This window comes from Anabrus simplex, chromosome 1, assembly GCF_040414725.1.
Source record: "Anabrus simplex isolate iqAnaSimp1 chromosome 1, ASM4041472v1, whole genome shotgun sequence".
Taxonomy (NCBI): domain Eukaryota; kingdom Metazoa; phylum Arthropoda; class Insecta; order Orthoptera; family Tettigoniidae; genus Anabrus; species Anabrus simplex.
The window spans coordinates 93,898,982-94,142,774 of record NC_090265.1 but is presented as its reverse complement, the minus strand read 5'-3'; the positions used below and the strand labels follow the sequence as shown (position 1 = coordinate 94,142,774).

Genomic DNA, 243,793 nt, shown 5'->3' with positions numbered 1-243,793 from the left:
TTGTCGCAATAAGTTGTTTTTTGCTCTGCATATTGATGTAAATATTGTATATTTGTGCTATTTTGTTTCTGTCTAGGCTCTCTTTTGTTTGTTTTTTCATTTGCGCTTTCATTATGTTTTTTAGCATTTTTTCAACTCATATTATGTAAATTATTCCAACCCCCCTAATTTTTTCACTGAAGATGGCTCAAACAAGCCGAAACATGTCTGAACTTGTTTACTCCGTCTAATGACGGAATATATGATGTATTGAATAGGAGGATACTTTCATTTTTCGCCATTGTAAACATAAATCTGCTGAAAGTACTGCAAGTTCAAGCAAAGCATTGACAAGTTTTTTCAAGGGTGCAACACCTACATCCAAGGACTTGGAAATCGCAGCTGCTGAAGGAGTCTGGGCTTACCATGCAGCTAAAGAAAATTAAGCTTTCATTCATGTGTCTGCTCTTCAAACCTTCTCCAAACATGTTTCAGGTCCAAATTCAGATGCACACGGACAAAATGTGAATGTGTAATTACTAAAGTGTTTGCCCCCTTATCTGAACAACAAGTCAAACAACAACTCAGACAGGCACATTGGTTTACAATGTGTCCAGTTTCCTTGAGACGTTTCTTTGAAGATCCTATTTCAGAGGTGTGGTTAAATTTTGTATTCACACAAGCCAGTTCTTTTCACAAAGTAGTATTGAAAATTGAAGGTGAGCTAATTTCTGCGACAGAGGTTATGGAAACCATCAGTGAGGTAAAAGACAATCTTTCAGATAAGTTGTCTCATAAGTTTTTACCACATAAGGTAAAAGTTCTTGTTGGTGTGCGTGAAGATGAAGGATTAGCAAGTAGGAAGAATGTTGCAGAAGTGGCAGGAACTTTTTATGAGACCTGTATGGAGTATGTAGACCAATGGTCTGGTCATTTTAAAGACATGAACAATTTCCAATGGGCATCACTATAAACTATTCCTGAAAGGTCTGATGTGGAAAAATGTTGTGATTTTGTGGCAAGTAAAGGATTTTTTTGACAGTGGGAATGACTCAGAACTATTTGATTAATTTTCCTGCTTAACCAAATATGCCACTGCAGAGAAAATATCCAACTGGAATGATGCAGAAGTTTTAGTAGACAAAAGGTGGACAGAGGTTTTTTTTTCACTTCAAGGAAAACAATACAAGACACAGTCAACTCTCAATAGTGGCACAGTATATATTTTCTCTTCCCAGAACTAATGCTTCAGTTGAAAGAGTTTTCTTTCAAATGAACAAACTGTGGACATCTGAAAAATCTCACCTGAAACTTTCTACTCTTAAGGCTTTGTTAATGATCAAGTTTAACTTTTTGCAGAATTGTTTAGAGTTTCATAAGTTTTTAAAATCATCACCACAGTTGTTACAGCTAATTATAACCTCTGAGAAGTATGAGTAACACTGGAATGTATTACAAGGGAAGGTATTGTATTATTATAACTTTTATCTTAAAATGTGTAGTGGAGAAATATTGCAATACCAACTTTAACATGTAAAAAATAGCTGTATCAAAATTTGACCTCTCGTTTATGTGTAGGCTGTCAGAATCAGTGTGTCCCGCTTTGAGCCATGGAAAAAATGGTCAGTTTAGCTTTACAAGAGAAACAATCTAATAATAGGAAACACGTGGTTCAGGAATAAAAATAGCCAGAATATTACTAGGTATGGATTTGACAGAACAAAAAAAAAGATTGTTTACATTTTAGTGGAAAAAACACATCAGAAAAATCTTATGTATGTTACAGCTATTCCTGAGAAGCCTTTGGGGAGTGACAATAGAGCAGTGATAGTAAAGTTGAAAGTAGGCAAATTCACAAAACTGTAAGGAGAGAAAGAAAGATTAGAGTCCGGAGATTGAAGGGAAAGGTGATTCAGGAAGCATTCAGGAAAGAATTTCAAAAACTGATACCAAGGCCAGATATTAGTCATACTGAACAGAAATAGAATAATTTTTAGAGTGCATTTGTAAGGTGTGCAGAGAAAGCATGTGGCAGAACATCAGAAAAAGTAAGAGAGAAAGAGACAACATGGTGGAATGATAGAGTGAAAGATAAAGTAAAGGGAAAGAAAACTTGGCAGGAATGGAAAACTCAAAAGACTGAAAAGAGTAGAGTGAGATACATGGAAGCAAAACAAGTTTGAAAAAAGAAGGAGCCAAAGAAAATTTGGAAAACATTCACCCAGTAAGTAAAGGAGGATTTGAACTGTGGAAAAAAAATTATTATTTGGAATTATAATAAACTATAGGCATGAAGTGGTGAACACAAGATTTGTGAAGAATAGAGAAGGGGAAATACTGATAAAACCATAAAACTTACAAGAGATAATGAACAAATGGAAAGAATATTTCAGTGAACTGCTGAACATGAGAAACCAGACATGTAAAGAAGGTATCCAGGAAGCAGGAATAAAAAACAGAGAAGGAATCAGATATTACAATGACAGAGACGGAATGGGCAGTTAACCCTTAATTAGTCGCTCAGAGAGATTTCCTCTGGGCCGATTACTTTTTTCACGGGGACTGAACTTCCCAGTTGAACATCTGGTCTCCCCATCCCTATACCTTTATCCTCGTTCATTTGGACTCGTCCTGTCAGCATTTCGGCGTGATTGTACATCCTGTGTGCGAGTGTGGGATCATTGTTTCGATGAGTGACATCACCTGGACGTTTCCTCCGTGTGTGATTAAATTACCTTATATTTTAGTGCATAATTTTTTATTTTGGAGGTCGATTACCTTGTTGTTTTGTTCTAAGCTTATTTTAGAAAAATATTATTTCATATTTCATATGATGTGATCGTCGTAGGTAATGGCGAGTCTCACAAATTTAATATCATAAGATCATTCCACGTAGTTAAGGTCTGCAGTATTCTGCTTTTAGATCAAACGAACTATGTAAAAATAACCGACAAGTACTTAGAAGGGTTTCTTTTAATTATACCGAAGAATACTGCAAACGAACATGCCATAACAACATCTCAAAGGACTAAAATGACACGCATTTTTATCCTCGGAGGTTACCTCCGTGTGTGACTAGTAACGTAATAATTTTCACGCGACTAGACAAGGGTTAAAAAAAAGATGAAGATGGGAAAAGCTCTGGGAACAAATGAAGTAGTCATAGAAAAGATCAAGGCTGCAGGACCAGAGGGATTCCAGTGGACTTTAGAATAGTGTATGGAGAGAGAGAAAAGAAGCGCTCCAAGGATTGAAGAAAGGGGTTCATAATATCAGGGAAAATTCGTCGCCATAAGACCTATCTGTGTCGGTGTGACGTAAAGCCCCTAGCAAAAAAAAAAAAAAAAATACCAGGGAAGCGCTCCAAGGATTGGAGAAAGGGGTTCATAATACCAATATCCAAGAAAGGAGATAAGAAGATATGTGGCAACTACATTCCGAGGAATCACCATCTTCTCCCATGTTGCCAAGATAATGGAAAGGATATTGGAAAGAAGAATTAGGAAAAAAGTGGAAAGTCAGTTACAAGAGGAACAATTTGGATTCAGAAGTGGAAGGTCAACAGTAGAACCCATTTTTATTCTGAGATAGATCATGGAAAAGAGCTGCGAAATTGGGAAGGATATTGTAATGACTTTTACAGACTTAGGAAAGACATACCACAGCATTCCTAGAACAAGAGTTTGAGAAAGCCTGACACATGAGGGATATTGGAAAGGAACTAACAACAAGGACAAAAGCAATATATAATAACTGTTACAGCTATGTGAAGACAACAATGGGTCAAAACAAGGGAGTGTGTTGTCGTCTTTACTGTTCATAATGGTGATGGATGAATTCACAAAGGCAACAAGGGTAGATTATAGAGGGGAAAGAATTATTATATAAAAATGTTTGTGGATGATGTTGTGATCTGGGGAGAAGATAAGGAGGAGGTACAACAGCAGCTGAATGTAATGAATAGAAGGATTGAACAATAGGGATAGAGGATCAACATGTAGAAGAACAAAATGGTGATGAGTAGAGGAAGTAAAAAAGGAAAAGTAGCTATCAACATTGGAGATAAGGAACTGGAGATAATACAACACGACTAAAGAAGTAATGTTCAGAAACTTGGACGGTGACTCAGAGAGATAAGAGTAGAGTACAGGCAGCTGAAATTAAATTCCTGAGGAATGTGGTATAGAAGACAAGAAGGGATAGAGTGAGAAATAAAGACATAAAAAAAAGAGCTAACTCTGTAAAAACTAAATGACAAACTCGAACAGAACAGATTGAGGTGGTTTGGACAGGTCAAGTGGATGAAAGAAGAAAGACTGCCAAGACATCCACTGGAAAGATGGATGACAGGGAAGAGAGTACAAGGGAGACCAAGATCACAATGGATGAACTCTGTGAAGAACAGCATAGGACCATGGAACCTGGACTGGAACAAAGGAATGGTGGTGAGACAGGACAAAGTGGAGAGAAACCATATTTACCCCCAGCTATTATCAGTTGGAAAAAGGGGAAATGATGATGAGGAGAAGGAGGAGGATAACAATGATGATGACAGACTGCTATCTGACCTGTAGTGAACTAAGTATCACTAAATCTAGGATAGAGAAAATGAAATCTGTTTGCAGACGAATAAGAGTAGAGAATCTCTAGGATGTAGAAAGTAGATGGAAGTACATTGATATGATTAGTGAAAAGTTCCAAACAATAGACAGTAAGTAGGTTCAGAATATAGAAAAAAGGATGGGTGGCATACAGTGATAGTGTAGTAGAAACCAAATGGAAATGTGTAAAGATGTGTAAAGATGGGGGAAGAAAGCAAATATTTTGATGGAATGATGAAGTAAACGTTCAAAGAGTGAGAATCAGAAATGGCTCCAAACAAGGACTGACCCAGACAGGGAATTGTACATAGGTGAAAGAAATAGAACAACATAAATAATTGTTAAAGCCAAGCAGAAGTCATCGGAAGATTTTGATCATAACCTGGATAGAGAAGGAAGGGAGGGAGAAAGGAAATGAATAAATTTTTGGGTAAATCATGTGAGCTCAATCCTAGAGAATCACAGAATGGGTGGGAGGAATATTGTAAAAATCTTCCTCAGAATAAAAAGAAGTATTTCTGATGATGTCTTGAAATCAAGCTCATGGGGAGGAGGACAATAATGCTAGTGAAATTACACTTCAAGTAGTGGAAGGGATGACAAATAAATTCCACTGTTATAAAGCAGCAGGAATAGATGAAATTAGACCTGAAATTGAATGACCTGCATAAGCAGAAACATATCAAGAAGATGAAGAAGATACCTGAAATGGTGAAATATAGTGGGAAGGCAGGAACAAAATGGCATGGCATGTTAGTAAGATACCTTCTGATTTAATGAAAGTTGTAACTGCACCTATCTATAAACAAGGGAACAGGAAGGATTGCAACTACTATTGAGTTATTTTCTTGATCAGTCTACCGGAAAGGTGTTAATTGACTTTTTGAAAGAGAGTGTATGATCAGTGGTTGAGGGTAAGTTAGTTGAAATCCAGTGAGGTTTCACACCACAGAGGGGCAGTCAGGATCAGATTTTTCAGTATGTGCCAGGTAACTGAAAAATGCTATGATAGGAATAAACAGTTGTGTTTATATTTCACAGAACTCGAGAAGGTATATGACAGAGTAACAGGGAAAAGATGTTACCAATACTGGGGGAGTTAGATTATTGAAAGCAATCAAAGGCATTTATGTTGACAATTAGGATGCAGTGAGAATTGATGGTAGAATGAGTTCTGGATTTAAGGTACATACAGGAGTTAGATTAGGCTGTAATCTTTCACCTTCATGGTTCATAGTTTACATGGATCATTTACTGAAAAGTATAAAGTGGCAGGGAGGGATTCAGTTAGGTGGAACTATAGTAAGCAGTTTGCTTGGAATTGAATGAAAGATATGAACACTCAGTTCACAGGTATGCCCCACATATCCCTCTTTGCACTTAGTTATTAATAATTATGGGCCACATGCACAAAAAGCTCAATAATGTATACTCTGCCATCTTACGAGTCAAAGCTCCATGTATTATGCTGCCAACGACTTGGTCCTAATGGCAGACTGTACTGAAAGTCTGCAATCTAATATCTTGGAATTTCAGAATAGGTGCAATGAATATGATATGAAAATTAGCCTTTCTGTGACTAAAAGAGACTACTTGGTTTATGCTCTGTTCAATATTTCACTAGAGGAAGCTTTAACAATGCTGGCACTAATACAAAAGGAACTACATTTTATAAGTCCATTCAGATTTATGTCTTAATTAAGAATTTTCAGAGCTACCAATGATGGAGTTTAAACTTGTCACCCCTCTGAAGAATGTAAGCTTTCAGCTACATAACCTGCAATGCATAGCCAACTTGTCATCCCTCATACTCTGTTCTTGTCCACGATTTTTTCGGCTGGGTGGCGCTCATCTCGCATTCTTAGTCGGCCCAAGAAGAATCAAACGGGCAGACGCCTCGTTGGCTGTCGCCTCCCCTCACCATGGCAGATTGCTCCTTACTCATCAAGAACGTGGACACTGTTCATACTCCCGCTGAAATTCGCCAGGATCTTTTCAACCTTGGTGCTGGGATTAACGTCGTCTTCCGCCTACAAGATGCCTCGTCTGAGACTCTTCGCACCTCTGGCCACATCTATATCTTCAATAAACTGCATAAAACACTTACTCTCCCTGACCATCTTTTGCACCAATTGGCCTCCGACCCTCACTTTCCCATCAAAATCGTGTCCCCTTACGCTACTTCCCTCCCTGTCCCTCAATTCCCCGTTACTACTCTTACTACTACTCTTCCTACTATTACCCCTGCCACAAGCACCTCTGTAGTCCATCCTACCCGGACATCTGTTTCCTCCTCGGTCACGTATAGCCATCCATCTCCTATCATGTCCACCGCCACCACTACCCTCTCTACACCCCTCTCATCTTCCTAGCTGCCCCCTCTCCTGGATGCCATCGACACTGCACATCCCTCTACACCACCACGTCAACAGTTTTCATCACCGAGCTGCGTCATCCGAGGGATAGATCCTGTTGTCACCGACCACGATATTCTCCAAGAACTGCAAATGGAGGGCGTTCCCGTCAGCAAGGTTTTCCAAATCGTCAACACCGATGGTCCGACCTTCATGGTCCGCCTCCGACTCTCTTTCTTCGCCGACGTAGATCATCTCATTACCTCCGGAGTCCACTTTCGTGGCCGAATCCATCGAGTGGAGCCCTCTCGCTCCCCACCGCGGCACGCCCGACCCCCCACTTCTTCGCAACCCTCTCCTGTCTGTTCTCCTCCTACCACCGCTTCTTCTCGCTCTCCACTCGCTCCGCCAAGCACCCCGCCCCTGCAACGACCTCAGGTCCCTACTTCCTACACAACTGTTCCCCTACCGCCTCTTCCGATACTGGACCTTCTCCGTCTACTGGCCACATCTGTTACTAACCTGTCTACTACTCTATACTACTTCCTCTTACAATACTACCCTGTCCCTCCCTCTCCCTTTCCACAGTACTCATTACCTCCTGCCGCTCAATATTTGTAAAATCTCTTGTACGCTTCTGTAATCTTTTCCTCTACATACGCGCCCGGGATACATTGTAACTTCCTTGTCTCACTTTCTCTGGTGTTCGCGGGGGCCTTGCTCCATGCGGGGTGCTTTGCGGTTTTCCCCTGGGTCCCGCCTTGTCGTCCCGATGTCCCTGCGCCTACTCTTGTATCTTTTCCTTAACGGTATGTACGATACATACCTTCTTTAATAATCTCTATTTCTATTATCTTTTCTTTTCGAACGGCCAAAGAGCTCCTTTGTTGAGCTGGTGGCCCGCCCCCTCCTCTCTTGAGGAGTGGGAATGAACCAACCTTGTGATGATGTGATGATGATGCCAACTTGTTCAATATCCAAGTCTTGTTATGTGTTTAAAAGGGTGCATTCATCTATAAATACACTGACTGACAGAGCAAATGCAACACCAAGAAGGAGTGGTCAGAACTTTATGCCAATTGCAGGGTAGACTGACGTCACTGAGGTATGCTCATGATGTGAAATGCGCCACTGTGCTGCGCACGTAGCGAACGATAAATGGGACACGGCGTTGGCGAATGGCCCACTTCGTACCGTGATTTCTCAGCCGACAGTCATTGTAGAACGTGTTGTCGTGTGCCACAGGACACGTGTATAGCTAAGAATGCCAGGCCGCCGTCAACGGAGGCAGTTCCAGCAGACAGACGACTTTACGAGGGGTATGGTTATCGGGCTGAGAAGGGCAGGTTGGTCGCTTCGTCAAATCGCAGCCGATACCCATAGGGATGTGTCCACGGTGCAGCGCCTGTGGCGAAGATGGGTGGCGCAGGGACATGTGGCACGTGCGAGGGGTCCAGGCGCAGCCCGAGTGAAGTCAGCACGCGAGGATCGGCGCATCTGCCTCCAAGCGGTGGCAGCCCCGCACGCCACGTCAACTGCCATTCTTCAGCATGTGCAAGACACCCTGGCTGTTCCAATATCGACCAGAACAATTTCCCGTCGATTGGTTGAAGGAGGCCTGCACTCGCGGCGTCTGCTCAGAAGACTACCATTGACTCCACAGCATAGACGTGCACGCCTGGCATGGTGCCGGGCTAGAGCGACTTGGATGAGGGAATGGCGGAACGTCGTGTTCTCCGATGAGTCATGCTTCTGTTCTGTCAGTGATAGTCACCGCAGACGAGTGTGGCGTCGGCGTGGAGAAAGGTCAAATCCGGCAGTAACTGTGGAGCGCCCTACCGCTAGACAACGCGGCTTCATGGTTTGGGGCGCTATTGCGTATGATTCCACGTCACCTCTAGTGCGTATTCAAGGCACGTTAAATGCCCACCGCTACGTGCAGCATGTGCTGCGGCCGGTGGCACTCCCGTACCTTCAGGGGCTGCCCAATGCTCTGTTTCAGCAGGATAATGCCCGCCCACACACTGCTCGCATCTCCCAACAGGCTCTACGAGGTGTACAGATGCTTCCGTGGCCAGCGTACTCTCCGGATCTCTCACCAATCGAACACGTGTGGGATCTCATTGGACGCCGTTTGCAAACTCTGCCCCAGCCTCGTACGGACGACCAACTGTGGCAAATGGTTGACAGAGAATGGAGAACCATCCCTCAGGACACCATCCGCACTCTTATTGACTCTGTACCTCGACGTGTTTCTGCGTGCATCGCCGCTCGTGGTGGTCCTACATCCTACTGAGTCGATGCCGTGCGCATTGTGTAACCTGCATATCGGTTTGAAATAAAAATCAATTATTCGTCCGTGCCGTCTCTGTTTTTTCCCCAACTTTCATCCCTTTCGAACCACTCCTTCTTGGTGTTGCATTTGCTCTGTCAGTCAGTGTACTAGCTTGGTGGAATTATTCTGGTTTCAGTAGAGCATCATTATCACAGTTCATGGTTCCTTTAGAACTTTGCAGCTGTCACAGCTGTCCTGGAGAATACTTTACCACTACCACTATCAGAATTTCCTTACTTCACATCATTTCATCTCTCATGATGTGGACTAATGAACTTGTTAAGGGTCTACATGTTTCCATAGTTTATATAACTCTTTTCTCAGTTAGTTTCCTTGTCTGAACATGTAAGCACTACAGTAATGTCTGTAGCATTACTAATATTATTTTTACCATGGTTTAAGACCCTATTTCCAAACAATTACACTAATAATGACTATGATTTTATTTCAGCTATAGTCATCAATCAGAAGTTTGTGTCAGGACTTCATAGAAACATTGGTTATATAATTCGTTCTCACCTCAGATTGGTACAGAGGAAGTACATGAAGTATGGAAGCTTTGCTGTAGAATACTACAACTCTATCAATATTCATGGACTTAGAGGTAAGGTAACAGACTGATTCATTCATATTTTTCAAATATTGAATTAAAGCTTTCTGTGCCATTCTCTTAATGTCATTTCTGAGAGCAGTATATATTTTAAGAAGTTTGAGACATTCTGAAAACATCTGTTTGAGGTGCTAACATTGTAGCTATCAATTAAGGAATGCTAACCAGTGATGTAGTTATACATGAGGAGAATTTATTATTTAGAGGATATCATCTATGAATTGTCTATGTTTCTATTGCATATTTATAGAGTAGCCTACATGAGATATATTTAAATGAAAAGTTGGTAAGCATAGGCATAGTTGCAGAGTGTGTGTGGTGGAGCACACTTTAATATTTTTGACTTAAAGCTTTAAACTCAGGGATTGTGCACAATTTAGTTTGCAATGCATAGGAAATCAAGGTCCCTGATAGTAAGGGATGCAAAGTAACAAGGAAAATGAATGACTGTTTCGGTGCACAATTCTGGTCTGAAACTAGAAAAGAAGAGATGCAAAGAAATTGTTTCTATTTCCTGTTATTCTCTAATTAGTGGAACTGATACAAGATATGAACACTGCTAAAGAAGTGACCTCAGTGGGCCATTTTTAGGAGTTAATGACAAGTGAAGATTTGCCTGTTTTTCCTTAGTTTTGACAGTGCAATTTGATGATCTATCAACAGATATAAGACTTCTAAAAGATGACCCACTTGTCACTGAGGTGAAGAATATTTATCCCAGTCACCAGATGTTACTGCAAAGTAGTGTTCTCAAAACTGAATATTGTGAAGAACAAGCTGTGAGTTACCCTAACCCCGGAGAGATTGGAGTCATTTACTTTACTGAGTGTAGAGAGGGACATTCCAAGTTCAGTTGATTTCAACAATGTAACTGCTGAATTAAAGACCACGGTTTATTTTGAGCAAAGCCTACCATTATAACTGAAGTGGCACAATATAATATGTACACTTAAAAAAATCTTGTTTGATTGAGCTTGAACACTCCCTGGTTATGTTTATGGTGATAAGGACATATCCTCTCCTCCTTGATAACCACTGTAATAGCCATCCCCAAAAATGGCATAACTAACTAAAAGGTGGCTAGATCGGCAAATGACCAAGGACCTACTCAGTACCATGAGTACTTCTCTTTTGTTAAAAGCTGTTGTTAAGATAGAATAACTATGTTATTGTATTAATTTCTAAGAAACATGTGTCAGTGTGATGTTAAAACTGGATCATATTTCTGATTTCTGAAAAAAATTAATAATAATAATAATAATAATAATAATAATAATAATAATAATAATAATAATAATAATAATAATAATAATAATAATAATAATAATAATAATAATAATGTACCCATATTTTCAGGTAGCACAATGCAGTGAAATTCTCATTTAGTATTTTCTACAATTAGTGTACAATTATCATGGCTTCACTGCATAAATAAATTCAGTCTTTATAAAGGTTTTACTGAACTGCTATTTACTGTTATTTCTTTTTAGTTGCTCTAAGGTAAAACTAAATGAGAGTCTCTGCATTGTCAATGTGAAATTATTAAGACCATAAGTACATTATTATGAACATTTTATGTGCAGATTTAACAGCTGTTTTGAGCATTACAACTTGTCAAGACACCTGGCAACTTCATAAGGTTATAAAGAAGGAACATATTGTGCACTTAGCTATTACAGGTAAGTTGATCATCCTCAGATGTTAACTGAACCCATTCATAATGGCTATCTTCTGTATGTATCGTAATTCTTTTTCTCTTTCTGTATGAGATAAAGGTAAATTGAAATAAGCGGCCCTCTTATGACTCCCAGGTTGTAAAGAAAAATTTTTAATGATCACCGGAGTAAACATATCCTTTCTGCATACTTTATAAGGGTACTTACTGGGTTCCCTCTTAATGGTCACATCCAAGACATTCAAAGCATTGTCCTTTTTTTTTTCAAGTGTAAATTTAATTCTTTCATCTAATGAATTTAAAAACTGTAAGATATTGTTACTATTCTTATAACGCTTATCTATTATTACAAAGGTAGCATTTACGAATCGTGTCCAAAAATCCAAACCTTGAATATGTCCAATTATTTTGTGGTGTTCTAGATGGTCTAGATCAGGGGTTTCCAATTTGTAAGGGCTCGAGGGCCATTTGGGAAACCTCAGTCATGTTCGTGGGCCGCACTTCAATTTTTGTAAAATTATGCAAATAGTACAAAAACACCATTATGAAATAATATGCATAGTTCAATTGAAATGAGGGTTTGATCATTTTAATCGCTTAACACATTATTTTAAAATTGCATAAAAGAGTGAAATTTGGAGCCGGGCTGAGTGGCTGAGATGGTTGAGGCGCTGGCCTTCTGACCTCAGCTTGGCAGGTTCAATTTTGGCTCAGTCCGGTGGTATTTGAAGGTGCTCAAATACGTCAAGCTCATGTCGGTAGATTTACTGGCACGTAAAAGAACTCCTGTGGGTCAAAATTTTGACACCTCGGCATCTCCGAAAACCATCAAAAGTAGTCAATGGAATGAAAAAATAATAACAATACTACTTGAAATTTGGATTTTAAATGTTTTAAAATCAAAAATAATCTGTTGGTAACAAGTGAATACTTGGAAAGAGGAACTAATATTAAAGAATAATTAGTTCTGACTTGGGTCTATAAGGTGTATAAAAATTAAAATGTTTTTGAACAAGCTAATAAATATTTTTGTGACTTTACTTCACATTATTTCTTACAGTGCTCTCACGGGCCGCATAAATGGCTTCGCGGGCCACATGCTGCCCGCGGGCTGCCATTTGGAAATCCCTGGTCTAGATAAATATTGGCTAAGATACTTGAGACTGGAGCTCCCATTGGTAATCCCTCTTGACTATATATGGTGTTGTTGAATGCAAAATAGTTGTTTTTTGTGACAAACTCTAGAATTTTCATGAATTGTTTGATCTCTAACTTCTCTACATGATCTTGACTAGTTTTTGTTCTAATAATATCTATTGCTTTAATGACCGGGATATTTGCATACATGTTAGTTACCAGTATGTCATATGAACATAAGTAATGATGTGGCAGAAGATTTAAACCTAAACTTTTACAAAAATCCACTGAATTTCTTATTATTGACTTATTGTGAAACCTAGAGTTGTTAGAAAGAAATCTGTGTATAAATTTGGAGATTTTATGTATAGGACTGTCCTTACAGTTAATAATAGGTCTAACAGGTACTCTCACTTTATGGATTTCTGGCAATGCTCTAGCCGTAAGTAACATGGGGTTCATATTTATCATCTTTTGAATTTCGTCTTCACTGAGGATGAACATAGAATTTTTCAATAAAGATTTTAAATGTTTTTCTATCCTAGCTGTGGGGTCTTTATTGACTCTGGAAAATGACTCGCCAGAGGAAAAGTTTTCTGTTTTGCCAATGTAATCTTTTGTATCCAATATGACCGTAGAATTACCTTCATCTCCCTTAGTCACGATAACTTCATTGTCTCTTATTTTATTCCGAAGATCCTTGTTATATTTTACCTTGTCTAATGGAATATTGGTTTTAAGCTGACTAAGGGAGTCTTTTCTTTATTTCACACCTAAGATCGTCTTGAGAATCCACAGGGAGTTTTTGGATATTAGATTCTGCTTCGGTGATAGTTGTAATGATATCATCATCTCTGTTAAAACTTGGCCAATTAAATTTAGGTCCTCTATTAAGAGTGTCTAATTCTTGGTCTGTGAAATGGATTCCTGAGAGGTTCTTCACCAAATTGACTGAACTTGTCTTGAACTGTTAACTGATTTATTCTGGATTTTCTAATATTAATATTATTAAGAACCTCCGTATCATAATTTTCCCTTCTTAGATTATCTAATTTCTTGTCCAATGTGGCTTGTTTCTTACTTAAGATGCATTCCATTTTATTTATGATATGACATTGGAATGAATTCCATTCTAGAGGGACCAGCCATAGGGAGGCCTCAGGATGAGCTAAATATAACTTTTCATTTAAAAAGGATTTCTTTCTGTAAAGAAACTTAATCTCTTTCCTTAACCACAAGTGGTTGACCTTGTTTTGAATTGAAAGGTGAAACTGAGTTGATACATTTTTTTCTTCAGAAAGATTTTAAGAATTTGGGAATTACTTTGTTTACTAGACATTCTTTTAGAAAGGCTATACCTTTTAAAATTTTTGCTACTCTAATTTTGAGAGTCATAAACTTATTTAAAACTTTCCTAGTCTGGTTGGCTTCATTAGTACAATTTATGAACTTCATCGTATTGATACAGTTAAAATGAAGAAACAATGTTAGGTTTATGGTCCACCCAATCAATACACATCACTTTACAAGTGAAAACTGTTTAATATAAAACATATTAAACATATTTTGAGACATGTTTCATCTCTATTCGAGACTCCTTCAGCCATAAAATTATGTGGTAGAATACAAGCTCATTGTTCAGATATTAAAAAAAAGGAAGAACCCAATGCCTTTTTTACAACTATTTGAGATACACTAAAGATATAATATACACATTGTTTACACAAAATTGTCCGTATTTCATGCAAAAGCTTTTGTTATCTTTAATGTTAAAATTTGAAATATAACTTGAAATATGACATGCCAGCCATAACGTCTTGTGATGCAATACAATGTTTATTGTTGCTGTCTAGTAATTTAAAACAGAAGTTCCTTTATGAACTGTTGAGAAAACACTGAAGACAAAATATACACATTATTTAATAAAGTAGTTTAACACTTCTTGTACACAGTCTTTCTTCAATGTTAAAGAAAAGGCTAGGAAAACAACGTATAGGGAATCTGCCACCTCGGCGACTGCCCTAAACGCAGATCAGTAGTGAGTGTGTGTGTGATGTTATGGCTGGCATGTCATATTTCAAGTTATATTTCAAATTTTAACATCGAAGATAACAAAAGGTTTTGCATGAAATGAGGAAAATGTTGTGTAAATAATGTGTATATTATATCTTTAGCAGATCTCAAATAGTTCTTAAAAGGCAGTGGGTTTTTCCATTTTTTAAAATTTCTGAACAATGAGTTTTGTAATCTACCACGTGATTTTATGGCTGAAGAATTTCGAAATAGAGATAAAACATGTCCCAAAATATGTTTAACGTTATATGAAAACAGTTAATGTAAAAATAGTTTTCACTTGTAAAGTGATGTGTATTGATTGTTGGACCCTAAACCTAACATTGTTTCTTAATTTTAACTGTATCAATACAGATCCATATGATGAAGTTCGTAAATTTTAGACTACTGTAGTATGGATTTATGAATTAATGATTAAATAAGTAATTTTCAATTATAATAAAGTGTATTGACAAATACATCAGGCTTCCTCTGACCGCTGTACAGAGGAAACAATATGTTATAACGGATGCGGAGAGAGCAGCCAGGTCAACCAGACTCAAGACTTTTTGGGAGAAGAAAAGGAAGACAAATTTGTTGTAGTCTGATTTAAGTGCTCCAATGTGGGCGTAAACTCTGTAAATAAATAAATAAATCAATAAATAAATAAAGTGTATTGACAAGGTGGATCCAACACAATCTATTTTAAATATTATTTTAATAGATTTAGACAAGTAAATACAGGATCAAATCAAATACCAGTTCTTATTATGATTAAGTTTTTAATAATAATAATAATAATAATAATAATAATAATAATAATAATAATAGCTTTACATTCCACTAACTACTCTTTTATGGTTTTCGGAGATGCCGAGGTGTTGGAATTTTGTCCTGCAGGAGTTCTTATATGTGCCAGTAAATCTACCGACACGAGGCTGATGTATTTGAGCACCTTCAAATACCATCGGACTGAGCCAGGATCATACCTTCCAAGTTGGGTTCAGAAGGCCAGCGCCTCAACCGTCTGAACCACTCAGCCCGGTGTTATGTTTATCAACTAGTATGGATTGCCTATCTATTTGTCTCAAGATCAACTCTGCTTGGATGGCTGTTTGCACATTAGCTGTGGTTAACAGGCATTGTACGTCCAGTAGAAATTGTTTCCCTATGGTTCAGACTAATTTGAACTCAGTTGGGGGTGAATCCAGTTCTTTCAATTGATGGAATTGAAAAATAAAATAAACAATGTACCTTGTTGGTTCATTAGATTAATATCGCTTGAAGTACAGTTCCAACCTCAAACTTTGGTGAATTTCTAGGCACCAGAATTTTTTAAAGTAAACTCTCTTTAAACTCACAAAAGTCTTCAAAAATGTGCTGCAATGCCTTAAACCATATCAACAGACTTCCTTCTAGGTGCTGTTCCACTGCCCTTAGTTGACAGTCTTCCAACAGTTTAGCTTCCTGAAAGCATTCTTCAATTTCTCGAATGAATTCCTTCGGTGCCTTTTGGATCCTCCATTGTATCTTTTTGACCTACCTACCTTGATCGTCCGGCTCCATCTGTGTAACAAACACCTTCAACATGCTGTTCAAGGCTTAAATTGTAGTGGGAATTCATCTCTATTTATATCACGATCTTACAAGATCAAATTAAACTTCCCTGTAACCACCGAATATCAAGTGAATAAGTGTCACACATATAGACAGCATAAAACAGCACAAATTCACTTACACTGGATGTACACAGACTGGACTGTATAACGAATTGCCGGAATTTTAAGAATTTTACATTACAGCAGCCAGCCCCGTGGTGTAGGGGTAGCCTGCCTGCCTCTCACCCGGAGGCCTCGTGTTCGATTCCCGGCCAGGTCAGGGATTTTTACCTGGACCTGAGGGCTGGTTCAAGGTTCACTTAGAACATCTTTCTGTTTTGGAGAATAAACTGCAAGAATATTTTCCTTCCCTCAATGTGAACGAATGCGACAGGGTTTGCAATCCCTTTGCCATTACAGCTGAGGACACAAAACATTAGAAGGGGCAGTAGAATTTGCTGAACTTCAAGGCGATCGAACATTGAAGTTGAAATTTAAGGAAGAAACATTATTTCAGTGAAAAGAAGAGTTCTCAGTGTTATCAGAGCATGCCATATCTTTATTAATACAGTTTTTAACAACATATATGTTCGAACAGGGATTTTTGCCACTGACCTGCATTGAAAATAAGAAACGTGGGCGACTTCTTTCTGTAGACCAAGAATTACAGGTGTGTGTGTCTGCGGTTCCTCCTTGCATTGAACAGATGTTCAAACGTAAACAAGCCCACATTTCCCACTAAATTGCAATACAAACCAAACCCCATGGCTCTACAGCCCTTGAAGGGCCTTGGCCTACCAAGCGACCGCTGCTCAGCCCGAAGGCCTGCAGATTACGAGGTGTCGTGTGGTCAGCACGACGGATCCTCTCGGCCGTTATTCTTGGCTTTCTAGACCGGGGCCGCTATCTCACCGTCAGACAGCTCCTCAATTCTAATCACGTAGGCTGAGTGGACCTCGAACCAGCCCTCAGGTCCAGGTAAAAATCCCTGACCTGGCCGGGAATCGAACCTGGGGCCTCCGAGTAAGAGGCAGTCATGCTACCCCTACACCACGGGGCCGGCTTAAATTGCAATAACAGTGTAATATTATTAGCAGAGCATCTTAATTTTTGAGATCTTACTGCATGTAGGCTTGCGCCGTTTTGTAATTTTAATAAATGGTATTACTCAAATATTGAATACACAAGCAATTTTTTCGTGGCACAGACCAACGATTTCACCGCACACTAGTGTGCCGTGGCACACCCTTTGAGAACCCCTGCTCTACAGAGTACTTTGATTTGTCATGCAGTAGCCATTATTTAACTCGTGCAAATTCAACAGTTTTAGTCTACAAACAACAACTTACTGTGTTCAATTTGGGTGAGTAACAACAAATATATCAAGTATAATTCAAAGTTAGCATTCAGGAGTTCCAAATTGTGATCACTATCCTGAGGATGACATGAATCACAAGTAAATGTATTATCTGTATTATAAATAATCATTCAATCTCACTAATGGAAATCCAACAGTCGTATCTGTTGTTCGTTTTTCTCAATGTCTTTGACACTGGTAGTTAATGATGACATCTCCTTTGTGTAGAGTGTTTCTGTAAGAATGACTTTGTGGTAGTGACGAAGTTTGGCATTGGTGAAAAGCAATTAGTTGTTGTACATATTCCAGGTGATTAAGTAGGCTTTGCACAATTTTTCTGCACTTGTTTTATTAGTTATTCTTTTATTACCAATGTTTTCAATAATTTCACCTAGGTACTTGAAATGTTTAACTTGTGTGATGTTGCCATACTTGGTTGCAATTGATGCCAAGTTTGGGCTCTTGGAGTCCATGTACTTTGTTTTCTTTCATAACAGATTGGGGAGTCTGATCTTGATGGCAGTCTCATGAAGCTTCTCGATGGCATGACTGGCTTCTTCAGGAGTCCAGATTATTATTATTATTATTATTATTATTATTATTATTATTATTATTATTATTATTATTATTATTATTATTATTATTATTCGCTGGGGCCATCAAGGATTACGTTAAGTTTCGTTGCATTTGACACTGAACTTGGCATTCTTTAGAGTCCAAATTCCCTCATTCTTTGTGAGTGGGACTGCTTACATTTCTCTGTCCAAGGGGCACTGTGTCTTTTCTTCGGTTGCTCGTCTCGGTTTAGCCCATTCATCAATATTTTCTTTTGGAAGCGATCTCTGTTAAGGTCGTCATCAGCTGAGATATTTAGCATTTGCAGTTCTTCTTTGGTATTTCTAAACCAGGGAATTGTGGTTTTGTGGTTTGAATAAAAAAAGTGAAAGATCTCTTTAGTTAACTTTCTTCTGTCCATTCTTTTCAGATGACCGTAAAATCGTGCCCATCTTTTTTGGATTGTGTCGGTAATTTTCTCTTTTTTCCTGTAGATTTCCTTGTTGGATCTCTTCTGATGGATTCCATTTCTGTACTTTGATCCCAAGATTATTATTATTATTATTATTATTATTATTATTATTATTATTATTATTATTATTATTATTTACAATAGGCTATCAACAGTCACGTGAAAATAGCTTACTTTAATAAAACTAGAGATCCTGTACTATATTCACGATATCTACTGTCACGTGAAAGTACAAGCTTACTTTAATAAAAGTAGAAGTCCTGTGCTATATTCACGTTAAGCTATCAACAGAGCTTCTTCTTCTTCTTCTATTTATTATTATTATTATTATTATTATTATTATTATTATTATTATTATTATTATTATCAGATTCGTATTAGAGTTACCGGTACCTTTAAGTTACTTGCCAGTTCTTCAAATTATTTCCTAGTTACTTTAATTGTATCAGTTTCATGTAGCTGTTAACCTTGGCTTAGTATAAGAGAAAGCTTTGTAACTTTAACTACACCAAACAAAACAGGACAAATAAGTAAATAAAAATAAATTCCAAAGATTACATCAAATTCATGCCAAGTTTCCTAGTTACTTTAATTGTATCAGTTTCATGTAGCTGTTAACCTTGGCTTAGTATAAGAGAAAGCTTTGTAACTTTAACTACACCAAATAAAACAGGACAAATAAGTAAATAAAAATAAATTCCAAAGATTACATCAAATTCCCATTTCCATTGCACTCATTTTCTACAAGATTCATTTTAATACAGTTTCCTCATCTCAAGAAATGTTAAAATATGTACTGGTATGCCAGGTCTTAAAATGTACTTCCTCATACACATAACAAGTGGTTAATTTATCCTCTTCTTACAATAAATATTTTCAAAAAGTTTCATAAAATTAAGCTGGCAGTTGACTGAATTGCGTCGTGATATGTGAGCTATAGAGTAACATAATTATTCCATTCATGTGCTTGTTTCACAAGTCTGTGTTTTTACTTCAGAAGGACACTTAATATTCAGTCATCTTAATTCATATATTAAAAAGGTCACAATACATACAAACATACACACACACACACGTATAAAATCAAATGTACATTATTCCATATCTGTGGAAAATAAAAAATATTTCTGTCAACTTTTTCTTGAAATATTAAACAAAAAAATTACAAATTAAAATTTTATCTATGCTTCTTTCAAAAGGAATAGTATCTGCCATAAGTACTAAGTGAGTGGCTTTGTGGTTTGGGAAATGTAGCTGTCAGCTTGCAATTCAGGAGACAGTCAGCAGTCCTGAAGATGTTTTTCTATGGTTTCCTATTTTCACACCAGGAAATGCTGGGGCTGTGCCTCCTAGCCCTTTCCTATCCCATCGTCACCATAAGATCTATCTGTGCTGGTGCAATTTAAAGCAACTTGTAAAAATAAAAAATAAAAATAAAAAAAAGAAGAAACTACCATAAGTGACTTACAGGAATTTATTCAACAAAACTATAAAATCCTTTTGGAATATTGCTGTTCTAACTTTGACTCTCATAGCATGTTCATTAATAAATAAATAAATTAATTAATTAATAATACACAGGGAAGGATTGTCCTCGCCTGCCTGGTGAGCTCAGTGTGACTATACCATTGCTGACTTTGGGCCAAGAATTATCCCAGCTTATACTAGACGTTAGAATGGCAGGCATGTTACCCTGGAAATCTGTTGCTGTCCTTTGTGATACATCAATAGGTAAGAATTAAGTTACTTATTACTGAGATTAATCATTGAAATATACCAACTAGATAACCTGTTCATTCTCATCCCTGCCAAAGCAATGAAGTGTCTGGAAAAGTGTTTCTTCTTTGGCCATGGACTGCTTTGTCATGTATACATTATAAGTAAAGCTAAGATATTTAGAACTTTGCTTGCATTGTGTGAACGCTGCAGTAGTTCACGCATTGTGGAAATGTAAACAGTGATCACAGGGTTGGGTGCATAGATAACTACAGTATGCCACCGACAGTGATTTGAAACAACTAAGATGTACATTTAAAATTTTAACCATCAGTGGCTCTGTAGTCCAGCTCCATGGCTAGATGGTTAGCATGCTGGCCTTTAGTCACAGGGGTCCCGGGTTCGATTCCCGGCAGGGTCGGGAATTTTAACCATCATTGGTTAATTTCCCTGGCTTGGGGACTGGGTGTATGTGTTGTCTTCATCATCATTTCATCCTCATCACGACACGCAGGTCGCCTACGATGGACGTCAAATCAAAAGACCTGCACCTGGTGAGCCAAACCTGTCCTGGGATCTCCCGGCTCTAAAAGCCATATGCCATTTCATTTCAGTGGCTCTGTACATCTAGAGATAAAATGCAAATCTCATTTTTTTAAATCCTGTCTGTAGATGAAAAATAATATAATGCTTTTACATTAAATTTAGTTTATCATCATCATCATCATCATCATCATCATCATCATCATCATCATCATCATCATCATCATCATCATCATCATCATCATCATCATCATCATCAATTCTCCCCCTCTTCTTGGGAATGAACATGGATGTTTGTTCTATTGTTATTGAAAGCAATACCTCTTTTCCATCTTCTGCTGACTTCTAAGCCTAAAACATCTGAGGAATTTTCTGTCAGGATGAACACTTTTTAGTAGTCCCCTACTTCATTTACAAGGCAGCAGATTGAGTACCAGAATGACTGTGGCATTCTGAAGGTCTCTTTCTCTGTCAAAGCCACTGTTAAGTAATTTACCTGCTGATATTCACATAATTTTAGTATAATGTTCAGCATGATAAATAGTTACAGTTAGCCAACTGCCCCATCAAGTTATGGTGGGCTGTGAAGTTAAAGGAATATAAACTTTAGTTTCCTGCATGGAGCCTTCAAGAATATCTTTTTTTTTTTTTTCATGTTTGCTATAAATCTATCTACTGTACAATACTGTAACAGTTGCAAAGTGTCTCTGCTAAGCAATGGAGCCCATGAACTAGACAGGTCAAATTGAGCATGTTAGTATAGGCCATCTGAAGTTCCTTCCTTGCTTTCAGCATGTCATTTAGAGCAATAGCAATGTAAAAAAGTAACACTGACAAGCTGCTCTGAAACATTTCACTTTTGAAAGAAATTTGAAATTTAACAAAAATCTTTCACTATGATTATTTGGTGAAGGTATTCTTGCAATAACATATACAACATGTCTGCTAACAGCATCTTGAGTTTTGAGTGTGGAAATTCAAATATTAGTTTCACCTACACTTTGTCTTTGTTTAGGTACAACATTTTGATAGTATTTTGGTAGATGTTATTTTCTTAATGTTGTTTGGCAAGTAACATCCCATTTCATGTAAGTTATTGTGGTATAAATTGCCTGAAATGTGGATCATCTACCTTAGGGTGACCAGACATCCTGTTTTTAATGGGATTGTCCCTTCTTTCAGTAGTTGGTCCCATTGTCCCAACAAATCTTTGACTGGACGCAAAAAGTCCAGTTTTTTTCACATTCGCCCCATTATATTCCATTTTCTTAAGATATTTTCATGCGTGTACAATACATGCTTATACTCATTTGTTTTTCTGTAGTTTAAAATTCAAAGGTTACCTGAGAGATGGTGTCAGGGAAGTGACACTTCATAGGAAGTATCGAAAGTAGTTTTGAACTGGAAGCTTAATGTTCGCGAACCAATGCTATAATTATTTTTTCTAGGGTAATATTGGAAATAATTCTCTTTTCTAGGGTTCATTTCATGGGCAGTGGTTGGCATTACAGATGCAGAAGCATGCAGAAATTTGTAACATAACACTATAACATCGCTGAGTGCAAGAGAAACTTGGTTGTATGGCAAGTAATAGTGCTTGGAACACAAAAACATGTTGAGATTCCTTCATGTTTAAAATCATATAATGTTTACAAGCACATGTCTTTCAGCTCTCTTCTGTTCTTAATTGTGATGAGTTGTTTCGTAATTTTTATCAGTAGTTGAGAATGCAGAAACAAAAGTGTAATTTCATGGATGCATTAAAGGAAGAATTTCCTTTTCTCAAGGAAGATCAGGACAGAGTATTGTGTACTTTATGCAGAGGAGTGTTTTGTATCGAGTAAGATGGTCGATCAGACATATCCCAACATGTGCAAAAAAAGAAACATAAAGTGGCAGAGGCTGCTAGGAGTTCAAGCTACACATTAATTACCCTTGTGACAATGCAAAGGAAAGAGGATGAAGAAGTGAAACGTCTTGTTACAGAAGAAGGTTTGTTTACGTTTCATTCAGTTAAACATAACCACACCTTCCTATCGATGGATTTCACATCAACTTCTTTGCATAGTGATGTATCTCACAGAAGTTTCTATAGCTTTTTGTTAGAACACCTAAACCTTTTGAAAGAAATTCATAACTCTTTACAGTATCAAAGAAAGATTGACTCAAATACTGAATTTAAATAGTTTTTCTTAGGCAAGGATTCAATGTAGAAGTGATATTTTAAAAAAAATATTAAATTTTATAATTTTTAGAATATATTTGAGAGTGTAAGTTTGAAATGCATTTATTTCTGCTTTCCCCATTTGGAGACTGCCAAAAAGACAAAGCTTACATGAAACTGGATGTGATGTGATTTAAGAATTGCAATATACCAAATCATGTTTTAGTGAATAAAATATTTGTTTTGAAATTAAATATCATCAATATTGCATGATTGTCCAATTATAGGATCTGCTTTCCCAGTAAACAATCAATGCGGCTTGCCTGAGTGTCTCTTTCTTTTTATTTTTCAAAATCTGGTCACCCTAATCCACCATCATTTTACACATACCAAACTTGAGCTTGCCTTTAATTCTGATTATTTACTTGCTGACACAAACACTTCCTTTATGCTTTTTAGTACTGTGATGTTGTCATAACCATTTATGCTTAGCACCCTTAACTACTGTTGATACAACTTACGTGAGTGCTTCCAGCATTCACAACTCATCTTCTAATGTGTTTGAAGAGAATGCTTTCTATCTTTTTACATTTTCTCTTGTTATGGAACACTCTACCCTGAGTACCGTCTGCCTGCACTGCTGTCGTGTCACCAGAGGATTGTGCAGCCCTAAGTCACGTATCAATATATGATGTATAACTCAATTTGTCATGCTGCAGGTAATATTTTGATGGTGTCCACCATTTTATCGTAAGACCTTGAGAGGAACAAGTTAGTCTGCCTCTGGTCTTGAGTGACGTCACCAAGTTAGGACCCTGCCCACTTGCCATGCAGCAACCACTCAGGAATGGGTCAGGACAAGGCCAACTCCTTCTTTGCCGTCACTCTGTCCTCTCACCGGAGGCCTCGCAGTAGTGTGAGAAAAATTTATAAAGCGAACCCATATAATTCTGTAACAAGAGGACTCTTAGAGACTTCTTCGTTTGGGAAGGATCTTGAGTTGCTGGTTTACCTATTTAAAGAGGACCAGATGAACTCAAGGGTCAGAGGTTCATTGGTGGTGCGCAAGGTGGGGTACTGTGAGTGAGTGTACTGCCATGGAGTCAGTCAGTCAGTCAGTCAGTCAGTCAGTCAGTCAGTCAGTCAGTCAGTCAGTCAGTCAGTCAGTCAGTCAGTCAGTCAGTCAGTCAGTCAGTCAGTCAGTCAGTTCAGTGCAGCTGAGCAGTGCAGAGGAGTGAGAGTTCTGTCTGTGGAACTGGGGTCATTATTCTATTCTATCTGTCATTGAAGAGTTGAGACTCTCATGTCCAGCTGCTGTGAAGTGAACATTTGTTTCTCTAGTGTAGTGAGAGAGTTTAGTACGGGACAGTGAACGAAGAATGTTGTGAGTGTATGGACAGTGTACAATGTAGAGAAATGTGAGACTGTGTTATATGCAAGCTGTGAACTAAGTGGTTGTGATAGTGTATGGTGAGTATAATTGAGGAACTGCCTTAGATCATGAATGACAGTAGTAGAATTGTACTGTGTAGCTAATGTGATTGTGTTAGTTTTTAAGTGACAAAGTAAACAACTGGTGTGACTGAATTAGCGAAAGTAGAGAGAGCATTAACTAGTGTACTTGTGTGTCTGTATAGTGTACAAGAGTTAGTTTATGAGTCCTAGTTTTAGAATTTAAATGCTACCAGTTCTGTCTTTATTTACCACACCCACCACATTACAACAGGTGTCAGAAGTGAGATAAACTGGCAGTATGCTTTGTAGTCTGTAGAAATTTCTAGTGAGTAGTAAAATGAATGCAGATCAGTTCTAAATAAGCTATGAATACTTTAAAGTAAGGTCACAAGTGAAATTAAGAGCAAAATTAGATCTAGCTATGGCCAACTCATTAGTAAACTTAAATCTAACCAAGACCAACTCATTAGTGAGTTAAAATTGAGTCGGGAAGAACTTAGTGTGAACTGAACTCGAAATTAAGTGAACTAAAAGAAGGACATTCGGAGTTAAAACAGGAAGTGCATTCTGTCATAACTGAGTTGAAGATTGGTGTTGCACAGGATGATAACAAACTGGATGAGAAGCAATCTGACACAATACTCCAGGTTGTGAAGTCTTAGAGTTTGAGACCTAAGGGAAGACATGATTGACCTGTGGGAAAGGACAACAGTCATGGAGACCCAATTAGAGCCCACCAACAGTGATGCAGGCTCCAGCATTGTGAAGGTGTAACCCCTACGTTGCGATGGGACCACTTCCTTGAGAACTTTCCAGACCCAGTTCAGGACTGACTGCATGCACAACGAATGGGCGTCAGAGGAGAGAGCTGGACACCTCATTGCACGACTAAGTCGACAGGCAGTGTAGGTACCACAGAGCCCACAGATTATGGGATTGCTTGATGGATGTTACAGTTACCACCAGCTGACAGCTGACAGCTGCCTACGGCGTCCACTTATGGGGGAAGACCCAGCGTGCCAATGAAACACCGTGGGAATTTGCCATTGAGGTCAAGTAACCACCCCATGTGGCTCGGCTGACACCTTCATCAATGATTCCTATGATGCGAAGATCTGTCAAGGGATGATGTTTTGCAGGGAGTAAAACCTCAAGGATGCTCTGATGATGGCCTTGAGGATGAAAGGAGGGATGGTGACGGCATGGCTGGAAGGGCCCCCACTTAGAGACAACATGCTAATGGAGCCTGAATTGATGACCATTGAATTATAATTCTACCTGTCTTGGACGCTTGTTCCGGCATGAAGTTGCATGCCAATACAAACACCAAATTTGACACCATGGGATCAGAGGATATTTAGCAGGGCCAAGTTTGGGACATTTGAGCCAGTCACACATATTGTGCCAATGGAACACAAAGATACATAGGCCCTAGAAGCAGACAGATGTGCCAATGAGGAGAAGTGATTGGAGCTTTGGTTGCCATGAGAGGGCCTAAGAATAGTCATCATTGGCACCAGGGATATTATCCACCAGCCACAGAAAACCCATGGGAGAACAATAATTGTCCATCTTGATTGTCTGATGCTGTGATGTGCAGCAACTTGGGGCGAGTTGCCTAAGGAGTTGACACTATGATGGTGTCAGCCATTTTATTGTAAGATCTTGGGAGGAGCAAGTTAGCCTGGCCCTGGCCAAGAATATTGTCACCTAATCAGGGCCCATCTGTTCACTGCACAACAACCAGTCAGAAACAAATCAGGAGCACAAAGCCAGCTCTTCCCTATATTGCTCCAACCTCTCACTGGAGGCCTCCTGGCGGTGTGAGAAAGACCTAAAAGTGAACCCAGATAATTCTGTATATAGAGAACTCTCGAGACTTCTTCTTTAGGCAAGGATTTTGAAGGACCAGTCTCCCTATTTAAGGTGGGTCAGACAAGCTCAAGTATCAGAGGTTCAGTGCTGTTGACTGAATGGAGCACTTGGTGGGGTACTGTGAGGGGGAATACTGCTGTGCCCGTGCAGCTGAGCAGTGCAGTGCAGTGGGTGTTCTATGTATGGAACCAAGGCTATTGTTCTATTCTCTGTGTCATCGAGGGGTTGAGTCTCTCCTGTCCAGCTGTTATGAAGGGAACATTTGTGTCTCTAGTGCAGTGAGAGAGTTTAACAAGGGACAGTGAACGAATACTGTCACGAGTGTATGGACAGTGTATGATGTACAGAACTCTGAGACTGTGATGTGCGCAAGTGGCTGTAATAGTGTACACCGAGTATAATTATGGAACTGCAGTACAAGAATAGTGTGATTGTGTACTGTGTAACTAGCATGATTGTGTTAGTTTTTAAGTGATATAGTGAACAACTGGTGTGACTGAGTTAGCAAGAGTAGAGGGAGTGTTAATTAGTGTACTTGTATATCTGTGTAATGTGTAAGAATTAGTTGGTTAATAAATTGTACTCTTAAAATGCTACCAGCTGTATTTATAAGGTAGAGAGAAATTTCATAGGTAATATGCATGGACTTAACATAGAACAGTAATTTTCAACACATGATCCATATGGAAATCTGGTGAGAATTATTGTTGGCCTCAAAAGTGGCTCCATCACTGGCAATAAAGAGAGGAGGGAATAACTGGGAGACTGCAAGGAAGCACCTACAGGAAACTGCCATAACAAATAATAATAATAATAATAATAATAATAATAATAATAATAATAATAATAATAATAATAATAATAATAATAATAATAATAATAATAATAATAATAATAATAAAGAATGAAATTTAAAGCTTAGTAATAATAAAAACTTAGATCCAACACAAACATTGCAGCACAAAATGTAAACAAACAGGTTAGGAAACATGACAACTATAGAATAGATGTGGAAAGTGGCACGGAACACTGAGAGGTAATGGAACGTAGCCTTTTGTTATGAAAGAAAACAGAGAGGGTAATTGCCCTATAAAAGGAAACAAAATCAAAAAATCAAAACTGAAGGACCTTTACGAAGGGAAATTAAAGAGTTATTAAGCATGCCTGCAGACATGCACATTTTGTTAAAAGAAATTTAATCATTGAATTTGAATCTATAGAAATACTAATCCGATGATACATGTCAACTAAAATGAGTGCTAGTCCCAATCTACACAAATATAGAAATAAAACCAAACACATAGGTACAGTAAACTTGCATCACTATCTAAAACTCTTCAGGTAATGTGCATAGATTTCCCGTGACACAGAAATACCGAGAGGCAAACCCAAAGGATACAACATTATACAAAGTTAAGAAAAAGGGTATTGCTTCCAAACAAGTATCATATGATCTTAGCTGAAAAGCTATGTCATTTCGACAAATTTAGCAGTGAATGTGAAATTTGAGAGTAAACTCCTGTACAAGAAAAGGATAAATTGTCATATTTGAATGAAGTTAAGAACCAAAATAAACGTAGAAACAGTGCTTACCCTGTGACTGGGATTCCCCACAAGAGGACTGAAGAATGAACATGTCCACTCGCTAAGATGGTCAGATGATCAAAGACACAGATTCTACCTCGTTCCCACCAAAGAAGTGGGATAAGACTAAGAAACAGGAAATAGTGCAACCACCAAAGAGAACCAATCAGAATGCAGAATTTACCTTTTAATTTCACATTCACCAATTGCATTTACTTTTATTTTCTCCAATCAAAAGTCTCTTCTTTCTTGCTGACACAGCGATAACAGATATTCAAGAAAAGTCTTTGTTTACACAACAGGAAATGCACTTCCAGAACTGCGCGTGTAGTATAGTACAGGGTAACACAGAACAATTTGATCAAAAACAAAAATATTAAAATATTAAAATTCACAGATAAAATGATACGACCCATAAATAAGAGTTTCTAAAACAGAGTTTAAAATGACCTGGATAGATCCAGGTTTATGAGATAAAAACAATTCTTTCAAGTCCAAAAGTCCAAACAGTATAAAATCTTATATAACAAAAAATAATTTTTAATACAATAAAATAAGAAATTTCAACCCATTCCCACTGCTATCTTGATACTGCCACACCAACAAATTCAATCACAAGGAAAAAAGGGCTTCACTTAACCAGTCTGAATCTCACTGCACAGAAACAGGCAGCAGTTTGGTTCCAGTATTATTTTCCCAGACTTCCAGACTTTGCAGTAAATTCATGCCATGAGGTAGAAAGTCATTTCAATGTTATCATCAGATGGTCTTGACAAGGCCTAGTGTAGAATAGATGAAACGTGATTTTCATCAAAATATAACCACTGCCTAAGAGCCCAGAAGACTACATCTGCCTGGCAGATGCTGGCTACGGAAGCCTACATCAGTGGTCCCAAAGTGTGTGTCGTGACTCCAGGAATGCCACTAAACTTTGGCAAAGGTGCCATTCTGAAGATCTTGTTGTGTGTGTACTCATTATTTAGAAATGATAAAATAATAAAATCTGCATAAGCAGTATTTTTCAGTAATATGGGATAGTATTCATTCTGTTGTCATTTCTCATCTTATATGTCCACCTCATAGTATAATTAACCACCATCCTTGGAGGCCTAGGTTCAGTTCCTGGTACTGCCACAAATTTAAGAGCTGGGCTGAGTGGCTCAGATGGTTCAGGTGCTGGCCTTCCAACCCCAGCTTGACAGGTTCGATCCTGGCTCACTCTGGTGGTATTTAAAGGTGGCACCTCGGCATCTCCAAAAACTCTAAAAGTAATTAGTGAGAAGTAAAGCCAATAACATTATAACATTATTGTTATTACAAATTTAAGATTGGCAGTTGGGTTTGCATGCAGTATCACTATCCCCTGGTCTGCCTCCATAACTGTAATGGTTAACGCTATTAGCTGCTGGGTTCGATTCCCAGTACTGCCAGAAATTTTAAAAAATGGCAGGAGTACTTGTATGTGGTTAAAGTAGTGCTCACCTCCATTGGTGGTATGCCTCCAAAGAGCTGCACCACATGAGGACGAGGACATGAACATTTGTCCACTTCCATAGCATAACAGTTAGCACTATTAACTGTCACTCTCCAAGGCCCAGGTTTGATTTCCAGTGCTGAAAGAGATTTAAGAATGTCAGGAGGGCTGGTATGTAATTAAAATGGTACATGCAGTTCACCTCCATTCAAGGTGTGATTGAAAAGAGCTGAACCTCCTCAGGACAAGGACACAGGTCTTTAAAAATCTTATATGTCCTATTTAGTAACCCAGTAAATTAATACTGAGTGAGCAGAATATGAGTTACCCGTATTCATGGTGCTGGAACTGTACATGTTCAGTAGTCAGATGAGAAAGCAATGGTTAATAATAAGCCTAAGTATTTTCTTCCATAATGAGTGTTTGTTTACAATTTGTATGTGCATGCAGAATATAAAGTGAATCTGTGCACAAGCTTTCCTGCTATTTGCTTTACGTCGCACCGACACAAATAGGTCATATGGTGATGATGGGACAGGAAAGGCCTAGGAGTGGGAAGGAAGCTGCCGTGGCCTTAATTAAGGTATAGACCCAGCATTTTTCTGGTGTGAAAATGGGAAACCACGGAAAACCATTTTCAGGGCTGCCGACAGTGGGGTTCAAACCCACTATCTCCCAGATGCAAGCTTACAACTGCGCGCCCCTAACCGCACGGCCAACTCGCCTGGTCACAAGATTTCCCCATGCTCTGTAGAGTGCTTTCTGTTCATTTTATTCTGTGTGACAAAACAGTCTCCTTAACTTTGGTGGAACATCCACAAAGTGACAACTCTTCATTTCTCAGCCTAAAGTAGTAACATACCAAGAACCAGAGTATACCCAACTTAGGCGATTGTAACTGTCATGACGGCACCACCAGTATATGATCTGTGGGAAAATGGAACCACAGATATCAGAAGTTAGAGAACTAGAGGTCTGCAACCTTACAAAGTGAGTGAGTTTTTTAACATGTTTAAGATGACATTCAGGAACATGTTCTTCTATTTAATATGATTAAAAAATAAATACATATTTTTTACTGATTTATATTTGTAGGTGTAACTGATTATATCAAAACATATAGTAAGCTTTTAGGTACAGTATACTTTGATTAGTTTTCTGAGATGAGCTCTTGAATGAATACTGTTGAGGTCAACTGTATATATTTTTGTTCTTGAACTTTCTTATATTTTCTATCTACTTCCATACTGGAAAGGCTAAGAAGCATCTGATAGAAAATAATGTGTAGATCAAAATAACAATTGATTGCCAAATCATTGGTGAAATTTAATCAAGTAAATAGAATATTAATTCTGAAATAATACAAAAAGATTTGCTCACTTATAGTATGGTATTTGCAAGAAATTGCCTGGCTGCCATTTCTTGATGGATACAGTACTTTTGTATCCATCTCTTGGTACAGGCCAGAGTAAAGTGTAGCTTTCACCGAAGTCCCAGTCTCATCCATGGCTGTGACAATATGGAAGCTGCTAGGGTATGGGTGGTACTGAGTAATGGCATTCAGAGCATGACTAGTGCATCTGAGTGTTATGAAAGGTGTTGCTCATAGGGTTAGTCGCGCTGCAATAGCACTTTCTGACCCAGTGAGGAAAGCAATGGCAAACTGCCTCACTCCTCGTCTTGCCTAGTACGCCTTATTTTGGTGCTGCCATTGGTTTTTGCGGTTTCCTTATAACCGCATAACCTTTGGTGGTGCTATTTGAGGATCCAACCAGCCTCTGGGCTGATGACCTAACAGACAGACATTTGCAAGAATGAAACAATTAACACCTGTTAGAACAATTGTTTAATTATTGAGGAATTAAAATGAGTTAATTTTGTTTGTTATGTATATGTTCTTTTAATTATCCATATTATCATTAATTTGTCTGGCTCCTTGGCTGAATGGTCAGTGCAGTGGCCTTTGGTTCAGAGGGACCTGGGTTCTATTCCCAGCCAGATTGGGGGTTTTATTCTTAAATGGTTACAGTAATTCCCTTGGATCAGGGAATGGGTGTATGTGCTCTTACCAACATCTCTGCATCTCATACACAAGTTGCACCAGGATAGCAATAGCCACACACAATTTTTATATTATTATCATTAATGTAACTGACAACCCACCTATAGTAATTAGCTATCATATTGACTAACTGGAGAGATCAAATTATGTTCTACACACTAAACATGAATACTCTTAATCCTGTGACTAAATTAGTGGCAGTTGTGATGTACTGTCTAGCAAAAAAAGGGTATTGAAATAATACTCCCATTCTGTATATCAAATTTGGTCAACTGAAAATATATGGCCCCACAGAGGAAATAAGCAATAATTATGTTATATAAATCTTTTACTTATTAAGATGGTAGGCTACAAATTTCATTTATTGATCTTCCCCTCAGGAATATCCGTTTGCATGCTAAATACCCTTCTATGGCCTTCAGAAATATAGAGTAATCCAGATGAGTTTGAGAAAGAAACCTGCTTTATCACATTTTATTTGTATTCCAGTCTTGAAGTGTAAAATAAGTGAACAATAATCTGAAACATACTTCCATTCTGTGAACAGATATGGACATCGTACATCAACTGCTCTACACACTAACCATGGATACTCTTAATCCTCTGACTAAATCAGTGGCAGTTGTGATGTACCGTCTTGACACAAACAGCACCGACTGGGGCAGGTGAGTCAACTGGCTACATGTATTACAATCCAGCACTCCTAAGTTTCTTTTAAGTATACACTTTCAAAGCTTTTTAATTGGCAAAAGAATTTTCACCTGTGATCATGGAGCTATCAATGGATTTTTTTTTTGGTAATTTCTAATTTGTAAGAAATGTCAAATAGGAAAGGATCTGTAGTTTTCCAGAAAATTAAAAAGATGTTTGAATAAGAGCTCATTGGTGGTGTTGAAGAATTCAGCTTATTTTTAACCCAGATATTCTTGACTTATGTTTTGCAATAAAAATTTCCAACATCACAGGCTGACAACTGTTCCACTGTTGAAACAAACTGACTTTTTACATTTAAACATTAAATTCTGCCAACAATTAGAAAATAGGTCCTGAGAATATTAATGAATTTTTCTTTTAATGTCACTCATCTTATTTGCAGACCAAGTTAATTTTTCCACATAAAACAAACAACCCACCTCATGCTCGCTTTAAGTTGCACACTCGTTATGGCATGTTCAGAAACAGCATCAATGCATAATCCTCTTGTAACACGATACAGTACAATATTACCTCATCTAATACCTGACCAGAGAAATAGAGGCAATTTTAAAACTCATCAATTAGCTTTCATACATTGATATTCGCTTCCAGTTTTCAAATGTGATATGAAGACTATTTTCTCTGTCTTCACATGAGCAGCTCCAGTTTCAAAATGATAGATTTTAAAAACTATAGGTATCCAATGTGCCATTTTTTTCCATGCCTATACTCCAATTTTAACAGCTTCAGAGTATTACTTCAAAAGTGGACTTACAGAAAAGCATTACAGAAAAAACTGTTGTCACTTACCTTCATCCAATAAGTTCACTGCAAGAAATGTTTGCATAATAACCACTCTTCATTTCTACTGCACATGAACTACAATTAGTGAGATATATTATTGCATCATTCTGTAAACATTAATGAGACCATCTGCATCACTATATACAGCATTCAGCCATTAGCCTGTGATATACATACAGTTTATATTTTGAGGCTGAATGTAGCAGCCGAGTTGGCGTGGGGGTTAGGGGCACACAGCTATGAACTGGCATCCGGGAAATAGTGAGTTCAAACCCCACTGACAGCAGTCCTGAAGATGGTTTTCTGTGGTTTCCTATTTTCAGACCAGGCAAATGCTGGGGCTGCACCTTAATTAAGGCCACAGCTGCTTCCTTCCCACTCCTAGGCCTTTTGTATCCCATCATTGCCGTAAGACCTAGCTGTGTCGATGTGTCGTAAGGCAAATTGTAAAAAAAAGAAAAAAAAAAAAAAAAAAGGGATGAATGATATCAACAGGGTGTAACCGTGATGTTGTTACAAACTTTCAGGGATGATAGAGGAGGGCAAATGGATCAATTTCAGATAAAGAAGTGTAGTTCAGAAACGTTCAAGTCAAAAGTTATTAATAATCCAAATTGTGATTATGCGTACATACAATTTCAAAGGTCGACATTGCATGTTGTTGCACTATACTGCTTAGAACACACTTCTAATGCTTCCACGCTAGTGCTACAACTTAATTTCTTTTTGTGGGGCAATGTAAAAAGCCTTGTGATCGATACACTTGTCGAGACTGAAGAGGATCTCTTGGAAAGAATTCTCATTGCCTGCAATGCTGTTCGAATAACACTGGGGATATTCAAACAGATATGACAGAATGTTGTATGACGCTGCCATGCCTGCATTGATGCATGGGTACACCATTCGGAACATTTGTTGAAAATGGAGCAGCTTGTGAAACTTGTGCAGGTAAACAACTTAAATGAGTAGAACTTTGCTTAACTTTTTACTCAATCATTTCCGGAATATGGTTCCTTATCTCAAATTGATCCATTTTCCCTCCCCCATCATCCCCAAAAGTTTGTAATATCATCACGGATACACCCTGTATATGTCTATTAAACAACAATAAAAAATAAGAATTATAAGACCAACAGTGGTTCTGCTTCTTTGTTGACTGTCTGACATATTTACAATGAATAATTCTCTTAGAAATAACATTAGAGGATAGACATTCTTAAAGTGGTCCTTATGCCAGGCTGAGTGGCTCAGACAGTTGAGGTGCTGGCCATCTGACCCCAATGTGGCAGGTTCGATCCTGGCTCAGTCCGGTAGTATTTGAAGGTGCTCAGATATGTCAGCCTCGTGTTGGTAGATTTACTGGCACGTAAAAGAACTCCTGTGAGACTAAATTCCAGCACCTCGGCATCTCCAAAAACCATAAAAGTAGATAGTGGGATGTAAAGCAAATAACATTATTATTATTAAAGTGGTCCTTATATAAAACTTCTATCTGGAGAATGAAGAATTCAAGTTCAAAGAGCTGTCACATTTTCAACTCTTTAGAAATTCTGTTTCATTTTGACATCCTGAAATTGTAGCTTCTATATTTTTCTGTAGAATTCACCTGATGTCATAACCTTGATATGGGAAGCAAATAATAGGAAAATTACTACATGATGGTCATCAGCTTTCTGTAAGGAAGACAGCATCAAACAGAAGAACAAAGATAATAATAATAATAATAATAATAATAATAATAATAATAATAATAATAATAATAATAATAATAATAATAATAATAATAATAATAATAATAATAATAATAATTATAATAATAATACCTGTGTGGGGATTTACCGGTTACCTCCATCGGGCGCGTCCCATTGGAATTGGGGAAGCTCGCTGGCTCTGCCGCCAGCAGGGTCAGAGGGTAGTAGGGAAATAAAATACCACCGTGAAAAAAAAAACTGGTCCCTTGCCAGGGTTACGGCGAAGTCTGGTAAATGACCAGAAGCCAGAAAACATCTTGAGGCAACCTCTAGGGCTAACAACCCTAGTTGTAAAAGGATGGGTACCCGTCCAAAGCAAAGTCAAGTCAAAAAGCATGATGGCACAACATTTCAAGAAACATACCCTAGGGGGTAAATCTTCGGATAAATCCCTCGTCGTGAACATCACGGTGCACGAGTCTCGTTCATATTCTGGGGGAGACTCGACATCATGCAAGAGACAAGTCAGAGCGTCTCGGTGTACACCGAAGAGTCAAAAACTCAGGCCAAAATCTAAAACCTTTCTAGCAACTTTCAACATAAATTCACTTACACAAACTAGCAAGCTGAAAACCCTTACCAAAGCTCTTCACGAAAATCAGATATCCATAATGGCCCTACAGGAAACAAGGTACCCAGATGAAGAGATTTTTGAATCCGAAGGCTACAGATTTTTCAAGAGCAAAGCGCAGAGAGGAATCCTCAATGGAGCTGTGATGCTTCGAACCGCGTTTGCTGTTAGAACCAAGATCCTTAAATCGGTTGTAAATTTCGAACCTGTGAATGACAGATTGTCTATACTCACAATTAAATGCGCAAACAAAACCTACACCCTAGTTAACACACATGCTCCTACAAACGATAAGAACAAGTCTGATCCAGACGAAGTTGATAATTTCTGGGATCTACTGGATGAAAAATTAAACAAAATCCCCAAACACCATGTCAAGCTTCTTTTGGGTGACTTCAATGCCCAACTAGGTCGTGAACAGAAGTACAAGAAAGTTATAGGAAATTACCCTGCTCACAAAAGAACCAATCCCAACAGCAAAAGACTGGTGTCCATTTGCGAAAATCACAACCTGCAGGTCATGTCGACCCACTTTCGCCATCTACCCAGAAAGCAAATGACTTGGCGTTCTCCCATCCAAGCTCTCGGAGAGTTCCAAATTGATCATGTTGCAATCTCCAGGAGAAACAGCCCTGAGATTATGAATGTTAAGGTAAAGAAAGGCATCAATATGGCCTCAGATCATTATATGTCTCTTATCAAATTCAAACCAATTCCCGCAAACACAAGGAAGACAACCAAACAGATCACACGCTTCGACAATGATAAAATTCGGCAAAGAGTCGAGGAGTTCCAGGAGAAGGCTAGACCAAATGACTGTGACTTTAACAACGCCAAAAGTCTAATGGTTGAGGCCGCCAAAGACATTGCAGAAATCAAGAGAAGCAAAAAGCATGCCAGGTGGAATAGTACATGCGAATCAGTCCTCCAAGAAAGACTCAATGCGTGGAAACAGTACTACTCTACGAAATCAGAAAATGATTGGGAAACCTACAAAACCCAACGTGCCCAAGCAGCTAGGGTGTTCAGAACTGAGAAATGTAAATACGAAAAATCTCTCATTGAAAAGATAGAACAAAACTTTAGGAAGAATGAAAGCAGAGAGTACTACAGAGCCTTCAAACGCAAACTCACTGGTTATAAACCACCATCTGTATGCTTTGAGCGAAAGGACGGCACACTGGCGACGTCAAATGAAGAAAATTGCAGCATTCTGGCAGATTACTTCAAGAATTTACTTAATTGCTCTAAACCGCAAAGCGCCATTGAGACCAAGGAACCCTTACTCAGGTACCCAGATTCCAGACCATCCGACAGAGATGAGATCAAGCGCCATATTGCCCGTCTCAAAAATAACAAAGCGCCGGGGGAAGACTCAGTAGTAGCAGAACTATGGAAATATGCCCCAGAGGAATCACTTGATATCTTGCAAAAGCAAATAGAAGAAATTTGGAACAAGGAGACCCTACCCGAAGATTGGAAAATAGCCTTGATCTGTCCATTACACAAAAAATGCAGCATGAAGAACAGCAACAACTACAGAGGAATATCTTTGCTACCCGTGACTTACAAAATTCTATCACTTGCCATCCTGGAGCGTTTGGAAGCACAAGTCGAACATCAAATAGGTGAATACCAAGGAGGTTTCAGAAAAGGTCGCTCAACAGCTGAACAGATCCAAAATCTCAAAACGATCATCAGATATTGTACACTAAGGTCCAAGCAGTATGTGTCTGTCTTTGTGGACTTCAAGAAAGTGTACGACTCCATTGACCGGGAAGTCCTGCTAAACATCTTAAATGAATTTGGAGTTGATTTGAAACTGCTGGCATTAATTAGAGCCACACTGACCGATACAAAATCCAAGGTGAAGTTCCACGGATGTCTCTCCCATTCCTTTGACATCAAAACAGGAGTCCGACAAGGTGATGGGGTATCCCCGATATTCTTCAACTGTGTTCTTGAAAAGATCATCAGAACCTGGCGGGTGAGATTATAGGAAACTAACTATAGTCCATTGAGAATAGGAACCAAATCCGAGGGGATTGCAACAGACCGCTCAGCATTTGCCGATGATATTGCTGTTCTCTCAACCAACATAGAAACCGCTAGAGCTCAAGTTTAAATTTTAAAGGAAATTGCCGAACAAACTGGTTTGCAGATATCGTTTGAGAAAACAGAAGTAATGACTAACATCAAAGAGGCTCCACCAAAACTCCATACAAAATACGGGGACATCACCCGAGTAGACAAATTCAAATACCTGGGTGAGATCATCATGAAAAATGGACTGGACAAAGAAGCACTTCAGGAGCGAGAACGCAAACTGGAAATAGCCTACCAAACATCCCGCACAATCTACAACAAAAAAACCTTTCCCAAAACACCAAGATACGTCACTATGAAACAGTTCTGAAGCCAGTAGTTCTATATGCAGCCGAAACCCTGTCTCTAAATGCCAACAAAGGACTCCTTGAAGAACTGGAGAAAAGAGAACGCAAAATTGTGAGAGGAATCTTGGGATCAAAGTACAGAAATGGAATCCATCAAAAGAGATCCAACAAGGAAGTCTAGAGCAAAATAGAGAAAATTACCGACACAATCAGAAAAAGACGGGCATGATTTTATGATCTTCTGAAAAAAATGGACGGAAGAAAGTTAACTAAAGAAATCTTTCACTTTTTTGATTTAAAACCCAAAACCACAATTCCCTGGTTTAGAAATACCAAAGAAGACCTGCAAATGCTACATATCTCAGCTGAAGACGCCCTTAACAGAGATCTCTTCCGCAAGAAAATATTGACGAACGGGCTAAACCGAGACGTGCAACCGAAGAGAAGACACGGTGCCCCTTGGACAGAGGAGCGTAAGCAGGCCCACTCACAAAGAATGAGGGAAATTTGGGCTCTAAAGAAGGCCAAGTTCAGTGTCAAATGCAACAAGACTTAACGTGGTCCTTGATGGCCCCAGCGAATTTTATATAATAATAATAATAATAATAATAATAATAATAATAATAATAATAATAATAATAATAATAATAATAATAATAATAATAATAATAATAATAATAATAATAATAATATTTACATATTTTACGCTCACATTGGAGCACTTAAATCAATACATTTGAGTCAATTTCTTCTTTTTCTTCTCCCAGAACTTTCTCATCCTCTCCGACCTGGAAGCCCTTTGTGTGTCCGATATAGTATATTGTTTCCGTTCAACTGTTTTTAGTTTGAGACTTATGCTTTTGTTCTTCAAAATCCTCTTCTCTTTTCTGTCTTTGATTTGTTGCCGAGTTATACCCTATTCTTCCAAATCATCCTGAAATTCTTTGAACCAATTATTATTGATTTTATTTTTCAAAAAATAATCAAATAGTTGTTTCAATATCCTGGTGTCTGGTAATCTTGATATGTGACAGAAAAAGGAAATAATAATAATAATAATAATAATAATAATAATAATAATAATAATAATAATAATAATAATAATAATAATAATAATAATAATAATAATAATAATAATAATAATAATAATAACAATAATAATAATAATAATAATAATAATAATAATAATAATAATAATAAATCCTGGTTGTCTGAATATTTAATTACTCGATATAAACCTTAACATTTTGCATTGGATGTTTCTACCCATTGAAATATGGTGGCACAGATTATCATTGTTGTGTTGGAAAGCATTTAAGCTAAGGTCTGGCGTTTCTGCCATCACAACTGCAGAGTGTGCTCAAGTTGCCCATTGTGGATCAGTTCTATGAATATTTAATTTTCACGACTGCACTGTGTATATTTTTTAACCAGCAGACTGACTGGATTATTTTATGTCTACATCAGAGAGGGAGACATTTATGTTTTCTTTTCTTCATATTGATCTCTTACAATTAAATTTATTCTTTGCACTCTTCATAGTGAACTGCATTATATTCTCATGATAAAGTAATTTTTAAACATTTATATAACAATATTTTTTTCACCCAAAAGGAGCTTAATTATCTTCTTCAAATATTTTTGATGATTCATAATATGACTTCATTTGCAGGCGGGATCATATAATGCAACAATTGAAGACTATTCCAAATGATCGAACTGGCTCAAAGTACATAGCCATCTTGAGTCAAGACCTAGTTGGAGCTGTCATGGAGGCAGTGAGTTGAAAGCATTTTATTCATTTCACTTATTATTCATTAAGATTAGTAGTGTGTAGTTTATGAATAACTGTGAGTATACTATCAAAAATAATTATTTTCCTGTTCTTCCATACAATGGAAGGGTATATTTAATAACTTTCATATCATTGTACAGTATCGTCTAAATTAATCTAAACAATTCTGCTATCATATGTTTTCTTTTTCAGGTAGTTTATAAATTTATTTATTCAAAGTTCCAGCAGACTGAAGAACCTAACAGTTATACATTTCTTCCAATCTTCCACAGTCCAGTCTTTATGTAGTTGAGCCCATATTAATTGCTTTTTGCACATAGGATCTGTCAGAAGCTTCTTCTTTGCTGGTCTGTGCAATCTTTTTCCTGCCTCCAGCAGTCTGCGGTGAACTGTTATAATGTGAATATTTCTCCCACTCCAACTCAAATCTTGGTTTAGATCAAAAACTGAGAGGATGTTTATTTTACTTTTCCTAATAACTAAACAGTCTTCTTTTGGTGTAGTCTGATATTTTTTACCTCAGTTTCCTTCCTTCAATGATAAAAATAACCTGATTAGATTAGATAATTATACTCTGCTCTTCTGGTGTATATCCTTTAATAATATACTTGTAGACATCTTTCTCTTTCAAATGTGTATTTTGTTGTTGTTGTTTGAGTCATCAGTCCATAGACTGGCTTGATGCAGCTTCCATGTCACCCTATCCTGTGCTAACCTTTTCATTTCTACAAAACTATTGCATCCTACATCTGCTCTAATCTGCTTGTCATATTCATATCTTGGTGTACCCCTACCATTCTTACCACCTACACTTCCTTCAAAAACCAACTGAACAAGTCCTGGGTGTCTTAAGATGTGTCCTATCATTCTACCTCTTCTTCCAGTCAAATTTAGCCAAATCGATCTCCTCTCACCAATTCGATTCAGTATATCTTCATTCGTGATTCGATCTATCCATCTCACATTCAGCATTCTTGTGTAACACCACATTTCAAAAGCTTCTATTCTCTTTCTTTCTGACCTAGTTATTGTCCATGTTTAACATCCATACAATGCCACGTTCCACACAAAAGTCTTCAAAAACATCTTTGTAATTCCGATATCAATGTTTGAAGTGAGCAAATTTCTTTTCTTAAGAAAGCTCTTCCTTGCTTTTGCTAGTCTGCATTTTATGTCCCCCTTAATTTTGCCATCATTAGTTATTTTACTCCCCAGGTAACAATATTCATCTACTTCCTTTAAGACTTCATTTCCTAATCTAATATTTCCTGCATCACCTGCTTTCGTTCGACTGCACTCCATTACTTTTGCTTTCGACTTATTTATTTTCATCTTGTAATCCTTACCCAAGATTTCGTCCATACCATTCAGCAGCTTCTTGAGATCTTCTGCAGTCTCAGATAAAATAACAATATCATTGGCAAATCTCAATGTTTTGATTTCCTCTCCTTGGATTGTGATTCCCTTTCCAAATTCGTCTTTGATTTCCTTTACTGCCTGTTCTATGTAAATATTGAAAAGGAGGGGGGACAAACTGCAGCCTTACCTCACTCCTATCTGGATTGCTGCTTCTTTTTCTAAGCCCTCAATTCTTATCACTGCAGACTGATTTTTATACAGATTGTAGGTAATTCTTCGTTCTCGGTAACTGATCCCAATCACCTTCAGAATCTTAAATAGCTTGGTCCAATCAACATTATCAAATGCCATTTCTAGATCTTCGAATGCCATGTACGTGGGCTTTTCCTTCTTGATTCGATCTTCTAAGATCAGACATAAAGTCAAGATTGCTTCACGTGTTCCCACATTTCTTCTGAAGCCAAATGGATCTTCTCCCAACTCAGATTCAACTTGTTTTTCCATTCTTCTGTAAATAATACTTGTTAAAATTTTGCAGGCATGAGATACTAAACTAATGGTGCAGTAGTTTTCACACCTTCAGCACCGGCTTTCTTGGAGATAGGTATAACATCATTCTGCCGAAAATCTGATGGGATTTCTCCTGTCTCGTACATCTTACACACTAAATGGAATAACCTTGACATGCTGGTTTCTCCTAAGGCAGTCAGTAATTCAGAGGGAATGTCATCAATTCCAGGTGCCTTGTTCCTATTTAGGTCACTCACAGCTCCGCCAAACTCTGACCTCAAAATTGGGTCTCTCATTTCATCAGCATCAACAGCCTCTTCTTTTTCCAGAACCAAATTATCTACATCTTTACCTCGATACAACTGTTGGATATGTTCCTGCCATCTTTTTGCTTTGTCTTCTTTCCCTAGAAGTGGCTTTCCATCTGGGCTTTTAATATTCATACACCTAGATTTCCTTTCTCCAAAGGTTTCCTTGATTTTCCTGCATGCAGCATCTACCTTTCCCAGGACCATACAACCTTCAACATCCTTGCACTTCTCCTTCAGCCATTCTTCCTTAGCTACCTTGCACTTTCTATCCACTTCATTCTTTAATCACCTGTATTCTTTTCTGCCCTCTTCATCTCTTGCATTCTTGTATTTTCGTCGTTCATCAATCAGGTCTAGTATCTCCTGAGTTATCCACTGATTTTTAGTTGATCTTTTCTTCCTTTCTAACATTTCTTCAGCAGCCCTACTGACTTCATTTTTCATAACTATCCACTCTTCCTCTATTGTGTTTCTTCAGCCTTTTCATTTAGTCCTTGAGCAACATGTTCCTTGAAACAATCCCTCAAACTCTTTTCTTTCAACTTGTCTAGATCCCACCTTTTTGCATTCTTTCCTTTCTTCAATTTCTTCAGCTTCAGATGGCATTTCATGACCAACAAGTTGTGGCCCTGGGAAAGTTTTGCAATCCAACACCTGGTTTCTGAATCTCTACCTAATCATAATGAAGTCTATTTGATACCTTCCCGTGTCTCCAGGTCTCATCCACATATACAGCCGTTGTTTGTGGTGTTTGAACCAAGTATTGGCAAGAACTAAATTATGATCGGTGCAGAATTCAACCAGCCGACTTCCTCTTTCGTTCCTTTGTCCCAATCCAAATTCTCCTACTGTATTACCATCTCTTCCTTGGCCTACCACTGCATTCCAGTCTCCCATTACAATTAGATTCTCATCACCTTTTACATGTTGTATTAAATCTTCTATCTCTTCATATGTTCTTTTGATTTCCTCATCATCCGCTGAACTATTAGGCATATAGACCTGCACTATTGTGGTGGGCATTGGCTTGATGTCTATCTTGACAACAATAATTCTTTCACTATGCTGGTCATAGCAGCTTACCTGTTGCCCTATTTTCTTATTCATTATTAAACCAACTCCTGCATTACCCCTGTTTGATTTTGTGTTGATAATTTGGTAGCCGCCTGACCAAAAATCCTGTTCTTCCTGCCAACGTATTTTTCTTGTACCAACTACATCTAACTTTAGTCTATCCATCTCTCTTTTCATATTCTCTAACCTACCACAATGATTCAAACTTCTAACATTCCACGCTCCAACTCGCAGAATGTCAGTATCCATCTTCCTGATGATCTCCCCCTCTCATGTAGTCCTCACCCAGAGATCCAAATGAGGCACTAGTTTACCTCCGGAATTTTTTACCCGGGAGGAAGCCATCATCAGTACATCATTCATACAGAGAGAGCTGCATGTCCTTGGGAGTTAGTTATGGCTGTAGTTTCCCGTTGCTTTCAGCCGTGTAGCAGTATCAACACAGCAAAGCCATGTTGAGTATTATTACAAGGCCATATCAGTCAATCATCTAGACTGCTGCCCTTGCAACTTCCGAAAGACTGCTACCCCACTTTCGATGAACCATTCGTTAGTCTGGTCTCTCAACAAATACCCATCCGATATGGTTGCACCTGCGGCTTGGCTATCTGCTTCATTGGGACACGCAAGCCTTCCTACCATGGCAAGGTCACATGGCTCGCAGGGGAGGAATGTGTATTTATATTATACTAATTATATTATCTTTCACACACACTTTTGAATTTTCATATTTTCTTGTTAGTTACAGATGTAAAACCATAATTGTTTGTTTTCTTTCTCTCTAATAAGCAATTTTTTGTATTTGTTTATTATATCATTCGACAAACTAGCTTGGAATTATATTGGTATTGATGAATTCAAAAGTCTACTTTAACAACATGTTGTATTAAGAATATGTTTCCTCAGTTCTGTAACATGTTTCTTCTGTGTGCAGGCTATATCCTTATCACTGGTACAGCCATTAGATGAATGGCTTTATTTATTGCCATACACTAACAACTCATACAACAACACAGAACTTCTTGGTTTATTGGGAGAAGGTCACAATCTAGCATATGCTTTCAATGGATCAGCATATCATGAAAGGTGTAAGGTACGTAAAATTAATGAAAATCAGTCTTATATTCCTATTGCACCTATTCTACTAAATAAGAATCAGGGGAATTAATGATTACCGCACAAACTTTGTTGTTTGGGTAAAGAACAAAATAAAGGGTTAAAAAAAAAAAATCAAAATTCTCCTGTAAAAAAACTAACCTCACGCCACTACAGCCCTGAAGGGCCTTGGCCTACCATGCGACTACTGCTTAGCCCACCTGCAGGTCACGAGGTGTCATGTGGTCAGCACAACAAACCCTCTTGGCTGTTATTCTTGGCTTTCTAGATGGGGGAATTCTCCTGTACTAAAGAAAATATCATCCATTAATAAAAATTTCTAGAAAATACTGTGTATCTAGTAAAAAACAGAGGGCTGGGCTGAATGGCTCAGATGGTCAAGGCGCTGGCCTTCTAACCCCAACTTGGCAGGTTCGATCCTGGCTCAGTCCGGTGGTATTTGAAGGTGCTCAAATACGACAGCCTCGTGTTGGAAGATTTACTGGCACGTAAAAGAACTCCTGCGGGACTAAATTCCGTCACCTCGACGTCTCCGAAGACCATAAAAGTAGTCGGTGGGACGTAAAGCAAATAACATTATTATTATTATTAAAAACAGAGGCTAAATATGGCAGTGTACCTTCTAGTTCCTCTCCTTGGCTGAAAGAAATATCTTTCCCTCATCAATGTAATCATCACTCCATGATAAATAGCTGTGGATGATGTTACAGCCAATGTGTAACCTGAGTTACACCCTCTTCCCATGATGGGTACCAAATATACATTATTTGCAATGAAGAGAGCAGAATATAATTAATATCTAATCTTCCTTCATTTGTAGGCTTTTATGGCCATAGCTCAAATCACCATGGATGGCAACATCTAAACCCGCTGACAAATTATATCTTGAAGTGGGAAGAAAAACCACTCTGTTACTTAGCCAGTAAAGAGAACTTCGTAATTCTGCCCCAGTTGAAATCCAAAATGAACCAGAGGGACTCCAGCAATCCCAGAAATAGCTATGTTGTGCTGTAGAAAGCTTCTGGGTGGACTTACATCAGCTGTATATAATAGACATTAAACAAATAATCTACTGGCAATACATTTAAGGAGTTTCTTGCTCTCATTCGCAGAATTGCAGGTATTTCAGATTACCGATTTATATATTTTTTTATTATATAAATTTGAAATGATGTGGTTTTTTGTGTGGTTTACTGTTGTCACATCCTAGTTTGTGAACCATGGGTAACAGCTGAATGAGTTTTGGCCCTCCTTGTGCTCAGGCAGCTAGGACTATACAATCCTCCAGCAGTCCCTAAACTGTTGGGAGAGAAATTCTTGCTAGGACTATGCCTAAGTAGGCTAGCACCCAACTTCACATAAATTTAGTAAGCCACACCTATGGGCGTGACAGAATTCCACTTCCATTTTGACAGACCAGGTACTCTTGGAAACAACTCGGTGAACAAAATGGAATTTAATGAGGTACTGTCAATATTACTGGGGCAAATGGATGAAAGACAGTAGAACCAGTTGTGTCAGTGAAGGGGATACATCTGAATGTGTTAGGAGTTAATGATGTTTGGGTAAAGGGAGATTACAAGGCGTTCTTAACAGGTGTTAAATGGGGAAGGGTAGAGTGTGGGATGAGATTGCTCATTTGAAAAATAATAACAAGCAACATAGTTTCTGTTAGGCTTGTAAATAAACTAACAATGTAGATAGATTTGGTGGTTGCAGGAATAAGACTTAAAATCATCTTAGTGCATTTACCACGTGAGAGAGCAGATGAGAACGAAGTGAACAAGTTTTATCATAGTCAAGGTCAACAGAAAGGACAGGGTAATATTAAAGGGCAATTTCAATGCAAGAATTGGAAGTAGAACAGCAGGATATGAAAAAGTAATTGGTAAATGTGGGGAAGATATGGAAGCTAATAAAAATAGGAAATGTTTACTGGATTTCTGTGCTAGTATAGGATTAGCAGTTGTATTATTCATTTTCAGGTGTATGGCTGTTCACTGCTCCACCTGGGAGTTTAACAGCACTAGAACCATGTCATAACTGACTTTGAGTGTAAGAAATCTGTTAAGAATGAATGGTTAGGTATTTTGGGATTTATCTTTCGTACAGACTACTATCTGATCTGAAACTAAGTATTACTATTCCTTGGTCTGCCTCCATAACTGTAATGGTTAGCACTATTAGGTGGTGTCCTCAGATGGCTAGGTTCGATTCCCAGTACTGCCAGAAATTTAAAAAAAAATGGCAGGAGTACTTGTATGTGGTTAAAATGGCACATGCAGCTCACCTCCATTGGGGGTGTGCCTGTAAAGAGCTTCACCACCTTGTTATGAGGACATAAGTATACTTTACTATCCATTGGATAGAGAAAGTGAAGTCTGTCTGCAGATAGATAAGGGTAGAAGGTCTCCAATGTGTTGGTGCAACATAAATCAGATAGGACAAGAAACAAAAAAGATCTCTAGGAAAATGAAATTATACAGAAGTACATGGATATGATTAGTGAAAAGTTCCAAGGAATCAACAGTCAGCAGGTCACGATGTAGAAAGAGAATGGATGGCATTACAGGGATACTGTTGCACAAACGGTATGGAAATGCATGGGTACAACTGCATGTAAAGATGGGAGAAAGCAAATATCTTGGTGGAATAATGAAGTCAGGGTGGCTTGTAAACAAGAACCATTGTAGATAAGGAATACTATGTAGACAAAAAAAATAGAGAAAAATAAATTATTTTAGAGTCCAAGAGGAAATGACCTAGGACCTAGGAAATGTTTTCAGTCCCTTCGGGGAGGGGCGGGCCAACTGGAAGGTGACGCCTTCTCTCTGGCCAGGAGGAAATGATGGGAAAATTTGGGTAATAACCTGGAGAGGCTTGGCCAAACAGCAGGGAATCCTTTCTAGACAGTAACAAAGGGAAGTCCTAAACAATGGAGTTCATTGAGAGGAAAATAACAATGGCAGTAAAATTTGAGGAGTACCGTAATTGGTTTAACATGAAATGAGAGTAAGGTACGTTCTGATTATCAAGGTATTCCCTAGATCAGCATATCAGGAAAGGTGTTCATAGGCATTTGCAAAGGAGGATGCCACACAGACTACATTGTCATGAAGCAGCAGGAATAAAAGAAAATAGACCTACAATGATGAAATACAGAGAGAAGGCAGAGGTGAAATGGCTTCATAGAGTAATAGGTTTAACACAGAATGTGAGTAAGGTACCTCCTGATTGGTTGAAAGCAGTGCTTTTCCCTGTCTATAAGCAAAGGAACCTCTAAAGGTGGTAAGGAATTGTAAAGATCCACTATATTATAACAGAGAAGTAAAGAGACTAAGAAGGAGGTGCAGGTTGGAAAGAAATAGAGTTAGAAATGGCTGTGGAAGTAAGGAGAAATTGAAGGAACTTACTAGGAAATTGAATCTAGTAAAGAAGGCAGCTAAGGATAACATGATGGCAAGCATAATTGGCAGTCATACAAATTTTAGTGATTAATGGAAGGGTATGTATATGTATTTTAAGGCAGAATCAGGTTCCAAGAAGGACATTCCAGGAATAATTAATGAACAAGGAGAGTGTCTACGTGAGGATCTTCGAAAGGCAGAAGTATTCAGTCAGCAGTATGTAAAGATTGTTGGTTACAAGGATAATGTCCAGATAGAGGAGGAGACTAATGCTAAAGAAGTATTAAAATTTACATATGATAACAATGATATTTACAATAAGATACAAAAGTTGAAAACTAGAAAAGCGGTTGGAATTGATAAGATTACTGGGGATATACTAAAGAAAATGGGTTGGGATATAGTACCATATCTGAAGTACTTATTTGATTATTGTTTGCTTGAAGTAGCTATACGAAATGAATGGCGAGTAGCTATAGTAGCCCCTGTGTATAAAGGAAAGGGTGATACCATAAAGCTGAAAATTATAGGCCAGTAAGTTTGACATGCGTTGCATGTAAGCTTTGGGTAGGCATTCATTCTGATTATATTAGACATGTTTGCAAAATTATTAACTGGTTTGATAAAAGGCAGTTTGATTTTAGGAAAGGTAATTCCACTGAAGCTCAACTTGTAGGATTCCAGCAAGATATAGCAGATATCTTGGATTCAGGAGGTCAAATGGACTGTATCGCGATTGACCTGTCTAAAGCATTAAATAGGGTAGATCATGGGAGACTACTGGCAAAAATGAGTGTAATTGGACTAGACAAAAGAGTGAATGAATGGGTTGCTATATTTCTAGAAAATAGATCTCAGAGAATTAGAGTAGGCGAAGCTTTATCTGACCCTGTAATAATTAAGGGGAATTCCTCAGGGCAGTATTATTGGACCTTTATGTTTTCTTATATACATTGAAATGATATGAGTAAAGAAGTGGAATCAGAGGTAAAGCTTTTTGCAGATGATGTTATTCTGTATAAAGTAATAAATAAGTTACAAGATTGTGAGCAACTGCAATGTGACCTTGATAATGTTGTGAGATGGACAGTAGGCAATGGTATGTTGATAAACTTGGTTAAAAGTCAGGTTGTGAGTTTCACAAATAGGAAAAGTCCTCTGAGTTTTAATTACTGCATTGATGGGGTGAAAGTTCCTTTTGGGGATCATTGTAAGTATCTATGTGTTAATATAAGAAAAGATCTTCATTGGGGTAATCACATACATGGGATTGTAACTAAAGGGTACAGATCTCTGCATGTGGTTATGAGGGTGTTTAGGATTTGTAGTAAGGATGTAAAGGAGAGGGCATAAGTCTCTGGTAAGACCCCTACTAGAGTATGGTTCCAGTGTATTGGACCCTCACCAGGATTACCTGATTCAAGAACCGGAAAAAATCCAAAGAAAAGCAGCTCGATTTGTTCTGGGTGATTTCCGACAAAAGAGTAGCGTTACAAAATAGTTGCAAAATTTGGGCTGGGAAGATTTGGGAGAAAGGAGACAAGCTGCTTGACTAAGTGGTATGTTCTAAGCTGTCAGTGGACAGATGGCGTGGAATGACATGAGTAGACAAGTAGACTTTATAAGTAGGTTTTTTTCCCTTGCTATTTGCTTTACGTCGCACTAACACAGATAAGTCTTATGGCGACGATGGGACAGGAAAGGCCTAGGTGATTGATTGATTTGTAACAACTATCAAGGTATTTCATAAATCAGTATACTAGGCAATGTGTTCACAGGCATTTGGAAAGGAGAACGTGATCAGTCGTAGCGAGTATGAAATAATCAGTGTGGTTTCAGATTACAGAGTGGCTATCAAGGCCAGGTTTTCAGTAGGTGTCAAGTAATTGAACAATATTACATTAGGATTAGACAGTTACGTTTAAGTTTCTAGATCTAAAGAAGGCATACGACACAGTACAGTACTGTGTGAAAGGATGGCACCTGTACTAAGAGATTAGGATTAAGTTATTACAGGCAATGAAATGCATTTATGTTGACAATCAGGCTGCAGTAAGAATTGATGATTTTGTTACGAATAAAACTCCATCTGTTTTATTACTCCAATTTATTTCAGGATGACCCAATAAATGCACACATACATATATACACACACAATAATTCTATTCAGCCATGAATGACCACACTTACTAATTGCTGTCTATTTACATGTCTCCATTCTTTATACACACAGCAGGAAGTCCAGGTCAGTCATATTACCTGGGAATGGTAATCCTGATTGACAGGTTTGCCTTACTTTCACTTCTCCAAGTCCAGTCACCCCATACAGCAGCTGTGTGCAGACAGTTAGACTTGAACACAGGGGTACTTGCCATACAAAGCATGATGACTGTTCCTTGGTTCAATTCCAGGGACAGTCCACTTAATTCACATAGTCAAACACAGTGAACAGAACAGTGTTAATCAGCAGGGCAATACTACACCGTTCCAATTACACTCACAATAGCTGTTCCAGGCGCTGACTCTGTGACGGTCCTCTCTTTCTCTCGCTCTCTCTTTCTCTCTCTCTCTCACATACACACACACACAGAGATAGAGAGAAAGAGTACTCTAAGGCAGTACACATCCTTCTGATCTGTACGCCTTCTTCAGTCCAGGTACTCACTCGACACTCCAACACAACAACAACCACTCCTCGTTCAGATTCAGATGGGACAATCAATCAATCAGTCAATCAATCAATCAATCAATCAATCAATCAATCAATCAATCAATCAATCAATCAATCAATCAATCAATCAATCAATCAATCAATCAATCCTGATCTGCAGGTGACAGATTACCTATCTACTGTTTTCCTAACCTTTTCTTAAATGGAAATATGGAATCTGGAAATTTATTGAACACCTTCCTTGGTAAGTTATTCCAATCCCTTACTCCCCTTCTTATAAATGAATATTTACCCCAATTTGTCCTCTTGAATTCCAACTTTATTTCATATTGTGATCTTTCCTGCTTTTAAAGACACCACTCAAATATATTTGGCCCTAAACAACCTCATAACCATATGCAGAGATCTGTACCCTTTATTTACTATCTCATTTATGTGATTACCCCAATGGAGATCTTCCCTTATATTAACACCTAGGTACTTAGAATCATTCCCATAAGGAACTCTCATGCCATCAACACAGTAATTAAAACTGAGAGGACTTTTCCTATTTGTGAAACTCACAACCTGATTTTTAACCCCGTTTATCATCATACCATTGCCTGCTGTCCATCTCACAACATTATTGAGGTCATTTTGCAGTTGCTCACAATCTTGTAACTTATTTATTACTCTATAGAGGATAACATCATCTGCAAAAATTCTTATCCCTGATCCCACTTCTTTACTCATATCATTTAGATGTATAAGAAAACATAAAGGTCCAATAATACTCCCTTGAGGGATTCCCCTCTTAATTACTTTAGGGTCAGATAAAGCTTCATCTACTCTAATTCTCTGAGTTCTATTTTCTAGAAATATAGCAACCCATTCAGTCACTCTATTGTCAAGTTGTATTGCACTCATTTATTGCCAGTAGTCTCCCATGATCCACCCTATCAAATTCCCTAGACAGGTCAATCACGATACAATTAATTTGACCTCCTGAATCCAGGATATCCGCTATATCTTGCTGGAATCCTACAAGCTGAGCTTCAGTGGAATAATGTTTCCTAAACCTGAACTGCCTTCTATCAAACCAGTTATTAATTTTGCAAACACGTCTAATATAATTAGAAAGAACGCTTTCCCAAAGCTTACATGCAATGTATGTCAAACTAACTGGCCTATAATTTTCAGCTTTATATCTATCACCCTTTCCTTTATACAAAGGGGCTACTATAGCAACTCTCCATTCATTTGGTATGGCTTCTTCATGCAAACAATAATCAAATAAGTACTTCAGATATGGTACCATATCCCAACCCATTGTCTTTAGTAGATCCCCCGAAATCTTGTCACTTCCAGCTGCTTTTCTAGTTTTCAACTTTTGTATCTTATTTTAAATGTTGTTGTTATTATAGGTAAATTTTAACACTTCCTTAATATTAGCCAACATAGCTGCCACCCTCAGCCCAGCCACTAAACCCTAACACATCAACTCCAACTCCAACACCATGTTGAACACTGTCCAACACTGACTCCTGCACTGAGTCCAACATAGACTCCACCATGGGGTCACACATTGACTCTAACACTGACTGACTGACCGACTATCCACAGCTGGCCTCCTTTTCATAGCTCAGGTGATGTTTACCAGAACATTCGTGATGTGGCTAGAGACGGAACATTCTTGTTGCATCTTCCAGAAACCCACGGGAAAACCAGCCGAAGAGATCAATACACAGAAAAGCCATCTCTGCCCTCCAGGCTGGCTGGGAGCTCCCTGGTCATGTGACTCACTAGCCCTTTCCAGGAAGTACTGAAAGGGGTTACCACTGGGCTGGCATGTAACAATATAATGCATTCTTGATTAACAGTAGTTACAGAGACAAGGTGGTAATCTTTCATCTTTGTTGTTTTTTATATACATGGATCATTTACTGAAAAGTGTAAAATGACTGGGAGAAATTAAGCTGGGTGGAATGTATTAAGCAGTTTTGCCTATGCTGCTGACCTAGGCTAAATGGCAGACTGTGCTGAAAGCCTACAATCTGATATCTTGGAGCTTACAGAGAGGTACAGAGTATTTCAAAGAAGAAAAAAAGAAAGAAAAAAAAAAAAAAAGAAGAAAATTATGAGGATTAAATACAGGTAGGAAGTACGAAACTGGAATAGGTGGATCGTTTCAAGCATAATATCAATATAGTTGGTCCGTTATTTGACATTATAAATTTTCCAGCTAACTCATTCCTGGTTGCCGGCGTTTCACCCCAGTGTGCTAAGTATTTATTTGGTAAATAGCACACCTACCAAGACGCATGGCTAGTGTATACCATGGGGGCAACTACTACTAAAATGTTTTCATTCCTCCCCTGGGGAACACGGAAGGAGCCTCCCTAAAGAGTGCTAGATAAGGCATTCGGGCATTCCCTGGGAAACGGAGGTACACCGGCTGATTCTTCCACGAAGGTGCTGTTACACAGCAACAAGCAGATGATTGCAAGTACTATGTCCACTAACAGTCCTTTTCAGTACCAACCAGAACACTTGTCAACCAGACTTGGTAACAATCTCTGCATTTGTCACTTAAATATCGAATCCATATCACCACCAAAGAGTCAGTATCTGTCTCACCTTATGCTGGAGAACAACGTGGATTTGATAGCACTACAGGAAACACATACCAGTGACAGTGAAGATCTCTACAGAAGAGGAAAAATAGGCGGTTACAATCTCGCAGGGGCAATCAATGATGAGCGTTATGGGATCGCAACTTATATCAGATCCCAGTTAACTGATTTTAAAGTTGTTTATGAAGACAACTCAACAGATATCTCTGTCCTGGCAGTGGAAATCTCAGGCATTACTGTTGTGAATATCTATAAACCACCAGCAGTCATTTGGTCCAGTCATTCATTAAAAGTTTTTGATCACCCTGTTTTGTACGTCGGAGATTTCAATAGTCACAGCCCAGCATGGGATACGAATTTGAAGATGACAATGGGTCCAACCTAAATAACTGGATTGAAGCAAACTCCCTACATCTCGTCCACAATGCTAAACATCCTGGCACATTTCATTCTGGCAGATGGCTAAAGGATTATTCTCCTGACCTGTGCATAGTGTCACAGTCAACTCCTGAGAATCAACACATGGTACAACGAAAGGTCATCAGTTCCTTTCCTCACAGTCAACACAGACCAGTTATTATTTACTATGGCACTGAAATCCCTCTTGTGTCTTCAGTACCACAACCTCATTGGAATTTTCGACTAGCAAAGTGGGATAAATTTGCAGAAGGACTTGATAACACTGTACAGTGGATACGACCAGTTCCTGAAAATTACAATAGATTTGTCAATGCCATAAAAGCTAATGCTGGAAGTTCATTCCTCGGGGATATCGTAAGACGTATATATCAGGATGGTCAGAAGAATGTAATCAGCTCTACACTGAATATCAGAACTCTCCTAATAAAACAACAGCTGATGAGTTGCTAAGGGCTCTAAATAAATCTAGGAGAGAGAAGTGGCACAGAACTACAGCAGAGATGGACTTCACACACTCTAGTCGTAAAGCCTGGAACCTCATAAGAAAACTTGGTAGTGACCCTACAATGAAACGCAGAAGTTTGCCAATGAACGCAAACACCATTGCCTCCAGACTGACACAAATCTCTAGAGTGAAGTTGGACAAGGTACACGCAAGGAGTGTTAAGAAGCAACTAAGAACGAGAAGATCACAGTTGACATCCCATCCGGAGTATTCCTGGGACTTCAGTACTGAAGAAATGGAAAAGGCTCTATCCAAGATAAAGATAAATAAAGCTGCTGGTCTGGATGAAATCTATCCTGAGTTTCTGAAGGCCATAGGCCCTGGTACAAAACAATGGCTAGTCAACTTCTTCAATGAAATTCTATGAACTGGTAAATTACCTAAGTTGTTAAAACAAGCCAAAGTAATTGCAGTCTTGAAACCAGGAAAGGAAGGAACTGATGCTTCACATTATCGACCAATTTCACTCCTTAGCGTAATCTACAAGATGCTTGAAAGAATTATACTTAACCGTATCCAGGAAGCAATAGAAAGAGTCATCCCAGTTGAGCAAGGGGGTTTCAGAAAGAATCGTAGTTGTTGTGATCAGGTGTTAACACTGACAACAGAGATTGAAGCAGGATTCCAGAAAAGACTGAACACTGCTGCAGCTTTTGTTGACCTTACATCAGCCTATGACACGGTCTGGAGAGAGGGACTGTTGCTCAAGTTTGTTCAAGTCATCCCTTGTCAGAAGTTAGCATGCTTACTAAACAACATGTTATCCAACCCTTCGACTTGCTGTATTTCTGAATGGTGAAAGAAGCAGGTGGAGATCTCTAAATAATGGTTTACCCCAAGGGTCAGTTTTATCTCCCATTCTATTCAATCTTTACATCCATGACCTGCCAAGAACAACTTCAAAGAAGATACAGTTTGCAGATGATCTAGCTTTAATTACTCAGAGTACGGATTTGGCACACTGCGAGGATGTACTTACAGAGGACCTAGCTACCATGTGTAACTATTTTCACAAATGGAGACTCCAACCAAATCCTAGTAAAGCGGAAGTAACAGCATTCCACTTGCATAACATGGAAGCTAATCGGAAGCTACATGTGCTTTTTAACGGAACAGAAGTCTCCCACAACTTCTTCCCAAAATATCTGGGTGTCACACTGGATCGGTCCTTGTCGTTCAACAGCATTGCTCGAATCTGTCAAAGAAGCTGAGTACAAGAGGAAATCTACTGCATAAACTAGCGGGCAGCAACTGGGGTGCAGATGCAAACACTCTTCGCACTGCTTCACTTTCTCTAGTATACTCGGTTGGTGAGTACTGCGCTCCTGTGTGGGAAAACAGCGTACATTCGAGCAAGATTGACATACAGCTCAATGAAACCATGAGAGTTGTTACTGGTACAGTGAGGTCCACTCCAACTCAGTGGCTGCCTGTTTTAGCAAACATTACTCCTCCAGATCTGAGGAGAAAAGCAGCGAAAGTACAGTTGCTCAAGAAGACCTTTGCACACAGGAACTCACTTTTGTTCAATGCCTTACGAGATCCACCTGTGATGAGGTTAAAATCCATGAATCCACTCTGGACCGATCTACACTCCTATGAAAAATTCAGTGTAACAGCAGAATGGAGACAGTGATGGGAACAATGTCCACCCACCAACACCTTTCTGATTAAAGAACCAACGAAGAAAGTGCCAGGTTTCGATCTTCCTCGACATGAGTGGTCAAAACTCAACCGTTTCAGAACAGGCCACAGCAGGTGCTGATATATGATGTAAAAGTGGGGATATTGTGAAAGTGCTGCGTGTGAGTGTGGTGCTGAGAAGCAGACATTGCTTCATGTTGTTGAGAGCTGTCCACTGTCAGCATTTAAGGATGGTTTACGGACTCTGCATGAATTGACACCAAGTGCAGTGGACTGGTTGTCGAAGCTGGACATTCTAGTTTAATTACCTCTATATTTTAATTTGTATATTTTTACAGATTATGCTTGTAAATGCCATACGATAATAATAATAATAATAATAATAATAATAATAATAATAATAATAATAATAATAATAATAATAATAATAATAATAATAATAATAATACCTCCCCTGAAGGAGGAGACAGGCTTCTTAGATGGTAACACCATCTTTCAGATCGGGAGATTTGTTACGGTGAAGGAGAAGGTGAGGGGTTGGTGGCCGTGGCCTATACTAGGAACTGTATTGACATTCGCCTTAGTGCAGGAGAATAAAAAAGCCATGGAAAACCATTCTCAGGACAGTCGACGGATGGAGCCAGCCATGAGGTCCAGCACTGTCCCATCTTCCGAATGCAGAGGCGTAGAGCCATGGGAGAGCCGTGGCCACCCCTCCTCTGCTCAGTTGGCCAGTCACAGTGCAGAGCTGTTGGACCACGGACCAGCCGTGACCACTTACGGGCCGAGACCCACTCTGCATCTACCAATGGCATGGAGGCCACTGTGTAGGCTACTTGGAGACATCGGCAGTGCCAATGCACTCATGTTCAAAAATTGATCCCTGCTTGTCCATCAGATGATACAGATGTTGGTTCCCATAGGGAACCTGAAATATTTGCCCAACTTGGCTCACTGGGGCTTTACCTTGAAAATGTATAATGTCCAATAATGGACGAAGTATATTGATATTATAAATTTACTCATTTAGGACAAATATTTCAGGTTCCCTCTGGGAATCAACATCTGTATCATCATTTCAAGCAATTAGGATATTTATTCTCCCAGGATGGTCATATACTAAGTGAAACTGAATCAAAGTGCAATGTAGTAAATGCTGTGAACTCATAGTTCCAATCAACAGTAACTGTCTTCACATTGGTTTGTTCTTTGCTGTACAAGAGTCAAAACCGGGTGAACTCAAGATATCTTATTTGTAAGCTGGAGTTAACAGATATGAAAGTAGTGAGAATAATTGCTCATACAAGCAGGTGAGAACAATGGCAATAAGGTATTTGGAATGAGGTATAAAGGCTAAATTACGAATAAACTTGTTGGATGAAGGATGGTGTGCATAAACAGGTTTTGGTGGTGCGGTAGTGTAAGGCGAATGAAGGGAGTTAGATTACCTGGGAGAAAAATGAACTCGGCCGTGGGGGGTAAGAAAAGTAAAGGGAGGCCAAAGCAACAATGTTTAGACTCAGTTTCTAACAAAGCCACAGATCTTGTTGCAAGTGGAAGATTGTGGATGGGAGGTGCTCACCTAATTCACAGAGGCTTGCAGACAATGCTGAAAGTCATAACAGTCTAATGGAGAGAGAGAGAGAGAGAGATATTAGGAAGTTACATAAAGTAATGTTTACTGTTACTACTCTGGACCAGTCAGAGTAGTGAGTAACCATCTAAATATATTTTATTATTTAATAGTGGTAACTCTTGTATTTCTCACTTTAATTCTGTCTGGTCTGGACTTAAATTGATATACAAATGTTTTTCTCAGCATTGACATCCATTACATAGTGATGATAACAATTAAAAGGAATTAGACCACCACTGTCTTAAAGCATAAATGAATTACCTCACTTGAGATATATTAACCAGTTTTGAGTGGCTACCCTCAGTAACAGACACTTGTGTCAGTTTCCAGCATTATTATTTGAAAGACAGTTTTGTATAATATGGTTGTCTACTGCATGTGATGTGAATTGTGTCTGATCATAGAGAGACATTTTATGTCATATGAAATATCCTTTCTATTTTGTGCATTATGGTTTCTACGGCTGTCTTTTCTTTTTTTTTACTTCGTTATCCGTTCTCCTAGGTATTTAAAGCAATGTATTTATTTACTTATTTAGTCAGCAATTCATTCATCAACAATGTAATCAGAGTGATGATCAAAGATGCCTCAACCTGTAAAATACAGTATGTCTATAACTTAAAATAATGACTTAAATACACTTTTATATGTCCTTATTTATTTATCAAATTCAGTAAAATCTTCTTTCTTTTTTTCATATAGAGTGGAATAGAGTGCCATGTAAAAGAGCTACTGTACTGTCTGTCACAGGCTGTAGACAGCAGAGTAGCTGAAGAAAAAGAACTATCAAGCCAAGTGTCCGAAGATGAATGGGAGACAATTCAACCTACAAAACAGGAACGTAGCTCTGCTTTAATGGAGAACCTCACTGTAAGTACTTTCTTTATTAGCTGCTTCAGAGAAAGAGTGGATTTAAAAGCCATACTTCATTAGATGCAGAAAAAAATTTAATAGAGTATTATAAATAGTGATGGTTCATGGTGTGGGTTACTACAGTCATGTCCTAGTTCATGAACCATGGGCAACGGCTGAGTGGCCTAGTAAGTGGTCCTGAGCGTCGGAATACCAGTTGCTATGGAATGGGAGTGGGCATCTCGGACATATACTCTTTGTCCTCAGACAGCTAGGACTATACAACCCACCGGTGGTCTCTAACCTGTTAGAGGAGAGATCCTCACTTGGACTATGTGCAAGTAGAGTAGCACCCTGCTTCATGGATTTACCGAGCTCAGAACATTTTAAGCAAGCCTTGGACCTATGGGAGTAATGGAGTCCCACTCCCATGTGACAGGTGAGGGACATCTTAGAAACAACTTGGTGAATGAAATGGAATTCAATGCGGAGCTATAAATATTAATGGGGCTTATGGAGGAAAGAAAGTGTAAATGGCTGAGTCAACAAAGAGAATGCATCTGGATGTGCTAGGAGTAAGTGATGTATGGGTAAGGGGAGATAACGAGGAAGAGATAGGAGATTATAAAGTGTACTTGACGGGTGTTAGAAAGGGAAGGGCAGAGTATGGGGTAGTGCTGTTTATTAGGAATACCATTGCACGCAACATAGTTTCTGTTAGGCACGTAAATGAGCGAATAATGTGGGTAGATTTGGCAGTTGGAGGAATTAGGACGAGAATTGTCTCAGTGTATTCACCATGTGAGGGTGCAGATGAGGATGAAGTTGACAAGTTTTATGAAGCATTGAGTGATGTCGTCGTCAGGGTCATGATTTCAATGTGAGAGTTGGAAATAGAACTGAAGGATACGAAAGGATGATTGGTAAAAGTGGGGAAGATATGGAAGCTAATGGGAATGGAAAGCATTTGCTGGACTTCTGTGCCAAATCTACCCACATCATTCACTCATTTACTATGAATACATTCTTGAAGCATCAGGCTATTCACCGCTACACATGGGAGGCTAGGGGTACCAGATCGATAATAGACTAAATCTTAACCAACTTCGAAGTCAGGAAGTCTGTTAGGAATCTTCGAGTTTTCTGGGGATTTTTCGATGACCACTATCTGATCTGTAGTGAACTAAGTATCTCTAGGCCTAGGATTGAGAAAATAAAATCTGTCTGCAAACAAATAAGGGTAGAAAATCTCCAGGATGAGGAAATTAGACAGAAGTACATGGATATGATTAGTGAGAAGTTTTGAACAGTAGACAGTAAGCAGGTTCAAGATGTAGAAAGAGAATGGGTGGCAAAAAGGGATGCTGTGTTAGAAACAGCAAGGAAATACCTAGGAACAACTGTGTACAAAGATGGGAGAAAGCAAACATCTTGGTGGAATGATGAAGTGAGAGCAGCTTGTATGCGTAAAAAGAAGGCTTATCAGAAATGGCTTCAAACAAGGGCCGATGCAGACAGGGAATTGTACGTTGATGAAAGAAACAAAGCAAAGCAAAATAGTTGTTGAATCCAAAAAGAAGTCATGGGAAGATTTTGGTAATAACCTGGAAAGGCTAGGTCAAGCAGCAGGGAAACCTTTCTGGACAGTAATAAAGAATCTTAGGAAGGGAGGGAAAAAGAAAATGAACAGTGTTTTGGGTAATTCAGGTGAACTCATAATAGATCCCAGAGAATCACTGGAGAGGTAGAGGGAATATTTTGAACACCTTCTCAACATACAAGGAAATCTTCCTGGTGTTGTTGCGAACAGCCAAGCTCATGGGGAGCAGAAAAATGATGTTGGTGAAATTATGCTTGAGGAAGTGGAAAGGATGGTAAATAAACTCCATTGTCATAAAGTTCATTCGTTCGAGCATGTTTTGATTCCCCACCTTGAAGGGGTGGGGTAGGCCACCTGAAGGGTCATGCCCACCCTCTGGCCATGAGATTGGAAAGGGAAAGGAGATGCGTTAGATGAAGGGGATGGGTGAAAGGTGATATATTAGAAAAGGAGATGCGGAGAGGCTGCCTCTTGGCTAGGGGGGATGGGGGGGTAGATGTGTTATGAGCTTTATTTAAGTAATGAGCTTTATTGAATTAACAGAGAATACAGAGATGTAATACTTAGTAAATACAAGCAGTGAGAGGAAAGGTAGGATTCAACGCTATACAGTTCAGATAGGACGAAGGAATGATTTATACGAGGGTGCTAGGGGTAAGGGAAAGGGTGAGGATGTGAAATAAGGTAGAGAAGCTAACAAGAGAGGTGAGTAATTGATGGAGGAGATGAGATGTAGACAGTGTAGGGGGAATGAAATGGGGTGGGGGAGGGGAAGAACTGAGGTATGGACTTGGTGGACGGAAAGGAGGAGCTGGTCGTGGACGGCGAGTTTGAGAATAGTTTACAGGTTGGGGAGGAGAATGAGATGGTTCGATGTGATAGTAGCTGCCATAGAGATGCGTGCCAGTGTGGATGAGATGTTGAGCATCTGCTGGAGTTGGAAGATGGAGGTGAACTAAATATGTCAGGCCAGTTTCGTTGTAGATCCTAGAAGCTCTACGAATGGGCGATTCTGCCAGGTGGAGTGCGGTGACGATGTCTGCTGGTGAGAGTAGCGGGTCCACACTGCGGACGATGCAGGTGCAGTCAGTCGATATTGGTGGTTATGGTAGACGTGCTGGTGCTGCAGACGATGAGGTGGCAGTTGCATCGGCAGGAAACTGTTGACTATGTTAGACAGGAGTGGGAGGGTTGGAAATAGTAGACGTCATGATAGGATAAAGATGTGCTGTAACCATCATGGTGTAGGAAGTAGGGGGAAGGTGTGAATAGTAGAGATAGTGGAGGTAAGAGTGGTAGTAATGGGCATGATGGAAAAAGAGGACGTTGTCTGATGTTGAGATATCCGATGAGGCTGCGTGGTTCCTGCAGGCATCTCAGAGGCATAAGTCGTCACTTGGTGGAGGTGTCCAGAGAGGTATATACCATGTTGAAGAAATCGTAGGACAGCGTTCTCTGTAGGAAGTTGAAGAAGGACCCATCATGTGGGAACAAAGTTGGTCTCTATTCAAGTCACACGTGCGGCAGGAACACCCTGGCTGTGGAGTTGCTTGAAGATGTCATGGTTTCTGAGGGTGAGATCACCGCCATGAATAAGACAATGAGGCATGACAGGAAGGCTGACTTCCTACGTGGAGTCAACCGATAAGCAATTTAGCTCGGCTGGATGCAAAGGTAAAGGTGAAGCGTCACCCGGCCGATCAAAAGATGTGGCGTCTGTCATAAAGCAACAGGAACAGATGAAATTAGACCTGAAATGGTGAAGTATGGTGGGAAGGTAGGGATGAAATGGCTTCATAAAGTAGTAAGATTAGCATGGAGTGTCGGTAAGATTGGACAAAAGCAGTAATTGCACCTATCTATAATAAGCAAGGGAACAGGAAGGATTGCAACAATTATCAAGGTATCTCATTGATTAGTATACCAGATAAAGTATTCACTGGCATCTGGGCAGGGAGGGTGCAATCAATGGTTGAGAAGGAGTTGGATGAAAACCAGTGTGGTTTCAGACCACAGGGGGCTGTCAGGATCAGATTTTCAGTATGCGCCAGGTAATTGAAAAATGCTACAAAAGGAATAGACAGCGGTGTTTATATTTTGTAGATGTAGAGAAAGCATATGACAGGGTACTGAGGGAAAAGATGTTTGCCATACTGGGGGACTATGGAATTAAAGGTAGATTATTAAAATCAATCAAAGGCATTTATGTTGACAATTGGGCTTCAGTGAGAATCGATGGTAGAATGAGTTCTTGGTTCAGGGTACTTACAGGGGTTAGACAAGGCTGTAATCTTTCACGTTTGCTGTTCGTAGTTTACATGGATCATCTGCTGAAAGGTATAAAGTGGCAGGGAGGGATTCAGTAGGAGTAAGCAGTCTGGCCTAAGCTGATGACTTGGTCTTAATTACAGATTGTGCCGAAAGCCTGCAGTCTAATATCTTGGAATTTGAAAATAGGTGCAATCAGTATGGTATGAAAATTAGCCTTTCGAAGACTAAATTGATATTGGTAGGTAAGAAATTCAACAGAATTGAATGTCAGATTGGTGATACAAGCTGCAAGCTTGGTAATAACCTGTTGTAATTAGAATACATCTGAACGTAGTTTAAAATTATTGTAGTGTATTGTAGTATCTGTACTTAGTCTGAACGTAGTTTAAAATTATTGTAGTGTATTATAGCATCTTATTAGAAAGTAGTGTGTTTATTCTATTACTGTGAAATATTTGTATAGTATAGTACCGTTTCTGTGGTATCTGTAGTAACTCTCTTACTAAAATTCTGTTGTTGTAATTAGGGTAGACTTAACTGCAGTTAAGAATTGTGTAATTCTTGTGTATTATTCTCTGCTTCCAGTAATTAATAGCAATTTTCATCATGTTAGCATGTTGTAGGGATAAAAATAGTACAATTAAGTAGTATTGTAGTGTAGTAGTAGCCTGTATTAAATAACTTACTGTCGTGTGTTCTTTGTGAACTAAACTAGACAATATTTCTTTCCTTTCATTTTTATTTTGCACAGAATAAGTTATCTTATTTTTCCTTTCCTTTTCATTATTTAGTAAAAAATGCCTATGCAGTGCGAGTGTAGGAACTGTGGGTGTGGCCAGGCATTAAGTAGTATGAGGGAGTAGTTGGAGAGCCTGAGGGTGATAATTAGGATACTCTCAGAGGACAGGAAAGAAAGTAGGCCTCCAAACAATGTACAGGATACAGTAGGTGAAATAGAGGGATTGGAAGGAAATGGGAGAATTGTGGAAGACAGGTGGTCTAATGTTTTAAGGGGAAGGAGATTGCAGGCTAAGGGCTCCATTCAGAATCAAAATTCAGGACAGGTGTCGGTGAGAAATCGGTACGAGTCACTACAGGTAGAACAACCGAGGGAAGATGAGGAACAGGGAACTGTTGCCGAGAAGTTTGGAAGTAGGTGAAAAGGAAGATGTAGGAAAGGGAAATGTGGAGTAGTGGATAGGAAAAGACAGGTGGAACAGGGTCATGGGATGGAGAAAAGGGAGGAGGAAGTAGCTTCTGCAGCTGTCAGGAAAGATAGGACTGACCACGTGGGGAGGGAATCAAATGAGGTGCGTAGGGTTGAGGCTCTGGTCATGGGGGATTCTATCATTAGACATGTCGGGAAAGTGTGTGGAGGAAAGGGTACCAGGGTAGAGTGTTATCCAGGAATTAGGTTAAGGCAGATGTTGAAGAAAGTAGAAGAGAAGGAGGAGGGAAAGGAGAAGGTGGTAGTGTTTCACGTTGGTACTAACAACGTAAGACAAGCAGGTATAAGTACCAACATAGTTCGAGATGTGTGGGATCTGGTAAATGCAGCATGGATGAAGTTGAAGGAAGCGGAGATTGTCATCAGTGGGATACTGTGTAGGAGGGATACTGCCTGGAGGGTGATTGGGGATTTAAATGAGACTATGGAGTGGGTATGTGGGAAACTGGGAGTGAAATTTCTAGATCCTAATGGGTGGATAGGAGATAGGGATCTGCGATCAGATGGCCTTCACTTAAACCGCAGTGGTACATATAAGTTAGGAAATTTATTTAGAAGCGTTATAGGGAGGTACATTCAGGAAACAGGGTGCGCTAGGCAGCGGTGTTAAGCGAACAGGGAACTGGAAATCAAGTAGGGATGACATAAAACTGTTAATGCTCAACTGTAGAAGTATTGTAAAGAAAGGAATAGAATTAAGTAATTTAATAGATATATACTTACCAGATATTGTAATAGGGGTTGAACCATGGCTGAGAAATGATATAATGGACGCAGAAATTTTCTCACGGAACTGGAGGGTGTATCGTAGAGATAGGGTAGGAAAGGTAGGAGGGGGAGTATTCATTCTCGTGAAAGAAGAATTTGTAAGCTACGAAAAAGTTAAGGATGAAAAACATGAAATTATGGGTGTAAGGCTCATTTCTAAAGATAATAGGCAACTAGATGTCTTTGGAGTGTACAGACCAGGAAAGGGTAGCGCAGATGCTGATTCAGAATTATTTGATAAGATAATCAGCTATGTGGGAAACGATAAGGAAAGGAACGTGATCGTAGCGGGTGATCTCAATTTACCAAATATCACTTGGGAAGGTAATGCAAATGACAGGAAGCATGACCAACAAATGGCAAATAAGTTAATATGGGAAGGGCATCTGATTCAGAAAGTGATGGAACCAACTAGAGGGAAGAATATTCTGGATGTGGTGCTGGTAAAACCAGATGAGCTCTATAGAGAAACCTAAGTAATAGATGGTATAAGTGATTACGAAGCTGTTTTTGTGGTAATTAAAAGTAAAAGTGAAAGAAAGGAAGAGATTAAAATTAGGACTGTTAGGCAGTACAATATGGCTGATAAAACAGGCATGAGGGAGTTTTTAATAAGCAACTATGATCGGAATGTGAAAATGTGAGGAATGTGAAAATAGGTTTGTACCTTTAAAGGTGGTAAGGAATGGTAAAGATCCACTATATTATAACAGGGAAGTAAAGAGACTAAGAAGGAGGTGTAGGTTGGAAAGAAATAGAGTTAGGAATGGCTGTGGAAGTAAGGAGAAATTGAAGGAACTTACTAGGAAATTGAATCTAGCAAAGAAGTCAGCTAAAGATAACATGATGGCAAGCATAATTGGTGGCTACACTAATTTTAGTGAAAAATGGAAGAGTATGTATAGGTAATTTAAGGCAGAAACAGGTTCCAAGAAGGACATTCCAGGAATAATTAGTGAACAAGGGGAGTGTGTATGCGAGGATCTTCAAAAGGCAGAAGTATTCAGTCAGCAGTATGTAAAGGCTGTTGGTTACAAGGATAATGTCCAGATAGAGGAGGTGACTAATACTAAAGAAGTATTAAAATTTACCTATGACAGCAATGCCATTTACAGTAAGATACAAAAGTTGAAAACTAGAAAAGCAGCTGGAATTGATAAGGTTTTTGGAGATATACTAAAGACAATGGGTTGGGATATAGTACCATATCTGAAGTACTTGTTTGATTTTTGTTTGCATGAAGGAACTTTACCAAATGAATGGAGAGTTTCTATAGTAGCCCCTGTATATAAAGGGAAGGATGATAGGCATAAAGCTGAAAATTACAGGCCAGTCAGTTTGACATGCATTGTATGTAAGCTTTGGGAAAGCATTCTTTCTGATTATATAAGACATGTTTGCAAAATTAATAAATGGTTTGACAGAAGGCCGTTTGGATTTAGGAAAGGTTATTCCACTGAAGCCCAACTTGTAGGATTCCAGCAAGATATAGCAGATATCCTGGATTCAGGAGGTCAATTGGACTGTATTGCGATTGACTTATCTAATGCATTTGATAGGGTAGATCATGGGAGACTACTGGAAAAAATGAGTGCAATTGGACTTGACAAAAGAGTGACTGATTGGGTGGCTCTGTTTCTAGAAAATAGAACTCAGAGAATTAGAGTAGATGAAGCTTTATCTGTCCCTGTAAAAATTAAGAGGTGAATTCCTCAAGGCAGTATTATTGGACCTTTATGTTTTCTTATATATATCAATGATATGTGTAAAGAAGTGGAATCAGAGATAAGGCTTTTCGCAGGTGATGTTATTCTGTACAGAGTAATAAATAAGGTACAAGATTATGATTGACTGCAGGGTGACCTCGATAATGTTGTGAGATGGACGGTGGACAATGGTATGATGATAAACGGGGTTAAAAGTCAGGTTGTGAGTTTCACAAATAGGAAAAGTCCTCTCAGTTTTAATTCGGTGTTGATGGGGTGAAAGTTCCCTTTGGGGATCATTGTAAATACCTAGGTATAAATATAAGGAAAGATCTTCATTGGGGTAATCACATAAATATGATTGTAAATAAAGGGTACAGATCTCTGCACATGGTTATGAGAGTATTTAGGAGTTGTAGTAAGGATGTAAAGGAGAGAGCATATTTGTCTCTGGTGAGACCTCAACTTGAGTATGGTTCCAGTGTATGGGACCCTTACCATTATTACTTGATTCAGGAACTGGAAAAAATCCAAAGAAAAGCAGCTCGATTTGTTCTGGGCAATTTCCAACAAAAGAGTAGCATTACAAAAATGTTGCAAAGTTTGGGCTGGGAAGACTTGGGAGAAAGGAGACGAGCTGCTTGACTAAGTGGTATGTTCTGAGCTGTCAGTGGAGAGATGGCGTGGGAGGACATCAGTAGATGAATAAGTTTGGATGGTGTCTTTAAAAGTAGGAAAGATCACAATATGAAGATAAAGTTGGAATTCAAGAGGACAAATTGGGGCAAATATTCGTTTATGGGAAGGGGAATTAGGGATTGGAATAACTTACCAAGGGAGATGTTCAATAAATTTCCAATTTCTTTGCAATCATTTAAGAAAAGGCTAGGAAAACAACAGATAGAGAATCTGCCACCTGGGCGACTGCCCTAAATGCAGATTAGTAGTGATTGATTGATTGAACAGGTAGAAATTTCAAGTATTTAGGTTGTGTGTTCTCCCAGGATGGTAATATAGTTAATGAGATTGAATAAAGGTGTAGTAAAGTTAATGCAGTGAACTCACAGTTGCAATTAACAGTATTCTGTAAGAAGGAAGTTAGCTCCCAGACGAAACTATCTTTACTTTGGTCTGTTTTTAGACCAACTTTGCTTTATGGGAGCGAAAGCAGGGTTGACTCAGGATATCTTATTCATAAGTTAGAAGTAACAGACATGAAAGTAGCGAGAATGATTGCTGGTATAATGGTCCGCCATTGGACATTACAAATTTTCCAGCTAACTCATTCTTGGTTGCCTGTGTTTCGCCCTCGTGTGCTAAGTTGGGCTCGTCAGACGCAAGGCTAGTGCATACCGTGTAGGCCACTGCATAGGCTACTTGAAGGAACCAGCAGTGCCAATGCACCATGAGAGCCATATCTCACTTCCAAAAATTGACGCCTGCCCAGCCATCAGATGATATAGAATGAGTTAGCTGGAAAATTTGTAATGTCCAATGGCGGACCATTATAATGGTATTATAAATTTACTCATTCAGGACAGATGTTTTGGGTTCCCTTTGGAAGTCAACATCTATATCAATGATTGCTGGTAAAAATAGGTGGGAACAATGGCAGGAGGGTACTTGAAATGATGAGATAAAAGGCTAAGTCAGGAATGAACTCGATAGATGAAACTGTACGCATAAACAGGCTTTGGTGGTGGAGTTATGTGAGGCGAATGGAGGAGGATAGGTTACCTAAGAGAATAACGGACTCTGTTACGGAAGGTAAGAAAAGTAGAGGGAGACCAAGATGACAATGGTTAGACTCAGCTTTTAACGATTTAAAGATAACAGATATAGAACTAAATGAGACCACAGCACTAGTTGCAAATAGAGGATTGTGGTCAATGTTTAGTAAATTCACAGAGGCTTGCAGACTGAACGCTGAAAGGCATAACGGTCTATAATAATAATAATTTATGTATGTATGTATGTATGTATGTATGTATGTATGTATGTATGTATGTTATAAATATTGAGTATCCTAATGTAAACTGCACATTAAACCATTGTAACTCTAGCAATTTTGAATAAATTTGTATTATGTTTATTTCTTTGGCAACTCACAGCCACTTAATGCTGATTACATAGTTAATGTCCGACTCGTTGGCTGAACGGTCAGCGTACTGGCCTTCGGTTCATAGGGTCCCGGGTTTGATTCCCGGCTGGGTCGGGGACTTTAACCTTAACTGGTTAATTCCAATGGCACGGGGGTTGGGTGTATGTGTTGTCTTCATCATCATTTCATCCTCATCATGACGCACAGGTCACCTACGGGTGTCAAATAGAAAGACCTGCACCTGGCGAGCCGAACCCATCCTGGGATATCCCGGCACCAAAAGCCATACGACATTTCACATAGTCTGGATAGTCTTGCCGGTCTTAGTGACTCAAACAGTAGAATCAATCAATCACTACTGATCTGCATTTAGGGCAGTTGCCCAGGTGGCAGATTAATTGTTCTTAATATGCTACAATAGGAAGAAATAAATATAAATATTCTAGAATATATTGGAACAGGGAGAGCATACAAATGTGCAAAGTATATTTAAGATGATTAGTCCTTACTTTGGTCTTTTTACACACTGCGTGACATGATATCTATCACATTGTTTTCATATAACATGCACATACACTGAGAGTCCTGTTGATGAAAACTCTTGTGGTGAAACCATGCTCTGAGAATTGTGTTACCACATGTCACAAGTCAAACAATCCTTGCATCCATTCCCAGGAAATCGTATCCTTTCTGAAGATGTCACTCCATCTTACTTTCTGGTTAGCATCCATAGTGGTCATTTGTTCCTCATTTCATCGTGTATATGGCAGGAGCTGCTCGAGTTTAAATTCCTCCATGGAAGGGAGCTGTCTCGTTAAGGCATAGGCTAGTCATGAAGACCAACAAGGAACTCTTTTTAGGAACGTCGACTTAACCTTCTCTAGCTCTGAACAATGTCCGCATATCAGATACAGCCCTATGTTCTCTAGCCTGTATGAGGTCTTTGGAGCAATTTTCAAGTGAAAGAGTCTGGTTGCTCTTTCCAGTGATGGAGTTCGAACATGCCTTACGAGGGGCGTTTGAAAAGTCCATGAAAAAATAAAAACTACTCACGTGTTTGTGGTAAACATTTTTCATTTTTTGACATAGTCTCCTTTTAGGCTGATACACTTCGTACAACAATGTTCTAGTTTGTTGATCCCTTCCGAATAATAGGATTTTTCCAAGTCTGCAAAATATTCATTAGTGTTTGCAATCACCTCCTCGTTTGAATAAAATCTTTGTCCCGTCAGCCATTTCTTCAAATTGGGAAACAAATAGTAGTCCAAGGGAGCCAAGTCTGGAGAATAGGGGGGATGTGAAACGAGTTGGAATCCTATTTCCACAATTTTGTGACCACAACTGCTGAGGTGTGTTCTGGTACGTTGTCGTGATGGAAAAGGACTTTCTTGTGGGCCGATCACGTGTGTTTTTCTTGCAGCTCGATTTTCAAACGGTCCAATAATGATGAATAATATGCACCTGTAATAGTTTTACCCTTTTCCGGATAGTCGATGAGGATTATCCCTTGCGAATCTCAAAAGACAGTCGCCATAAACTTTCCAGCCGAAGGAATGGTCTTCGCCTTTTTTGGTGTAGATTCCCTCTTGGTAACCCATTGTTTAGATTGTTGTTTGGTCTCAGGAGTATAGTAATGTATCCATGTTTCATCCACAGTGACAAAACGATGCTTAAAGTCCTCCGGATTCTTCTGGAACAGCTGCAAACCATCCTTGCAACACTTCACACGATTCCGTTTTTGGTTTATGCAAAATATTATGTACCCATTTAGTCGAGATGCGCACAGTACTATCAATCTCACGCACCTTAACTCTTCTGTTATCCATCATCATATCATGGATTTGTTCAATGATTTCTGGATTCGTAACTTCCACAGGCCATCCAGAAGTTTCAGCGTCACTTGTGCCCATATGGCCAGTCCGAAAATTTTGAAACCACTTATAAACTGTTCTAATCGAAGGTGCAGAGTCACCATAATGTTTATCAAGCTTCTCTTTAGTCTCCTGAGGCGTTTTACCTTTCATAAAGTAATGCTTAATCACCACACGAAATTCTTTTTCGTCCATTTCTTGAAAATCACTTGACTTCCTTGATTCACACGAATGCCAAACACAAAGAAATAGGCCAATATGGCTGAAACTTGGTGTGCGTTCATTCAAGAGATGCTACTAACTAAATATGACCTCGATATGCGCCGGTGGTGCCATCTCTCAGACTTTGCACGGACTTTTTAAACCACCTTCGTATGTCATTCGTCAATCTTTCAGCAGTGTTCACTCTCCAATGGACATAAATTGTAAAGATGCTCCCCGGTGTTTGTAACATGACCCTTAGATACATGAAAAGTCAGACAAGAGGGGTCTGTCTTTAATGTGAACAACTCCAAGTTTGTCTCCTTTTTGAAAAGTCACCATCACTGCCTTAGCCTCGTTGAGATGCAGTTCATTTACATCTCCTCAATCATTCATTCTGTTGAAGACTTACAGAAGATCTTCTTGACTGCTTAAGGACAGCACCATGTCATCTGCATATATATACAGCTTTACATTCGCCAATAGTGATCTGACAATATTTGTTGCGGCCATTGTGAAATGTATGGGGCTTAATGGGTCCTTTTGAAGGATTCTTATTGTCTGTTGTATGGAAATGATCTTGTTACATTGTTACAGGTTTTCACACATTTCCTCCTAAGTACACTCCTTATTAGCCTAACTAGACATTCGTCTTCTCCTATTAGATGTTCCAACTTACCAGTTAGAATTTCTCTGTTAATAGGATCAGAAGCCTTTTATTGTCTTGGAGACTATATGTAGTTTTCCACCTGGTGGAACAACTCTGACTGTAGACAATTGATGGCCTGTGTTGTGGATCTGCTTCTTCTGAACCTGAATTATTCTCCTGAAATGTGCACACCAATCAATCAATCAATCAATCAATCAATCAATCAATCAATCAATCAATCAATCAATCAATCAATCAATCAATCAATCAATCAATCAATCAATCAATCAATCAATCAATCAATCAATCAATCAATCAATCAATCAATCAATCAATCAATCAATCATTGATCTGCATTTAGGACAGTTGCCCAGGTGGCAGATTTTCTATCTTTTTACTTAGTATTTTCTTAAATAATTGCAAAGAATTTGGAAATTTATTGAACATCTCCTTTGGTAAATTATTCTAATCCCTAACTCCTTTTCCTATAAAAGATTATTTGTCCCAATTTGTCCTCTTGATTTCCAACTTTGTCTTCATTTTGTGATCTTTCCAAGTTTCAAAAACACTGCTCAAACTTATTCGTCTACTAATGTCATTCCACACCACCTCTCCACTGACAGCTCAGAACATGCCACTTACACGTTACAACTTTAACAACTTCAACATTCTAACAGCTTTACATTCTAACTTTACCTCCACTAGGAGTGATCTAAAACACATTTCTACATCATTATCTAAAGTTTAAGCTTTTCATGTTCTTTAACAATATGATATCCTGTATGATTTTATTTACTTCACTATCAGCTCTTTGTTGTGTTTTATATTTTAACCTCCGTCAATACGATTGTAGTGTTTTTACCCTTAGCCATATCGAACATTGTTAGAAGTTTTCACACTATTTTAAGGCTATTTTTAGTCTCTAATGTATATGTCGGATCTTAGGGAACCATATACTTTAAGGTCACTAGGTTCGGGGCCCTGACCAAACTTTAGGCTAAGGTTTATTTTGGCTGAGGATGCTTATGACAGTTAAGCGAGACATGTCCCAACTTATAACACCAGTTGTAATGTTTGTATCCTAAATATAAGGACTGATAAGTATTGGAAAAGTGCTGTATATTATTGTTCTCATTTTAGTGTTTATAATGCCTAATATAATCATAAATAATGCTTGCCCAAAGCTTACCTGTAACAAAAGTCAAACCAACTGGCCTGTAATTTTGAGCTTTCTGTTTATCACCCTTTCCTTTACACACAGGAGCTACTATAGCAACTCTCCATTTTTTTTGGTATAGTTCCTTTATTCATACAGTAATCAAATAAGTATTTCAGATATGGTATTACCTATCCCAATCTATTGTCTTAGTATATCCCCAGAAATCTTATCAATTCCAGCTGCTTTTCTAGTTTTCAACTTTTGTATTTTTTTGTAAATCTCTTTGTTCATCATCATCATCATCATCCTTTTCCTTTATCCAGCTGTAGCTGGGTAGGGGCAAATATGGTTCCTTTCCACTTTCTTCGGTCTTTCCACCACTCCTCCTCCAACACTGTGTCCCAGTCCAAATTCCTTTCTATAATGCTGCATTGGATGGTATCCTTCCATCTCAATTGTGGTCGTCCATGGCCTCTCCTTCCTTGGATTTGCATTTCCATCACATTTTTGGCATTCTTTTGTCGCTCATTCGCTTTATGTGCCCAAACCATTTTAGTTGGCTCTTCTCTATTCTATCATTCATTTTTTTCACTCCAATTTCTTCCCGGATTTTCTCATTCCTTATTTTGTCTCTTCTACTCTTCTGTATCATACTCCTCAAGAATTTCATTTCGGCTGCCTGTATTCGACTCTCATCCTTCTTTGTCACTGTCCAAGTTTCTGCTCCGTAAGTTGTTATGGGCACGTAATACATCTTGTACATAGTATCCTTTGCTTCCATTGGCACATCTTTGTCCCGTAACATATTTCTTACACTATGATAGAAACAACTTCCAGCTTGAATCCTTTTACTAATCTCAGCATCCAGTCGAGCATTCTCCATTAATTCACTCCCCAGGTATTTAAACGTTTCCACTACTTCCAGGGACTTGTCTGCAAGTCTAATCTGACCTTTCCCTTCTTTCTCCCCTCTAGTCATAACAAGAGTTTTACTCTTTTCTACACTTATTTTCAATCCACATTCTTCGATCTTCCCATTCACCACATTCAACTGTTCTTGAACCTTCCTGTCGTCTTCTCCCCAAATCACAATATCATCTGCAAATAACATCATGTTCATTTCTCATCCTCCATATGCTGCTTTTGCTGTTCTCATGATGTCATCCATTACTATTGTAAACAGGATTGGTGATAGAACACTTCCCTGTCTCAGCCCACTAGTTATTTTGAACCAACTTGTCCTGCCAACTTGTGTTTGCACGCAACTACAACATTCCTTATACAATGCCATGATCATTTTTATTAATCCCTGTCCAATTCCTTTTTGCACCAGACTGTCCCAAACTTTCATCCTGGGGACACTGCCAAATGCCTTTTCAATGTCAACTAATGTCATCACCATATAATTCCCGTACTCCCAATGCTTTTCCATTAGTTGTCTCATAATGAAAATGGGCTCTATTGTTGACCTTCCACTTCTGAAACCAAACGGATTTTCCTGTATCTGATGCTCAACCCTCAACCTTATTCTACTTTCCAGTATCCTTTCTATTATCTTAGCAACATGGGATATTAGAGTAATTCCCCTGTAGTTCTTCAAAACTTTCTTATCACCTTTCTTGAAAATGTCTTTGTTATCATAGGTAAATTTCAATACTTTATTAGTACTAGTCGCCTCTTCTATCTGGAGATTTTCCTTCTAACCAACAATCTTTACATACTGCTGGCTGAATAATTCTGGCTTCTGTAGATCCTTGCATACGCACTCCCTTTGTTCATTAGTGATTACTGCAATGTCCTTCTTGGAATCTGTTTCTGCCTTAAAGTACCTATACATACCCTTCTATTATTTACTAAAATTTGTATGACTGCTAATTATGCTTGCCATCATATTATCCTTAGCTGCCTTCTTTGCTAGATTCAATTTCCCAATATTTTCCTTCTATTTCTCCTTATTTCAACAACTATTTCTTTCCAGTCTGCACCACCTTCTTAGTCCCTTTACCTCTCTGTTGTAATATAGTGGGTACCGTTCCTTACCACCTTCAAAGGTACATAGGCCTACCTGTTTTCACATTCCTCAATATTTGCTTTAAACCCACCCCACAGTCTGTTTACATTTTTATTTACTATTTTCCACTGATCATAATTACTTTCTAATCATTGAGATACTGGCCTTGGTAAAAAATTTGAACGATGTATACAGTATAGTAGGTGGGTTGTTTGTGTCTCGTTTCCTTTTATTAATCATTTTCACCATTGATTTCCTCCCCTGTTGCGAACATTCAATGAGGAGATTAACTGTGCCAAATCTCAATGTGAGTGTGACTGTCTTTAATTGTTTGTTGTAGATTTGATTCGACTTGATTTTATTGCAGTCATCACTTCCCTGTCCATAAACAGTTCTGGAAGCCCTGTCTTGTCATGATTACAGCTGGTCACATGGCTGGGTGAATTTCTCATACTTGTAACACTGAGGACAGATGTTCTATGCATGTTTCCATCAGTATTTTGTGTGGGAACATGGGCTGTCTGGAGTTCAATACTTTGTACAGATTCTGTTCTGCCTCTTTTTTAATTCCTCTCTCCCCCTTCTTTTATTCATCTTCCTGGAAAAATTTCCTTGCTTCTTTTGTTATATCCCTATATTATCTTCTCTTGTTTTTATAGTCAATTCTGTAAATTGGCCTTACAAAGATTCCATCAAACATGACATAGAGCATCTAGTGCTAATTTTCGAGCCAAACAGTACTCCTTACTAAACAGTGGTTTCGCTTTCTGTGTTGATATGTAGATAGGTGCTCTCGCCTCATTGATGATTACCTCCAGTTTCTCAGTTGCCCCATCAAGGTCTCCTGTACTTTTTAACTCCTTGAAAGATGTGATGTTTGTTTCTTCGATTAGAACTGGATTGATTTTTTTGTATGTTTTCATAAATGTGCAGTCTGTCTGTCTTTGCCAATTTAAAGACAGGCCTTGCCAGCAGTTGTTTCTGTACCAAATCCTGTATAATATTCTGTCTCACCACTTAAATACCTTACCTACTTGTGAAGACAATATCTTTAGCACTTGCTCCATAATGACAAATGTATGTCATCTCTTCTATGTTATTTACAATAGTTACCCCTTCCTCTTCTAGAAACTCCAATACGGCATTTGATTTGTAGCATGGTCTATTGATGTGGCAGTTCATTTCCCTGGCTATGGTTGGGTTTGAGATCGACAGTATAGACAGAATCATTAGCGCCAATGGTAATTCAATGATAGAAACTGTAATGAATGCATGAAACTACCACAGCTGTAAATGTCACACTTAGATTATAACAGAAAGCATACATTAAGCCTTTGAACAGATATCATATAGACTGTAAACTTCTTACTGGTGACTTGGCCTCACCCTAACTAAAGTGCCAAGCAGGATCAAGACCCAGACAGCACATTTGTTTTCACTATGTATTACTGTGCATATGGTATGGGTACACACCTACTTCATTTTGAAGAATGAATTATTTGGAACTGAAAATGTCAATTTGTGTCAGATTATATATAGCATCATTGTTACTGATGAAAATGATGGATATTTGTCTAGACAAACAAATGGTTGAATGAGTGGCTAAATTTCTAGACAATGAAAATAGAGAATTAGAGTAGGTAAAGTATTATCTGATACTTTTATGAAAAAGAGTGGGGGGCACTTCCCAACAGGGGAGTATTATTGGACCTTTATGTTTTCTTATATATATATATATATATATAAAAAAGATATGAGCAAAGAACTGGAATCAAAGATAAGGCTATTTGCAAATTATATTACACTGTAACTCACTCATACTGAACCCATGACTGTAGCACTCATTGCTCTCCTTCACTCATTGGCTGAACTCACACTGAACTGAACCCAGCTCATCCACTACCTTTATATAAGTGGACCGGCCTTTTGAAATACGATAGATAGGCTAGTCAAACTCCATGGAAAGCTCCAGATATGGAAGGTTCTTGGTCAGCGGACCTCGTTTCTGTACCCCTCAAGGACTCTAGCAATGTAGCAGCCAATGACAGTCACTATAGCAGGGTTTGACCAATGTGTGCTAGCCCTCCTCCATGTCAGGTTGATTATACAGTGGGTAGCGAGGCTCCTGCGCATTGACGTCACAGGCGCAGGGCCATAATGGACCACTCCCCCTTTAGCCCTGCTCCACAAAACAGCAAACATACCTCAAAATGTCAGCTGTATGGACAGTATTTTACCAACAGTAGCCCACATTGGGCAATTCTAGAATAAAAATGGATAATACTCACAAAAAATGACTTATTCTCTTTTCTCAAAATTTTCCTGGCTGATGATTTAAGTGAATTTAATCATGATAGAAACAAATCGCCATCCATATCAGTTTCGAGTACACACGGGTTGCCTCCTCACTCACAAAGTTGCAACTGCTGGAATGTTACATGTTACACTAGTTGAAATGTGACATACAAGGGAATTGTATTTATGACAAGAGTGGACAAATGCTCGATAATGAAAAATATTGGTCCACTAGTGCCTTCTTTAAAATGCCATGTTATGGACAAAAATGTCTTTACGGCATTTCTGAAAGATACCAAAATTCTTTCATTTTGAGGACAATCAAGCATGACCAGCTGAAAACCTACTAATCAGGTTTGAAAATATATATATTTCCTAATACTTTGAAATTTTGTTTTAAAAAGACTGGGGTTATTTGAACTATGGTGTTTGTATGCAGATTGAAGATTTATGTTTCAAAAGATATGCCAGGATTCAGAAACCATTTAAATACCACTGGCCTTCATGCCCAGCACAGGGTTAAGGACTAACCGCATTAGGTGTTTTGCATATCTTCATGGGTTTGCAGTGCTTGTGGACTACACTATATATGAAGTGCTGTACTGGATACCAGTAATTATCTAATAGGCTCACATTCCTTTGGGGACCAAGTGACAGTAGCCTACCATCGACATTTTCTCCACAACCATCCACCACTGTTGTCAGAGGATGTGCTCTAGTTTTAATATGATGGAGTTCCACCATACAAGTCAACAATCATCTTCAACTGTCTGAAGAATGCTACATATCCCCCAAAGACTACAGATAAAAAGATATGTATTTACTGTACATTTTCCTGTGGAGCCATGAAAGATCATCAGTGGGGCCCGATATAAAGTTTTTGATCATGAATATGGGATTGAGACAGGCATTTTTGAAACATGGGCTTCTATACTGTACTGCACTATACTACACTATACTGTACCCTGGTGGGGCGTCATTCAATTATAATTATTTATTAAGGAATATATTTGATATTCGCTAAACCAGAATATCTTATATATTGTAGGCCTACTGGCCAGTTTGGAAGGTATTGTGAAACCTACACTGACTTCTGTCTCCACTAGAGGTTATGAAACACAATGGCCAGCAAAATTAGTATTCCCAGAATTAATTGCCAAGTTGGAATGAGAAGGGGATGGTTATTTCCGAGTCAATGGAAAATCCCGAGCCTGAGGACCAAGTGATATTTAGAAGGAAATTACGGCGAGCAAAATTCTTGGAAATGACATCAGGGAAAGTCCAGGGCTGGAAACGGGTGTGAAAGTGGCAGTTGGTATTTTAAGGAAAAACGTAAGATTTCAAACTCCCGCTTAGCTATGGACCAATAGTAAATATGGTGAACAGAATAATAAAAGAAAAAAGTAATACACTTTAGATGTATGTTTATTTGAAAAAATCTGAAATCACGGAGGCTGAACTTCGCAAAGGAAATAGTTAACTCGAAATAAGAAAGAAAGTTTCTCATGGAAGAAATGTACCAAAAATACATATTCGTTAACTATTGAATTTTAAATGACAATTCATATATCTTAACAATCAACAACAGAGTTCTTAAATGTCCTGTCCTTTAAAAAGCGGTGAGGGGGTGTTTTGTCTTTCACTCAGGAGCGCACACTTCACAGTACATGATTCTGTGCTCCATGCAGAAAAGCTTGTTGCAACTGCAGCATGATGTTCGAGCTTTCCTATCCTTTTCTGAGGGCAAACTTCACAGTGATTGGAAGTTCTCAGTTGTTTCTTGGGGAGGGTTCAAATTCAGTAGCACTGATGCTCTTCACCGCTGCCTTCAGATGAACAGGTAGGATCTGTATAGTAGCCTGAGATGCTATATGTGCTTTCGTGAGCTGCACACTTAATTCTTTGAGAAACAATCTTCTCCAGTCCAGGATTGTTCCTGTAAATAATAAAAGCATTTCTGGCTGCAACATTCAGCATTCCAAAAAAATCTGTAAGTGGCCAACATTTACGCTTTCTAGATACAGTATATGTTCCACTGAGCTTGTCAATGACATCAGTACTGCCCTTATTTAAATTTTAATCAGTGATCATGAAAGGTTTCTGTTGAACACAGTTTCAAGATCGATTTTGTCATCGTGATGTATTGTCGAGACAACCACAACTACTTTTCCTGGCTTTGGAACATAAGAAGGAATGGACATGTCCTTAGAAAACACAAAGCGGCTTGAATATTTTTCCTTGTGCTTTTTCTCTGTTAGTTCCCTTGGAAGTTCCCACTTATTGAGGCGTATAGTTCCAGTGCAAGAGAGACTGTGTTCCTTCAGCAAGTCCTTAGCAAGAGGAACACTCATAAACCAGTTGTCTAAAAATATGCTCTGTCCACTGCCATTGATTGGGGAAATTAACCATTTCACTACATCAGCTGCAGAATTTGATACACGATATGGTCCTTCTGGCTGTATGCCAATATACACTTCTATATTACAAGTGTAGAACCACCAGTCCAAAAATCTTGATACCATATCTTGCAGGCTTACTCTTTATGTACTGCCAGAATCAAAATTTTCCTTGAAAGGTTTCTAACTTTTTATCACACGTTACATATTCTGAAGGGGAGAATCCATTCTGAAAATTCTTGACGATCATTTCAAAATCATCTCTTATGGGAGCTAGTTCATCCACCTTTCTTTGCTCTTCATGAGTGTTGATATTGTGGAGTGACTGCTACTTTCACGAACACAAACACACGCGTGGGGTGGAATCCATCCTAGTCAATCATTTACGATGTGCACTGTTCGACTGTCTCACAGGAACTGGTTGATATTGAATGAAAACATGGTAGAGAACCACCTGGGGAGGTAAAAGGACGAAGAGAGCGCAGAAAAATTCTTTGTACATTTCACAAGGAAATAAAATGGCCTGGGGTTGATTCCACCCCATACATGTGTGTTTGAGGGTTAATGCAATTTTATTTGTTTTATGATGAGCCTTAAAGTTAATAATTTGAATGCCCCGTTCAACCATGTAGTACTGATTAGTCTGGGCAAGTTGGCTATGCGGTTAGGAGCGCGCGGCTGTGAGCTTGCATCCGGGAGATAGTGGGTTCGTATCCCACTGTCGGCAGCCCTGAAGATGCTTTTCCGTGGTTTCCCATTTTCACACCTGGCAAATTCTGGGGCTGTATCTTAATTAAGGCCAAGGCCACTTCCTTCCAACTCCTAGGCCTTTCCTATCCCATCATCGCCATAAGACCTATCTGTGTCGGTGCGGCGTAAAGCAACAAGCATAAAAAAATGTACCAATTAGACAGTGCCCATATATTTAATTGGAGATTCCCTATCTTCATATTTTTTTTTGCTGTTGTTTATTATTTGTGTTAGATTCGAACTGTAACACCCCTGAGATAAATGCTGGTTGGGACTCAGGCTTTGAGTGGGTGCAATACTGTACCACAAAAGCTCCCAAAGGCAGTACATGTAGCAAAATATATCGGCCTACATTAAATACATACACTAGATAATTATTAATAAAGAAATAGAATTGAACTCGCCAAATGGCATATTACTTATACAGCAATTGAGCATGCCTATTCTTCTAACTGGCAAACATTTCAATGACTCTGTTGTTGAAATTGGGAATTTCACCAATTTCCTTCTTATGAACTGAACAAACAGTGAGTGAATTCAGTCAGTTTTGAACCATGCTATTCCTAAGGTAATTCGTGACTCTTTTTCATGTGCTAAAACTTTCTCTGCTTCCGCTGTTAAAACTGAAGTAGTAAGTGCAATTTGTAGAGTTTTGTGAACCTCAGAGAATGATTCTCTTTAAAGAATGTTTCATGAAGAATGTGAACAAATCACAGACTGAAGGAATATCTTTAAATGTATCATTGTGATAAATTACTGAAAGTTCATTTCTCAATTTCTCTTGGGAAATAAATGGACTGTAACTCAATGAAAAAGCATTGACTAAATTCATTTGGAAAATTTCTCTGAATGTAGCAAACTTTTTTGATCAATAATTTCAAAACTACTAAATATGTGAAACTCTTGGAATTGGTCTTTCAGTTGGTTGATCACACACTTCTTTGGCATCTACATTCAGATTTACACCAGAGCTCTATTTAGATCTTTATGTTGTTGGTGTAGCACATTCAGCTTCATATACCTGATACTTTTCAGTATTCTCTCTTGTTTCAGAAACAGCTGATTCAAAACGTAATGCATGGGATATGGTAACTGAATTGGCACTCTGCATCTGATTCATGCTATATCAACAAATTTCATCAACTCAAAGAAGAATTTCAGGAAAAAAGTCTGAATTAATAAGAATTTTTCAAACCAAAAACCCCCTTATTGTTACATCATCCCAACCATTTTTGTTCTCAATCTTCTCAAAACATTCCAATAAATGTGATTTATTTTCATGAACACTACTCAGAAACTGAGACTGAAAGTTCCATCTTGTTGAAGAAACTGTTGGAATCTGCTTATTGCAAACTGATCTCAATACATCATCACCTTCTCTTAGGCAATGAGGAGAAAAACGTCGTGAATCCTGTAATGTTTGCGAAGAGCAACCTAACGGATTTTTTCCGTTCTTGCTACAAGCATTTCATATTACCAAATTTAGTTGATGAGGGTAACAGTGAACTTGGCTGGTATAGAGAAAAGAATTCTGCATCAGAGTCTGAACACATCCCTTACTCCTTTGCATCACCGTGGATCCATCAAAGGCCTCAGTTATGAGCTTTTCCTCAACATTGAAAGGTCCAAGCCATTTTTTTCCGAACCTCGCTGAGACCATAGGCTGTCCTATCAGTAACATTTTCAAAGGAAAGATATCTTTCAACAGATTTATTGACCTTAATGCACTGCAATATGATAACAAATTGACTTTGGGAAGTAATGTCTGTTGCTTCATCTGCCTGCACAGAAACAAAAGTTGCAACGTTGATATCTTTGACCAAGTCTTCAATGTACACTTGATACATCCAATCTAGTAGTTTATTTTGTATGATGTGTGGTGTATATTTAGAATCTGATGTAGGAGTGCTGTTCAGATGGTCATCTAACACACTATCGAGATTACCAAGAAGATATAACAAATCTAAGAAATGACCACAGTTTGCTGAGTCCTGTATTTCATTTCAGTGCTAACTCATGAGTTCCACAAATTTTAAGTGCTCTACTACTCTGTTTAGTATGTGTCTATTTTTTGTGACTACTTCGTTATGTTTCTGGATTGAAATTTTATATGCAGAGTCAATTTGTGCACCAATGTTAACAGTACTAAATATTTTGTATTTACAGGCATTTTCTAAGTGCAGTACACTTTCCTCATGTGTTTTAATTCGTTCACTTAAATGTTTCAGATCCTTACACCCAGTTGTTGACCACAATCCTTCACCACAAAATAACATACAGTTTAAACAAAACAGATTTTGTTTTGTATTTTGTTTTTAAGGTATTATCTAAATTTGTGTTATACTCAATTAGTTTTGACAGCCTGAAGAACCTCACAGTTAGAAACAGTCTATATTATCACATATACACCAACAGGGCCTGATATTTGTATTTGTCTATAAAATACATGAGGCCTAAAATACCAAATAAGAAGCAGGAGACTCAAATTGTATTGCAGAATAGTAATGATAATATAATATACAGTATTTAATGTTCCTTCAGTTACTACCAATTTTAGGAGGTGCTGGAATGCTATAATTTTTCCTTTGAAAAGAGGTTCTTTAACATAGTTGTGAACCTACTGACATGGGTCTGTCACATTTGAGTAGCCTTAAATACCAACTGACTGTGCCAGGATTTCATTCTGCTGCTTAAAGTACAGGAGACAAGCCCCTAACAACATTAAATCAAAGATATTCTTATGTAGGAACAGCTGGGCTGAGTGGCTCAGACAGTTGAGGCACTGGCTTTTTGACCCCGACTTGGCAAGTTCGATCCTGGCTCAGTCTGGTGGTATTTGAAGGTACTCAAATACATCAAGCCTCATGTTGGTAGATTTACTGGCACGTAAAGGAACTCCTACATGACTTAATTCTAGCACCTCAGCATCTCCAAAAACCGTAAAAGTAGTTAGTGGGACGTAAAGCCAATAACATTATTAATGTGTGGGAATATTAAATAGTAATCATACCGGTACAACATGATTATAAATGAAAAGATACTAATATTTGCTGAATGTCTTCTTGATGTCTCTCAAATTATAGTATTTTGAAACCAAATGTTTCTGTATTACCCAACTTCTTTTTAATCAATATAGTTACCGGTAATACAAAATTCCTAAGTAACCTGGAATCATTTGACTGTTTTATCTGTCACCTTCTTTAAAGAAGTTTTCCCTTACTTTTCAGCAATGGCTTGACATCAGAGTTAATGCCTCTTAAACCAAATCAAGAATAAAAAGTTTCTTTTTCAAGTATAGGTACAGTACATTTTGGACTCTGCTTTTCTTCATGACTATGTAGACCCATGCTGAAATGCTGTAGTGTTCTGATCCTTGTGTTACTTGTTTTAGACTGAATAGGTTGGAAGGACAATAGTATAATCACAAATATTAAAGGACATACAACATAGGTATTATGTATGATTCAAATTGAGCTGCCCTCTAGTGCTGCCTTCTGGTGTTATTCAGTGTTTTGTCCTTGACTATGTGCAGCCATATTTGTACAGTTCAATTTGCGCTGCTCACTTGACCTGTTGAAATGTATTCTCTGTGTTAATCTTATTCTACTCTTGTGTACAATAAACCCGCACTTTAGATTAACGGGCATCGTGTTTCACCTCACAACCCGCAACATTATTAACAATGGGATATCAGCCAAAATGTTGCACTGAAAATAAAAGCTTTAAATACTTTTTAGAGGTAATGAGAATGTAAACTTACTGATTGGGAATTTGAAAACCTATAAAAACACTTAGACGATGTATTTTTGCATAAACATAGAAATTTTACAGGTTTAAGGAGGAAAATTAATATATGATATCCGATATAGTATTTGTCATAATGATAAAAGTCAAGATATGAAATGGTTTCAAGTTAAATTTATTATTGAAGCAACACTTAAGATGTTTCTTAAAATTTTACACCAGTTTCAAAGTTATTTTACTAAACAATACCTATCAAATGCATTGCAGAAGTACCTGAAGAAGTTTGGTCGCTGTGACAATTGTATACACTGGCAACTGCAAGCAGCAGAGACCTGGGGTTTACAAGACCATGCTGTCCTGCAAAGAGTGGCAACTTGGACTCCATCTACAGGTCCAGACTTCAATGACACATTATTTCCACATGTTAGACATGCTTTCCGAGGACGGACCTTGCCCATTGCTTCCTTTCATGTAATGTATACTATACTGTTACTGAACTTTAAAATAAATATATGAACAAGATTTCCCACACACAAATTTTCCAAGAAAAATGCTCAAAAAATAGGTATTTTAAAATAATCTTACAATGAAATAAATATGAAACAAATTTGAAGATATATTACATTCTAGCATAACTTAAATACAAAGTATTTGTTGAGGTAAGAAAGCTAGCAGGACCATGTAAGACCATGTGGATAGAGTACACATGAAAGAAAACATCGGTCCAAAATTTTTGGCTCCAGCCTTTGTTAGTGGAGGATAGAATGATAACGGCCATTGTTGGCATTGTTTCCTAGACATATTTAAATAATTGTAGAGTTAATAAAAATAAATAAATAAAATACATAATATAAATAAATAAAATACATAAATAGTACTGTACAGGAAGACAGCACTAATTAAAATGTTACACTTGACTGGAATAGCAGAACTTCAATTACTTACAGTTCGTAATGATGGTCTTCTGGTTTTCTTTAAGTTTTTCTTCTCTAGATTTTACTATATTCTCCAGCACCATTGATTACCTGATTAATTTCTTTATATAATGACTCTGGAGAGGTACAAGCAAGTACCATGGTTGTGGAAGGGTGGGGACAATTAGGGGACTCAATTATTCTGCAACAGAATTTAAAGGAATTTTAATTTCAGATTTCATTTTCATGTGGATCTCTGTCTTACTTGGGGCTGTGTGTTTGTCCTACATTTCTAACCTTTTACCAACTGCACTTATCTTTTCCCTTTTCTTGCATTCATCTTACTTTCTCTTCAGTCGCACATCCGTTGTATGGCCACTTAATAAGTGTATTAGACCACCCTCCAGATAAAGCTGAGAAGCAGGAACGAGCTTGTTAGGGGTGAAAAGAAATGGATGTGGAAGAACTGGGACTGATGATGAGTGAGCCCATCTATGTGTAGATACAGTAGTGAGTCGAGACCCAGTGATATTGCTCTTGTCTGGGTGTGTTTTCATATTTGTCCTTGTAGCCTCTTCTGTTGTTCTCTCTTTCAATCAATCAATCAATCAATCAATCAATCAATCAATCAATCAATCAATCAATCAATCAATCAATCAATCAATCAATCAATCAATCAATCAATCAATCAATCAATCAATCAATCAATCAATCAATCAATCAATCAATCAATCAATCAATCAATCAATCAATCAATCCTGATCTGCATTTAGGGCAGTCGGCCAGGTGGCAGATTCCCTATCTGTTGTTTTCATAGCCTTTTCCTAAATGATTTCAAAGAAATTGGAAATTTATTGAACATCTCCCTTGGTAAGTTATTCCAATCCCTAACTCCCCTTCCTATAAATGAATATTTGCCCCAATTTGTCCTCTTGAATTACAACTTTATCTTCATATTGTGATCTTTCCTACTTTTATAAACGCCACTCAAAATTATTCATCTACTAATGTCACTCCACGCCATCTCTCCGCTGACAGCTCGGAACATACCTTTTATGTCAAAAACATATCAGATGTAAGGCTTATCAGGCATTTGCTCTATTAACCAGCGTTTTGTCTTAGGTCTGACACTAGACTCATCAGAGTGGGATGTGTTAGACCCTACCCACTGATGCTGGGGTGTTTTTGATGTTTGACATTTTTGACATGCTCTATTGGTGAAAAATATCTAATTCCCTCTATGGGAATTTTGAACATACCACTTAGTTGAGCAGCTCTCCTTCTTTCTCTCAGTTCTTCCCAACCCAAACTTTGCAACATTTGTGTAACGCTACTCTTTTGTCGGAAATCACCCAGAACAAATTGAGCAGCTTTTCTTTGGATTTTTCCAGTTCTTGAATCAGGTAATCCTGATGAGGGTCCCATACACTGGAACCATACTCTAGTTAGGGTCCTGGCCTGATTTTGTGTTCATCATATTATGTGCTCTTATCCATATTCTTATCTTTCTGTGATTTGAGCTGTCACTTGTTTGCTCCTCTTCATTATGTTAAGACTGATGCAAGTCAGATATTTTTTCTGTGTGTGTAACTGAAACAATTTTTTCATGTGGTGTAGGCAAGGTAATGTATTTTAATCATGTTGTATATAGCTCATGTATTATAGGTTAGGGTATATTTTTACACTTGTAATATTAAAAAAAAAAATTGTTACACATAGCAATATTTACTTCATTATCCGACTCGTTGGCTGAATGATCAGTGTACTGGCCTTCGGTTCAGAGGGTACCGGGTTCGATTCCTGGCCCAGTCGGGGATTTTAATCACTTCTGATTAATTCTTCTAGCTCAGGGACTGGGTGTATGTGTCTGTCCCAACACTCTCTTCACCATATTCAGACAACACATTACACTACCAACCACCACAGAAACACGTAATAGTGATTACATCCCTCCATATAGGGTTGGCGTCAGGAAGGGTATCTGGCCGTAAAATAGGGGCAAATCCACATGTGCGACGTAGTTAGCACTCGTGACCCCACAGGTGTAGGAAAAGCTATAGCAAAAGAAGAAGAGAGATGTTTACTTCAGTCTGCTTTCTTGAACGTTGACCAGGGGCTCCCAAATTTTGAGCGTGAATTGGTGATCACAGTTCCCCTAGCTGAGTCTCGAATTGCTTTCACTTAGCTGTGTCAGACTTCTCACTTTCATCTTTCCTAATAACTCATTCAACTCTTGTTCTTTTCCGATGGTTTTAGGTGTCAAGGCCTAGGGAGTCTGGCATTTTCATGCCCTTCATGGCCCTTGCCTTCCTTAGGTTGATACCTTCATTTTTTGAAGTTTTAGACCTCTTCCACATTTGCCTTCTGATTCGTGTTAATGAAGGTTGGTTGCCCAGTTGTACTTCTTATTAAAACAGTAATCACCACCACCAACACTCTTGAAAGTTATAATAATGCTCCCAGCTAAAGATATTCTCTCAGCATTTCATGTGTGAGATCAGCAAAGTCTTAAAAAAAATATGTTGTTTAATTTTGTAATATAGGTAATTAAGTCTGTATATATGTTATATTACACCGGTAATCATATTTTATGTTTTATTTGATAAGTGCATCCTCTAAAGGCAAGTGGGCATTATAATTGATGTGAATTCAGTTATCTTTAGTGCAGACCAGTTTTTTCATGTGGAAGTTGGCTGTGGCTTAGTTAGAGACCATTCGCTAATGATCTTGGTTTCTTTATTTGTTTACCTATTTCTAGAATCCACCATGGCAGATAATCAAATACAATGCATCAGAAGATCTTCTAGAATTCAAAGGACTAGTCTTTGAAATCATGAACATTCTGGCACACAATCTTAATTTTAGGTATGTATTAAATGGAATTTTAAATAATTGTCCTATCTGAGTAATGCAGGAAGATTATTTAGGCACATAATGCAAGAAAAGTAAAGCTTTGTGCTGTTTAGTGGTTAGTACAAGGAGGGGCAGCAAAAAGTTTCCATGCTATGCAGGGAATATCAGGGGAACAGATCACCTACAGTCCATTGCCAGACTCACCAGTAAGCTGTAGCAATGTGGACAGGCATTCAGTGTCATTGATATTGAAAATATGACATTTTTCTCCTGTTAAAATTTGAATCACAATTTTGAACTACATATAGGTAATGATCATATCATGTGTTTCTGCATAATTGAGAATTCAGAGACCACATCATTCTTCATATATATTTACATTTAATGTATGTGAATTGATATGTGATGGTGTTATTGTTACATGTTAAGCTAATAGTGTCATTATACCCCTCAAATCGTAAGTGCTGAGGCATTGTAAATATTTCAGTTGTGTGTGAATTTATATGTTATTGTATTGTAACTTATTGTTATGGGCCACTATTCATAATGAAATATCTTGTACATGTTGGGTGAATTTTGAAGTGTCTACATTGTAATGATGTTACGCTATATGTAAGGGTGTATTTAAAGTTATTCTCTGCAGATTTCATATTCATTTCTTTGTGATTGCTTTTACTTATTTTTACACTACTCATTTGTCATTCAGATTGTAATTTTTTACCTTATTTTAATGTACTTTCTTTATATTCTTAAAGAGCTGCCTGGCCGAGGCGGTAAAGGCGTGCTCAGTTCGCCTGGAAGGACATGGGTTTGAATCCCCGTCAGGAAGTCGTAAAATTTAAGAAAAGAGATTTCCAGAGGTGCACATGGTCCTGAGGTTCACTCACCCTACACCAAAAATGAGTACCAGGTTAATTCCTGGGGGCAAAGGCGGCCATCAAGTGCCGAGGTTAAGGATAGTGGAAGCCTTTACCTTCCACCCCTCCAAGGGCCTTCATGGCCTGTATGGAGATGACTTTGCTTTGCTTTGCTTTATATTCTTACTTTGTTATCATGAAATTTCTTGTTTTGGTATAATTTCTTGTAATACTGTGCTTGTTTTACATGGAATTGTTTGTAATACTTTGTTGTTGTTGTTGTCATCTAATTTACGTTTTAATTGTACTTCATTGTCATACTACCATAAGTAAGCATTTCCACTGGAATATCTCCCAATTGCAATGTATTTAATAATAATAATAATAATAATGATGATGTAGCAGGAAGGGACCCTCTTCGGAGGCAGTCCTACTCAGCGCATGGCACCTCTGCCTATGTGAGTACTAGAGCACACTGACCCGGTGTGTAACATCTCGTATGGGTCCCAGCTCAGGGTTACGAGTGAAAAGCTCAATGGCATCTACGGCAGAGAAGGTGGACTTCGGTACGGTGGAGATGGCAGAAGGGCCAAACCTGTAGCATCTGTACTCCAGAGGAGCGGCTACACAAGGCGCCTGACTCCATGTTAGGGGCGGCCTAATTTTGAACCTGGCAGTAGGTATAAAATGCCTTTGGGTGTGGCGAGGTCATCGTAACAATAGCCTATATAGATAAAGCAGATATGGTGCCTTGGAAAATGTTAGGGCGTCCCCTACCGAAGAAAGTGTAGAGGAACCATATTTGCCCCTATCTGGCTACAGCTGGATAAAGGGAAATGATGATGATGAATAACAATAATAGTAATAATACACCATAGACTGCATGATTTTTCTTAATTTCTACTGAGGTCACCAGTGATGGTGAGGTAGAAGGCTGAAGGCAATTTGGCTGTTTTCTCATTGAGCCTAACCAAGTAGAATTTTTCCATCTGTAATGTAGATAATCTTTATCAGACAGTCATCACACTACTAGACTTTGAAAATAGAAGATACTTCACTGATATAACTATTTTAGTGGCGTTTATCATTCCACAAGTACCACTGAACATCATTTTTTAAGACCGAGTGGAGTGGCTTTGTCTCTATAGCTCTGCGCTCAGGATGTGCTGGGCATATCCCACCGTCAACTGTTGTGTGAATAGTTTTCTGCAGTTTTCCATTCCCCCTCACTGTCCTTTGCATCTCAAATCTCTGCAACACATAATTGTCCTAGCCTGAGAGATGACATCACCCTCTAGAAGGCCTGCTGTACCTGATCAGGATACAGAATTAAAGTTAAAAAACAAAATATTAACCACATCCAATGTGTAAAATTTCTCAGAATAAACCTCCAGTCCAAGCACCTTAATAGACTGATCAATCTGCCCAACCAAGGAAAAGTTATTGATTGTGTAGCCGCTGATTCTTCAAGCTCACACTTCTTGAGAACCGGTCTGTATACCAGATTTGCAGATTGGAGATTCATTCATCAAGCCAGGCTAAATCTATTACCGCTCAATGGGAGTTGCCATACAACACCTAATGGCAACAAGAGGTGTAGGAGATGCGGCTACGAGAATGAGACCCTCCCTCATGTAGCCAACCATTGCTGCATATGTATTGATCCATCCCAAGTGGCTTTTCAGGTTTGTTGGAATGTCCAGACATGGTGCTGATGTTGAATGATACAAAACGAGTTGCAGGGGGAAAGCTTGTTTAACTGTTGATACCCCTGTGGATCAGATGCCCATTATTGCTATTGCACCTTTCCCCTGTCCCAGATGGCCTAGTTCAGCGGAGATGCTGTGTGCTGCACCCGAAAAACACATATGTCTAACATAATTATAATACAAGATTGAGACAGGATCTAGAATACATATTCAGCAAGATAAAGGAGGAAAAAGCATAATTTATTCTGCGTAAAACATAAAGTTCAAATTCAAACAAAAACTAAACCCCAATGAAAATTCCAAATTATATACAACAAAGAAAATTTACAATGTAAAATTCAACACCAAAGGTCATTCAAAGTATGCGTATCAAAAACCTGGGCATATAGAGTTCAATAACTTCAGAAACGTGAAATCTACCTATTTATAATGGAGATCGAGGTAAGTTGACTGTAGTTAGCCCAGAGGTTGCGATTAAGAACTGTCTTTTCCATGAATACATAATGATCGATTCAAATGTTGGCTTAACTACACTAAATCTGAATTTGTCAGATATAAACATCATAAAAAAGAGACCACTTTATTTGGAACTGGCCCTAAATTCAAACCACCAAGAGAACACTGATTCTAATACATGATATCTGGATTGTGGGCATAAGACAGAGGTTTGGAAACCTCGCAATCCAACTACAGCCAACGAACTGTGGAACACTAATCAACACAGGTAATTGGCAGCACTATCAGACACATAAGACACATATAAGCAATGAATACAAATAAAGTACATCTGAAAAAAGATCAAAGATCGTTCAACATCAGATCGAGCGGGAATTGCTCTGAGGTTCTGTGGAATTTTCGTTACAATCAGAGTCATATTACACAGGCTATTCTTCGCTACATGTTCTTAAACACATGGTCAGCTGGTTGGCAAGGGAATAAACAATCACAACCTTGGTCTGCGTGTCTAAAACAATCTCCAAATATGACCTCTTTCAAGTTAATGGGACAATGCATGAACTTTCACTCAAAGCCTCTGGCGGGATTTACACATTCTTCACTCTTTACCTGGGAAAAAAAACTTGCCCAGTGGAAAGACCATCTCAGCTTACAGGCCCTTAAATATATCATTCATTATAACTTCTGGTCTGGGGTATACACTCTCACAAACCAGGTACAACTCATTATGTCAGCCACACTTCTATTTCCAGTTCTAGGCCTCACCACAATAATCAATGCTCATCACGGCCTCATATTCAATAGTCCCTGGTTCGATTCTGGAGCACAGATAGTGTTTGCCTACCACTTTTTATAAATGACCCTCACTAAATTCAATGAATATAGAACAGAAGAAGTTCATGTCCAATGGCTGTATGAGACCTGTGCACTTTCCAAGGTCTGTTCCATTTATAAATGCACATCGGCAGAGTACACTATTGGATTAGTTGCTTCCTTTAGGAAGTCCTTCAAACAGTCTTTGTTCATATTTGCACTTGTAGATAATTCTTTTCGTACAATGTAAACACTTGAAATAGACACACCGGCAAAATTTGATGTTAGTTTTGCGATACAGTAAAACCTCGTTAATTCGAAGTCTTTGTAATACAGAAATCGGACTTCCAATTATGTGATTTTGAATTAACAGCCATCTTGTTATTCAGAAATGCCAACCCTCGCCAGTTTTTGTGGATTCTGTTTTTCCACGCACTGCCTGGTACGTGATATTGTGGCATTTAAATCTAAGAACATTTTTTGTCCGTATTGAACTGAGAACGTAAGATAGGAAACTTAAAAGGGTCCACCTTTTCAATACAAATAAATGTTATAAGTATTTGAACTACAGTCGCACCAGTGACATTCAATGAATGAGTGAACACAGACCTTTATGTGCCAAATTCATCACGAACCTACAGTTTTGAGTGTGTTACATGTGTTTTCAGGTTTTGCATTTATCGAGTCCAAACTCACGCTTGTGCAATTTTGCCTTACCCTTCACAGCTGGTTTTGAATTGACGCTTAGTGAATAAGTGATTTCAATCCCTAACTGCCAAATTTCATCTCAACCCATAAATATTTTTGAAATGTTATGTGCATTTTTGAGACGATTCTGTTTGTTAAAATCTAACCTATGTTTTGTACTACACTCGCGGCAGGCAACATTCAATGGAAGAGTGTCTGAAATAATTTGAATCTCCAATGCCAATATCATCTCGAACTTCCGTGTGGTTTTGTTGCAGTTTATATGTTTTTTTAAGTGATTATGTTTTTCGAGCCCTAACTCATGTTTATACAATTTTGACTCACCCTTCATGACCATTTTGTAAACTGACATTGTAATTCACTATTTCATGTCTCTTATTTAATCACACTGATTTAACATCTTGTATAATGTAAATGTCTGCATGCTTACGCCTATGCCTTTTTCCCACATTTTGGCTGAAGATGATGCCAAACAGTGTTGAAACTAGTTCCAAGTGTAAATATATATTGTAAATAAACTTATAACATTTATTTGTATTGAAATGGTGGACCCTTTTAAGTTTCCTATCTTATATATTGTGGCATTCCTTAAAACACTGAATACAAAAGAATTACGATTTCACTCTATTTTCAACTATGAAACACACTATAGAAACACCGAAGTGAATGAAAGTGCGGAAAGCTACCCCTGCACGTTCCGGAAGACACATTCTATCGTGACGTGGAGAAATTTTGAATTCAAATTACTCTGTAAAATACGGTACTATTTAAAAAAAAAGTAAACTCAGTTTAGAATTAAAAGTCTGAATTGTTTTCCGTTTAAATATGACATATGGAGACAGTTTTCTTCCATCTACGGTTGCACAAAGCATAACTGTACACTCAGTATTGAAAACTAGATGAGCCAAGAGCGTGTTGGCAACCTTGATGCAAATAAAACCCGCACCCCAATTTTGTGCCTCAATTTTTTTTTTTAAATATGCGGGGATTACTCGCGTAAATACGGTATATTGGTATTATAAATTTACTCATTCGGGACAAATATTTCAGGTTCCTATGGGAATCAACATCTGTATCATCTCTTTTCTCCTCATGTACCCAAACCATCGACAGAGTTTATAACAGTAAACTTACGGCACCTTGCCTTGGTCCATTTCTGGGAACAGAGCTGCACCCTAACACTAGTTCTTAATTTAGGACTCTGAAATCGGAAAGTTTCCTAAATTGGTTTTTGTGGTTTTCCATTACTGTAGTTTCCCTGAGTATGAGCCTGGCCAATACTCATGTGCTCTCTGAAGATATCTCTCATAATAACTCTGTTTTGATTTCTTCTGTGGTGATGGCACGTATTCTGATTCCAAGCTTGTTCATTCACCATGACTACTCTTCGACAGGTGTATCTTCAACCGTCCTGCGCTCGTCCTCTTCATGAATGTAACAATTGTCAATGTTCAATGCCTTCTCATCATCCACTACAGTGTCTGCAATCTACGTATATATAAAATAACATGTCCTGATTGACTGACTGATTCATCATCGCCAAGCCAAAACTACTGAGCATAAAGAAATGAAATTTTGGGGATACATTTATATTACAGTGAAGGTGCTCACTAAAGAAGAATTTTTGTATATTTCATTGCTAAGGGGGTGAATTTTAAAATTGAATGTATCTATATTGAAAAAAATTAATGACATGAAAACTGATATTTGGAATCTCCTTTAAAAATAAAGGAACATGTCAATGCAAAAAAGAAGAGTTGCTTTATTCTGTCATATATCATGACTACCAGAGACTAGATGCCTTAGCTGGCGAGATGTAGTGTTTACAGTGCACTATGTCTTCTGGTATGGGCTATATCAAATTTGTTACTTTCATTGACCTGTCTCAGTCTCATCCTTGGCTTTGACAATATGAAAGTGACTGAGGTAGGAGTGATGCTAGTAATACCATTCCTTATGCAGCCAGTCCCTGTTATGAATGGTGTGAAAATATTGCTCATAGGGTCGGTTGGTGCATGCATTTCAGTGGGCTTGGCAGACTGATATGTAATAGCAACGGGAAACTACCTCACTCCTCATTTCCCTAGTACGTCTCTTCAGTGACGCCTAGGCTATTTATGACAGCTGTTGGTGGAGCTGCAGAGGATCAAACCAGCCTTTGGGCTGAATACCCAACATACATACATACAGAGACTAGGATACTCAAACATTTATTCAACTACTTTTGGAAAAGCAAAACTAAAAATCACTGGTTCAAAGAAGTCCAAAAAGATTTAAATGAATTAGGCTTGACAATTCAACAAATTAAAAACAGAGAAGAGAATCGTGAGAAATAACGCCGTGAGACTTAAACTGAAGACCTATACACGCAAAGAGTACAACATAACTGACGAACAATGGGCAGCCAGGTCAGAGAGAATGAAACATTTCTGGGAACAAAAGAAGAAACATCAACCAAATTTGTAACCAATATTCATAAGACTTGACTGTATATAGATTGATTTCAGTGCTCCAGTGTGGGCGTAAAATAAAATTTAAAAAAAGGAACATGTACTTTTGCTTTTGGAAAAGCCACTTAATGGGGTTGAAAAAGAAGTTGAATTCTTTTTATGAGTATACTTACATCTCAAAAACTGAAGATGTTACAGACGTGAAAATTGGTATTTGGAATCTCCTTTAAAAATAAAGAGTCACAATTTTTTGTTTTGTTTTCAGAAAATCTGCTTAGGTGAAGGTGGGGGAGTTGAATTCTTTTTATGGGGATACTTATATCTCAAAAACTGAAGATGATACAGATGTGGAAATAGGCTTTTGAAATCTCCTTTAAAAATAAAGAAAATTTATTTTTTTATTTTTTTATTTTTTACATGAGAGAGAACTATTTCTTACATGTAGAGTTTTATGTTGCATGTTCCAGAGTTTGCTCTGCCAGTAGCCTGGTCACCTTAGTCCAAAAAGGCAATACTACAAATGTGGTTTACAAAGAGGTTCTGTGGTAAATGAAACTCAATTTTTGGTGAGTTTTTACATTTTTAGGATTTTCAGATATCTTAGTGGAACACCGAGGAATGATTACTTTTGTCAAATTGCAAAATCCATGCTACGAAGCTGTGGGTAACAGCTAGTTAGCCCTCTGGGCCATCTTGCATTCCTCCCTGTTCGGGTCTCCATTGTACTCTCCATGAAAGTCCTTTGCCAGGAAAAAGAGAACTGCTTTTGGTTCAATTTTTGGCATTTGCAAATAAGAAAGAAGAAATGTACTCATGTGCTGCTTCCCTCACATCTATCACCTAGTCCTCTTCAAGTCTGACAGAAAGACTGCACCAGTGTTTTCTTTACCCCTCCTTGGCTCTACCTGCCAAAATTCATCATCAGCTCTGACAAAGTCATTCATGTCCCTTGTGAGACTTTGGTGGAAGCTATATTTTGCTTTAGTCTGTGCCAAAAGACAGATGCAGGGATACTGCACTCATCAAGAAATAGCAAGAGGTGGAGGAAGTTGGACAGGAAAGATGAAAGTGAAAACAATGCCAGACCCTATGTTCAACTGAGGTTAGGTTGAAGGGAGAAGCCCACCTTCCAACACTTATTTGGTTTTTATTGCTAGTCTATGTACTTATAACACATATTCCAGCTTAAAATCTAGTTAAATTATTTAAAAATGTACGTTTCGTTCCTAATGTGAACCATCTTGAGCTAAACAAAAATGATACAAAAATTGGTGTAAATGAAATAAAAACGCTTATGATGATGACAAGGATGATGATAATAATGAGATAAAATGTTCCTTCATTGGTTTTCTGTGGTTTTCCATTCTCCTGCACTAAAGCAAATGTTGGGACAGTACCTAGTATAGGCCATGGCCGCCAACCCCCTCACTTTCTCAGAGCATCTCCTTCACCGTAACAAATCTCCCAGCCTGAGAGACGGCATCACGGTGTAAGAGATCTGCCTCCCCCTTCAGGCGAGGAATGAAAACATTTTAGCAGTAGTATGTTCCTTCATGTTGAGCTAAAACATTCAACAAGTCAATGTTCAAATTTGTGATAAAATCTGTGCGTAAGGAATCTTCTTTCTTCAAAATGCTGGAGAAGTATGTACTTTAAATATTTTAAGGATAGACTTTAAATGTAAAATTTAAAACACGATGACTGGGGGAAACTCCTTGCGAATAACTGAAGTTGAGGTTCAGTTTTTGTTATCAAGTTTTAAGATATTGAAGGGAGTCTGTAACAAAGGAAAATAAAAATTGTTTTAGAAAAAAGAAATAGAGGAAAAAGAACTTGTAAATATATGGTGGTGAAGTTTCCAAGGAAGAATCAAAATGCTTACCTCCCAGCCGGTCCTGGGCAACAGAGGAGAAAGTAGGGCAAATGTCGTGGGGAGTGAGATTTATAATTTGAGACCCCATGGTTGTGCTCCCAAGTAGAGAATCATTGGGGTGACACCCCTTTTCATAACAGGCAGGGTATCACTTGCAGCTGACAGCCTAGCCTTTGACCAAAATTGTTTAAACAGCACTCTATAGAGATGTGACAAGTTGGTTTTATAACTAGCTTACCACACAGGCTATTGCCAAGTATTTTATAACTACTGTCGGTAGGGATTCGCATCTCTTCATGGAGTACAGGTGCCTTTTGTAGCCACTCCACTCTCACTGTCCCCCCACTCTCTCTCTCCAGGGAATATAACTATTTATGGCTCAAGCTCATGGTTATGAGTGAGGGCCTCATTAGTTATCAGGGAAGAAGGACTTTGGTATGGCGAGTGAAAGAGAAATATAAGATTGAAGTATTATAAAGCCCTGAAGAGTTAGGCTGCTTCACAACACTACTGCACTAGTGTTTAAATGTGAACAACACACTCCTCATAGTAGCACAATCCAGTCTATCAGTTACACTATGCATGTAAATAATAACGATAGTAATAGCACTACACATGACAAAATTCTGTTCATTCAGTAATGGAAATTATATGAAAATTATCCTTTCAGTTACTCTGTGTTCCTGCCAGTTAATAATGGTGAGAGCTTCAGTAATGAAAGTTACGTTTCAGCTACAACAAAGGTAAGTTAAAATTGAATTACTATTTCAAGGTGTGTTCGTAAGTGGTTATTCATCAGTGTGAAGAGTAATCAGGAAGTGAGTGTAACAATAACGTTCTGCCAAACTTTCAGGACACATTTCACATTCAGAGTAAAAGAAAATACGTTATATGGACATGGATCCAGAAATTTTTTATTTCCATGTTAGAACTCATTTTCTACATCTTTACACAGTACAGTAATCGTGGGAAACACACAGGAACAGAACATACCATGTGAAACTCTCTCTTACAAGAAATGTTCAAAATGCCTGCTATTGCATTGAATTACTATGTTGAAAGTATCCTCCCACCTGTGAGCACGTCTCCTGTTCCCCCTTCCCGTCTTGGTTCTCCTTCTCTGCCACAGCTGGCTTATTATTAATGTCATGCATTTATTTACTGCTGCGGAAGCCTCTTCCCTGAGCAGAAGTCTGGCTAACATCAAAGAGACCACTTAGGTCTTGAGTTGACTCTCAGTATAGTGATGAATGTCATCTTCATCCGTGGTGGAATTATTATATATAACAAATTCCAACTTGTAAGTTTGAGAAGTTCCACCTTTCCACCACTTTAAAATCTTAAAATTTTCCTTAGATTAAAATAACTTTAATTTATTTTGAAATTAGATGTGTTATGCTAAAATATAATTTGAAAAAATTATCCCAAGGCAAGGCAAGGTCACCACATCAAGGTCTTATTAAACACGACAGTCAGATCACTTTCATTATTGAGCTTCAAAATTTTGTTCTCCTTTCCAGAATTAGATTGAACAACATCAGAGGGAGTTGCTTTCTATCTCAAGCACAATCAGTCTGTTCCATATGACAAGAAAATTCCCCCTTTCCATTCATATCAGGTGTTGAATGTCACAAAAATTTGCATAGTTGTACACTATTGTTTCATTTATTTAGTGTACCGGTATCAAGAAACTTTAAGATCCCTTCGCATTGAATCACGGATCAGCTGATGTATCTCTGCGATGGTGGGTTAATCCATGTATCAGTGCTGATGGAGAGTGGTTATTCATTATGGAGAGTTGTAGAGTTCTAACATGGAAATAAAGCATTTCCAGACCCATGTCCATATAAAATATTTTCTTCTTCTACATGTGGGAAATGTGTCCTGAAAGTTTAGTAGTACTTTATTATTACACACTGTATACAGTAGTCAAGTAAGATTGATAGCGAATACCAAAACTGTCCAATTATAAAATATCTCAGTGTAGTAAATACATTATATTTTTCTGCATTTATCAAAATAATACATATTATTTATAAAAACACACAGTTCCAACTAGATAAGGAAAATATAGAGAGGTAAAGGAAAGTTTCCCTGCCAAGATGAAATATATATATGATTTTGAATATACAATTGAATATGATTGAATATATGACCAACAAGTCCAAGAACATTCTTAAAGCACTATGTGTTTCATATCATTATATGTGCTTCATGTCAAGTGTATATTTTCAACCAGTGCATATGTTTCCAGTTTTCTGTGCTCCAAGAACACACGATAGTTTAAACCAGAACTAAAAACTTTTTTAAGTTCCAAGTATTACGAATCATGTGTACATTACAATAATTATTGAATTATTCAAGGTGTATGTTTTACAACCCATTGATGTGTTTTCAGGCAACCGCTATTATGTGTATAATTTTATTATGATGTCTTATGTCAACCAATCGAGATGATGATTGTTATCAGATTTCCCTTGATTTGATATTCAACAAGAACTGATGATGACTCCAAGGGATTATAAAATCCTTTTATTAACAACCACCTACTCAATACAAGTAGGTGGTTGTTAATAAAAGGATTTTATAATTTTAATATATTGTCCTCAATATGGTTCAATTATGAGATTAATTACATGTGACTCCAAGGGAGTCAAAACCGGTCTTCGTTTAATAAATTTAAAATATTTTACAATGTGTTGAATGGTGGAACATCCCTCAAACTCTATTATATTAGTTACCGGTATGCATCAACACGGAAATGAATATCATAATCTGTGACATATTTTGTCGGAGGAACAGAAATTACAACAATTGATGAAAATATAATTTTTAAAAAATGCAATTTTCAGTGATGTTTGCAAAATAAAATCATGGAACATTCAGTCAAATGGATTTATATGTAATGCAATGTAATACCTAAATGAAGTCAAATGAGGGGTTTCATGATGATTTTAAAGGAAAATGACTGATGGTGCACTAGACAGTAAAAGTAAGTTAATAAACAAGACCTTAACTGCCACGCTAGCCAGTAAAGTTTTGCCATCCCTGATCTAAGGAGTTCTCTCGTGTCCATCAATGTTATAGATGATGACTGATTTAATACAGAATAAGGTTTCGATGGATTTATAGTAAAGATAGTGTTTAATGTTCATAATGGTGAGTTACGAACTGAAGATGTGTAGCATGAGATTTATAAGGGAAAGCATGAAACATACTGAGATGTTCAAGGATGGAGTAAAACCTTGCCAGAATATGAAAGACTATAAGGAAGACCCTCCACCAGAACTGTGACTGATTGTCTATATTTATGGAATGAAATTTAAGCTAGAATAGTTCTAACAATGACACTGGTGATTTCTTGGACATGACTGACTGATCAGCTATGAATAATGTGTATTTGATATCACTAGTTTAATGGGCCTCAAAACACATTGTGTAATTTCAGTCTCCTGCAGCTGTAGAGGATTTGTCAGCAGTTACCATCCCATGGGATCACTTGGTCAATGTTGTAAGGCAAAGGAAGGTAAGGTGATGAACTTACCTTTAAGAATATGAAAATACAGTATATATATATATTTTTAGGTATAAGTTTATGTAACCAGTAGGAAAGGAAAAGGCCCCTGTGGTACTCTTATTATTGATTTGGGTCTCTGGAAATGAGAGGAATTTTGAGTTTAATTAGTCAATTTTGGCCTTCAAATGACTGTTTGCTATGTAATAGGTACCACAGACTGAAACAAAATTTATTTAGGCCTACTTAATAAATTAATAATTACACTTCAGAGAACAAAGTATAGAAATGCATTTAATGTTATGTCAATACAGGGCTTCACATTTCTTTATTTATCTTGAAGATAATTATGATGCCAGTATAAATGAATGTTCTATGAAGGTCACTCAGAGTACATCTCTGTGCTTCATTTTTAAATTTCTATGAAAAACATATGGCAACAAATCAGGCTACCAGTCTCACAAGCAATACTCTGAGCAATACCCCTATCTAGCCACAAGAATATCACCTAGCTGGCTATCTGTTGGTTTATAGCTATTGTTGGCATAGATAGCCTACAAATACATTTGCAGCTCAAGATGTATCTGTTTCATTCCAGGAACAAAATAAAAAATAAATGTTTAAACATGAAATGAAGAAATGTTTCAGGTCAAATTGCAACATTTTTGAACTAAGATAATCAGCAAATGTCAGCCCTTCAAGAAGCTAATTTTTTCAAACTGTAATGTTTGTAGAGATTGAAGAGATTGTGATGTGTAATATGATCACTCTGCCTGCTGTAATTCTTGATGGCTGCAGTATTTTTGCACCTGTCTCTTGGTACAGGCCAGTCCCAGTCTTATTTATGGCTGTGCCAGTATTGGAGCTGCTATGGTACTTGTGTATCTGAGTGTTATGATGGGTATTACTCATAGGGTCTCAGTCTTCTTCTTCTTTTCTTCATGGGGCCTCTAAATATTAGTTCCTAATTAACGTTGACCTCTAAGATCTTTTGCTACCATGTTTTTCCTTCATTCCCACCTAGATATACATGCTCCTTTCACAAAGCTGCAGGTTGTTCTCATTGGGTCTTCTCAGAATTTTTCTCCCTCTTCACCTGGTAGTCCTAGAGTGGAGAGTCTGATTCTACCCAGTGCCTCACATTTGAACAGTATGTGTTCAGCTGATTCCCCTGCTTCATTGCTTTTCCTACATATATTGTTTCTTATTACTCCAATTCTATGTAAGTGTTTTTCAGATGGCAGTGTCCTGTGAACATATTATATTTTCTCTGCTGAGTTTCAACAGTTCTTTAGTATGCTTCTTGTTTGTCTTTTTATCAGTTCCTTTGCAAGCTTGTATCATGAAGTATTTTCTCAGTTCTTCATTTGTTTCTTTTGTACCCATTCCTATGTAGTGTTGGGCTTGTCCATAGGAAATCCCGCATACAGGCTCTGAGCCTACAAAATATGTTTCTGCCCCTTTCCTGGGTAGTTTATCTGCCTTTTCATTTTCTTCTATACCTGCATGCCCTGATACCCATATTACTTTTACAATGTTGTACTTTGAGAGCTTCAGGAGAAGTCAGTGGTTGACTGATAGTTTGTTCTTCCCGACACCAGTTCTCCACAAGGTTAAGTGATCTTTGAATAAGGTTCTGGATAACACTCATCACCTTACCTCATACCAAAATCACTAGATCATCTGCATATCCTTGTGTATAAAAACCCTGTTCTGGATGTTATCCAAACTGCTTGCCGCTTGGCTGTCCGTAAAAATGAAAATGTTCTTATTCCTATAGTTCATTTTCAGATTTTCTTCAAGATATGTTATGATAGCTATCACTTCAGCTTGAAAGACCGTAGTGTGTTTGCCCAGGTTCATCTGGACTGATCACTCAGGTCTTCCCCATTGATCCCTCCTCCTGTGCCATCCACAGTCTTCGAGCCATCAGTCCACTGCACTATATCTTCTTTTTCAGTATTCCATTTGTTGATTTTCCAGTCTTCTCTTTTTGTTATCTGGGTCTCAAATGGTTTTTCAAAGTTTTATTTTGGTATTATATGATCAGAGGGCATGTGTAGAACTTCCTCTATTATTACTCTGTTAATTTTACAATGTCCTAGATTGGGTCTTTGTGCATTCCAGCACTCTGATTGTGCCAATCTATATGAACTCATTCTAGCCTGTCCTTTTATGAAATTGCATAGTGATGGGAGGTCTAGTAGAGTATTCAAAGCTTCTGTCAGCATAGTTCTCATAGCCCCAGTTATGGCTATGCATGTCATTCTCTGTATGCTATCCAATCTACTGCTGACTTTCCCTTGACTTACTTTCTGGCACCAGATGATTGCAGCATAGGCCATCAACAGTCTAATGATCATTGTGTAAATCCGCATTACCACTGATGGTCTTAGGCCCCATTTCTTCCCAATGGCTCTTTTACATGTATACAGCAAGTTTTTGACCCGGGTTTTGTTCTTTCTGTATGTGGATTCCAGGTTAGATTTTTATCTAACACTACACCTAGGTGCAGTGCCTTTTCTTCCATAGATACCTCTTATCCAAATAGCTTCAGTGATATCTTCCCCTCTAATTTTCTCCTTCTTGTAAAAGGGACCAAGTTATCTTGTTCGGGTTGACTGATAGTTGTCCTTCCCGACACCAGTTCTCCACAAGGTTAAGTGATTTTTGCATGAGGTCCTGGATAACACTCATCACCTTACATTGTACCACAATCAATAGATCATCTGCATATCCTCGTGTATAAAAACCCTGTTCATTGAGCATAGCTATGATATTGTTCACCATGAGGTTCCACAGCAGAGGCAAAAGAACTTCTCCCTGAGCACAGCCTCGGGTGGCCCTAACTATCAGCATTTCTTCAAACAGGGTTGCTTTTATCTTCCTTCCATCTAACATGGATTTTATCCATTTGATGACAGTTTTACTCACCTTGCTCCTTTCCAATGCTTTGATCATAGAGTCATAGGTTGTATTGCTGAAGGCTCCTTCTATATCTAGATATGTCACCAGTGCAATTTCTTTATATTCTAGGCTTTCCTCTAGTTTACAAACCAACTGGTGGAGTGCCACTTCAGTGGATCTGCCAGATCTATATGCAAACTGATCTTCATGTAACATTCAATCAATCAATCAATCAATCAATCAATCAATCAATCAATCAATCAATCAATCAATCAATCAATCAATCAATCAATCAATCAATCAATCAATCAATCATGATCTGCATTTAGGGCAGTCGCCCAGGTGGCAGATTCCCTATCTGTTGTTTTCCTAGCCTTTTCTTAAATGATTGTTGCACCGTTTTTCTGTTATATTTATCTAGAATTTTCTCCATTGCTTTCAGCATGAAGGAGGTTAAACATAATGGTCTGTATGCTTTGGCATGGGCATAATTTGCCCTTCCAGGCTTAGGTATGAATACCACTTTAGCTCCAGACCATGATTTTGACACTACTCTAAAGTTAGACTAGCTCTGAAAAGGTCTGTCAGGGCATTGACGAGTATCTCCCATCCTTCCTGTAGGACTATCAGAACTATCTCATCTGGCCCCATAGCCTTTATAGGATGAAACGTTTCGATTGCCCATTTTACAAGGTTATGTCTTATTATTCTGTTGGCACAGTTCCAGTCTGCTCTTCGAGCCCCAGTCTCTGTTCCAACCGTTTCTTCTTCTGTCATCTCCTCAGTCTCAGGAAAGTGACACGCCATTAGTATCTCCAATGTGTCCCTCCCCGCCTGAGTAAATGACCCATCTGGTTTTTCCAGTGTTCTCACTTGATTTATGTGGGTTGATTTCAGAACGTTCTGGAGTCTTGCTGTTTCAGTGTGTGATTCCGCTTTTTCACAGAACAGTCTCCAAGATTTTATTTTTGCTTTCCATATCTCTTAGGTTATACTCAGTGAGTTTCCTGTGATATATGTCCCACATACTATTTCTAGCTGATATTCTATACAACATCCTAACATCTTTTATCATTTTGGCTAGTTTGTTGTTCCACCACCTTACTTTTTTGGTGCTTTTCTTTTCTTTGAGAGAACAGTTGTCATGGAATGAGTCTATAATGGCCTCTTATAATAGTTCCACTGCCTCACCCAATTCTTTCTGTTCTATCACGTTAGTTGGAATTTTTTGTACAGCCTTCCCTAGAACTTCTCAGTATCTATCCCATTTAGTTCTTTTTGGATCTCTGTACATCTCAATCCCACATACTCTCACATCTATTGCAAATTGGATGTGCTGGTGGTCTGCCTTCCAGTCTTTGATGATGATGATGATGATGCTTGTTGTTTAAAGGGGCCTAACATCGAGGTCATCGGCCCCTACCTTCCAGTCTTTAATAAGTTTGAAATATGCGTAGTGCTTAGTGTAATGTCTATTACCTCCCTACAATTTTTATTTATAAATGTAGGCTTGTTTCCTAGGTTTAGTATTGTCAACTCAGTTCCAATAATAAACTCTAGTAAAGTCTCACCTCTTGCATTGCAGTTCATGCTGACCCATGCTATGTGGTGTGAATTTGCATCTGCTCCAAGGACTAGGAGTTCGCCTTTCTTCTTTGCATTGCAAATTATGTTCTCAACTTCATCTGATGGGGGCAGATTAGTTGAATCATATGGGAGGTATGCAGAGCCTATGGTTATTTCTCTGGGTCCCTCCCAATTTCCAAGTTTAATCTTGGCCATGGTTAAGTCCCGTGAGCAGTGTTCCTGCAACATAAGACATTTTAGTTTCCTGTTCACAAGAAGACATGTTCTGGGTATTTCCAATGTTGTATCATATATCAGCCTACATCCAGATTCTGCCAGTCCTGCTACTCTGCCTTTGACTACCCAAGGCTCTTGAATAAGGTCCACGTCCCTTGGGCTTGAACTTCCTGGTGAAATTAGCCACAGCTGCTTTTATATGCTGAAGATTGTCCTGAAGGACCTTCAGTACCATCTTTATCAACATTGTGTTTTGTTTTTCCCCTGATGACCTGAAACTTGATCTGCCCAAGTCTGAGCTTAGACTTAAGGCTTCTCTTTTTGAGATCTTGAAAGTCTCTTTCACCAAGGGCTAAAACGACAGTCCTTCCTGTCTTGTCGATTGAAGTGGCATTCAGCACTCTCCACTCTTGTGTTAGAAGTTTGGTATCATGATGATTGATTGATTCTGACAAAAACATCCTCCACTTTCATCTTGTCAAAAGGAGGTGGGAACTTGGTGATGACCTTGGTCATGTTCAGCACCTTTTTTGCATCTGCCACCTCTAGGGTCTCCCCTTTCCATGGGTTACAATTTGATACTGTCTGTTCCAGCCAACTTTTCGTTTTTGGATTTGCACAGATCAGTACCAAAGTTCCACTTTCCAGCTGTGGTGACTCAAGGAAACCTGGCAGACATCCATCTGACAGTGGCTTCATTTGTGCTATCAGAGCAGATGACTATTCAGTTACGTCTTACTCCCCGAGTTTTCCATCTGGAAAGATCTTAAGTATTATTGCGACCTTAACTGAGAATAGTCTTTCCGAAAATGACATGACTTTTTCTTCCTTCTGTTTCTTGAAGGGTAGTTTTGTAGCTGAACTTGATGACGTGCTGGCACTTGTGCGAGGTGGTCTATGTATATGCATCCTATTTAGTTTGATGCTGATATCTTCAGGTCTTTCTCAGTGAAATCTCCTCTTTCCTTTTGTCCAGAAGTCTGTTTTCCTGTTGCTTCTTCTGCTTGTTTTTTAGATTTGGATTCAGCCTACCCTCCTGGGACTGTTGTCTCCATATTCTCCTCTTGGGCCTGCCACTGGACCTCCTCTTCTAGAGCTTCCATAGCTTCCCTTGGTATTTGTTTAAGTGGCTCATTTGGAATGTCCATGGTTCCATATGATGTAGGGTTTTCACCACTTCTATGGTCCTGAGCGGTGTTCTCACCATCTGTGATGAGACATTCTGCCAGACATTGTCCTCCCGCAACTCAGTCTCTCCATAACAAGCACCACGCCCCTCAACCATCCATCCATCCAGCAGTCTGCCTCTGGCCTGAACCCGACCAGGTTTGTTCCACCTTGAGTAGACCTACTCCCATGGTTCCCACTTGGCATTACAATCAATCAATCAATCAATCAATCAATCAATCAATCAATCAATCAATCAATCAATCAATCAATCAATCAATCAATCAATCAATCAATCAATCAATCAATCAATCAATCAATCAATCAATCAATCAATCAATCAATCAATCAATCAATCAATCAATCAATCAATCAATCAATCAATCAATCAATCAATCAATCAATCAATCAATCAATCAATCAATCAATCAATCAATCAATCAATCAATCAATCAATCAACCAACCAACCAGCCAGCCAGCCAGCCAGCTAGCCAGCCAGCCAACCAACCAACCAACCAATCAATCAATCAATCAATCAATCAATCAATCAATCAATCAATCAATCAATCAATCAATCAATCAATCAATCAATCAATCAATCCTGATCTGCATTTAGGGCAGTCGCCCAGGTGGCAGATTCCCTATCTGTTGTTTTCCTATCCTTTTCTTAAATGATCGCAAAGAAATTGGAAAATTATTGAACATTTCCCTTGGTAAGTTATTCCAATCCCTAACTCCCCTTCCTATAAACGAATATTTGCCCCAATTTGTCTTCTTGAATTCCAACTTTATTTTCATATTGTGATCTTTCCTACTTTTAAAGACACCACTCAAACTTCATCTACTGATGTCCTCCCACGCCATCTCTCCTCTGACAGCTCGGAACATACCATTTAATCAAGCAGCTTGTCTCCTTTCTCCCAAATCTTCCCAACCCAAACTTTGCAACATTTTTGTAACGCTACTCTTTTGTCGGAAATCACCCAGAACAAATCGAGCTGCTTTTCTTCGGATTTTTTCCAGTTCTTGAATCAAGTAATCCTAGTGAGGGTCCCATACACTGGAACCATACTCTAGTTGGGGTCTTACCAGAGACTTATATGCACTCCCCTTTACATCCTTACTACAACCCCTAAATCCCCTCATAACCATGTGCAGAGATCTGTACCCTTTATTAACAATCATATTTATATGATTACCCCAATGAAGGTCTTTTCTTATATTAACACCTAGGTACTTACAATGACCCCCAAAAGGAACTTTCAACCTATCAACGCAGTAATTAAAACTGAGAGGACTTCTCCTATTTGTGAAACTCACAACCTGACTTTTAACCCCGTTTATCATCATACCATTGTCCACCGTCCATCTCACAACACTATCGAGGTCACCCTGCAGCCGCTCACAATCTTGTAACTTATTTATTACTCTGTATAGAATAACATCATCTGCAAACAGCCTTATCTCTGATTCCACTTCTTTACACATATCATTGATATACATAAGAAAACATAAAGGTCCAATAATACTGCCTTGAGGAATTCCCCTCTTAATTATTACAGGGTCAGATAAAGCTTTGCCTACTCTAATTCTCTGAGTTCTATTTTCTAGAAATATAGCCACCCATTCAGTCACTCTTTCTTTCTAGTCCAATTGCACTATTTTTTCCAGTAGTCTCCCATGATCTACCCTATCAAATGCCTTAGACAGGTCTATCGCAATACAGTCCATTTGGCCTCCTGAATCCAGGATATCTGCTATATCTTACTGAAATCCTACAAGCTGAGCTTCAGACAAATAACCTTTTCTAAACCCAAAATGCCTTCTGTCAAACCAGTTATTAATTTTGCAAACATGGCTAATATAATCTGAAAGAATGTTTTCCCAAAGCTTACATACAATGCATGTCAAACTGACTGGCCTGTAATTTTCAGCTTTATGTCTATCACCATTTCCTTTATACACAGGGGCTACTATAGCAACTCTCCATTCATTTGTTGTTCATGCTTCCTGTCGTTCGCATTACCTTCCCAGTTGACATTTGGTAAATTGAGATCACCTGCTACTATCACATTCCTTTCCATATCATTTCCAACATAGCTGATTATCTTATCAAATAGTTCTGAATCAGTGTCAGCGCTACCCTTTCCTGGTCTGTACACTCCAAAGACATCAAGTTACCTATTATCTTTAGAGAAGAGCCTTACACCCAGAATTTCATGTTTTTCATCCTTAACTTTTTCGTGGCTTACAAATTCTTCTTTCACCAGAATGAATACTCCCCCTCTTACCATTCCTATCCTATCTCTACGATACACACTCCAGTTCCGTGAGAATATCTCTGCATCCATTATATCATTTCTCAGCCATGATTCAACTCCTATTACAATATCTGGTAAGTATATATCTATTAAATTACTTAATTCGATTCCTTTGTTTACAATGCTTCTACAGTTGGGCACTAATATTTTTATGTCATCCCTACTTGATTTCCAGTTCCCTGTTCGCTTAACACCGCTCCCTAGGCCACCCTGTTTCCCTGAATGTACCTGCCTATAACCCTTCTAAACAAGTTTCCTAACTTATATGTACCACTGCGGTTTAAGTGAATGCCATCTGGGCGCAGATCCCTGTCTCCTACCCACCCATTCAGATCTAGAAATCTCACTCCCAGTTTCCCACATACCCACTCCGTAGTCTCATTTAAATCCCCAATCACCTTCCAATCAGTATCCCTCCTACAGAGTATTCCACTGATAACAATCTCGCGCTTCCTTAAACTTCATCCGTGCTGCATTTACCAGATCCCACACATCCCCAACTATGTTGGTACTTATACCTGCTTGTCTTACGTTGTTAGTACCAATGTGAAACACTACCACCTTCTCCTTTCCCTCTTCCTTCTCTTCTACTTTCCTCAACATCTGCCTCAACCTAATTCCTGGATAACACTCTACCCTGGTTCCCTTTCCTCCACACACTTTCCCCACATGTCTAACGATGGAATCCCCGATGACCAGAGCCTCAACCCTACCCACCTCATTTGATCCCCTCCCCTCCTTGTCAGCCCTATCTTCTCTCACTGCTGCAGAAGCTACTTCCTCCTCCCTTTTCTCCCTCCCATGACCCTCTTCCACCTGTCTTTTCCTTACCATGACTGAGTTCACAGCCGTGGTTTTCCCCTAGGTGGGGTTCACCCTGTTCCCAACCCACGGTTCCTTCAGGCTACGTAGGGCAAAGTGATGTGTTGGTTCCTGCACACTGGAGTGAGCTTTCACCTCAATCACCAGCACGCACTTCACCTGAACCACCGTATCACCCATGCAGAGGTAATATGCATGCCTCTCTAGCATGTGTGGGCAAGGTTTTCACTTCCAAGCCTTGGCTTGGGCTAGTAACAATCACACTGCCTCAAGATGTTTTTTGGCAATACCTGTTTTTGGTCCGCGAAAGGGTATTTTATTTCCCTCAGACCCTCCAGACAAGTCCGGAGGTCCTCCCTATCTGTCACCTGGGATGCGCCTGATAGGGAAACAGGCAAGAAAATCCCCATGGGAGGGTCAGTCATACTGACCCACAGAGGAAAGCAATGGCAAACTACCTCACTCCTTATCTTACCTAGTGCGCCTCATTTCAGTACCATCATCAGTATTTATGATTTCCCACCTCTGGTGGTGCTATTTGAGAATCCATCCAACATCTGGGCTGAATACCTGAATGATCTATCTTGAAATTAAAGTATGATTGTTCTGAGTTGTAATCTTTTAATTCTCATCCATAACAATGTTCATTAACAATCATTAATCTCTCTTTAAAATGTTACAATAAAAATGCTATACTGTGACTATTTTAGACAATGTTTTATATCTGTCCTGCTATTTTCATGCCTGCTACCAATACTGTAGCAAGTAAATATGTTATCCTGAATCCAATTAGTTTTTGCTCCTATGAACAAACATTACAGCTTGATAAAAGAAGCTTCTTGAAAGGTTGGACATTTGTTGATTTTCTTAGTTCAAAATTGTTGCTATTTGGGCTAATATGTTTAACAAACTAACATTTTTCATACAAACTACTCATTGTCTTAACTTTTATTTTGCTTGATTTCTTTTTACTCTAATATTGTTGTCCAGTTACTTCTGGTTGCCTCTAAATCACCCCTAACTTCTATTTGTAACACTGCCAGCATTTGGAAGCAAATTTTCAGTCATGGTTTACAGCATTCATTTAACTTTCTACCATTACAGATCATGTGGCATAATCTGTTAATTCGATTGTGTTACTGGCACATGTCATCGACTTAGAAGAAGACCGTTACAAGTCCAGCATATTTTTATGAGGAAAGTATCACGAGCTGAATTTGCATAATATCTATTTACTAGCATTTGGAAGCAATGTAACAAACAGAAATTAGGGGTGAATTAGAGGCAACACATGAACATGTTCACAAAACTATCACACCTAAATATTGAGGATTATAGCTAAGTTACACCTCTTAAATTCCTTGACTCTTGAACATTACAACTTTGAGATAATGCATCTAGATTTTAATATGTACTGGTATTTATTTAAAATGCTTCTCTTGAAAATTAATGTTTTTGGAGTTGTGACAGTCTTCTTACAAGATAATGGTTTTTATTTATTTCAGGGAGCAATAAATCACACGTTTGTACTATGGTCCATAAGAATGGGTGGGAAAATTGTGCATAGTTATATTTTATTTCCTAATTCCAAGGCTCATTTACATTGCTGACACACAGGCAAGATGCATAGCAATATCAATTGACTTTAACGAGAAATGTAATGTTGTTAGGTTTCATAAAGGAGCAGGTCAGATAACTTCACTTTCAGCATTTTAACATGCCACAACACCAAACCAGCTAACATCCAATTGTACCTAAGATCCCATATGGAACAAATTTGTTGGGGTGAGGTTATAATTGGCATTCTCTAATAAACAGATGTAAGAGAGAATTTATATTTTAGGTCTGAAATCTGTATCGACCACTGTAATGTATTTACTTTAAACTAGGGGTATAAGTATTTCTAGGTATGGTAACCTGAAAGATAGGCAAAACTTGCTACTTTAAAATAAATAGGCCTAGTTTGTTTTCTCACATTCCTTTCCTGTTGTTGTAGGAAAGAGGTCACTTAGGATCATGGCTCTAGATAATACCAATAAAATAAAAAAGTAACTTTGGCAGGATTCACTTTGGTATGTAGGTAACTTCTCTGCCATACATGCCTATGGTTATAGGTATTAGGGAAATGTTATGCTTGAAGTGTTCTTTATATCCATTGACTGATATATTTCAAATTAGTTCTACAAGGTCAGACTTAAGGAGATGCATGTTGCCATTCTTTGGTATCTTTGTGATACGTGCAATGAAAAACACAGTGTGGAGTTCTCCATCACAATAATCTCCCAGTACACCAGTCACTCTAGGTGAGCAAATTCCTTGTAGAGCACAACATACCTGTCCTTTCTCAGCCTCCATAATTTCTAGTGGATTTCTATCTGTTTTTGAAAATCAAAATCCTGTTTTAAGGGGTGAAGGTTCTTGTTGGCTGAAAACGTGAAGACAAATGTGAGCTGTGTTCTGTGGAAAGAGACCAAAGATGGACTGCAGGACAGTTTTTAAAAGTGGTTCAGAGGTGTCATTGCCCAAGATGCTTAGGTGCTGTGTATAAGGTTCCATGTCATATAAGTACAATAAAAGTTTCTACACATGTTCAGGCTTTTTCATCCTACTAGCATGTTCTTAATGGAAGGACTTAATATTCTTACATGAACATCAATGAATCAGAATAAAACACACACTGAAATTATTATGAATATAAACTATATTAAGGGAAAACTAGGAGTTCCTGAATTTTGAAGGAAATTAGTTCTCGCTATAGTTATTTAAAAACCCAAGATGGGTCTTCTTGCTCTTGCTCTCTCAAGTGGCAGTTGTAATAAAAACTATGCTTCCTCATCCACAGGTATTTTTAGGAGCTGGAGCATTCACTATGATAGCAGGAAGAGAAACTCAGGTGAATTTCACCTTACCATTTGGCAGCAAACATTACACTCTCATGACATCAAGACCCAGGGAACTGAGTCGAGCCTCTCTCTTCATGTATCCTTTTACTTCAGATGTAAGTATTAATAATACAATATATATATTACATACTAGCTGACTCGACAGACGTCGTTCTGTCAAAAGTAAGTGACAATGGAATGAACTCAAACTCAGTCTGTACTGCACGCAAAAATCAGAGTTGGCAATGTAAAACAATATCACGGGTTTACGAATTTTCTCCAACTATAACAATGGCAACTTCATCAATTGTTGGCGCATTGAAATGTCATGCATGTTGGCCCACAGAAGTTTTATCAGCTCTGATTACAATGTTGTGATTATCAGATGGCATGAGATCCCGTGCAGTTTTGAACAATGTAATCAACTGATTGTGTTGATGAAAGTAAGTTTGTAATTGTTCTACCATAGACCTCTTCACTGAACTGTTATGTGCACAACACAGATCAATTTCTTGCAGTGAATTGTCCAGGAAATAAATTTGCAGGAATTTGTAGTCGCCATCTAACACCAGCAACAGTGAACCTGTTCTGTGATATACTTGGCCTTGTATCTGTAAATTAAGGAGGACAGGTTTATTATTTTTGTCACAAAAACTATAAAATAAAATAAACAAAGCATTATGGGAATAAGTCTGTTTGTTATATGTTAAACGAAAGCAATATGAGGGATAAGCCTGTTTGTTATATGTTACCTTGAAAGTTGGCATGAAATTGTCCCGAAGTACATTTGTTGCCCCAAATGAAGTCATTTGAAAGCAGTTATATTTTTGGATATTTGTAAGGAAATGTATGGAATCTGTTCCTATTCCTGAAACCAATGAGTACAATTCATCTGGTGGTGGAATCAATGGCACTAATTTCACTTTTCCATTTGCGCAACACATTCCAGCGGCTTCATTTTTGTATTTCAATGCCTTACAATTTTGGCAAACTGAGTTCATAGATCCATTGGTAGGCACTGTAGTCAATTGAAACATCGTAACTGAAAGCAGCTCAATTCAAACTTGGAAGATTATTATCTGAATGACGCGCTGCACGTGTTTGTGATATCCGAATCTTTTCAGTTTCATTTTGCTCTTCACGTTGTTGTGCAGTCTGATTAGACTGAAAATTAGCTTGGCTTGTAGCATTTCGAGTTCTTCCACCGAAGTTGCTCCACCCGTGTCTTATAGGCGGCATGAGCCTTGAAATGAGTATCCTGTATATGGAAGCACACACAAAATAAACCAATCAACCAAAGAAATCAATGAACTTGTTTGTTGAGAAGCGAAGATTTAAAAACAATCAGGGTAGACAAAGGTCTCCAACTATAACAAAACACGACACTGCATGCGACTGTTTGGAGAGAGTACGCGCAAAACCAATACCCAAGGATATATTCTTCCTGTCACAAACTGAGAACTAAGTGAGATAAGAACTTGGGGTTTGTTTTAAAAACAACTTCCATATCTGAAGACCATTTGCCTCGCTTTGATCCCCATGCAAATTCAATAGCAAAGAAGTTGGCCAGCGACTGACTATTTCGTGCCTGCACCTAAAAATCTCTTAACAACAAACTTATCTACGTCAAGCTGAAATGTTCCTTTATCATCAGTGAAAAATTTACAAATATAGCGAATATAAAATAGGAGCTATGCAATGAAGATTTTGCATTTGAGGTAATATTCCATTATATTAGCATTTTCAGACTCAATTATTTTGTAAACCTTCTTTTTGTTAATGACATCAAATGCGGCTTGAAATTTTGTACATAATCCGATATTCACCCATTTTAACTGATAACATTGAGATTTACGGACATTTGGCAAACGCGCTGGATTAGAGGACAGCGCTAAGCGCAAACGTGGGAGAAGGAAAGAGAGACGAACAGTTTGAACAGTAAAAAAGAAATGGGGCTTTTACGTTTTTCCTGGCATTTTTCCTATTTTTCTCTTCGTAAAAACCTTACTTGGACTTCGACGAATATTTGAAAAAAAGAATTAGCTGAATTGGTCCAGCCGTTCCCGAGTTTTGCGCTTAGCAACACATTTAGCGATTCATTTTTATTTATATAGATTATGTATATTATTCATAGTAGATCATTAGATTTAAATATTGCAGTGTGCAAAAATGTTTTGTATATTCCGGTTTAGTACACTTATTACTTTACTATGTGTATGTACGTATATTATGAAGGGTATCTATCTGTCTATTAACATTTTCATTCCCCTCTCTGCAGAAGCTCTGGCCAGAAGAGATGGTGGATTAAGGGAGTTGCACAGGAGGAAGAAGGTGGGTGAAATGGGATTGAGAAATTTGAGGTGGATATGGGAGGGGAATGACATCTTGGCTAAGGTTGCTTTATTAGGGGATTTATTTATTTTGTTTATTATATTGTATTTCATCATTATATATTTTTTGGTTGGTCTGGAGGGTGAGCACTTCTGCATAAAGTATGCTTATATTCTGATGTGAAAAAAATAAAATAATAACATGATTTAAAGAAGTGAGTAATACAGAGTAGTTAGAAGATGATGGATGATCCTTCTGGAAAGCGAAGTGTGATTGCAGATTGCCGATAGTGTGATGTGGCTTTCTTCCTCATTGAAGTGCCGTTTGTTGACTGGATGCTTCAATGTACACTGAAGAGGAAAATCAGTGGTAGGGGCAAGGGATGAGCGACAGGGTTCAGACAAGAGTTTCTAAGGGAACGAAATGGAAGTGAGTATTTAGGCCAGAATGTGAAACCTGAAAGTGGACATTGAGAGCTTGGTTTGCAGCAGCTTGTAGATGCGTTAGAACGAGAGGACAGTGGTAGGGGTGAATACTGTATAGGGCTATAGTGATGAAACGGATTAAATTCTCGACGGTAGGAGGAGGGAAAAGAGAGCGACTAGGACTGGTAGGTGAATCAACTGTGCGGAGAGGTGCAACGAGTTCAGGATTATCAGGAGGAGCTTTACATCTGCGGGCGTAGGTTGGGTGTGTGAAGGGTATATACAAAGATTAACAACATCAAATCAGCTCTGCAAAAGCAACAGATATGCAACACAAAGTTGGTACTGTGGGATTTTGAACACAAAATTATACTTCATTATGTGGCAGATCAAGCCCTTTATTTATTTGGCGTATGATGGATAATGACAACCTATAAACTATTTACACAACCAGTGAAAGATGAGTACAAAGCAAATACAAATTATCATATCTATACAGTATCAAGCCCTGAAGCATGCTTGAACTCGACAAGGCATCTCAGCACCAAAGCATCCAACTTTATTTGGGGCAGATTATCCCCCTCTCAGACAACAGCTTTAGTCAGTTACTGAAGTTTAGGATGGTGCGTAATTGCTCTCTTCAGTTCACACCTTGTATGTCTAACGTAGTTCATGTCTGCAGAATATGCTGGTACACATTTTTGCTGTATGCTGTGCATTTCAAGGAATTGATTGACCACTCTGGGTGGGTGGGTCCGAGCATTATAATCTACTAGTGTAAAGCCCTTGCCCACAGTGGCCAAAAAAACCTATAACTACAGGTTGGAGGACATTTTCTCTGTGTACCAGACCACTCATGTTACCCTAGATAGGAAATGGAGGTTTATCAAACATGAAACCATCCCAAAACATAATGGAACCACCTTGCTGCTGATGGCATTCCAGGATGAAGGGCTCATACCATTTCTTATCAGACTGTCTCCATACTAATATTCCTGTTGTATGGGTGCAAGCTTATGGCGACCTCATCAGAAAGGAACATACACTTCCAGTGTTCCTTGTTCATCATCTATATGTTGTTGCCCTCCTCACATGAACTGCCCTATAGTATGGTTTAAGTGTGATCCAATTTTCTGCAGAATATTATTATACATATTCAAAAGAAAGCCGGTGCTGTCAAATGTGAAAACTACCACACCATTAGTTTAATATCTGAAGCCTGCAAAATTTTAACATGTATTATTTGTAAGAGAATGGAAAGACAAGTTGAAACTGAGTTGGGAGAAGATAATTTGGCTTCAGAAGAAATGTATGAATATGTGAAGCAATCCCAACCTTACTTACATCTGATATTAGAGAACTGAATTAAGAAAGACAAGCCCATGTACATGACATTCATAGATCTAGAAAGGCATTCGATAATGTTGATTGGACCAAGTTATTTGAGATTCTGAAGGTGATTGGGATCAGATACCGAGAAAGTAGGATTATCTGTAATTTGTGCAAGATTTAGTCTGCAGTGATAAGAATCAAGGGCTTTGAAAAAGAAGCAGCAATCCAGAAAGGAATGAGGCAAGGCTGTAGTTTGACCCACCCTCTCCCTCTTTTCAATGTTTGTATAGAAGAGATGATAAAGAAAATTAAAGAGGAATTTGGAAAAGGAATCATAAACCAAGGAGAGGAAATCAAAATGCCGAGATCTGCCGATTATTTTATTATTTTATCTAAGACTGCAGAAGATCTGGAGAAATTGCTGAATGAATGTACAGATGAAAATAAATAAGTCCAAAACAAAAGTAATAGAGTGCAGTCGAACAAAGTCAGGAGATACAGGAAATGTTAAATTAGGAAATGAAGTTTTAAAGGAAGTATATGAATATTGTTACTTGGGTAGTAAAGTAACTAATGATGGTAGAAGTAGGGAGGGTGTAAAATGCAGACTAGCACAAGCAAGGAAGGCCTTACTTTATAAAAGAAATTTGCTCACTTCGAACATTGATATAGGAATTAGAAAGATGTTTTTGAAGACTTTCGTGTGGAGCGTGGCATTGTATGGAAGTGAAACATGGATGATAACTAGCTCAGAAAGAAAAAGAATAGAAGCTTTTGAAATGTGGTGTTACAGATGAATGCTGAAGGTGAGATGGGTAGATCGAATCACGAATGAAGAGATAATGAAATTGGCAAGAGGAGGGTGGTTTGGCTAAATTTGATGAGAAGAAGAGATAGAATGATAGGATACATTTCAAGATACCCAGGATTTGTTCAGTTGATTTTTTTTTTGCTAGTTGCTTTACGTCGCACCGACACAGATAGGTCTTATGGCGGTGATGGGACAAGGAAGGGCTAGGAGTGGGAAAGAGGCGGCCGTGGCCTTAATTAAGGTACAGCCCCAGCATTTGCCTGGTGTGAAAATGGGAAACCACGGAAAACCATTTTCAGGGCTGCCGACAGTGGGCAGTTGATTTTTGAGAGAAGTGTAGGGGATAAGAATGTTAGGGGTAGACCAAGGTATGAATATGACAAGCAAATTAGAGTAGATATAGGATGTAGAATGTATTAGTTACGTAGGAATGGAAAGGTTAACACAGGATAGGGTGGCATGGAGTGCTGTATTCAACTGATCTAAGGATTGGTGACTCAAACAACATATCACATTATCCTCAAACATGTTTACAGTATGTATTGCAGGTTAATCAATATCTGAGACACACAGTGACATTAAACCCAGATCAAGTTTGATATTTGTCCAATGGGAGGCATATGTCATGTCATTCATTTTAAAAACATCCCTTGTAAGGTCAGTGGTGTATGGAGAGCACATGTAAGACTGAGATAAACATGACAAGAAGGCCAATTTCTGCTGATGACTGCATTTGAACTGTGACATTGCTGTAAGAAGGATGGTGACAAGTGGATGTCACCACTCATGTTGAAGTGAGTTAGCCTCACGTGATGTCTACAGAGTTTGAAAAAATTCAGGGAAACATAAACAGTTGCTGACTGACAATGGACAGGATGCCCAAGCAAAACAACTAAAACAAATTGCAGGGAGGATTGGTATTTGTTGCTTTCAGCACATCGTACGTCCAATGTTTCCGCCATCTGGTTCTGATATTATCTTTGAGGACCATTGTAGTGAATGTGTCAGATAAGACAGGACAAAATCAGCTGCACAACAGTGGACTAATTTTTAGGAGCCTCATTCCTGTCTGGATTGCTGCTTCTTTTTTAAAGCCCTCGATTCTTATTACTGCAAGCATTGCGTAGCAACTGTTGCAGAGTAGACATCCCAGATTTGCTCACACAGAAGTGTTAGTGACCGTTATAGAAAAGTCCTTTTATGGAAAATTGGTTGTCTGTGCAGACTATATTTTAACAAATCATGTCATTTTCATATCAACACTGAAACAATATTTTAAAGGAGATTGTTTCTAATTTACACTGACTGACAGAGCAAATGCAACACCAAGAAGGAGTGGTCAGAACTTTATGCCAATTGCAGGGTAGACTGACGTCACTGAGGTATGCTCATGATGTGAAATGCGCCGCTGTGCTGCGCACGTAGCGAACGATAAATGGGACACGGCGTTGGTGAATGGCCCACTTCGTACCGTGATTTCTCAGCCGACAGTCATTGTAGAACGTGTTGTCGTGTGCCACAGGACACATGTATAGCTAAAAATGCCAGGCCGCCGTCAACGGAGGCATTTCCAGCAGACAGACGACTTTACGAGGGGTATGGTGATCGGGCTGAGAAGGGCAGGTTGGTCACTTCGTCAAATCGCAGCCGATACCCATAGGGATGTGTCCACGGTGCAGCGCCTGTGGCGAAGATGGTTGGCGCAGGGACATGTGGCACGTGCGAGGGGTCCAGGCGCAGCCCGAGTGACGTCAGCACGCGAGGATCGGCGCATCCGCCGCCAAGCGGTGGCAGCCCCGCACGCCACGTCAACCGCCATTCTTCAGCATGTGCAAGACACCCTGGCTGTTCCAATATCGACCAGAACAATTTCCCGTTGATTGGTTGAAGGAGGCCTGCACTCGCGGCGTCCGCTCAGAAGACTACCATTGACTCCACAGCATAGACGTGCACGCCTGGCATGGTGCCGGGATAGAGCGACTTGGATGAGGGAATGGCGGAACGTCGTGTTCTCCGATGAGTCACGCTTCTGTTCTGTCAGTGATAGTCACCGCAGACGAGTGTGGCGTCGGCGTGGATTCCACGTCACCTCTAGTGCGTATTCAAGGCACGTTAAATGCCCACCGCTACGTGCAGCATGTGCTGCGGCCGGTGGCACTCCCGTACCTTCAGGGGCTGCCCAATGCTCTGTTTCAGCAGGATAATGCCCGCCCACACACTGCTCGCATCTCCCAACAGGCTCTACGAGGTGTACAGATGCTTCCGTGGCCAGCGTACTCTCCGGATCTCTCACCAATCGAACACGTGTGGGATCTCATTGGACGCCGTTTGCAAACTCTGCCCCAGCCTCGTACGGACGACCAACTGTGGCAAATGGTTGACAGAGAATGGAGAACCATCCCTCAGGACACCATCCGCACTCTTATTGACTCTGTACCTCGACGTGTTTCTGCATGCATCGCCGCTCGCGGTGGTCCTACATCCTACTGAGTCGATGCCGTGCGCATTGTGTAACCTGCATATCGGTTTGAAATAAACATCAATTATTCTTCCGTGCTGACTCTGTTTTTTCCCCAACTTTCATCCCTTTCGAACCACTCCTCCTTGGTGTTGCATTTGCTCTGTCAGTCAGTGTATTATGTTGCTAATCATTCAGTGTTTTAATGTCTCAATATAGACACTTTAATTCTCCAAAAGAGATTTTTTAGCTTAGTCAAATTGAGGACCATTGTAGTGAATGTGTCAGATAAGACAGGACAAAATCAGCTTGTGACAAAGATTACATTTTGGTCAAGAAAGGTAACAGGAAAATGTTGGTAGATGTAATAGCCCTCCCAAGTGAACCTTTCGAAGGAGATCACAGAGTTGTGGTAGCTGAGTTAAAGATGGGAAAGATACAAACAATGACTGAGATTAGGCAGAGAAAGCTAAGGCTGTGGAAATTGCAGGAGAAGGAAATAAATGAAGAGTTCCAGACACACATTAAAACAAGTATACTGTACCAGGAAGGCCTAGGTCCTGGCACATATAAATTAAAAACTTTATTTCCAGCATACATTTCCATTCTGATATGTGAACAGCTGAGTGAAAGAACATTCTAGTACCTACCAGACTTCACGAGCAAGCCAGGCAAGGTCAGGTGACGTCACTGCCGCTTGTAACTTACCTCCCCTATAGACGTTTCTCGAAGTTTATTTTTTTCTCATGAACTTTTTAACGCCTGGACCAATTAAAACAGGACCAATGCTAAATTGTAGCTGACATTATAAAAGTAAAACCCTGCAAATTTCAAGTCAATCTGTCCAGTAGTTTTTGAAATATAACAATTTAAAATTTGGAAAGAATTAGCACTCTTCGTCACATGATTCATAGCGCCGGGATATATAGGCCACTATATCAAGGCCAGCAAGCAGAGAGAGGCAGAGGGAGAGAGAGAAGTCTGACCCTCATGGCGAGTACAGTTTGTCAGTGCAGTCTCGTCGCGTTTCGCGAGTACGTAGTTATGGCCATAATCGAATGCCGTTGAACTTGTAAAGAACGCCGCACTGTACTTATTCTAACATGCTGCGATGATGATAAAATACTAGACATTTCCGGAATATAACACTTGTGAAATTATTGGAGTGAGAATTGAAGTATTTGATATTTACAGACTAGTACATGGCATTGTGGACTTTGTTAATTTTGCGTAATAGTGAACTACGACTATACCTCAAATTATTGTGTGTGATAAACAGAAACCATCATTTATGACAACTTTGATTATTCTAGGACTCATTTCTTTTAAGACAGTACATCCTTGAACTGTGTGTAACTTCATTTTCTCAGTGTTCGTGCCATATTAGGACAAGATTTTACTGTTTTTTCCAGTAATAAACTTGGTGAACATTAAGAACTTTTTATTAGATAATACATGCTAGTATAATATAATCATGACCAGAAAATCATCTCAATCTGGTTATGATAGTGGTTCAGAGACTGTGATAAAAATTATTACACATTGCATTTTCAAGTGTTTGAACTGTGCTTACTACTTCACAACCGTATTTACAGACGTTATCAGTGACGATTTTAAACCGTGTCTCATACAGCAAGGACTGTAATTATTCATTTAACGTCATAAAATTAGAATATGAACTGAACTGTGTTTTACGACAGTGAGTGATAATAACACCCATGATTACTAAAATTAATCGTGCCAATTGAACTTTCCGGGTGCTAATATCACTTCCAAGAGCAGCGGAAATCTTGGTGAAATACTACAAGATCCAGTTACATCAAACAGCATTTCATCTATGGTACCCATCGAGGGACGTCAACGTGGTCTCTTCATGGAACATCGCCGAGTTTGAATCTCCGTCCGCACTCCGCAGAATGTTCCAGACTCCCATTCTCCACTTCAACATTCATAAGCTGATTTTTCTTTTCTGAGTGAGTAGTCACAAACTGACTGACCTTTTGCAAAACTATTAATCCAGAACAGTGATATTCCAGTGCTACGTGTGAATAATATTTCATAATTGTCATCATTTCTAAGAAGTTCACATTTGGTGATAAATTTATTTTTCCAATTTAATAACTAATTCATATTCACATTACGTAGAAGAACTTTAGGGTTTTCAAGTGTTTTATGATCCTTAATTTCGGTTCTAACAAACTGAGAGACATTCAACAAGAATTTAAATCTTTATTTCAACTTTCCAATAATAATTGTGTGAGTTCATTTTATAATTTAAGACTTAGAAAGACTCTAAGTGCAAAATTGATACTTAGTGTTTTCATAAAAGTTAAAAGGACTATAGGATATCAATGTCCCATGGAGGAGTGATATTTATTTATTTTTTTCAAACTGATTTCAAGAAGATCTCTATTTTACCTTTTGATTTTGACAGATTTTGATGAAAGATTTGAGTCCTATATTAAGATTGCAGGGTGATGAATCTTTGAATATTATTAATAAATTGTTTGGAAGAAGTATAACCATCTATTATTCACCCTGCGATTCTATCCTTCTCTGTATCAGCTCCAAAATCACCGTACACTACCTGAGGTCCTTCTCATGCCCAAAACCCACGAACATTTCCTGGTACAATACCTAAGGAAGACATCGGAAGGGTCAAAGGAGAATGGGCATATAAAACAGTCATGATGGAGTCTGCAGGAAAGACCTGTGGAAGAGTATCAGGAAGGAAGAATGATCAAGAAATGTCCTTGTGGAATGACAGAGTAAAAGATATAGTTAAAAGGAAGAAACAAGCTTGGAAAAGATGACTGAGAAACAGAACAACAGAATGCAAAACAGAATACAGGCACTGCAAGAAGGAGTGCTCCAAGGTGGTTCAAGAAGAGAAAAAGAAATGCTGAAAAAAATTCACTGAATCTCTGCAAGAAGATACAACCGAAAGCAAAAAGATCTTATTCCAGTGGGTTAAAAAGAAGAAAAACCCAGGTGAAGATGCTAACTTCATTAAAAATAAACAGGAGGAAGTGATGACACAGAAGCAGGATATATTGCAGAGGTGGGGAAAATACTTTGAACAGCTTTACAATGTGCAAAATACCTCAGTACAAGGAGAAATTGAAGAAGCAGATTTAGTCCAGATGGAAAATTAGGAAAATGAGGTGTCCATGGCAGAGATTGAAAGGGCCACTAAAAAAATGAAATAAGGCAAGGCAGCTGAAATTGACGAGGTCACCATAGAAATGATAATAGCAGCAGGAGCAGTTGGTCGACAGTGGTTGTATATACTCTTCAGAGTGATATGATAATGTTCCAAAAGAGAAGACAAAAGGGGTCATTATACTATTTTCAAGAAAGGAGATAGGAAGCAATGTGAAAATTACAGAGAAGTGACACTGATACCTCATACAACTAAGATCCTTGAAAGAATCTTGGAGAAATGAATAAGAGACAGAGTAGAGGGAAAATTGGCAGAATACCAGCATGGATTCAGAAGAGGCAGGTCCACCTTTGACCCAATATTTACATTGTGTCAAATGATGGAAAGGTATTGGGAATACGGAAAGGACATGGTAGTAATGTTGATAGATATTGAAAAGGCATATGACAGTGTCTCAAGGAATTTGGTATGGAAAACATTGACAGAGATACAGATTGGGAATGAAACAATGCAGATGGTAATAGCATTGTATCAAAATTTCAAAAGCTGTCTTAGAACCAAAGTGGGTCAAACTGAATGGTTCAGAGTTGAGACAGATTTAAGACAGGGAAATCTATTGTCTCCCTTACTCTTTATTATCATCAAGGATAGAATTCTACATAATATCAAAGAGAAGATGATGGGTGAGCAAGTAAAATCTATGCTCTTTGCTGATGACATTATAGTTTTAGGAGATAATGAAGAGGAAGTACATACACAAGTTGATTTATGGAATGAGGAGATAAGAAATTTTGGAATGTAGATTAGTACTACAAAAAGTAAGGCTTTGATAATGGCAAGAGGTAACAAAAAATCCAGGGGAGTGATAAAAATAGGAAATGAACCTCTTGAAGTAGTGAAAAATTTTAAATATTTGGGCAGCATGATATCACAAGATGAAAATTTGGATGGAGAAATTGATATAAGAATACAGCAATCTGCAAGTTTCTACCAGTGTGTGAGAGTCATTGTATGGAACAAAGATGTGCCAATGAAGTGCGAGAAGGTTTTATACTCGTCCTATTATAAACCTGTACTGACCTATACTTCAGCAGCCTGGATGTTAACTAAGCGGAACCAAAGAAAGATACAAGCAGCTGAAATGAGGTTCTTGAGGAGCATACAGGGAAGACAAGATGAGATAGAATACGAAATGAGGAAATAAGGACAAGCGTGGGAGTGTGTAAACTTCAAGAAGGGACTGATATAGCAAAGCTAAAATGGTTTGGACACATGATGAGAATTCCAGGAGAGAGAATACCAAAGAGAACATTCATGGATACAGAGACTGGAAAGAGGCCTAGGGGATGTCCTAGAATGAGATGGAGGAGCTCTGTTGTGGACTGTATTGCAAATAGAGGAGTCGATAGCAATAAAGTACTAGAAGAGGAATGGTGGAAAGATTGAGTAAGGTGGAGGGCTTTGGCGCACTAACTTACCCAGACAGAATCTGGAAAAGGGAATGGAAGAAGGAGGAGAAGTAAAAAAATATGCGATATATGTCTTCAATAACATATTATCTCTGACTGTATGTAAACTGTGAAACCAGTCCATTCAGGGATTTTGAAGTCGTATGAACCCTAAAACTTCTTTGTCATGAACACTTTTTCAGTAGGAGGACTATTAAGGGGGATATTATTAATGGAATGTTTTACAGTCTTAAGTCCTAGCAAGCACTGTCCAGCTGTTGGTATACGTAATTATGGTTTCTTATAACTGGAAAACTACTGGACATTCATATTTCAACCAAACATCATATTTATAATCCACTTATGCAGAGGTAGTTTTTAGGTTTCATACTATTTCAGAATCCCTGAATGGACTGGAGGTTTATAGGAAGACCGAAACAATGGATTTACTCTCCCTCAAAATATCCAGGATCAACTTAAGTGGAAATTTACTAACCTTTGTGGAAACCTATTTCTAAAACTTTTTTCTCATGTACATAGGAGGACTAAGCTGTGGGTGTGCACAGTGGAGATTTCTTACAACCAGAAAGCTACTGAGCATTTTTCCTTGTTTCTTTGGGTAAGGCCTTTATTCACAGTACTGTTCAGAGGCCTAGAGTTTGAATCTGGATACCTACCATGGCTGTTATCAGTGTGGTAAGTCCATTTGGTTCTCCCCATATTCCAGGGAAATGTTTAGATAGTACCTCATTTCAAGTACCAAAGTACCTATCCTAGCCCTACCCTAAGTAATAATAGCAGCACACACTTCCATACATACAACAACATAGGTTGCCTACCATTTTCCATTTGCAGTTCCCCATCATTCCGTGCCTCACGATGACTACCAACAAGTCACAGGATCCGAGTCTGAAAGTTACAGGACTTGACCTCAGAGTGAGCTGCTTCTCATATGGCCAACTGTATGTCCCATACTCCTGTATTACTAGCAATAAATCACTCTTCTTTTGTGCTTATGGTGACTGAACGAGTAATGTGGTCTACAAAGGAGCATTAGATTGAAAGACTGGCTCCATAAATCTCAAATATAGAATTGGCCTATATATCAGCAATGAAGAAGGCCTTCTTTTTTGTGTATTAACCCTTTGCAGTTCAATATTCTGTCATATGTTCCAACAGTCTGGTCCAAATTAATTTTGCACATTTTTACCCAGTCAGATTATTATGATTATTACCGTATATTCTATTGCATAGGAATTAGTTTCCAGAATGATTTTCGTCATCAGTGCAGAAGTGAAAAATAACATAAAAACTAAACTGGAGTGATGCAGCTAGGAGGAAATTGCTGTCTTCTAGTTCTCCAACCTGATAAATAACTTAGTCTAGGAGGCTATCATGAAATGTTACATTCCGGTAAACACTATTGGCATTTTCATTCCCATTTGTATATTTGTATATTTTTGGACATTGAGAAAGCATACGATAGTGTACCAAGGGAAAGAATTTAGCAATGCATGAAAGAACTTCAAGTGCGAGGCAGCCTCATAGACAAAGTGAAAATGTTGTATAGTGGGAACAGAAGCTGTATTCAAGTAGGATGTGGTTTGTCAGACTGGTTTGAAACAAAGTGAGCAGTGCAGCAGGGCAGCTCATTGTCACTACTTCTATTTATTATTGTAATGGATGTAGTAATGAAATCTATTAAAAGGAAAGAACATGGAGATATCAAAGCCTTCACATTTGCAGATGATGTTGCGATCTAGAGTGACTCAGAAGAGGAATTGGGAGAGAGAATACAAAGCTGGAATGAGGAGTTTAAGAAATATGGTTTAAACATTAGCAAGACCAAGACGGTGGTGATGAAAGTGTATGGGGAAGGAGCAGAACCAATAGTCATGTTAAATGAAGTTCAACTGGACAGCGTTCCAGTTTTCAAATACTTGGGTAGCGTTATATCAAATGACAACCTAGCAAAACATGAGGTGAACAATCGAATCAATAAGGCAACACAATTTTACCACCAGGTAAGACACCTGCTGTGGGATGAGCAAATATCCATGAAAACAAAAATGACATTGTACAAGTCCTATTATACACCATTTCTTACATACAGTCTCGAAACCACAACACTGACCAATAGAGATAATTCCAAACTTCAGGCAGCTGAAATGAAATTCCTACACACTATGATCCAGAAAACCAGGAAAGACAAGATTAGGAATGAGAAAATTAGAGAATAAGTAGGAATAGATGATTCTCTCCTCAATAAGATTCAGATATCAAGACTGAAGTGGTTTGGTCACATGAAGAGGATGCCAGAACTGCAAGGAAGGAATTTGACAGAAAGGTAGAAGGAAGACGACCCATGGGAAGGCCACGAAGGAAATGGATAGATTTAGTTAAGAACGATGTCCTGCTGAGAGGTCATGATTGGGACAAGTTGGTGGAGGAAGAATAGTACAAGGACAGGATGAGATGGAGGAGGCTCATATACCACACCCGGGAAACTGCAGATGGTTTAGGACGATGATGATGATTATATGTGCGTAAGCATTTTCAAGCTCCACTGTTTACTCAAATTATCAACACTGACGTGAGAAGTGTCGTCATTGCCATGTGCCGTATCCCCTCCTTCCACCCCGGCCCATTACCTTTGCGCGTCTTCTTGCTTTTGTAGCAGTCACTGGAAATTCCTCTTCTGAATTTTCAGAAACTGCATATGATGGTCCGGGATCATTCTGTTCTTTTTTTTACACTCGCTGAAGTTTCACTTGCAATACTGGAGTTCACTACACCTTCATCTTCACTTGACAGTTCTCTAAACTCTTCGTCTAATTCAAATAAATAATCATCGTCACTGCTATCTAAATAAATGTGCATGTGTATTTCTTCTTCATTCATATTTGCCACTTTTATATCGTAATTTCAACTGAGACAATGCACATTCACAGATAAACATGCCTAGTACAACACGTGTGCAGCACTACTCAATGTAAACACAGCTGACAGGCCACAGGTAACCACATGACGATACACGGCTACATATATCTCGTATTATTTCCACGGAGATAACAGAACGGCTCCCTTTGTGCACAAAAATTTGCTCAGGAAACTCCAGGGATATCGATCGACCACACTCAGGTAAAGGAATTTCAATAAATAACCTCTCAAGTAGAACAAAACATAATGTCGAGGTGATCTCGATGTTGGACCAGTTACAATAAACCATGATGTCGAGGTCACTTCGACATTGGACCGGAAAAGGTTAATTGTTTTGTTGCCATACATTGTTTCAGGCAGTAAAATTCAAAGAATAATGGGTGATAACCATGTTGCCTTTAGTCTCTACAGTAGGCAACACAAAATTAGCATTCATTTTTAGAATATTCCACTTAGTGTAACTGTGCCTTCATTCTGATGAACCCATCAAGACAGCTGGGGTACAGCTAGTATTCATAACACTGTTTTTGTCTTTCATTGGTTTGGTATGAAATCTGAACTTGTACAAGTTTTTGGTAAAATCTTTACACCCACGAACAGAGTTTTGAATATTGGCTGCATTGGTGAGAGGTAAGATTTATTATTAATCCTAATCTATTAAAATATCAATACTAGCCATGGCAATAATTTTGTTACAATGAATCCTTCTCATCATGCTTCTCAATGATTTGTCTTATGGAGTAAGATGTTTCTACCAAATTTATCATACCATTATCTTAATTTTGATGGTTTTTGTTACAGACATGGGTGTGTATTGCAATGAGTGTTCTTCTCATGGGACCCTTACTGAATTTAGTTCACATCAAAAGTCCATTTTATGAATACCATGGCAGCGGTGCAAGTGGACTCCACAAATTACATAATTGCGTGTGGTACATGTATGGAGCACTCCTGCAGCAAGGTACAGTCCTTCTTAAGACTGGGCTTAGTATGAAGTGTTTCTGAAGAATAATGCATAATATTTAAAAAATAATTTATTGGACTTTGTATTCATGAGATGTTGATATTCATTGCATTTAATATATCTCAGAAACAATGACAAACTACAACTTAGAAACTGTAAACACAAGAATTATCATGCTCATTATACCATTAGAAATTTGTTGCTCTTTTATATACCTCAGACATATCCCTTGTGCATTGGTGCCATCTGCGCATCAGTTGTTAATGACAGTGTGTGTTTGTATATTCCATGGGGAGAAAACTGTTAGCAATAAACTTCATTATTTATATATCCATTACTTGTCACAACACTACACTTTCAGTACGATCCATCAAAATTGGTTTAAAACTATTGACAGAAAATATTAGTTGTTTTACATTACAAGCAATGGGTACCTGATCATAGACAGAACAAATTTAACATTTTGTCTGCAAATGAGGCATTGCTCAATAACTTTTTAATTAAGTTAGAGGCTCTCAAGCATTTATTGCTTGAAAGTAAGCCGTTTTTATGACTGAGAAGAAAAACAGCTTTACAGATGTGTAAATACATTTTTTTTAAATTATGCCTTCATGGTTGAAGGAACATTTCAGGGTGTACATTGGAATGGAAATCAAGCTAAACTCCATCCATTTTTTGTTTAATGGAAATTATATTGAAAAAAAAAGTAATCTATTTAATGAGACTGAAAAAAATTGGGTCATGTCAGGTGAAATGTGAAATTATTATTCACATTAGCAATGCTGTGCATCATAAATTCTTATGTGAAGGACAAATGCTGTATTTCTAGTACTATCTTGCAGCCCAGGTCATTTCTTTTTTGCTGATTTCTAAATATTTTTCAAAATGAAGGACCTCTTTAGAGTGTCAACCACCTTATTTGTCTGTCCTCTTCTTCTTCTTCCTGGTATGTTTCTGCTTATGCAGGTCATTTGGCTAGACAAATTTCTATTCTCTGAATTGAAATTCTCCCTGAATGTACAAACATTTCAGTCAATTGGAGATGATAAAATGCAGGCAATGTGTGATCCCTAAAATGTCTACCAGGACTACCGGTACTTTTACAAGTGGAAATAGTACTGAGTGCAATGTACTTACTCATAGTCTACTTTGAAGACTACCATACAAAACTAAGTTGCACATTAAGCAAAAATAAATTTTAAAAATAAGTCATTTTTTTGGGCAAATCTGTTAACATATTCACCTCTGCCCTATTTTCTGCCCTGAATAATTCTGAGATTAGACACTAGTCCATCCTTAAAACAAGGGCAGAACCAAACTTTAACCCGGCACTGGGTGCATGTTGAGGGAATCCCTCATTCCTTGATTTTTTCATGTTCCACTGCGCAATGGTTTTGTGAACATGTTTCTCCTTCTAAGTAATCCAAGTTCATTATTTTCGACACCAGTCTGCAACTGTTGCCTGTTGGTGAAGGTTTATTGTTTTTGTTTGCATCGCATTGTTGTAATCCTTGCAGTTCAGTGAGATTTTTCATCACCTTGCACCTTGTTATGCTAGTATTTCTAGTATTGTTGAATACTGTAACTTTATTGACTGTATGTAAATATATTGAACTATGGGTGATGAGACTGCACAGAAAGTTTTGCAATGTATAGATGAAGTGAATTGTGTAGTTTCAAAACCCTTTATCTCCAATTTTCAGAAAAATGGAGATAAAGATTGATTTGATTTTGTAGTGAGCATGTCCACTGCTGTATACTATTAGTACGCATCAAAACCCGCTCTAACCGTTTGAAATCCAATGTCAAAGTACGGGGTTATTTTCATATTCCGCCATCTCCAACGCCTAGCGCTCGGGGATAGATAACATAACCCGCCATCTCCGCCGGCCAATAGGAAAGAAGGCAATACGTGGCCATGTGTCAGGCGCGTGAGGAGCTCTTGGCGCGACTGTGAGAGGAAGCATTTGTGTTGGCACAGTGTCGTGTATTGTCTATTACTAATGGATTCACCTGATAAATGTATTGAGAAGTGTAGCCCTGGCAAGGGTAGGAAGAAATTATGTCACGAACAGCAGTGGAAATGCAAGGAAGCAAAAATATCAAGGTATGTATTCTTATAGTAACATTATGTTATTACGTTCCTCTCTTGTGAACATGATTGTAGTACTGTATCAGAAACTGCACTTTTAGAATAAGCTTTAGAAAACATGCACTGCTGCATTAAGTCGGTGCGAGGTGTTGTGCCAGATAGGTCGTTCTCCTCTCACAAAAATGGCCGCAGTTCAAATCTCGGCTAGTGCATGTTCGATTCCCGAAAGCCCGTACCATTGTGGCTTTGTGCAGCTTCTGATATTACCTTCTATGGTCACGTTGAGAAGCGAACTTCCCTTTCTTTTTCGATGCAGGTCATTCATAAATACTTATGATATTTTAGTAAACATACACATTCTCGTAAGTGAAAAGGGTGTTTATTACACAAGTACTCGTCGACTGGACCTCCCGTCACACCAATGTGTGGCCATAAATCCAAGGCCTACCAGTGCGGAGATATTTCTTTGTTGGATATGAAGAAGTTTCACTCGGTATTCTACTCTACAGCATCAAAATTGCAGCAGGATAGTTTCATTATCAAGCATGTTTCTTGTATACCAGTGGCGAGACGCAGACCAGGTAACAGTATCAGATCCGTAAAAGCTCACACATTCAAGTACACTATTCGGAAATGGGATGGAACGATCGTACCAGTTTGCCGAGAAGCATTTATGGAAGCTCTCCTATTGAAGAAGGACAGAATTCAAGGGGGTACTAAAGCGTCATTTTGAATCTGGGGGAATGCCTGTGGAGAGAAAAGGGGGAGACAGAAGAAGCTATGCCAATAAGCCAAAACGTGAGGCCATCTGTAAATTTATTGAATTGTTTCGTGCCAAAGAGCTGCACTACTGCCGTACCAAGTCAGCAGCACGTATGTACCTGCCATGTGAACTAAATATCAGAGAAATGTGGAAAAAATACAACACTACTGTTGAACCTGAACTGCAGAATGATCTTGAATGGTAAATATAATATTGGTTTCAGAAGTCCGAAGACTGATGTTTGCTCAACTTGCTCACAACTAGACAAGGAACTAAAAAATTTTACATCAGAATATGCAAAAGTTGCCCTGCAGACCAAGAAACAAGTCCACAAGTTAAAATGCAGTGCATTCTATGAATATTTAAGAGAAGAAGATGAGTCTATTCAGTCTGTTTCGTTTTATTGTCAGAAGAACATGCTATTGCCCAAGCTAAATGACCAAAGCGCTTATTTCAGCAGGCAAATAAATGTGTACAACTTCACTGTAATATTTGGAAGCTCTAAGACATCTCTGATGTACGAAAATGTGATGATCTATTCATGGAATGAAGCTGACTTTCTTAGAGGTGCAAATGAAATTGCAAGTTGTTTGTTTCATGCTCTTAACAGCACCGATCTGTCACAAAAGAAAACCATACACCTATTTGCAGATGGATGCGGTGGACAAAATAAAAACAGAATTCTTGTGAGTATGGTTAGTAAGTGGCTTCTATATGCACTAGTGAATGAGAAGGAAGTTGAAATTTACTTTTCTGTAGTTGGTCATTCATTTTTACCACCCGACAGGGTGTTTGCACATATAGAGAAAGTTGTTCGAAAAAGAGAAGTTATCCTTAAGCCGGAGGTATACAACAATATTTTCAGTGGATATGGGAAGCTTCTCCAGCCTGGTTTTGAAGTACCAATATTTGACTGGAAGACTGCTGTTAGAGATGTTGTAAAACCTGTTAGCTTGTGGCATTTTCAGTTCAGTACAAGGGGAAGTTGCTTACCGTTGCACATTTGGCCAACCAAAGAGTGTGTTAAGGAGAGGCAAGACCTTTTCTGGACTGGTTCGACAGTTAATCGAAAAAGGCAATGTTCCATTAAACAATGCAAAAGTGAAGGATGTGTGCAGATTGGTTGAGAAACATTATGGGGCTAGATGGAGGGAGCTTGCAGATCTCCAGTTTTATGTTTCGCTGGAAACACGACAGGCTGAACATCGTTGCAGTACAACAGAAGTGCAAGAGGAAGAAGAATACTGTGAACCAAGAGATGATTCTGTATCCTTGTTGTATTAGATTGGAATCATATGATTATGTTGTTATTCTTCAGAGACAAATGCATTGCATATTCTCAATGAACATTAAACATTTTATAGTGTATTTCATGTTTGCAATTTGTTTTCATCTCAGTGTGTTGCATAGTTGCTAGTAAGTGAAGTAAAAATAATTTCTTTGAGCATTAGATAGTAAGAGTATGTTTGCGATATCCATGTTTACTTTCAAATCCCGCCATGTCCACCGATGACTTTCAAAACCCCCTATGTTCAAGATAAATATTGCCCTAATACAAAAATGTAGAGATGAAACTGCATACATTTTGCATATATTGTTCAATATGAGCTAATTAAAATAAAAGTAAAGAAAATGTTAAAAAGGAGTGTAAAATGCAGTCATGGCAGTTTTTTGCCCTTCCTGAAAAACTGATTTTCTTGGAGATAGGGTTTTTTGAAACTACACAATTCAAGTGGAGAAGGAGATGAGCAGAAAGGAAGAGGCAGGTGAAGATTCAGATGATATAATTAACAGTTGCAGTGATAATGTTGAATAAATTGAAACAATTGTGAAAGTGAGTTTTGGAGAATTGTAACGGAACCTGTTGTTGTGGATTCTGAACAAGTGGTATGAAATAGACCCATACACACAGGGAAAGATGATGTTATGATGTGGGATGTACACTGCAGAAACACAACACACAAAACTAGGCATAGGAATCTTGTCAAATATCTACCAGGTTTCAGAGGGCAAGCACGAAATGTAAATTCAGCAAAGGAAGCATGGCATTTATTTTTCCCTGAAGACACTATAAAATAAATAGTGCAGTATACCAACCTCATATTGGCAGAGATGAATAAAAGTGCCTTATGTGAAAGAGATGTTCATGATACTGACAAGGTAGAATACTCTACATTTATAACTAAAATATTGTAAAGCCACAATAATTATTATGAAAATAAATACAGAAAGCTTTAATCAACCAATTAAATCTAAAACTGTATTATAAAGATGATTTTCATTTATTTCATGGGTGATGAAAAATTTCACCATGCACACACTTCCATTCCTAGTAACCTCACGCCCTGTGCCAGGTTAATAATACTGTGTAAATTTTACCTCCTTGGCTACTTTTTTTTTTTTTTACAAGTTGCTTTACATTGCACCAACACAGATAGGTCTTATGGTGATGATTGTATAGGAAAGGGTTTGGAGTGGGAAGGAAGAGGCTGTGGCCTTAATTAACGAACAACCACAGCATTTGCCTGGTGTGAAAATGGGAAATCACAGAACACCATCTAATTTTTGCCACCTTTTATTCCATTACTCCATTTCATCACCCAACCCCTGGAAGTGTTTGCCAGTAAACTGTACTGTGTTACTTCTCAGGCAGGATTCTGTGACTGATGAATGTCAAAATCTATGCATTTGTCTTTCATAAAATTACCTAAATCATTAGTTCTCTCTTATTTCCTTTTTTCAGTTTGACGTTGTCTGAATTCTGTCATTATTTGATGATCATCTCAATACTATACATGATCCTTTCTTCTTTAAACAGGGGGGATGTTTGTTCCTCAGGCTGACAGTGGTCGTATCGTTGTGGGTACCTGGTGGCTGGTGGTTATTGTTATTGTCAGCACATACAGTGGGAATCTTGTAGCTTTCCTGACATTTCCAAAGTTGGAATCACCTATTACCAACATACAAGAACTTCTCAGTTCTACGCTCTCATGGGGAATGCTGAGTAGTGGAACTCTTGTTACTCTTCTCAAGGTACTTTCCATCACTTTCTTCAAATTAAGATTCTTAAGATCCATATACATAATCATGACCGTCTATTTGCCTTCATAAATGTTAAAAGTAATATTAAACTCTATTTATAGGTAATTTTTACTTCATAGTTCTTTTAATTTGTTGCTTAATCTTGGAATACTGTACATTGTTCTTAACTATCTTTTACTAAAAACTTGTGATTTTCAAATATGAAAATTAATTCATGGCTATAGTAGAAGCTTGTAATTCTGTGGAAATGAATATAAAAGTTCACAAGTACTAAAGGTACTATCATGTTAACTATATTGCTTATTCCTTGAACTTTAATGGTGGATGAGATTTAAGGCTCCTGAATTGAATAAACTTTATGTGATGTTTTAGTTAACATGTTAGCATACTTTATTCACCTCTGTCATATTTTCTGCACTGAACGACTCTGAGATTAGACACTAGTTCATCCTTAAAACCAGGGCAGAACCAAGCTTTAATAATACTGTAAACCGTAACTCCTTGGCTAATTTTTTTTTTACAAGTTGCTTTATGTCACACCAACACAGATAGGTTTTATGGCGACGATGGAATAGGAAAGGGCTAGCAGTGGGAAGGAAGTGACCGTGGCCTTAATTAAGGAACAGACCCAGCATTTGCCTGGTGTGAAAATGGGAAACCACAGAAAACCATCTACTGTCTGCCACCTTTTATTCCATTACTCCATTTCATTACCCAATTTTGAAGTCTGGCCAGGATTACCAGTTACACGATGGAGTAGACTGTGGACTGTACAGCCAGTAACTCAACACCGTGTGTTGGAGGCATTAAATAACTTGACTCCCTAAGGGGGCCAATAGCTTCGGGCTCAGGAGCCCCTTTAGGTGGGTGCAGGTCCTCCACTGCAGGAAATACCACTGAAATCCAACATGCAGCATCTTGATGTAGCTGCAGTGATATAGTTAAATATAACAACATCACTATCACTGACTACACTTATATATACCTACTAGCAATTACCCCCGGCTTCGCTCGCGTGGATTTCATAATTTGATCAAAGTAATCGTTCCTCGGCATGATACTAAGACGTTATCTGAAAATTCCTGATGTGTAAAACTCACCCAAAAATTTAGTTTCATTTACACCAGAAATTCTTTGTAAACCATGTTTGTGGTATTACCTTTTGGGGCTAAGACGACCACGTGACATAGAAGTGTACGTGTGAGAAACAGTCTTCTCTCAAGTCGAAAAATTAAATACATTATTCTTTATTTTTAAAGGAGATTCCAAATACCTATTCCCACATCTATAACATCATCAGTTTTTGAGATGTAGATAAGTATCCCCATAAAAAGAATTCAACCCGTTGATCAGGCCTTCCCCCACCCCCACCCCCATTTAAGTGTATTTTCCGAAAACAAAACTACATGTTTCTTTATCTTTTAAAGGAGATTCCAACTACCAATTTTCACGTCTATAACATCTTCAGTTTTTAAGATATAAGTGTCCTCATAAAAATAATTCAACTATATTTCACTTGTTTTCATTCCCCCCCTGTTAAGTACCTTCTCTGAAAACAAAAAACTACATGTTCCTGTAATTTTAAAGGACTTTCCAAATACCAAGTTCCTTATCTATGACATGTTAAGTTTTTACATATAATGTAGATATACTGGTAACTGATTTTAAGGGTTCAAATCCCACTGTCGGCAGCCCTGAAGATGGTTTTCCATGGTTTCCCATTTTCACACCAGGCAAATGCTGGGACTGTATCTTAATTAAGGCCACGGCCGCTTCCTTCCAACTCCTAGGCCTTTCCTATCCCATCGTCGCCATAAGACCCATCTGTGTCGGAGCGACGTAAAGCTCCTAGCAAAAACTCATTTTAAAAATTCACCCGCTTTTCCAATTCCTTTCAACCCCTTAACGGATTTTCCGAAAACAAAAACAAAAACAAAAATTGTTTCATTATTTTTATTACTTTTTTTACAATTATGTGTTTCTTTACTTTGAAGGAAAATTCCAAATACGAATTTTCATGCCTATAACATCTTCAGTTTTTGAGAAATAAGTATCCTCATGAAAAGAATTCAACTCCTTTTTCACTCCACTCCCGCCCGTTAAGTTGGTTTCCCCCCGCCCAAAAAATGCGTGTTTATTAATTTTTAAAGGAGATTCCAAATACCAATTTCCATGTCTGTAACCTGTAGTTTAGAGATATATGTTCTCCAGGAAAAAGAATTCAATTTTTTACTTCCTTTGACACTCCCCACTCAAGTGAATTTTCAAGAAACAAACACTGCCCTTTTCCTTAAAAGAGCTTCCAAATGCCAATTATCACAACTGTAACATCTTCAGTTTTTGAGATATATGTATACTCGCAAAAGGGATTAATCTCCGTTTTCACATCCCCCCACCGCACCAAGTTGATTCCCCCAGAAAAAGTGCCTTTCTTTAGTTGTAAAGGAGATTCCAAATACCAGTTTTCACATTTCTAATACCTTGGAATTTTTTGGTATATATATTCGCATACAAATAATTCCAATAATTTTTCAATTCTTTCAGACCCCCCCCCCTCTCACTAAGGGTTTTTCCCGAAAACCAAGGAATGCGTGTTTCCTTATTTTTAAAGGAGATTCCAAATACCAATTTTCACGTCTGCAACATATTAAGGTTTTGAGATATACTGTAGATACATTAATTTTAAAAATTCACCCCCTTTTTCAGTTCTCCTTAAGTGGATTTTCTGAAGAAAATACTTATGGTTTCTTTACTTTTACAGGAAATTCCAAATACCAATTTTCAAATCTGTAATATGTTACATGTCTGAGATAATTTGCAGAAATAGTCCTTTTAAAAATTCACCCTGTTTGTCACTCTTGTTCTTCCCCTATTCATCAGATTATCCCAAAACGCAAAAATATGTGTCTCTTTATTTTCAAAGGAGATTCCAAATTTCAATTTTCATGTCTGTAACATCTTCAGTTTCTGAGATATAAGTCTCCTCATAAAATTTGTTCAACCTCTTTTTCCCCTTTCTTCTCTCTCCCCCCCCCCCCACCCTTTAATGAGATTTTCCTAAAACAAAAATATACATGTTCCTTTATTTTTAACGGAAATTCCAAATACTAATTTTTACATCTGTAAACCTTAAACGTTTGGTGATTTAGATACAATCCTTTTAAAAATTCACCCCTTTTTCACGCCCATTACTTGGATTTTCCAAAAACAAAAAATATGTTTCTTTATTTTAAAGGGGATTCTAAATACCAATTTCACATCTGTAAACTTTAAAAGTTTTGGGATATAGATATGCTGATTTTAAAAATTCACACCCCTTTTCATCGCCCCATTAATTGGATTTTCCAAAAACAAAAGTACATGTTTCTTTATTTTTAAAAGAAATAAAGAAAGAAATTATACCAATTTTCAGGTCTGTAATATCTTCAGTTTCTGAGATATAAGTATCCTCATTAAAGGCATTCAACCACTTTTTCACCTCATTTCACCCTTCCTATTGGGATTTTCCATAAACAAACAAATACGTGTTTCTTTATTTTTAAAGGAGATTCTAAATACCAATTATTACATCTGTAAACTTAAAAAATTTTGAGATATAGATACACTTATTTTAAGAATTCAGACCCCTTTTCACCCTCCCATTAATTGGATTTTCCAAAAACAAAAAAATATGTGTTTCTTTGTTTTTAAAGGACTTCACATATACCAATTTTCAGGTCTGTAGTATCTTCAGTTTCTGAGATATGTGTCCTCATTAAAGGCATTCAACCCGTTTTTCACCCTTTTTCACCCCTCCTATTGGGATTTTCCAAAAACAAAAAAATATGTGTTTGCTTATTTTTAATGGAGATTCTAAATACCAATTTTTACATCTGTAAACTTTTAAAGTTTTGAGATATGGATACCCTCATTTTAAAATTTCACCCCCCTTTTCACCCCCCTTAGCGACAGAATATCCAAAAATCCCACCTTAGCGAGCACCTACATTGTACTATACATGTATCCTCAAAATTTCATTTCATTATGTCCAGTAGTTTTGGCTCGGCAATGATGTATTAGTCAGTCAGTCAGTCAGTCAGGACAAGTTATTTTATATATATAGATTTACACTCAACACAAATACAATAACAAATCAGCAGCTCTAAATCTGTAAAAAATTATAGTCCATATTACTGCATTGATAATATTTTTGGAATGTCAGTCCAATAGTGAGTATTTCATCTCTGACATCTGATCTTGATTAAGCAATATATATTTAAGAAACACACTCAGTGGCTGCAATTATGTCTGACAACTGACTACTTCAGCAAGAAATAAGCACTGATTTCTTCATCACACAGATGCTGGATAATTAAAATATTCTCATCTGTGTTAGAAGTGCATAAAGAGAAATAATGATAATAGATAGGAGATTATAAAGTGTTTTTGATGGGTGTTAAAAAAGGGAAGGGCAGAGCATTGTGTAGGACTATTCATCAGGAATACTATGCAACGCAACATAGTTTCTGTCAGCAAATGATGTGGGTAGACTTAGCAGTTCGAGGAATTAGGACGAGAACTGTCTCAGTCTATTCACCATGTGAGGGTGCACCGAGCTCGATAGCTGCAGTCGCTTAAGTGAGGCCAGTATCCAGTATTCGGGAGATAGTAGGTTCGAACCCCACTATCGGCAGCCCTGAAGATGGTTTTCCATGGTTTCCCATTTTCACACCAGGCGAATCCTGGGGCTGTACCTTAATTAAGGCCATGGACGTTTCCTTCCCACTCCTAGCCCTTTCCTGTCCCATCATCGCCATAAGACCTATCTGTGTCGGTGCGACGTAAAGCAACTAGCAAAAAAAAAATAATAATAATAATAATAATAATGTGAGGGTGCAGATGAGGAGGAATTTGATTCTGGAAAGAGTTTCATTTGCCTGTCAAGAGAGTCAGTAAAATTGTCATTGCTGCAATTCAAGGATCTGTGAACATACCATGCTTGATTTCTTGATATAAACATACCATTTTTTCCCTGAAAATACATATCTATATATGTGATGTATTACTTTGTCAGTTTGGAAACCAATTCATACGGAAGTTGTTGACATCGTTGAGGATTCAACCAGTCTTTGGGCTGAAGGTTTAACAGTATATATATCATAAAATCACAAATAATACATCCAACTGCATTAACCTTAATTCTTCTTTTGTTGCTTTTTCTACACCATAGTGGGGTCATGGGTGCAAACTGTGTTCCCCTGTTTTACAAGCAGATGCCCTACATGGTGGGAAGTATTCACTGCTGTGTGTTTCTGTGGTGGTTTATATTGTGGGGTGTTGTGTGAATTTGAAAAGAAATATACTGACAAGGAACCCTAACAAGTGTGAAGTCGCAGGTGCAATTTCTAGTAAGGGGCATTTGAAAGTGCTGTAATAACAATTGAGACAGGAAACAATATTGGCTGCTACTGACACACCATGTGCATAAGAGGGTGACAGAAAATGAGTGTCTGGGCAGTACAGAGATCAAACTTCTATGGAGTGTATGTGTTACACTTCACAAAATAGATTTAATCGACGTTCACAAAGTATTCAAAATAAACCTTTGACTTGCCCCATGAGCACTGAATGAAAAATGATGCACCACAGTAATCACAAAAGTTAGCACCAGGCAAATCAAAGGCGAATGCCTTGGGAGTTATGAATCATTCAGGAGGATCATCTTACAGGATGAACAGATATAACATGGTGACGAGAACTCAGGGAAGTAGATGGCATGCAACCGAATGTGAACCAGTCTATCGTGCAGTTTATTGTGAAATTGCCTATCCTTTTATGGCATAGCTACAGATGGTGTGTTAGTATGTTTTGTAGATATGAAGAAAACATACATCCAGAGGTTGAATTTGTCCCATGGTTCCAGGTGGTACGAATAGCAATGTCACACATGTTCCAGGAGGGATGGGTTTTTTTTTCTGGACAGACCAGGAGTCAGGCAACAACAAGTTCAGCTATGGGCCAGAAGCAGTGTTTATAGCATAGTTGTAGTTCTGGTAAGCCCATTTTCCCACTCTTGCTTGCTATGACATAAACATTCCCTAACACCCTTGCTAGGTCCCTGATACATGACAGACCGAGCTCGATAGCTGCAGTCGCTTAAGTGTGGCTATTATCCAGTATTCGGGAGATAGTAGGTTCGAACCCCACTGTCGGCAGCCCTGAAGATGGTTTTCCGTGGTCTCCCATTTTCACACCAGGCAAATGCTGGGGCTGTACCTTAATTAAGGCCACGGCCGCTTCATTCCCAGTCCTAGCTTTTTCCTGTACCATCGTCGCCATGAGACATATCTGTGTCGGTGCGACGTAAAGCAAATGAAAAAAAAAAAAAAAAGACACATGACAGAATCATTGGAGGCAGACAACCTCCAACTACTTGCAGCACAGTAAATAACTTCCCAGCCAATTTGTCTTCCAGACTAACAGTAGGTATAATCGTGAAAAAAAATTTTTTAAATTAAAAAATACTGTGACGGCTGAGATACTCATAGCACCTTTCTGGGTGGGGATGGAAAGAGGGTGAGGTGTAAAAAAAATAGAAAACGAACAAATATAGTTGAAGTTCACAAGCAGGTCAAGTATGCACTTATGTAGAGTCGTTGCTAGGCATACTTGACCTGCTTGTGAACTTCAACTATATTTGTTTTCGGCGCAAGACAATGATGTTCTGTTTACTCTCTTGACTGCGATTATTGTGTTTTGGACATTAACTGAATTGCTACGATATGAATCACTGTTAATTTTTTGCCTGTGTTCAATGTATTAGTTGTTTTAAGATCTTTATATCTTGCCCTATTTTACTATTTGACTGATGATGACACTTGTAATGTGTCGAAACCGGTCCCAATAAACAAGTTGTGACTTCTTTTTAGTTCAACTTACAACGGAGTATTGAAAGGTGGATCCTTCTAATATTGTACATACCGGGCGAGTTGGCCGTGCGCGTAGAGGCGCGCGGCTGTGAGCTTGCATCCGGGAGATAGTAGGTTCGAATCCCACTATCGGCAGCCCTGAAGATGGTTTTCCGTGGTTTCCCATTTTCACACCAGGCAAATGCTGGGGCTGTACCTTAATTAAGGCCACGGCCGCTTCCTTCCAACTCCTAGCCCTTTCCTATCCCATCGTCGCCATAAGACCTATCTGTGTCGGTGCGACGTAAAGCCCCTAGCAAAAAAAAAAAAAAAAAAAAAAAAATATTGTACATCTTCTTATTTCTCTATTCAATACGGAATGATCATGAAGTTTTTAACTTTAAATATATATCATATATTTAACAAAGCTGAGCTTTCCACCAAATTACATTGGTCTTCATCAGGGCATGTGAAGGTCTGCTTTCGACAGTGAACAAAGAAATTCTTTGAAGGAACATGAAAGTCACAACCATACTATCCACGGTCCCACTAACTGGACTCGAGGATCATCGCGCTGTGCTATGGTGGTTGGGAGGGAAGTTATCGAATCACCACCCTCTGTCGACAGTTTTTTGAGTGCGTCATGCTGTGCCATGGTGTGTGATGTATGTATTTCTGGAGTACAGGTCTCCATGTATTTGATTACTTGAATCCGTCTTCCCTGATTTCATGAAATCCTCTTTGACCAGGTGAAGGTCATCATTCCTGTAAACGATTTCTATGCTCGACTTGTAAAGGAAGCCATAGAGATACAGCTGCATCCAAATAACATCAGCAAGACATAATTTATAAATTAAGTGGCTCAACTGTACAGAAGGGGAATGCCAAATCCCAGATCAACTCAGGAATGTTTGGTTGCTGTTAGAGCGATGACATAGTTCGGCACTAGCCGCGGCAGTTGTGATGTGTCATTTTGTGTGTTTTTTGGATGTGTTGTCGGACTTCATCAATGTTTTAGACTTAGATTTTAAATTGAGACATACCACATTGTTTTGTTTTTTATTGTTGCTTGTATGTAAGTACTGTATATGTTTTCCAGTTGGATTGTGGCTGAAGATGACCCAATGTATGTGAGATCAAAACTAGTACCAATTATATAGGACATTATATTAAGCTAATGGTATTGAATAGGTTGACCCTTCTCTACCCTTTGATAGTAATAGAAAGGTCTGACAACAAAATTAAAATAGTTCTGCAGAAAATTCAGGAGAAGAGTATGTAGGTTTAAACTATATGTTTTCCACTTGTTATATCCTGCTTGAATTTAAATGTATTTGTGTATGATAAAAATCAGAAAGGGAATTGCAAATATTGCCCTTTATGCAAGCATATTCAGTATTAATATATAGAATAAATTTGAGTCTTTTACTGATGGTTTTCTATTGTTATAGAGCTCAGATGATCCCAAATTTCAAAAACTATATGAAGGAGCAATCCTTCATGAAAAGCAAGACTCTGAACTTGCAGATCAAATCAGAACAGGACACCATGCCTTTCTGGAGTGGAGAGTAAATCTGATGCACTTTATGAGGAAAGAATATATGGTGACCAACCACTGTGATTTCTCTTTGGGTAAGTGTAGCTTTAAATGAAAAAAAGAAAAAAAAATCTAAATCCCAAATGAATTTATTTATGGAACACAAAATTCAATACATTTCTGGTAATGGAGCTTTATGCAATACTGAAACCTCAAGCTATTGTTTAGAATTATATTAATTTATACTCCTTGATCTATTATTTTGTATACAATGTAATTATTGTTTTGAATTTTCTGTCAAAAGTTTTAACTTCCAATTATGGCATGTTGGACGTGGCACCAAAAAATTTTTTTAAAAAAATATTTATGTTTCCTTTTTTTCCTTTTTCTATATTTTTAACTACTCGTAATAAAGTACTATATGAGCACTTTTTAGTGATAGATTTACACCCTAGTGCTGAAGCGGTCGACCTCGGCAATCTTCGAGATTCGTACTGGCAATCTTTGAAACACGAACTATGAATCGCTTATGCATCGCTGTGCGATGTCTGGCGTACACTTTACGTACTAGTACTGTTGTTATTTACACAGCAAAGCCAAACTATAGAATTCACTCTAGGAATAAGATTTGCATCAAAAATGTTATATAATGTTATATAATGTGTGTGTGACACAGTTGTTGGCTTAAAATAACGAAGATTTAGAAAATTCTTATCGATCGATCATATTATCGATTCATTCCAGATTTCATTTCCATTCAGTTGGCAGTACTAACGGAACCGGAAATGCTCCCTCCTTACTCCTCAAACTGGTACACAAATCTATTGCTAAAAAGTGCGCAGATAGTACATCAACTTACTTAGTTAAAAAACAAAGACTTACCTAAAAGGCTCAAGATTCTTCTGCACTTTGAAGAGTATACATGTTTTAAAACATGGATACACTAATGAATTTTGACAATGTATCTTTGTTCAAAGAATATCCATTACCAAAAATAATTCCACTACTTGGCACAAAACTAATAGGAAACTTACATCATGCAAATGAGTGTATTAGAAGCACATGTTTATATCTCAACAGCAACTTCTAGAACAAATAGAAGAGGCCACAATACTCTTTTCAGTTCAGCCAATATGCACACGGAGCATATTGGTCAGAAAGTCCTTCCATATCGGCTGATATGTGTTTTTTTAATGCTATGTAGATGACACATAATTTGACCACACAGAACTCACTATCTTGGCACATACTTCAACTGTATTAACTCCAGTCATAAAAACATAAAATTTACCATGGAAATCAAGGTAGATGGGAAACTGTTACTCCTAGGCATCCTGGACAGATAGAACCATAGTCATTTTGAGCCATCAATTTTTCAGTGTTTAGAAAACCAACTCATACAAATAGGTAACTGGACATCATCTCACACTACCATTCACCACAGAAACAAAATAAGTACACTCTGTTTACAGCATTCAATGTACTATCAAGAAACATATACAACTTGTACTGGTTTAGGCTTTTGTGGTCAATGTCAACTGACAAGTCTTAATTTTCTTCAGTGATATTAGGCCACAATGATGTTATAAATATGTTGATGTCTCAACTACTATTCAATAGTCCTTGTCAAGACAAAATGAAATAGGCTAGGTGGGTGTCTGGACTTTTATAGCAGTGAGAATGCTAGGTGGTGGTGCAAGTATTGGCTGGTCTCTCTCTCTCTCTCTCTCTCTCATATTGGTGTTTCCAGGACTTGCATGGTAAGATTCAGCTCAATCATTCTTCTGTCACGTAGCGGCAAGTAACAGTTGCCAAACTCTGCAAATCTGCAACCCCATCTTCTTTCCTGTTGAAACAGTTGTTATATTTCATTGTATAAATATCTACCTTTTATCACTAATAGCTGCTATCCTTGGCAGCCTGGGTTTGATTCCTGGTAGTGTCAGAAACATAAAAATGGCAAGAGGGCTGGTACATAGTTATAAAGGTAAAAGCAGCTAACTTCCATTAGGGATGTACCTAAAAGGAGCTGCTCCACTTTGGGACAAGGACAAAATACATAAATTTTAAATATTTTCCAATAATACAGCTATTATCTGACGTGCAGTGAGCTAAATATCACTAGGCCCAGGATAGAGAATTAAAAGTCCACCATAGTCAATACCGTACACAAATGTTAATTAGAAACACAGTTAGTGATACATATTTTGGCCCTTTTGGGTCTTTATCAGTCTTGAAAAGAATATATTGTAGAAAAGAATCAAGAGAAAACACTGTATTAAAAGTCTATAAAAAATAATTGATCTTGAAGGGTCACACTGTATCTGATACAATTGATATTTCTACAAGACTTCAAGAACAAGTATTTTATATATTCTTATTTATGTTTATGGTTTCTTGTTTATTGTTTCTTACAATATGACACAGTGCTGAACCTCAGCAGCTTGATCTCGCAGGCTTGCACAAACGATGATGTCAATAATGTTCCTGTTAGATGTGCCATGGTAGATTAGTTTGAAGTGATTTCCGATGTTACAAGATTTCATGCTTTATTTTTTTTATATTTCAATGAAGTTAAGACCTACTAGTAGGTACCTAAGATATAATACCTATTTATTGATAATGAACTTGTATTGAATAGATGGACTCTACTACAAAGAAAGGATGAAAGGATGCAGTGTCAATTATACTTGACAAAAGACAATCTGAATAGAGCTGAAAAAAAATCCAACCAACTGACCGACTGACCGACTGACCGACTGACCGACGGCAGCCCTGAAGATGGTTTTCCTTGGTTTAACATTTTCACACCAGGCAAATTCTGGGGCTGTACCTTAATTAAGGCCATGGCCGCTTCCTTCCCAATCCTAGGCCTTTCCTGCCCCATTGTCACCATGTTGATGCGACGTAAAGCAAATAGCAAAAATCAATCAATCACTACTGATCTGCATTTAGGGCAGTCACCCAGGTGGCAGATTCCTCAGCAACTTCATTGAAATATCATAAATTTTGTCAATACGGATCAACTATGAGGTTTAAATATAATTTCTGGCCTTTCCAATGTGTTCTGTGCAATATCCAATTTCTGTTCTTTCAGCATCACTGCAAGTTCATGGCTGTGGCCTGTAAGAGTCTCAGTGTTGAGCGTGGTGATGCGTAAATGTCCTCTGTATTGGGCTATCTTCTTTAACTGATTCCTCCCTTGAACCAGTGGCCCTTGTTCATTTGTCGTGGCAGTCAGGCAAGGCCAACACACTTCATTTCTGGGGGATGCTCTAGCATTATTAAACAAAACTATTGTAGACATGATGCATGGGTTGTGACAGAGTTACCAACCAGCTTGTTGCCACAGCCTGGTGTTAAGCATTTTGGAGTTATTGTCAGCAGAAATTTAGGCTGATCCTAACATGGAAAACAGACACCTTTTGTAGACCTAACATGGAGAACAGATGCTAAATCTGATATGACATATGGATCTTTTACTCTTAATAATCCTGTGTACTAGAATGCCACCTCTGCCAACCGCATTACTCCAAATTCCAGCTTCTCCACTGTAGCTACCATTGTGAACTTTACTATAACCCTGAGCTGGGACCCTCCATATTTATGACCCCTGGAGAGTGGGTGTCCTGGTATTGTAAAGCCCTCAGGAGTAGGGCTGCCTGTTGATCCAAGGGTTTATTTCAAAGGCGTCTTTACCAGCCCTCATTTCTGCTGGCCCCCTTTTCACCCTCTAGGAGTTGACAGGCTCCCTTAAGGGTCTTATCAAAGAGAATATCTGGGATAAATCCGTAATAGCAGAAGAAGGGTCTCCAGAAAATACTGTATTTACTCGTGTATTAGACCCCCTCACATATTAGACCCCCCTTGCTTTTCGGGATGAAGAAAATGAAAAAATAAATTTTGCCTATAAGACCCCCAACATAATTCATCAGAGAACGATGATGATTCCGCTTCGAAGGAAGTACAAGTCTTATTGCAGCTCTGATGACATCACACAAATTTGTGAATAGTTTCATCCATATGACCTACGCAATGAAAAACACGTCGAATCCATGCGGTACATCTGTGTTTTGTAGTTAAGAAATGTCCGCCTCTGTAGTGTAGGTCTACTGCATATTTTCCTTTTTATTTCTATTTTAAATTTTTCTGTCGAACTTTTGGCACTATCAGGGCGATAATATACCTAACCTAAACAATGTGGTCTGTCTTATCTCATGGACAGCTGTTTATGCAAATCCTGATGTGATAAATGTAGAGAACAAGCCTGAAATATACATTTGCTACAAAAAGTATTCGCACAACCTATGTTTCCCCAAAATATGTGTATACAGGAAGCATGAAAGAAAATAACGTGTGTAGCCCTTAATACAATGTATAACCAAGCTACAGTGCACTGCCATCACAACAATAACACAAAGGATGTATGTAGTTACACAAGGACATCCACTTTAATACTGCAAAACAAGTATTGGCACAGTATACTACTAAACACTGTAGGTGTTCATGAGTACGTTTCAGTATCGTGTATGCAAGCCATTAGCATGAATGACAGCCTTCAGATGTTTCGTCATTGAATGCACCAACTTCCTCATCGTTTCAGGTGCAATTGCCGACCATCCATCTTGTAGAACCCTCTTCACTTCTTCTTTACCAGACGGGCGGGGCTTGGCCTTTTCTCTTCCAAGATTATCCCACAAATGCTTGATGGGATTGAAATCGGGGCTCTATGGTGGAGTAAGAAGTCTTCTAGGGGCATTATACAGTAACCACCCTCGAGTTTTTAAAGCAGTGTGTTTGGGGTCGTTATCCTTCTGGAAATGGAAGACCCCATTCAACATACCAATGTATTTGTACAGATCCATATGTCCTTTTTAAAAGTCCAGCTTTCCAACTCCCGAGGATGCAATGCACCCCCAAACCATAACATGTCCACCACCATGATTTACTGTTGGCACTGTGTTTTGTTGGTGTAATTCGATGTTAAGTTTTTGCCACACTTTCTTTCCTCCATCAGAACCAAACAGGTTGAACTTCGACTCATCTGAGAATATGACAGTGTCCCAGAATTCTAGCGTTTTCCACAATATTCTTGGCAAACGCAAGGCATTTCTTCCTATTTACCTCGGAGATATATGGTTTCTTTCGTGGGGATCTACCATGTATATCGGCGCTATGCAAAACATTCTGTACTGTCTGTGCACTTACTGTCTTGTCAGATGTTGTGGCAACATTCGCAGCTAATGAGGCAGCACTTCTTGCCGAATCTTTTGGACTCAACGTACGATGCGCTGTCTCTCTCGTTGTGAGAGTATTTGTGGGCGACCTGTTCTGACTTTGTTTTCTGTAGATACATGCCCCTTATAGTTGTGTATAATAGACTGCACAGTGGAGAAGCTGATAGTAAGCATTCTACTGATCTCTCTGTAACTTTGGCCTTGTGAGTGCAGTAACACAATGTTCTCTCGAACGGCGAATGAGTGTTCTCCTTTCTTTGGTCCCATGTTGACAGTTCTGAGCACTGCCACATCTACCGTCAGACAAGTCTTAGTGACGATACAGACACATGACCTTGTGTTCCATGCTGGTTTACACCATGGAGGCGTACGAGGGCTTCACTGTGCCAATAATTATTTGGCAGTTCTAATACTGTATTTTCCTTTTGAAATCGCTCGTTGCTCATGTCCCTGCATATTATCGTACATAATATTGTGTATCTACCGTGTCTCTGTCTACGTGTATGTCTTGCATGTTACATTGTCATTCATTGCTCCCAATAGTACAACAACATGGGGTGTGCCAATACTTTTTGTAGCAAGTGTACTTAAAAATAAGGGTCTATGTTTCAATAGCCGCAGTTATCAAAGTAATGTTTCCAGTTACTATGTATTACATTCGGAAGTGCAACTCGTAACATACGCTAGTTATCAGCTGATGGTTTGGCATGCCTTCTCAAATACAGTAGAGAATGAAGCATGGCTGACACAACTGACGAGAGATAGCAGTGAAGATGACGTCACTTAGAATGCCAACACGCCGGTAGCAAGGCAGGGAAGTTGGCAGTGCAAGGCGATAATTCAAATGAAAGCAGTGATCAGGTTTACTGTGTGGTAGGCCTACTGCTGAATTGACAGAGACAAATGACTGGTCAATAGGTTCTTTGGTATCAATATTTAGTTATACGATAACACGATACCCTTATCCCTTTTTTCTACGGGATCGAGTATGAAGTGAGACGAATCTTCATAGAGAGTTTTTATGGCTGTATGCCCTTCCTGACATCAACCTCACCAGAGGATTAATGAGATGTAACGAATGACGTGATATAAGTAACTAAAATGGACTTTTATATGTACCATAGGCCTAAAAGTCGTGTTCACCATTTTTTGTCCTTTTACATTTAGAAATACTGCCTTCCAATGAAAATAGCCAGTATAACTTAAATACATTCTAAGTTTGTTAAATAATAGTATACAATGTTTACATGTACAATTTATAGCTCTTTATAACCTAGAAGTCATGTGTTTTCTGCACAAAATTTTGAGGTTATCGCATATTGGACTCCCCTTTATTATTTCTGGCTGTAAAAGTGGGAAGAAAAGGGGTCTAATATGCGAGTAAATACGGTAATCATCCCAGTTATTTCAAATCACAAAACAGGGTTATAATTTGATACACATGGCCATTGATCCTGTTTCATCTGGTTTTGTGCAGGTATCAATGTTCTTAAATTTACATTCTCATATAATTTTTTATTGTTTCAGGTGCTGAAGATTTCTTCGAAGAAAAAGTTGGTATGATAATTCCAAAAGACAGCCCATACTTGGATATCATAAATGAACAGTAGGTGTCTTTTTATTTTGGCTCCAGTAGTACAATATATCTTATGGGATAACTTCTGGGCAAGCAAAATCTAAGACAAAGTTAATGCTAATTCTTTGCTATTTGTCAAATGTTCCTTAATTTTTCTCTAAACAAAATGAGTAGGGTTGGTATCTACCTGCAGAATAATATCTAAATATTCCTACAAAAAACATAGCATCTCTTCTTCTGTACAGGAAAAGAAGTAGATGTAATAATATTACAGTAACTACTTAGTAGCTGAAATGATTTTTCCTAAAAATGAGGAGGTTATTTTCAAAATGACTCTTGTCCACCTTCTGAATTCTGTGGTAAATAATGAAAAACATTTTCAGACCCAAAATCTCTACCAGACTCCTTGGAAATAATTTCTTGACATTCGTTGTATCTTCAATTATATATTTTCTCTGTATTGTCTCTACAGAGTCAGTTTTGCTATAATGTGAGAAAGTAATTTGGACATAGGTTGTTTTGAAACTAAATGATGGACAATAAACAATTTGATAACAAATACATTGGACAAGAGCCTCTCTGATTCTCAAATGAGGATTGAAACTTAATTGCACATATTCAGCGTGGTTACTAAGTAATATGACAGCAATAAAAATAAAAATTGAGTAGGAATAAGTGATGCATTTTCAGTTACGCTTAAATTGAAGGATGTAATACTGACATAACAGCTTTCATTAATGAATATGCATACAAGTCCAATATATTTGTTTGGTACTCTCAGAATAGAGTTCAAGCTAAATTGAGTAATATTTGCTTAACACTTAGAAAGTGAGTTCCCAATCCTTACAACTCATCAGCATCCTCCATCATACGCCGATCCAACTCATCCTCTGACACTTCACCAGTTGTATCTCAATTAATTATAAAACTGCATATCAGGATTTTCCTCCCATTGATTACCAGAATGAAGTTCTAACAGCCTTTTAACATCAGCAGTTTTTAATCCCTTTAATGGGACACCAACTGGAATCAATGGCAAAGGTAAACATGAAATATTCACACTTGGTTTGAGAACCTTTTTTTGACATTCCTATGTCAATTTGATACCAGGGCTCATCTCTAAGTAGAATGAGAGCCGATGGAGTCACCCCTCGAGTACTGATGAATCTCTTTGCTGTTGCAAATTTGAAATGCCATTGCCCAGGTTTCTTCATACTTTGTTGTGACAAAAGCTTCCAGCCACACACAGGCCAATCATCTCCCATTCTGATAACTGTTCCATGGTTCGAAGACCTCCCAGTATCATTCAGGCTTGACAATTGCATCAATATCACGGAGTTCAAGTTCTATCTGGCTGAAAAACCTATTTGGCGGTATATAGGTGTGTCCTGGCACAGGAAAAATTACATCCACTTCCTTCACATGGCACGGAGCATGGTTTGGAAGCCAATACATGATCAATCATTGAGAAATTTTTATTCTGCACCCCCACATGCCTGCAAACATCCAAAGTATAGAGGAGCCTTCAAAATTCATCTTATTTAATCTGTGATACACAGCAGATGAAATCTGTGCTGATCCCTTGGCTCCATCCGCCTCAGTCCATGTGTAAATATAGATCTTGTCTTTGGGCTGCTTATCAATGGATGTACTGTACTTCCACATATTGTAAAATTATAGATATATACCTGCTTACTGTAGTAAGCAGCCTGAGCAGATACCCTGGGGAGAACTTGAATTTTTATGACAGTCAAACAAAGTTGTTATCTCTTCATAGTTCTTCGCTTGTAGTTTTGAAAAAATGCATCATTTCTCTTCTTGTATACTTCAAACTCTGCAATGCAAGATTTATCTCTAGCTTGTATTTTAGACTCATACTGAATACATTTTGAGCATTTATCAAAAACTGGTGAGCCAAAACTTAAGTTGTATTCACTTAGTAAACATTGACAATTGTGTCAATATCATACAGTTCAAGTTCTATCTGGCTGAAAATGCTATTTGACGGTATATAGGAATATATCATAGAAATAAAAATATGGGACTTTTAGTTATACAGTAGCATTATCATTGTAAACCATACAGAGTTTCTGAATTGAAAGATAACTGAGCACGGCAATAGTGTTTCTCTTATGGAACAAGTCTTTCGATGAAAGACTTCACTGCAGTCCTTTTGTTGACAAAGGTAGAGATTTGTGGTCCCCTCTCCTCACTAGGCAATTTTTAAAACGTCGACTGCAGACTCACTGGGCTCACTTCTCACTAATATCAAGAATAGAATAGGAGCTTTTCTTGCATAACTGAACAAGCTCTTTTTTTCTGCTTGTAGTCTTAGGGATCAGGAAACGATTAACTACTTCACAAACTTGCTTTCGTTCCTCTCAAGGTCTTGCACATTTGGGGGATTTGCTTTGTGTGTACTTGAGGACAAAGCTGTCTTGCAATTGTTTGTCTCTTTTTGAGTAGAAGGATTGGTGAAATTCATGAATGTCTTGCATTGAGAGTTTACAACTCTTTAGTGATTCTCCAACATGTTTACAGTGGGGAAATCATGGTAAACATTTGGGGAATAATATATTGTTGATTTTCTCCACAGTTCCAAGTACTCTGCTTTCTGTGCCTTTTTTGACCTTCATCCTTAGAACAAGATATAATCTTGGAATTTCTAACACTGTCTTCATTAGATTGTTCATTCTCCATTCTTGATCACTAACCTGGTAGATAAAACAAATAAACACAAACTGACTTATGTTCACACTACAATCATATCTACTGAGTAGGTACCGTAAAACGGGGTAACTTCGGCCACTTTTTCGTATATTTTTTAAATTAAAATGTGAAATATTTCCTCTAATTTTCTGAAAAATTTAATATAAGTTCTGCCATGTTTGTTCTTCATTTCTAAATATGAACATAATTATAATTGTTATTCAGTAATGAATTATGATTATCAAAATAACTCAGGAAACGAAGTTTTCTTCGATATAGTGTTACTTCAGCCTCTGTGAATGTTTTTTAAAACCTGCAGAACGCCCAGTATCAACAATCACAAACAAATTAAAACGATTTGCAGTGAAACAGAAGTATAGTGATCAAATTCCCATTTTTCACAAAGAATGGACTATTTTATTTAGCCTAAGCGTACAAGCATTTTATGATATTACAAATTACGTGTTGCATTGCGTAGTTATTTGTAATGGTAAAAAAGATAATAAATAAAAAGTACGAAAATCATAAAGCCCAATAGTATGGAGAGAAAAGGAGATCGGAAAAGAAGCAATCTTGTAGACTGTTCTCATAATACACCGTCTTCTAAATTAGAAAATATCTGGGCCGTCAATCAAGTTCTTAATTGCGCATCGTCTGTGTCATCTGATATCCGTCTATTTATTATTGAAAATAGGAACAGTCTTTCCTCTCCCTGTCGGGATAAACTTCCCCGTTTAATGTTATTGTAGCTTTATTAATCTCTTCTAAAGCATTCTTGAAGTAAACAGGATTGTAATTACAATACCCGCGGCCGCGTAATGTTTTCCCATACGTTCTGGGCTTGGCCAAAGTTACCCCGGAAGAGGACAACTTTTATCACAAAACTATTTCCCTGAAAAACCTATTTGAATAAAATGCATCAAATTAGGTTGATCAGTTACCAGACGTACTTACATTTTGACCCCATAAACCTTTGAAATGGAGAACAGAATGCTGGGGCTGGAGAACAGTTCGTTTTCTGCTGTTACCAAACAAGACAATAGTCGGGGCTGCGAAAAAAATTGATTGACTCAAAAATGAGCCTGCCAATGTTCTTTGGACTACCGAGTGTTGATAGAGCATTCTATTGTACATGCATTTTAGTTGTTGCAAGTGGTTCATCTTTTTCCGTATAGGAGGCGGGAGAAAATAAGTGTTGCTATTCGTCAGTGGCCGAAGTTACCCTGTATGGCCGAAGTTACCCCGTTTGACGGTACTGCCTTATATCATACCTTCTCAAAATTAAGATCTTAAAAAGAAGTCTTTTATATCCAATAACTGCTAAAATCTTAAATATTATTCACTTACTTTCCTAGACAAGTGCTACTGTTGGTCACCAACTTTCAGAGAAGTGTACAAATATAACCTATCATTAGAAAGTAAGATAATGCCATTCCTGATGATCATCAGTCTTGCCACTTTTAAAATTTTTTACTAAACAAGGAGAAATCAATGAAATTTATATCAATATGCACTCTTTCTCCTTGGTTTCTAGGCTACTCACTATTAAGATTAAAGTGGAAATGAACCGCATGTAATTCTGTAAAAGACATCTTGTTTCACACATTAATACAGATACAAATACAAACTGATTACGTTATTCTTCAAAGAAGCATCATTATTGTAAAAATAAAAAAAGTAAAGTAGCAGAGAATATTGGAATAATAGTATTCTTAGACTACGGTTTGATAATTGATACTATAAATGAAACTTGATGAAATCAAAGAATAATTAAGTGAATGACTCAAATCTCTTAACACTCTCCCTCATTGAGGAAGTCACTTAACGCACTTTGCTGAATGTTCACTTTCACTTATAAAATGTCATAATTTTGGTTTTTGAAGAGGTTTGGTTAGCATATATCATTTAATTGACTGTCCGTTTTGGTTCAATATTTATTATCCCTTCCAGTACAACTTCCCTTGCGTAGAAATGGCAAAGCCCAATGTGTTTCGTCCATCGATGCATTTATGGGTTCTTAGCTAGTTTGATAGCTGCTTCAATATCGACGTATAATTTTGGAGTCTCATAAACACTGCCAAGCTCTTCTAAAAGCCATGTTAGCCAAACCATTTCACATGCAGCCCCACTTGCAGCTACAAGTTCGTTCTCTGTAGTAGAAATAGCAATGCTCTCCTGCCTCTGACTAGACCATGAGATTGCTCCTCCTGCGTACAGGGATATGATTCCTGATGTAGAGTGTCTGGTATTAATGTCTCCTACAAGATCTGTGTCGCTGTAAGTTTCAATAACACTTACTTCAGGCCTATATACAATTCCAAGTTCTGCAGAGCCATTTAAGTAGTGAAACATTCGTTTAAGGAAAATTATGTCTTCAGCAGTTGGTTTTTCCAGTGCACATGAGACGACACCAACAGCAAATGCAATGTCCAGTCTTGTTGATACCATTAAATACATAAGTGTGCCCACTGCTTGAAGATAAGGAAATCTCTCTTCTTCTCTCCCTAGTTTGGACTTTTCTTGTGGGAAACCGATAATAGGTGTTGAATCTGGTCTGCAGTTCTCCATCTAATCCTTTGAGAATTCCTCTTGTATAATTCTTTTGGTCTACTATAATTGTCCCATCATCCTCTTGAGTCATTTCCATTCCAAGAAAGTAAGATAGATTCTTATGACCTATTTTAAATTCACCTTTTATAGTTTCCAAAAAGTCATCCAACTCTTTCTTACTGTTCGATACCACAAGACTGTCATTGATGTAGAATGCTAGGATAAGTTGATATTTACCATTCTTTCTTGTAAATAAACGGGGATTGGCACTACTGTACGTGAAGGTGAGCTTCTTTGGAAAATAGACAAATCTCTTGTACCAGCATCTTGCAGCTTACTTCACCTCGTCTCCTTTCTCCCAAGTCTTCCCAGCCCAAACTTCGCAACATTTTTGTAATGCTACTCTTTTGTCGGAAATCACCCAGAACAAATAGAGCTGCTTTTCTTTGGATATTTTTTCAGTTCTTGAATCAAGTAATCCTGATGAGGGTCCCATACACTGGAACCATACTCTAGTTGAGATCTTACCAGAGACTTATAAGCCCTTTGCTTTTCTTTACATCCTTACTACAACCCATAAATACACTCATAACCACGTGCAGAGATCTGTACCCTTTATTTACAATCCCATTTTTGTGATTACCACAATGAAGATCTTTCCTTATAATAACACCACAAGTTCCCGTAAGGAACTTTCACCCCATCAATGCAGTAATGAAAACTGAGAGGATTTTTCCTATTTGTTAAACTCACAACCTGACTTTTAACCCCATTTATTATCATACCAATGCCTACTGTGCATCTCACAACATTGTTGAGGTCATTTTGCAGTTACTCTTTACAGAATAACATTATAGTCAAATAATAATATTAGATTATAAATTCCACCTGTTCAATACATTAGAGTTTTTTCATTTAAATTTAAGAAATAGTTCTTAACACATTAGATATAGGGGCATGTTTCACCCATAATCATCAGCCTAAAAATCTCACACCTGAAAGAAAGATAGATCAGGATCCCGATCACTCTTACACGTAAAAAAAAAAAAAAAAAAAAAAAAAAAACCCAAACAAGAGGATTCTGTTTTAGGTACAAATGTATATGAAATGACTAGCAAGCAGAATATAGTAGTTATAAGCACTCCTATGATAAAGTCTCACAATCAATCCTTATTGTAGACCTCAACAAATGCCTTGCTTTTAAAAATGTGGTAACAAGTAGTTAGTTAAACATTTGAAAAGAACACGTAAACTGCTGCGCCAAAATGAAATCTGGTAAATATGGCGCCTTATTCTGGAGACGGCGTAAGGAGCTTATAATAGTTTAATATTTAGGATAAAAGTCACTCTTAGTGGTAGTTAAATTTAAATCCAAAGTTGAAGTTGTTAATTTTATATGAAAAGATAAGACGACAGACTTCTTGAAGCACTTAGGAGTGAGGACAAGTGTTCGTCAGAAACGTAGCTATTTTTATACAAAAAACTACAACCATGTCTACCACTAACCCTAATAGTCCATAATAGTCCAGATTTCTCAGCATGTGACTACCATTTGTGTGGATTCCTGAAGGAAGACTTAGGTGGAAATACATTTTTCACAAAGAAGAGATGCACATTTTTGTATGCAAATGGCTTTTTACCCATCCAAGAAGGAATCAGAATACTGTCAGTACACTGGAAAAATTGTGTACACATGTATAGAGGCTATGAAGAAAAGTAGATTTGTTTCTGTTTTGATGTACATTAATCTAATGAATAGTTTATTTTAATGTTTCATTCATATTTGATCAACCTTTGTAATTCTGGTCTTCCTTAGGATTATACTCTGAGATTACCATTCCTTATCTGAATATGTAATATCCTTGTTTCATTGATGAAGCCCTTTATTTCATTGAGAAGTACAGGAATTAGATGAAGATATTGAAATAACAATTTGTCTATTTAGAGAAGTTTCCATTCTTTGAAATATTATTCCCTTATGTCAACCTACATAATTTATTGGTTGGGTTTCATGAATCTCTGATCTATGTTAATATGTAATAAAAGTGTTTCTCTAACTTTTGACAGAATACGATGGATGTACCAAGTGGGACTATTAGAGAAATGGCTAAAGGATTATCTACCCCAAAAGGATCAGTGCAGTATTGCAGCTACCTCAATGGATGCAGCTATCCATACAGTCAACCTTAATGATATGCAAGGTTCATTCATCTTGCTTTTCTTAGGTAAGTCTGAATTTCTAACTAACCTGCATTATTATTTGTATGCTAAAAAGCTATTATCATCATCTTCATTAGCAGTAGCAGTGCTACTATTATTACTAACTGTAAATGTTATTATTACAGAACTGGTGAAAGTAAAACTTCCATCTTTTAGTCTCTATAAATCATTGTTCAAGCCTGAAGTTGATCATTTCTGAAAATTATACTAACAGGCATCTGACCACAGAGGGCAGTTGAGAGAGCAGGGTAACTTTCTGTCTATTATCAAAAGCAATGAGAAACTGTACCATATTAATTTTGTGAAGAAGTATATGGTGTGAAACTCAATGTACAAGGATTAGAATGTATTGTACTCACTTGGGTCTCCAGAAAGAAACCTTCACAAGACAGCAAAGGGAGGATAAAAATAAGAACATGATATATTTTAACAATTCTACAATGATGATATCTTGATTATCTTAAACAAGAAATGGACAGATAACCACAACTGAAATGAAGGAACACAATTATCATGGAGATTTCATGGCTATTTAATTCACACTTCTATGTTTTTAGAACTAATTTAAACAACGTTCACTTAAATTGTTGAAAATGATGTTTGTCAATTTTCTAACATTGTATAGAATGATACAAGTTTATTGATGAGGAGTGTATTAGATATATATTGTGTCAATGAAGTCTGACTCAAGGCAGCTGGTAAAGATACCAGTGAGAGATAATAATCACAGTGCAGTAGCAACAATGTAGACAGGGCCAGCAGTGAACAAAACAATTACACTGGCAAATTTTTGACGTTCATGATAAAAGAGCTGGAAGATGAATAACAATAGACCAGGCACCCAGAATTATCTAGAGCTAGAAGCTACTAGAATCTCCCACTCACCTGTATAAAGAGCTCAGCTAATGCACATCTGTCAGTCTGGAGCCATTCTCGACCTGAGTGCATCAATCGTGAGTGAAACAATCAATCACCACTGATGTGCATTTAGGGCAGTCGCCCAGGTGGCAGTTTCCCTAGCCTTTTCTTAAATGATTGCAAAGAAATTGGAAATTTATTGAACAGCTCCCTTGGTACGTTATTCCAATACCTAACTCCCCTTCCTATAAACAAATATTTGCCCGAATTTGTCCTCTTGAATTCCAACTTTATCTTCATATTGTGATCTTTCCTACTTTTAAAGACACCATCCAAACGTATTCGTCTACCAATGTCCTCCCATACCATCTCTCCACTGACAGCTCGGAACATACCACTAAGCGGGCAATAATTCCATTGTGGAGATTTATCTCCCGTATGCAGTTATCAGACTGTGCCTCTTATAAGGGCTTCTGATAAGTTCACCTGCATACACCCCAGCGTAAGTGGGTAAGGTCTGACACATCCCACTCTGATGAGTCTAGTGTCAAACCTAAGACGAAATGCTGGTTAATAGAGCAAACGGCTGAAAAGCCTTACATCTGATATGTTTTTGACATTTTTGACATGCTCTATTGGTGAAAAATGTCTAGTTCCCTCCATGGGAATTTAGAATTTTACATACCACTTAGTCGAGCAGCTCGTCTCCTTTCTCCCAAGTCTTCCCAGTCCGAAATTTGCAACATTTTTGTAATGCTACTCTTTTGTTGGAAATTGCCCAGAACAAATCGAGCTGCTTTTCTTTGGATTTTTTCCAGTTCCTGAATCAAGTAATCCTGGTAAGTGTCCCATACACTGGAACCATACTCTAGTTGGGGTCTCACAGAGACAAATATACTCTCTCCTTTACATCCTTACTACAACCCCTAAATACTCTCATAACCATGTGCAGAGATCTGTACCCTTTATTTACAATTCCATTTATGTGATTACCCCAATGAAGATCTTTCCTTATATTAATACCTAGGTATTTACAATGATCCCCAAAGGGAACTTTCACCCCATCAACGCAGTAATTAAAACTGAGAGGACTTTTCCTATTTGTGAAACTCACAACCTGACTTTTATCCCCGTTTATCATCATACTATTGCCTACTGTCCATCTCACAACATTATCGAGGTCATTTTGCAGTTGCTCACAATCTTGTAACATATTTATTACTCTGTACAGAATAACATCATCTGCAAAAAGCCTTATCCCTGACTCAACTTCTTTACACATATCATTGATATATATAAGAAAACATAAAGGTCCAATAATACTGCCTTGAGGAATTCCCCTCTTAATTTTTACAAGGACAGATAAAGCTTCACCTACTCTAATTCTCTGAGTTCTATTTTCTAGAAACAGAGCCACCCATTCAGTTACTCTTTTGTCTAGTCCAATTGCACTCATTTTTGCCAGTAGTCTCCCATGATCCACCCTATCAAATGCCTTAAACAGGTCAATCGCGATACAGTCCAATTGACCTCCTGAATCCAGGATATCTGCTATATCTTGCTGGAATCCTACAAGTTGGGCTTCAGTGGAATAACCTTTCCTAAACCCAAACTGCCTTCTATCAAACCAGTTATTAATTTTGCAAACATGTCTAATATAATCAGAAAAAATGCTTTCCCAAAGCTTACATACAATGCATGTCAAACTGACTGACCTGTAATTTTCAGCTTTATGTCTATCACTATTTCCTTTATATACAGGGGCTACTATAGCAACTCTCCATTCATTTGGTAAAGTTCCTTCATGCAAACAATAATCAAATAAGTACTTCAGATATGGTACTATATCCCAACCCATTGTCCATAGTATATCCCCAAAACCTTATCAATTCCAGCTGTTTTCTAGTTTTCAACTTCTGTATCTTACTGTAAATGTCATTGCTGGCATAGGTAAATTTTAATACTTCTTTAGTATTAGTCACCTCCTCTATCTGGACATTACCCTTGTAACCAACAATCTTTACATACTGCTGACTGAATACTTCTGCCTTTTGAAGATCCTCGCATACACACTCCCCTTGTTCATTAATGATTCCTGGTCACGATTCCATGACAAGTCATTCATTGGGAGTGTGTCCGTGAGATGGCTACGCGTAATTCAACAAGGCTTACTATTGTGGACTGTTCTGGAACAACACTGAGCTGTGAGAAGCCACATTGGTGACCAGTGACGCAGCAGTGTGTAGTATGACCACATGAGTGAGTGAGTATTACATTCATGAGTAAAAGCTTTGTTGAGTGGAAAACTAAAACATGAGTCCTCAGTCATCAATGATGTGTATTTAGGACTGTTACCCAGGAAGATTCCTTATCAGTTGTTTACCTAGTCTTTTCTTACATATTTTCAAAGAGCTTGGCAATTTATGGAACATTTTCCTTGATTAATTATTCCAATCCCTTACTCATCTATATATATAAAATAGCTTGTCCTGACTGACTGACTGACTGACTGACTGATTCATCATCGCCGAGCCAAAACTACTGGACATAAAGAAATGAAATTTTGGGCATAGATTCATATTAAGATGTAGGTGCTCGCTAAGAAAGGATTTTTGGATATTCCTTCGCTAAGGGGGTGAAAAGAGGGTTGGAATTTTAAAATGAGTGTATCTATATCTCAAAACTTTGAAAGTTTACAGATGTAAAAATTGGTATTTAGAATCTCCTTTAAAAATAAGGAAATACGTATATTTTTGTTTTCAGAAAATCCCAATAGGAGGGGTGAAAAACGGTAAAAAAGGGGGTTGAATGCCTTTAATCAGAATACCGGTACTTATACCTCAGAAACTGAAGATATTACAGACTTGAAAATTGGTACTTTTGATCTCTTTTAAAAATAAAGAAACACGTATTTTTATGTTTTTGAAAAATCCAATTAATGGGAGGGTGAAAAGGGGGGGGGGGTGAATTTTAAAAAACAGTGCAACTATATCTCAAAACTTTTAAAGTTTACAGATGTAAAAATAGGTATTTAGAATCTTCATTAAAAATAAAGAAACAAGTATTTTTTTGTTTTGGGAAAATCCCAATAGGAGGGGTGAAAAGGGGTGAAAATGGATTGAATGCCTTTAATGAGGATACTTATATCTCAGAAACTGAAGATATTACAGACCTGAAAATTGGTACCTTTGATCTCTTTTAAAAATAAAGAAACACGTATTTTTTTGTTTTTGGAAAATCGAAATAATGGGGGTGAAAAGGGGGGTGAATTTTTAAAATGAGTGTATCTATATCTCAAAACTTTTAAAGTTTATAGATGTAAAATACGGTATTTAGAATCTCCTTTAAAAATAAAGAAACACGTTTTTTTTGTTTTCGGAAAATCCCGATAGGAAGGGTGGAGAAGGGTGAAAAAGAGGTTGAATGCCTTTAACGAGGCTACTTATATTTCAGAACCTGAAGATATTACAGACCTGAAAATTGGTATTGGGGATCCACTTTAAAAATAAAGAAACAGGTATATTTTCGTTTTTGAAAAGTCCGGATAATGGGGGGTGAAAAGGGGGGGTGAATTTTTAAAATGATTGTGTCTATATCTTAAAACTTTGAAAGTTTACAGATGTAAAAATTGGTATTTAGAATCTCCTTTAAAAGTAAAGGAATAAGTATTTTTTCGTTTTCAGTAAATCCCAATAGGAGGGGTGTAAAAGGGTGAATAGTGGGTTGAATGCCTTTAATGGGGATACATATATCTCAGAAACTGAATATATTACAGAACTAAAAATTTGTATATGGGATCTCCTTTAAAAATAAAGAAACGCGTATTCTCGGAAAATCCAATGAAGGGGGGGGGGGGAAGAATTCTAAAATTAATTGACTTAATTGTATGAGAATACATACATCTAATAAAAACTAAAGTTGTTACGGACGTGAAAATTGGTATTTTGATCTCCTTTAAAAGCAAAGAAATACGCGTTTTGTGGGGGAAACCATCGTGGGGGGCGGGAGTGGAAAGGAGTTGAATTTCTTTCATGAGGACACATAAATCAAAAACTGAAGTTAGTTAGAGTCGTGATAATTGCTATTTAGAAGATCCTTTACTATTAAAGAAACAAGTATTTTTTTCCGGAAAATTCACTTAAGGGGGGTGTGGGGGAGAAGTGTGAAAGGAAGTAAAAAAAGCGAATTATTTTTATGGGGATACTTATATCTCAAAACTCAAGGTAATAGACGTGAACATTGGGGTTTGGAATCTCCTTTAAACATAAAGAAACACTCTTTCTTTTAATTTTTTTTTTGGGGGGGGGGGAAATAAACTTAACGGCGGTGGGGTGTAAAAGGAGGTGAGACCAATTGATTTTGCTGTTCATAATGTACTTATAAGGAGCCTCCGTTGCTCAGGCGGCAGCGCGCCGGCCTCTCACAGCTGGGTTCCGTGGTTCAAATCCCGGTCACTCCATGTGACATTCGTGCTGGACAAAATGGAGGCGGGACAGGTTTTTCTCCGGATACTTCGCTTTTCCCTGTCATCATTCATTCCAGCAACACTGTCCAATATTTCATTTCATTTGTCATTCATCGATCATTGCCCCAGAGGTGTGCTTCGGCAGCCGGCACAATTCCTACTGTCGTCGCTAGATGGGGCTTTATTCATTCCATTCCTGACCCTGTCGAATGACTGGAAACGGGCTGTATATTTTCGATGTACTTATTCTGATCATAAACCGATCCTTTTAATCTTTCCTGGGTTCGTTTTCAACAGCCAACTTTTCCTTCGGAGAACGTTCTTATATTACAGTAGATTCTCCTGGCATATGAATAAAAATTTAAACACATTTGAAATAAACGATAGGAATGAGATTGACCGTCCAATTGTTCACCTCTATAATAAGGCCAATAATGCACGGAAGTATGTCATTCGTATCGCCAGAAATCCCGTACACTTGCCTACGCGCGACAAGGTGTTGGTCACATTCTCAACAATAACAATGGCAGCAGATGTAATTTACCGCCAAGTAGCGGTCTTGCATCTTGCTGTGGGGTCCAGAACATCTATAATAATAATAATAATAATAATAATAATAATAATAATAATAATAATAATAATAATAATAATAATAATAATAATAATAATAATAATAATAATAATAATAATAATAATATTCTGGACCGTCGTCAAATGTGCGGACCGCGGTGGAAACGGGTCCTGGACGGGTAATGACTAAGAATGCAGTCTGGCCGCGGGTTCAGTACCGCCAAGGCACCCAAGACGACACCACGCCGGATCTCCTGAAGGATTTGTTCCATATTAAAAATGCTTATAGGAAAAGATGGCAAAGATTTAGGGACCCAACTGACAGGGTGGAATACCTGGACCTAGCCTGGGAAGTACGAAATCGATTGCTGGAAATAAAGATTGAAAAATGGGAGGAAACTTGCCGTAATCTATTAGAAAACGAGCCAGATCGCGAATTTTGGCGGATTCTCGCAGAAAACGATTCAGATCGCGAATTTTGGCTGATTATATACTGTATCTAAAACAACATTCAATTATAAATTTCAGTATAATACCGTAGCGAAGCACGGGTATCTTGCTAGTGTAATATATATGAAAGAATATGACCAATGTTGAAAACAAGCGATGAGCGGGACTCTATCTAGCTATCCAGCAATTACGGAGCTTGAACTCTAACCACTCGACCGTTGCCATCTCGTGCTCGTGATCGCAACGCACCGGTGCATATTCGACGCGAAATTTTCCCTTGCGATTTTCTCGAGAACACCTCAGTGATACGTCTTACTACTTGCACATTATGTTGCCGTAATGGACTTCTAAAGGTTTGAAGACAATCCGTGATCCGAACGTCGTGGCCTTCCCTTGTCTATATATATAAAGTAACTTGTCCTGACTGACTGACTGACTGACTGACTGACTGACTGACTGATTCATCATCGCCGAGCCAAAACTACTGGACATAAATGAATGAAATTTTGAGGATATATTCATATTAAGATGTAGGTGCTCGCTAAGAGAGGATTTTTGGATATTCCGTCGCTAAGGGGGTGAAAAGGGGGTGTGAAATTTTAAAATGAGTGTATCTATATCTCAAAACTTTAAAAGTTTACACATGTGAAAATTGGTATTTAGAATCTTCTTTAAAAATAAGGAAACGCGTATTTTTTTATTTTCAGAAAATCCCAATAGGATGGGTGAAAGAGGGTAAAAAATGGGTTGAATGCCATTTAATCAGGATACCGGTACTTATATCTCAAAAACCGCAGACATTACAGACCTGAAAATTGGAACTTTTGTTCGCTTTTAAAAATTAAGAAACACGTATTTTTTTTGTTTTTGGAAAATCCAATTAATAGGAGGGTGAAAAGGGGGGTGAATTTTTTAAATGAGTGCATCTATATCTCAAAACTTTTAAAGTTTACAAATGTAAAAATTGGTTTAGAATGTTCATTAAAAATAAAGAAACACATATTTCTTTGTTTTCGGAAAATCCCAATAGGAGGGGTAAAAAGTGGTGAAAAAGGGGTTGAATGCCTTTAAAGAGAATGCTTATATCTCAGAAACTGAAGATATTACTGACCTGAAAATTGGTGTTTGGGATCTCCTTTAAAAATAAAGAAACACGTATTTTTTGTTTTTGGAAAATACAATTCATGGTGGGGCTGAAAAGGGGGTGAAATTTTAAAATGAGTGTATCTATATCTCAAAACTTTTAAAGCTTATAGATGTAAAAATTGGTATTTAGAATCTCCTTTAAAAATAAAGAAACACATATATTTTTGTTTTCGGAAAATCCCAATAGGAAGGGTGGAAAAGGGTGAAAAACGGGTTGAATACCTTTAATGTAGCTACTTATATTTCAGAACCTGAAGATATTACAGACCTGAAAACTGGTGTTTGGGATCTCCTTTAAAAATAAATAAACACGTATCTTTTTAGTTTCGGAAAATCCAATTAATGGGGGGGGGGGGTGAAAAGGGGCAAATTTTTAAAATGAGTGTATCTATATCTCAAAACTTTTAAAGTTTATAGATGTAAAAATTGGTATTTAGAATCTCCTTTAAAAATAAAGAAACATGTATTTTTTGTTTTTGGAAAATCCCAATAGGAAGGGTGGAAAAGGGTGAAAAAAAGGTTGAATGCCTTTAATGAGGCTACTTATATTTCAGAACCTGGAGATATTACAGACCTGAAAATTGGTATTTGGGATCTACTTTAAAACTAAAGAAGCAGGTATTTTTTCGTTTTTGGAAAATCCAAATAATGGGGGGTGAAAAGGGGGGGTGAATTTTTAAAATAAGTGTGTCTACATCTTAAAACTTTAAAAGTTTACAGATGTAAAAATTGGTATTTAGAATCTTCCTTAAAAATGAAGGAAAACGTATTTTTTTGTTTTCTGTAAATCCCAATAGGATGGGTTTAAAAGGGTGAATAATAGGTTGAATGCCTTTAATGAGGATACATATATCTCAGAAACTGAAGATATTACAGAACTGAAAATTTGTATATGGGATCTCCTTTAAAAACAAAGAAACACGTATTTTTTTGCTTTTGGAAAATCCAATTAATGGCGGTTGAACAGGAGTGACAAATTGGGGTGAATTTTTTGAAAGACTATATCTACAGAATATCTGAGAAACGTAAATTGTTGCAGACGTAAAAAGTGTGTATTTAGAATCTCCTGTAAATGTAAAGAAACATAGGTGATTTATATTTGGAAACTCCACTTAAGGGGAACTAAAAGTGGTGAAATTTTAAAATGAGAATTTCTACAGTATATCTCAAAAAAGTTAACATGTTACAGAATTGAAAAATTCTATTTTTTATCTTATTAAAAATAAAGAAACATGTATTTTTAGTTTTCGGAAATACCACTTGGGTGGAGGGGGGGGGGTAAAATTGACTGAAGATAGTGTTGATTTCTTTTAATTAGGCTACTGATATCTCAAAAATGAAGATGTTACAGACGTGAAATTTGATGTTTTGAATCTGCTTTAAAAAGTAAAGAAATGCGTAATTTCCGAAAATCCAATGAGGGGGTGGGTTGAAATTATTGAAAAATTAATAGACTTAATTGTATGAGAATCCTTACATCTAATAAAAACTATATTTGTTACAGGCGTGAAAATTTGTATTTGGATCTCCTTTAAAATCAAAGATAAACGCATTTTGGGGGGGGATAATCTTGGAGGGGGCGGGAGTGAAAAGGAGTTGAGTTCCTTTCATGAGGACACATAAATCAAAAACTGAAGAAGTTAGAGTCATGATAATTGGTATTTATAAGATACTTTACAATTAAAGAAACGAGTTTGTTGCAGGAAAATTCACTTAGGGGAGGGGGGGAGTGTGAAAGATGTGAAAAAAGTGAATTATTTTTATGGGGATACTTATATCTCAAAACTGAAGGTTATAGACATGAACATTGGAGTTTGGAATCTTTTTTAAACATAAAGAAACACGCCTTCTTTTCTTTTTTTGGGGGGGGGGGGAATGAAACTAACGACGGTGGGGTGTAAAAGGAGGTTAGACCAATTGATTTTACTGTTTATTCATTCCATTCCTGACCCTGTCGAATGACTGGAAACAGTCTGTGGATATTCGATGTACTTATTGTGAGCATAAACTGATCATTTTTAATCTTTCCTGGGTTCGTTTTCAAGAGCCATCTTTTCCTTCGGGGAACGTTCTTTGATTACAGTAGATTCTCCTGGCATATAAATAAAAATTAAAAACATTTGAAATAAACGATAAGAATGAGATTGAATGTCCAATTGTTCACCTCTATAATAAGGTCAATAATGCACGGAAGTATGTCATTCGTATCGCCAGAAATTCCGCGTACTTGCCTACGCGCGACAATGGTGCTGGTCACAATGTCAAAAATGACAATGGCAGCAGATGGAATTTACCGCCAATTAGTGGTCTTGCATCTTGCTGTGGGGTCCATAACATCTATAATAATAATAATAATAATAATAATAATAATAATAATAATAATAATAATAATAATAATAATATTCTGGACCGTCGTCAAATGTGCGGACCGCGCTGGAAACGGGTCTGGACGGGTAATGACTACAAATGCAGTCTGGCCGCGGGTACAGTACTGCCAAGGCACCCAAGAAGACACCACGCCAAATCTCCTCAAGAATTTGATCCATATTAAAAATGCTTATAGGAAAAGATGGCAAACATTTAGGGACCGAACTGACCGGGTGGAATACATGGTCCTAGCCCGGGAAGTACGAAATCGATTGCTGGAAAGAAAGATTGAAAAATAGGAGGGAACTTGCCGTAATCTCTCAGAAAACGAGTCAGATCTCGAATTTTGACGGATTATATATAAATCGATATCCATTCAATTATAAATTTCAGTATAATACCGTAGCGAAGCACGGGTATCTTGCTAGTAATCCTATAAATTAATATTTGCCCCAATTTGTTCTCTTTAATTCCAACTTTATCTTCATGTTGTTATTAACTCGAGTAGTTCAATAAATTCCAGTGCTACATGCTACCTCTCTGTATAACATATGCATAACCATGACTGAAATGAAGGAACACAGTTATCAGGATAACTGGATTCTATATAATAATAATGAACAGTAAATCAAGAAATAATTTATCATGAAGAATCAAAACACAGGACAAGATATAAAAAATATTGATGCTGTCTCTTCCATACAAGAGTATGCTCAGTTTCTGGGTCAAAAAGTGTAATTGGTAAGCCTATTTGTGATTTACACATCAACTTTTACTTTGACCTATTAATAAAGTAAGTTGAAATGAAAATTATAAATTATTTTTCTAATATTTCTGTCTAATATTGCTGCCTATAAAGTGTGGATACTTGTGGTAATGATCAGATGTACTATATGATGGAGTCACTGCATGGTGTTGCTGCATAAGGCCAGTCAAAAATGTGTTTGACTAAAGCAGTATTATAATACCAATAATGAGTTAGCTGGAAAATTTATAATGTCCAATAAAGGACCATTTATATTGGTATTATAAATTTACTCATTCGGAACAAATGTTTCAGGTTCCCTATGGGAATCAACATCTATAAAGCAGTATTGCTGGGCTGAGTGGCTCAAACGGTTGAGACGCTGGCCTTCTGACCCCAACTTGGCATGTTTGATCCTGGCTCAGTCTGGTGGTATTTGAATGTGCTCAGGTACATCAGCCTCATGTCGGTAGATTTACTTGTACATAAAAGAACTCCTGCAGGACTAAATTTGGGCACCTCGGTGTCTCCAAAAACCGCAAAAGTAGTTAGTGGGATGTAAAGCAAATAACATTATTATTAAAGCAGTATTTTGAAATACTTTCTGGTTTTGGCCTGCTTGTGCATAGATATACAGCAAAATATATTAATTTTATGGTTCTTGAGTTTAAGGAGTTAAGGCCTAAAAATTAGCCCTGTGAAGATTGCAGTAATGAGGATTAGTAGACAAAGAAGAAGTATGAATATTATGCTGGATGGAAAAAAGGTAGCAGAAGTTATCAGTTCTAGTACCTTGGCAGCATTGTAACTCGAGATGGCCGTTGCTCAGATGAAATCACCAAAAGGATTCAGAAATTACCTCATTTTTACCAATAAGTCAGGAACCTCCTCTGGGACAGCCAAATTCCTTTTATTTCTAAGAAAACTTTACATCAGGCCTACTTTGTACCAATAATAACATATGGTCTGGAAACTTACACCATCAACAGAAGGGATAACAGCAGACTTCAGGCTGTGGAAATGAAAGTCCTGAGGTCAGTGCTGCAGAAAATGAGATGAGATAAGTTCCAGAATGAAAAGGTCTGTGAAGGCATCCAAGTGAAACCACTCAACAAAATTCTAGAAACATCAAGATTGAGATGGTTTGGTCATTTGAAGAGGATGGATCTGAAGAGGGTAGCACAAAAATGGTTTGACAAAGGTCTGGAGGGAAAGTAAGGAGTGGAAATTTATAAAGTTGAAGAAGTGTACTTACATAGACATAAGTGGAGCGCTCTCGCACCGCACCTGGGAAACTGGAGACAGTTACTTTCCCTCCAGATCTTTGTCAAAACATTTTATGCTCCAGAAGGGGACCGCGACATAAAAAGTTTGCGAAGGACTGCACCAGTATACACTACCTCAAGTGGGGCTAGTGGAAAAAGTGTGATACCCACATATTGGCAAGTTTAAATATCCATTAGCCTGTGATGTCTTTTGATAGTTACATGTGACACTCTGATGATGTCCATAAAATCACATGGCATGAAAAGTAGATTTTTATCCACTATAGACATTATTGTGTTTGAGTCAGTTGTTACAGGCTGTCAGAAGCGTTCTCAGTCATCAAGCCCACACTCACCATTTCTGAACTACGGTTGTTGCATTTGATACAAACAACACCTCTCTGGTAGCTCATTAAATAGTTTAAATTGCACTGAATAAAAACACATGTTTATTTGACACTATAGATCACTTAAAACTAACAAATACATCAAGACAGCACGCATGCCTAGTCGAGCTCCTCCATTTCCACTCTTCCTCCCACCATGCCACTTTCTCCCACTCTGAGTCCTTGACCAGTACTGCCACTGTCCCACATGTCGTCAGGTGAAATAAATAGAGCTAAGCAACCAAACATGCCGGCCACCTAATTTGGACTACAAATTACAAATGATTGAACAAATTGACATAGAAAGGAGTATGTACATTGCAAGTCACCAAAACGAAAAGAAAAAAAAAAAGAAAGAAAAAGAAAAGAAGGGAAACAATCGCACTGTAAACTCTGCATAGTTCAGTCATCTGATGCTGCAGTATAACAAAAGATACATGGACATATGAATCAATAGCAGAAAAAACACACAACTACACGTCCACAGATAATGGGTGCCTCGTGGGTCAGTAGGTAGGAAACAGGCATATCTAGGTCACTGGTTGTTGGTTAGGTTCCCTTGGCAGTGCGCACAGACACCACACGAACATGACCGTCAGCTCCAGGATGAACCTCCTCTATGATGCCAGTCTGCCACATAAAGGGTGGAAGATTGTCCTCCTTGATAAGGACAAGTGTTCCTGTCTGGACGTTGGTCTTTGGGTTGTGCCATTTGGTTCGCTGCTGTAATTGAGAGAGATAGTCACATGACCATCACTTCCATATTTGCTGTCAACACCACTGAACTAGCTGCCATCCGGATACATATGAAATTGAATTAGTAAAAGAGTCTGGTTCAGGGAAGGATGAGAGTGATTCACCAATCAAAAAATGTCCAGGAGTGAGGAAGGAAAATTCATCAGGATTGTTGGGTAAGGGGGTTATTGGTCGGGAGCTTAAGCACGCTTCAGTCTGAGTTAAAAGGGTGTACATTTCTTCAAAGGTGAGAAGTGTGTCTCCGGCGACCCTCTTGAGGTGATTCTTCACTGACTTGATTCCTGCTTCCCAAAGACCTCCAAAATGGGGAGCATGAGGTGGAATGAAGTGCCAGTCAGTATCTTCGTTGGACGCAAACTCCTTAACAGCAGACTGATGACTGCAGGACCTCATCAGGTGCTGCAACTCCTTCAGCTTTCTCATTACTCCAATGAATCAGGTTTCGTTATCACTAAAGATCTTGCTGCATCGTCCACGTCATGAGGTGAACCTCCGTAGAGCTGCAATGAATGCCTCAGTAGATAGACTGCTAACAAGCTCGAGATGAACTGCTTTCGTGACCATACACATGAAGAGGGCAATGTAACATTTGGTTCATGTCCTGCTCCTAGGGGTGCCATGCTTGACATACAAGGGACCTCCATAGTCAACTCCATAGTTGGAAAATGGTTTACTGGAGTTAACCCTTGCTGGGGGTAGCTGACCCATGAGTTGGTTTGCCGTGGTTGCCTTTAACTTGAAACAAGTGAGACAGTTGTGAATGACCTGTCTAACGATAGATTTTCCATTAGTGAACCGGAATCTCTGTCGTAGAGAATCTAACACCAAGTGACTTCCCGCATGTAAAAGCCTATGATGTTCATGCAGGATGATGAGATTGGTGATATGGTGTTTGGGATGCAATATGAAGGGATGTTTCTGGTCATAGGGGGCTGAAGAGTTTTCAAGTCTACCGCCCACCCTAATCAAATTGCACTGTCAAGAAAAGGATGGAGCGCCATAAGTTTGCTTTCAGATGGGATCGTCTTCCCCTGTTGCAGGTTATGTAGTTCTTGCGCAAAGGTGGAACGTTGCGACATGCCAACGACAACCTTCAAGGAATCACGTAACTCAGCCGTGGTCAATGGCCCATGATGCTTCTCAGTAACATTACTTCAAAGATTTTGAAGAAATCTAATCAAATAGGCTGTCACTTGTTGCAGTCTAGACCAACTGGAAAAGCATCTAAGGTAGTTGTCCAGGTTTTTTTTTTTTTTTTTTTTTTTTTGGTAGGGGCTTTACGTCGCACCGACACAGATAGGTCTTATGGCGACGATGGGATAGGAAAGACCTAGGAGTTGGAAGGAAGCGGCCGTGGCCTTAATTAAGGTACAGCCCCAGCATTTGCCTGGTGTGAAAATGGGAAACCACGGAAAACCATTTTCAGGGCTGCCGATAGTGGGATTCGAACCTACTATCTCCCGGATGCAAGCTCACAGCCGTGCGCCTCTACACGCACGGCCAACTCGCCCGGTAGTTGTCCAGGTTAAGGTTAACTGTCACGAGGCACATAGCTGGCGCTCGCTCTTCTGGTATGTTAGAGGTGGTTTCCTTTAAGACTGGCCAAGTTGATGGATGATTCTGCAGCCAACTACGTCCCACCATAGCAGTATTGTCTCAAGTTCCTGTGGTTCAAGTCCTCTTGAAATACAGTCTGCAGGATTGTCTTGTGAGGGAATGTGTTTCCAGTCTTCTACTCTTGACAAGTCCTGTATTTCTGACACCCTGTTAGCCACAAAAGTCTTCTAAGGATTGGGTGAACCTGCTATCCAAGCTAGAACTATCGTAGAGTCTGTCCAGTAATATCGAGCGTCAATTCTCATTTAATAAATCTTTATTGCAACCAATGGTCAAATAAAAGAATAGAATACATAGCACTATTCACTACAGAGACTTTTCAGAGAGTAGGCTCTCTTTGGGCACTCCAAAGCATGGTAACGGCCACAAAGTCTATTGCACCATCGACATACACAGTCACTATTCGGATCGTGAAAGCGGAGAGTAGCACAAGCCTTGTGGTGAAATCCGTGGACCGCTGCACAGGTCACCGCGTGTCTCAGTTCAAAACAACTTTGTTGCCAGTCAGTTGTAGTCATTGCGTCGGTTGTGTAGAAGTCACTCCATATTTCGGTCTTTTTAAATTTCAAATTACGCAGGAAGTCTTGGTATTCTGTCGTCGATTGCAGGGTCATAGAAAACAGTAGGTCTTCGATGAAAAACAGTTCTCTTGTCAGTTCGTAAACAAGTCTTGAAGGCGTGTATTTGGACACACAAAGGATTCGTTTAAGGAAGGTAGCTTTAACCCTTTCTAATTCCTTTAGGTCTTTCTTTTTCAAGAAGGTCCATATTAGTTCTAAACCGTAAGTTGCAATTGGAGTAATCTTTAGATGAAACAGTTTCATTGCTGTCTCAATTGATAATTGGTCGATGTGCTCTATATCATTTATTGCTATTATTGCTGCAAGAGATCTTTCTTTCACGTGAGGTGAGAATGTTTTGCCGTTCATTTGGAGAGTTATTCCAAGGTATTTGAAAGAGTTCACAGAATTTAGAAGAGAATCTTCAAAATAGAAAGTATCTGCAGCCGCTCATTTTCCTCCTTTTCTAAAAACCATCACTGCTGTTTTCTCTTTGTTAACTTCCAAACCGGCCTCTTCACACCATTTTGACAGTCTATCAAGTGCTGTTTGTAGTTCTTCTCTACAAGACGCGACAATTACCATGTCGTCTGCGTATAGATAGATACTTGTCTGCTCTGTGACGATGGCTTTCGTTATGTCATATATTGCGACATTAAAGAGTAGTGGACTCAAAGGATCTCCTTGAAGAACTCCTACAGTCTGTAGGATTGGCTTAGACTTTGTTAAGTCATCATCAATTCTTACATAATTTTCCGATAATATATTTTTTATCAATTTTATGTAACAGTTTTCACCGCAAATCTCTCTTAATTTCTGGAGGATCAATTTTCTACTTGTAGAATCGAATGCTTTGCGAAAGTCAACAAACACCGCATACAATTTTCCTTTCTGTACTTTAAGTGCCTCTTGAATGTCTTCCATCAAACAATGTACTGCCTGTAACGTTGAACGACCTCTTCTGAACCCGAATTGTTCTTCCGGTAATTTGTCATCTAGTAGATCATTCAGACGGTTTGCTAGAGCCTTCGTTAATATCTTCAAAAGTGTACACTCTAAAGAAATTCCTCGGTATGCATCTGGGTTGTTCACATCTCCTTTGCCTTTATACATCACCTTTATAGTTGATTCTCTCCACTTATCTGGAATTTTCCCTTGTCTGAGACATTGATTCAAGAGTTCTGTAATTGAGTCCTTTAGTATAGCCCAGCTGTCTTTAATATGTTCGTAAAATATATTATCAGGTCCCCCTGCTTTACCGTTTTTACTGTTCCGGACGATGTCTTCTAATTCATCTGTCATAAATGTTTGATTGGAGCTCTGTCATTGCCATCTTCGTCGATCAAGTCTCGTGTCTCTTTTGCTTGGAGTAGTGAGGTGAAGTGATCTTCCCAGACTTCCAATGGGATCTGTCTTGTGAATTTCGGTTGCCTCTGCTTCAGAATTGAAGAAGGCTCTTCTTCGGCTTTCTTTAGTAGATTTTCCTGAGATATTTTCTGAAACTGTTTCTTTGCTTCTTTAACTACCCTTTTGTATTCTTTTCTTCTTACTGCATATTCTCATTTTGATAGCTACAAACACCTTATCCATCAATCGGCTCAATAGTACAGCACCACATACCTCCAGCCAAGGTAACGAGATTTGCTTTAGAGGAGCCACTCTTGACTTAGCAGTCAACAGGGAGACGGTAACATCACCATTAATACTAATGCACCGCAGGAAAATACGGGCACTATACGCTTTCTCCGATGCGTCCGAGAAACCATGTAGCTCCAGGCGCACCATTGCTCCGTTACATGTGACTCTCTTTGGTATGACGATGTTACTCAGTACAGATAGGTGTTTATGGGTATTTATCCATGAAATTTCAATTTGGTTGGGGAGGGACTCATCCCAGCCTACTTGTTGTTGCCAAAGTGTTTGGATGAAGAGTTTGCATCATACAATAACTGGACCAAGTAGTCCCAGAGGATCAAATATGACTGCTACAGTAGCCAGAATAGTGCATTTAGTCCACTGTGGAGGAGCATCCTTAGTTGATGTAACTCCGAACTTGAATATATCTTCAACAGGGTGCCAGAGAATAACAAGTGTTTTCACATCTTCAAAATTTAAATTACAAGGGACCTGATTTTCTTGAAATTCTAAAGGAATGGATGCCAATATGTCAGGGTGATTAGCACGCCATTTCCTAAGTCTAAATCCTGCTGTGTTTAGAAGGGAAGTCAGTTCCGCCTGTAACTGATGGGCATCTTGGATGGAGTTCATTCCAGTCAGCAGGTCATCAACATAGAAATCATGTGTCACAACTCCACAGGCTCGTGGAAATCTTCATTGCTCTTCCCTTGCCAACTGAATCAGACATCTGGTTGCCAAGAATGGAGCTGCTGCTGTTCCATAGGTCACCATTGTAAGCCTATAGGTCTTCAGCGATTGATGGGATGAACTGCGCCATACAATTCTCTGTAAATCATGGTCTTCAGGATGGACGTTGATCTGGCGGTACTTTTTCTCTATATCTACAGTTATGACGTACTTGTGGGTACAAAACCGAAGGGCAATGGAGAACAGATCTTGTTGCACTGTGGGTCTGACCATCATGATGTCATTAAGAGATACTGACGTAGTTTTAGACGACGCATCAAAGACTACCCTAACCTTCATCGTAGTGCTACCTTTCTTTACAACAGCATGATGGGGCAAGTAGTGGGGTCCTTGACTTTGAATAGGGGCATGTGTTTCAGTTGGTGATATTCTTGCATGAAGTTAGTATATTCCTCCTTCAGTGCAAGCTGTCTTTCCAGTCTTCTCTCCAAGTAACGTTTCTTAGCAGTGTCCAGTGAGTCTCCTAGGTTGCTCTGATTGGAACGAAGGGGCAGTTTAACCATCAAATGGCCCTTTTCTTCTCAAATGGTGTGCCTCTGAAAGTGTTCTTCACATTCCCTTTCTTCCTATGTGAGTGAATTGGTCCTCACTTCTTCCTGTGCCCAGAAACTCTCATCCTGTGCTTGCAGCATATCACCCTTCAAAAATAAAGCCTTAGTTGTAGCACTTCGATGCTGTACATAGTGGTTGGGTATACAGCCAGCAAATACCCAGCCAAGAGTTGTGTTTTGAGGAGTGGGATAGTCTTCTCTTGTGCGCTGCCCGGGTAGTAAGATATCATAGAACACACTTGCTCCCAGGAGAAGATCAATATTGTGTGGTTGGTTAAACCGTGAGTCTGCTAATACTATGTCCGCAGGCAAGTTCCAGTCATCACAGTTAATTCAAGTAGTAGGAAGTTAACCAGTTATTTGTCCTAACACAGAGCAAACAATGGATTTCCCATAATCACTAACTCTGGAAGAGATGGAAACTTGGCAAATATGTGAAGATTCCACTCTTTTCATATTGTTGATGCCACTGATTGGCATGGAATGGTGACTTCGTTTGAGTTCTAGTCGGTTTGCAAGGCCATGCGACATGAAATTCATCTGAGAACCGCTGTCCAGTAAGGCTCGACATTCATGAACCCTACCACTACTGTCCCTAATATGAACCACAGCAGTTGATAGGAGAACTTCGTGGTGTTGAAATGCTCCTTTCAAAGAGCAATATGACTGCTGTTGTGGGGGATAGCCTGTCGAATTTGATGACCTCTGGTTGTCTTGCTGATAATGTAGCACGGTGTGATGCCTTTGGTTACACATTCTACAACTGCCTGAAGTGCAACTGCTTGCAATGTGGTCACCTTTCAAACAATTGAGACAGAGCCTGTGGTCTCTAATTAACTTGATACAGTAATTAACAGACATAACCTTTAATTTAGAACACCGATAGAAAAAATGAGAATCACCGCAAAGTTCACATGATGAGGGAATGGAGGTGTATGAACTGGTGGAAGGCTTGGAAGATCCGCTGACCTTGCCTATTTCTTGCTTCTCTGCTCCAGTCTTATGGGAGGAGACGATTTCTAGTGTCTGGCATTTACTTTCAAGAAAGAGGATTAAGTCTTGTAAACTTGGGCATTTGTCCCCTGAGGTCAAGTTCTCCCACTGTTTAGCTAGACTTAGGCTTATCCATTGGAGTACTAAATGTGATAGGATGATCTCATGCAAGGGGTCTTAATTTTCAGGGCTTCTATCGCATTGAGATTGCTACACAGCTGATTTATGAGCACTCGTAGGTCTTTGGGCAATCACATATTGTAAGAAATACATTGTAGAAAATAAGTCAAACAATTGCTCTTGGTCTATCTTTGATCTCATGAGATTTCTTACAATATGCTTAAACAAAATAATTCACAAAAGAAGCAGAGAAATCTGATAGTGAGTTTGTCACTTCTTACCGATTCCTTTAATTGTGCCTCACAGTATCATAAGCAGATCGAGATTGCGGTCATAAATAAAAAATTCATTAAAACTAGTAATTTCAGAAGGCATTTTTATAGTTTTTCATATTCGAACGTGTTGCAATGAGCGGGAGAGACAGATCAGTAAAGAGAACTCTAGCGACACTTGCCGGAAGTATCTCGAGGACGAGTCTAGTGTGCTGCTTTGGGTTTAATCACCCTTTCACCAATTATCAATGATCCAATCTTTTCCTCCGCGCATCTGATATTTTGACATTCGTATTGAAGCCGCTGTTTGGTGAGTGATGCTATGCCCGTTACGCAAATATTTAGCATTGTTTCACCGTATTTCTCTTTTTTCTTCCCGTAAAATTAAATTTATGCCTCTGTGGTGTAGTGGTTAATGTGATTAGCTGTTACCCCGGAGGTCCAGGTTCGATTCCCGGCCCTTCCACGAAATTTGAAAAGTGGTACGAGGGCTGGAACGGGGTCAACTGAGTAGAGGTGGGTTCAATTCCCACCTCAGCCATCCTCAAAGTGGTTTTCCATGGTTTCCCACTTCTTCCCAAGGCAAATGCCGGGATAGTACCTAACTTAAGGCCACGGCCGCTTCCTTCCCTCTTCCCTGCCTGTCCTTTCCAATCTTCCCATTCCTCCACAAGGCCCCTGTTCAGCATAGCAGGTGAGGCTGCGTGGGTGAAGTACTGGTTATCCTCCCCAGCTGTATCCCCCGACACAAAGTCTGGTGCTCCAGGACACTACCCTTGAGGCGGTATCCCTCGCTGAGTCCGAGAGAAAAACCGACCCTGGAGGGTAAACGGATGAAGAAAGAAGAAGAAAATTAAATTCGTTCTAACAATAATAAAGCTCCTAAATGACCAATTTTAGCATGCTTTTCAATTTGGTTTGCTTTTTGGTCAAGTTCAGATACCGTAAAACTTTTTTTTCTGATTTCATTGCCCATATCCTACTTTTCAATTTAAGATTGTTTTCTGTAATCTGGTATTTAATTTTCTCATCTGTATATTTTTTTAGATTTAACAGGGTGTAAACAGTTCCTTACTCTCTCTTACTGAATTTACAAACACATAAAACTGCATTTAAATTGAAAAATATGAAATATCTGCATTTATTAAATAAAATACACAATCGTCGAACCCTGGACTCACACTTACTTCTTACCTGCTTACTTACACGTACGTTATTTGAAGGGCGCCAGCTACCACTCAGTGCAGCAATAATAGAATGAGAATCTTGACTATCTCTAGGGTGTGGGGTAATAAGCTTACTTTTGACAACATACCATATAAGTTCTGGGAAAAGGAGATTGGCGTTCGGTTTCCCCATTAATTTTGAGGTTAAGATATTTTACTGTCATTGAAATAAAACTATGAATTCGTTTGATAGAACAAAATATATTTTTTAAATAATATATAAAAAATTGTGAGTCTTGTTGCGATAAAACAGATGAGAATATGAAATTATGACATTGCAACTGAAAGAAACTAGGCATGAATTTGAATTCTTCTTGACCGGACATTTAACAATTTATACAAAATATATCCCTCACTGTTTCACTTGACTGTACCTTCAACACTTTGAGTGTAATTACGATGTATTCCTTAAATCTGGTGTTTACTGTAGATGTGTCACGCTTAATTTGGTGATGTATCCATGTAACTGCTTCTTCTCCATATCATATGACTTCTTTGTAAGTCTGGATGGTATTACTTCATTGCAAGTGGTATCCTTCGATGACTCCATGGTAAGCCTTTGCGTCCGTATCTTCAACTAGGTGACCGACCAACTTTGGCCTCACTCTCTCAATAACCAACAACTAATGGCTCATTGAGTCTTCTTCATCTCGTTCACACTCATTGACTCTCGTTGACTGACCGACTTAGGCCCTCTGCTTCCAATTGAATAATGACTGTTCACTTATCCATTTTGGCTTCTTCACTGTACTGCTTCCGTTTAACTAATGACTGACGCTACAATATGCAGCCACCTTTTATAGACGTTGCATGGCACACCTACGTAATCTCCAGAAATAACTATTATTTACTCCCACCAGCCTCAAACTGTTGCATGTAATGGTGAAATGCCCTGGGGCTCCTGAGTATCTGAGCGCATTGCTAAATGCTCACGATGATGTAGCCATGATGTGGCGATGACTTGACAGAAATGTCAGCAGTATTGCACAGTATAGCAATGTCATATCCAACATCTGATATATAATAATTCTCACTGTGCATGTCTTGCGTGTTATTCTACACATACGTATATATGCATACATCTAAGTACAATCCTGCAAGCGACAAGCATTGCAAAATTGAATTGAATAAGAATGATAATTACAATAATAGTAATAATATCACAGATAAAATAATAATAATACTGATATAATAATGATAATAATAATAATAATAATAATAATAATAATAATAATAATAATAATAATAATAATAATAATAATAATAATAAAAATACAGATATCATCTTGTAACGGGATTTGAACCGTTACAAGGGATACTCGTAGACTTTCCTTGATATAGAAACGAGACTTGTACTCCTTTCTCGTTTGTGGCTGACGTATGAAGATATGGTATTGCCCCCATTATTCCCGAGCTAAACCCAGCCAGTGAGCGAGAGATCCTGAGGTGGACCGTTTGATCATTGGCTATCACTTTCTAGAGGCATTTAAGGGAAATTAAGGGTTGATGACCAAGCAGGATAAAAGAAATGTTAAAACAACACTCTGACATTTATTCACATATGCAAATAATAAATGAAAATATTCTTGATGATATTCCTTTTTTTACATTGAACCTCCATAATATTTTATTTCTTCCTCGGTTTTGAGTGACACGTGTTCTTAATCTCCAGCCTTACTGTGCTCTAATGAAAATCAAAGAAAAATTAGGCCTCTTGCCTTTCCAAATCAAAATATTTGATTGAAAGAATTTAAAAAAATTAACATAGAGGTTCATAAAATAATTAAACAACTGTCTTGCTAACGAGGGTTTTACAATAAATGTGTTCAAAGCTTTACCAATTCAGAGTAGTCTCAACACGTGGTTTTAAGATGAACTCAACTAAATTTATCATTCACAGTATTTAATATTAGTCAATGACACCAACATGAACTTCAGTAGAAAATGAAAATTGATTTCAAAATTCTCAAAATTAATTAATTATTATTCTGATTATTATTATTGTTAATCTCTCATCATTTAATTAACCCATGCTTCACTGTCACACGATCATGTTCTCATTAATTTTCCACTGCATCATTTACCTAACGATCGTCATTAACATTCCAGAATAATTATTTTCCAATTAATTATTATGACTTATTTTCATCATAACTCAAAGTAATTATGCGGCTAACGAACTTCTACATCTGATCTTTGTATTGCATTTCCATTCAAATTAATCTTAAAATCTTTCAAAGTTCAACTATAAATGTGTCAGAAATTTATGTTATCCACGTGTGAGCTAGTTAAATAAATTTTATTTACAAATCGAGTGCCTTCGTAAGATAACGAGATGATCTTTCCTTTTAAATCTCGCTAATGAAGAAAATAAATCCTTTTCTAGTCTTCCTCGACTTAAGTTGATCAAATTTTCCCTTAAGGGCATGAAAATTACTTCTTAAGGCAGCACACAACGATGAATGTAATCTGCGTCGCAGCAAGTGCACGACCAGATCAAATTAAATTGGACCAACATGATACAAGAGAAATATACGTATTTACATATACACACACATTCACACTAGGAAACACGTATTTTATGTACATTATTTACATCGAATCCTGTTTTGGCAAGTTTATTCATGATTTTTACGAATGGTCAGGTCACGTAATATCTAGCAGAAATAATCTGTGTACTGAAATTATTCTTCATTAATGGTGACTAGTGATCGAAGTCATGGGTATCACTTGGTAGAAACACATTTCACATATCGATGTGAGTTCATCTAACTCTTGAAATTATAATGGAAGATTCTAGTAAAATCCATAAGCACTACCATCGCTTGGGCTACAGTTGAAACTATCACGAGCGTGAGCCTTAATCGTATTATTTTTATTCCCTACCTGTGAAATACACTCGCAACACATACTCCAATAATTATAATCTGTCTTGCGCTCCCAATACACAAGAATAAGTCAAATATCATCATTAAATCATCAATCGCTCAATTACACAACAAACATCCCTCAGGATTTGTCATATTCCAGGCCCTTCATGAACAGAGCACATTTGATCTCGCATATAAGGACTCTACTGTAAATTTATGGCTCACGAGCGTTTAATTCTGTTTTACCCGATCTTTAGTCAATATTATTATTATTTAAGTGATTATTACATCTACTGATCCTCGTGGAATATCATAAAATTAGATGACTTCATCATAAATACAGCAAGTGATCTTGAAAGACACTAGGTTCGACCCTATTCACTCAAAATGTACACGTAAATTTCAGTCCAATAACTTTCAACATTACAAGGGAAATAGATTTATTGCGTGGTCAGTGATTTTTAAATATTAAGCTCCTAAGCATGGGAAATCATTCAAAGACAACCTACATGTCTACTCTAACAGATTCAAAATTTCATTCACACGTACCTAGTCTACCACGACACCTTAAGAAGTGGAAAAATGAAATGTTTCTAACTACAACAAACTAATAGATCTACAACTTAAAGAAGAAAGACCTCTAGTTGTACAAAAGGTGAGACAGATAAATTAAATTGAAAGGTACTCAAGTTTTAGATGGAGTTCGGTCCCCGTCGGCAGTCAGTTATTCCAGCATTTTCCTGCGGTCAGTTTCCTTCCAATTACCAGATACGCCTCACATTTTACAGCTCCATGGAGACTTTGTAGCAGGTGTCCTGCGATGAAGTTGTGTTATAGATGGTTGTGGAATTGTCCATCTTGAGGTGTTCAGCTTCTAAGACGACTTCTGTAGAATTCCGGTCACAAGCTGTAACTGAGATGACAAGATTAAGTATTTGCACAAGCACACGTCGAACGTTAATAACTCGTCTACACAGTCACACTTAACTTAGTTCTTAATGCGTGTTTTACTCCATAGGAATTCGCTAATTATCTCGCTAAATTCTGGCAGAACGGGCGTCGACTGAACTGGAAATCATTTCTCCACGTGGTCGGATAACATAGCGTCGCACATCCAAGTCTAGAGTTCAGAATAGCAGCACAGCGAAGAATATTCAGAGAGAGAGAGCAATACAGCGAAGGGTATTCAGAGAGCAATTTACTCGTAACAAGGCCTTTTTATATTATCGGCCTGGGAGGTGTGATCTTCAACGAGAACGATAATTTTCTGATGGGTCTCATTTAATTGGCTCAGACTATTCCAGATTCAGAATGTGAGTTGCGCGCGTGCGGCGGTAGTCACGTGATTTGCCTCGACCTTGGCACCGTCCGGGCCATGTATCACCCCTCTGAATGACGAAGAAAACTCGTTCTTAGCTCGCCATTACTTCCCCAATGACACATTGCAGTTCCAAGCAGACAATAAAACTTTTAATTTCCACTTGTCGAAAATATGCACAATATCGCCAATTTTAACGGGGACAGTATGTTCATTGTTATCTGAATTGGAACTTATACTAAATTTTGATGGCAATACATCATTTTTGGGAGATGGACGCTTCCTGTGTTTGACATTTTTCTATTTGTGAACAGGATACACAATGAAAACAGAAAGAAGTTTGATTGATGTGCTTACACTGAAATCTGTTTTATGAGAAGAATTGCTAGGTACCTAAAGAGATCCTACTATATCACCTTGCCTAGAAATAGTTTACTTCCATTTCTTTCTTAAACCGCATTTGGAAGGGAAACTATGGAACGTCAATTTTCATGCTTTTTTAGTGTCAACCGAAATACAGAGAGGTACACAACAGTGCACCTTCTTCTCAACCTCACAGACACTCACCAACAGAAACAATATTCACAATAAATTGCACAAAATCAACACAGCATCATAATTACTCCGCATATCACAATGCTGAGTCGCAGTATGGGGATCAGTTCGGTTGAGAAACAAACCTATTACATCCAAGAGACACATCTTTGCTCCTTAAATGACTTTCTTTATTATATCTGGAAACATCCCTTTTTAGTTTCAAGTCAGTGAACACGGTCGAGCCGCTTTTTCAGTGACAAATTAGTAGCTATGTCCCAGCCTTGTATATCTCGTAGGCAACGATAGAGCTAAACAACCAAACAACGGTTACTATTTTTGAACAACACAATAAAGCACTACAGATGCTTGAGTATATATTACATGCCTTTTCAGTTGCCTGAATTATATTCTTTCCTCTCCAAAAATAATAAAGCATAAGATGCTGAAAATTCTCGTTAAGCTTTTCCACAGTTCATCAATCGAATCACCATATTAAACAACTTATTTACCAGAATGTGGTCACATCTCAGTAACAGACCTGTGTCAAACATTCACCTTCCCTCTCCTTCACCTCTTTCCATCCAGTTTTTAGCGGACTAAATTCCAAACAAACCAATTTACTGAGATTAGAAAAGATGTTCTGTCAATCATGATCTAATTAAGCCCTATCACAGTATAAATATCATACAGTGATTTACTCTGTTTTTTGTGTGTGTGTACCCTCTGACAATTAAAACTCTTTCATTTTTTCAGGTATCTTTGTCGCTACTATTCTGATCTTAGGAGAATACTTTTACAATCGAAGAAAGCGAGCTAAAGCAGGTGAACTTATACAGCCATTTGTCATCTGACTGCCTTATGTAAAATATACTTGATGAAATTACCATAACTGTAAATATTTTTACTCATTACCGACTTGTATGTGATAAATAAAGTTTTATGATGAATTTGACTTAATTATAAAATACACTGGCTGGAAATGAAATCCCAGCACCAAGAAGGAGTTGTGCTAGATAAACCAAATTCTGGAGCCGTGTTTGCACATCTGAAAGATGATGCCTAGGGACCTGAAAAATTAGCATCTATTTGTTTCAAAATTAGCATCTATCTTTTTTCCAAAATTAGCATCCATTTTCCCAAAATTAACATCTATTTACAAAGTTAAAATAATTGCATGGTATTATTAATTTTAACAATTCCAAGTTTATGAAGTGCTATTATTGTCCTTGGTTCACATACAATACAAATTCATTATTCAGATAAAAGCATTGTCAGTACTTCGGCATTGCTTTTTTTTCAAATTGCTCCGTCTGTCTGTAACACTGTGTTGTAATGGGACAACACACGCTCGCTTATCTACATTGCTCATTGGGGTCCACAACAACTCAAGACAGTATTTAGCAAATATGCTGAACTCTGTCTGAACTGCAGTTAATGCAAGCATGCCATCACATTTTTCACTTTCTTTCATCTGGGTTTGAATTGCATGTTTCAGAGAACAGTAACCAGACCAGATATTGTTTCATGAGAGATCTGTTACTCCAAATAATTTCTCAAGCTCATGTAATTTAACAGTGTTATTCAAAATTATATTTTTTGGATACAAAGCTTGAGAAATTGACACAAAATGCTTATGGTTGGGGTCTTTAGCTTTCAATGTGGCTAGCTTGCACTGTGAAGAATGAGCAGGTTTGACAAATGTGCCTCTACATGCAACCTGCTGTAGAGGAGTGAGCTTAATTAAAGCATCATTAGTTGCTGCAGAAAAATTCCCCTCACAAATTAAGGTAAAACTGGCGTCAAGGTTATGCAGTTTGGGGTAAACAGGTAGGATACAGAGATCCTTCAAGTTCAGTAAGGAGGTCAACCAATCCAGCTGCATGACCTGTGACAAAAACCATGTGGGAGTGAAACCTGTTCACTTCTCAGTCACTCAGATCAGTCAGGTACTTAATACCAGAGTTGTTGATGTCTTTCATGACAGACATCTTGAAAAATGTAACAAAATCAGTAAAGTAAGTACTCAAATAGAAGACAGCCTGAAACCAGCTATTCCATCATGTTATGACAGGTGCAGGAAAAAGCTTTGCTTCCTTTGAAGCACCATACTTTGATGTTAAGAATTGTAAATAATTATATTTTCACTTTTTTCTATTAAAAAATGCAGACTGTACCATCGCAGCCACATGATTTAAATCTGTCATCACTACAATCCAACTATTGCCAACCAAGCTGATCTTATGTGCCCAGCAGTGTACATGCAGTAAATGATCACCTATGGCCACACTTAATGTTTCATAACACGGGGTCATATACGGGGCACTGTCACTAACAAACACTTTAACTGAATCATATGGTACACTATAACTGCGCAGAGCTTCTAAAACAGCACGAGAGCAGTTTGTAGCATTTCCTGCATCAAGATAGTTCACAGAAACAACGTGCAGCTCTCTTTTTGATCCGGCTGGGACTTGGAATATGATGATAAATACAGAACGGCCCATTCTACTTGAAGTTTCATCACAGAGTATGTTGATGTTCTTACCCACTAGAGCCTATGCTGCTCTTTTCTGTTGGACAGATGCAACTTCTAGAAAGGAAGAAAGACCTCAAATTATAACAAAATAATTTAAAATTACTGGATCAATTGGGTACGGGTAAGATAGTTCAATATGGAAATTGCACTCAAATTTGGTATCCTTCAATTTTGCGCATGGTTTTGATGTCGTAATACCTAAACCGTACCCAATCAATGAAATTGAAACTTATCTAGTAAATATACTTCACGCAGAGTTCTCATACGTGGCAGCTCTTCATTTGAAAACTCAGTAATCCAGGCTCTTAGCTCTTTGCGCTCCAGCTTTTCCAGAAGTATATTTGCTTTGGCAAATACTTCAACCGTGTGTTTCGAGAAGTTATATGTGGACATTTTTCGTCGTTTACAACTATCTAACTGTGTAAGCACAGAAGATTGCTTTCTTTGAGACATACTAGCAGCAGGGGTTGAACTTTCATTATTGCGTCACTTACCCATGTGTTTTTCAGATTTAATATGTTTTACAATGCTATCTTTTTCTTCCCATCCAACTCGGCAATTACAATAGTTGCAAAACACTGTCTCTGAATCTGTGGCATATAAACCATCTTTTGCATATTGCTGAGCCCTCTCGTGCACAGTTTTCTTGTTGTGCACCCCATAACCTAAACAATTGCTCGACTTTCTACTCTTCACTAGTTTCAATTTTGAACAACAGGAAAACAACGCTGCATCTATCTCGTTATTTCCATGACACTCAATTTACATTTTGATGATAATCGATGCAGATCTTATTCCCCTTGCTATTCCCATTGTAAATATTGATTAAAGTCAGCAAGCAGCAATCGATCGGCTACTTTTCTTCATCGATCGGAACGGTCAAAAGATTTTGCATCATATTTTGAGTATTTCTGACGATTTTGCCAAAATATCTTGTTTTCATTGGTAAAATAGCACATTTTCACAGAATTCGCATCAAAATTGCATATTCATACTAATTTCACATTTTGGGTCACAATTCACATTTTGTTGCACTTCTATTTATGCGTAAAAACGATTTTATTCCACATTAGAATTACCGTAGGCTTGGATTCAATACAAGATTCAAAAATTCACATTTATTGCAAATGCAATTTTTTTCAGGTCCCTAATGATGCCTATTCAAATTTGCGCATTAGTTGATGAAGAGTGGTGCTAGTAACGAATGTGTTAGTCATCATCCAGTATTGACATAGTGAGGTAGTTGTGAATCAAACGTGCCTTTGAAGAGATGAAGAAGGCAGTATCAGCAGCTTACATGTTCTTTCCATGATATTGCAGGAAGTTTTTGCAGGCATGTATCCACAGTGCATCGGTGATGGCAACAATGGTCATGGGAAGCCACTGTCTCAAGAGAACTGGGGTCCAGCTGTACATTTGGTGTATGGCTGTGGTGGATCCTACTGCATCTGCAGCAGCCATTAGAGCCTCAGTTGGCACCAAAGTGACACAGCAAACTGTAACAAATCAATTAGTTGAGGGAGAGCTCCAAGCCAGACGTGCTGTATCTTTTATGCGACTAACTCCAAATCAGTACCACCTGTGACTTCAGAGGTGTCAAGCTAGAGCTCATTGGCAGGCAGAAAGGAAATCTGCTGTGTTCTCAGAAGAGAGCCATTTCTGTCTTGACGCCAGTAAAGGCTGTAGTTTGGTAAGAAGTCCAGGTGAGCTCTTGGAACCAAGTTGTCTGCAGTGTCAACACACTGAACCTACACCAGGATTTATGGTCTGGGAAGTGATGTCATTTGACAGCAGGAGCACACCAAGAAATTTGACAGCAGATTTGTACATCAGACTGGTGATTGAACAGGTTGTGATGCCATTCATTTGTAGAATTCAAGGAGTGTTGGGCTGTCACCCAGCATGCTCTACAGAGAGTTGACCAGTTGCCATGGCCTGCGAGATCACCAGACCTTTCACCCATTGAGCACGTATGGGACATTATGGGATTACAAATCCAGTGTCATCCAACATCAGCATTAACTGTTGTTAATTTGACTGACCAAGTGCAACAAGTGTGGAACTCCATCCTACAAAAAACCATGACACCTGTAAGACACAATGCACGCACGTTTACATACTTGCATTCAAAATCATGGTGACTACAGTAGTTATTAATGTACCACCATATCATACATGTCTTCTCACACTTACATGAACCTGTGACTTGGAAACTTGAATCAAATAAATTTGTTACCTAGACAATTGCTTAGCCTAAATTTCATTCCTTTAAACTAATGTCTTCTTGGTGTTGGATTTCATTTTCTGCTAGTGTACTTCAATAAAATTGAAAACAACATCAAGAAATTTTATTTGGTTCACCAACAGAAACTTCGTTTCATCAAGAACTCCAAGTGGCAGGACTATGTTTCTGATCTCACAGTTCTTGAAAAAACATGTCTTAACAGTTTGAAAGCCGTCAGCATTGGTCATTGGCTTAGATGGACAGGTCATGTACACTGTTTGAGTGGTCCTAGGCTTTCTCTACAAATTATTTAAGGTGAATTTTACTCTGGCACAAAACAATCAGGTGATGTTTAAACAAACATGAAGTGAAAAATACAAACCTCCAAATCAGGGATATACTTGCTGAAAATCAGTTAATTTGCTGCCAAACAAACTCTGCTAGTGTTGAGTGTTGAGAGAAGAGCATTGCAGACATGAAGAGATCAAACAACAAACAAGAAAGCTTTGCCAAATTCAGCAATGCTTTCCCCATCAATTATGTTGAATTTGTGCAAAAATTGGCTTATTATATCCATGAATCAATCAATCAATCAATCAATCAATCAATCAATCAATCAATCAATCAATCAATCAATCAATCAATCAATCAATCAATCAATCAATCAATCAATCAATCAATCAATCAATCAATCAATCAATCAATCAATATTGATCTGCATTTAGGGCAGTCGCCCAGGTGGCAGATTCCCTATCTGTTGTTTTCCTAGCCTTTTCTTAAATGTTTTCAAAGAAATTGGAAATTTATTGAACATCTTACTTGGTAAGTTATTCCAATCCCTAACTTCCCTTCCTATAAGGAATATTTGTCCCAATTTGTCCTCTTGAATTCCAACTTTATCTTCATATTGTGATCTTCCCTACTTTTAAAGACGCCACTCAAACTTATTCGTCTACTAATGTCATTCCACGCCATCTCTCCGCTGACAGACCCTACCCACTGATGCTGGGGTCTGACATATCCTAATCTGATGAGTCTAGTGTCAGACCTAAGACGAAATTCTGATTGATAGAGCAAATGCCTGAAAAGCCTGACATGCTCTATTGGTGGAAAAATATCTAATTTCCTCCATGGGAACTTAGAATTTACATACCACTTTGTCGAGCAGCTCGTCTTCTTTCTCCCAATTCTTCCCAGCCCAGACTTTGCAACATTTTTGTAACGCTACTCTTTTGTCAGAAATCACCCAGAACAAATCGAGCTGCTTTTCTTTGGATTTTATCCAGTTCTTGAATCAGGTAATCCTGGTGAGGGTCCCATACACTGGAACCATACTCTAGTTGGGGTCTTACCAGAGACTTATATGCCCTTTCATTAACATCCTTACTACAACCCCTAAACACCCAAGCAGATTGTTAGTCAGAAAATAATTGTATACTCAGACATGAGTAACAGCTGACACTGACCTCAGTAGAAAAATAATTTGAATAAAATATCATTGATATTTTTTAGTAACAGGTAAGATCCTAAACCAGTTCTAGCTCAAGATTGATATGTTTGTTCATTTTTCCTTTTTACCATTATTAGTTTTATAATGAATATAATAAAAATTATGCTGAAACAAAGGGAGAAACCATAAGCAAAGATATGGAAGAGAAAATAGAGAAGAAGAACAACTAACTTAAAGGAGAACATAATAGAGATACTTTACAACAATACCAGAAATCAAATATAATGGTATTGTGTCTTCATTAGTTAGAGAAGTAGAGGAATCCTGTGTGGGGGCCGATGACCTTCGATGTCAGGCCCCTTAAAACAACAAGAATCATCATCATCATCATCATCATCATCATCATCATCATCATCATCATCATCATCATCATCATCATCATCATCATCATCATCGAATCCTGTGTGCGGTGACGCATAGAGGGAAAGATGGAAACATGCAATCAGGGTACAGGTATATCTAACTTTTAACTATCTTTTAAATATAACTGCACTGGACTAAGAATGGACTGGAGTAAAATTGGTAACTATTGATACGATGCACCACTCTGTCACAATAGGCTTATTTGAATCACTACCCATCAAACATATAAGTAGGTAAAAATGTTACTCAGACTTTCTCTACTGTGCCATTTTCTTTTTTGCCACAGGAACTAGTATGACATATGAAATACACCTTTAGCAATTGCAATATACAGTATACCATATAGAAACAAATAAATAATACACTTCTTTGAGTGCATCCAAGTAACTCAATCTTTGAGATATGTTTTTCTTCACTGAGTACAGCAGAGAATTTTTTCAGAACATGATCTAGCTCAGTTTTTAGTGAATTAACTAAATTAAAGTACAGCTCACTACATTGCTCATAAACTATCATTCAAATGCCCCTAAGGTTATTAAGGAATCAAATTTGAGATTTTCTGCCATTGCACTAAAATTAACTGAAACACATTTGACACCAATTGTTTTACTGAAATTTGGAATATCAGAGTGGTGAGTAATACATTGCATAAAGAGAAATTGATAAATAGTATTATTATAACAAAATAGATAGACCAAAATTCCATTTGCCAAATTTATATGGCAATAAAAAGGTTTATGACATAGAATACTCTTATATTTTTTCATTCTAGTATTGGGCCCCTTGGTAAAATACCTTGTGTCCCAAAAAAAGTGTATATCAGACTTCCTTCAATTCAAAACTTTGAAAGCTGACAAAAATTTAACTGAGCAAGAAAGGGGAAGGTCCAAAGAATCTTCTCAAATAGCTCTCAAGATGATTATAAAAAAATGGGAAAAAATCATAAAGGAACAATCGCTTGAAGAATAAGACCAGAGTGAGTCTTGAAAGAAGGAAGGACTGCTGTTACATTAGATGCTCTAACATCCCAGAGTCAGAAGAAAACTAAATGTGAAGGCCTACAATATCAAAAGCTCATAAAACTGATCAACAGTAATATTACATTGACCAATGTTGTGATGTGATTTGTCTCTTTCGCTGCCACTCATTTCCAACAGATGAGATTACTGCTGCCTCCTAAATAAAACAGTATGCCTGAATACTGGTGGAAAGTACCTAGGGAGTTAGATAACTTTGCACATTCTATATGATTGTCCCGTCAAACATGGGTACTGCAGCTAGTTTATTATATTCCTAATTGTAACTTCAGATCATTATTTTATAAAACATTTCTATAATTTGGACTTTCAGTAATTCAGACTAGGTCTCACCCCTGTTAGTCCGAATTAGTGAGGGTTCACTCCTTTGTGATTTAAGTAAATTGAGTATATTCTAACAGCAATAAAATATGGTATATTTAAAAATGAACCGGCCCCGTGGTGTAGGGGTAGTGTGCCTGGTTCTTTCCTGGAGTTCTCAGCTTCGATTCCCGGCCAGGTCAGGGATTTTCAACTGGATCTGAGGGCTGGTTCAAGGTCCATTCAGCCTATGTGATTAGAATTGAGGAGCTATCTGATGGTGCGATAGCAGCCCCCATCTAGAAAGCCAAGAATAATGGCCAAGAGGATTCGTCGTGCTGACCAACAACACTTCGTAATCTGCAGGCCTTTGGGCAGACCAGCGGTCGCTTGGTAGGCCAAGACCCTTCAGGGCTGTAGTGCCATGGGGTTAGGTTTGTTTATACAGGGTGAAGCGTAATTCGCGCACTCGGGCATCGCAGCGCGACTCCTCACATGCCAGCATTAAAAAAATGTCTCTTACAAAATTTTGTCTTGCGAGTATATCCGGTAGAAAACGGACGTTGAAGAGTAGCAATCTGGCAACACTGTAACCATATGTAGGGTAACTACCACTGTCAGCACGTTCTCGTCGTGCTGTACAGTTGGTGCAGTGGGTAGAGTTTTTGGTTGGCATGCAGGAGGTCGATGGTTTGATCCTGGGTTGAGGTGCATTTTTTATTTGCTAATTTCCATCTGACATTACCTACTGTAATACAGTAAGACACCGTTTCTGAGAAGACATGTATCCTACATTCACAACATTTTGTAACGCTTAAACAACAAATACCTGGTTAGACTAATAAGAAATAGACAGCTGAAACAAACAGGTTTCACATCTAGTAGATGAAGTGGTGCGAATAAATTCACCCTCACGACGTGGAAAGGGCGCCTTTCAAAGCTGACCAATGAAAACGATTGTTTGTCCATTTCTAGGATCGTAGTATGTAAGTGCAAATGGTTTCTAGAGGACCCACTGCAATCGCTGTTGACGATTAAGATGCCAGATACCATACCACCTGTACTACATTTACGAAAGAAAAAACATACGCCTGAACCCAGGATCGACCACTCGACCTCCTGCATGGTAACCCAAAACTCTATCCACTGCACCAACTGTACAGTACGACTAATTTGTGTTGACAGAGGTAGTTACCATACATGTGGTTACAGTGTTGCCAGATTGCTACTCTTCAACGTCGTTTATGCCGGATATACTCGCAAGACGAAATTTTGTAAGAGACATTTTTTTATTGCTGGCATGTGAGGAGTCGCGCTGCGACGCCCGAGTGCGCGAATTACGCTTCACCCTGTATATAAAAATGTGTAGAGAGAAAGAAAATCCACAAGGGATAGGTGCCCTAGAACAAAGTAACAGCATCAAATCAATGCCATTCAAATTTTCACACTATTTATGGATACAATGAGCTTATATATTTTTTTAATTCTGAAATTCCCCTGTCATACAGTTATCCCAATAAGGAATAATACTTTTTTTTTTTGCATATGCCTCTTAAATAGTGATTTACTATTGGCAGTGAATTATGTAAAACATCTAAACAAATATATGTTAAAAACAAAACAGGAAAACCAAAACTAACGAAGAAATTAACTGAGTATTTTGTGATAGTTCCTCATGCACCAAAGAGCAACCCAATCACCTCCCAGCAACTGGCGGGTTTCAAAGTACTTAAAACAGGTTTCTAGTCTCTCTTATTTTCAGAATCAGAACAGGGATAAGAATGCAATGAACAAGAAATACAAAGACTCCAAGGAGTATACAGGAACAAGAAACTTACTGTAAAGAAGATTGTAAGGGAAGAAAAAGAGAAGAAATGGAATGAGTTTGCAGACAAACTGGAAGAGTACAGTAGAGGAAATATGAAATTGCTATACAGAGTAGCGAGAAACAAGTGAAGGGATCAAGAGACCATAAAAGCAATAGAACGTGATGAAGGAACTCTGGCACAAGAAGAGGGAGAAATTAAACAGGAACTCAAGATCTATTTCAAAAAGTTGTTGAATGGAGATACAGAAAACATAACAACGGATAGAGGAGAGCCAAGTCGAGGAACCACAACTGAACCATCAGTTACATGGCTTGAGGTTGAAATGTGCTCAAGAGCATGAAGAAAGGAAAGGCAGTAGGCATAGACGAACTAAGTGCAGATATGCTGAAAGCGGCGGGAATTCCAGGAATCCAATGGCTCTACAGACTGCTCAACAAGATATGGGAGGAAAATACTATTCCTGAGGACTGGAAGATGGGCATCATTGTACCTCTGTTCAAGAAAGGAAGCCGACGAAAATGTACTAATTATCGTGGTATTACACTACTGTCTCATGTCCTGAAAATATTGGAAAAAATATTAGAGACCAGAATCAGAAATATTGTTGAACCAATTTGGGAAGAAGAGTAGTATGGTTTCAGACCAGGAAGGTCATCTACAGACCTTATATTTGCAATTAGGATGCTAATGGAAAAATACTGGAAGAAGAACAAGCCTTTATTTCTTGACATTGAGAAAGCCTACGACAGTGTACCAGGGGAAAGAATTTGGCAATGCATGAAAGAACTTCAAGTGCGAGACAGTCTCATAGACAAGTGAAAATTTTGTATAGTGGGAATAGAAGTTGTATTCAAGTAGGACGTGGTTTGTCGGACTGGTTTGAAACAAAGAGAGGAGTGCAGCAGGGCAGCTTATTGTCACCACTTCTATTTATTATTGTGATGGATGTAGTAATGAAATCTATTAAAAGGAAAGAACATGGAGATATCAAAGCCTTCACATTTGCAGATGATGTTGTGATCTGAAGTGACTCAGAAGAGGAATTGGGAGAGAGAATGCAAAGCTGGAATGAGGAGTTTAAGAAATATTGTTTAAACATCAGTAAGACCAAGACGGTGGTGATGAAAGTGTATGGGGAAGGAGCAGAACCAATAGTCATGTTAAATGAAGCCCAACTGGACAGCGTTCCAGTTTTCAAATACTTGGATAGTGTTCGATCAAATGACAATGTATCAAAACATGAGGTGAACAACTGAATCAATAAGGCAACACAATTTTACCACCAGGTAAGACCTGCTGTTGGATGAGCAAACACCTATGAAAACAAAAATGACATTGTACAAGTTCTGTTATACACCAATTCTTACATACAGTCTCGAAACCACAACACTGTCCAGTAGAGATAATTCCAAACTCCAGGCAGCTGAAAATAAATTCCTATGCATTATGATCCAGAAAACCAGGAAAGACAAGATTAGGAATGAGAAAATTAGAGAATAAGTAGGAATAGATGATTATCTCCTTAATAAGATTCAGATATCAAGACTGAAGTGGTTTGGTCACATGAAGAGGATGCCAGTAAACAGAACTGCAAGGAAGGAATATGACAGAAAAGTAGAAGTAAGATGACCCATGGGAAGGCCACGAAGGAAATGGATAGATTTAGTTAAGAACAATGTACTGCTGAGAGGTCATGATTGGGACAAGTTGGTGGAGGAGGAATGGTACAAGGACAGGATGAGATGGAGGAGGCTCATATACCACACCCAGGAAACTGGAGATGGTTTAGGATGATGATGATGATTATTATTATTACTGTGCAAAAAATTCATTCATTCATTTTCTTTCCTTCTTTCTTTCTTTCTTTCTTTCTTTCTTTCTTTCTTTCTTAATCCATTTAGCCTCCAGGGTTGGTTTTTCCCTCCAGCTCAGTGAGAGATCCCACCTCTACCACCTCAAGGGCAGTGTCCTGAAGCGCAAGACTTTGGGTCAAGGGACACATCTTGGAAGGAGGCCCAGTACCCTGCCCAGGCAACCTCACAGGGGCTTTGTAGGAGAATGGGAAGTTTGGAAGGGATAGACAAGGAACAGGAAGGAAGCGGCCGTGTCCCTAAGTTGGGTACCAACCCAGCAATTGCATGGAGGAGAAGTGGGAAATCACGGAAAACCACTTTGAGGATGACTGAGATGGGAATCGATCTCCCTCTACTCAGTTGACCACCTGAGGCTGAGTGGACCCCGTTCCAGACCTCATACCACTTTTCAAATTTTGTGGCAGAGCCGGGAATCGAACCCAGGCCTCCAGGGGTGTCAGCTAATCACACTAATCACTACACCACAAAGGTGGATATAGCAAAAAAATATCCTCTGTATAATTGACTGGAGTAGTCCAGTGTATGCCATAAAATGTAAAATAAAATAAAAATAAGTTACTGAGTTGATTTGAGATTGTTGGGTGATATCGAGGGTGTCACCAGAGATTTTCATCATTCCAAGAATGGAGTGCCAAGATTTTTGACTGCCCTTCAAAAATCAACAACCTTTGTGATTCCAACCTGCTATCCCAGGATTATGAGTCAGACACTCTATCACTGATCCATCATGGCCGGGGTAGACCTACTTCAAAACAATAGTACACTATGTTCACTTCTGTGGTAAAGTCATTATATTTAAATAATCTGGTATGAGCTGCACTAAGTTGGCTGTTGTAGAGTCAGTTGATTTACCATACCATGGAATTGTCAAGGATAAGACTGAAGCAGATAAGGACAACAAAAGGAGCACATGTCAAAAATTAATCGACAGCATTCTAATGTTTGAGATCAACAGAAGAAGCCTTGATGTTACATTAGAATGCCAGATTCATGCACATCCACAGCGAGGTCATCATCTACTTCAATATTTCTCTTTGATTATTATTACTTCAGTTTTATACTTTGTAAGATGTTCCTAACTCTCTTACTGAATTTACAAACATATAAATCTGCATATCTGCATTTATAATGGAAATTATGACAATTAATATTCATTAAATAAAATACACACTCGTCGGACCTTGTACTCACACTTACTTGTTACCTGCTTACTTACACATACGTTATTTGAAGGGCGCCAGCTGCCACTCAGTGCAGCAATAATAGACTGAGACTCTTGACTATCTCTAGGTATGGGGTAATAAGCTTACTTTTGACAACATACCATGTAAGTTCTGGGAAAAGGAGATTGGCGTTCGATTTCCCCATTAATTTTGAGGTTAAGATATTTTACTGTCAATGAAATAAAACTATGAATTCGTTTGATAGAACAATATATATTCTTTAAATAATATATAAAAAATAGTGAGTCTTGTTGCGATAAAACAGATGAGAATATGAAATTATGACATTGCAACTGAAAGAAACTAGGCATGAATTTGAATTCTTCTTGACCGGACATTTAACAATTTATACGAAATATTTCCCTCACTGATTCACTTGACTGTACCTTCAACACTTTGAGTGCAATTACGACGTATTCCTTTGATCTGGTGTTTACTGTAGATGTGTCACGCCTAATGTGGTGATACATCCTTGTGACTGCTTCTTCTCCATATCATCTGACTTCTTGGTAAGTCAATATGGTATTACCTCTTGGCAGGTCCAGGGTTGCCCTCTCTGACTCCATGGTAAGCCCTTGCGTCCGTGTCTTCCACTAAGTGACGGACCAACTAACTTTTGGCCTCACTCTCTCAATGACCAATGATTAATAGCTCACTGAGTCTTCTCCATCTCTCGTTCACACTCGTTGACTGACCGACTGAGGCCTCTTCATCTAGTAGACTTGTTCACTGTACTGCTTCCGTTTAAATAATGACTTATGACTGACTGAGGCCTCTCCTTCCCGTAGACTGATGCTATAAGGCGCTGGTCCTCGTATTTATAACCATTGGTTGACACACCTACGCAATCTCCAGAAATAGCAATGACATACTCCCACAACACGGCAAATATTACATATAGTGGTGAAATCCCCTGGGGCGGCCGACTCTCCGAGCGAATATTCTAAAAGCTCACGATGACGTAGCCATGACTTGGCAATGACTTGTCAGAAATGCCAGCAATATTGCACAATGTACCAACGTCACATCCAATCTCTGATATATACAACAATTCTCACTGTACAGGTATTGAGTGTTATTCTACACATACGTATATATGCATACATCTAAGTACAATCTTGCAAGCAACAGGCATTGCAAAATCGAATTGAATAAGACTGATGATTGCAATAATAATAACAATATCACAGATAACATAATAATAATAATAATAATAATAATAATAATAATAATAATAATAATACATATAAAATCATACAATAATAAAAATACAGATATCATCTTGTAACGGGATTTGAACCGTTACAATTCGCCTCCCTCATAAATAAATCGAAGAACAAAGAATTGATTGATTTATGAACAAAATTATATATATAACACTGACGCAGATAAACACTTTAAATGAGTATACAACAATAATTTTCTTTTTCAACATCCATACATTTTATGAAACATCACATATATGAGAATTTTTCTCGCACATTGCCATCGTAGATAACTGTCCAGTGTCCCATTCTCTCTCTTTTTCTCATACAAATCACAAGAGTATAGCACTTGATTAAATACATACAAATAATTTTAATTGATTATACTACATTCTTCTTTTTTTTAACATATCAAAACATTTTGTGAAAATTCACTTATATGAGAACTTTTCTTGCATATTGTTACCGCAGATAACTGTCCAATGTCCTGTTCTCCGTTTTTTTGCCACACAACACATGACAATGTAGCACTTATTCTTCCAATACACCAATACGACACTTGGTTCACACGCTAATTCATATATGTTAGTTTTATTTTGCCAGTTTCTAATACAAAAATTAATCATCTTATTCTTATCTCAACAACTCTCACGTGAAGTACTTCTTTACATATACGTATAATACTATAAATACCGAAAATATCCCCTTCCTGAATTTATAAGAATATGCACACTTCCCGATACGGTTCACAATAGTGAAATACCCCTGATACAAAAAGAAAGAATTTAGACATATTACCCTCCTCTGCAGATGATGGGAATGGAACTCTGAGTAGCACCTTGTCACCCAAATTGAATTCGTCCAATTTTGCCCTTATTAACATACATATCTCAATAGATCACATCCTCCTTGGCAACAATAATTAAAGGATCAATACCATGACAACAAGATGGTTCAATTATTCCGTAATCCAGCATAATGTTTATTTGTTCTTAGACTCCACTAGCATATTTAAGTTGAATGGGGTACTTACCTCCCACAAATGATGAATGGTCATGTACTACAAATTTATGTTCATATACGTGTTCTTCCTCACTTACCACTAAATACATCTCGATGCTTACCTAACATCGAACACAATTACTCCTCCTGTAATTCACTCAAATTACCTCACGTCACTGCCTCATACCGACTATCCCTCGGATACTGATCGTACAGGCACGTAACACACCCAACAAAACATTTCCTCTCACTAGGAACAACTTCACTTACCTCTCATATCTTTCATAGAACACACGTTACCCAAACACTCACCTCAGACCATCATAATTAACACGTACTTCTTTGTTAGATTACTCCCAGAACAAACACACACTACCTAAATCAAAGTCTATTCTACTTCCATGATTTGCAACCAAGTTAGCTCCTAAAACAACTGAATACACAAGTTTTGGTACAACAAGGCATGACTAAAACTTACAATTATCTTCAATTGACTGGTACCGCTATCTTATTTACTCACTGTGACTTACCCAACGGCTGTTATAATATCTAATAGTACCTTTACTTACCTTCTTCATATCACAGTTTCCATCATCGACTTATTACCTCACTATTTCCATCATATTTTCGGCATTACAAGTACTTACATCACTTAACAGAACACTTCTTACATCGAACTTACTACTACCATTAATTACTTCATTATCTACGACTACGTCATTACTTAAATATCTCACTTAACATTACTCAGGTCACAATCACGCTACTCTTAAATCTACTTTCGCTACATAACTACTTATACTAAATACCAGTTCATCTTCTACCTTCGGACTGTTCACTTAATTTACCCGATTCCCTGTGAATCTGAAATACTCTGGCTCAATAACGACACCTTGATAACCTTCATATTCGGCTTATCATAATCCCTCTGATAACTCAAATCCATACGCCTCCCCTCTTCCGATTCTCTCTTGTTACTCTTCTGAACCTCTCTCTCATAACTCAAATCCATACGCCTCCCATCTCCCGATCCTCTCTGATTACTCTTCCGACCACTATCACCATCAACACAACTATTAATCCTCTGCGGATCATGATTACTACATCTCCCTACATACTACATACACAGCTAACATTTTTCCCCCTCTCTCTACCTTACTACTTTCCCCAGATATCATGCGCTCTCTCTCGCGCGCACGCGCCCTTGCACACATTCCTCGCAAAGCCTATCAATGAACTTGCCTTTAATTTCTCCTAAATTAGACATATTATCCCAGTACACTCGAAAACATATTTTACCTTCACCAATAAAAACATTAGACAAGATTTCCAGTACGTATTCCCATTCAGTATTATTATTCCTCAACTTACTAGCAAATCTTTTCTCAACTATTTTCACAAATTCTGCAGTACTGAACTGTTTTCCAGAAAACCCAGTTAAATCACGATCCCTACTGAACAAACCACTCGCTAGTATCACCTCACCTGCCGACTCACCTGCAAATTCCTGCGTCACTCCCTGGCAGTTCACAACTTCTTCTCCTTCCGCTGCTCCTTCAGCATTCTCTTCCACTATTCTCACGTCTTCCTGCAATTCTCCCTCTCTCTCTCTCTCTCTCACCTGCTGTGATAGCGTTTCCCGTTCGTTCCGTAGTTCAGTGACCTCCACAAGTTTGCTTTCAATTTGTTCATTACTACTAATCTGTTCCCTCGTCTCTTCCCCAACTACAATGTAAATCTTGCCCAATCTTTTCTCGACTACCTCATGAATTTCTTCCCGATTACTAGAACTTTTGTCACTTAATTCTACGATATTCTCTGAAAATGCTCCTTTGACATGCTCAATCTGAGTATGAAGATCGCTCCGACTCAACTTCATTTAACCTTCAGTTTCAACACACTCTTCATTTAGCTTATTTTCTAACTTAGATTCTAATTTAGATGTTTGATTATTTATCTCTAATATCTTAGTATCTATATTACTAATGATCGTATTACAATTTTCTTTATTACTGCCAATTAATTCTTCCATCTTACTACTCACAGAGTTAATATGTTTATTAAAATTTTTGTTATTACTACTAATTAATTCTTTCATCTGTTTACTCCTATCTTCACAATAAATATCAATCGTTTCCTTCAACTTGTTCATTTCGGCCTTGAACAAATTAAAAAATTCTTGGTTCATTCCCCCCGCGATTTCCTTTTTGAGTTTCAGTGTGCTTTTTAATTTCTGCACTTTCCTGAATTACCTCAGAAGCTTCCACCGTATTCACCTGCTCCCTACTCTGAATTTCACCTTGGATGTTCGCAGAACGTCACATCCAATCTCTGATATATACAACAATTCTCACTATACAGGTATTGAGTGTAATTCTACACATACGTATATATGCATACATCTAAGTACAATCTTGCAAGCAACAGGCATTGCAAAATCAAATTGAATAAGACTGATGATTGCAATAATAATAACAATATCACAGATAACATAATAATAATACTGACATAATAATAATAATAATAATAATAATAATAATAATAATAATAATAATAATAATAATAATAATAATAATAATAATAATAATAATAATAATAATAATAATAATAATAATAATAATAATAATAATAATAATACAGATAAAATAATACAATAATAAAAATACAGATATCATCTTGTAACGGGATTTGAACCGTTACAACTTGTCATCAATAGTATGGGTGAAATGTGTAACAAGTTGATGTTTAAATAGTTGATACTGTTCACAATGGAAGAAGTATTAAGTAGCAATGACACTAACTATGTGATCAATCACACAGTTTTTCTGTGTCTTTACCTTTATAATCATTATAAAATATCAAAGCCATCTTATTAATAGTGTTGATGGTAGTACTACTATGTATTATAATTAATTATAATCAAAAATAATTATAATAATAAAAACCTTTACCTTTATGCAAATGCCATTATCATCCATAGAGGTTTGAAGCCTTTAATCAATCAGTTCTGCATTATCAATAAAATGCTCACTGCACATTTTTGTATGATATCACTTACACATAATTAATTACTTTCATAAACTACTTCTTATTAAGAAAAAAAAAAAGATGTTGTTACCAGTAAGTTTATATTTTTCATTTCACTTAAATCAGACTGTATGATATCCTTTGCATGAGCTTGTACAACAGAAAATAACACCTTTAAAAAAGCATAAGGCAAATAAGTTCTTTTTAAGAGCAAATTTCAGATGAACACACTTCTACAGAGGTAGTAATTTCTTTATTCACAGCATAATATTTTGTACAAAAATTAACAAAGGTATAAGGCAGATATAAATTTACATACAGGTACACAAGATTTATTGTAAAGACCACATTTAGGCTTAGAAAGAGTGCTGCATTTTTGTTCACATATACACAAATCATCAAGACGGGAACTCAGATAAAAAGAATCTCATATAATTACAAACCTTATAGTACAAATTATCCTCTTTGTAAGTTATCAAAGTTCTGTTTCTTAAGATGCAGCATATAGGGATTTCTTTGAACGGTGCTTCGATATACTGCCTGCAGGAAAAATGGAGAATGAGAGATCATTCCTCTTTCCTTGGTTAAGGTCACATGGAGATACATGTACTTTCTTCCTAGTGTGATTTTGACAGTGAATTTTTATTGAAGTGAAATATTAGCTGGTTCTATTGTCATGTAGAATAATTAATTTGATGAAAAGATAGATCAAAAGATTTTCACTTATGACACTTATATAAAAAGAAGTCGATTAAGTAACGGAGAAGGAATTCTCATTAGAAGTATCCTGGTATCACTATCCTTGCCCTAAAAAACTCTTTGCAGTGCCAAAATAGATTTCAGTTATTGCAGCAAGTTCCAGAAGAAGACACACCAAGTTTTCCAAATAATTTTAAATCCAGTGGAGGTAAGAAAACCAACCGAAAGTCAAGATCGCCAAAGATTCATCTCTACGCAGACAGTCAAGGGCGGGGTATGGCAGAAGGCATCAAGGATGAGCTGCAGAATCCAGAGACTGAGGTTTTAGGACTAATAAAACCAGGTGCCAAAACTGAAGACGTCCTTTCAAGTTGTGATCCTGTGTCAGAGAAGGACAATTATGTGGTGATTGTGAGTGGTACAAATGACATTGCTGCAAATGAAGGTGAGGAACTAATTACGACTCTCAGAGGTAAGATTTCCAAACTACCTGACTCAAAAGTAATTGTAGTAAATGTGCCACCCAGATATGACCTTTTAGAGGACTCATGTGTGAACAAAGCTGTACATGATGTAAATATAAAAATCAAGAGATTATGTAAGAGTTTTAGAAATGTCTATGTAGTAGATACTTTAGGTCTTGGCAGGCAAATGTTCACGAGACATGGGTTACATCTAAATGGTAATGGAAAAGCAACTCTCTGTAGACAAATTGCTACAATTATCAACAGAGATTTGCAAACTAATCGGTACTTAAGAAAACCCATACCACTAAACTGGTACATACAGGGAAACTTGCCAGAAAACCCAGACCCTTAAATCAAGATCTATGTACAAGGATCTGGGTTCCAGGGAAGTTCTCAACTCATGAGTCAAACGTTACCCAATTGCAACAGTCAAGTTTTAGGGAGGAAGGAGGTCTGAGATTGCTCTTGGTAAACTGTCAGAGTGTAGTAAATAAACAATTAAAATTCGATACATTGATGGAATCTTATGAGACGGATGTGGTGATAGGAGTGGAATCGTGGTTGAGAGAAGGGGTGGGTAATACAGAAGTATTTCCAGACGGGTATACAGTCTATCGTAGAGACCGAGGAGATAAAAAAGGAGGAGGGGTGTTTATTCTGGTGAAGGAAACTTATTGTTCGCATGAATGGTTTACTGATGAAAGGGATGAAATATTAGGGATAAAATTAGTTTGTGATAATATGAAGGAGGTGGGAATTATAGGAACATATAGGCCTGGAAGAGAGGAAAGAGATATGGAAATATTTGAGAAAATAATAGATTATACTCATAAAAACAATAATGATACGGTAATAATTGGGGGAGATCTAAACTTGCCTGAAGTTGAATGGAATGGAGCTGCAAGTGAAGCCCATGAACAGAAACTGGCAAATAAGTTGATTTGGGAGGGAGGATTTACACAAGTAGTACAAGAACCAACTCGTCTCAATAACTTGCTAGATGTATTCTTGGTTAAACCATGGGAAATTGTTGATAAAACTGAGGTAATTGAAGGAATAGGTGACCATAAGGCTGTAATAATGGATGTAGGATTCGTACCAAAAATGCTTAATAAGAGGGTCACAAAAGACAAGAAATTATACAGAAAAACTAAAGTTGATGAATTTGGGACTTACCTTAAATCACAATTCAGTTGTTGGATAAGTGAAGGGAATAATGTGGATACACTTTGGACTAAATTTAAAGGAATAATTTGGGAAGGAGAGAAGAGATTTGTACCTGTTAAGATGGGTAAAATGACCTCAGACCCTGTTTATTACACAAGGGAAATAAGAAAATTAAAAAGAAAATGTAGAATAGTAAACAGGAAAATCAAAGAAGGTAGGGAGAATAGAGAAACTAGAAAACAACTAATGAGGGAACTGAATAGAGTGAAAAAGGAAGCAAAAGAGAATTATATGAATGGCATTCTTCAAGAGGGTAATGACCACAAAGGGAAATGGAAAAAGCTGTATTCATATATTAGGAATCAAAAAGGAAAAGGAATTCAAATTCCTACAATGGTGGGAGAAGGGGGTGAACACTATTTAACAGATACTGAGAAAGCAAACCTCTTTAGTAGGGAATTCCGAGATTCAGTAGAAGATTGTCAGGACTTGGAAACCGTAACAGAAGATAGAGAGGGAGAGAGACAGAGGGAAACAAGAAGCTTCTCATTCACAAATGAAGATATTTTCAGAGAAATCCAACTGCTTCAGCAAGGAAAAGCAGCAGGAAGTGATCAAATTACTGGGGAGGTATTAAAGACAATGGGGTGGTATATAGTGCCTTATTTAAAATTTCTCTTTGACTATGTCATAAATAATAGTGTGATACCAAAGGAATGGAAGGAATCTATAATAATACCAATTTATAAAGGAAAGGGTGATAAAAGGAAACCAGAGAACTACAGACCAATCAGCCTGACCAGAATAGTTTGTAAAATACTGGAGAGTTTAATAGCAAAGTACATCAGAGGGATATGTGATGATAAAAATTGGTTCATGAGGAGCCAGTATGGATTTAGAAAGAAATTTTCTTGTGAGGCACAACTGGTGGGATTTCAGCAGGACATATCAGATCAGTTAGATTCAGGAGGCCAGTTAGATTGCATAGCCATAGATCTTTCCAAAGCCTTTGATAGAGTGGAACATGGAATATTATTAAAGAAATTGGAGGGAATAGGATTGGACGTAAGGGTTATACGTTGGATAAGAACATTTCTAAATTCAAGGGTTCAGAAAGTCAAAGTAGGAAATAATATATCACAGGAAGAGAAAGTCTGGAAGGGAATTGCACAGGGTAGTATAATCGGTCCGTTACTTTTCTTAATATACGCAAATGATTTAGGGAACAATATAACATCGAAAATAAGATTGTATGCAGATGATATAATTGTTTATAGGGAAATAAATAACATTGAGGATTGTTCAGAATTACAAAGGGACCTTGACAGTATCCAGGAATGGGTTGAAGAAAATAATATGAAGATTAATGGAGCCAAATCAACTGTTACAACTTTTACAAACAGGAGCTTTAAAACTGAATTTGAATATACTTTGGATGAGGTAGTTATCCCAAAAGATGGCAAGTGCAAATACTTAGGTGTGAGATTTGAAAGTAATTTGCACTGGAAGGGTCATGTTGATGATGTTGTTGGGAAAGCATACAGATCGTTACATGTCATAATGAGGCTACTTAAAGGATGCAACAAAGAATTAAAAGAAAAATGTTACTTAAGTATGGTTCGTCCATTATTGGAATATGCAAACAGTGTTTGGGATCCTCACCAAGAATACCTAATAAAAGAACTAGATGGTGTGCAGAGGAAAGCAGCAAGGTTTGTAACAGGGGATTTCAGGAGAAAGAGTAGTGTATCAGAAATGTTAAAGGAACTTGGGTGGGAAACTTTAAGTAAGAGAAGGGAGAAAAGTAGACTTATAGGATTATATAGAGCCTATACAGGAGAAGAAGCATGGGGAGATATCCGTGAGAGGCTTCGGTTGGAAAATAATTATATTGGTAGAACTGACCACAAGTACAAAATTAGAAGGAATTTTAGCAGAAGCGATTGGGGTAAATTTTCTTTCATTGGGAAGGGCGTGAAGGAGTGGAACAGTTTACCAGGCGTAGTGTTTGATCCTTTTCCAAAATCTGTACAGATATTCAAGAAGAGAATAAACAACAACAGAGATAATAAATTAAATGTTAGAGGGCATTCGACCAGTGCAGGATATTGTAAATAATAAATGTGTGTGATTAAATTAATTCCATCCCCTGGTCTAAGGAGTTTGGACAGCCCAAGTAGGGGACTGCCTGTAGGGGTGAAGTACAGTGGGGACTTCGAGGGCCCTGGGACCGCTACGGTAGCTGTGAAGGCCCTTCAGGAACTCTGAAAAAGTGGTGGCAAAAGGGGCTCTGGTTAAGACGCAGCAGGTCGTTATGCTACTTAGGTTCCAAAATGGGTAAAATATAAATATGTAAATAAATTCAATGTTAATTTTAATCTTATACCAGTTGTATAGTATTATTAGAAGTAATTTCACATACCGTACTGTATATGAGTTGACTATGTTTGTAAGATATTATAAGTAGAATTTTGTAAACAATATAAATTTATTAAGGATGATGTGTGTGTTTAATAGAAAAAATTATTAGCGTAAATTGTATAATATTGTATTCTAGGAAAATTTTCTTCGTCTCCTGTTAATTTAAAATTTAGTGCTTGACAATAATGTATTTTAGTGTACTATTTGCCACCGAGGTAGACACCTCATTTGCAAATAAAGAGATTTTTATTTTTTTTTATTTTAAACAATTGAGACATGATAGCTGAGTGATATTGCCATTGGCTTTTCATCAAAGCAGCCAGGGTTCAAATCCTTACCAATGCATCCAGGACTTTTGAAATGAAAATTAAATTACCTTGGTTTAGATTTCATGTAAATAAAAATTGAAGTCCCATCATGATATTAACAATTACATATATCTACAAGCTTGCTTCTGCTTTTTTTTTTTCATAATGTAAGATTTGTTAAATGATGGAAGAGATTTAGTAACAAAGAATTCTGTAGACAGAGTTCTTAGCTAATGGAAGAAAAAAATGGTAACACAAAATTCTCCTTCTGATTTGCTTGAAAGACCAGTTCAAAATTCAAATATCTGAAACATCTATATGGAGAGCAATGTACTACTGTTCACAAATTAAGAGACAATGAATTCTCTAATTAATTATCTTGTTTTTCCTTTGCCCAAAAGCTTAAATAAGATATTTCCAACATATTCTTCACTGTAGAGCCAGAAATTGGACATGAAATGTTCTATTCCTGAAGTATGTAAAAGGATCTCTGCACTTATTTCACAGTCATTTTTATATCTCTCTATATATTTTTTGTCTCTGGTTTAATGTTGTGCTAACACAGGTTTTTGGGGACACAGAAATGGCAATGGGCTAGAACCAGAAAGTCAAATTTACTTACTCCTGAAAGCAAGATTATAATGAATGACCCATACTGCTTTACCAACTCACTTGGTATACAGTATATTAAATCATTTAATACTGTGTATGTTAAGGAAGTATGCATCTAATATGTTCCAATATTTACCAGATCTTGCAGTGAAAGAAGAATAAAGTGTATCAGTCATTCAATTAATCAATCATCATTGTCCACCTCCATAGCATAACGGTTAGTGTTATTAGCTGCCTTCCTCAGGAGCCTGGGTTCGATTCCTGGTACTGTCAGAAATTTAAAAATGGCAGGAAAGCTGGTATGTGGTTGAAATCATGCATGCAGCTCACCTCCATTGAGGGTGAGCCTGGAAAGACATGCACTACTTCGGGATGGGGACATAAGTTTACTTTACTTATCAATCATCATTGATATGCATTTACAGTGTTTTGCAGCTCTCCTTTCAATAATTTATTGTACTGTATATAGTTGTAGTTTAAACACTGAGAAAACAACTTTTTTTCATATGAAATGCAAAGAGAAGAAATTTTGAATGAAAAAACTTTTTTTAAACTTCGGATTTATTTCATTGACAAAAATATTGCCTGCTGGTCTTTTTTGCTAGTGCAATAAATAGTGACATGGCAAATTTACTGACAGTCCAGTTTACAATTTCTCTGATAGCAAATGCACGAACATGAAGCACTGTTCAAGGAACTCTGTGTAATTTAATGCCACCAAAAGCCATGTAGATGAAGTAAAATCACTATAGTACCCAGAAATATGCCTCTTCTCAAAGTTATTAAACACTTGAAATGTTCTATTCCTGACATATATAACATTTATGTGCATTTTAATTCTAAAATAACCCATCAATAATGAATTAATCTTCTAATAATCTGGTTGTTTTAATAGTTAGAAATGTTAGAATTGCTTTTCTTATATTAACTGAAAAAGATATCATTGATTATAAATCTGTATGAACTGAGGAAAAAATATAAATTAAGAGAAATATGTTATCATTTGTGTACTTGTTCACATTATTCCAATCTTTATTTATTTAAGTAGTAGTAGTCTATTAGTACAAACTGTATAGAAGATAAATTAAAATTTACATGAAGTAAATATGTACTATATAATCCATTTGATTAAATTTGACAGGATAACTAACTATAAAATAACATCCTCCATGCTGGAAAGTTCAATACAAATTCTGCTGTCATTTATGTTGTTTATGAAGAACTAGGTATGGATAAAGAAAATTTCACTTCATCAAACAGTTTCACATGTAAATTATGTTATAACTTATTTTTATTTTAAACTGTATTCCTTGTCTTATGCCAATCTGCAGTGGCAGAAATTTAAATAAAATGTGTACCAGTATGTTTAATATTAATAGCTTTTTTAAGTCAACTAAAATATAACAAGTCGTATAATTACTGGAATTTTATTTCTTTAGAGTACTGCAGTAGGCCCTATATATAATTTCAATAATTTCAATATCCTTCTTCAGTAAATTATACAGTTTCAGGATGAAAGACCAACAAAACAGAGGTACATCAAATCTTTAAAAGCTCTTGAATTTTTACATTACCAGTATTGAATACCACCAAAATAATCAAAACTATCAATACTTCACTACAAGGTAAAATTTTCCTTGTAGTAATGCAAAGGAAATAAAAAGATATGGATATCATTTACACTGACTGACAGAGCAAATGCAACACCAAGAAGGAGTGGTCAGAACTTTATGCCAATTGCAGGGTAGACTGACGTCACTGAGGTATGCTCATGATGTGAAATGCGCCGCTGTGCTGCGCACGTAGCGAACGATAAATGGGACACGGCGTTGGCGAATGGCCCACTTCGTACCGTGATTTCTCAGCCGACAGTCATTGTAGAACGTGTTGTCGTGTGCCACAGGACACGTGTATAGCTAAGAATGCCAGGCCGCCGTCAACGGAGGCATTTCCAGCAGACAGACGACTTTACGAGGGGTATGGTGATCGGGCTGAGAAGGGCAGGTTGGTGGCTTCGTCAAATCGCAGCCGATACCCATAGGGATGTGTCCACGGTGCAGCGCCTGTGGCGAAGATGGTTGGCGCAGGGACATGTGGCACGTGCGAGGGGTCCAGGCGCAGCCCGAGTGACGTCAGCACGCGAGGATCGGCGCATCCGCCGCCAAGCGGTGGCAGCCCCGCACGCCACGTTAACCGCCATTCTTCAGCATGTGCAAGACACCCTGGCTGTTCCAATATCGACCAGAACAATTTCCCGTCGATTGGTTGAAGGAGGCCTGCACTCCCGGCGTCCGCTCAGAACACTACCATTGACTCCACAGCATAGACGTGCACGCCTGGCATGGTGCCGGGCTAGAGCGACTTGGATGAGGGAATGGCGGAACGTCGTGTTCTCCGATGAGTCACGCTTCTGTTCTGTCAGTGATAGTCACCGCAGACGAGTGTGGCGTCGGCGTGGAGAAAGGTCAAATCCGGCAGTAACTGTGGAGCGCCCTACCGCTAGACAACGCGGCATCATGGTTTGGGGCGCTATTGCGTATGATTCCACGTCACCTCTAGTGCGTATTCAAGGCACGTTAAATGCCCACCGCTACGTGCAGCATGTGCTGCGGCCGGTGGCACTCCCGTACCTTCAGGGGCTGCCCAATGATCTGTTTCAGCAGGATAATGCCCGCCCACACACTGCTCGCATCTCCCAACAGGCTCTACGAGGTGTACAGATGCTTCCGTGGCCAGCGTACTCTCCGGATCTCTCACCAATCGAACACGTGTGGGATCTCATTGGACGCCGTTTGCAAACTCTGCCGCAGCCTCGTACGGACGACCAACTGTGGCAAATGGTTGACAGAGAATGGAGAACCATCCCTCAGGACACCATCCGCACTCTTATTGACTCTGTACCTCGACGTGTTTCTGCGTGCATCACCGCTCGCGGTGGTCCTACATCCTACTGAGTCGATGCCGTGCGCATTGTGTAACCTGCATATCGGTTTGAAATAAACATCAATTATTCGTCCGTGCCGTCTCTGTTTTTTCCCCAACTTTCATCCCTTTCGAACAACTCCTTCTTGGTGTTGCATTTGCTCTGTCAGTCAGTGTATATCAAGCACAAGAGTAAAACCATTGCCATGAGACATGTAGACTCTGTTGGAATCAGATTGTATAATAAGCTTGCAAATAAGATTAAAGATATAAGCCCCGTCAGTTCATTTACCACAGCTTTAAAAAAGCTCCTGCTGAGTAGCTGCTTCTACAGTACAGAAGAATACATGATGAAGTGCTAGTAATGATGCTATTACTTATTAACTTGTAAACTTTCTTAATATCTAGTATATAGCCTTAAAAATATGTTAATGTCACATTGATTATGTACATATTATTAACACCACACCAATATATTTTTATTTTGTCTTGTAAATATTGGTTATTAATATTATTTATTATTTTGAAAAATTAAGATGTGCTGTCCTAACATTGAGGTATTTGGTGTTTCCGTTTTCTCTTTTTTTCAAAATGTTCATTATTGTGCATATATTATTGTTAGTATTAGAAAATCACTCTATACTGCTGCATATTTCAAAATATGTAATTGTACAGTCTATGGAAGCTAAATGAATGAATGAATGGATGAATGAAAATTTACACAATTGCAGTGATATATTACCATAAATAGGCTGGTTATATCCTCAGAAAATACCATAAAGCTATTACAGGGGAACCATAAAACTAAAAGTAGCTCCAAAATGTGGGTTATAAGGCAAAGTGAAAAGTGACTCTGATCCTAAGTACCGGTATAACAACACATTTCACAGCAGCTATAGACATGGACTCTACCCTAAATGCCATTACCAGTATATCCATACCTCAGCAACTTGCATATGATCATAGACATAAATGGAAGCAAAATAACAGTGAAAGTAACATTCTGCTTTAGTTTGTGACAATGGACAAATAATTCAAAAAATAGTATGTTTTCTTCTGATGGAGTTAGTAGTAGTCTATTAGCACAAATAGAGGGACTCACTCATTTGCCATATTTTATTATGTCATGTATTTATTTCAGGTCACACTCTAATTCGCCTTGTACTTATACGCGTTGATGTACTTTATATGTAAGACATATCGAAAGATGTATGATAATTGTATGATGAAAATAAGAAATGATGTTCTTTCAGCAAAGATGCATGTCAATAAAATTATCTTTACTTTTGTATAATGGTCCCCATGAGCCATATCTCGTATCAAGTTGAGCATATGACCTAAGTTCTTGCTCCCTCTTCTGAAATACTGTCCTGCAATAGGAAGATATACCATCAGTAAATATATGAAATAAATATGATATTTACAGTAAGTATTCAAGACAACAGATACACACCTACCTGCTAATTTATAATATTTTAATAAGGGACAGGTTCTATGAGAAAAATGAGTAGCCTACTGGATAAGAAAATATGATATTATGAATATACTCTAGTGGCAAATGAAATCCCAACACCACGGAGACATTAGTTTAGAACAGGGGTAGGCAAACTATGGCCCATGGGTGAGATCTGGCCTGCCACTCCTTTTTCTGCAGCCAGCAAGCTAAGAAAGTATTTTACATTTCCAAATACTTTTAAAATTGGGATAATATTTTATGAAACACGAGAAATTAGTACCGGTATTACAGTGTCTATGAAGCTGTATTGGAACATTCCTATGTTTTTCGGTACATATTTTCTATGGCTCTAATGGCTGGCTTTGAGTTGAGGAGTTGAGAGAAAGACCATGTGTGGCTTCTGTTGTGATGACACGGAGTTATAATTAGGCAGCATTACCAGTGCCATGTGTATCGCTGTTCTACAACATGTCACGCCCTTTTGAATAGCAAGCATGATCATCATTTTGTTCTTGTTTTAATACCAGTGCATATCCATCATGTTGCACAAAAGAAGAGTAAAGTGGACTTTGAGTGTCGTGCTTTTAAGACAGAGTGAAGTGAGAATTATTTTGTTACTGAGTTAGATGGCAAAACATCATGCTTATTGTGCAGTGACATTAGCTGTACTAAAGGAGTACAACATATGTCAGTATTATGAGACTAAGCATTCATCACAATATTTCCAACTCACAGGGAATGAATGATAAGAAAAATTAGAAACTTTCAAACAGAATATTTCATTACAATGCAGTTTCTTCACAAAAATGAAAATGAGGCTGCAACTAAAGTAAGCTTATGAGTAGCTCATTTGTTAGCCAAAGAAATAAAACCATTTACTATTGGTGAGTTAATTAAATCATGTTAAATCATTGTGTCCAGAGAAATTGAATTTATTTAATATTATCAGCCTTTCTGCGAGAAAAGTTACTCAAAGAGTTGAGGAGATGGGTGCAACATCAGTAATTACTAGGGTGAGGATTTTGTCATAAATGCCTATTTTTATTCTCAACCCAGAATCATATGCTTATAAGTCTAAAATCTGTTTCAGTCGATTTTCAAAGGAAATACATGGGTTTTACAGTTCCAATAAATGCCTATTTCGTGCATTAGTGCCTATTTTTAAGACATTTGCATGTTAAGTGCCTAAAACAAACAATATTAAGTTTTTAAGTCGTATTTTTCCACCCATCTCTACTTTGTTAGTTTTCTTGACCAGATAGCTGCTGAAAGCAGGTATTGTTTGCAGGCACTCAAATGGGATGAGAGAGGACAACAGCGATCTCTCTATCTTCTGATTCTGCTTGGAGCGAGGTAGCCTTGAATCTGCACCCTGCTGTGGGGGGGTGGGAGAGAAAGAGAACGCACATGGTGGGAAGAGCTGTTTACACATCAGTTTACTCGTTGTGTGCTAAGCTGCAAGTAATTTTGCAATCTGTTTATTGCGAGTGGTGAGAGAGACTCATAGCTTGTTTATGTGTTGATTTTCTCCCACACTCCTGGCCTCATGATGGAGTCGAGTGGGGGTAATACTATGGAGGAGGAGACAGTTGTAGTTGACAGAGTAATACCCATGGAGGAGACTCTCATGCTTCCTGATCCCTTACTACCTGACCGTAATTCTGTCCCATCTAACAATAACAGTCCATCTGCTATTGAACTGGAAGCCAAGTTATTCGATGCACATCATAACGACCCATATATCGTCTTTGTGGAATCTCTTGACGAAAGTAAAAAATTGGGTAGTATGCATCCAATGGCCCTTGGCAAACGTTTTTATGAAAGGAAACTTTTTGGCGTTACCCAAATCTCTCATAGGGGTAAACATAGGATCCAAATTGAATTTCACTCCCATACCAAGGCCAATCTTTTCCCGTCAAATCTCATTTTACAGGAAAAGCACCTTAAAGCTTTTATTCCTTCTGCTTCTATCTATAAGGATGGTGTGATCAGAGGGGTGGATAAGGACTTGACAGAAGAGGAAATTTGCAAATACACTGAATCGTCCATACCTATAGTCAGAGCTCAGCTTATGAACAGATATTTCATGCAGGATGGCAAGGTCTCCTATGTTCCCACAGGAACAATTAAGATAACATTCCACAGCCAGATGCTACATCCATATGTTTCTATTTATAGGGTTTGATCCCCAATTGAACCCTTTGTTCTCCAATCCACAATATTCCGTAAATGTCAGCATTATGGACATACTCAGAAGAATTGTTGAGCTCAAAGCCCTAGATGTGCAACTTTCTTGAGGAAAATCACGAGACCCAAGAGTGTACTGATTCTCGACGACAATGTTTCAACTGCTCTGGGGAACATCAAGTGGGATCCATTCACTGCTCCGAGCATAAACAAAAACAGGAATTGAAGAAAAAGCTTGCTATGGAATTTCATACTTCACCTTCCGAGTCTTTTTTTTGCCCCAGTCAAAAACTGATTTGGCCCCCTCATGTCCCCACAACAATTCCTCCCTGTACCACAAACTGCTTCTCAAGTTCCACAATCTCCTCCGTCAAGGAAAAGAAAATTCATGGCGGTTGTCCAATCGTCACCGCCTAAACACGATCCACCACCAGGATTCGATGTACGGGGATACCGTGAGATTCTCCGTATGCCTTCCTCCTCCAAGAGTGAACATACTCCCATGTCTTCCGTATCTAAGAATCGCACATCGGTTCTTCCTAGGACGGTTGATACTGATGATAAAACGTTAAGAGAACGCGTTCTGGAATATCCCCCTTTCACTGCCACAATTACCACTATTTCCGATAAACTATCTGCATGTACATGGGCAGCAGAATATGATTCGAAATGGTTTAAGATACTTCTAACCATGCAGGAAGAAGTCATGACACTTCTCCATTCTTTAGCACTGTCTGTTCTAAAATCATGATTTTTCTACAGTGGAATGCACATAGTGTTTTAAGTAAGAGGCACGAACTATTTTTACTTATTGATTCCTATAAACCACACATAATTTTGCTCAGCAAAACTTGGCTGGCTCCAGCCAAACAATTTCATGTTCCGAACTATATTTGTATTCGACATGATAACTATGGTTATGATGGGGCCTGTATTTTGGTATCCAACCAACTACAGTTCCATTCTACACCTTTGCCATACAGAATTCCTGGTACACAAGTGGTTGCAATTTCTGTTTCAAACATTCATGTTATTTCTCTCTACTGTCTACCGAAAATTCAAGGCTCATATTCTAATTGGACACATTTTTTATCGCATCTTCCACACCCTTTTATCCTCGGGGGAGATTTTAATTGTCACCGTCATAGCTGGGGATGCGAGGTCTCTTGTCCTAAAGGGAATAAGATAGTTAAATTAGCAGCACTATATAATTTACACATCTTAAATGATGGTTCACCCACTCGGGTGATGTCACCTTTTCAAAAGAAATGTGCGTTGATTTGACAATATGTACTAGTGAACTGGCACACAGAGTTGAATGGGAGGTAATAAACGACACCCACTCGAGTGATCATTTTCCCATCCTTATTGTTCTTGCTGACAGTCATCCAGCCGAAATGCCCCCCGGTCAAAGCGAATAGGAGAATGCGGCACTTTAATACAATCCAGTTTCAACACTTTTTGGTGAACAAGTTATCTGATATTGATGGTCAACTGATGCCCTATAATACCTTTACTTCCATAATCACTCAGTATTTAGACCTATACCATCCTGAACGGCCACATTTTAGACCCAAAACTATCCAATATGCACGCTGGTGGGATGATGAGTGTGCTACTTTAATTTCACATAGGAAAGCAGCACTTCGCTCCTTTTGAAATTTTGGAACTTTCCAAGCATACTTACATTACAAAGTACTGGTCACCCAAATTAGAAAGACATTTAATGAGAAATGCGGCCTGGCTTGGAAATCCTTTATTTCCTCCCTTAATAGACAATCGCCATCAAAGCACATATGGAGAGTGATTGCACACCTGTCAAACCACTTTCTTCACACACCACCTACTGTACACTATAATATGGAGGCTATAATGCTTTTCTTTCATCAACTAACCCCGGATTTTATCTCCCTGCATCATAGCTTCCATATCCCTCCTATCTCCAATAAATTCTCTTCACTTCTTCGTCCCATTGATATATACGAATTAAATCTGGCTATCCAAACGTCCCGCACCTCGGCCCCTAGCGGGGAAAATATATATCGTATTCAGTATTAAAACAACCTACCTTGGTGAGACAGCCCTTACTGCAGATTTTCAATCATTGCCTCGAGTCTGCTCAGATTCCTCCCACATGATATGAATTTTATTTGGTTCCCATCTTAAAACCAGGTAAAAATCCTCTACTTCCCAAGAGTAACAGGGGCATTTACCTTGGTCAATGCCTACGGAACATTTTTAAAGAAATTCTTCTTGAACACCTCAAATGTTCCTTAGAATATTATAATTTACTTCCCAAATACCAATTCGCAATTCTACTGGGTCGTTCTGACACTGACACTATTAAATTGTTGTTAACAGATATTACTCTCGAATGCTGTTGGAAAGAACCCTTGATGGCTATATTTTTTTACTTACGTGGGGCTTATGCCAACGTTGACCTCGACGTATTACTTCAAATATTGCTCCTCTATAACTTCCCGCCCGTCTTTATTAATCTTCTCTTGAACTTGTTCAATCAATCAATCAATCAATCAATCAATCAATCAATCAATCAATCAATCAATCAATCAATCAATCAATCAATCAATCAATCAATCAATCAATCAATCAATCAATCAATCAATCAATCAAGCAGTCACTACTGATCTGCATTTAGGGCAGTCGCCCAGGTGGCAGATTCCCTATCTGTTGTTTTCCTAGCCTTTTCTTAAATGATCGCAAAGAAATTGGAAAATTATTGAACATTTTCCTTGGTAAGTTATTCCAATCTCTAACTCCCCTTTCTATAAATGAATATTTGCCCCAATTTGTCCTCTTGAATTCCAACTTTATCTTCATATTGTGATCTTTCCTACTTTTAAAGACACCACTCAAACTTATTCTTCTACAGATGTCCTCCCATGCCATCTCTCTTCTGACAGCTCAGAACATACCATTTAATCGAGCAGCTCGTCTCCTTTCTCCCAGTTCTTCCCAGCCCAAACTTTGCAACATTTTTGTAATGCTACTCTTTTGTCGGAAATCACCCAGAACAAATCGAGCTGCTTTTCTTCGGATTTTTTCCAGTTCTTGAATCAAGTAATCCTGGTGAAGGTCCCATACACTGGAACCATACTCTAGTTGGGGTCTTACCAGAAACTTATATGCCCTCTCCTTTACATCCTTACTACAACCCCTAAATACCCTCATAACCATGTGCAGAGATCTGTACCCTTTATTAACAATCATATTTATGTGATTACCCCAATGAAGGTCTTTTCTTATATTAACACCTAGGTACTTACAATGATCCCCGAAAGAAACTTTCACCCCATCAATGCAGTAATTAAAACTGAGAGGACTTTTCCTATTTGTGAAACTCACAACCTGACTTTTATCCCTGTTTATCATCATACTATTGTCCGACTCGTTGGCTGAACGGTCAACGTACTGGCCTTTGGTTCAGAGGGTCCCGGGTTCAATTCCCGGCCGGGTCGGAGATTTTAACCTTAATTGGTTAATTCCAATGGCACGGGGGCTGGGTGTGTGTGTTGTCTTCATCATCATTTCATCCTCATCATGACGCACAGGTTGCCTACAGGCGTCAAATAGAAAGACCTGCACCTGGCGAGCCGAACCCATCCTGGGATATCCCGGCACTAAAAGCCATACGACATTTCATTTCATCATACTATTGCCTGCTGTCCATCTCACAACATTATCGAGGTCATTCTGCAGTTGTTCACAGTCTTGTAACATATTTATTACTCTGTACAGAATAACATCATTTGCAAAAAGCCTTATCCCTGACTCAACTTCTTTATACATATCATTGATATATATAAGAAAACATAAAGGTCCAATAATACTGCCTTGAGGAATTCCCCTCTTAATTATTACAGGGTCAGATAAAGCTTTGCTTACTCTAATTCTCTGAGTTCTATTTTCTAGAAAAATAGCCACCCATTCAGTCACTCTTTTTTTCTAGTCCAATTGCACTCATTTTTGCCAGTAGTCTTCCATGATCTACCCTATCAAATGCCTTAGATAGGTCAATCGCAATACAGTCCAGTTGGCCTCCTGAATCCAGGATATATGCTATATCTTGCTGAAATCCTACAAGCTGAGCTTCAGTGGAATAACCTTTCCTAAACCCAAACTGCCTTCTGTCAAACCAGTTATTAATTTCGCAAACATGTCTAATATAATCAGAAAAAATGCTTTCCCAAAGCTTACATACAATGCATGTCAAACTGACTGGCCTGTAATTTTCAGCTTTATGTCTATCACCCTTTCCTTTATACACAGGGGCTACTATAGCAACTCTCCATTCATTTGGTATAGCTCCTTCAACCAAACAATAATCAAATAAGTACTTCAGATATGGTACTATATCCCAACCCATTGTCTTTAGTATATCCCCAGAAATCTGATCAATTCCAGCTGCTTTTCTAGTTTTCAATGTTTGTATTTTACTGTAAATGTCATTGTTATCATAGATAAATTTTAATACTGCTTTAGTGTTACTCACATCCCCTATGTGGACATTATTCTTGTAACCAACAATCTTTACATACTGCTGACTGAATACTTCTGCCTTTTGAAGATCCTGGCATACACACTCCCCTTGTTCATTAATGATTCCTGGAATGTCCTTCTTTGAACCTGTTTATGCCTTAAAGTACCTATACATACTCTTCCATTTTTCACTAAAATTTGTATGACCACCAATTATGCTTGCCATCATGTTATCCTTAGCTGACTTCTTTGCTAGATTCAATTTCCTACTAAGTTCCTTCAATTTCTCCTTACTTCCATAACCATTTCTAACTCTATTTCTTTCCAGTCTGCACCTCCGTCTTAGTCTCTTTACTTCTCTGTTATAATATAGTGGATCCTTACCACCTTTAAAGGAACAAACCTATTTTCACATTCCTCAACAATTGCTTTAAACCCATCCCAGAGTCTGTTTACATTTTTATTTACCATTTTCCAGCGATCATAGTTACTTTTTAAAAACTCCCTGATGCCTGTTTTATCAGCCATATGGTACTGCGTAATAGTCCTAATTTTAATACCTTCCTTTCTTTCACATTTATTTTTAACTAAGACAAAAACAGCTTCGTGATCACTAATACCATCTATTACTCCGGTTTCTCTATAGAGCTCATCTGGTTTTATCAGCACCACATCCAAAATATCCTTTCCTCTAGTTGGTTCCATCACTTTCTGAATCAGGTGCCCCTCTCATATTAACTTATTTGCCATTTGTTGGTCATGCTTCGTGTCATTCGCATTACCTTCCCAATTGACATTTGGTAAATTGAGATCACCTGCTACTATCACATTCCTTTCCATGTCATTTCCAACATAGCTGATTATCTTATCAAATAATTCTGAATCAGCGTCAACGCTACCCTTTCCCGGTCTGTACACTCCAAAGACATCAAGTTGCCTAGTATCTTTAGAGAAGAGCCTTACACCCAGAATTTCATGTTTTTCATCCTTATTACCTTGCAGGGAGATCTGTGATGAAAAAAAACATTATTCTTTGCCTTAAGGCACAGGTCTTGGAGATCCGATCCAAGTACAACGCTACTGTTGTATTAAAACATCATTCATTTTACTTTTGATTGTGGCTTGGGTTTCATTGATACGGCAGCTAATAAGAAGCTTGCTAAATTGGACTCAATTCAGGCACAATTTATTAAACTCTGTAACGGGGCTCTGCATTCTTCCCCCAATAACGCGACCTTGGTTGAGGCTGCGGAATTCCCATTATATTTGAAGACAAAATTGCTTGCCTCCAAATTTATTCTCAGGAATCTCTCAGTTACCTCCCACCCCCTCCTCCCCAAATTATCCTTGCTCGTATGATAGTATCAGGAACGAGGTACTCCCCTATGCTGCTACCCAGCTCTTGCCTGGGCATATAATTTCCTTTTTTCCCTTCGACAATCTATCATACTTACCCCGTCTACATCTAATTATCTTCTTATCTCAACCCTTAAGTCAATTCATTGGAAACAGCTCTAAGAAATATCTACGACTAGCATTGTCCCAGGATGTCCATTACCTTTCCCCAATCTTATATACCAATGGGTCCAAACATAGGGGCCGCTGTTTTTTCCCCAGATCTACACATTTTAAAACAATATACACTCCCGTCAGAGACATCTATTTTTACGGCGGAGGCTCTTGTGATCTGTCAAGCCTTACTATACATAAAGTATTCGCAACTTGACAGTGCCTATATTGCTTCTGATTCCCTGAATGTTCTCCAGGCTTTACACAATCCAAGTTTCCGCAAAAATTGGTACATTCAAAATCTTCGCAAACTTTGTTTTGATATACATCAATTAGGAATAATGGTCACACTACTTTGGATTCCTGGTCATTCTAATATTAAAGGAAATGAACAGGCTGATGCCTTGGCTAATGTTGCAGCTCAAGGTCAGGGCATAGCATACCATTTGGCACTACCTTTTACTGATTTTTGGAGCAGTTGTAGAGATAAGATTAGACAATTATGGCAGGATGATTAGAGTCACCCCTCACGTAAAATGAGTCAAAGTTTGTTTACGCTCCTTCCGATTATACTATACCTAAAGCTCCATGGTTTAAACAACATTCTTATTCTAGACATCATATCACTAATATTATTCGCTTGCGTCTCAATAATATGTGCACGCCTGATCAGTTATATCGTATGAAATTGGTTGAGTAAATGTTGTATTTCGGTTGGTACAATTAACCATATTTTGTTTCAATGTCCGATGCTCAAAGTTAATAGAATAAAATGGTTGCAGCAGCTTTTTAGGCAACAATTCACGTTACCCACTCAACTATCATGTTGGATCATAAATGCCACGCCCACTACGATGGTAGCTCTATCTAATTTCCTTTCCGAAACCAACACTTTCCTTTAATCATTTCCCCTTGTATCTCCCTTGTATGTTGATTCGGTCATATTTGTGTGGTAGCAAGTCACTGAGAAGGATCGCTCTGGTGTAAAGATTTGCACCTTGTGTTCTTGTACTATTCCTATGTGTTGTATATTCATAGTAGAATTGTTATCCTCTATTCTTCACTTTATCACTTGTGTTTTCATCTCCTCCATACTTTGATGTTCATTATACGGTCAGTGACTGGGTAAACCGCTTTTCAGTGAAGCCCATTAAATTATAAAGAAGAAGAAGAAGAAGAAGAAGAAGAAGAAGAAGAAAATACCGGCACTTGAAGAATCTTCTAGAACTCAGCTCAGCTGAAACAAGTATGAACAGAATTATCAACAAGATGCAACCTCTAATGTTTTCTTGTGGTATGAGCTCCTATTCTGCTTGAAGCGCAGCCCGAAGTTAAGCCAGTTTGTCAGGAAAACAATCCTAGCATGTCTCCAAAGCATATCCCAGACATGTTCTATTGGGTTTAGGTCAGAACTACGAGCAGGTCACACCATGCGCTCAATTCTGACGTCATCCAGGTACTCACATATACAAATGTCGGTGACAGGTGCAAAAGACACCACATGACTTCTGAAATCTCCTCGATGTATCAGTGGGCTATCAGACTTCCATTCTCGATGAACATAAGCTCTGTACACGCATCAGTGGTAATCCCAGCCCAGACCATCACAGAACCTCCAATGAATGGTGCCCTTGCAGGGAAAGTACAGGATGAATAATGTTCCCTAGACCTTCCCCATACTCTCTCCCTTCTGTCTAGTGCCCTCAAACAGAATATAGATTCATCCGTGAACATCACTGAGCTCCACTGTTCTACAGTCCAGTTTCAATGGGCGTTGCCAAATTTCATCCAAGAGGTACAGTGCTCACGTGTAAGCAGAGGTCCTGAGGTGGGCCTCTTGAACTTTAAATCCACTTCATACAACCTCCTTCTTACTGTCCTTGCACTGATGTTCATGCCCTGTACATGTTACAAATGATTTCTGGCGTCCACAGCTGTCATGTGTCGATCACGAACTTGCATTATGAGAAAGCAATCATTGCGCTCAGTAGTGCCTCTTGTTTGACCAGAACTGGACTTCCTGGTGTAGATATTGTCCTCTCTGTACCTTTTAACAGATCTGTACACGCCAGAACAAGACGTGCCTATAACGTCTGCTACATAGTGTATATTGCGCCCATCCTCCACTAATGCTACGGTCCTTGCAGCATTTTCAGGTGAAAGAACCGTTATAACTTGACTTAGAAGTGACACTAACTCTCGAAGACAAGTTGTAATGTCCACAAAAATAAGCGGCATGGGAATTCACAACAATAAACTTTAAGACAGCTGCTTGTGGTTGTTCTTGTCAAAAGGCAGGAAACGGCAGTATTGGTGTTGTGATAGTCACTATCATTTATGTTTATTAATTATTGTGCTGAAACTTCTCAAATGAGCTAATTAACTTATGATACATTGCCGTATTGTTGTAATGTCATAATATTTAATTTATACAAGGTTTCAAATGGACTAACATTAAATTTTATCTGAAATATGTAGTGTTTCTCTTGTTTTGCCTGTGAGTGTAGATGTTAGCACTGTAAAATAGTAAATGTACATTTTAAAGTTGCACTAAAATAATATAATGAATACAAAGAAATTGAGGAATAAAGCAAATGAGCTGGCAGTACGGTGACTCTAGATAGTTTCCCCTGCTTCCTTACTTGCCACAAAATGTTTTTTCATGACAATGTCTATAAATCAGGCTATGTACGTTCGAACCACCGAGCTCGATAGCTGAAGTTGCTTAATTGCGGCCAGTGTCCAGTATTGAGGAGATAGTGGGTTCGAACCCTACTGTCAGCAGCCCTGAAAGTGGTTTTCCATGGTTTCCCATTTTCACACGAGGTAAATGCTGGAGCTGTACCTTAATTAAAGCCACGGCTGCTTCCTTCCAGCTCCTAGCTCCTTCCTGTCCCATCGTTACCATAAGACCTGTCTGTGTCGGTGCGACGTAAAGCAATTTGCAAAAGAAACACATTAGAACCATAACATAATGAAACTGTATGCTCACATTCAGGCTTACAGCTCCAGAACTAAAAATTTGATCAAAATAGTTGAGGCAACATTTGCTTGAAAATGTTGAACATGACAGAAAATAGGAAACTTTGTGGCCCTTATTATATATGGCCTGGTATGAAAATGGGAACCAACAGAAAATCATTTTCGGGGCTACCGACAATGAGGTTCAAACCCACTATCTCCCGAATGCAGGCTGATAGTTATGTGACCCAAACCGCACAGCCACTTGCTTGGTGACCTAGGAAGAGATGGCTACTCCAGCTGAGAGAGGATGTGGAGAGAAGAGGAGGAAATTGGAAGTAAGTGGCTTTTAAAAAGTTACAGTTTTGAGTGTATGATTTGGTTTGTGATTAATTACTCCAAAACTAAAAGATATATAGAAGGCGGTTAAAGTGTCTAGAGATAGAGCATTTGATGCCTTATATTCACATTATAAAATGGTGAAGGAGAGGTAAAAATTTTAAAATTTGAAAATGATTTGAAAAATTGACAATTTTATTATCTAAATATTAGTTCAAACCTCTCATACTGAATACTGTTAGGAAGCTCTCTCTGAGCCTGGGGTGATGGTATCACAATGATTGCCCTATGATCCTCAGGGATGGGGTAAAATATATGAACATGTGCTTCATATTGACTTCAGAAGCTAAGGACTTTGAGACTAATAAGGTATGGACATGAAAAGCAAATGCCTGGCCAAAGAACACCATCATGCCTAGGAAAAAGGCCGATGGGAAGACCTAGGAATTTTTTTTTTTATAATCTGTTTCATGTTGCACTGACACAAATAGGTCTTATGGCGATAATGGGATAGAAAAAGGCTAGGAGTGGGAAAGAAGCAGCCATGGCCTGGTATGAAAATGAGAAACCACAGAAAATCATCTTCAGGGCTACGGACAGGGAGGTTCAAACCCAATATCTCCCAAATGCGAGCTGATAGTTATGTGACCCAAACTGCACAGCCACTCGCTTGGTGACTTAGGAAGAGATAGCTACACCAGCTGAGAGAGGATGTGGAGAGAAGAGGAGGAAACTGGGAGTCAATGGTGAGAGAGAAGGCATTTCTGGACAGACAATGATGGCGAAGACTTGTTCAACATCACCCTACCCAGCATGCTGGAAGGGTTCTATGATGCTGCTGATGATGACTTCTGAATGTTAATTTCAAACCATGATGTGCACATCATTGAAAGGGAATCTTACACCTGATATAACAGTACCATTGTGGTAGACTGGGACAATTAGGGCATAAGTTACATGGAGTTTGAAATTTTAAAAATTACCATTTTGTTTCGAAACATTATCGTGTTTGGTATTGTTGGGAAAGAGAAATTCAAAATGGAATTTAACTGGGCCATCATCTCTTCTCAAACTTCAAATTCATAAATTAGAACTGCACTGAATCATATGACTGCATGTGCCAACTGGTATGGAATGATGCAGATTGGTACAGTTCACACATACTCAGGCTATATAAAATCAGTTAATCACCATATGGCATTGTCACAAAAACCCAGTGAGACAGTCCCTCACCTGTCCCCACCCATATTTAAATTTTTTTCAGTTTGCTTTTACGTCACACCAACACAGATAGGTTTTATGGCGACGATGGGAGAGGAAAGGCCTAGGAGTGAGAAGGAATCAGCTGTGGCCTTAATTAAGGTACAGCCCCAGCATTTGCCTGGTGTGAAAGTGGGAAACCATGGAAAACCACCTTCAGGGCTGCCAACAAACCCACTATCTCCTGGATGCAAGCTCACAGCTGTGCGCCCCTAACTGCACAACCATCTCGCCCAGTTTCTAAAATCATAGGTGGTACTATCAAGACAGAAGAAGTCTGCTAGAAGATCATGAATATCACTAAAGTGAATTCAATACAACTGATTTATTCAATAAACACACCACAAATTTGTTCAATAATAATTTTACCTTTACGAGAAATGAGCAGAAATCTGCTTTGAAACCATACCTGGGGTTGCTATTATATGTACTCATGGTGGTGCAGTTCTTGATTTCTTGGATGATGTTAGAAATACAGTAGTATTGTTGAGCAACAATTCTCAGAAGATTGCTGGATTTGGTTTTCCTGTCTAGTGGTGATGTGAATTGCACAAGCAGTGAAGGATAATTCTTAAGAGTTGGTTTGTTGTTCACTGTTAAAACTTACATTTCTTGACATGTCATAACTAAGAGGTGATAAGGTTGTGCTTAGTCATACTTCAGTGGTCAAAGCAAGATATTGCCTTCACAGTGGGAGTCCTTATCTACAAACCATATTTCATGTAATTGCACAAATGTTTTAACATTATCATTAACTCCAAGGTTAGTGATTTAAACCATGTAAATGAGGTGGCTTCAGGTTATATTTGGGTCTCAGCAGTTGTGAAGGTTGTATTTTGAGTAAAGGTAGACATTATAGATTCTTTTGCTACCAATACCTTTTGAAGGAAACACTATACAAACAATCTGAGTATTTCATGCAAACTTGTGAAATGCTCTTGTATAATCTAAATAGCTCCGACTCACCTAAATGCTTCTGTATTTTAATTCGGTACACCAATTCTTCTCTTCTTTAAAATCATCAGTGATGCTCTTCGTAGAGATTGGATCACTCACCAATGCAGAAATCAGTTCTAAATTGCCCAAGATAGTAAACAGGGCAGTATTTCATTAGCTGTGAAATTTCTCAGAAATATCTTTACTCCTTTTAAAGCTCTCATGTTGTGTTTGCAAGATGTAGTTGTTGCAAAGAAGCTTAAGCTGTCCATGTCTTGCTTGAGAATCATTACAAGAAATTAATTTTAAGTTCCTGTAGTGGCTTATACTTTGTGGAAACAGGTTAAAGAATAAGTACGTAGATCATTCTTTAGCAGATCTCCCTCAAAGGAAGGGCACATTTCCATCAATTTCATCAGCAAGTTCTGAGCAAAGACAGCTCAAGACAGCAAGAGTGCTCAAGAACCTAAAATTATCTTCACTGAAAAGTGCTACATGAACTTATTAATTTTTAAGAAAGTGTCATAAGTGTTAGAATTACCCTTTAATGTTTTTCGTGTGTTGACTTCTTGCCATTTTTGTGTCGGCTGATGATGACCATTGTGATTTGAATTTTCTTAATGTTTTACCATCTTGCTGAATTAAAATTAGCTTAGAAGTAGGTCTCTCTAATTTAAAAATTTTTTTTTTTTGCAATCTGCTTTACGGCGCACCGACACAGATAGGTCTTATTGCGATGATGGGACAGGAAAGGGATAGGAGTGGGAAGGAAGTGGCCGTGGCCTTTATTAAGGTATAGCCCCAGCATTTGCCTGGTGTGAAAATGGGAAACCATGGAAAACTATCTTCAGGGCTGCAGACAGTGGGGTTTGACTTTTTTTTTTACTTCACATTTCTCTTCATATATTGATTAGGAAACTCCTGAATTAACAAACTGTCAATAAGGTCAGGTAGCTTAAATCATACATTTCTAAGTCTGCATAATTCAGTTGGAAGAAAAACTTAAAGGCAATCACAACAACCTGCACCATATAAATGAAGAGCTAGCGGGAGATGGGGAGATGTGAGAGGCTGCACAGAACAATAAACTCAAGGTCGGTGAGTAATGAAGAGCAAGATTGTGAGAGATGCTGGAAGGAATGGCTCAAGCATCAGTATTTTCTTGGAATTTCTTTCACTCTTGCACATACACCTGTTACCAATTTACTGCGAGATGTAAAACTGCTGCTGTGCTGTGGCTGAGTCGTTAATGAAAACATCTCACCAACAACCCTCCAACAACCAGCCATGGTCAGCTGTCAGTTGGTTAAAAGAATTGGTTGCTATTTCAATAAGTCCATTGGATGTAAAAATACATGCAAGTAAATAAATGTTATAGAATTTAAACAGAATTTTAAAATTTCAAATCATGTTATTCTACCAAATCCTAAAGTAGACATTGTCTCATTGTCTCATAGCATACTTTGCCACCATGCCTAAGTAACAGAATATTTCACTCTTATGATTTGACAGCAAAAGAAAGATGTGTGATGGGAGAGGCAGTCCTTTTTAATTAACTATTAAGCAGTGGTGTTTTGTCCTAAAGTGCACAGGATCAGTGTAACACTTCATCAAAATGATATCAACATACATACATACATACATACATACATACATTATCATTATAGACTGTTATGCCTTTCAGCGTTCAGTCTGCAAGCCTCTGAGAATTTACTAAACGTCGCCACAATCCTCGATTTTTAACTAGCGTTGTGGCCTCATTTAGTTCTATACCTCTTATCTTTAAATCGTTAGAAACCGAGTCTAACCATCGTCATCTTGGTCTACCTCTACTTCTCTTACCCTCCATAGCAGAGTCCATTATTCTCCTAGGTATCCTATCCTCCTCCATTCGCCTCACATGACCCCACCACCGAAGCCGGTTTATGCGTACAGCTTCATCCATCGAGTTCATTCCTAAATTAGCCTTTATCTCCTCATTCCGAGTACCATCCTGCCATTGTTCCCACCTGTTTGTACCAGCAATCACTCTTGCTACTTTCATGTCTGTTACTTCTAACTTATGAATAAGATATCCTGAGTCCACCCAGCTTTCGCTCCCGTAAAGCAAAGTTGGTCTGAAAACAGACCGATGTAATGATAGTTTCGTCTGGGAGCTGACTTCCTTCTTACAGAATACTGTTGATCGCAACTGCGAGCTCACTGCATTAGCTTTACGACACCTTGATTCAATCTCACTTACTATATTACCATCCTGGGAGAATACACAACCTAAATACTTGAAATTATCAAACTGTTCTAGCTTTGTATCATCAATCTGACATTCAATTCTGTTGAATTTCTTACCTACTGACATCAATTTAGTCTTCGAGAGGCTGATTTTCATACCATACTCATTGCACCTATTTTCAAGTTCCAAGATATTACACTGCAGGCTTTCGGCACAATCTGCCATTAAGACCAAGTCGTCAGCATAGGCCAGACTGCTTATTACATTTCGACCTAACAGAATCTCTCCCTGCCATTTTATACCTTTCAGCAGATGATCCATGTAAACTACGAACAGCAAAGGTGAAAGATTACAGCCTTGTCTAACCCCTGTAAGTACCCTGAACCAAGAACTCATTCTACCATCAATTCTCACTGAAGCCCAATTGTCAACATAAATACCTTTGATAGATTTTAATAATCAACCTTTAATTCCATAGTCCCCCAGTATAGCGAACATCTTCTCCCTCGGTAACCTGTCGTATGCTTTCTCTAGATCTACGAAACATAAACACAACTGCCTATTCCTCTCGTAGCATTTTTCAATTACCTGGCGCATACTGAAAATCTGATCCTGACAGCCTCTCTGTGGTCTGAAACCACACTGGGTTTCATCCAACTTCCTCTCAATGACTGATCGCACCCTCCCTTCCAAGATGCCAGTGAATACTTTGCCTGGTATACTTTTTTTTTTTTTTTGCTAGGAGCTTTACGTCGCACTGACACAGATAGGTCTTATGGTGACGATGGGATAGGAAAGGCCTAGGAGTTGGAAGGAAGCAGCCGTGGCCTTAATTAAGGTACAGCCCCAGCATTTGCCTGGTGTGAAAATGGGAAACCACGGAAAACCATTTTCAGGGCTGCCGATAGTGGGATTCAAACCTACTATCTCACGGATGCAAGCTCACAACCGCGCGCCTCTACACGCACGGCCAACTCGCCCGGTGCCTGGTATACTAATCAATGAGATACCTCGATAGTTGTTGCAATCCTTCCTGTTCCCTTGCTTATAGATAGGTGCAATTACTGCTTTTGTTCAATCTGAAGGTACCTTACCAACACTCCATGCTAATTTTACTACTCTATGAAGCCATTTCATCCCGGCCTTCCCACTATACTTCACCATTTCAGGTCTAATTTCATCTATTCCTGCTGCTTTATGACAATGGAGTTTATTGACCATCCTTTCCACTTCCTCTAGCATAATTTCACCAACATCATTTTCCTCCTCCTCATGAGCTTGGCTATTCGCAACACCACCAGGAAGATTTCCTTCTACGTTGAGAAGATGTTCAAAATATTCCTTCCACCTCTCCAGTGATTCCCTGGGATCTATTATGAGTTCACCTGAATTACTCAAAACACTGTTCATTTCCTTTTTCCCTCCCTTCCTAACATTCTTTATTACTGTCCAGAAAGGTTTCCCTGCTGCTTGACCTAGCCTTTCCAGGTTGTTACCAAAATCTTCCCATGACTTCTTTTTGGATTCAACAACTATTTGTTTCGCTCTGTTTCTTTCATCTACGTACAAATCCCTGTCTGCCTCGGCCCTTGTTTGGAGCCATTTCTGATAAGCCTTCTTTTTACGTTTACAAGCTGCTCTCACTTCATCATTCGGCCTTTTCCCATCTTTACACCTAGTTGTTCCTAGGCATTCCCTTGCTGTTTCTACTACAGAATCCCTGTATGCCACCCATTCACTTTCTATATCCTGAACCTGCTTACTGTCTACTGTTTGAAACTTCTCACTAATCATATCCATGTACTTCTGTCTAATTTCCTCGTCCTGGAGATTTTCTACCCTTATTCGTTTGCAGACAGATTTCACTGTCTCCACCCTAGGCGTAGAGATACTTAGTTCACTGCAGATCAGATAGTGGTCTGTATCATTGAAAAATCCGCAGAAAACTCGTACATTCCTAACAGATTTCCTGAATTCGAAGTCTGTTAAGATATAGTCTATTATGGATCTGGCACCCCTAGCCTCCCATGTGTAGTGGTGAATAGCCTTATGCTTGAAGAATGTATTCGTAACAGCTAAACCCATACTAGCACAGAAGTCCAGCAAACGCTTCCCATTCCCATTAGCTTCCATATCTTCCCCACATTTACCAATCACCCTTTCATATCCTTCAGTTCTATTCCCAACTCTCGCATTGAAATCACTCATTAGCACTATTCTATCCTTGCTGTTGACCCTGACCACGATGTCACTCAATGCTTCATAAAACTTGTCCACTTCATCCTCATCTGCACCCTCACATGGTGAATACATGGACACAATTCTAGTCCTAATTCCTGCAACTGACAAATCTATCCACATCATTCGCTCATTTACGTGCCTAACAGAAACTATGTTGCGTGCAATGGTATTCCTGATAAAGAGCCCTACCCCAGACTCTGCCCTTCCCTTTCTAACACCCGTCAAGTACACTTTATAATGTCCTATCTCTTCCTCGCTATCTCCCCTTACCCGAATATCACTTACTCCTAGCACATCCAAATGCATCCTCTTTGCTGACTCAGCCAGTTCTACTTTCTTTCTTCCTTAAGCCCCATTAATATTGATAGCTCCCCATCGAATTCCATTTCGTTCACCAAGTTGTTTCCAAGGAGTCCCTCGCCTGTCAAATGGGAGTGGGACTCCAATACTCCCATAGGTCTGAGGCTTGCTTAAAGTGTTCTGAGCTCAGTAAATTCATGAAGCAGGATGCTACCCTACTTGCACATAGTCCAAGTGAGGATCTCTCCTCTAACGGGTTATGGACCACCGGTGAATTGTATAGTCCTAGCCGCCTGAGCACAAGGAGGGCCACGACTGAGAATATGTCCGAGATGCCCACTTCCATTTCATAGCAACTGGTATCCCGACTCTCAGGAACACTTACTAGGCCACTCAGCCGTTGCCCATGGTTCACGAACTAGGACGTGACTACAGTAATCCACAAACATGAACCATATCAACTTTTAAAAAAATTAATAAAATTCAGAAAATAGAATTACTTCTCTATTATATTTGTAAGATCATTACTGTAATTAACATTATTCTGCTGGACAAGACATAAACATTGCTGGTGGGTACATAGTCTCTGGTACTTATGTTTGCTGCTCAACACGTGGAGAGCATGAGAAGGGGCTCTGGTACACTGGCTTGAGAAAACACACTTAGGAACACTTTGAAATGTACTCCTGCTGCAAGAGCAGTCAGCTTGTTCCTGAATTCAAAAAAGCTATGTACAGAACTGGGACTGATTTATTAAACAAATTAACTTGGACAAAATTTGGGAGTGGGTTATTGTACTCGTTCATACATGACAATACCTTGATTAAAACAATTGGAGAGTGTGTACAGCTTCTGAAAATTATCATCATAATTCCAGTGATTACATCAAAGGCAGAACGAGTTTTTCAATGATTAAATGAGTGTAAATATTTCTTAGAAATTCAAGTCCCCCAGAAAGACTCAGTGCTCTCTCAATATTATCTATACAGAGGAAATTTATTTCTGAACTCCCAGACTTTATTGTAACATGAAAGTAAAAGAGAATTTGCTAAAGCTAAAGAGAAGGATGGATTCCTTGTATAAAAATGTGTCAAAATTTGTTTGTACAATAACAATATTTCTTATAGTGTACTTACGTATAATTGAAACAGAACACCTCACTTCATATTTATACTGTAGGTACACTGCTGTGCTAAACTTAAGGACAAAATTAACTTTCCCATCTTGTATCACTGCCAAGTAACATAGCTCGATGAAACTTGAACCATACAGAGGAAGAAATGCCACAGTATGGTACGGTAGGCAACTGAAAAGAATATGCAATGAGACAAACAGAAATGAAACTTTTATACAAAGGAAATAAATTACTTATAAGTCACTGTGACTCATGATGGTCCCCTGGACATCACAAAAGAAGGGATATGGTTCTTAAAAGGGTGTGTGATCACCACGGACAGCAATGCATGCTCTGCCACGTGTCTCCATGCTGGCCACTAGATTGGTAACGGGTTCTTGTGGTAGAGCGTTCCATTCCTCCACCAGCACGGTTGACAAATGCTGTATGGTCATTGTTGCATGTGGATGGCTGCAGTACATCTGCCCAACATGTCCCACATGTGCTTGATGTGATTTAATTCAGGGGAACGGGCAGGCCAGTCCATTCGCCTAATATCCTCTCGTTCCAAGAACTCCTCCACCTGCGCTGTTCGATGTGGTCACGAATTGTCATCCATAAAAATGAAGTCAGGGCCGAATGTACTCCTGAAAAGATGCACATAGGGAAGAAGTACACTTTCACAATAATGTTAACCAGGAAGTGTACCCCATTCAAAGATTTGGAGGTTGGTAAGTCCATGCAACCTTATGCCTCCCCACACCATAACACTTGGACCACCAAAATGGTCAGGTTCAATATTGTTCCTGGGTACATTATGTGTTTTCACCTCTCACCAGATGAGGATACATCTAGAATCACTACTCAGACTTAATCTGCTTTCATCTGAGAAGAGCACTCTTCGTCGGTCCAGACCTAATGCTCTTCGCACCATCGTAAATGGTGCCGCCTATGTGCGCGTGTCAACAGAATACAATGTAATGGTCTTCGGGCAAACAGACCACTCCCATGCAGTCACTGCGCCACTGTGCAGCATGTGATTGGGTGCCTTGCAGTCCTATTAAATGTGGTTGCAATTGCACCCGCTGTTTGATGTGAATCTCTTCTTGCCTGTTGCACAATGTAGCAATCATCTGCTGCTGTAGTTGACCATGGTCGACCCCCTCCTCTTCTTCAGGCAGCAGTGCTTGTGGTTTGGAATGCTCTCCATGCACATGAAACAATGCAGTGAGCGATACCAAACTCCTAGGCTACACTCGTCACACTTAGTCCTTCTTCCAATTTTCCGATGATTCATCCGTGTGAAGTCATCCAAATGCTGTCTCCAGGCCATTTTGTAATGAATAACACCACCACAGTGCACCATAGCAGCTCACTGATTGACTCACACTGTCTTGTCCCATTCCTTCAACTGCCTCGTTTTGTGGGGCCAGACCCATTTGGCACTATAGTTGCGTTGACCTCACGCCAGGTTTCTATGCATGTGTGAGAGACCTCAGGCAACATGTTACTACATTTTCATTCATGAAGCAATAATGCCTTATTATGACTAAGAATTAAGGAGAATCATCACATAGCCTGTGATTCAGCACCAAGTGTTGGGCAGCAGTAAATAACCAAACTCCTTAAAGGGGCCAACAGCTTTGGGCGGAGGAGCACCTGTAGTCGGGTACTGGTTCCCCAGTGTAGGAAATTACATTGAAACCCAGCAGGCAGCATCTGTTCTCTAGGTTAGGGTTGCCCTCATTGAAACCTGCCATTGGGTGTGGTGAGCCCATTGTAATAATAGCCCATATGAAGCATCAAATTGGATCAGAACAAAGATGTAAGGAGTACCCTAGAAGCATCTCCTGTGTCTCTAGGGAGGTGCAAGAAGTGGATGGAGGTCAATGATCCACAGCCCAACCCAGGAGCTCCTTGGATGAGGGTGAAATAATAATAATAATAATAATAATAATAATAATAATAATAATAATAATAATAATAATAATAATAATAATAATAATAATAATAATAATAATAATAATAATAATAATAATAATAATAATAATAATAATAATAATAATAATAATACAATTTTGTGCACTACCAAGATATTTCACCTCCACGCACCACTACTATTGAGCCAAACAAGCTCATACTAAAGATACTAATACTGGGCAAGTTGGCCTTGCAGTTAGAGGCGCGTGGCTGTGATATTACATCCAGGAGATAGTGAGTTCGAATCCCACTGTTGGCAGCCTTGGATATAGTTTTCCGTGGTTTTCCATTTTCACACCAGGCAAATGCTGGGGCTGTTCCTTAATTAAGCCCACGGCCACTTCCTTCCAACTCCTAGGCCTTTCCTATCCCATCGCCGCCATAAGACCTATCTGTGTCGGTGCAACGTAAAGCCACTAGCAAAAAAAATAGATACTGAGGGATGGGGGGGATATGTCACCAACAAAGGAGCATTGTCCTTGACCCCACAATACGCTTTGAGAGAGATCCTAATAAAGCTTTCCACGTTGATGAAGAGAAGACGATGACCTATCAGCCATGTCTGCCATACGTGAGTTCATGTTACGGCATCCCACTTCACAGCAGGCCAGCAATTTTTATTTATTTTCATAGGACTTTTGGTGCCAGGAGTGTCTGAGGACATGTCCAGCTTGCCTGGTGCCTTTCTATTTAATGCCTACGATCAACCTGTCCATCTGGATATGGGACAGTGATGATAATGGGATAAGGAGAGGGTGAAACCCATAGCCTACTTCTGTAGAATAACACCAAGGGATCTACTTGAGGTTTAACGTCTCCATCTGATGGATGAATCACCATCAACGGCATCATATGCCTTCACTCCATGCAGAGAGGTTTGGAAATGAATCCAGGCTTTGGAAATCTATTGATTAGAAATTGTATAACATCACCTCTCACTCTGCCAATGAACGTTCTGATATGCTAGACTCTTCTTCTTCTTGCACCTCTTCCCAATTTATTATTGGGGTGATGTGGATTTGGCCCAGACTACTACTAAAATGTTTTCATTCCTCCCCTGAAGAGGGAGGCGGGCTTCTTAGATGGTGACATTTGAGATTTGAGATGGTGAGATTTGTTATGGTGAAGGAGATGCTCAGAGAAGATGAGAGGGTTGGTGGCCATGGCCTACACTAGGAACTGTCCCGGCATTTGCCTTAGTGCAGGAGAATGTAAAACCACAGAAAACCATTCTCAGGACAGCCGATGGTTGGGGCCAGCCATGTGGTCCAGCCATGTTCCGTCTGCCGAATGCAGAGACGTAGAACCACGGCTTGGACCATTTTTGCAGCAGGATGCTCTTTCTGATGCCAACCCGATGTGGAGGGATGTATTCATAATTGCATATGTGGTGTTTGGTAGAGTACAGTAATGTGCTGTGTGAACTGAAGGCCAGTGCCACTCCCCGGTGAGTGGGGGTGGTAGAATAACACACACGGTATCCCCTGCCTGCTGTAAGAGGCAACTGAAAGGGGCCCCAGGGGCTCTGAACTTTGGAGCATGGGTTGGCGACCACAGGACCCTTAGATGAGTTCTGGCATTGCATCCACTTAATTGTGCCAGGCTCCTCACTTTTATCTATCCTATCCAACCTCCCTGGGTAAATTCTTGTTCTTTTCCAAACCTAATGGTATTAGGATTTCGAGGTCTAGGGAGTCTTTCATTTTCACACCCTTCATGGCCCTCATCTTTCTTTGACCAATACCTTCATTTTTCAAAGTGTTGGAGCACAACCACCTCAAATATGCCAGCCTCATCTGGTAGATATCCTAGCATGTAGATGAACTCCTGCAGGACAAAATTCTGATGCCTCAACTCTTAAATCCATAATGGTAGTTAGTGAGACGAAAAACAAATAACATTCTTAGACAAGGACAAACATGAAAATGCAAAATGTCAAGGACAAGCTCAACATTCCTAATACACTGCCATCATCACATGCAGGAGATGGGATCACTCTTCATTTCTTCTTACCTTCTGACAAGCTCATTTCTGCCTTCTGACTTCATCAGGAGGGTCAGTATGAATAGTCACAGCAAGACCTTCTTGAAATATTTTCAGTTTTGATGGGGGAAGTAAAAAAAAAAATATATAAAATAGATGATGATGTTTGTTGTTTAAAGGGGCCTAACAGCTGGGTCATCGCCCCCCCCCCCCAAAAAAAGAATGCCAAGTAAACACAAAAATATGGAAAATTGCTTAGGAAGTTAAATTACCTGATATTGCTTTGGTCCTCCTCTGCGAACCATGTGACCTTGCCGTGGTGGGGAGGCTTGCGTGTCCCAATGATGCAGGTAGCCGAGCCGCAGGTGCAACCATATCGGATGGGTATCTGTTGAGAGACCAGACTAACAAATGGTTCATTGAAAGGGGGGTAGCAGCCTTTCGGTAGTTGCAAGGGCAGCAGTCTAGATGAGTGACTGATACGGCCTTGTAATAATACTCAACATAGCTTAGCTGTGTTGATACTGCTACATGGCTGAAAGCAACGGGAAACCACAGCCGTAACTAACTCCCGAGGACATGCAGCTCTCTCTGTATGAATGATGTACTGATGATGGCTTCCTCCCGGGTAAAATATTCCGGAGGTAAGCTAGTCCCCCATTTGGATCTCCGGGTGGGGACTACACGAGAGGAGGCGATCATCAGGAAGATGGATACTGACATTCTGCGAGTCGGAGCGTGGAATGTTAGAAGTGTGAATTGTTGTGGTAGGTTAGAGAATCTGAAAAGGGAGATGGATAGGCTAAAGTTAGATGTAGTTGGTATAAGTGAAGTACGTTGGCAGGAAGAACAAGATTTTTGGTCAGGCGACTACCGAATTATCAACACAAAATCAAACAGGGGAAATGCAGGAGTTGGTTTAATAATGAATAAAAAAATAGGGCAGCGGGTAAGCTACTATGACCAGCATAGTGAAAGAATTATTGTCATCGAGATAGACACCAAACCAATGCCCACCACAATAGTGCAGGTCTATATGCCTACTAGTTCAGCGGATGATGAAGAAATTGAAAGAATATATGAGGAGATAGAAGATATAATACAGTATGTAAAAGGTGACAAGAATCTAATTGTGATGGGAGACTGGAATGCAGTGGTAGGCCAAGGAAGAGAAGGTAGTACAGTAGGAGAATTTGGATTGGGACAAAGGAACGAAAGAGGAAGTCGGCTGGTTGAATTCTGCACTGATCATAATTTACTCCTTGCCAATACTTGGTTCAAACACCACAAACGACAGCTGTATACGTGGACAAGACCTGGAGACACTGGAAGGTATCAAATAGACTTCATTATGTTTAGGCAGAGATTCAGAAACCAGGTGTTGGATTGCAAAACTTTCCCAGGAGCAGACGTGGACTCTGACCACAACTTGTTGGTCATGAAATGACATCTGAAGTTGAAGAAATTGAAGAAAGGAAAGAATGCAAAAAGATGGGATCTAGACAAGTTAAAAGAAAAGAGTGTGAGGGATTGTTTCAAGGAACATATAGCACAAGGACTAAATGAAAAGGCTAAAGGAAACACAATAGAGGAAGAGTGGAGAGTCATGAAAAATGAAGTCAGTACGGCTGCTGAAGAAATGTTAGGAAGGAAGAAAAGATCAACTAAGAATCAGTGGATAACTCAGGAGATACTAGACCTGATTGATGAATGACGAAAGTACAAGAATGCCAGGATTGAAGAGGGCAGAAAATAATACAGGCAATTAAAGAATCAAGTGGATAGAAAAAGCAAGGTAGCTAAGGAAGAATGGCTGAAGGAGAAGTGCAAGGATGTTGAAGGTTGTATGGTTGTAGGGAAGGTAGATGCTGCATACAGGAAAATCAAGGAAACCTTTGGAGAAAGGAAATCTAGGTGTATGAATATTAAGAGCTCAGATGGAAAGCCACTTCTAGGGAAAGAAGACAAAGCAGAAAGATGGCAGGAGCATATCCAGCAGGTGTATCAAGGTAAAGATGTAGATAATTTGGTTCTGGAACATGAAGAGGCTGTTGATGCTGATGAAATGGGAGACCCAGAGTTTGACAGAGCTATGAGTGACCTAAATAGGAACAAGGCACCTGGAATTGATGACATTCCCTCTGAATTACTGACTGCCTTAGGGGAAACTAGCATGGCAAGGTTATTTCATTTAGTGTGCAAGATGTATGAGACAGGAGAAGTCCCATCCGATTTTTGGAAGAATGTTGTTATACCTATTCCCAAGAAAGCCGGTGCTGACAGGTGTGAAAACTACCGCACCATTAGTTTAGTATCTCATGCCTGCAAAATTTGAACACGTATTATTTACAGAAGAATGGAAAAAACAAGTTGAATCTGAGTTGGGAGAAGATCAATTTGGCTTCAGAAGAAATGTAGGAACACGTGAAGCAATCCTGACTTTACGTCTGATCTTAGAGGATCGAATCAAGAAGGACAAGCCCACGTACATGGCATTTGTAGATCTAGAAAAGGCATTTGATAATGTTGATTGGACCAAGCTATTTATGATTCTGAAGATGATGGGGATCAGATACTGAGAACGGAGAATTATCTACAATCTGTATAAAAATCAGTCTACAGTGATAAGAATCGAGGGCTTTGAAAAAGAAGCAGCAATCCAGAAAGGAGTGAGGCAAGGCTGCAGTTTGTCCCCTCTCCTTTTCAATGTTTACATAGAACAGGTAGTAAAGGAAATCAAAGAAAAATTTGGAAAGGGAATCACAGTCCAGGGAGAGGAGATCAAAACCATGAGATTTGCCGATGATATTGTTATTTTATCTGAGACTGCAGAAGATCCTGAGAAGTTGATGAATGGTATGGATGAAGTCTTGGGTAAGGAGTACAAGATGAAAATAAATAAGTCCAAAACAAAAGTAATGGAGTGCAGTCGAACGAAGGCAGGTGATATAGGAAATATTAGATTAGGAAATGAAGTCTTAAAGGAAGTAGATAAATATTGTTACTTGGGTAGTAAAATAACTAACGATGGCAGAAGTAAGGAGGACATAAAATGCAGACTAGCACAAGCAAGGAAGAGCTTTCTTAAGAAAAGAAATTTGCTCACTTCAAACATTGATAACAGAATTAGAAAGATGTTTTTGAAGACTTTTGTGTGGAGCGTGGCATTGTATGGATGTGAAACATGGATGATAACTAGCTCAGAAAGAAAGAGAATAGAAGCTTTTGAAATGTGGTGTTACAGAAGAATGCTGAAGGTGAGATGGATAGATCGAATCACGAATGAAGAGATACTGAATCGAATTGGTGAGAGGAGATCGATTTGGCTAAATTTGACGAGAAGGAGAGATAGAATGATAGGACACATCTTAAGACACCCAGGACTTGTTCAGTTGGTTTTTGAAGGAAGTGTAGGTGGTAAGACCAGAAGGCTTAGACCAAGGTATGAATATGACAAGCAGATTAGAGCAGATGTAGGATGCAATAGTTACATAGAAATGAAAAGGTTAGCACATGATAGGGTGGCATGGAGGGCTGCATCAAACCAGTCTATGGACTGATGACTCAAACAACAACATTGCTTTGGTAATTAAAATAAGAAGATTAAACGGAACTGAGCATGTTTCTTAGGATGAATGAAAGAAGTAGTGAAGAAGAAATCTGGAAACTGAAAAGAAGACAAAGAAGGAGAAGAAGATGATCCAGTTTATTATGGATTGTTAGGAATCTCAAAAAATGGTGAATAAAATGCTTCATTATTGGTGGACCAGTTGTAATTCAACCAGTGTGGTGAATGTACGTGAAGTGCTCAGTGTGTGCAAAGAGTGCAGAATGGGAGTGTCATTTGAGCAATACCAGTGTGCTATAGGGAGGTGGCACTGTAGGATGAAAGTGAAGTACAGTACATCCAAAATGTCAACAGTACTTGTAACAAAATGCAGGTTGTATTTGGTATTAACATTGATCGTGGTGATGGTGCTGTTAGTGATCTGTCGCATCGAATTAAACCCTGGCCATGGGTAGAGCCCTGCACAGATGCAGATATCCATGAAGTTAGTGTCTTGGCGGATACAAACTATATGGCAGTGCGGATAATTTTCCTGATAATTACTAAATAATGATGTTGATTGATTTTCACTCAGGTATACTCTTTATTTTTGCTTGTGGTTAGGCGACCTTTGACAATGGTATGGGAGAATTTCCAATGAGAGCATGAAGCAGAAAATCTGGCCTAAGCCTAGCTGGCTTCTGTCCTCAATAAATGGAAGTAAGGAACAAAGGTCAATACGTCGGTAGTTTTCGCAAGAGGATGTCCCGCATGGACCTGTGACTGTATGACTGTAGGGGTTCTGGGCCAGGTATCAGGCCTATTGTATTATGTTAACAGATCTATCTGTTTCAATATCTTGGGTGTAATATACTGTAGTTCAATATTTACAATATCCGCGGATAACCATTTTGTGGATGCGGATAACCATTTGCGGATACAGATGCGGGTGTGGATGAAGGAAGTGCGGATGTGAATATTATTTTGTATATCCATGCAGGGCTCTAGCCATGGGCTCTATTGGGAGGACTTCGGGAAGCTCAAGGAGATCATAAAGGACATATGCCAAGTAGACAAGAACAGGGAGTTCTCAATGGATGAGAATAAGGAAATCAAGGATAGGAAGAGTTACTTAAAAACAGAACTGAGTGACATCAAAGTGAGCTAGTATCAAAATAAGGTGGAATTAGATGAAATTAAGAATCAAGTGTTGCACATAGAAGAAAGGGTAAGGAAACTTGAATTAAAGGAACAGACATGGGACAGGAAAGATATGAGGAGAAAATAATATAATCATATATCGATTGAAAGATTGGTGTAAGGAGAAGTTGCACAATACACTGGACAATTTGCTGATTAGGAAGAAAGTGGAAGTTGATTGCAGTGATAGTACATCGACAAAACTTTCAGAACAGGGAAGAATACAGAAGATCACGGAAAATCAATAAGGTGTTGCATCTAAAGACCTGGAAAATGTGAGGCACCTGAAAGGAACTAATATATGGATCAAGAAAAAACTGGATCCAGAAGAAATGAAAAACATGAAAACACTATGTTTTCACTAAGGGAAAGTGCACAACTCAGGGCTGAAGGCATTTATCTGTGGGAACAGGCTTATGGTGGTCGGTGACTCTTGGACTAGGACATGGTCAGCCAAGCAGCTGCAGGAAATGAAAAGAGGATCAGATGTGTCAGCACCACAAGAGTTCAGTGCCATGGTAGGTGAACAAGAGAGCGATGACTCGGCAAATACTTCAGGACATCTACAATCCTGACCAGCTGTATGCGAAGAGGATATTGTTTTCGGGAGGGAGGATATCATAGGGAAAAGAGAAGAGGAAAACTTAAGGTACCATTAAATTTGAAAGACATTTGGATTAACAGAAGAGTAAATGGAAAAGTAAACCAGATCAAATTAATTAATAAAGAAAAGCAAAGCAAAGCAAAGTCATCTCCGTACAGGCCATTAAGGCCCTTGGAGGGGTGGAAGGTAAAGGCTTCCACTATCTATAATCTTGGCACTTGATGGGATAGAGTGGTTAGCTCTATGCCCGGCCACCTTTGCCCCCAGGAATTAACCTGGTACTCATTTTTTGTGAAGGCTGAGTGAATCTCAGGGCCATGTGCACCTTCAGAAGTGGAAATCTCATTTCTTAAATTTTATGACTTCCTGACGGGGATTCGAACCCACGTCCTTCCGGGCAAACCGAGCATGCCTTTACCGCCTCGGCCAGGCAGCCCCTAATTAATGAAGAAGCAGGGATAATTTTAATGAGGGATTTCAATACAAAGATAGGTGTAAAAAGATAATAAAATATTGGTTATGGTTAAGAAGGGAAATGGAAGGAAAGTAATAAATCTAGCTTACCAACATTTGAACGATGAGTACTGGCTAAGTTAATAGGATGCTAGACAAGATAGGAATGGGAAACCTCTGGAATAAAGAAATTCAGAATTAAGGTAAGAAAGTAACTATTAGAGTGAGAAGAAGATGATCATGGTGGAATGAAAGACCAAAAGAACATTATAAAAATATTGCAAAATTATCCAAAAGTTGTCAAGAAAGAAAGAAACTTATGAACAGAGAAGTAAGAGGTCTGGTGTGATGGCTAATGGGTATCTATAAGAATAAGGGTCAAAGAGAGAAACAAGATGAAAATTGTTGTTCAGTCTGTGGAGAACCAATAGAAGAGATTCATCTATTGAGAGTATCTAGGGAGACTGTTTCAATTAAGGTTAAATATCTGGATAGGAATATAAAGCACAAATAGAAAGAGAGAAACCAGGCTGAGTGGCTCAGATTGTTGAGCCACTGGCCTTCTAACCCCAACTTGGCAGGTTCCATCCTGGCTCAGTCCAATGGTATTTAAAGGTGATCAAATATGTCAGTCTCGTGTCAGTAGATGTGAAAGAAGTCCCATGGGACTAAATTCCGGCACCTCTACGTCTCCAAAAACTGTAAAAGTAGTTAGTGGGATGTAAAGCAAATGACATTATTATTTATTAGAAAGAGAGAATTCCATACAACTGTAAAATTATTAAATAAAGACTGGATTGCACTGGGAAAAGCAGCAATTTTTTCTGTACGGTATTTAAAAAAATGTGGCAAAAGAAAATAAGAGAAAACAAAATAAGCACTAACTTAACCAATGAAGGGTAGAATACTGGTACATTCTTGTCCTAGAATGTGTAACATTGTATAACATCTAGGATGAAAAGGGAAAAAATGTAGAAGAGGCAATATACACAATAAAGTTTAAGTACAATTTATATTTATTTATATTCCTGGCTTATATTAATTTAATATCTGTGCTTTGGAGGTAATGGACAGAAATGTGCCATTCTATTTGATTGATGGGTTGTTGAATAAAACTCCTCCACCAGTTAGTATCTAGGGACTTCTCCTCTTGCTCAATCCATTCCAGATTAATACCTTTTTTCAAAACTTCTCTTATTCTTTATATTTTTTTTTTTTGCAAGTGGCTTTACGTCTCACTGACACAGACAGGTCTTATGATGACGATGGGATAGGAAAGGCCTAGGAGTTGGAAGGAAGCAGCTGTGACCTTAATTCAGGTACAGCACCAGCATTTGCCTGGTGTGAAAATGGGAAATCACAGAAAAACCATCTTCAGAGCTGCCAACAGTGGGATTCCAACCCACTATCTCCCGGATGCAAACTTACAGCCATGAGCCCCTAACCGCACAGCCAGCTCACCCGGTTTTTATATCTTAGTAGGCCTCACAGTCACCAATCTTCTGCCTATATGTCATACAGCTTCGTATTCTTATTGAACCTTGCCAGGGTTATCTTACAGTCTGTCAAGTCCATTATTCTGTTTCATCCTGTTTTGCTGATCATGCTTCTGATGAAATGAAATGTCGTGTGGCTTTTAGTGCCGGGATATCCCAGGACGGGTTCGGCTTGCCAGGTGCAGGTCTTTCTATTTGACTCCCGTAGGCGACCTGCATGTCATGATGAGGATGAAATGATGATGGAGACACCCAGCCTCCGTGCCATAGGAATTAACCAATTAAGGTTAAAAACCCCGACCCGGCCGGGAATCGAACCCGGGACCCTCTGAACCGAAGGCCAGTACGCTGACCTTTCAGCCAACGAGTTGGACATGCTTCTGATAAATATCATTAACAGCTGCCTGGGATTCTGCTTGCATATTTTTTTTCCTCACGACCCATGTTACATACCCATATTTCAAGAATTAGGTAAGTTTGGTAGATGGTTCATTTCTACTTCAATGGCAATTTTCTGTTCCATACACAAAATCTCTTACAACTATTATAATAATTTTTCCTCCATCTTCTTAAACTTCTTAACTGATCTTCTTCTTAGGAAGCCATCTACCTACAAAGGTTGATGATCCAATTGAATATGATTACCCATGAAACAATAGCTCGAAAATGTCAATAGAAGTTCGTCCATACCAGTGGCACAAGTCTTTGAGCCAAGAATTTCTCCATCTCCCCCACAGATCCTCATCCTTCAATTTTGCCCTCAATGATGAGTTGAAGAAGTTCATATCGTTCACCTCTCATGATATGCTCCTTGATGGTTGTTAGAAGCTTTTTCTACTTCTTGCTCTTACTCTCAACTCTGCATGCAATTGACCAGGTTTTGTGAATCCAAGCAATTGTGTCTCTTGAATAATGTTAAAAATATCACTAAGTGGAACAAATATATGTACCAGTTTTAGCTACTGCAGCGAAATGGATTTGAATAAACCTCGGATAAACTTTGAGTGTCAGAGGTTAGATGAAACCTTCTGGGAGATAATAGGAAGCGTGCACGGTGCTAGTAACAGAGTGCTCTGGCGGAGTTCCGAGAATTAATATGGTGAGAGTGTGTTCCGCTGAAGTGAAGACTTGTGTCATAGTTACGGCAAAAATGATCGTTGCATCTTGTCGTCAAGATATGAAGTAGTGCTATGGAAGTTCTAATACAATATGGGTTTGAGTACATACACTTCCAAAATACAGTAGTCCTAAGTCAACAGTGAATAAAGTGCAGAAACTAGTTGACAGTGGCCATATGTTACAAGTTGCAGAAAAAAACGAACTGTTTCCAGTTGTATACTTACTGGCTTTGTCATAAGGCAGACGAGTGTTAGCAAAAGCCCGTACAAGGTTACAATTGAGGTAATTACGTTAGCTCATTATTGTTAAACATACAGTATTATATTTTACATTTTAATTTTATGTGATTCAGTGAAGTCTGTAATACTTTGAATTTCCATTACAGCTTGACAATCAATGAAACTGTGTTGAATCAAACTGTGACTGTGTGGCTGGTGATGGAGGGCGCTGTAAACATGTATGCTCCATTATACAGTACTGCAATTCTGATTCAAGATTTAGTAAGACAAATTTGCCGCTAGAATGGGGGAAACCAAATTTGAAAACAGCTGGTATGTAATATTATCGCTGTTAATTATGTAATAAATTTAAGTGCTCACAATATGATGAATACAGTGTAGATTTTATATCTTCTAGGGTCCACAAAATATGCAAAAGGGAAGAAGGCTGAAGATCTATTTCCCAAGAACAGGGCAAGAACTGACAAGGGTGCTGTTATTACCGTCTATGAAGTAGGAAAAACAGATCTAGATAATTCGCCTTGGACTGAAATGATTAGAGCGGAGATGAAAACAGAGTTTGAATTGGTAGCTAAAAGTTTGTGTGAGGAGTTGTGCAACAATAGCATCAGTATTAGCATAAGAACAAATTTTAATAAACTCGTGAATGAGTTGTTTCAACTTCAAGACGATTCCACAGTGTTCACTTCTGGAGAGTTTGTTTTACGATTTTTATACTTCCCAGAAAAAATACTTGATATAGCATTTAATACTCAGTTTCCAAGTGAAGGTGATGAATGGTTGAAAGTGCTTTAAGTCGAGCCCATCGGGTTTATAGGACGCGAAACCCTCATGAATTAGCAAAACAATTGCTTGAGGAAACTCTCGTGTCTCATAGAAATCTTATTTATGGCAAGGCCGCTGAGCAAACTGCCCTGAAAGAGTACTCCTCTTTAACAGGATTGGAATGTGTAACCTCGGGGGTAGTAATATACCATAAATAACCCTGGCTTTGTGCTACTCCGGACGAGTTGGTTCTAGGCAAGGATGGGTATATTTCCAAGGTTGTAGAAATTAAGTGTCTGATTTCATGCAATGATAGACCAATAATTGAACCTCCTGACACTATAAATGTTAAATACTTGCACAGAGACTCAGGTGGTAATTTGAGACTGAAAAATAGCCATATCTATTTCAGGCAGTGTCATGGTACTGGTATACTGTACAGGACTTGAGGGGCTGGATTTTATGTATATTGTACCCATAAAAAGTGTTCATATCTTTAAGGTGCTTGATATTAAATTAACGAGCATGGATCTTATCCTAGGGAGTAGCATTATCATTGGAGTTGGTACAGAGAGGGGTATAGTTATCAATTGTAGAGATTCTTTTGATAAATTGAGTTTATTGATCATCAAAAGCAAGTTCATATCACCTTCGTACAGCAGCATGGAAGTGTCGTGGCTGGTTGGTACCTCCGAGTCCTGGGATGGCGCTGGACATTGCCTGGGCAGGGACCACCCCTGCTCGGATGAGGAGTTCTGGAATGTCTCGAAGATTGGCACACGTTCCTGGGTTCGATTTGAGACGTAATTCACACTTGAGTTTTCTGCACGGCACTCCACACATTCATGGCACTGTCTGAACAGATATGACCTTTTAATTATGGTTACTGCACTCTAGATATTAAATCAAAACGTTCTGGAATAATCACTCGAAGAACAAGATGATTTTGACTTTGTACCGATAGAAATGCAAGTTCATAATGCGAGCTTACTGTAAATTGGAATGTTCTAGAGGATTATAGTCACCACAGTTCTTAATGCATAGTTTCTGAAGATTTAAAACACATTGGCAATGAACTGAATAAATAGCACTCAGAAACTGTCTTGTTCCATCAATAGGTGAAGTGAATAGCCATTAAAGAAAATGATATTTGAAAGAAAAAGTCTGACTTCATAAATTATGGATTCACTCAAACTACTGGAAAGTTCTAGGCTTTCTGGGAATGCGACATGCGTATTCTGAATTGTCACAGTCTTTATTGAGGATAAGAATCAAAACACAAGTCCTAGTGCAGCACTTGGAAAGTATTGCATATTTCACAATTAAACATAATGTTGAACGTCCCCTAAGTTTCACAGTCTTTTCAATACGTAAATTCAATGAGGCACTTGGGAAAACAAGTCATATCGTTCACACGAAAGTTTATGTTGGTAGGGCACAAGTTCATCCTACACGCTCGGAAAATTTCAATGTTCCAGAAATTGATTCACAAAATACAAGTTTGAATAAGTTCGAAACGTAAGTTCAATGTGGTATACAACACTCGTGGAAATTCAAAGTCCTTTCAATCGTCATCGAATAACTAAGTCCCTATGTGGCACATCAAAAAAATAACCAAGTTCCAATGTGTAGAAATAACAAAGTTCCGATGTGTCAAAATATTAAAGTCCCAACACGACACTCGAAGAAAATAAAGTTCCGATGACAATGTTCCAGTATGTCATCTTAAGAAAATAATAAAGTCTTACCGCGACACTTGGCGAAAATAACTAAGTTCCAATGAGACGCTTCGGAAAAATAACGAAGTTCCTATATGGCACTTTAAGAAAATATCAAAGTCCAATCACGACACACGAAAAATAACCAAGTTCCAATGTGTCAATATGACAAAGTTCCATCACGATGCTCGCAGAAAATAACAAAGTCCCAATCAGGCACTTCAAGAACATGATAAAGTCCCGACACAACACTTAGAGAAAATACCGAAGTTCCAATACTTGGATTTTGAAGACTGTCAACTAGAAGTTGGACACACACAATACTCCTCCTGTCACCCGTGTCATAGAGACGGCAGAGTGACAGATACTGAATTCGTAGGCTTGCTTGCTTGCTTGAGAGGTTTTCATTCCCCGTCCGAAGGTGGGGCGGGCCCCCTAGATCGTGTCTCTCGGGCCGGGAGAA

At 38.3% G+C, this 243,793-nt stretch overlaps 1 protein-coding gene across 1 annotated transcript; it reads left to right on the top strand.

The window, feature by feature from the left end:
• Positions 1 to 4,318: 4,318 nt before the first annotated feature.
• Ir93a (Ionotropic receptor 93a) lies at positions 4,319 to 181,351 on the top strand. The gene is made up of 19 exons (XM_067135809.2): positions 4,319 to 4,424; positions 9,721 to 9,873; positions 11,463 to 11,558; positions 20,307 to 20,456; positions 32,146 to 32,263; positions 39,486 to 39,591; positions 43,797 to 43,955; positions 57,576 to 57,743; positions 82,743 to 82,946; positions 86,148 to 86,254; positions 95,779 to 95,851; positions 98,557 to 98,634; positions 110,486 to 110,641; positions 126,235 to 126,394; positions 132,071 to 132,285; positions 140,633 to 140,813; positions 147,483 to 147,561; positions 154,858 to 155,015; positions 181,221 to 181,351. The coding sequence occupies exons 1-19, from the start codon at positions 4,319 to 4,321 to the stop codon at positions 181,316 to 181,318; spliced, it is 2,565 nt and encodes an 854-aa protein (XP_066991910.2). The 3' UTR covers positions 181,319 to 181,351.
• The last annotated feature ends 62,442 nt before the right edge of the window (positions 181,352 to 243,793 follow it).

Excerpts from the sequence above, each read along its gene's own strand:
- Ir93a (XM_067135809.2), top strand. The coding sequence starts at position 4,319 with ATGGATGACAGGGAAGAGAGTACAAGGGAGACCAAGATCACAATGGAT. Across the intron at positions 20,457-32,145 it reads CCTTTGTGATACATCAATAG|ATATGGACATCGTACATCAA; the intron begins GTAAGAATTAAG and ends TTCTGTGAACAG. Across the intron at positions 140,814-147,482 it reads CCACTGTGATTTCTCTTTGG|GTGCTGAAGATTTCTTCGAA; the intron begins GTAAGTGTAGCT and ends TTATTGTTTCAG.